General features: G+C 35.7%; 8 protein-coding genes and 1 long non-coding RNA gene across 16 annotated transcripts; 5 read left to right on the top strand and 4 right to left on the bottom strand.

The window, feature by feature from the left end:
* The first annotated feature begins 5,311 nt into the window (after positions 1–5,311).
* On the top strand, positions 5,312–108,541 carry LOC134536221 (zinc finger protein ubi-d4-like). Of its 3 annotated transcripts, none has more exons than XM_063375894.1 (10): positions 5,364–5,518; positions 10,271–10,380; positions 13,226–13,491; positions 21,255–21,470; positions 24,632–24,704; positions 31,964–32,197; positions 66,801–66,958; positions 75,806–75,938; positions 101,800–101,912; positions 102,686–108,541. In XM_063375894.1, exons 1-10 carry the CDS (start codon positions 5,466–5,468, stop codon positions 102,812–102,814), a joined length of 1,485 nt encoding a protein of 494 aa, XP_063231964.1. In that variant the 5' UTR covers positions 5,364–5,465; the 3' UTR covers positions 102,815–108,541. The 3 variants fall into 3 exon arrangements, with proteins under 3 accessions (XP_063231982.1, XP_063231964.1, XP_063231973.1); XM_063375903.1 differs by having other exon boundaries at positions 5,365–5,518; positions 31,964–32,149; XM_063375912.1 differs by lacking the exon at positions 31,964–32,197 and having other exon boundaries at positions 5,312–5,518.
* On the bottom strand, positions 108,284–120,128 carry LOC134536232 (uncharacterized). Its single transcript, XR_010075777.1, has 3 exons — positions 119,595–120,128; positions 117,044–117,174; positions 108,284–116,157 (listed from the first exon to the last, which is right to left on the bottom strand). It is a non-coding gene; the product is annotated as an uncharacterized LOC134536232 (long non-coding RNA).
* A 12,292-nt stretch (positions 120,129–132,420) lies between these two features.
* On the bottom strand, positions 132,421–160,643 carry LOC134529040 (uncharacterized). Of its 3 annotated transcripts, XM_063362740.1 has the most exons (6): positions 160,417–160,643; positions 158,185–158,302; positions 145,997–146,165; positions 141,904–142,073; positions 136,881–136,995; positions 132,421–132,907 (listed from the first exon to the last, which is right to left on the bottom strand). In XM_063362740.1, exons 1-6 carry the CDS (start codon positions 160,439–160,441, stop codon positions 132,764–132,766), a joined length of 741 nt encoding a protein of 246 aa, XP_063218810.1. In that variant the 5' UTR covers positions 160,442–160,643; the 3' UTR covers positions 132,421–132,763. The 3 variants fall into 3 exon arrangements, with proteins under 3 accessions (XP_063218810.1, XP_063218826.1, XP_063218816.1); XM_063362746.1 differs by lacking the exon at positions 136,881–136,995 and having other exon boundaries at positions 132,423–132,907; positions 160,417–160,598; XM_063362756.1 differs by lacking the exons at positions 136,881–136,995; positions 141,904–142,073 and having other exon boundaries at positions 160,417–160,606.
* Positions 160,644–164,276: 3,633 nt separating this feature from the next.
* LOC134536238 (protein obstructor-E-like) lies at positions 164,277–185,938 on the top strand. The gene is made up of 5 exons (XM_063375934.1): positions 164,277–164,365; positions 177,954–178,238; positions 180,681–180,881; positions 183,213–183,408; positions 185,612–185,938. The coding sequence occupies exons 1-5, from the start codon at positions 164,308–164,310 to the stop codon at positions 185,754–185,756; spliced, it is 885 nt and encodes a 294-aa protein (XP_063232004.1). The 5' UTR covers positions 164,277–164,307; the 3' UTR covers positions 185,757–185,938.
* A 13,746-nt stretch (positions 185,939–199,684) lies between these two features.
* LOC134536257 (uncharacterized) lies at positions 199,685–201,583 on the top strand. Its single transcript, XM_063375968.1, has 2 exons — positions 199,685–199,748; positions 200,244–201,583. Exon 2 carries the CDS (start codon positions 200,286–200,288, stop codon positions 200,865–200,867), a length of 582 nt encoding a protein of 193 aa, XP_063232038.1. The 5' UTR covers positions 199,685–199,748; positions 200,244–200,285; the 3' UTR covers positions 200,868–201,583.
* Positions 201,584–201,808: 225 nt separating this feature from the next.
* On the bottom strand, positions 201,809–207,575 carry LOC134536246 (putative nuclease HARBI1). 2 transcript variants are annotated; one of them, XM_063375955.1, is made up of 4 exons: positions 207,126–207,575; positions 206,884–206,940; positions 206,197–206,412; positions 201,809–204,906 (listed from the first exon to the last, which is right to left on the bottom strand). In XM_063375955.1, the coding sequence occupies exons 1-4, from the start codon at positions 207,414–207,416 to the stop codon at positions 204,877–204,879; spliced, it is 594 nt and encodes a 197-aa protein (XP_063232025.1). In that variant the 5' UTR covers positions 207,417–207,575; the 3' UTR covers positions 201,809–204,876. The 2 variants fall into 2 exon arrangements, with proteins under 2 accessions (XP_063232025.1, XP_063232015.1); XM_063375945.1 differs by having other exon boundaries at positions 201,809–204,916.
* Positions 207,576–207,896: 321 nt separating this feature from the next.
* LOC134536264 (putative nuclease HARBI1) lies at positions 207,897–211,857 on the top strand. 2 transcript variants are annotated; one of them, XM_063375977.1, is made up of 4 exons: positions 207,897–208,362; positions 208,548–208,604; positions 209,076–209,291; positions 210,573–211,857. In XM_063375977.1, the coding sequence occupies exons 1-4, from the start codon at positions 208,072–208,074 to the stop codon at positions 211,071–211,073; spliced, it is 1,065 nt and encodes a 354-aa protein (XP_063232047.1). In that variant the 5' UTR covers positions 207,897–208,071; the 3' UTR covers positions 211,074–211,857. The 2 variants fall into 2 exon arrangements, with proteins under 2 accessions (XP_063232047.1, XP_063232056.1); XM_063375986.1 differs by having other exon boundaries at positions 210,583–211,857.
* A 2,317-nt stretch (positions 211,858–214,174) lies between these two features.
* On the bottom strand, positions 214,175–215,804 carry LOC134536273 (uncharacterized). The gene is made up of 2 exons (XM_063375999.1): positions 215,741–215,804; positions 214,175–215,245 (listed from the first exon to the last, which is right to left on the bottom strand). The coding sequence occupies exon 2, from the start codon at positions 215,201–215,203 to the stop codon at positions 214,622–214,624; it is 582 nt and encodes a 193-aa protein (XP_063232069.1). The 5' UTR covers positions 215,204–215,245; positions 215,741–215,804; the 3' UTR covers positions 214,175–214,621.
* Positions 215,805–219,532: 3,728 nt separating this feature from the next.
* Positions 219,533–266,666, top strand: LOC134536279 (protein obstructor-E-like). 2 transcript variants are annotated; one of them, XM_063376024.1, is made up of 5 exons: positions 219,533–219,706; positions 243,981–244,175; positions 247,183–247,386; positions 251,035–251,248; positions 257,444–258,050. In XM_063376024.1, exons 1-5 carry the CDS (start codon positions 219,631–219,633, stop codon positions 257,499–257,501), a joined length of 747 nt encoding a protein of 248 aa, XP_063232094.1. In that variant the 5' UTR covers positions 219,533–219,630; the 3' UTR covers positions 257,502–258,050. The 2 variants fall into 2 exon arrangements, with proteins under 2 accessions (XP_063232094.1, XP_063232083.1); XM_063376013.1 differs by lacking the exon at positions 257,444–258,050 and adding an exon at positions 266,178–266,666 and having other exon boundaries at positions 219,594–219,706.
* The last annotated feature ends 21,410 nt before the right edge of the window (positions 266,667–288,076 follow it).

Raw genomic sequence — 288,076 nt, forward strand, 5'->3', positions numbered from 1 at the left:
CACCGAGTCTAGGGAAGCATGCTGGGGCCGATTAACCCACCCCATTGGTTAGACATACGAGTTAACCTGGCGCCCTCCTGGAAAAAACACACCATAAATACCACCAGCCCCATCAGACTCACCGCGGGACTCGAACCCGAGACCCCGGTCGACGGCAGAGATAAAAGTTAAATTGTGCCACAAATTGTGTCGTGTTGGTGTCAAAGCACATCTCTGTGTATTTATGAAATGCAATCGTTATGGTTACAAATTAAGCCAAGATGTGGTGATGATAACAAGTCTTTATCTGTTATGTGGTGTGCAGGGTTCAGTCTTAATGACATGTCATGTCCACGATGTACGGTGCGGCAAACACTATACATGGAACATTGAACATTGAACACTACACGATTACGTAAATGTTACACAGCAGCAGATAAAGAGTTTATGAATGGCGCTGCTAGGCGAGGATGTTGGCAATTGACACGTCTCGCGAGGAGTTAAATTCAGTTCAATCATGTTACATGCCGAATCGGTGACGATGTATCGAAAGAGAATAATGGTCTGAAGTAGGCCTTTTTTGTCTGCACTTAGCCCGCCGCCCGTTTGCCATGACATCAGTTCGGAATGAAAGCTTGGCTTTGAGAGGTCGAAGCAAGTGATCGGGATTATCAGGATAAGGGTCGACGAGAAGGGAGAGGCGTGCAGTGAGCAACAGGAATTAGATGTTGAACATTTTTAACTTTAAATAGTGGAAGTAAACCAGGGTCATAGCCAGGGGGGTGGGTTAGGGGTTAAAACTCCCCCCCCCTTAGCCCCAAATCATTAATTAATTTCTTATTCATCACTCAAACAAATTTCATATTAAAATTAATAACATTTTTACCATTACAATATTTAAATTTAAGTACCGAAAACTGCTAAAATAGCAATATTTTACACCTTAAAATCCAAATTTTCCCGGGGGAGGACCCCGGACCCACGGCTGTAATACGTTTTGGTGGGGGGGGGGGGGGGCATGCTTCTTTACACCCCCCTATACACAAATCCTGGCTACGCCACTGAAGTAAACAATAAATAATAATTATATAAAACTGTAGTTGTGTAGTTAAGGGTGTGTATGGACCTAAATACAACTCCATGTTTGTCATAAAGATAGGACAGAAGCGGCAAGGTTCACAATTGTCAAAGTGTGGAAGATGGCTCGGCCGTACTAAAACAGAACCCTGTGATCAGTCCTCTTCATATTGCTTTGTGAGTACAGGAGTGGGCACGGACATGTTAAGTCTTTGGATTTAAGCATGTGTTGCAGGCTCTCGAAAGCATGTTTCTCATATGGGCGAGTGTGTCTTATCATAGATTCCTAAAGTTATTGAATTAATTAAACAGTTATGTAGAAAGCTGATATATTTAGTCTGTATATGGCCAAGTGCGGGCGATGTTGGAAAGTTTACAAGTAACACATCCTACCTTAGGATAGGTGCGTGCGCACAGCCTGTCAACTACAAAGGAAGGAAACTTAAACTAGAAAACATGTTGCACTAAAGGAAATGATTATATTATGTGGCGGAGGTGGTCACAGGGTCTATGTAAAAGGATTAAGAAACTTACACTACGGCGGTTGCAGATGTTTGTAACGTGCCGCTGCGCTCAATATGATATTTCGTCTAAAGAACAAATATAGATTGGGCGTGGAAGCGCCAGGCAGAAACAGTACTAAACACATTACCCATAGGGGCACAGCGCACGCACAACAAAATTTATGATTAACCTCCTTAAAACTTGGTAAGGTTAATGTGGATCGTGATCAAGGATAAGAAATTAATAAGATCTGGTTTGGTTTACATTGGCATTTACTTAATGATTTTGTTGCTGTTATTTCTACTTTACAAACCTTATTCTACTGAAGATAACCCATGGCATTACAGCCGAAACAAAATACCAAGAAAATTGTTGACCTTATTTGCTATACTTAATACATTAAATATTGTTAAACAATAAACCAAATGGGAGGCCCCGGGGCGAGATATTATAATAAGTAACTGACACCGTTCCGGCTGCCTCCCCGTAAAAGCTATCAAGTTTTGCGGGATGGGTCTCGGGGTTCGGGTTCGGCCAAGTGGCGGGAGGCAGGGACGTGTCCGTAGAGGTGTTTTTTGGGCTGTTTAGGCCACCCAAGATGCCTTATACTACAAATGATGCACTCCGCTACGTGAAGTGTGGTTTTTATTACACATCAACCTCTACATGGTGCTATCCATCCCCTGGCCGCGACTGTTCGGGGTTAGAGAGCTCTGCGCGTGTACGGCTGTTCGGCGATGACCCCGCTTACAATGGAGAGGGGGGAGTTTTGAGCGAACAGTACGTGGCGGACGATGCTGCTAAGACCTGCGCGGTGATGCGCGGTGATGCACGGCCAGTGGTGTTGTAACTCACGATCTAGATGCGGTTGCGGAATTGGCGCGAAGGTGGCCTCTCAACGTTGCGCGAAGACGACCAGCCTCTTCGAGCTCCCGGTGGGTACTGACTCACTCGTGTAGCACAGCGCTACAGCAGGCCTGCCAATTGCACGCCAAAAGCGCAGCGTGCGGGAAACAGACGCGGCCAAGTTTAGGACCTATTCGCACATTGAACAATTGGATTAACAAATAAAAACATTTTATGAAATATACATTACATAGTTTATGTCTGTGAGAGAAAACATGTGCCCTTGATGCTATAGTCCGGCGGAAGCACATTGCCACACCCGGCGGAGTGCTTCCGCCGAGGTGGCCGGTAGTGGTGCTAGCTGCGGGTCGTTCGGTGCACTCACACTCGTTGCACCATGTTGCACGCGCGGGCGTGTTCGTGGCACACGGTTTTGAGAGGCGTCGGAGAGGCATCGCGGCCTGTGCGACTAAGAGGCGCACTATCGGCTGGCGTCATAACAATGGTTATATTTAACTGAATTTAAGGTCATTTGGTTTCTTAACTTTACAGGCCATTGAATATTGAGCGCGCAGGCTCTTCATAAGACAAATTATAAAAAAAATTACATTTACTCGTTAAATGAATAAAAGTGTCCTGAAACTGGTTGTTCAGAATTATAAATTATTTTATGGTTTTTTCCACTCAGGGAAAAATATGTTGAAAGCTGGAACTCTTGAGAAATTCTCCGATTGCAGGAGGCGATGAATATCGGTGAACTAACTCATGAACTGCATGGGAGTTGAATTTGGAGCGGAATCTCTCGTCCTAGTTCTTGATCCCCGCCTGCAACCAGTATTCCCATCAAATTAGGTTGGTTAACAGGCGGCTGATGTTGGGCGAAGTTAAGCCCACGAGAACCGTAAAAGAAAAGAGGTGTGTGGGGCGACGAAATAACTTACCTAAGCTGCGGGGTGGAGTAGATCAGGTCGGTCCCTGGAGATTGCCAGGTGATGCGCGATGCGGAAGATTGCTGTTGCCATGAAGAATAATAAGTAAAGACAAAAAAACTATTTCAAAAAATAAACTATTTCGGGCAGCAAGAAAAATTAAAAATTGAGTGCTAAGGCACATGGTTTTGTCGATAACCAACTACATGCTTTAGAGAAAGCCGTTCACGACTTTTCAGAAGCGCGTTGTCTGGGGCTGCGAAGAGAGATCCGCCCTTACCGTATGCTGCCTGCCGAATCGTCAAAAATGGCGCCGGCTCGCCTAATTAAAGCTGTCTTTGGTCGCCTGTCCAGGGGAGGGGCTTCGGAAAACGCGAATGGAACCCGAATGGTTCCGAAAGAAAAAAAAGGGCTCCGGCGACCTATCGACTTTGTGTGAGGTCGACTGTTTCTCCTGGTGGGGATAGGGTGGAGTAGTGCGCTCTCGCTCTCAGCTAGTTCGTCCTTTCGCCGCTAGATGGCGTGGGCATGCAGATCGGAGTCTCGCAGAGACCATCGCGGCACTTGGTGGACGCCATTTTGCAAGTGGGGGGGATTTTGGCCTTGAGGTTGGTCATTGCCGCGGCTGGCTGATGACCGCTGTGGACCAGGACGGGGTGGGGGGTATGTCCGGTGAATGACCTGCCCTGGGAGACTTCGCCGGCCAGGCGTCGGGACGTGCGGCGGAGCTTGAAAAAAGGACACCAAAACGTGTTAGAGACCGCAAACTTCAGCACACCTCCGAGAAGGGGTGGAGGTGACCATGGGAAGCTTAGGGCGGCTACTTTCGTCACGCGTAGTGCTAAACTCGTGACGAGATGCGACGGCCAGTGGATACCATTGCTGATGATAGCCCTGTAGTCGGCTAGACCCAGCAAATTTGGTGGGAAACGGCGGTGAGAGCACTATACTGCTCAACAAGCTAACCTGCCGGTACACTCGACCGAACAAGTTTGGATGGGGGCGAAAGCAGCGGGCGAAGGAGGAAAATTGAAGTTATAAAAAAATTTAAAATTTTGTAAAACTAAGAAAATAAAAAAAAATCGTCCCTAAAGTAGCACTGATTCGGCACATGTTGATGGCAAGATGTTGTAGAACCTGTGGTGTGCGGATGCGTCCGACCCTTTTGTTGGGCGAGCAGTAACTAGCGTGGCCATGGGCCACATTTCTCGCGCAAAGTATGCGGAGTGCAGGAACTTGGGCTGAGATTTGCAGTGCAGCCACACAGTGAATAATATTATTTTAAATGGAAAAGACAAATTATGATGTTACTTTCATGAACAATTAAAATAAATAATTACATAACATAGTCTGGGAACTTCATCTGGCAAACGAATATACACTTGGCAACAGTAGATGAACAGATCAGACGCCCGAGTGGCTATCGACCCACATCGACTTTGGGGTTGCTCCCTTTGCTGCATTCCCTTACACTACCAATGCGTTTGTGGTAAGCACTCACAAAGGGAGGGTGTAGGTGTGTAATAAAAGCATGTGTGACAGAGGAGCAACGATGGTCGGCGTCAACTTCTTTATTATCATTTCATTTCATTTTATTTTGTCCAGTAAATACAGTATATATGTTTTGCACATCACCGTATTGGTCATGTCTATTCAAATATTTTATAATTTATTTACAACAAATAATTAATTTTCACATTATAAAAACAAATTACAAATTGACATTATAAATAACAAAATTATAACAACAGCCTGAGACTCACAGGAAGCCAGCGATTAGACTCACGTAGGCCCCTCTTTAATCCGGACCCATACGATAAATAAACTTAGCTTTACTTAGATTAGGAGGAAAAATTATAAACTTGGATGGGCAGCACATTCAGAGCTACTCACGCAAAGCAACAAAAAAAAAAAACATTTCTGCTATCTTGCAGTAAAACATTTTATGTGCCTAAGCCAAACCAAATACTGCAGTGTTTTTTTAGTATTTGGCCAAACCTATAATTGACCTTCCCCTATTCAAAAATTGTAGTAGCGCTTTCCAAACGGTTTTCTATCAAGGAGAAAAATGTCAGGTTGAATCGAACACATTTGGGATGATCACGATCGTAACAGCAAACTAATATCAAAATGGCGTGTGGTATTGAAATTGGGAATTTGTCGGTTTTAAGGAAAATTGAAAGGTAATTGTAATGATATTAATTTTTTACGTTCTAAAAAACAATGTCTTGTCTCTCACATTTCTTCCAATAATAAAATGGTTCCCAAATGTTCTTATTTGCCGAATACGATACTTAAGACCATTTTATATACCTTAATTGGTTTTTATATTAGATGTTCTTTCGCAGTTGGTCTTTCACCCGGTGGCAAGAAAGGAATCCTCTCTTTTCACTCACTCCCCCCCCTCCTTTCCGGTCCTGATTTCTCCGCATATCTCTTAGCATCTCTGACCCTTAACATTCCTTCATCTAGCCCATTCCACTCCCTCCTCGCCGTTCCAAGGAAAGTGTTCTACCTCTTTCCGTTCGCCTCCATTCTCTCTGGAGCTTCCACCCGTGATCTCTCCGCCCCTTATATCCACCTGTATGTACCCTATTTCCCAGCTGCACCCAGCCTCCCTTCCCTCTAGCACCTTATACTGTCTGACTAGCTTTACCAACCTTCTCCTCTGTAATGCTTCCCACTCTAATTCCTTGATCATCTCATTCGGACTATGCATTCCCCCCTCATGCCCTTTCCTTCTCCTCCACATACCCATCACCCACCTCGCTACTCTATGCTGCACCTTCTCCAGCTCCCTAACCTCAGTCACTAAGTAGGGATACCATATCACATACTCCATCACTGGCCTGACCAATGCGGAGTATGTTTTCTCCCTTACCCTCCTTGCACCTGTAGGGTCCTTCCAAGCAGCCCAGTGCCATCCTACCTTTAGTTACCACTCGCTGAACCTGTTATGCCCATCCCAGGTTATTTTGAAGAGTCACCCCCAGGTATTTATACTCTTCGGCCTCCTTTATCTTCTGTCCCTTCCACATTTACACTTCTCTTGTTACCTTCCTCTTGCTTGTAAACCTAACTACATTTGTCTTTCCAACATGCAACGACATCCCATTTCTCCTCTGTCAATCGTTCCAGTCTATCCAAGTTACCCTGCAGATGAACCCCTTCCCCTCCACCTCGTACACTATGCAATCATCTGCAAATACTCTCATCCTGGCCTCCATTCCTTCTCCAATATCGTTCATCATTATCATGAATAACAGGGGCCCCAACACACTCCCCTGTGGAACTCATGACCCCTCTTCAGACCTTTTCTCGCCTACCGTCACCCTCTGCTATGTCTAAAACTGTACCTAAATAGTGCATGTACAGCATTAATAATTATTTTATGTTTGTATTCCTAGATTTGTAGTGTGTACATGAAAGAATATGAGGTTAATAATGGTGTTATAATTATACATACTTAAACGGACCATAGTAATTTATAGTGATTACAGGAGTTCGCGTTTTGAGCTGTAATTGTGAATTCGACTCTAATTAGATACAATTAGATTGAAGACCAATTAGAGTAAAAAAAACAGTCTTGGCTCCAGCCAAAACGTTCTGATATTAAACATTCCTGTCTTTTTGAAAACAGCCTTGGCTATGCTGTATTTTTAAGGTTCACTGGAAAGCCACAGGATGAATTTGCAGTTAGTATCAAGTAAACAGTAGAGCAGAGACAACAATCAGACCAATCTCTCATGGAAAACAGTCTTGGCTACTTTCAGCACAATGGCGGCAGCAGCGTCACTGCACAGGCTACATAATGTAACCTGTAAACTGTAATTTTATCAGAAACGATAGGAATTTATATATAGAATAAATAAAGGAACTTCTTAGTGGTAAAAAAAAACTTCAAAATTTTATTATTTTACTTACGGAAAAGCAGAGACGTAAGAATTTTACTCCCTCCTGTTCACCATCATGATGATTGATATTGGAAAGGAAATGGGAAAGGCTTCAGGGTGACCTGAATGTCCTAGAGGAATGGTCAGTGAGGAATGGCATGGTGCTAAATGTGTACAATTTGAAGGTAGTCAGCTTCATGAGGAGGAGGACTATAGTAGTAAGGTAAGTGTATTGTTGGAAGGTGCAGGAGATTTGGGAGCCTGACGAATACAAGTACCTGGGGGTATTCCTACAAAACAACTAAGAATGGGGAAGCAGGTTTAAAAAGTGGTCAAGAAGGAGAGGAGGGCACTGTTTTTGCTCAGCAGCACACTTTTGGGTACGGGAAGAAAGGTAAAGGAAGAGTTGTTCTCCACATTGATCAGGCCAATGATGGAGTACGCGGCGGCGGAGTGGGAACCATACCTGGTGACGGAAGTGCAAGAGCTAGAGAAGGTGCAGCGAAGGGCAACGAGATGGATCATGGGTGTGTGGAGGAGAAGGGATGCGATGGGCCGCAGGAGAAGATGCATAGGCCATCAAGGAACTGGGGTGGGAAATGTTGCAGGGGAGGAAGGTTTTTTTAAAGTGATCAAGTAGAAAGGGGGTTGGGGAAAGGTGGAAAATAGGTTGTGTAGAGGAGGGAACAGAGGGAGGAGAGACCATGCATGGAAGCTCCAAATGGAGTGAAGACTTAACAGAAAGAGGGAGGCACTCGTTACTGGTGAGGACAGGGTGGGATTGGAATGGGCGGGAGGAAAAGGTGTAAGAGTTGAGAGGTGTAAAGGAACTACGGAGAAAGCTTAAAGGGTAGTGACAGTGAAGTGGAGAGTATGCCTTGCCATCATGTTGAAGCTAAATTGCAAGCAGATGCAAAAAAAATTAAGAGTATTTTATTGAAACTTTGTTCTAAACTCTTATAAGTAATTAAATATAATAACTTATAACTTTATTAACTCAAAAAGACATGTATTTAGTTCTTTAAAAATATTCATGGGTACCGGAGTTAAAATCGAAGTGTGTTGATACAGCAATGTACAAATTATGCCAAGTTTGAAATAAACCATTTCCATAAACTATATCATTTTGAAATTCTATAATACTTTCTAAATTACGTTTAAAAGCTGGTAACATAGAAAGTGACATTTAACACTAACTTGGACCAGTTCAAAACAATGATTCTTAATTTTACCAACAATATCAATACCAGCATCCTAATTTATTTTGAACCTGTATTTACTGTATCATGCTGAGAACCAAAATAACCTAATATAAAAATCTGGTTTAAACAAAAAAAAACCAGGTTGTTTGGTTTTTTTTTTAAAAAAACTCTGGTTTTTTCCCCCAACCCTGTTAGGCATTTTAAAAATTATGTAAAATTGGTTAGCCACATTAAAAATTGTATAAAGTACTGTGGATTCCACATTATATTACAGTATTTTAAATGTTTCTTTTATAAGGTATTAGTTAACCACTTGTGGCTTCATTCGTACGAGTAAGAGACATGACAAATATCAGTAATTCTTAAGTAAAGCAGTAGACACAATAAAATATCAATAAGGGAGGAAGGAAAGAAGAGATGAGTCAGCCCAAGTATGAGCAGTTGAGAGAGAGGAAAAGTTACGATAATTAGAGACTGTGTAATGCAAAACCTAGTGATGAGAGGATTGGGGTGGAAGGTATGAAGGATGAGGGACTAACTGAACTGATCAAAAGTTTGAGGAAGGAGGCAAACATCAAATGGTTATACAAGGAGTTACGAGTGACCTGGTGGAAAGAGAAATGGGAAAAGGGGTGGGGGGGTGGAATTACACTTTTTAGCAAGGGAAGCAGAAGTGAAGTGGGGGAAAAATGCACATGGCTCTGAGTAGAGATGAGTGTGGAAAAATTTTCTTATGAAATATAAATGCATATTTTTACAGAATATTTTCCTTTTTTCCATTACCGAGATTTACATAATTCAAGGTAGTTTAATACACTAGGATAATAGTAGAATATTTCTGTGCTGTAGTTCATATGTGTGTAGTACTTTAATATATTTATTTTATCTAGATTACAAACATTTTATACTACTTGAAAAATTTTACGTTACCGTTAATTTTATTACAGTACCAGTAAAAAATTTAGTAGTTAAAAAGTTGATACAGAACTTTGGAGTATGCTAACGGCTTACGTCATTTGTTTTTTGGTTATGTTTGAATGAAACGGTTGTTAAATTTATTATTTTTTTTAAAGTATAAGACTGAAAACTTTCCAGTTTTGTAGAAAATTTTCCGGTTTTTCAGAGGAGATTTAGGTAAATTACTTAAAAAATTTCCGAAAAAAACCTTTCTGGAAAAGTAACACCTCTAGTTCTGAGTGGATTGTTACAGAGGATAGGAGCAGCAACGATTGAGTGGAAGATACGAGCAGGGTAGTGCTCAGGGAAGGGGATGTGAGCAAAGACAGGGTACATCTAAGCAGCGTAGGGCAACAAATGATGTTGAAGTTGCTGAGGGATCATGATTGAAAGCCCTGGAGGAGGCAGACTGGTTCGGGAAACAGGAAGTTACATGTTCGGTGGGTTGCGGGGGAAACGGAGAGGGGAAAAAGTGGTATGTAGTTGGTAAGAAGGGTTAGGTTTATTAGGTGATTGTTTCCTATGATTGAAATGTAGAAGCAGCTAACAAGGGCCATCCATTGTGTGATAGGTTCAAGTCGTATGTTAAAAAAGTGTGGATGATGTGAAGCATTGTTGTTGAAACTGTACTATTTAGTTAATTTTTTTTAGAAGATGAAATTTGTATTTTTAAACAATAGGTATTGCATGTTATCCTTAAAATGCATAACTATTCACTTTTTTCTGGTGTACCTATACAAAAATTTTTTCATCATATCATTGCTTTTATTGTAAAATTACAGCTCAACAAAATTAGAATGCTGGTGCATTGGTGATCTATTTCTGTGACTCCTCTTAGCAATCCTTTATTATGTATGTTGTTGAACTCTTTTTTTTTTTACAGCTTCCTAAATGACTCTGCGTACAAGGAAGCTATTGAAAACTCTGCCAACTACAACACAAGGTTATGCATCGAAAGGAGACTTCGAATGCCATTTTTGGACTCTCAAACTGGTGAGATATGTTTTTACTCATAAATCATATCAGTAGGCACACATATTTCGTTCTAGGATTGTAATTACTTTGACTGTCTATCCGTTTGGTACCAGCTTCTAACTTGTAAACAGCCTAAGATAGAAAGTTGCATTTTTTACAGATTTTGTGGGCACTACTTTAATTGAAAATTAAAATTAAGTTTTAAAATTTTGTATAAAATCATAAATTTTTCTATAATTTTTATGTAATTTTGTGTTTTTGCTCATAGTTTAAATAGAATAAATATAACTATGGTTGATAGTTTATAAATTGTTTCATAATTGAATAAGTATTAAAAGCGTTTTAAAAATCTGAAAGACCAATTTATATTATAACTATCATTACTGCATGTAGTAATTTCTATACAGTTATGAATTAACTGTTAGTATGTAGCATTTGTTTTAAAACTCTTGTCTTAGGTTATAATTCATTACTTAATGTGCCAAAAAAAATGGGTGCGTGTACGTATGCACATTAGAAGTTATACTTACTTGGCATTATTAAAAAATCCTTTAATTTTTGCATGCAAGTAATTAATAGAAATAAAACAATAAAAGGTTTGGAGTGATATTATAAATATGGTTGGTAAAGTATAAATTCAATCAAATTAAAAGTTCCGAAAGCAGGCGTACCATAGTCAATATAATTGGTAAGTTGTGGCTAATGCTGGTAGATGACAGTTAATTTTAAATGCAATCTAGACAATAGTATTGCAATTTTTTGTGCTTGTCACCAGCTAAACCCAGAGTGTAACTGTATGTTAGGTTTCTGTAGGAACTTAGTAGAGTAGGTGTGTTTACCAGGTGATTTACTGCTCCCCCATTATTATTTACAGTTCCCCTTATGTACCCAGCAAATGTAAAGTACTTTGGTATGTATTATCATGGCGATATGCTAATTTCATTTTAAATTATAAAAATAAACAAACTCATTAGTGCGTGGCTGCCATGTGCATCAGAAGTGCAGCTTCACCCATACGAGGGAGAAGAAATGTTTGGGGTATTCAAATATTTGAAACACTCATAATCATTGTGTTGAAAGTAGACTTTTACTAGTGTCTGTCCATGTCGTCAATGGAATCTAAGAATGAATCAATAGGTTTTTATGATAGCTAAAAATATGATATATGCAGAAATATGCAAAAGTATGAGAAAGTATGTAAATGTTTACAAAAAGTATTTGAAAGTATATGAAATCATACGCTGTTGCTGCCATCACTAACCGGCATCAGTAACCCTGTGCCATCTAGCAATATTTGTGTATCCAGCCATCGAGAAATGAATCGCCGGCTATCTCTTTCTCTTTATTTTCCTCGTTAGAAAGTAACGCAAATGTTAAACACGAGAACCTCGTGTAAGAAATATAACTTCAAAATAAATCTGTCCCTATTAAATAAGTTTAGGCAAAAATTGCATGAAGCTACAGGATCTTAGCTCCAATGATCTGCAATTGATTGTCGCTCTCAGATTCTCATGTGAAGAATTACTGCAAAGAATTTTCGTACTGACAAGGGAAAGCTACGATGTTCAGATCACGAATTTTATTCAAACTATGCACACTTTTAGTAGTCCATTAGGACAACATAATGTGCAAGTAGTTAGACGTAATACTTGGGCGTTTTCGAGGAAATTCAAGAAAAGTTTTACGCGTTGAATATTTACCGGTGCAGTGTGACCATAAGCGCAAGATGGCGGTAGTCCAGTGGTTAAAATTCAAGCTCCATAATTGCTGGATCTCTGGATTAAGACCTACTCATGGTTTTTTTTAATTTATATATTTTTTGAACACTGGTCATGTTCTTTCACATATATTACAATTAATACAACTAAATACAAACTTTTTATCCTAAGGGAATAATTCATCCTCAATGTTGGCAACAAAACAAACTTAAAAACAAAACTTCATAATCATTGTTACTATTCTGGGTTTCTTAGTCCGTGGCCTACCTGGATGTAACAACTATTGAAATTTTCGCATTACTACCCAACTTATATGGCTCCACTTGCATCTCTCTTGTTGAAGTGTCTGTCCAGTCAGACGTTTAAATGTCATGGTCATGTCTTTTTCGATAGGAAGTAAAAATACGGAATGTAGAGTCTTGTCAAATATATGTTCGGCAGCAACTCCAGTTAAGGATGTAACTTCCACAAATTTCTGTTTTAGTAATACATGTGGCTAATTAATTCATGTGGTACAGTAGCAACTCCTAACGTATTCCAATAAGCTTAAGGCAGAACTTAACATTTTTAATAGCATTTGACCATCGAGAACTCGTCACTTTGACTGAAACTAATTCTGGATGCAAATTAAAATTCTTTTGATGATTAACTAATTTTTTGCATACAGCACATGGAACATCTGCAAAAATATTAATTGCTGTTCGAAATTGTTCAACTCCAAATATATTTCTTGTGGTGTTCTGCTTGTCTTAAATTATTTAATCGACTGTCCCTTTCATCTGAAGGTTCATTAAGCATCCTCTGTAGGAATTGATTACGTAATGCTCTTAATTGTCGTGATTTCTGTTCATCAGACTTATTGGCTAGCCACTCATGAATCAAATTTAAATAATGAGCATGTTCTTCCTCTGATTCATGAGAAAATTGCTCGTGAATTTGACTAATTTGATGAGCACATTTTGTCATGATCATTAAAAATCTCTTGATGTGTGATATGTATTTTCTGTCGTAAAAAATCTAATGTTTTCAATATTTAAAAATTAAATTGTTATTGTTTAAAAAGCTTGAAAACATTGATGTTTTTGGTTGTTTCTCTCTCCCTCTTATTGTAAGACTTAGCCTGCAGTTGCGTGGTTGTTGCACAGGTGTCGCGCAGAACCACTCAAACCTGTTCATGACCCCGCGGGAGAGGATCCCGGGCGTGAACGAGGGCCAGATATACACGTACCCCTCCAAGTGCTGGCGGAAGAAGCGGCGCCAGTACCTCTCGAACTTCCTGCAGCCCCATCACCACATCAAGGAGCTGGAGGTGGAGGCTGAAGCCGTCGTCGCGAGCGTCGTGGAGACGCCCGCCGCCGCCGCCAGCGAGGACAGCAAGGAGAGCATCACTGTCAAGGAAGAGGTGGTGAAGGTATTAAGGGGCCTGCCCAGTCAGGGGTGTATCTGCGTTGGTGAGGCGGGGTGATGAGTGCCACATTCGCTGGTGCTTCTAGCGCGGTAACACCTCTAAGCACGAGGTTCTGAACTTCTCATCGTGCATTGGGCAACTAAGATTTGAGCTAAGGTGCAATGCAAGGCTCTTGAGCGCTTTCAAGAATCTGTACCAGGAGTTTCATGCCTAAAAATTATTCTGTAAACACATGTTTTTTTTTTTTGCATTTTTCACTCTTCTAAAAATACAGTTTGAAAATTAAAAATGGGAACTGAACTACACATTCACCCTCAGCTTATTCTTAAATGCTTGTCGTAAACAGAGACCACTTGGATATCTTGTGCAGTTTTCAAATCTTGTGGTTTCTTTTGAATCTCTGCACATCGTATGCATGCCCAGGTAGGCGGGGTCCTTAACCAATTGGTGCTTCTCTGCGGTCTTCCCTTCCACTCTGTGTCCAAAACCGTAGAGCAGCTGGCCTAAGTGCTTTTTCAATAAGCTATTGAAACTGATACCTTGTCACCATGCTCAAAAACAATTTAAAGGTTCCAGATAATAGATGTACAGTGTACAAAAAATCCATTATGTACTCTGCCAAAACCTGTAGAATATAACCTTCTGATAAACTGAATTTTAAACAAAAAATTATTAGAGTGTATTACTTAAGAATTGCAATGTAAATGAAATATAGGTTAACCGTTGTTATTTATTAATGTATTTTATTTTGTCACATACCCACCAACAGCCGAGGGTTTTTGCGGTGGGCACAACACATACAGACAAGGACAATGGAGTCATTGCAAATATGTGGACGCTCTCCCTCGTCAGCACCAAGAGCAGGTAAGCTCAACCTGAGGGGAATCTGTAGCAGGTGGGCACTATCGCAATTGGCCAACATGTAGGGCGAGCGCACCACATACTTGCGGTGACTAGAACAGATACAAACACAAAAAATAACAAAAACTAAGGTATAATAAAAAACATAAAAAAAAACTAAAACATTAAAATAAAAAGGCAAATTTACATTGAAAAAAAAATATATGAAAACAGGACTTGATTTTAGCACCTGTCCACAGGCAAAATCTCGTCCGGGCAGGCAAAATAAAAAAGGCTACTGTCCGGTGGACAGGTGCAACTTGTGACGCCGAGGTTATTCGCACGCACTAATGCAGCAGAGGTGATTAATAACATTTATGCAACCGCGACCGCAAATAAAACGTCTTTGACAATATCTATAAATAAACAATAATGGCTGTTCTTTTGTGACGGACGACTCTGGCTGTTGTATACCGCGGGAAAAAAAAGTAGGTTATGTACAAACCGTGCTGAAATCTTCTGAATCATAATTCTTAAAATCTTACGTTCACGTCATGATTCACGTAACATAGTCGTATTCATATGCTAGAGATGCAAAAAGTCTCACATCGATGATGTTTGTTTTAGTTGCCATGTTTTAATATTAATTTCGTTGCAGTGCAGCCAACAATTACATAATTTACCGTTGTATACTTTCAAAATATAATTTTTTTAATTTATTGTCTTTATAAATCACGACTTTACTAATTCCTTGCTCTTCTTTAACATAGTTTGTTATCAGAAAAGCGTTTTCGCATGGTTAACATTTCACGGCGTACTCCAGATGCAGCTGACAGTGGCCGCAGTGACTGCGACTGCTTGAAAATTGGCCTGTCAACTGTTGCATCAAAAAATAAACTTTACTTGTTTACAGAGGACACGGTAATCTTTTACAGTTTATCTTGTCACGGCGATTGTTTAAGTATTTAATTAACTGCGATACACAATGTGGAAATTCATTACTGGTACTTCAAAACCACCAGAAAAAAAAAACGGACGAGGACAAGTCAGAATATAATGTGAAATATGACAAAATCACCCGGTCCCGTACCTTTTTAACGTCTTGGTGTTCTGAGTTTCTTTGGCTTCGTTACGACACAGAAAGAAAACAAATGTTTTGCAAAGTCTGCAAAACGCATTCAAAATCATCTGGATCAGTTTTTGTTACGGGCTGCAGGGCCGGCGCGTCCATATAGTAGCTGGGGGCGGTGCAGCACGACACATAACAGCTGATATAATATGTTTCACGATTATTGAAACTAGATGAAAATGGATTTTTGTAACAGTTTGGAATGTTTATATTGATATAAGTAATTATTTAAAGTCCACGGTGACCTGTTTATGATTTGTAATAAGTAAAAAAGTAAAGTTGAGAGTTTTTTGGGTGGCTATGAATAGCAATATGCTTGAAAGACGATGAGGGTAGTAATTCGAGCAGGAAGCGGCGCCGGAAAGCAAGGACGGGGGAAACTATGAACTCTTGTTGCTTATTTTACTCATTTATCGTGGTAGGTATCAATTGACTAGGGCATGTTGTAACTTAGAGGATGGGCACCAAGGAGGGCAATACCTCCACCCTCCACCTCCTCATCGGTTGTGACTTTAAATGTGCTGTCCTTTGTCGCAGCAGCAGTTGTACCGGCGAGGCACCCCACTACCTTTCTTTTTCTTGTGTTTCTCGTGATAGAGTATCACACATTTTTATCAGAATCTTGAATAACACCCTTCAAACAGTAACTGTAAACGTGTTATCATCACTGCCAGGCTGCCAGCTGTGGCTCCTACACAAGACTCAGTCTGTATTTTGAAGTGAATGCGTATCCAGTTTTCTCAGTTGTCGATGAGCTTTATTCTACCTAAAAGGTACATTTAGGTGCCACTGGTTGACCTAAGGCAATTTTTTGGGGTGTTCCGGGGGGGGAGGGGCATTAAGGTTTTTCGCCTAGGGCGCCAATTTTCCTTGCACCGGCCCTGACGGGCTGCTCAAGTTTTCGCAAGGAAAACCTAACGTCGCATGCTACAAGCAGTGCCCACAACAAGTCTCAAGATATGGAAGATGCAATACTGACAAAACCTGGACAATCCAAAGCAGAGATGACCTTACAAAGTATTCAAAAGGATGTTTTCACTCAACTGGAAATACTGTTTCGTACGTCTCATGCCCTGGCTAAACATGGGCGACCTTTAACAGACTTTGTTTGGCAGTGTATACTTGACATAAGTCACGAATAAGGGTTTCCCCCCCTTTTCTTTGATAACCCAGCGCTCTTAGCCTATCAGCCCTGCCACCCTGGGGCCCCCACGGGCGTGGATGCGGATACGCCGCATACGCAACCGGGAAGAGCGTTAGAGCTTTTGGCTATGCAAAGGGGCTGAGGCTACCCATCTCAGCTTATGCACCACCTCCGGCCCCCTACTCCACTCAGCTCACCAGCAAGTTGGATGCTCCCAAAGCCCTCTGGAGTCATCACTTCTGGCGTCTACTCCAGTCTCCCGCTCTCACACTGGGACCCCTCAATCACCCAGCGAACCCGCGGTCCGGTGGAGGCCTACCCAACCTCTTCCAGCTGTCCAGGCTGGTAACCGGAGCTGTCCTCGTCGCTCACAACGTCAGCACTTCAAGGGGCTAGGGAGCCCTGATACCTGCCCCTAAGCACTTGGGGCACCACAAAGAAAGGCCTGGATGTTTGTAATACTTACCGCACTGACAAGAAGTGCAAAGAATTTCTGGGTTCCATTGCAGAAATAGAACGCCAGGAATTGGAAAATAACTTAAGAAGTGCACCATATATTTCAGTAATGTGTGATGAGTATACAGACAGTGCTGTACAAGTGGTCATTGTTTATGTAAGGTTTGCTGTTAAAGGGGTAATACATTGTAAGTTTGTAGGTGTTAAACATGTAGAAAGGCCTAATGCAGCCCTGATTTATGACTGCATATTGTGTGTTTTAAATGAGTATTGTGGGTTCACCATTTCAGATTTAAAGCTGCATTTGGTAGGCTTTGCAAGTGATGGTGCAGCAGTGATGCGAGGATTGCATAATGGAGTTAGTACCAAATAGAAGCAATCAATTCAGCCCAATTTGGTTGCTATACATTGTCTAGCACACCGTCTTGAACTCGCATTGAAGGCTGCACTTTCTGAAACACCATTGAATCTCAAAGTGGAAAATTTCTTGAAGAAATTATATGCATTCTTCCACCACAGTCCAGTGCACCGAGCGATCTTGAAAAAATATTGTGAAACTCTGAGAATCAAGTTCTGCGTACCTACCAGAGTTGGAGGCACTCGTTGGGTTTCTCACACCAAACGAGCCTTGACAAATGTGCTCAAGATTGTTCCTGAACTTATCCTCACTGCAGAAAATTTATGCCAGGAATCAACGTGTAATGCATCAACTGCTGGTTCATGCAAATTTATTGAAGATGCACTGAACAATTTGGAATTTTTTTCAGTAGGCCTATATTCACTTCTTTTGCGATGTAACCTCCATTTTGAGTTACTTTTCACAACTTTTGCAACCTCCTTATTTGACTGTAGCAGAAACACAAAAGTCACTGTGTGATACTATCACCATGTTGCAGAAGCTCTGTGACAAAGATGGCTTTCATCTCCGTGCATGCAACAAATTAATTGAAGATGAAGCTAAGCATTTGAAAGGAGCTCCTTTGCAGACACCCAAGAAAACAGCTGTTATAAATGCAATTGTTGAAAATTTAGTATCTCGCCTTGGAGATAAGAAAACTGGACTCTGTGAATTACTGACTGCTACAAATTTGTGTAGTTTTAAAACGTGGCCTACAAGCATTCAGCCAGAGTTTGGTGACACTTGCATCGTTGGGTTGATACACTTTTTTTCTCCCTCCCTTGTGAATAATGGAATAAAGTGTGAAATGATTGAGTTGGAATGGACAAGTCTAAAGACCACAGTTTACCAGCTGTATAATCCAGTAACCAAAGCAAATTGGAGTGATATCAATCTCAAATACCACACTGAGTATGAAAATGTACTCTCTCTCATTGATCTTGTGCTATCCCTGCCAGCTCACACTGCAGATTGTGAGCGAGGGTTCTCGCTCATGAAGTCTATAAAGACAGACTGGCGAAACTGTCTAAATGATGATACACTGTCTGCCCTCATGCGTGTTCAAATACAGTCACCTTCTGAAAGTGAGTTTGATCCAGCACCAGCAATAAATCTCTGGTATCATAATGTTCAGAGAAAACGTCGACCCTTTCAGCCTCCTCATCGAAGATGTTCAAGACAGAATCAGCCAAGTAATTCGTGCAGTGACTCAGACAGTGACTCGTCTGAAAATGATGATTAAATGAGGATGTTAAGTGTGTGATAAAAATAGGTGCAAAATATAGCAAAAATCCTTTTTTCTCACTTTTTCAGCGACTTTGAAATATTTTTTATTTGGGTAAAACAGCGGACAGGCAAATTGGATGGCGGACAGGCAAATTTTCGATTACACCTGTCCGTTGGGCAGGTTAAAATATTCCTTAAAATCTAGCCCTGTATGAAAATATAGGGACAAAATACCTAATATAACCGACAAACAAAGGACAATTAAAAATTCTAGTAAATACATAATTATAAAAACATAACTTGTAAGTAATAATCTGCTGGATCAAATCTTTAATTAAAAAGTACTTGGATTTCTTAACTAATATTTTTCATATTTGTTTTACTGCAATGCAACTGAATAAACATACCGTGTTTTCTCGCATAATCGTCGCAGATTTTATTATAAAATCAATTTTGAAAAGTAGGGGTGCGACCATTGTGCGGAAAAATTTTTTTTGTTAGGTAAAGTTATTCATAAAAACAAAACCCATTCATGGAAAGTACGTTTATTTAAAAAAGCATGCCAAACAATCTATATTAATAATTCCTTAAACAAAAACCTTTCTTCAACATTAAAAACTCTAACGCAAACGCAAGCCACTAGAATCTGACGTGAACTAACGTGTCGTACTCGTAGTACACACTTGCCACGAAAGAATGCGGGCTATCAAATGTAGTTAACTCGGCACCTGACAGAGAGCGCGCGTTGCATCCAATTGGCGAGATATCAATATTCGACTACGTGCGCGCGCTCTATACGGGAAGCAACATAACCAAACATGAATGATGCGTTGGCTACATTTTTATAAGCTGTACGCCGCGGTAACGCAGACATTCAGATAAAAGAAATACCGTTTAAAAACGTTTTTAAAAGAAAATTTACACGTCAGACAAATTTGTATTTCCGTTTATTAAATAAATAAGTGGTAATGACCGAAATTAAATTTTAAATTACACCTACACCGCGGCGACGCAGATGATCAGATAAAGGAAATAACTTTTAAAAAGTCTTTATAAGAAAATTTACACGCCAAACAACGTCATATTTTTCCATTAATTTATTAAGTAAATGGTAATGACCGAATAAATATTAGATTTATACTTTAAAATACATCATTTTATACGGAAAAGATACCTACACAAAGCATTCGGCATCTACTAGTGGGACCAAAAACATCATGCGACGTTTACGCGAGAAGTTTTTTTATCCCAATTTTGACAGTCTAAAATATGGTTGCGATGATTACGCGCGTGCGACGATTCTGCGATAAAACACGGTACTTTTGTCCTTATGCTTCGTAATATAATTTGAAAGAGTTTATTATATTTTTTTAATTAATAGGTACTGGTTGCTTGCAAATGTTTTGTAAATATAAACACTGTACAGTAGGTAAAGACTGTAGGCTATTATGAAGTTAGCACTATGGTAGTGAGTAAAAAATCATTATGAGATACTTTGTACAGTGTGTACTTTTGTGTCACCATTTTCTGTTAGTTGAGCTTAAAAGGAAAACTTGCAAAAAAAATAATAATTTGCTAACTACGAGACTAGAAAATATTTGAGTTTTTGCATTACTCGACTCGACTCTTCATTAAAATATGCCACTTGTGCACCTGTAGTAATTGTTATTATTGAGTGTACACAATGTTGAAAGTAATCAACTTCTAAATTGAGGAATTCTTCGACCAGTATAAGCAAATTAATCTTAAAAAAATTATGTAATTTGTTTACTTAAATAATAAATTGCCTACCTGGGATCAGCACTGGCATGCCTGTAGGAACTATAATGTCTTTTGTACCTGTTTGTATGTTGTGCCCACCTAAAAAGTTCCCAAACTGTTGGTGGGCATGTTACAAATTTAAATTAAAAAAAATTACATTAATTTTGAACTGTAGCAATTGTAAACAAAGAGTGAATCAAGTTAAAGTAGGTTAAGGTGAATTTTGTGGAATAATTAATTGGATTATTTTATTTTGTATACTTTATATTTTATTGCTGTCAACCAACTTGATGTCATTCCAGGTAATGGAACAGAATTCTAATTTAGATCTGATTAATGCCAAATAGAGAGAAATAATAGAATCTGAAATAGTTGCATAAAAAATTATGTATTTAATTAGGGCAAGGGTTCTTGGAGATGTAAAGTATAAATAATCAACATGCTTATGAAAATATAATGTGGAATCTAAAATAACACCAAGATCTTTTATAAAGTCTAGGTTATTAAATATTGTAGCAAAATGTATGTTCAATTTTGACAAAGTATTGAATACTTTTTATTAGTACATTAAAAGACAATACATCTAGAAAATACATCTAACAAAAGCGTGTGTTTCTTGGAGTAACATTTGCAAACAAACTCGCATTGCAATGTTTTTATTATGTACCTGATTTTGACAGTTGTATTGGCAAATGTGATCTAATGGTGGCTTCTTGCACAGAAGACTAGAGTCTAGAATCGGTCTGTATCATATTGGCCCATGACTGGAGCCACATTGACAGACGTTTACTTGTTTTGTTTTTGTTTTACAGAAATCCTCTGACACTGTGCACAAAGTGTCCTTACAGTCGACGTTGCAGGATGCTTGGTACTATGATGAACTGGACATGCATGAGATGGAAGCTTTCGATGAGCCGGATCCAGACTCTGACCTTGATTACGAGGAGACGTACTCAAAGCGAAAAGGAAAGAAGCGATCAACAAAGTCAGCAAAGTCTTCGGACTCTCCTGCTAGCAAGAAATCAAAAGTGAGCATTCTTGATTTCTGTTACTTTTGAGTAATTTCTGTGTAAGTAATAGTCTTTTATTTGGCCTTTGACAATGATAGGATGATGCATTTTACATTAAACTCACCCATTCTTTACTCAGGATTAGATTGATAAGTTTCTGAGTCCATGTCCGTCTCTGTGTTCATTTTTATGCTTTTAAATATCACCATGCTTAGAGGAAGTTATGTACTTCATAAATGAACACTGAAACAATGTAATTTTGTGTATCGAATTGTAGTATTTCAGGCCCTTACCCTCTTGACATATAAAACATTGTCATAAATATTTTATTATGTTTTTTGATCATTTTCAGTAATTGTATAGGTTTTCTGTTTCAATGTAAATAACGACTGAGTGAATGTTTCAGAGGTAGTTAGCAATATTAGCAATGTGTTGTTTTGCTTTTATTTGTCATTAGTAATATTATTGAGTATTTATGTTAATTTAATTAATTTAAACTTTTAAAACCACTAAAAGTTCTTATTACCTATTGGGCTAGTATAAGTTTTCAGGTGTATATTTTTCTTTTCTTGTTTTAATATTATCTTTTCGAAGCATGATGATGATGATGATGATGATGATGATGATGATGATGATGATGATGATGATGATGCAATGTGACTAAAAATTACATTAGACTATTAGAGAGAGATAGAGAGATAGATAGATATAAAGAAAGAGAGATAGATAGATAGATAGATAGATAGATATAGATAGATATAGATAGATAGATAGATAGATAGATAGATAGATAGATAGATAGATAGATAGATAGATAGATAGATAGAAATAAAGAGAGATGGATAGAGATATAGAAATAAAGAGAGATAGATAGAGATGGATAGAAATAAAGTAACATTGTTTTTTTTACTTAAATCTTTTTCAGCACCCAACTGATTAATAAAGTATTCTTGAATGTACACTGTAGACCAAATTTTGAGCTATCTGGGAGGTCTAGTGTGTTACAAAATCAAATCCTGCAAATATTTCCCACAAAAAAGAATTGTAAACTTAAATATAAAGTTTCCTATAGGTAGTACAATTTCAATATAAACAGTCATACTTATTGTCGCTTAAGAAACAACACCACCTATATGACAAAAACCAAATATTTCAGGAGAGCTTTAAAAAAATCTGGCTAGTTGCAAATATCACAAAACAAAACATTGTTTCTGTATTGCATTTAATCAGTAGGATGTGCTCAATAACACTAATTGAAATTTTTCTTTGTTTTAACATTTTTTGAGGAAATGTTTATATTGGACTTAGGCGATGTCGCCTTTTACTTCTAGTGAACATAGACGGTTTTATGATCATACTAGGGATGGGCATGTTGATTTTTCGGTGTTTTGATTCCACCGATTCTACCTGGAATCAAAACTGTTGATTCACAAGCTGTAATAAATCGTACCATATAAGGAATCGTATGATATTTAGAATGGACAGAATGGTAGGTCGTAAAATCTGTCAATAATTTGGGTGTAAAATAGATTCACATAAATTAAGTGATTCTTGCCACAGTTGCCATATTTTCTGGCCAGTAAGATGACAATGTTTGCACTACTCCCCTAGCACCAATGTACAAATGACATGGTAAATTTTTGAAGGTTAGATCACAACCACAATCACCTATATTCCATAACATTGTATTAACCAGGTAAAGTTAGATTTCTGTACTTGCAGGGAAAACATTGTAACCTTATTTCAATATAATAACTATTTCATAAATACAACTTTATTGTAACTTATCTCATCACTTATAAATAATAATATCTTTCACTTCCAACGTTGGCTAGCAATCATGATGCCATGTTGAAGTAAATAATTTAAAACGCTGGCCAAACATGTTGTTCATATTTACATTTTAGTTTTATTTTTCTAGTTTTCGTATACTAAAGCTATTTTCTCATTTTATTTTCTATACTTTTGTTTGAAAATTTATTGTTTGAAAAAGTTAGAGTAAAATGGAATTTATACATGTATAAATGAAATACGCAAAATTTATTATTTGTTCGTAACATGTTGCCACCAGTGTATAAAAAAATGTTTGTACAAAATGCACTGTTTTTACATTTCCTGTTGATGTTCCATTTCTCTGTGAGCCAGATACCTTGCATTATTAAATCTATTGTGAATGCGAATCACGATAAACAGAAAATATCTCGTAATCAGTTAGTCAATGTAAATGTTCACGGTCACAAATCAAGTGAAACACAACAAAAAGGACTTCTAGAGAGCATGGCAGGAGGATTTCAGAAGGACAGACAATCTTGGATTTGTAAAATCTAACCTGGAATCGAGGAAAATTGTGGATTCAGAATCAAAGAAATGTGGAATCGACCCATCCATAGTTTTTAGTTTTGTAGATTACCTATCTAGAATTTTTTACAACCTTCACATAACAACAGCAAAAAAAAAAAAAAAAACTGTTAAATCAGCAACAACCTTCTAGAATGTCAGAAAAAAATAGAACTAGTACTTACAAGATTTGTTACTAATGCAATAACTGACACTAGCTCTGATTTATTATAAAGTATAAAAACTCACAGTTACTACAAAAACTCTCTTTAATTAATTACAATCACAAATTATCAACTGAGCCAGAAGAAGCTGTTTTCACTCCATAAGCGTCATGCTGGAATTGAGGGATATAGACGGTGTTGTTTTCATTGAAAGTGTTAGCCGGTGTTAGAAAAAAGACCATAGCTGCAGATTCTGTTGGATTTTCAGCGAAAAACTTGTGAGCAAGATGCTAAATGCATACGTTTCCATGGAGGAACAAAAAAAAACAGATTTAAAAATAAAAGTCATTTAGGCGGTGTTGTATCTTAAGCTATGATATGAAACTACATATTGATTCAGCAAAACGCTAATTCTAAAGGTGCGGGCTTGGGATATAAATCTAGCAACAGTGTGGGTATTTTGATGTATACTGCAATTTAAGATGTACTATAGCTAGCTATGCTATAACAAATATTTTAAAGTTAATATCATGTATGTTTTTTTTTCGTAAAATATTTACCTATTTTGTCAGGAATATTTTGGTCTGCATTTAATTGTATTTATTGTATTATATTTTTTCCAAGCACCAACTCATTGTTTGTACCTAGTCATAAAACATTTATGTAACTGATTTCCAGGGAACAGGAAGAGGGCGCAAGAAGGCGAATTATGATCCTGTGGCAGATGCAGAAAAACCATTTGCCTGTGAACGTAAGTTTGTTATCAGTAACTTTTCTATTAGGCCACTTTCCAGTATTTTCTATCAACTTAATCCTATTTATTTTTCGAACAGTATTAAAATACCTATGTATACTTCTCTGCATTTTGCATTGTGGTGTTCATGGTCCTGTAAAAATTGGGTTCACTATAGTGAGGTAATGCATGCTGTAATCTTGCAGTACTTTTTTTTTAAATTTCTATGAAAACAGATTATATTTTGTACTGATTATTCATTCAACAGCTACTATTTTGTTCATTAAAAGTTTTGGTATCAAAAATTTTGAGTAACAGTTTTTTCTTACAAAGTGTAGTTACAAATGACAAATAAAATAAAAAATTTCACTATGCTGCATAAAAACAACTCTTTGATCTACGAGGTGTTATCAAAAAAATACGGTGAAAATTTTATTTTGTACAAAGTAATAAGCTTACTAAAATTTGAACTAATCCCATTCAAAATACTCTCCTTGGTTAGCGATGCACTTATCCCAACGTTGATTCCATGATTGTAATGGAAGGCTTCTGTTTGAAGGGTCTTCAGCTGCTTTCAGTGGCCCTCTCACTGTCTGGAATGGTGTCTTGAATTAGCTCAGTTTTTATTTTTGGGAAGAGTCAGAAGTTGAATGGTGCTTAATCCGAAGAGTAAGGCGGTTGTGGACAGATGTGTTCTGCCAAAAACTTGCATATTTGAAGAGAGGTGTGGCATGGCACGTTGTCGTGATGGAGAAAGCCATTAGCACATTTTTCTGGTCCTTTAATCCGTACATCGTTTCGCAATGTTGCAGTATGCCTTTGCAATATTTGAGTGAGTTTATAGAGTTGTTCCCCTTGGAACAAACTCTTAACTGCACAATGCCCTCACTATCGAAAAAAGTTAGGATGAACTTGATGTTCGACTGACTGACGTGTTTTCTTAGGGTAAGGAGAGCTGCTCGTTTTTCATTAGACACTCAGAATTTTTGTCTCTGAATCATAGCCATACACCCAACTTTCATCTCCAGTTATAATTTTGGCCTTGAAATCCGGATCTGCATCAAGATGATCCTACAAACTGACATGCAAACTGACGCAATTTTCCTTCTGTTTGTCGGTCAAAAAGTCTGGGAACAGAATTTCGCATTCGTCTCATTTGCAAATTAACAATTAAAATTATTTGCATGGACCCGAATGAGATTTTCTATTCTTGGGTAAGCTCTTGAATAGTTAATCACCTGTTTGAACTAACTATTTTTACAGCTTTATGCACGTTGTCATTTGTTTTTGAGGTTGAAGGATGTCCCGACCATTGCTGTCTTCATTCGACTCATATCCACTTTTAAATCTCTCTTACAACTTGTGAACAGACTTCAGTGTCACCACATTATCACCATACGTAACCAACACTCCACACTATTTTTAAGTATTTTCACTATAGCTAACCAAACTCAACCAACCATTTGCAGAATATTCCATGATATATATGTATACGTGTATACCTATCCTAACCACTTGTTAAAGTGGTAAACAAAACTACTCGAAGTATCACAGCAGCCTTTTAGAAAATGATAGAAAACATGTTAGGAAACTAAAAAAAAAGTTAAAAACCATTTAACCATTTACATAGTTTTATTTTTCCTTCAGAAAAATCCTTTCCTCAGAACTACAGATTAAATATACATGTGAGCATATCTATAAGTTTCATGAAATCCATTAAAAAAAATTAAAATAACTTAATAACTTACTGCAAGACAACATGCTAGGTACTAAATAACAAACCAACTATCATTTAGCATATGCAGGGCAGAACCTACTCAAAATGTATATTTCTGGATGTAATAACAACTTAATTTAATATAAGCAAAGGTATGGGGTAAAACTTACGTTAAAACACTTGTAACATGTTTTCTCATACCATTAACAATTACAGTAGAACCTCATTTTTATATATTTCAAGGTACCAGGAAAAAAATATGTAAAAACCGGGAAAACGCAAAATGAGGGAAAAGTTCAAATTTTTTTTATCATCTCACTATATGGGAAACAATAAGAAAATATATACCACACTAAATAATATGTCAGAGACGGTTACATTTTTATATATTAACTAGAACTTCACTATCTCACATAATTAAAATTATAAATATATCCAATATCGCCGTTCTTCATTATTGCCGAAAGTTAAACATGAAATTTGCTGTTCTTGTGTAAGAAATGAGAATGTTGAAGCATCTTGATATAGCCACTTGGTGCTGAAATTTTGTAACACAATTGATTTTTGAACTTTGTATTTAATTACGTGTTAAAGTTTTATTAATTTCAGATTTTTTGAGGAATAATACTATAAAATGATAGCTACCACCATCAATATAATTGTTTACGTTGAGGAATAGAAGTTAAATTGCCATTGCATTGTTTGGATATTCATTGCAGCCATTTGACTTTTCAGAATGTGTTAAAAGAACATCGCCGAATATGCACGAAGACGCCATATTTATAGGAAACTCGTATGTTGTTTAAAACGTATTTTAATAATGGAACAGTAATCCGCTCTTTTGTGTATAAAAAATGTGAGTTTTCACCTTTATTTTCATGCATAATACATTTAAAATTAAAGGGGAACGCTAAGAAAAGTACTTATTAATTTTCATGTTTATGTCACCTTACGTTTGGTTCATGACCGTATGGTGTACAATAGCACGTGGCACAAAAAAAAAAGTAAGTTGTTTACAATGGTGAACGAAGCTGTGGTGACCATACACTCATGCAGTAATGCTTAATAATTAAACTTCACGCTATTCATTTTGAGAATTTATTGTTTTCTCTAAATTTTCCGATGGTTTGCCACGAAATACAGCACTAATTCTATGTAAACAGTGGGAAATGCTTTTGCACAAGGCGGGAAAAGAATGCATTATTAGTATAGGGAAATTGACAGTGCATGTAAAAAAATACGTTAAATCGCGGGAATTCGTATATCGCGGGTACGTAAAAATGAGGTTCTACTGTATTCTTTGCTTAAACTATAGAAACACGAAAATGTAAAGTGTAAATAAACAAGAAGATAAATTATTTTGGTATTATTTTTCATATTTGTTTGTAAGTTTACCATATAATAAAGCTTTTCTCCACTTGAAAAAGACCACATTGTTTGTGCCACGTCAAGTAAATAAAGAAAATTTACGTAAAACCAGATATAAATATAAAATGCATAGTAGCTTCTCTTGCAAATCAAAGCCATCCTGCTTTTACACTAAATACCAAAGATATGAAGATACAAGATGTTTAACTTTGTGAGAAAGCAAAGTATTGTGTTCATAAATAGGTATATTTATTGGTGCTGTAGTAGAAAAAAAACTACTATGTTCGAGATATTGAAGTATGTACTTTGTTATTAAAATTTGTTTCCTATGTTACAAATTTATGACATATTGTATGATGTTTTCAGAAATGGCTTTGATCAGCTCGTGGAAACGACTGTATTTCGCGCCAAACTTTGTGTTTCCACAAAAATGTTTTTTTTTTTTTTTTGGGGGTCCCTAACCATAAATTACCAAAATGCAACTTTTTATCTTGAAAGAATGCAGCATTTTTAATCAAAACTTAACTCATTACAAAATAAGTTATATTTTATTAATTTAATTGAGTGAGTGTTATTTATTTATTTATCATGAAGAGAATACCAAAATGTATGTGCTAACTAGATTAGAAAAAATATTACTTTTAATAATGTTCGCAGGCTTTCACGGCCAAGCTCCTTCAAATTTTACTTTTGTTGATCTTGCAACTGTTTTATTAGTAACTTATTTTTGCATTAAGATGTTGATACATTTTTCAAACACATAAATACTTAGCAGTTTATTTTTATTGTTCCAAGTCATTAGTCATGCTCATTACTAATTATTATATTGCAAAAGTGCATCATGTATTACAGAATCAGGCATAATGACATTGTTTTGAAGAGTTAAGCTAATAAGGATCATGAAACATTTAAGTCTCATATTTGTTGAATAATTTTCTATCTTTATGAATAAACAGAATTAATAAAAAATAAAGAATAACACAGAAATACCCCCTTTTAAAAATGAAATTGGCATAAAAGTAAAACCATAAAATCTTTTCTGTACTCATTTAGACAGTGCTGCAGTAAGCGATCATGATACTGGACTCACATTCAGATGAACCGAAGTCGATAGCCTGATCTTGACATCATGATTATGGTTTTCTTTTGTTACCTAATTCAACTCCAGGATAATGTTAAGATGGGTTATGGCAAATTTTTTTTTAGTTGTTTTTTGCAGTAAATTCTTTTCGACAAGCCAGTAAGGCATAAAATTGATACAGACTTGTGATATGGGGATGGTATCTGCAATGTGGCCTATAGTAGGGAAATATCCAGCATTTTCCTGAAATAATTTTAACTAACCATGGAAAAATGAAAATATGCTGGTATAAAAAAGTTATACACGAATATAGAATATTTTTTGGATTGAATTTTAACATATAGTGTAAACTTTTTTTTTTCACACTTCATATGAGTCCAAGAACATATGCAGTGTAAAAAACGAAACCTTAATAGAGTACGTAGTGTAAAATACAAGAAAATAAAAAACCTGGCAATGCATTTTCTTAAATCAGTACAATTTTAAGTGTGAATAATGTTTTGTTGATCCAAATTCATAAAAATAGTGTAATTATAACAATTTTTTTTAACCATAATCACAGATTTTTACATACAAAAACGTATGTATTATTTTGCTGAAAACAAATCCAAGTTTCTTACAGAATTTTCTTGGCGTCATACATATTACCTTTTATGATTTAAATTTTTTGTGATTGAGTTCCAATTAGTGTATTTATAAGCAACAAATAATTTAAAAAAAACATATTTGAAAACGTTGAATTGATCATCAAATCATTCACGAATATTAAATATTTTTTTGAATATTCGCAGACCCCCAATGGTTGTACTGGGATTCGAACCTTGATCTTGTGGATTGCGAGTCTAGGGTTCCGCCTCTGGGCCACCTCCCTCCTTGTTTCTTAGCGTAGGCGACTGGCTATGGTGTCCCTTGGGACCCATACTGAGATGAACTGAAGACTGTTTGCAAGTCAGGATCCGGCCAGGATATTGTGGTGGAGTGTCGGCGATTACCGGTGTACCTCTGTGGGTCAGCCACCGATACAGAAGGGATAGTCACTAGCTTGTGGTCGGAGAGTCAACCCGCCCAATTGGGGCACAACATGACTTTAGACCAATCCTTCTTCACAATTTGGCGAGCTGTGCATCTCATGTTCTGGCACTGTACTAACAGTTAGGAAAAGAAGGCACTTTTTTTTTGTGGATATTGTGAGGATATTTGAGTCTGTTCTTAGGCTGAGTGGGTTGAACCGTATAACCGTATACGTTAGTTGCCTACTTTGTGTGTTATGTTTTATTCACACTAAAATTCATTAAATGTAAACACAAGGTTTTTTATTTGCTAATTTTTGTTACTTTTTTTTAATATTGAACTACCATGTAAATACAGTTTTACTGTTTTGGGTTTACGTAGTGAATTTTTGAAAATGTCATGAATGATTGTGATTATTATTAATTCTGCAAACAGTAAAAAAAAAATTTCAATTGTTTGTTTTGCGCTAGTGTTACTTAGTAGTGTCTTAAAAACTCAAGTTCTGTAGAAACAGTGAAAAAGATCTGAAAAACAACTGCTAGTGTATATTATGATGGCCTATTTATTGAAATTTTGGTATAATAAATTAATTTGAAGCATATTGAAACACACCGTTCAAAGATAATACTTACCCAAGAACTTATCATGAGATCATTCATAGTTCAAAATATTTGTGTACATTGAAATTAGCTTTAAATGGTGAATCTCCAGTTGCATAGTTTCTGGATTTTAGTAATTTGATTGTTTCAACAAGTAAGTTATATTTCTCTAATTTATTCTGTGGCTGGCAGCTTGCTTGCCTTTACCTCTATTGAAACATGTGTACCTAGTTACAATGAATAGTTTTTTCCCATGTAAATAACATGCCGTCATAGGTTTATATTGTCAATTGCGTTTGGTTGGTGCATCTCAATGCTTCACCTGTATTACCCTTCTGTGAGGGATGCTCTTTCAGTTGATGTGATCTCAAAATTATTTAACAAGTTTTGTTTGTCAACAAAAAAAAAATACACAATATGTTAATTTTTTTATCATTTGTGTACTTTGAGAATAAACATATCTTATGTTTTAATTTGGTTAAAACAAATATAATGGTAACTTTCAATTTGTAGTTGCAAGGGCATTGTTAACATTATTTTTAGCAGTTGGGTTTTCGTATTGGAATGGCATGTTTCCGAAATGTATTTTTGTCTTTCTTAATTTCTGTACGTGCTTGATCTTTTGTGTTGGTTCTCGTCTTCCACTCTATCTTCTGTTGCTTTCATGTTAGGTAGTTTGCTTCGTGTTAGTTAGTGCGAGCAAACGGCTTCGGCTTGACCTAGCAGTTTTGTGCTTTGTGCTTGTACCCTTTGTGAGGCTGAGTAACTGTTGCTCATTACACTTCGAGGAGGGAAGGAAACATTTATCCTTTAAAGTTTGTGCAGAAGTAAGTTTGTATTGTTTTACAGTAAAAGTTTTTTTTGTAAGTTCATGTCGTCCATTTGCTGTTTCGTTTCAATTTGAAACTGAGAAGAATTTATGTTTGTTCAGAAACATTTACGCTTAGTATACTTATTGGTTTGTGTTTTTTTACAAGCACTGGCAATCTGGTGTGTGTACATGCATTTGATACAGCATTCAAAAAATATTAATAAGCAATTTTCAGTTGACTTTGTTGTAGTAATATACATTACATAATTTTATGGCATGTGCATAATTGAAATGGTTGCACGAAATTGTCTTGTTTCCTGTATTAAAAAAAAAAATGAATTGTAGAGTAGGTTTGTGTGTATTATACTGTTGAAAGCATTATTTATGGTGATCATGAATGTAGATGGTTTTAGAAAGTATGTAATTTGGTTTATCATTTGCAATGCTAATACTAGAACTCAAGAGTGGTTTTTGTACTGTTGGTTGTGGCTCCGTATTTAGAGTATTCCAGTGTTGTGTATTTGAAATTCACAGTATCTATTGTAATATTATTTAGTCTTTAATGAAGGTGTGTGTGTATATTTTGGTTTGTGAGATGGGCACGCTAGCAAGAAGATCGTGTAGTGCGTGGGACCCGCCTCGCAGGGTCCGGGCGACGCGCGGGGGGACTGTATGCGTAGTTTGTTTCAGTGTGCGGTGCTAGATACAAGACGAGGCCCGGCCTCACGTATCACTACACCCACTCGCACAAGGAGCGCGACGACGACGAGAGCCTCAGCTCGGAAGGGGTGGTGGGGGCGACGGAGCGGGGCTCCGCCTCCCCCGGCGCCGGCCAGCAGCCTCCGGGGTCGGTAGCCGAGGCCGCGTCACCGGCAGGTTGGAGCAAGTTCCAGGACAGTTACCTCACCTTCCTAAAAACCCCCGGTATGCTCACGTGCTGCCCAACTGCCACCCTCGCTGGCTAGACATTTCGCTCGCTCTGCTCGCTAAGCTCTCGCCTGCCTTCCTCCCCACCCCCCACCCTTCCCCGTGTGCTGGGTTTTGGACCAACCTGTTCTCACCCTCCCTCCTCGGCCCTCCTCGAAAAAAAAAAACCCTTCAAGTGGTTTAACTTATTAAGGTTGCTTGACATTGAGGGATGACAGAGCACATATGTAGTTAGTTTAACTTGCACCTCACATTCGTTACTGATTTGAATTCTAGCGGAGGAGTTATGGTGCCAAAAAAAGTACAGTCAAATCCTTAACTTACGAATCTCGTTTGTCCTCAGGAATTGATCCATGAATCTGCAGCACTTGTTAAATCCATTTGGTTTTTTTTTTTTTTTAACCTTTTTTTACCCCCGAAACCCAAACAAAGTGATTGAAGATGGCATCTTTAGTTAGAAACCTAGGTGTGTAGTTTCTGATGCAAAAATCATACTTTCTTAATAGAATGATTGCAAAGAAGGGAAAATGCATAAACAGAGAGTGGGACATATTTCTTTTTTATGACCATATGAAGTCAACTTATAGCAGAATATTGCAGGAAAATTAGAGAATATATTATTGAAATTTTTTTTAGCCTTATTCTGAATCATTGGCAACAAAGAAGTGTATACACAAAATTGTGCATCACTTAAGTTAACAGAAAAACAACTTAAAGTCAATGTTGAGAGTTATCATGAAAACGTAATTTTGCTAGCTATATGCATTTTTGTTATTATTTTATGGCACAAAGCGGTGTTGTATTTAGCTTAAAGTGGTGTTATTTTTTTTTGCATATTTATATTAGTTATTTATTCAACTTTTCACTAGACCAGTAGTACGCAGTAATGCACCACACAGCCAAATTATATCAATATATACAGTAGAACCCGTTTATAGTGAACCCGCCTATAATGAATTCCCGTTTATTGTGAATTTCCGTCTCAGTCCCGGCAAAATGATGTGAGGTTATGTATTAATTTATTGGATATAGCGTACAACTTTTGTCAATGTTGATACGTTTTCCCGCGTACCACGAACAAATTTTGCAGACATAATGCACATTTATCTCTATATTTTCATATAATTACAAGTTTTTTTCTCAAAACGTCTATTTAGGATCACATTGAAGATTTTCTCCGCAATAAGCTACTCGATTGTCCACCGTTTATATTATAAACAAGTCGTATTCGAGTGGCCTCGGTATGGTACGTGTAGCCAGAAATGGTGATCAGTCTGGTGAAAATAAAAATAGTTTTCCCTGCATTGTTAAAGAATGGGCGAACGCGTGTACATTTAATATGTTATCAAAATTAAAAATAAATTACCGCCACACAAATACGTATGTACATTATAGCAGCAAATTCAATATTTTTACGTCTCATTTTTATCGTTTACGTTTCGGACATTTTGATCGAGTAAGGTTCGTAAGACTACCACTAGATAGACCTCTGTGGACTAAATTTTTCCATAGAAAGTGAGAAAATTTCGTTCCAACTATAGCAACTGCGATACTAAATGATACGTAGAGATCTTTGATGCGCCAGACTCGTTATTTTTCGTTTATTTACTTTTGACGGTAAAAAGAATTTTGATTTAATAAGCTGCAAATGTGCTTCAATAAGAAATACGTACATAAAAAAGGGTGAAAAACGCGTTAAAAAACGTAAGGCATTATCTGTGCGACATAAACTGGACATTATTGAAAAGGTAGACTTTAACCTCACTGTCCCGCACGTGTTAATAGCAAAGGAACTGGGAATTACAACATCCACATTAAGTACAATATTAAACAAGCTGAACAATCTTCTTTCTCAAGCTGCGAATACGTCACAGAGTACCTATTAAACGCCTGAAAAAAGGAAAATATGCATATGTTGAAAAACCATTAATAGAAAGTTTGTACATGTATAGTGTATTAAAAATAATATCTCCATTTGCTTATAAAACTGTTGCTTTGAGTATTTTCAACCTTTATTTTCTTGTCTTAGGCCTATGTGTAGTTAAGATTTTGCTTTTGAGTATGTATTGCCAATATAAAAGTTTTCCCAGATATAAAGTTTCCCCTCTATAGTGAACATATAATCTACTCCCTTCAGATTCATTATAACAGGGTTCTACTGTACTTTGATCTAATAAAAAGGGCAATTATACTAAAGAATGCTAAATTATGATATTTTGGATATTTCATTGATGGATGGCAATTATAACTGTGTTAAAAAGACCAAATACTGAAGTTAATTTTAAAGCTTGTAGAATTTTATTCAGTTAAAAATTATTTATCATCTTTACTGGACACTTGGTGTAGAAGTACTGTATTTACTCACATATGGGTCACATATTTTATGGCAATTTTTAGTTTAAAAAATGTACTGTGAACCATATGCAAATTTTTTATTTTGGGTTAAAAAAATTATATTGTACTGTGTGGTTGAATATGTGCGTAAATAACTAACCTATGTTGGTTTTAAATAAGTATAACTCCACAAGTAATTACAAATTGTTCAATCAAAATATCTCAGCAGTCGCGTGAAGTTCCATGAACAGGGCAGTAATTGTACCTGTACCGTGTGTGCCGCCTGACCTGTTGCGGCACTGGCAAGTGACGCGTCTGCTGTGCTGCGTGAACGAGGGGAGGAGGGAAAAATATAAAAATAAACAAGCCAGAGAGAGAAAAAAAGAGAGTGTGTGTGTATGTGTGTTTCTGTGTGTGCGTATGTGTGTGTCTGCCTGTGTGTGTCAATGCCAGTGTCGCAACCATTAAGGTGTAAATGTTAAGATTTTTTTGCTCAAAATTTAAGGGTGCGACCCATACGCAAATAAGGTATAGCATCTAATCCATCATATTTCAGGGAACTATCACACAATATGTGTGCGGGAAACATGTGTCTTCGCTTTATGGTCGTACCAACCTCAAAAGGTGTTGGTGAAAAATTAGAACTACCTAATGTATTAAGTTGGCAGAGTAATAAACACCTAAGAAAATTGTAAAAATTAAAAAAAAACCACTGCTTAATGAATAATTCATTTTTCCTCAGGATTTTTCCCCATTTGTTTGTAATTTCTTAACAGTTCATCCTGAGTTTTCCCTTCTTTTAAAGGCTGAGTCATGATCATAGATGTAATGAATACCAGAAAGTAGTTCATCACAGTAATAATGCAGGTTGCTTTCTTTTATACATACTGGTAACAATATATACTTAAATTGCAATTATCTATAAATACAACAAAAATCTTAAACATGTAAACAAACAACATGTACACAAAACAAGACCAAAGAGTCCCTAGAACTTAAGTATACGGAAGAAGCATTTCTCTGTCAAGCAGTTGCTGGTCATAAACTAAAACTCTGCTTAGAGAACCCAAAACAATGACCAAACTATCGATAGTGTAGCTTTTCAGCATCTAGCTGCTTGCATTTATGTATTTTACTATTTTAGTATTGAAGAATGTTGTTTTTGGTGATGGCACCGTGTTTTTAAACAACTGTTGATAATGGGTGGATAAAACCCACATGTTGCAGTATTTAAATTTTGTGGATGTGGATTCTCACAATTTTTTAAAAAGTGAATAGTTAATGTTTTTGACCAAAAAAATGCAGAAATTTGCATAAAATTTGTGTTATTGCAAATATTTTAAATGCAAGACTAACTATTTTCCTTCACTGCAAATAAAAATTAAAAGTGACACCAACTCAGTGTGAATACATAATTCCAACAGGTGTATGCAATGTGAAAGAACTATAGCTTTGTTGCAAAAAACTCGTAAAGTTCAAAGTACATCATTGCTTGTTTATATTTGTGGTCATAAAAAAATCTTGAGGAATGGACAACAAAAATGAATACATAAACACCCAGATAAACTCAGAGTCGCACCTGTGTTTTCGTACCATGTGCGTCTCTGCCTGAGGATGGAAGCAGATAGCAGTTCCCGAAATGTCGCTTGTTTCTGTTTTGGAAAACTATTGTGTTTGTTTCGTCTTTTTAGTTTTGTCGTGTTTTTGTCTTGTTTCAACTGTTGTACTGAATTTTTTTGGGTTCAATATTTTTGTGCTATCATCATTTGTGGTTTTTTTTTCGTTCTCTTAGTCCATTTTTCTTTGTTTTTCTTTGTTTGTTGACCATATTCCTGTTATGGAATATTATGTGGTGTTTATATCCTGTTGACAACAGCAATTTTTTGCTTAATTTATGTTTTTGTCTTTTGGGTTTTTTGTAGTTTTCTTCTACAGACATACATGTGCTTAGCAATGGTGATGTCCAAAAGCTTACATCAAGTCTTATTTTGCAAAGGGGTGGATATGAAATCAGATGCAGAAATTTTCTGTTCATATTTGAGGTTATTATTAGCATTTCTTTAATGAAAAGACATAGAAATGCCAAGAAAAAATTATTAATATCCAATTTTCTGGAATTGGAATTTAGGCCTCAATATTAAAAATAATTTACAAGAAAAAATTAACTATTTTGATGAAACATTCAACCCATTAAATGTTGGTATCACAGATTAAAAATCCTATCAATTCAGATTGTAATTTTATTAAAGTAATCACACATTCTAGGTACAATATTGGGTACAATAGTATATAGTAGGATAGGTACAAAAATAAAACACAGATAGACCTTATAAAGTTTAAGAGTTGTCAGTGCTTAATTTTGAATTTAATACATTTTGTCTACTCTTTTTCTTCCTTGAATCTCAAATCTTTCAGATACTACAGACAAATTAGTGTTTTAAGGACTCAAGGATTCAGCCGGTCCAGTCATATTTAACATGTGTTTGTTTTCCAACAGACATCCTGTGGATTTGCTCCTCTCGTTAAGTCCTGTAATCGTATGTTGGGGATTTGACTGTAGCAATGGACAGTAATGTGCTATTTGAAACTGTACAATTTTCTTGTAATGTCTGGTAAATATAACTACTGTGTTCTGTCATGTGAGTCTCCCTTTTTTTTATTTTTGGGTGTTTGAGCGGTAGCTGGTGGCACAGGAAGGAGGGAGTAGACATGCAAGTGCAGTGAATGAACTGAGAGATTTAGGTAGGTAATGAATGATGCATGAGCAATGTTTAATTTAATTCAGACCTGGGTGTCTGGCACCCGTTTATAAAAAAATATCAGTTTATTACCACAGATATTAGTAATTAAAGTAATATATTTAGTAGAATATTTCTTTATAAATTTTGTGGTACACAAACAAACATATACACAGTTGAGTACATCTCACCACAGAGGTTAGCACCTTTTCTTTGATGCCCACTGAAGGAGACTTCACATTTTTGTTGTAAAGGAAATCTGTAAGAAGAGGTAGAATAAAACAAGGATAGTTGTTCTGTGATGTTGAATTTTCAATGAGGAACGTGCGCAATATGTTTTATATTTTATTCCATTCTACTAACATTGTTTGTTAATGACTTCAACTTTTTTTAAATTTTTACGCTTCCAATTGTTTACGAAAAAATCAAAAGTCCCAAAATAAAAAATAATGGTTCAAGAAGTCACGAACTTTAATTTCCAGCAACCATTTGCTAACTTGAATTTTTTTTTTTACTTCTCACTCCCATTTATGTCACACATTAAAAACAAATAGTTGGAGACTGTCCTCTTTAATCATGTGGAAATTATTTCTGAAAATGATATAGCATTCTAACATAAAAATCGGCACTTTTGTGCAAATAGATTTATTTAGTATTAAATCAAAATTGTTTATATTATGTACAAAAAGAGACCCTTGATATAAATATTTGTAAGAAAGTTTTATTGACATGTCCTGAAAAAATTTCAAATCAATTCTTTGGTATTTGTAGGCATCCTTTGTACACTTATATTAATTAAGCATAATTATAAACCATTAAAGTATTTTCATTGAAATGCTTGACACATGCTTATTCCCCATTATTCTTGGATACAATATGTAGAATTTTGTGTGTGATGGTGTCTGAAAGAAAAATTTTACATCTGTTGTAATGTTCTATTTATGTTAAGGATGTATCAAATTTCTAAGGGCTATGAATTAAATTAATCAGCACCTAATGTAGACTGGAAAAAAAAATTCTTAAGTAAGTGAGATAAACGTAGATTTAAGAATGTAACAAATATTCATATTAAATTGCTTGAGCCCACAAAGAATGAGATGAATAATAATTTGTCTCGACCCTCTTGCTATTAATTTTCCAGAAATCTTTAGTACTATTTGTGAAAATTTGTGAAAATTTGTTCTACTTAATATTTTAAACAGTTGTTTGTTCAGTTTTGAAATTATAATAGATTAAAATTAAGAAATTAGGGCTGTTTAAAAGAAAACTAATATAAATTTAAACTGTACTTTTCATTCAAAAGAGAAAATATATATTTGCTGTGAGAATGCCTAGTTTTAGATACAGTTTCAACTGGGACTTGTACACAATTCATTATAAAGAGTTTATTGTTTTATAAAAGTTCACTATGTAGGGGTTTCGCTACGTTTTTCTGTATTCACAATAAAAATTAAACACTCAATAAGTATATTATGAGAATAACCCATTAAAGCAAGTTTTATATGGATTTTAACCTTGCATTGAGTTATGTTTTTCCAACTTTGACATTTTTTTTTGTTGCCTAAAATGTTTTTCAGACATTAGCTTTATTAGGTATTATTGGCATTTATTTGAGTAGAGAAATTTGTTCATAATAAATTTGCAACATGTTTTATCCCATGCATATTTCCTCTACGATGCATCATTTTCGAGATACTGTTATTAAGAAAATCATGAAAATTTAACAATAATAAAAAAGAGCCTATATGTGTATGAATTTGTGTATAATATGAAAAAAAATTTCAAAATTATATTTCAGCTTCAAAACATTACAATTCACATTGTTTTCTAGTTTATTGCAATCGTGAATTTTCGGATCTAGAAATCAGAATAAAATAGAGAGTGCAGCGTGTCCAAGAGCAAGCTTTATCACAATGGTAGACTGCTGGACGCTGGGCCTTAGCAGCTTAGCTTAAGAAGGATGGTGAAGAGGGCCAGCCTGGGAGGAGGGAGGGGGTTATCTACTGCTCCACAGGTAATACAGTGCTTGCCTAGAAAAACGAAGAGTAACATGTTTCAATCTAATTTTCGGTCTATTTACTTTACGTTTTTGACTTTTAACACTTTTTTTTTAGTGTTAAAACAGGGATCGGAATATATAATATAGAGGTGGTCGTTCTAATGGTGTCTAACAATGGGGTTTTACTGTACTTAGTTTACAGCACCAGTAAGCAGTTGTATGTGGTTGGTTGAAGTCCCACTGGTGTAGTGGTAGTTCATGAAAATCCCAATGTTGTAGTGGCAGACTTCTTCCCCATTATGAAGTAAAATATTATCTTTAATCTATTTGGGGCAGTAATAGACTCTTTTCGAATCACCTGATGTTTTTAAGGTGATTAGGTGGAAAACAACATGTCTTGATTTATTTAAGTAAAATGCACCCTTTATAAAAAACTTTTTAATGCTTAACAAATTTTGTTACAGTTCCACTTGCATTAGTAGCCAGTCCAGGTCTACTTATTATTTTTCATAGTCTATTAATATGTCAATAATGGCCCACTGTCAGTAGGATACATTTGAAATTAAGATGGAAAGAAGAATTTCCTGGGGTGACAAGAAGGTAAGCATTCAAGAAATGTGTTTGTAATTTGCGCAAAACGTGGCGTTCAAGTCCATGGGCCGGACTGCTCTTGTTAATCCACGTCTCTGGTAAAAAGAATGCAAAGAGAGGGCATCAATTTGGCACAAGTCTGTCCATTTAGAAACTCTTTTTGAAGTGACGTCTAATAAATCGATGAACGCAGGCTGCACGCACGAAAAAGGATGACTAATTGTCCCATTACGCACATTGTCCCGTTATGCATTGTCCCGTTACACTCATTGTATGCTTGCGCCACATCTATCTCTCTTCCACTTGATTGGAACAACCATCGATTTGACTTTTTCGAGGCACATTAAACTTGAAACACTCCCATTCGTTTCCTACTTTTCATATCATCGTCCTATCCTTAACAGAATAACACAGATTGGAAGAAGTTAAATAGCAAACATGTATAAAAGTTATAGTTAAAATAATCTGTTCGTTAAAGTAATAAACATATTTGAATTAATGAGTGCAAATAAAAGTAAATTTATCAATTAGATTGTAGACTTAATTTCACTCCTTCTTTGTATCCATACAAAATAGTGATAATTCAATAAAAATGATTTAATTTTATTCATAAAAGTATGCAATCATTTCACCAATGTTTTGTTATGACGTCACGTTAAACTATCGTCCGTAAACCGACTTTACAGTCAACCAATTTTTTTTACATCAAAGTTCTATACAATATTGTAAGCAGTTGCATCTTTGTCATTGCTTTCCTGTACAATTCTGACTCCGGCGCGCCTATACCATGTTCAGAATTGGCCCCTCTAACTCTAGTTGTCTTCTGGTTTCATCGTTCCCACAAGTCCCGTGCTTCCACGAGTGGTCAGAGCATTCACCTTCCACTTAACAATCCAGGTTTGATTGTCACTGGTTACTTCCTTTAACCCCACTAAATATATTGCACTACTGCTCCATACTGGTATCTTCATCACTCATCCGTCTAATGACCCTTATGTTGACATTGTCTGCGATGAAAGCGGTGTAGTTCCTCAAAGGGTAAAAATACTATTCAATTTAAAATATATTTCTTTAAATTCATCAAAACTTTGATTACAGTAAAACCTCTATTAATTGCGACCAAAAAGGGGATGAGTGTCTTGGGTATTAGAAGTTCACAGCTAGAGGAGTCATGCATACTTGATGGTAGTCAGCTGGTGACAGCTATTAAAAGCCGGAATTGTTCACGTTACAGCAGTCCAGGCCATTCTTAGAAGAGATGACAAGATGCCATGTCAACCTTAAATGCTGTATTTTTCTCATGTAGTTCTTGGAGAAGGGGCATGAAATGAAGTACATTCAGGTAAATAAGGCTGTCGCACAGTTTTGCTGATTTTTTTTACAAGTATCGTATATCGCTGCAGCCAGTTTAGCAAAGCAATGGGCAAGTACAGATCCTTAGATGCATATATAGTGTAAACTGCGAGACACTTGCTTTGTACAAGAGATGGAAACATAGGTGAGATTTAATAATGAAAAATGAAGAAACAGGTGTTACAAGGCATGCATGATGGTTGATGGAGTACTGTACCTGCTAAACAAAATATATAATAAATACGCTACTACTGTACATGTCAAAATGTTAGCAATATCTGAGCTGTACATCATTACTAGTGACCTTATTTCAGGCATAAACAAAACAAACTTGTGGTCATGTGCAGTTCAGAGTCAGTGCAGTGTGCAGAAGTGAGACTTCTACGGCAGCATGCATGATGTGTGGCGTGCAGAGGTGTACAGTCTGTTCATGCGGATGGTGTTCATTTAAAAAACAAACACTTTTCAGATAAAAATTGCAGCTAAACCACAAATATAATGATTTGAGTCGCAGATAAGCGGGGTTCTGTATTTGTTTTCGTTTGGTGACAGAATAAGCGCTCAACTTTGCATATGCCACTAGGGGGTCTATGAGGGTTGTCTGAAAAGTTTCCAACATCAACATGAAGATGACAGCACTTGTTAAAAATAAAATTTGGGAATGTGATTGCGCTTATTTGGAATATACTCTCGTAAATTTCAGCCATTTTGGATGAGCAGTTGTTTTTCAACAATAATTTTAGTGAAAATGAAAAAAAAAAATTATTATGTAGCTGTCATTAAATATTTGTTTTTGAAAGGCAATATGCCAATGAAAATTAAATTGAGTTGGACACTTTGTACTGGGACTGCACTATCATTTTCCAATGTGAAATTTTGGCCAGCTGAATTTAAACGTGGCTGTACCAGCTAGGGTGACGATGAACATTTGGGACGGCCGAAAACTGCAACCACTGATGATATCATTGATCAAGTTCACCAAATGATGATAGAGAACCTTTGAATTAAGGTTAGAGAGATAGAAGTTATGAACATGTCCAAAGAACATGTTCGTCACATATTGAATCAGGATTTAAGCATGAGAAAGCGGTTCGCGTATTGGGTACCACATTGACGTACTCCGTGGTGGAACGGAATGTTTCCAACTCTCTGTTGGTGCAGTTTAGGTGCAATACATCAGAGTGTTGGCATCGTTTAATTACTGTAGATGAAATGTGGATTCACCATTACTCTGGAAACAATAAAACAGTACAAACGTGGACTTTGATGGGGGAATCAGCTCCAAAAAAGTTAAAGACTGTTCCTTCAGCTGGGAAATTGATGGTGACTGTTTTCTGTATTAGTCATGGAGGTGTCTTAATTGATTATCTTGAAAAAGGAAAAATCATGACAGGAATTTACTACGAATCATTATTTGTCAAGCTGAAGGTAGAAATTACAGAAAATTGTCCACATTTGCAGGGAAAAATAATGTAGTTTTGCTAAGACAATGCACCATTTCACATCTCAGTGGTTGCCATGGTGAAAATCTACGAATTGCGATTTGAACTGTTTGACCACCCTCCTTACCAGTTCCACCCCCAAGTGACTTTCTTTTGTTCCGTAGGCTAAATGTTGCGCTTGTAGATTTTCATTAAATGAGACTGCCATCACCTTCGTAATCAATGGTTTTGTAGAGAAAGACGCCAAATACTATTTGGACAGGTTGAAGAGATGGTAGCTTCGCTGGGAGAAGGGTATATATAGACTTACAAGGAGACTATGATGAAAAATAAAAATAAATTTTATGTCTGTAATTTTTCAGACAACCCTTGTAACTGCTTTACAAATAATCAGGAAAAATTTTAAAAGTTGGCCGGACAAACCGGGGGAAAAAAAAGGAAGTTTGAAACTTTAGTTTGGTGTACACCCTGTTAATTATATATAAAAAATCTGGATTTAAGGTATATTTGTGTGTTTTAGTGGTCAATAGTTATTTATTTTTTAAAGTAATCGGTAATAATTTTCGTTATTTTATGTTGGAGTTTTATAGAGTATGGCTGTATTGCTCCAAATTTTTAAAATTTATTGGTCATAAACACACAGGACGTCGCTTCCGTCTGCTGCACCACTTTTAAATAGCCAACTTTTATCTTGGGGCCAGCAAGGAGAATATGATTTGTCATTTTTTGTGACGTGTCAGTTGGATTTGTACAAGTTGTATGCCGGCGAAATAAAAGATATATCCGAGGTAATTATTTTAAATACTGCAGGTAAAAACATACCCAAATAAAAATGTGTTTTGTAAATGCAATAAATATTTACTACAGATCATATAAGTAGTCTGTTTATAACATGGAATAATGTTTGGTATTATTTTGTCTTAAACTCATGATTTATTAGTGCAAAAATGCAACAAGCTGAATTTGAACACAACAATTGTGTAAGCGTAGATCCCGGAAAGGTTTAAGGGTAGGGAAGGGGGCAGAGAGGACCGGGTCCCTTTGGGATTGAAAAGCCTTTCACCGTGAATGCAATTTAACTATAAAATGGGAATGAAAAAGGTAATAATAACCCCAAAAAACAATGTTTTAAGGAAAACTTTTTGAAAATTTTAAAGTTTTCCTCTTATTGCATGCATTTAGGCTTAGACCTCTGGTGAGATGATTTTTGTCCATTTTTCCACGCACAAAACCCTTGGGTGGCAGGTTCTGAGGGCTCTCCCTGACGTGGTGGTTGGTTACATTTCAACAAAATCCCTCTCATTTACAGCTGCCAAAATTTTCAGTTCCAAAAATAAAATTATTAAAATTACCTATAACTATATGAAACAACTGAATAAGCTTTTCTGTAATATAAATTAGAAAATAAATTTACACCCATGAGTAAGATGTGAGGCTATGTTCTTTGGTATTGAAGTAGCAAAAACCTTGTCTAACTACATGAAATATTGCCATTGAACTTATAAATTTAAAAAAAATATTGATTGCGGTTTTTGAACAAATGGGCCTGTTTTATGTAATGAATGTAATGTTAAAGGAATTGCCAGTTAAGTAATTACAATTTTATGTATTCTATGAATTTATAGATGTTAATATAAGTTATTTAACCAGATAATTATAAATTTTAGTTTTTTGTAAAATATCTATGTCTATATTTTTTTTTAAATAACTTACATATGTAGTGCTTTATAATGAAACTTTTTTTTTTTAGAATGTGTATATAGAGCAAACAGAACATAGTGGAATGTGCAGTTAGATGGACGGTGTATTTATTTACGTACATTTTACTTAGACTATAATTAGCATTCCTTTTTACCAGAAATGATTCTTATGTAAAAATTAAAAAAATAAAAAATAAAAAAATAAATTATATATATATATAAAATTTCTTAATCCAGCTCATTTGAGAGAAACAATGTGAGTTGTAATGATGGGAGTCTAAATTTTTCTGTAGTTATGTGCTCAAAGTTAAGGTTCTTCCTCTTTTGAGATGTATAATATTAGGAATTTAGCATTTTGATATATTGCAAAAGAGAAATTCCAATTACATATTGATTTACATTAGGCAAATTTCTAAGAATTTCAAACTACACTGTGTATACTTTATTCTAATTCTAAATGCTTGCGAGTTGTTTTTAGAATTAAACCTTTAAAGGGATTAACGTTTAGAACTAACATATAAGTTAACGTGCTGATAGACTAATCGGTAAGAGATCTCTCAGAATTCATTGCATTGGCATATTATTTTTAATTATTTTGGTTGTTGGTGTTCTAAATCAGAAGTATGTACTGTGGTTTTGATTGCAATTTATTAATTTTGCATGGTGTTTATTTTTTTTTCAGCAGGGATATTTGCCTCACCATTTGCCTGGGCCACAGTTTTGTTTGTAGTGGTGGTGTGTGGTTGAGTGATGTAGCATTTATTTACACTGTTTTAAAATTCAGAAAATGCTTGTTTTATTACTGTTGCAAGGTTTTTGTCTTGACCATGCAAATTGTAGTAATAAAATTATTTTATGAATATCTTATGCACAAGAAATCCTAGTATAGTGTTATTGTTCTGTTTTGATCCTAACATGAAATTTAATTGAATTTGCAGGTTTTCTATGAATTTGCAAGTTTTCAATATACTGGTTTAAATTTTTTTAGCATTAACAAGTTATATAATTTTATTTGCTTTATGTTTGTATGGATTTATTTTTCAAGGAATTGGTTAAGACCTTCACATTTCATAACATTGAAGATCTAATCCTTTTGTACTTTGCTAAGCTGAAGTTAAAACATTTTTGTATTTTAAAAGTGAACCTTAACAATAACTTATGTGGATTCTTGAATCACATGCAAACCTTAAGTTCTGTTGTAGGGACTAGCTCACCGTTTCGCTAAGTGTGCAATACATTATGTTTTATGGTTTTATGCATTGAGAATGCAACAAATACAAACTGTACTACCTGTTAAATATTAGATGGATTTGAGACAGGCATTTAGTTCTTTTAGTTATTTTTTTCTTCTCTGTGCTTATATCAGGACAATTTTTTAATATTTACAATAAGTCAGTACATGAAAACCCATTTAACTAATACTGCAAAAGTTTCTTGTAATAATGTAAATAATGGAGAATATTTTCTTTTAAGTAAAAAAAAATGTTGAATCCTCATTCAAGCTAAGTAAGAACACACAGTTCACAAATGTCACGACTACTATCAAATTTTCTGGCTGCCTTCACACCTACCAGTGGGCGTGAAATTACAGAAAAGCGCCTTCAATCATGTCAAGCAAACACAACCGTGATCAGTACCTCGTACAAGCTACACTCATGAATTCGCTCCCTATTGCAATTTGCATAGTAATTAAAGGGTTATACTAACACGTATAAAAGCTAAACAAATGCTTGATTCTAGGCAAAACATTATTACTGTATAAACTTTTATGAATAGTTCTGGATTGAGAGTGTTTACTCACACGAAAGAACAAAAGCCTTTGAGAAATGAGCACAATAACAAAATTGCAACAGATATAGAATATATAGTATATAACCCACCTACAGACTAATGAATAATTATGTTGCAAATAGCATAGTAATTCACAAGAGGTTCCCATTCGTGGGAGAAAAATCCCTATGTATAAAGGAATCAAACCATGCTACTTAATACAAATTTTAGCAAGACACAGGTATACTCTCGTAAACTCTCAGACACACAATAATTTAAGGCACGGACAGATGCAAACACTGGGCGCTTGATTTGACTTGCTGTGGTGCTGACAACCATGAAGCCTTCTGTAATTGCATTGTGCGCAATTCATGGCATCAAAAATTACACCGAACATATTAAACATTTAAATACACTGTGAGACACTCGAGTACGTAAAAGCAGGGCATTGCATCATGTGCAAAAACTAAGAGGCAGAAAGGCAAACAGCTCAAAGAACATAACAATAAATGAACCAATAGAGAACACAAAAAAGCTATACCAAAACTGCAATTTCGACAGACTGAAGCCAGGCAATATTTAAGAAAGGAGTGACTAGAAATAACTTACACGAAATTAACACATTATGCACACCGTCCATGTACATCATGAACTCACTCCTAGGGGTGAACTGAAATTACCAGTCGACTGTTATGATGATACTAACTCAGCTCTGCCAAATGAAGGAGCTGGCTCTTTATAGTTGTAATGAAACGCATTATCATAAACTCTATGCATGCGCGAAGGGAAATTTACTGTGCGACGACAAGTAGATGGGGGTCAACATAAAGTTGTAGAAGTAGGAGGGGGATAGACATTACAATCTCATGACCGAGTGGAAGTTCAATGAGGTCCGGCAAGTAGTTTATACTTCAGGCACCTTCTTTCTCATCACCAGCTCAAGTGAGATCCCTAAAAAAGATTTATTTCTCTCTCAAGAGTGCTAACAATTTCTGTATCAGTTAAGTGATGTACGTACAGACTTTTGTTTTGTGCGTTTGTAGTAAATATGAAGATAATTGTAGTGGTAAATAAAATAAGCATATGGGCATGGATGTTTCTCTATGGTAAACCTTGTGAAAAAGTACTTCATCTTTGTAATCATTAACCTTATCTCTAAACTATAAATTTCTTAATTTTTTTTACATTAACTTGAGATATCTTTATCCTAATTCAGAAATATATTTTCAGACAAGCATCATATTTATGCAATTTATTTCAAAATTTCAAGAATAATTTTTTTTAAACAAAACTGGAAAAATATTTGGAAATGACTAAAAATTCATTCAGTTTGCCTGTGGCACAGGGCAATCAACGTCAGTACAGGCATAAGTAGCAACTGCACAGACAAAGAGAACTTTGCAAATTAACTTGGGAATGGAGATTATCATGTAAAACAAGTCTCACTTTGGTGTCTGGCATTCAAATTTTGGTAGTAATTTCCAAGGAATCAAACAAAGTACTTTTGGTTTTTTCTCTGAAGCCAAGGTGAAAAAAAATCACAGTGAACCAATTTTGCCACCTTAAAAATACACGTAACTGAATATAAGTCATTCTGTAGTAATGACCACTGACAACAACTGCGTGTGAGAAAAGAGCATTTGATGACATAGCTCCAAAAATGAACAACAGATAGGAAGGAGCATTCATATGGCACAACTGCGTCAGAAAACGGCTGATCAATTTATGAAAAAACCAAGTATTTCAAATGTTCCTTTTATGCTTGAAAAAAATAAAATAAAATATAAACACATTTAAAAAAAAGATTCATATGTTTAAAAGTAGTTTCCTGAACATAATACAAGTACATATTTTGTTGTTTAGTTTATATATTTTCTTTAGCACATGCCCCACAGTTCATATGAAAGAGTAGGAGACTATGGAGTGATTTGGCCGAGAATTGACAAAGAGGAAAGAAAATACGATAAAGAGAAGAAGATGATGAAATAAAAATGTTAAAAGTAATGTATAAAATTGAGTGAGAGTAAAAATAATTTAATTTGGTACATACGGTTACCAAAGTGAACACTTCAACTTACATGGTTGCCAAATCCACAAGAACACTGATACGTATACTGAAAATTATTAAACTAGTAATTAATAAGCTAAAATTTATGAAAAGTGACTGAAATACATATTTATTATGTTTGTTTATTTCAAATTCTCAGTAATGAAACTAAATTAAGGTTAATCAGTGGTAAAGCCTGATATCGTGATCCAAGGGTTTGGTTGCACTCCTGTAGACATACATAGTAATGTAAACATGAAAATTCGCTAAAGCAGCCAAAAAATGAATGGATTTTCATGAGGCTAGTCTTGTATAATAGATGATGTCGAGAGAAGTTGGACTGACGTTACCAAATGCATCTGGAACCAGTAGGAAAGACGTACAACTGTTAGTGTCACTTTGCGATGCTGGCGTCCTTACGAAAGCAACCGCGGTAGTGGGAAACTTGTCAATGAACACACTGATTCTTTTCTAGGCACAGCAGGATTCCAAGCTCAAACAGAACTGTGATGTGAAGTATCTCTGCCTCTTTGAACTGCGCGCCGACGACAGAACACATGCAGCGATCTGGCCATTGCGTAAACTTCCATGCGAGTCCTCACTCTCTATTCTCCAAAGAGCAAACAAACTAAAAAACTTTCTAAAGAAAAAATGCTACGCTTAAGAGAACAAAATTCTGCAAAACTAACAATAGGAATAACAAATGAAACACTGAAACACACTTTAAGACGTAAATTAAAATGTTGCTGAAAAATACTGAAACTATTTGCTGGGAATAAAATACTAGCTATAATAAATATAAGTGAAAAATAAAACACTTAAGGAATGAAAATGTATAACAACAGAAATAATAGCAAATTAGCAGAGAAATATGATTAAATACAGTGATAAAAATAAAACAAATGTTTGTGGATCCAATAATTAAAAGTGATTTTTAATTAAGATATTACAGTTGTACAACTGTTGGTGGGAATTTAACCAATAAATATATAAATAATTAAATAATTAAATAAAAAAATATTTAGTTTTAGAAAAGTGATGAAATTATATGTCTTTATTTATTATGTAGCATAATTATGCACACTAGTTTGATTAAATGTTACTTTTATTTACATATTTTAATGCTTGGTGTTTAAGGTAGAATTCCACACTTCTGTTGCACTGTTCCACCCTTTATTTTGCATGACATAGTCTCAACCATGCTCTGAATGTGGTTCTTTGAAAGTGCGTTGGGGAGAATGTTGCCTTACTGGGGGAACCTGCCGGTCTTATGTCCCATTCCCCATTCACAACTTAAAATGCTAGCATTTTAATTTTTTTTATTTTCTATAATGAACCTTCATGGTATCATCATGAAATGAAAGTGCTAGCATTTTATTTGCATTTTTTGTGCAAATTAAAATTAAATTTGAATTAATCAGTTTTTGGTTCTCCGATGCAAGTGTAACAGTAAATTAAAAAAAAAGTACATATATGCTTTATTAAAGTCACTTGCTAATTTTTTTTTTCAGTTTTGTAGTAGTGAAATTTCATTCATAATGTTGGGGTGTCAGAAAATCAAAAAGCATTATTTTATTGTATAAAAGATATAACAATGGAAGAATAGTGCTGATGGGCGGTATTATATTTTAACATCTGAAACTTTGTGTGCGTACTAAGATTACATGTGGAGCTGTTCGAGAATCAACGGATGTGTGGGTTTAAGCCGATGCAGAAGATTGTTATGAAGGTTTGCGCCACCAAAGTTGAGTGTTCCAGATGCAGTGCAGTTCACCGTTGCTTCAAGGCTGGTGCTTGTCTTTCTTTACTGTTTATGTAGTGACTAGCCCTGTGCCAATATTACTTTCTTATTTTTATTTTTTTTAGCGCGAATTGAAAACGAATACCAAATTATTCTCTAATATGAATATTGAATTCAAATATTAAAATAGTAAGAACAAGAATTGGAATCCCATTTAAAAAATTTTCTCAATACATAACAAAAATGTAGGGGAAAGTAAAAGGTAAATATGTAGTGTAGTGGCTTCTGGGAAATATGACCAAAATTGGTGAGGTTAAGTGGGCTGCAATTATTTTATGTAAAATGATTGTTCTGCTAAATTCCTCAGAAATCCAGAACTATTATTTATGTTTGTTAATTTAGTTTTTCTATTGTAATGTCTGTTTTGTCATAGATATTTACAGCATTTAAGCTGCTGTGGTAGATCCATTGTGAGTGTGATTGTTTTGCAACTATCACGTATGCTTCTTCTATTAGCCATCGCAAAGGTGTGTCCCGTGTTTTTGTGTTGTGGTCCATGTTTGTTGAAGTTCATGTATTTTTCTCCACTGCTGGTACGTATGATGCAATAAATACAAATAATTTTTTGTTTTCAAGTTTTGCATGTCACAAATAGCCAGTTGCTTGAATCGTCCATGCAGTGTTTTCTGCTACTGTGTTGTGTGAAAGCTGTAAAATAACTTTGAATTCTTGTTCCATGTTTAAAACGCCAAGTATTGACTATGCAATCCCGTTAAAACAATTAAACCGGGTATTTTTATCAAAGAAATTACTTAACCTCAACAGTGAATGTTCTTATACGACAAAGCCTGAGTCACATTATACTATGTATATACGCAGGATTTGTAGTTTTCATTCATGTGAAGGGACTAGACTTAAGACAAGATTTTATGGTGACTTGTGATGAAGACAAAATTAAATTTAAAAAAATTTAATTTAATATAACATTTAAATACAAATTAGTACATAATTATAGCACGGAAAAAGTAACCAAAGTTCGGAACTAATCAGCGTTGTAATAAAATCAATCTCGGAACACAAATAAAATCTTTTATAATATTTAATTAAATTAATGTCATTTATTTATTATTAAGTTTACGTACCAAAATGTGTAGACCAAATGGATAGAAAAATAAATTCAAATTTGTTTCGTGAACTTGCATATTTTACTAACTAATATTTGCGTAACAGACGGAAATTTTTCAAACACAAAAATGCTTGCCATTGTATTTTTATTGTTGCAAGTGATTCTGTCTTTGACATGCTTCTGACAAAAAATTTTATTACAAAAATTAATCATGAATCACAGTCAAAATCTCATTAATTTCGTGAGATGAGTGTTTAAAAACATTTTGTTGTGATGATTGTTGAATAATACTTTATCTTTACTAATAAATATAATTTATAAAATTAAAAAGTAACACAGAAATCTGTGGGTTGAAAAATTTAATTGGCCCAAAAATAAAATCATAAAATCTTGTCTCTAAGATGTGGTAGTTGGTTAAAGGTGCAGTTTTTTTGCTTCTCGGTTGGAAGTCACTGCCACTAAATTAGCAATGTTTATATTTTGCTACTAAAAACACTTTCTTTCGAGTCAGATCTTTTTTGTACTATTTCTTCTCACATATTCTTACTAGTTTTATTTTAGGTAGATTTCAAAGAACTACGTCATGTAGCTGTTACCATGGTGTGACGTAGGAAAATTTTTATATAGGTAGTCTTTTGTTTCATGGTCCATAGACCCCAAAACCATCTTCAACTCAAAAGTGTGTGTGTGTGTGTGTGTGTGTGTGTGTATGTGTATATATATATATATATATCAATTTTGTGGACACGATAACTGTTACAATTTTTCACAGATCACTTCCAAACTTATGCATAAAATTTAGTACACCTATCCCTCACTTAGCATAACTAATTCATTCGTAATAATGCTTAAATTGTGTAGGAAGATATACTTTACGTAATATAAATGCGTTGAATAACACTCAACGATAAATATGTCACACCATTTATCTTTATATGCCTCCCATCGCACTTTGTATGACAAATACGACACTGCGTAGCTGGAGATACGTGGTTATGTACTTTATCGTCAGTCGGCTGGCTGACTGGCCCGCCTGGCCGTGACCTTCAACTCACGTCGCGTACCTTTCCAAACCATCCTTTACTGACAGTGAAACCGATATTACTGTCCGGATAGTTACATTTCAATTTTTCAAAAATTAAAGTGCTTATTTGCGTATTACCACGTGGTTCACACCAATCCTGTCAGGCCAATGATTATTTTTTTCATTGCAACATTCATTTAACAACCTTTTCCATGTGAATCATCTGTTCATTTCTGTTCCGGTATCTAATGTCAAATATATTCCTGCTAGTACAACCAACAGCATCAGACTCATATAAACTTTTGGTAAGAGTCCTTATTTCGTACGATTGTGTGCACATTTGACTTGCTTAAAACTAAAGTGTGATCAACATAAGCGTGGCCTTCATGACAATCTGCGCGCCGTAATACTTATAGTTTTGTCTCAAATACTTGAACATGATGCATTATGAGTGATCAAGCACGTACAGTTATCGGCAGCTGAATGGGCAGTCGTTGCTTTTGTTTGAGTGAATTCCTTGCCACTGGCTAGACTGAGTTCACGGCCCGGTTTGTGGCCAGGCGACAACGGTACGGCACGGCGGCATACGCGCGGACATAAAAACATTTGGTCCTTTACACTCCATAGGCGCAATTTAACTTGCCATAGCTGATGTTTGTACAACAGCCGATAGCGTAGACAGATCTGTGCGCGCATTTCTTTGCCCCTTGTTTGGCTAACTGTATTCCACGGCACATCTGTTGTTTACAGAAGTTGAAATAGACTTCGTGGCGTCATGCTCACCTTTTTTTTGCCTGCCCTGATTTTGTGCTAACTGAAATTTACAGACATGTTATTCAAGACTGGGGCAGTAAAATTCACATAGTGCTAAATGAATCCGCGCAATCTGAAGATGTGCTAAGTGAGGGATAGTTGTAGTGAAAAATCTCAGTCAAAAATCTTTAATGGACAATATCCAACCAAAGGGTTAGAAAAAGGGAAGGTTTTTTGAAAAAAACAGAAAAAGCGCAGTAACTTACATAATATGGAAAACAAAACATCTGTTTGAACGTATTACAACTCGTAATACCAAAATCTTTTATGTGAATAAGTTTTGGATACGACCAACCATGACTACAAGGAGTTGAAAAAACAAGAGTTAAAGAACAAAAAAAAAAAAAATTGTAACTCCTTTCTTAGGCACAACATCGAATTTGTACAAATTGTGTATTAATCTTATAATTTTTATCTGAAACAATTTTTGATGATATGAATCATTGTTGAAATGGGTTGAAAAATGAGGGGCAGAATTAAAAAAAAAAAAAAATTTGTAACTCTCTTAGTAGGCATGCTATCAAAGCCATTAAAATTGTTTGTAAATCTTATAATTTTTATCCAAAACTTTTGTCTAAAATATTTTTGATAATATCAGCCATTAAAAAAAAAATTGGTGGAATTTTAAAAAATTCAAATTTCCATAACATGTATACTATCAAATTTGTTCAAATTTTTTTGCAAAACCTAAAACTATCTTCAACTTTTGTCTGAAATTATTTTTTGTAAGACCTACCTTGACTGCAAGGGGTAGAATAAACAGGGGTTGAATAACAAAAACATCATAACTCCCTTAGTAGGCACACTAACATATCCAATCAAATTGTAAATGTTAAAATTTTGATCTAATACTTTTGTCTGAAACAATTTTTAATTATATAAACTATTATTGCAAGTGGTTGAAAAAAACTGGGGTTGGAATAAGAAAAGAAAAAAAAACTTCCCTACCCGGTTCACTATTGAATCCTTTGTTATTTCGGTTTAACAGTCTAAATATTGACTAAAACTGTTTTTAAAATAAATTTTTGTTTACGCAACCATTACTGCAAGGGTTGGAAATAACAAGGTGATGAAAATAAATAATTATCATTAATTTTTTTAATAGATGTACTATCATATCTGTTATAATTTATAGTATGAATCCTAAACTTCATCTAAAACTTTGGCTGAAACAATTTTTTATGAAACAAATTATTACTGTAAAAACATGGGTTAAAATTTTAAAACATTCTAAACTTTAATAGTGTAAAATTTGTTTGAATTTATTATAAACTATCTTAATATTATCTTAAACCTTGGTGCAAAGCAAATTTTTATACGACCACGTTATTAGTGCAAGGAATGAAAAAGTGTGTGAAAGTCAAGAAAAATTAAATAGTTACTTTAGTTGGCATATAATATGAAATTCATTCTAAGTTAGAAATATTCGTAATATTTTCACTGCATGGAAAATGAGCAAATATTTAATCGATCATTTTGTAATATTGGAGAACATAAATATGTTATGTACATTAAGTTTAAAAATGTTCCAGAAGATTATAGAAAATTCCAAAATATTGCCAGAATAAATAAGTACTTTGAAATCTACCTACACCTACACCTTCTTGTTAACTTATTGTAAAAAGCAGCATGATGTTTGCAAGTTATTTGTTGCTTCATAAGTGTTAAAAAAAAGTCTTTAAAAGAAAAATATTGGCGATTGTGGCCGAAGTTAGGAGTGACAACATTGACACAGTTTATTTTCTGCCATTGTATGTCACTGCTGTTTTAAATTATAAAATTATGTGTTTTATTTTTGACGAGTACATAGTAGGTAGACCAGTATATCTCAATTAGTTTTTCTTTCAGATTTACAGTGGCAGCTGAATTGGTGTTTGGCATTTTTATTCATAGTGAATTGGAGTGTTTAAAATTTTTGAATGTTCCCCTTAGTATTGTGATGGGTAGATTTTCCTTCTGATACCGTAGTAGTGGTGTTGAAGAATGGAGAGATGGCCGGTCATGGTATGGATAAGTTAATCAGTTTGTCTTAAATAGGAGGGGGGGGGGGGGGAGGGTTGGCACATTCTGTCTGTTAAAATTAATGAAATATTAACGAGTGTACGAAACATTACACACATTTTACTTATGCTACACATTTTTGGCATAACTAAAAAAAATTGTTTGTTAAAGAAATCAAACTTTTTGAGCTTATAATTTTGTATCCTTTAAAAGAATTTCACTGACATTGACCAGTATAATTTTCCCATTTAAATTCCATGTTAATTCTTATGTTAACTGTGTTGTTAGTAAATTTACCATCATAATTTTAGAATGTTAATGTTTGTGAGCACAAAAGTGTCCCACAACATGTCCCTTATTTTCACATCTGGTGAGGTGGTGTGAAGGTTAATGGATTTTTCAGTCAGGAGCACAATCAGTAATAGTCGTCCAGTTTAAATGTGCTGTATGGTTTTATCTCAAGTTAGGAAAATGCTATGGTATTTTTTCATAAAATTACTTGAATGCTATTGTAGATGTTTACGTTTTGGCTTATTATTTGTGAAAATTATGAATTTGGCCCGGCATTTTGACATGCCTTGTCACAGCTGTGTTGTAAATGGTTCCTGTGTGTGGCAGTGATTGGAGGAGGATCTGGCCAATCACTAGTCTGCTTAGAAGGGGCAGCAGTCTGGTCTATGGCTTACTCGTGAATGGTAGTCACTATAGTCTTTGTTAGCTTTAAACTTCTTATTTTGTATACTAGCGATGATTACAATAAGTTTATGTCAAATTTTAATTTTACCATCTGTCTGGTTTTCTAAGTGCAAAAAATAGTGTCTTTTTGATAGTATTTATTTCAGTTGTATACATCTGATAAAAAAAATATCAATTCCAAACACCTATTATTATTTCATAGGAGAAACTATTTTCAGCAGTTGTCACTATTAATAACGAAGCATTCCTTTAATTATGTCCTATGGTAAAACAGGTCAAATTTTTAGTATTATAAAACAAAATATAAATTTTATGATAAAAATGTTGAAACCAAGATCGTGTTTTTCAGTTACGGTTCTTTAAAAATAAGAATTGAATATTATCAGATGACGCTCTTGATGAAATACAAGAAAATTAATTTCCAAAATTCTCATTACATTATGGTTTACAAGATAAATTTTTTTAAAGTACATTTCAAATAATTTTCATTGTAAAACTTCTGTGTGTTTTGGAGATATCTGGCAACAGAGAACACTGAAACAAGGACAGCGCTAATATCAGATATTGTGCATTGTACATGCACATTGATAACTGAAGATGAGGCAATGCGGAATCTAAGAATTAAGCCACAGTCAAGGCCGCTGCACCTACTAAGCAGACTCATCTTGGTTGGCCACACTCTCTTCCAATCGTGGCCACCCACAGGAACCAATCACAGCTCAGCCGAACCCAGTAGCAGTTACTGACCCTGGTCATGAAAGCCAGGATAGAAATTTATTGTACAATTGGTAACAAAAATTTGCTCAGAAGTTAGCGATTAATTTTTTTCATTTCAAGGATTGTTAATATAAAAAAAAAATATGAAAATGCTCCACTTTATGCATGATTTTCAGTTAAATGTAAAATAATTATGGAAACCAAGTTGACTTGTGCCCTTTTTACCAGGAATTAAAGAATTATTATTTGAAAATGAAACCAAAGCAGATTAGGCCATATTTTTTCAAGAAAAACTGTTTAAAAAGTGGGCATGATTGTAGTGTTAAATTTTAAGTTTTTTTTAAAAGAAAATTGTGGGTAAGTTTTGCTTGAAACACTACACAGACAAGACTTAGTACATTTCACACTCAAACCAGTGATGTTGAACCCTTTAAAAACACAATTTTAAGGATCTTTGCTAGCTATTGACATCTATTTTAATTTCTTGGAAATAGGCTAATGGTTTTTCAGGCTAAATGAAATCAAGTGTGCAGTATTTTGTTTGAATGCCTTGGAAATCACTACCAGATGCTCGAATGCCTGACCAAAGTGAGACATATTTTATGTGATAACTGCTTCCATGTTAAGTTGCAGAGTTCTCTCCTGAGGAATTCACTACCCTCTGTGATCTAGCTACTTGTGCCTGCACAGACATTGGTTGCCCTGTGCCACAGGGAAAAAAAAAACAGGGAAAATGAATGAGACTCATGTTATTTTCAGATTTATCTCTAGTTTTACTTGTTCTTGCATGTATAAATATGAAATTAAAATGTATATTTTATACTACTTAATAAGTTTTTCGGTGCAGCTATGTTTAATAAATGTATAATGCATTATGCACAATAAGTAAGAATTAATATATACATGAGTGCATAAATCGGGGATAATATACTAACATGTGAAAATAGTTACCTATTTTTCATATCTTGGGTATGAAAAAATTTCCTTTTAAAAATTAACGTGTCTTTTTTTGTAGTTCATTTTAAAATCTCATTTTTGAATGATTATTTAACCTTAAATGGTGATTTTCTAATCATACTGTATTTTTTTCATTTGTTTTAATTTTTATATTTCTAGCTCTGATTTGTCTTATATCGGATGTTCCCATGCAAACTGTAATATTTATGGTAAGTTTTACAGGGTGTTTATCCAGCTATGTGAATATGAATAACTTGTCAGTTTAGGTGATTTTTTTTTTTTGCATTTTTTCTTGTAGTGTCACATTCTAGTGTGGAGATATTAAATCTCTTTTCTCACTCTGTGTTAATTTTTTTTTTTAAATATTTGTATTCTAGTTCTATTTTTGTTCAATTGTCATATTGGTTTTGGATAAGTTTGTTTAAAGATAATCCTGTGATGAACAGCAGGGTTTGCGTTCTTCACCGAATTGATAGTGGTTTCTTTAGTGACAGTAATCATTCAGGAGCCTTTGTTTTTGCAAGAACTTGTTTTTTAAAAATAGTTTAAATTCTGCTACTGCTAAAAGAGAATGTTAAAGGTGTATTATTAGAGAATGTATTGTGTCAAAGTGAATAGTATGAATATTCTCTTGAGTGAGCGTAGAGTCCTCTTCCCTCTAGTATTAAGGGACAGATATGGACAGAAAGATAACATCTTGGTTTCAAAATTTTTAGGCTATGACATTTATTTATCATTTTATATTGAAAACTCCTGTGTTAAGCAGAGATCACACATTAAGAGATTAACAAGAACCATAGTATAATGTCTATTGATATAATAACTGTCGTAGTGTTACACTTCAACTCTCTCTGGATGACTTGTGTAACTGGTGGATCTTTTAGTTTCAAAGGGCTAAACAAACCAAAAAAAGGCATGATTTTGTGTAGCTATAAATACCTCTATGTTTATTTAACTCTTAATTACTTTCACATTAAAATTTTAAAATTTGATAAATTGATTGGCAAATATTTTAAAATTATTCAATTACATTAAAGTGATGCTCAGGGAAGACAAATAGATTTAGGTTATATTGATCCAAGGTCTGAGAATTGGTTTGACTTAAAAACATGCACAGTAATGAAGTACTAATATGTATGGGAAACCGAAAACACTAAATAGCATTTGGTCAGGGTAATAAAAAAAAAGTAAACAAATGCCAGAAATTTGAAAAATAAATTTTATGGTAAATATGTAGTTTAGCGGTATTTGCGAAAAAAAATGTTAAAAATCAGAAAATACTTTTATTATATGCTCTTTAACTTCCTCTTTTCATTAAACCCGGTGGAGATAAGAAATTCCAAATACTTAAGGAGATATCGCTGTTCTTATTTTGCAATACAAGACCTGTGCTATCATTTGACCGTTACCATTTTTTTTATTTTGCCGTGTGTTCGTGAATGCCTAATTAATTTATATGGTCGATTAGGTCAGGTCAGTTACATTATAAATACTTTCAAACTAAGCGGTCATTAAAAATAATGTGAATTAATTTTAATGGTTGTTTAGTTTTAAAGTATTTATAATGTAACTGACCTGACCAAACCAACCGGGACAAAGGATGAACAGTAGGAACTCACGTAATTTTTTTTTTACTTACTTGCGCAACAATATCAAAATAACAAATAAAACATTAAAATTTGAAACGTTAAAAAATCACCTAAGTTAGAGACGGGTACAATTCCTTTGCCATTAGTAGAAAATGATGTAGTCGTTAACCTACGTCGCGAAAAAAAAAAAAATTCACACTCGTAAACAAGAAACAATATGTTTGCCGCATGAATGCACATGTATTGTGATGACAATTAAGAAATTAGATATCCCCTAAAGTGTTTGGAATTTTTTATCTCCGCCGGGTTTAATGAAAAGAGGAAGTTAAAGAGCATAAAATAAAAGTATTTTCAGAATTTAAAAATTTTTTTTAACAAATATTGCCCAACTATGAAAATTAAGAAATTCGATATCTCCTAAAGTATTTGGATTTTCTTATCTCCGCCGGGTTTAATGAAAAGAGAAAGTTAAAGAGCATATAATAAAAGTATTTTCTGATTTTTAACATTTTTTCGCAAATACCGCTAATCTACTTATTTACCAAATTTATGTCTGTAAGGGCTGATGTGACAGATTATTAGTAGGTTAATTTAACAAACATTACTCTTGTACACATACACTGAGTTACAAATCTTACAGTAAAATAAATGTTACTAAATAAAATTAATTCAGCTGGGTAAGTCTGTATAGGCTTAAACTTGATAATCAATCGGAAAGTTACGTCGTGCACATAGAAACAATCAAAAGTTCGGTCTATACTGACTGACTTAGGATTTTATATCGTTTTTATAAAATAAATGTCTATTTTGAGCTATCTCACTGTTTTATCAATGTCAGGATTTTTACAAGTATTTAACTTTACTTTGTATTGGCCGGGCTAGAAGACTCAGGATAGGCTCAAAACCTCGGTATCCCAGGACTACTGGGGAGTATAAACAAAATTAACTTTGTAGTTGCATCTTATAGGCAGCATAAAATATGTTCTCAAAACCAAAGTCTGGCTGATGCAGAATGAATAGTAATAGGCATTTTAGTGTTGAATCAATGTATAATAACATGAAATATGTTTATAATTTCACCCCAGGATAGTAAATAACCTTTTGAAACACAGTATCATGCAAACTATGTTGCCGAAAAGTTAATCAAACTCACTGCGTTTCTTGTGTGTAGATCACTTCTATTTCATAACCCTTTCTAGAGTTATCCTAGCACTAGATATATAAAATGTCAAAATTAGTGAATTCTAGTACTTTTTGCTAATAAATAAGCTAGATTACACATGATTTCACACCCAGTCACTTTTTGTGTGTTTGTACAATAGTGTAACTTTTTAATTTTTTGTTCCATTTCCAAATTATTCAAAAATGTGCCAGAATCAAATACAGCATCCTTATTGGTTGCCTGTGGACCCAAGTCAAGAGATGCCAAATACGGAATACTTCTATTTGGACATTAATTAACACAAAAATACAAATAACTCCAAATTTAAAAATAAAAATAGAAATAATGCAACAATCGAAACATGTTTATGTTATTAAAACAGTAAAATAAGTTCTGCCTAGAGAATTCAGGCTATTGTTGTTGCATGGCTGTCTAGTGCCATAGAGTAAAGCAGTTCACAGAGCGTTGCTATTTTAAAATTCATAAAATAAACAAATGAAAATATCAGTAAACAGAAAATAATTAATATCTTAGAATAAACAGTTTTGAATTGACCGCTATGACTTGTTACATCACAATACCCACATTGTAAACTATTTGTGGCAAGCGGTCATTATTAACTCCAGACATTTCATTAAGTTATATATGTACTATTCTATAACAAAGCAATATTTTGAAAATCAAATTATAGAAATTTGTAAATGGTAGAAAAAATTTGGAACCGTGATGTCTTTTGGTTCCTAACTCGTGCCCTTAAGTCTTAATTTCCAAGCTTCTAACCTTTCTTTGTGTGCTTATAGAGTCTAATCACACACAGTTTTTGTTTCTTTTCATTTCAAATGGACACATTTAAAATTTGGGATGGTTCCTAATGAGCATTATAAAAAGTCATGGTTACATATTGGGAAGTGGAATCTAGCCTGGAGTGAAATGAATCCACAAAATATATCATGTCTGTACTGTTGTTCCAATGTATTAAATTTTTAAAACAAAAATTCCCTTTCAATTGGGTGTGCAAGGGGACAGTTTGGTGATTAGTACATGAAACACACAAATTTTAAATTAGTAACGGCAATAAAATAAATTGATGGAAAAGCCGTGCATTAGGTTTCCAATATTATTATAATCACGTTGGTTTTGGCATTCCAACATACAATAAAATACATGTAGGTCTGTAACAATTAATGAGCTTATCTTAGTCCTTTGTGTTTGGTAAAATGCATGATTTTGAAGAAACAAGTTCATTTAATACATATCTATCTTAGTTTCAATAGTTAAAAAAAATTTCATGTTGCACTCTACAGCGAACCAAAAAAAAAATAATTTTTTTTAAGGAAAAGATCTCCAGAATAGGCCAGGAGACTAGCAACCTTAGGTAGTTCATTACTTGTTAGTAGCTCATGGGCCATTTTTATCTATATAGTAGAACAAACGTTGCTTGATTTATGAATTGTTTTTAAATTTAAGCTTCTGTTGTGGACATACTACACGTTCCTTATAATTTTTAAATGAGCCAACTTTGCGTAGATCAAAAATTTTAACAAAAATAATAAAGGGAGCTATTTAAAGTGCAAATATCATCTTAATTGCTAATATTTCGCATGAGACCTACAATGTTCACAAACAAATTACTGTTAAATTCTTCATGGTGCACATACTGTAATAAAATTCAAAATTTGTACATACGTGTGTCCATTTTAAAAGTACAGGATCATCCATTGACCTACCTTCTGTTTCGGCACTTCAGAACTATGTAAGATTTGTTATTTGCAATATGGCGCATATGCAGTATGACATGTATTTGAAAGAACATTGCCAAAGTATGATTTTGATTTAATATTCACAGGCAGTTAATATTTATGGCATATTACAACTACCTTTATGCTATCTTTTTGCCCACACAATCCCATGGCACAAACTAAAACAACAGCCTGTCAGTCAACTAGTGTTAATACGTCACACACTTAGCATGGTTGTATTAGACAAGGCAATTATTTGTCATTACATTGGACTAGATTAATTTCCTTATGAATCATTCCTATTTTGTCAAGTTTAACCATAAGTTTTTGCTTGACGTGTTTGTAAGCAAACATTTTTCGGAGCTAGGTGTGTTGCATATGGAGACCAGGAACAGTTAACCAAATTGTGTCAGAACCAAATTCTTGTGTTTTCAGTGCTGAATGTCACAGTGCATTTCTGTGGCTCACCATCCAATAGCCATTAAGCCAAATAGGTGCAGGAAGGCATTTGGCCACTGAAATAAATGATAGTTAGTCAAGGTTTTGTGTTTTTTCTTTTTTTTTTTTAAATTTTAATAATGTATTTGTAGTATTGTATAGAACTACCTTGAAGACAGTAACTTGGCTCGCACTAACACTATTGCTGAAAAGGTTTGTTCATTGCAGCAGACTATGTCAGAATTTCTTGTATTGACACTGATCACTTGATAAGGACCCACGTTTAAAAATGGCTAGGGCCTCGGATTAAAAGAGGCCTCTGCTCCCAGCATTTTTTATGTTTGATTTACAATTTAAACTGCATACATTAATTTGACATTATCTGTACCCAAGTGAGTTTAAAATTAAATATGTAAAAAAAAATCTACGTAAAAAAACAAGGGACTGGACTACGCTAGTTAATAATTTTTTCAGACTTGTTAACGTTTAGAATTTAGTGCATACAGACTAGCCGTTCTCAACTTAGAACCAGCAGCATCTGAAAAGTTGTTAGCAGGCTCACTGACCCCCGCACGGCCGGGTGTTTCGGGTGTTTGTATTTTCTTGTCTGATGTGGGTCTTGGAGATTAAATGAGCAAGGCCAATGACATCTTGGTTTTATGGCCTAAAATAAGCATTTTAAACATGAGGAGCTGTCATACGTATTTGTTGGAAGAATGGTAAAATGGTATCGGGGGAAACTGTAGCTCAAAATGTAATGATTCATTAATAAAAAATTTTTTTCACAGTTTAAAATTTCCAGGAAAAATGTATTTTCTGTCTGACTGCTTTGTTTGTCGTAAGGCTGAGTATGCTGATGATGTGCTAGGACTAGTCATCTTTGTAACTAGCCATACACACACAATTATACCTTAAGAGGGCCTGGACGTATCACTGTCAGAGGAACAATTTTCAGCTGATGTCCTCACTCAACATCAGCTTTAAACCAGTGATCAGCATTTAAACCCTCTTCTATCATCACTGAAACCCTTTACAGAATGTGTGACGTGTATAGTTACTACTGTAGCCTATAGAATTATTTTTTTTATTTTTATTTTTTTGTTCTGTGGCTGGAAATTCTCAACAAACAGTTCTGAAGCCTGTTATGTTTTTGGAAGTGTCTTGTTTTCTGATTTACTTTTTATGTGCCTTTAAGTATCTTTGTGACCACTTGTACCAATGGTACGCTCACAAATAGAAATAAAAAGTTTTTCAGTACTTTTCTTCCATTGTTTTTGACGAAACTTAATTCAGTAGTTTTTCCTTGTGTAGTTTATGAGTTAGTTACCAAATCAGCAGAGGTGCTAAATCAGATATCGTACTTCACTCTTAGTTTCCCCTCAAAATGCCACAAACCAAAGAATATTGTGTATAAATTTATTTTCTAAGTATTCCGGCTTAACTAATTTTTTTTTTATATCAAGAATATCATTACTGTATACTAAACTTGTATGAATTATCCTTATCCTTGTATTACATAATTATCACTAGATGGTTAATTTATACAAAAGTTTATTTATTCTTTATTTCATAAATAAATTCTTATTGTAGTAGGTTTATTAACTGGCAACAAAAAAAAATGCATGAAGATATAATAAAATCATTCAAGTCAAGTTGGTGTGTCAAGACATATGTTCCAAGTTTTTAACAACCTACAAAAATGTTCTTATCATTAAGAATCTTGTAAAAAAATCTGTATTATAGGAATATAACATAATAGCTCTTTACAATAATATTTCATATGCCTGGATAAAAATATTTCTTATGTCTCTCTTAGAACATAAACTTGTCATATGTTATTATTAAGCCCCACGTTAGAGGGTGTCGAGGATATTACTGATGACGTCGTCGGTCGATCCTCCATGGCGTCTTCACTTGGAATAGCACTGGACCTGGTGGAGACTCCCGTTTGGGAGCAAGACTACCTAATTCCCCCAATGCGTCTGACCACAGGACCTAACCTGTTCTCAGCTGTGGGCCCACTACTTATGATTCACAAAAGAGGTTTAATATTTAATATGTAGGTTCTTTAGGCATCCCAGATTTATGCATCATCGAACATGTGTTTGCCTAAAAGATACACTAAGTGAAATGACAAGATTTTATTTTATTATGCATAGCTCTCCTACATTAATCAGTTCAGTGCTATTGAAAACTGTTTGAAAAGGTGCTATGTACAGAATCAAAATATGTTGGGTCCAGTACACCAAATGACTTGGACTAAGTTCTGTGATGTCGATTAAATCTACAAATGTCCATAAACTGGATAAAAAATTTTTAAGTAAAGCCTAAAGTAGGCTCAGAGGAGAGAGAAAATGATTTAGAAAATGCTTAGATGAACGGCAAATTAAAACGAATCAGTAACGAAAGAGTAAAATGTCCTTGGGTTGCGATGAGCGTCTTACCTTGGATGGCGATCTCAAGAGACTGGGTGGATCGCAGCATGTAATGGCTGCAGGAAGGCATCTGGCCACTGAAATAAATTACCATTAGGTTGATTTCAGAATAATACGGAGGGCTAAACAAATTAAACCCTTTAATAATATCCTTAAAATAAAACACAAGAGACCATTTTACAATAACATTTAGTTATTTAGTTACTTCAATTTAAAATTTATACAAGATATTTTGGAACGGGGTGCGTTCTGTTGTGCTTAGCATGGCTCAAGTCTTATTGTTTTACATGCTGAAAAGGAAACATGTATACTCGAGGCGTTAAATGAAAAAAAATTACAATATTAATTTATGTTCATAATCAAGGGAACATGGCACTGCCTTTACATGATGGATAGGCAACACAAATCACAACTGACACAGGTTGGTAGGAGATTTAATCACTGCAAGGGGTGGGGCAGAAGGGTGACTATTGGAGGAGCATAGACCCTGGTCGTAGTCTATATATAGTGCACTTAAAAAATGTAATAAAATATAAACAGTGTTGAGTCAAAGCAATGCTTTTTGTGTAAGTTACAACATTATATCTTATCTCGTTTTGGAGCCAAAAACCTTAAATTGCATCAAGACATATATATATATATATTTTATTATGTTGTGGTTCTGTACCAACTCTATATATATATATATATATATATATATATATATATATATATATATATATATATATATATATATATATATATATGAACCACAACATAATAAAATTTATTTAAGAGAAGACCATATATATTCACACATACATACACACAAAAATATATTTCATAACAACAGTGTAAATGGTTGTATATTTTGTACATAACAATAAATCAAGTAAGAAAAAATATACATATTGTGAAATGTTTTCACGTTAAGATAAATGAAGTTATTTTAAAATTAAATCGTACATTTATTGTTAAATTTTGGACATGTAGACGTAGCTTTTAATATATATTTATATGAAATTAATACTGTAACAGTTTTAGAATCAACTTGTAATAAGATTTTGGTAAACTGAGAGTTCAGTTTAAGTTAATATGTTCTTATTTAATTGTAAGTATTTTAGTTGAATTTAATAATAAAATTATTATCTTTATGGTAAAGTATTTTCTTATAATTTTTTTTTAAAATTAACTTAAATTGAATTTTTGTTAGAATTTTGGCATTTGCTGCTATACTTTTAAGGTTGTGCTCTTTTTGTTGTCTGTTACAGACCTACAAGGAAACCTACTATATTTTTATATTAAGATAGTGCTCGATTTATAGGTCTTCCTGACTTACCTTAGGCATCAGTTTTCTTCCTGACAGTCTGACCTTAATATCTTGCATGTTTCTTGTGACACTGTGGTGGCCCATCTAGATAATAGTAGTTTATAGTATTTTTTAGGTCCAGCATGTGGAAATGATAACTGTTTGGTCTTCGTACATATATGTTGAGGCTCAAGTAATCTGTTTCCTTGTGCTTTGTGTGTGATGTCTCTGGTATGTCACTAACTTGAAGCATGTAGCATACTACTATCACAGCCAGCAAGCTTCTGCCTAATTTTTGCTTGGTTTTTTTTTTTTTTTTTTTTGGTTTACTCTTACTTGATGACTGCATTTTTCCTCCTGTGTGCAATTAGCATGCACTTGCATAATTTGGTTTTATAGAAGCATTGTGTAATTAGTTTTTTGTTTTAGTTTAATGTGCATTTTGTGTTTTTCTATTATGAAAATTGTGTTCAAGGACTAATACAGAAGTTAAAACAACTTAAATGTACATAATACACAGACAATTTTTTTCTTTCCAATATCTGTAGGGATAGGTTGTTTTAATTTTCAGTTTTGTGCTTAAAAAATTATTATATATGTATTTCCATAGTAAATATTAATTACAGTGGAACTCTTGAGAAGTTTTTTTTTAGATGTATAGATCTGCTTCATTAGCATAAATGATTTTGCATTATATCTGTACAGTTGCACATGGTTGAGTCTTTTAAAAAAGCTTTTACTGGTTGGCATATACTTTTATTTGATTATGGTAATTATTTTACCTGCAGAATTTTCTTGGAAGGATTTTAACTTTAATGCACTTCTTGGAATGTTTTGTGTGTCTTCCCCACGTATGTCCACGTGAACTGCTCTGACATGTTCGGGGTGTCGGTGGTGCAGGTAGCAGCACCCGTCGCGGCCGCCAGGGTTCGGCGGCGTCCCAGCCGACGCCCGCCTCCGTCTCAAGTGCCTCCAGCTCTCCGGCCGTGAGCTCCCACCCCGCCGACGAGGTCGGCCCCGGGGAGAAGGCAGTTGCCGTCGACAGGAAGCAGCCCGAGGTAGAGCATCAGAGATGGACACCGGCGGGGCGTTTATTACGAAGCTTGATCGAAAAGTGATGCCACCGTGGCTATAACTGTTTTTTTTTTTTTTAATTTTTTTTTACCTGATTTTAAAAATCTTTGTCGTACCTGGAAACCACTTGTGTTCTCAGTACACGACTGCTAGGGACAAGATTATGTGTTGAATTGCAAAAAAACAAAAAACAGCTCCGATAAGCATGTCAAAACACCACACAAAACCAAAATGAAGTTAATATACCATGTGGCACTGAAATACATGTTATCGCATGAAATTAAGTACGTTTAACCAGAGATAAATTTAAAAAAAAAACAGGAATCTCCTAAAGTTTTACATTCAAAGAATGACGTTATTTCTGGATAAAAAATTGTACCAAAGTGCATGGATCAGAAAAGTGAATTTAATTAATTTTATTGTGCATCTCTTATTGAATCAATTTAAACCAAAAATGGTTGCTAATTTATTTTTATTGTTCTGAATGTATCTGTTTCAGATCAAATTTACCTCTAATTTGGTGGAGTATTACAAAATATCTTTCATAAAAATAAAAACAATAACACAGATATCCTCTGTTTTAAAAACAAAATTGGACAAAAAATAACACCATAAAATCTCGTCTCTAACGATTGCGCACGGTTTCACTGCATCCAAAGGAGTTGGACCGTATTCTGCAGCACGACAACCCCCGCCTGCACACGAGTCGAGAAACACAAGAGGGTTTTCAACGACTGCACCCGCCGTACAGTCCAGACCTTGCACCTTGCAACTTTCACCTCTTCCCAAACATGTAAGAGCATCTTAAGGAACATAACTTTTATACTTTCATTCTGACGACGAGGTGAAAGATTCCATTCAAGCCTGGTGCTGGCAAGAACCACGGGAATTCTTCGACGGGTTTGCCCAACTAGTTATGCATTGGTGCGAGTGCTTGGAAAGGGATGGGTACTGTGTTGAAAATAAGTTTTGCATTACTTAGTCGGACACATGTAGCTTTCAGGTAAAACAACAATTGTGAAAAGCGGATAACAAATAACAAGTTTTGGCAATGGAGGCATTTCTTTTCCGTCAAGCCTCTTATTTGGGGAGTTCTTGAGAATGTGATACACTAACTGATTTTAAAGTGTGAGTCTAATGTTGGTATTTATATTCATAGTCTTTCCCAAGAACAGGTGCGTTTTTCTGACAGGTAAGTTATCAATATCTATTTTTATTGACATCTGAATATTCTTCCATTTCGAGAAAATTGCTGGTAAATTTGTGGTTAGCTTAGTTCTTTGGAAAACAAAAGTTCAGTAATAGCTCTAATGTGCAGAACCATGGAATGCAGGGATGTAGACCTTTCACTGTACAGTATGTCCATAAAAAAATGTCCCAGTTATAAATGTTAATAGTATCAACTGTAAGCTTTGGTAGAGTTTTGGTTCATGGTCACAATTAAAAAGTAACTCAAACAGTTTTAGATAAGCATCTGTACGCAAGTACTGCTTTGTTGTTATCTCGCTTGCAGTGCCACGTACGCAAAATGGAGACTCCTGACTAATTGGCAAAGAGTGAATATGTAATTTCAGTGCAATGTGCATTTTGTTCAAAGTTTATGATCCCCAGGGTGGCAAAAACATCTGCCGATGGTCGCGATGACAAGAGCTCTTTTTCGCTGGCCTCCACGTTCACGTGAAATAACGCCATGCAATTTCTTCTTTTGGGGCTTTATAAAAGATTGTGTCTATGTTCTGCCGCTACCTGATGATTTCCCAGAGTTGAGAGACAGAATTGAAGAGGCTATTCCATTACTCTGGACTTGTTAAGCAAAGTGTGAAAAGAATTGGACTTTAGGTTGGATGTACTGTATAACTAAAGGTGCCCATATTGAACATTTTTAAGAAAAACTAGGGTAGTTTACCTTCAATGATATGTATGATTTTCTGTAAGTATCCTAAATTAAACTGTTATAATATACCATTGAAACTGGGACATTCTTTTATTGTAGTGATGTGTCGGTTCAACTTTTTTCCCGGTTCTTGGTTCGGTTCCAGTTCTTAAAAATCAGTACTCAGTTCTTAGTTTTAGGTTAACCTCCACACAATTTCAAGTCACACCAAAGATACAGTATGAGTTAATAAAAGGTGTGTTTGTTTAAAGACTCATCAGCACCCCACTTAACCATAATTAGACCACAACCAGCCACCTAGTCCTAAGTAGCATAATTTTTTCTTTTGTCACTAGATGCAATTATATAAAAATAAATTAATTCCACTTATACCCTACTTACAACAAAAACTTTTTCAGAGAAGCTAATTTTTATACTTATTTAATAAATGTTCAATAAAAGTGACAACCCCTCAGAATACTGGTATTATTATTGTCGTTGGGTCATTTGGCTTTAAAATCTGTGACTGGGGAAAAGTTGGTTAACTGGGGTGGAAGTACTGAGGCTGTCAGGCGTGTCAGAAGGGCATATGAAGGAAAAAACATCTTATTGGAGAAGGGGGTCGGAGTGACAAAAAAATTGACCAGTCTGCAAAAAAATTGACTAGTCTGCGCTGGAGGAATGAGACATACAGTGATGTAAAGTACCGGTCTTGTGGCCTTAAAGGATTTTGGATCAAGGGCAAGTGGAAAGAACAAAGGGAAGTTTTTGTTTTGAATGTTGAATCAGCACGGGGTCTCCAAGATACTTGGTTATCTTTTTTCTTCCTGCTTGAACGCATCTTCTGCAATGACTAAGAGAGTTCATTTTGATAAACTTAAAAATGTCTAGTTGATAATCTTACAGGTGTAATAACAATAAAACAGATTGAACAAGTAATATATATAATTTTTCAAATGTTAGATGTCTGAAACTGAGATTAATATTATCATCTTTGCATCCCAATCTGGTTCAGCGCTATGGTAATAATCAGCCATCATGTACCATAATACATCATTTTGGGTATAGCATACAATAATTAGTAACACTGTAACATTGTTTGGTGACTTTTGCAAATTTATGAGTTGCAATTTTTCAGGGTCTCAAGTTATAAATGATGTACATACAGCTGCAAACTTCGTAGGTAATAACTATGGTTAATTAGTATTAGATAACTTTAAATCATGGTAGCTTATTTTTTTACAATTTTTAAAATTATATTGAGCATATGTTATTTTTCAATCGGTATACTTTTAACTAAAGTCATCATCACTGTCTGCTAGTGAAAAGAGGGACAAAAATGTTCAGGGTTTCGGCACAAAGAACTCTGTTTACGTTCCAAAACTTCCTGTCGGGGTTATCTTTCCATCGGGGTGGGCTAGTGGCGAGTGCAAGGCGGTGAAGGAAGGGAAGAGAAGACTGCCTTTTGTCAGTGTCACCTGCAATTTTTAAAGATTTACCAACCATTCCCTTGTCACATGAGGGGTGAAGTGAAGTTAAAAAGATGTGTGCGTGTTGGTCGCTGGCGATATACTGTGGCATTTTATCGGGAGTCTGTTGTATTTTCACTGTGAAATGTTTAGCTGTGATGCTTTCTGTGGTACCGGTACCGACATTATATTTGCAGTTCTCAGTGCCGGTTAATTTGCTGAGAACCGGCGTAACGGAGAACTGGGACACATCACTATTTTATGGACACCCAGAAGTTTATTATTGTAGTTTATTGCTTGTGGAGTTCCGCAGAAAGGGATACAGTAAATGGTTACCTATTACCTATTTCAGAGTGACTCTGTTATTAATTTTTATAGTATATCACACAAAACTTTAGTGCATTTACCGAACAGCTTAACTTTATCAACATTTTTTGTTTGACAGCTGAATATTCCTCCATTTTGAGGAAAATACGGGTTAACTAGTATAATTTTTTGTAAACAAAATAAGTAATTATATTGTTTGTATTTATTTGTGTGGAATGATAGCTTCATGCCTTATATGAATTCTCATAAGAGTGCACTTAATGGAATAAGCTAAGCTATTTACTTCATGTGAATAAATATATATGCAATTTGTACATTTTCCTGAACAACGTATAGATTTTTTCTACTGTTCTATTACAGTAGTTCAGAGTGCTAAAATTGGTTTGTTTATATTTTAAATTACCATATCCAAGGCTACCAGCAGTGAACAGAGTGGTCTGTTTACATGTATGTATATCATATTTTCGGACTATATTGTGCTGCAGACTATATTTACTCTGTATTTAAAGACATTGGTTATGAACAGTTTAATTACATTAAAGACATTGGTTATGAACAGTTTAATTACATAACCAGCTTTTATGTAATAAATGACAGTTTTGAGCATCTGTAGTATTTCTGAATGGTGTCATGTGATTGGCCACCACTTTGTGGGGTGTGACATTTCAAACACTATTTGTTGAGAGCTTTGAGGTGCCCGGCAGGTTGCATGACATGATTTAGAATACTACAGAAGTCGATTGGTCCAGACAAACTGAGACCCAGCTTCCATGACAAGTGGGTCTGACGGGATCTGCATTTCACAGTTAAAAGTGTGTGTCGGCACTTAAGCAGGGTTAGCCACTAGAATCACTAAATAGTTGGCGTCTTCGCAATCTGCGGACATTCTACGAGAGATCAAAGATTGGTCCACTGTCGCAGCATTCCAGGTAGGCCATTTTGTTTGGCTGTTACTGCACATTTTAGTGACGCTGCCCTTGTTAAAGGCTATTATCTTAGACTAGATTACGTGAAAAGTACTTCAAACTCTGAACAAAGCCCCAATGCACTATTTTATTTTTATTTGGTATGAAAATAAAACCTTGTTTGTTTACAAATTGAATATTAACGGAACTACAACCTCAGGTCCAGAAGTCCTTTGACGCAGGTTTAAGTGTTCTACGGATTTGAATTGTCGAAATTTAAGAAACAAAATCCCTGAGAAACATTTTACAATATATATTTTATTATTTTAAGTGATAATTTCTGATTATAAAGACACTTGGTAAAGATGTGCCCATCAATACAGCAACACTATATAGACATGTTAAATTCTGTTTTATCAAGAAATTGTTACATTGCAGGGTGGCCCGGCAATACAACCCAGAAAAATAACAAAGACTTTTCAAACACTTAAAAAGTTTGTTTATATATGATGATTTTTAAGTTTGTAGAGTTGCTAACATCAAACATAAATTGTTTCCTTAGGATCTTTGCATTAAAATGAAAGAGTTAAAGGCTCTCTTTTAATATTATTCCTCAAACCAATCACAAAAAAAAAAGTAGATGATAACTTACAGTCCCAGACAATTTATTACATACATATTCAATGTAGCACATTGCTTGACTAACAAAAAAAAAATTTTTTTTAAATTATTATTTTAAGTTGAGCCTGGTCCCGACCAGCAGGTGTGAAGTGACAAAGCCAAAAAAAATGTAAGCAACCCCATGTACCAACCAACCAAAAACAATACACCTGTCCATATAGGAAAAATACTGAAAAAATGTTTCTCTCTTAAAGTCGGGGAAGACACATCACACCACCTCAAGGCTCGTTCTGACTGGCTAGCGAGGCGATGCCCATCGAAAGTTCCAGTCTATTGCTGCGCAGTCCTGTGTCCATGTACTGGGTTTTTCCAACAATGCACGAACTTGAGGCATGAAAAATACAGTGTGTCGCATCCGTGTCTTCTCTTCTTTTGAACCCTTCTAGAATGTTCTCAGATGTTACACTCTTACCATCCAGAATATGCCATAAAATTCTGACAAAACGTATTTAATACCCATGTTAATTTTAAGCGATTAAGTAAGTTAAATTGAAACAAATAATAAAATATACTACATTCAGCTTTACATAAAACCTAACCCAAATTAATAATAATCACTATTAAAACACAAAATACTTGAAATGCTATGCATACTAAAAGAAACATGATTACAAAATAATTATGAAACATTCAAAAAACATCAACATGAAAACATTCTTAGTCAAAGAGTTATTGGTAGTTGAGGGCAGGAAATCTACAATGTTACAGAATCGTGACTCGAGTAGTATATGATTATGTGTGTTAGCTAATTTTGAGTGTACCATATTTTTAAAATTTTAATACATTTCAATTTTTTTTTCTTTTCGTTTTAATGTTTGTTGTTATTTATTCAGTCACCAAGAGCAACACAGGGTATGTTTGAATCCAATGTTTTTGAGCTCACCCTTAACTTATGATAAATAAAATATATTTTTATTAAAAAAAATGTCACAAGAACAATAATACAGATTGTTTATTGCATTTGCCCAATATGGTGCAGATTATAGCAGCACACAAAACACATTATAACTTAGTAAACTTCACAGATTGTAACCTTTACAGTTTGGTGCAACAAGTGGGACATATATTTATAAGTGCTTTACACTACTATTTTGTGTTAGTTATTTTGTTATATGGCCCAATTAAGGGACTATACAAGGGTCTCAAGTGAGAATGAAGGTGAACAACAGTGCTGTAATTCACATTAGTTTTACTGAACAATTTATGACACTCAAGGCAGTAACATAATATCTTGATAATATGGCTTGAAAGATTTAAAGAAGCGTATAGCATGCTCGCTACCAGATTATCCTGTAAATACAAGAAAAGATAATTATTACTCATGTTCTAGCACTGTTTTCTACAAAGCAAGTGAGCAAATTGACAAGCATTTATTATCATTACCATTTAAATTTAAGTTAAAAGCGATTACATTAATGTCATTAAAAAAAGGGATTAAAATAAAACATTAATTAAAAACTTTAATACCCTGGAATATTATTTTAGAAGCAATTTGAAAATATTAAAAACTTTAAAAAAAAAATAAAAAATTGTTATAAGTAGAGACATTAATTTGTCGGTGTTTTTAAACATTAAAAAGCGGTACTTTCATTCATAAAAGTCGGTGGCATGTTTTTGGTGTTTTCAAATTTACGACAAAACGTTTTTATAATAATACAAAACCACAATGTTTTTTACTGCATTATTTATGCTAATAGGCTGAAAGATCAAAACTTAAAGATCTATAAATATAACAATATTACACTATAACATATAACAAATTTTATCATTAGAAGCCCTACTCACATTCAACAAAGTTAAAAGCACTTAAATGTCTTAAAATCATTGCATTAAAGACCTTTTTCATGTTACCATAACTGCAGGTAATATAAAAAATCACTGGTGGTGTTTCACTGTAAAATTGAATATATAAGTAACTTAGTACAAAAGAGTCAAGTTACAAACTTCCACTTGGTACGGCTACAAACAGCGTTACGCCGAAAATAAACAATTTTATGACGCGGCGTATAATGATGTTCGTGGCAGAAGTAATAAAGAATCGCGGAAAACAAATTTTCGTATCTGTTTTCGCGAAAAGGGATTGATTTCGTGCAGTTGTCGGTGAAAGTAATAAATTCGTGTTTTAGTACCAATTTCGCAAGTTGACGCAAAAAAATCGTGTCCCTAGTCATAAAGATGGCAATGTTTAAATAATAACGTTCCAACAAAGCCTCATTTAAAATTACAAATAACAAGAGCTGAAGCTGGAACTTAACTTAATAATTATTATTAAATAAAAAATACTGAACAAGTCCACCACACAAATGTAGTACCATAATAATTGAAACACTGAAGAAAACTAATGCCAGAAATGTGGTTCCAGTGATAAAGCTTACTCACCTCTGATAAAGTCAATGAAAGTCGTCGATGAATTGATGAACTTGGCTGACGAGTAGATGCCGCTCGCTCTTGGGGGACCACCAGTGTATAGAACGTCACTCCACTGACCAGCTGACATCCATCCTCTCAGCTACAATTGTCGTTATGCATCCTTGTAGTTCAGCAGCAACAGCAGAATCACGGCCTTTCGTTACTCGTATGCCACGACTGAGGTAACTAATGCTCAACAAACTCGCAGGCATCAATCACCGGACTCTGTCAGTAATGCACCAACTCCATACGCCCGTACACTAATTTATCGTTACAAGTCGTAGGCTCTCTTCATCATATGCCAGTCCCAGTCAATTGTTGGCCTCACCGTCACCCCAGCCATGCCATCACACACCTCCAAGACTCGACGTGTCTTCAAAAACCAACACCAAACTCATCCTAAATCTACTCGCTTACTCGCTCAAGGAGTATAACTTACTACGCGACGTTAATTCCACCGAACCGCCACTCACTACTGACGATTCATCTAAGTTCCAATTTCAACTTTAAGCTTCGCAGGGTTTACCAATTTTCAAGTCCAAATCCCTCGAACAGCATGGTGGCAGCGTGATGGCGTAAGGCAGTGACGTAATGAGGCGGTGGCAGGTCGGCGCAAAGCGACGGTGTCTGCTGTTGATGGCTGACTGGAGGGTTATATATACCCCTCGGCTGATTCTCCAGACTATTCGCGAACGGCCTCGGCAACCACGTAGCTCCCACTTCCACCAACATGGCCGTCAAACAGCTGAGAACATTCGAAGCCACCCTAGGTAGAATGGAGCAAGGCAGGCATACCTCCCAGGCATGGAAAGGAGTTTCCTCTTGCGCGCAAGTCAAGCGTTGCGGATTGTATCAACGGGAGATCAGGCGTAAAGTTGTGTAAGTTACCAAGTACTTGTTACCCGGTAACAATTTGTTTGCTGTTGTTTTTTTTTTTTTTTAATGCAAGTATAGTGCAGCATCTCTTTTACACAATATGGGATACTTCCAAAAATTTTTTTTGTGTATTTGCAATTAGAAAATTAATAATTCAAATTGCTAACAAGTTATTTGTTTTGAAATGTAGAATCAAGTATATAGAATTTTTTTCAAATACACCCTACTTCTACTGCCAAGTTCTGATGGGAGAGAACAAGTTCTGTTTTTGAGCATTCTGTTTATCTGCAGATGCTGTTGTCCGATGATAAGGAGCGTGCAACTCCATCTCCGTACTGCGACTTCTGCCTGGGCGACGCCACAGAGAACAAGAAAACCGGGCACTCGGAGCAGTTGGTCTCCTGCTCCGACTGTGGGCGATCAGGTAGGCACGTGCCTCCAACCGCCGCCAAGCGAGGCAGGGGGCGAGGCCGTGGACGCAGGAAGTCCAGTCCCTTGATATAGTGGACTCCCTAGGGTGCAATTAGTAATGTTTGTTTATTTGATCACAGGGAAATTGGTAGTAAATGTGGGCTTTATTAAAAACTTGGGGTTATGTATGGGGATTAGTGTAGATTGCATTATCTTCCCCTCGTTTATAAAATTACTACGTCAGTAGGATAGTTGTATACGTAAAGCTTGACTATGTTCCTTTTTTCATGTTGAAACCAAAGTTAGGAGCTTTTGAGATGAAATACATTTTTTAGATATTGCCAAGTATTTGTAGTGCCAAAGTACATATTTATCACTTTATATATTTTAGGTATTTAACACTTGTAGTACAAAGACATGCGTCTTCCACGCAGAGATCTGGTGATGTTGGTGTGCAAAAGGACATACATAAGAATAGTATGTATTATGATATAGTTATAATAATTTCTCTTTGTTATATATCATGATTTTATAAAGAACATGTTGTTTTATATCTTTTTTTTTTTTTAGTGAGTATCTTTAGTCAACTCATTACTTCCTCAGATGAGAGTAATTTTTTTTTTCTGTTAAGTTCAGAATTATACGTACTGTTACAAAGTTGAAAAATAAGCTTCAGTGCAGTTCAGGATGCATGCTAGACAGTTATTTTGTTAGTGTCTTTTTTCTAGATTTTTCTTTTACATCATTTTTCCCCTGTGTATGCTAAAAACAGATTGATGTTAAGTTTCATCACAGTGTTTTTTACTTAATTATTTTTAATAGTGTTGTTTTATCCATTTTCCATCATGTAACTAGTGCATACATACTTCACATTTATAAACATGACTGAATCACATTATATTTTGCTGCGATGGTAGCCAGGACAGTGGCTAATGTGGAATATGGCAGTGCCTAGCGTTCACTCCTCTCCCTGCATGAGCAGGATTCACACCGAGCCCCACGAGTGAGCTGTTGTGATGCACTCCATCTGTGCAGTGCTCGTCACTGCTGGTACATAAATGCACCCTTGCCTGGCTGGCAGTGCTTTTGCAAACCAGAGACTCCTTACGATAGATATAAATAACATTTGTAAGAGTTGGATTTAGCTCTCTCTTTTTTTTAAAATTTAATTTTTTAATTAAGAACCATCAGGTCACAATAATTGTAATTATTACCTGGTATATCATTTGTTGCTCGGGAATGTATATTATATTGAATTTCGTACCCAATTGCCTTAACTGGCCCTAATCGCCCAGTTGTTTTCATGCCTTTCTTCTTATGGGAATCTCGGGAAGAATCAATGACCGGAAATGGTTCTAACATACCTTTACTGACAATTGTAGCAATTGTCTACAGTTGTTACACTATCACTAGTCATCACCTTGTTAACACCTTATCAATTTATTTTATGTGAAGAACCTAACCACATCTCTTATCATGCCTATTATTAAGTCTCTCACCTTTGGTGTCCTATCTTGCGGTCGCGGCAGCCCTCTCGTTAAGGCGGTTAAGGTATCGCAGCGCAGCTTGGCTCTGTCACGTTACCCACCGTGAAAAACCCCCTTTTTGAGCTTGGCTGTCGTATATGAAACCTCGGATCAGCGACCGTGTTTACGAGATCCTCATTCCCTCTCCTCTATAGGGGTACTATTGTTTTGAGAGAATAGTAGACATCCAGGTTAGACTTGTCAGTCTTACTCACACTCGATAAATAGTAAACTGCTCATTGGTTGCCACTTGTGTTACAAATATCAGTCTCTCACTACTCCACTTGGCGTTCATGATACCCGTGCTAAATAATTTTCATTGGCTCGGGGTCTTCTAAAGCCTGTCACGTTAATGATGAATGTGACAGCAGCCGGCCATGCGAGCTTGAGGCGCTGTCTCACTAATTTGCGCTGACGATTCAGCATGGCCTGTGCGATTTTTTGTGTCATAACACAATGAATATGTAAGTTAGTACCATCAGCTCTGGATGCTAACGGAGGTAACTACCTTGCAGTCTGAAGCAATTTGTTACCATCTGTCTGAGGTATCGCTCTTCAAGAGTGCATGAGACACAAAGAAATGCATACCAAACACATTTATTGCACCATGAAAGTCCAAAATTACTTGTTTTAAAAATCTTTAATGACCACGTAGTTTTTTTTTTCTCTACTGTAGGTATTCCATGATGCAGCTTCAGTTTGGCAGAAACTAATGTTCTAAATTAATTAATCAAAGTTACTGACTGGTCGAGTGACTATTATGTTTTGAATTGGGGTCATAGAAGTCATTTGAAGTCCCCAAATAGAAATGAATTATAGAAAAATATCACGAAAGTCTCTTAAAAGCCAACAGTTTACTTATTTATTACTATTAATTCACGCAAATATTTACACATGGTCAAAACTTTGCAAACCATTTTAGATATTGCATGATTTGAAATTTTAGGTGTGATGTTTAAATAAATGGTATCATTTACTATGCACTGTTTAAAAAAATGTTTTCAAGAAAAAGCATTTAGTTTGCTAAGTAGTAAGTATAATTAAAATAAATTAACTACACTTTCTATTGCAGAGAAGCATTAAAAGTAAAAAAAAATCACTATTTTCATTCCAGTAGAAATCAATAAATTTTATTCAGAGAATAAAAATTTTAATATATTTGTGATTCCTTAAATGTTTTAAATACCATATATTTCCGAATGTAAGATGACATGAGAATATTAAATTGCAGTAGTGGCTGGTGATTGCAAAATTTGGGTATATTTACATTATGATTATGCAGTAATATGTTTTTTCCTGGTAGAACAAGTAAAAGTTTTAATTGAAACAAAATATTTTGCAGCAACTTATCAATTTGAGTATGAAACATCTAAAATCATTAAACATTATATCAAACAAAAAATAAAAAACATTTTTGCGCGTATGAATTTCAACCCCACACTACAACAAGGTATAGGATATTATCTGGGCTGTTATGTGAGGTTGCTACATACAGAAAAAGAAGGGAACCTCTGGGATTAAAAATTTATAGGGAATTAAATAATTAAACAAAAATTTTTAAACAAAAAGTTATTTACAACTGGTTGGGTAAGTCGAGATGATAACTCATCAGAGTGAAACGAAAAAGAAAAGTGCAATGCTCAGGAATGAGATGCTAGATGGTGGGGAGTGGGCAGGGAGGGAGAAAAGTAAATTAGAGGGCGTGAAAACTGTGAGAGAGACTGCAAGTTTTTAGTCACCAAGTTTGTTAAATTTTGAACCTCTTCGGTGAACCTCCATCGTGTTCTTTATTAGCTGTCAAATCACTTCGGATAACACAGTAGCGCTCAGTGGCATGTTTGCTTTTTATCACACTTGGATACTTTCACACTCTCCTACTTCTACTCTTGAATACTCTTGGGTACATGTATTAGGTTTATTTTGATACTATTTTCAAATACATTACTAAATAAAATCAGAGGGTTTGATTTTTTTTTCAAATTATTTTTATTTTAAAATCCAAAAAATTATAATTAAATTCATAATTAAAAAAAAAAAATTAAATAGTTGCGGGGCGTTTCCCCCCCATAACGCCTCTTTGTGCCTGTGTAACCGCTGGCCGAACTCAGGGCAATGTTTGTTATATGCTACTTATTTTTAAACCAGCCGCTACTGCTAAGATAACTTGTAATGAAACAACATCAAATATAAGTGTTCAAGAAAGAAAGAATCCCATATAACCAGTTTAATTTTAAAATAAAAATGAACCATATATATGTGTTTAGGATATAAAAGATTAATATTTTTGTGACAAATGTTTCCTGAAATGCTAAATAAACACTCCCAGAGCATTGTAGCTGGTGTAAAATGCAATCACTTCATTGATCAAGGGCGCCCATACCCGGGGGCAGGGGGGGGCCGTGGCCCCCCCCTAGCTTTCAGGGAAGGAAAAAAATATAGTGTAGTCAGGTGTTTTACTTTAAAGAAAATTATTTAAATTCGGTATTATGTAGAAGTGATTCAACACGAAGATATTATTGTATATCGTTTTTTACATGTCTATTTCATTTGTTATGTTAGTTCAAGCATTAGTTTCTGCTGCTGCGATATAAGGTGTTGTGTACAGGGAGAAAAGCTGTTCAAGCGCAACGCCCGTGGCGAGTCATTCCCCTTCGTATTCCTACCCAAGCTCGCGCGATAACACAACACAACAGATTTAGACCAGTCAGAGTTAGACGACGCGACAGTTGACATGTGCTTGTAGACGGCGAAATGTTTTGCTACTTTTTCGTCATAATAATGTGTATGTTCACAAATAACATCTCAAAACAGAGATTTTTCAATAGTCTTTAGGTCTACCTACAGTTTTATGCATCTGGTCTAGATTTAGTTTAGTGTATTCAGTCAGTATAAATAACTTAAGTGCAAATAAATAAGTGAAAAGTGTAAAGATAAAAACCATTGTTATTATGTAGTGTTTCTTAGTTTTCCTCATTCGTCACATCCGCTCAGAATATTCACAATTTTTAAGGTAAGCTAACACCTTTAAAGTTACTCAAATAAGAATTATTGTTCAGAAAAGTCTACAACGTAAAATTTATGTTGGAATTTTTAATTTAGAGGAAAACCACTTTTTCCCTTCAAAAGTGTTTAAAGGGATAAGGATTCCGCTACCTTCAGTAGACTCGAAAGCAATTTACACTGGAATCTCGATTTTACGTATGCTCACAGTCGCTTGGATTGCATTCGTAAAATCGTTATCTTCATAAAATTTCAAACACCCCACCCTGTGAAGATACATGTTATAATTTATTGAACGGAATATATATAATATTAAATAGTAAAAACAATGACTGCTGTCTGCCCTCTGCCCTCCCCTTATTTTTTTTTTTAACATTCCACAACTTGCTTCATTGCACGAGTGATATAAAAGCGACATCACAGCGACTAAACACAGTTGCACCACGCATTGCATCATGTTAACTTTTGTGTGGTGACAGTAGGTTGTCCGACATGCCTTTCTTGGATATCTTTCCTTTTCGTAAGACGCGTGTTACTAAAATAAATTTATATTTGAGTTTGCAAACTTGTCCACTCCTTGCCAGAGACGACTGAACACAGACGAGACTATCCAGGGTCGGGTTGATGAGCTGGAAGAATTCCCTGCCTTGCATTTTTATGGACTTCACCTTATCATATTTATCAGTTAATCTTTAACAAATCAGCTTGAAAAATATTAATGAACGCACTTTTAGTAACATAATCGAGGAGAACAAGCACACAGTTCAGTGTACACCTGTACTGTTTCATAAAAGTGATCATAGGTAGGGACTGGAAAAATTCGCGGTTTCAATGACCACTAGGATAGACTAAACGATTCTCCTATGTACTCTGGCAACTATCACATGGTCATTGGCTACCGACTCGGGGAAACTGTTTACTGCGATTCTTATGATTCGATACTTCTTTTGTTGAGTGTTTGCCATTGGCTCAGAGTCCTTCAGGTAAATTGCGGTCCAATCACTGACGCAGCATTAAGCTAAACGAGTTTGGATTCCAGCCTGTCTCGAAAGGAATCCGCGAATTTTTACGGTCTTTAATCATAGGCTTATTTGGTGAAAAAAAACGCTGCTCTTTAACGACAGACATTCATTAAAAACACAGTACATTTTAGTGCGAGAAGCCCTTGAATTTGTGATAGCCATAGGGAATTATTTGTTTGTATAGTAAGTTAAAAAAAAGCTTAGTTGAAAATCCGCTCGTCACGTCTACTTGCTGCGTCACTTATACCATTTTTGAGCGTTTTTTACTGGGAAACCGATGCAGCGAAGGTAATTAATGCGAAAATTGTCAAGATAATGCCTAATGGCTTGGGTTGCTGGATATTAGCGGAAAGGAGAGGAAGTAGCTACTCAATATCGTTTCTTTCTCTCACGCTTCTCAAGGTTTCAAGCTCAGTTGCTATGTTCACGAGCTGGAAATGTTGGAATGGGTAAGGAATGTTGAGTATAGTTCATTTGCGGTAAAATAAATATTTTTACAGCCTTGGCATAATTTTTCAATCTAAGAAATTTCGAACTTTGCGACAAATAAAGTGTACCTAGTCCATTTTTTCTTTTCGATTTTGAGTTTGATGCCGCAATAACTTATACAATATTCACTAACGGTAAATGGCTGTTGTATTAGCTTTAAAATATGAATACGCTGTGCATTAAAAATTAATATCTTTATATGTTTTCATAGTGTTTTTTTAATTTTTTTAAAAATATATTTTGGTGTCAAATTTTCCGAATTTTAGATGGTTCCTGAAAAAAATGTATTCGTAAAATCGCGGCTTCGTTCAGTCCGGGCTCCGTAAAATCGAGGTTCTAATGTACTCTTAATTCTGAAGTTAAGTTCTGAACATGTTATTTAAGGGTTTATCAATGCCGTATTTACGCGCAGGCTATCTAGGCTGTAGCCTATGGGCCCGCACCACAAATGGGGGCCCGCACCACACGACACGAAAAAAAAAAATTATACTGCGATGTGGATCTTCTTATATTCTTAAAATACGCGTCGACATAGTATGTCCAGTTGTTTTGTGTGGATTAATTGCGCCGAACTAAACTCTTCTGTGGAAAGCTGATATATGAGTTATGTCAGCATTTAGAAATTTTCGATTATTTTCATTGGTTTTGGTGTCACTTAATTCCTTAACATCTAAATACTGTTTGGTTAAATAGTCTAGTTTAATAATAAACTAATTTTTTCTGTGCTTTACTACTGAATCCATCTGTGCTAATTTTAAATGATAAGCAATTATGATTCATATCGAAACATAGTAATATTCATTTAATTGTGAAACAATTTTTGACTGTAATTATAAGCGTAGTTCAGGTGTTACATTTAAAAACAACTGTTTTCTGACTGTGATAACATACTCAAATCGTTTCTCTCCCAAAGTTGAATCTTTTGATCAACACGTTTTAAACTTTATAATTATTTTAATTTAATTTGTACGCGACATTTATTTAGGGGTAAAGAGAGCAATTAGTTGAAGGACTGTATTCTTGATATCCGTGTACCCGAGACGCTTCAAAAGTATAAGGACTCTATTCCTGCATTTGTGTTTCTAAAAATTCATTTGTTTCAATAAAATAGTTAATATTTAATTAATAAAGTAGCCAATAAAGATTTTTTTATGGCGAATGAGTACTGTGGTCTATTATTTTAGTAACAGGACAAAAAATTTTAACAGGGTCAGAACTGGAACTATTTTATGGCTAGTAACAAGCCGCAGTTAAGTCTTCCAAAATATTAAAAATACTTCATACCCCTAAGTCTGGCCCCCCCCTACAAATTATCATATGGGCGCCCTTGTCATTGATAGCTTCTTTAGAGTAAAATAATGTCATCATCAACTGCACATGTGCTGGTGTTAACATTTCTGAATCTACCTTTCTCAAATATATAATTTTCTTTCTTTTCCCTTGAATATAAAATTTTGTGAATATTAAATGTTTGATGGTATTTGACATTTTGATTGGCCCTTTACTAAAAAGTTATTTACATATAAATTTTTGACTTATTCTTCATGCCTGTAGAGAATATGCGGTATATTTACTGGATTTTATGTATTTATTATTTTTATGGTTTTTTAATATCATTTATCAGAATCTGAATTTCTATATACATTTTAATTGTTTTGTAGACAAAGTATGTTTTTTTTTAAATTATGTCAGCCACTCTGAATATGATACAAGTACTTTGATAAAACTGGAGAATTAGCATAATACTGGAACTACCAAACACAATTTATAATATAATTATTTAAATCTATTGACTGGAAGCAAGAGTTGACTGAAGTAATGTACATATTTAGTATATTTTGAAGTTAGAAATTTATTTATGTTTACAATGGGCAATATGCACTTTTATATGGCATTTTTTTCTAACAATTATTGTACCAATAAAGCACTTAACAAAAATTTTATGACTATAAAAATAATTTCAAAAAAGGTATAATTAAATGAAATATCCACATTTGAAATCCCCATTGATATGGGCCCCCTGATGTAAACCCCAGGATGATGATATAACTCTGATAAAAACTTGCCCTTGGACTTTGCTTACTTGGCCATGAAGAGCTTGTAATTATAAAAGGAGAGCTCTTGAAGTTACGAATGCTGAAAGTAAGTTTGTTTCACACCAAAACACTGGCTGAAACATGACTTGTTGTCCCAAAAGATACAGTAAAAACCTCATAAGAAAATCCCAATTTAAAAAAATCTTGCATAATTAAAAAATTTTTTTTTTTTGCAGTGGACCTATATTTTTAACCTTTTAGTAAAATTTCCTTGTTAATAAGTCTAAATTTCTAAGTATATTGAGAAGCTTCGTAACAGGAATTTACTACTTGCAAATAGAAGAAAACGTTTTAAACATTGCCCTGCTGTTAAAGAAATTGCTACAATTTTTGCAAATCTTTTTTTTACATCCAGATTTTGCTTCATTTAAATTAGGATTTACAAATTACAGTGCCCATGTACTGAATAACTTGTGTATGGTGTAGGCCTAAGTTATTTCTTATAGCTTTAAGAAAATTTTTGTAAAGTGCATTTGAGTTCTTAGAGAACTGGTCTAAACTGTTTAAAATTAATATATTAGGATATTGTGATATCGTGATTGTTTATTAACTGGTCTCTTATTTAATCCAGCATATCCTAATATCTCGAATTCTTGATTCTAACCTATTGTTTGCCTTATCAGAGTTATAACATTGAACCAACGAAGGCATGTTTCACCCTCATGTAATACAGCCGTGTAAAAATCTTGTTTTCAATTATTGGAGAGAACTCAGTACTGAATTTCATGCAATAAACAACATATTTTTACTTTAAAGTATGTATAAAATATATATATATCAGTTTTGACTAAATTTGTCACATTTGCATGTTGCCCTTTTTATATTTATATACTGTATGTAAAGTATTATTCACATTTTGTTTATCTATATAGTATTTATTAATACCAGTTATTTACAGTTGATGTAAACATTCCTTATGCTAGGTTTGAATATTGTTTCAAAGGTGTATTTGTGAACTAGTAGAGGAGCCTGGTTGGTTCATGTGGAAATTTTGTGAAACAAGAGAAAAATTTATTGTTAATATAATTCTGAAAACATTTAAATAAATACTAAATACAATAAAAACCTAAGTAGTTAAATTGAGATTTGGTTAGATAATTTGGTTCTGTTGGGTTATTCAGTTTCAACAATTTTTACTTTTGCTAGTCACTTTGGATGTTTATGTTTGGTGTCCTTTCAGTTTTATTCTTAATCATGTTATTGTTATTATACAATTAATGTGTATATCATATAATAGTATAACTTATACAAGTTATTTTTATCCAGTTGACTTATACATGTTATTTTTATCCAATTGACTTATACAAGTTTTTTTTATCCTATTGATTTACAAAAAATTTGATGATTCTTTCTAAGGCATTATAAAGAGTAGTATAATGTTTATAAATAAATTTAATGGATTGGTTTTATTGAAATTTAATCATTTAAATGCTAGGTTTTAATATGCTGGAAGTTTATTTAATGTGTATTAAATTATTTTAAAATAAATATGAAAATACAGTACTCGCACTTTGACATAAGGATTAGAAGCACTTGTTTACATTTTATTCATGTTGTTAAAAGAGTAATCTGTCTTGCAAATAGTTTTTTAATATACATGGTAAACCTGTTTGCTTTAATCATCTTTGTGTTTTGTTTCTACATGTTCAAAATACAGTTTTGTTATGTTTATGATTTGTTATAGAGTACAGAATTAAATTTAACTTGGACGTTTCAATAGCAGTGCGAAAATCAAAATTGTAAATTTGTAGTGATTACTTAGAATCTGCTTAGAATCTGACTTTTAAAATTATTGTAGATAGATCTGAAAGTTTACAAAGTACGCATTGCTTGGTATATAAAATATATAACAAGGAAATGATTTTAAAGTACCTACAGTAAATTAATTTCAATTCAGTTTGAAGTGATTAATTTTATTTCTTCCTTAGCTTAAGTGTTCTGAAACTATCTTCTATATGCACTTGGTTGTGCTTTTGGTGTAGCTTGTGCAAAAAGAAAACCATTTACAAATACAGTTTGCAGTCAGTGGGAGTGCTCATAAATTTTAAAGGCATACAATAGAGAGAAAAGTGGAAATCTGTAAATGTAAAGGTTTCAAACTTAAATCCCCGTTTTCTTCTTCCTGTCAGTGCAGGTTAAGTTTACTGTATTTAATCTAGTCTTGGATGCCAATAGTGTTGTCATACTTAATTTTCTGAGCTTGAAAAACAACAGTGTTCGAGAAATCAGCTACAGTGATAAAGTTTTATGATGTGTTTGTATAGCCTAGGATCTTGGTACCTCTACATAAAATTACAAATTACAGTTTTAAGTGTAACATTTATGAGAGTTTTTTTAAGTGCACCTTATACAAAAATTCAAGTGTTGAACAGCTTTTGTTATTCCTCTCACTTGTGATTTTGGTCATTTTGATAGTATATCAGAAATCTTTCTTTTGCTTTCATAAATAATTTTTTCACTGTTTAAAAAATTTTTCTTGCTTTTTCTTAAGCCCTGCAATATTTTTAGTTAGTAAATGTAGTAGATGACTGTAAAATGTGCTAAATCAGAGAGGATCCCAAAGTATAGCCCTTGAGTCTGATCCAACTCACTATAAGACTTTATCTTATCTGCTGCCTTATTCATAGTTTTTTTATATTTGATTTGTAACTACGAATAGTTTTCTAAGGTTTATTAGCCAGTGTTTCACATAAGATCTCAGTAGATTAGGGTATATCTTCTTTGTATTCAATGGTTTTCAATCGCTTCGCTCTAAGTTCTGAGTGAATTTTGTGCAAGCAAAACCAATTAGAAACATTTTGAGAGAATAAGTTTAACACTTTTCTATATTTTGGTTATCAATTGTGATTCTTTTCATGTGATAATTTTAGTAATTTCAAATTACTATACATTGAGACACATAAACCAAGTCATACCAAGAAAATTAATTTACGCTGTATGTATGTGTTTCTCTTAAACTATAGTATCTATTGTGTATCTGTGTGTGTGTTGCAGCACTTTAGCTTGTGATATTTTAAATTGTTAATTGATATGTTATAGTTGATTGTTACTAAATTAATATGTGTGTATAAATGAAACAATGAGTCATATTACTAAGGTATATGCTTCATGTTTGTGGGGGATTTTAAAAATTCATATATATATATATATATATATATATATATATATACACACACACATACATATATATATATATACACACACACACACACACACATTTGCCTTTTCCCACGTTTGGTAGTATTAACATATTTTTATGAATTTATTGACTTTATATAAAAAAAAACACTAGTAATCAAAACCAAATGTACTGCCAGTGAAATTCTAAATTTTTGTGTGTGTGTAAGCAAAATATATTTTTGTTGTTAAAAGTAAGAATTTCCATTGAAGTAAATGATGTAATTTAGTTTAGTGACTGTGTTCTCTACTACAGACTATGAGGTTACACAATCAGCTGTGTTACACAGTATTTATTGCTATAACACCAATTTAGAGGTTCAGAATTTGCATGTTACTTGTGTGATTTAAAATGTTATCTTTTCTATTGGGTACAGTGAAAAGTTTTTAATTAGACATTCTATGGTTCATAACATTCTATAGCCCGGCACCAGTCAAAATGCTCACTTTCCCTTTTTTTCTGGTCGATTTAGGCTGTTGACCCTGGCTGCCAGGTGGCATACTGCGCTGTTGGCATTTTTAGTTTGCTCAGAGTTTACAGTTTCTGTTGGTTTTCATTTCAGTGCAGTTTTTCCTTTTTATCTAGCTGGTTACATTTGACATTTGGTATTGCAGTTAAAATTATAGTGACTTTATATAATCCGGCAAAATCACTAATTCAGCATGTGGGACAGATGTGTCTGATTAACTACGTTTCATTTTACTAAGACCTTGCAAATTGTGAGTGCATGTGTAAGTATATGCCAAAGACTTCATGTAATTCATTTTCTTCCAATTACTTTTGCACATGTGAATTAAAATTATTTTGCCAAACTCTTTCTCCATTATAAATTTTTAAAACTTTTGCTAATATGTTAAAAACATTTTCAGATATTTTATTATTTTTTTTCATGTAGGGCTCACCTGTATTAGTTACCGAAAAATGTGTTAGTATTAATTTTTACTGTAATGGATCTGCAGTCAATATATCATGTAACAGACACTTCTGAATAAAGGACAGTTTTAGTTAACTGACATTTTTCAAATAATTGGCAGCATAACAAAAGCGTTTAAAGGGGAAAGAACTTCTCGTTAGCATACACCTGTTAAGCTAGTCCATTGATTACAACTCTGGTAAAACTGCTCATGCTATCATCTGCCTGGAAGGCAGGTCTGTGCGTGATATCGGCACATTTTATATTCAGCCCTCAATGCAAATTCGATTAAAGTTTCTATTAGAATCCTCTGAAAGTGATTTTGCACGCACGTTTTGTTAAAACCCAACTACTACTTGCATTACAGACACTTCCAATTGGTTGGGAGTAAACAATCTCCTCTATTCTGATTCGCAATACCTGTCCTTCCATGTTAAGAAAAAAATCCATATTTATTCATGATATGCATTGCTAGACTTACCTCATCACTTATGTCGCCAACAAGAAAAGTCCATCAAAATTCTCATGTTCTGATCCTTACCTCCAGATGTAGCTGTACATGCGTGGATGATGTATCCCCAGGTGCTGTCCTCAGTCTGTATGATAGTAGTGTTCTTAGCTGTTCACTACTTATCAGGTCTGTGCGAACTATGGATACCAGGCCCCAGTGTCAACAGTAATAAGACACATCCATTCAGTAGTAGATTGTCATTGTCTCTACTAAGTAAGGATACAGGTAATACCCTAGGGGCTATTGTTCCCGAAGAACTGGCAAGCGTCCCTTCACACAAGCTCTGTTTGTGTCCCTGTTGCTCTTCGTGCTGTGTGGTTTTCTCTAATGTCAGGCAGTCCCACTGAATGTACCCTTGCCTAGTTCTTGGCAGGGAAAGCACCGTGGGCGACCTCCTGTCCTCGGGAACTGGGAACTTTGAATACCATTCAGCAATTTCTTCGCATTGATGATATCCCCTTTAGTAGCATTAGTATTTATTTCCCGCGTGGTATGGTTCTAAACCTGTTCTGCTTGTTTTAATATTGATGGTCCTGAATACATTGCGCACCGATTCTATCTCTAGAGCATGAATCCGTGCATCGCAACTCTAATATTTTTGTGCGGGCCAAACTAAGTGTTAGCTGGACCTCTGCATCCCTGAGTCCATCTATAAATGCACTATTAGCTAGCTGCTGTTGGAACTCTGCAGGGGCCTCTAGGTGAGCAAGGTGCACAGTCCTCTCGATGTCCACCTCTAATTTCTGAAGTGTTTCTGGGGATCACTGTTGGTGTGTTTTCAAAGCAGTTATTTGCACCTTGCCCATGTGTTGCCATACCAGCTCAGAAGCTCTACTAATACAGCATAGTCCTTCTGGTCTGGAGCTACTATTATCTGAATCAGCTTGAGCAGAGGTCCTCAAAGGGCCAAAACAAGTGCAGTGGCTCTTTCTTCTTCACTCCACCTATTCACTTCTGCCTCGAACTGTTGCTTGTATACTGCCCACGAAAATTGGTCATCGAAGGTGGGCGGCTTGAATTTTGGGTGCCTGTTGGTAGTGCATTCCACCTTGGCTCCCCCAGATGCATTCTTCTGGCTTGTAGCAGCTATAATTTTTTTTAATCATCCGATGGCACTCTCGCATACAGTTTCTACATGATGTTCAGTTTCCTGTTCAGGTTGCATTACCTGTTGAGCCACTATTTCTTCATGTTCAGCTAGCTGTTGCTCCTGTTGAGAAAGTTGCTGTTCTTGTTGTACAAGTTGCTGCTCCGAACAATTTAATTTACCTTCTAACTGAATGCTGGTTTAATCAATCTTCTTTATTTCTTCTTGAGCAGCCACTAGTTCACTCCATATGTCTTCTTGCACCACCACCAGATCATTTAGCATATCTTCTTGTGTGTTTTTTTCATTTCATCAGTTTCTCTCTTCATGGCATTTTTCAACCCTTCTTAGCTGCTCCTTATTTCGTTCAACATCTCCAGGCTACTCTCCATTTTCTCTTGGTTACTCTCCATTTTATTCTTGTATGTCTTCATAACAATTCTTAATCTACTTCTGACACCAAATGTTACGAGTGGGAGAACTGTTTTATTCATTACCTAAAATTTACACTGTTCGTTAAGTTATTGCAATTAAATTCTCTGTCCACCAATTAATCACTCTTTCATTAAGTCCACAATTTACTCTCCCCACTAGAGCTCGGCTCGACAGTGACTCTCTACTACTGCTCATCTCTTACCGCGCACCTCTCTCTCAACACACTGCCTTGTCCTACGCACTTGTCCGCCGCTCATAAAACACCAGATGCTTCAGTCCCCGATTCACCAATCTTCGCACACGAAGTCCATCGCTCGCCGTCCACTATGGCTCACCAAAGGGTCACTTGCCCTCTTCAATTCACTTACCTTGCAGGTCCTGTCCTGAAAAGGTCTTCGAAGTGTTGTGTCATCAGAATCCCCGACTTAAGACTCGAAACCCCAAGAATGATGGGATTCTAGTTACGCCACTTCATGCAGACGGAGCTCTGGGAATATGTTAAACCCTCGAGCTGCAGAGAATTATCCAAGCTCATTGGGAAAGCCCAGGTGTAAAGAGAATTGGGGGGGGGGGGGGGTGAGGTAGAGAGGTGCCGCTGCTAATTGGATTAGGCATATTATGGTAATGAAGGAATGGGCTCTACCTGCATCGTGCAGGCAGGCAGACAAGGCTGTCTAACCAACATCATAGCTAGAGTCCTCGCAACAGTATCATTTTTCATTTGTGTCTTCATTACCCACTATGTATATTTTTTTAAGGAGTTGAAGATATTTAAATTGGTACACAACCGCTAAGCTGATTCATATGAATATATATCTCTTAAGAAATGTTTGTTAACAAGCAAGTAGACACACACTACACATGCATCAGATATTGACAAAATGATAGGTACAGTATTACATACAGTTTCATGAGGAAAAAGTGTAATTTTGATCCACACCATACATAACTGACCAAGAATTGAAAATTATTGAGTTAGGGTTGTGCAAACACTGGTTTTCCTTAATGATATGAAAGTGATACAGTAGTCAGAGAACTTTAGTGAAAATGAAACAAAAATTAAATTTATTTTTGTTTAGTTTTACTATTTAATAAAAATGGTTTCCAGAATACCTAATGAAAAGTCTCTTGTTCTTTTTGAATATAAAAAAAATTAACATGTAATTTAACTAAATACTTAATACTGAGTGTTCACTAATGGGTAAACTCATCAAACATGTGTAAAAATATACGTAAAATTGCAATTTCTTTATATATTTATTTACAATGCAAATTTTTTCAGACATAAATTTTAAAATTTTGAAATATCACAAGATTGAAATTAAAAGTATAAATTTTTTCAAGCTAAGGTTTGGCTACAGTGAAATTTTAATTAATTTTTAAGTTATTTAAATTGTGAGTTGTAATATTTAAGATATCCTTTTGTTTAAAGTAATTTTACAGTCGAGGTTGCCTTTTATTCCAATGTGTCTTACATTTGAATTAGCCTTACAATAGAATGCGACCTTAAATTCAATATCCTGATTAGTCTGGCTCCCCCCTCCACTTAAATTTGATGTCTTTAACAATAAGTTATCTTATCATTTACTAAGGTTGTATTAAGATTAAAGTCGTTTTATATTTTAGATCTACCTATGTTCCAAGGTTCCTTGTATTAAAAGGCATCTAATAATTGAAGTCATCCTACACAGCTATATGCTTAAAATTAAAAAAATTATGCTTAAAATTTAAGAATTGAAATTGATGGTTTAATTATTCAGTTTTTTACATTTTTTTTTTTTTGGTTTCGTTAAAATAATTTTCTATCAAAATTGAGCCTAAATGTTGTAAAATTTTTGACATAGATACTATAATCAAATATTTGCACAACCCTAAATTTTATTTTAAATAATTGAAAGGCAAAAGAAACATAACTATGTATTATTTCTAGTTATAACATGAATTGACATAGAAAAATAAATAACTTTTAGAAGAATCACCATATGGATAAACAGGGTTTAACATATAAATTATTGCTTCTCAGATGTATGACTAATGATTTATTATTAGAATTACAAGCCTCTTTAAAATTTCCATGTCATTGGTTATATGTATACATTTTTAGTAGGTAGTTTAGATTCATCACTATGCATAGTGTGCAGTTTGAATTCATGAATTGTATAGATGGGACCAAAGCTATCTCTTGTTATATCATATCATGAAATGTGATGTGCCTCCAACAGAAAAATATTGCTCAATGCTGTTGTGAATATGCTTTTAAAAATGTGGGTGGTGTTGTTATTAAAAAAAAAAATAGACAAAATGAAACTTATCAAACATTTAAATTATATAGTTGAGGGTTTTTACAGTTTTTAATGTTAATTTGTTTTTCATTTATGTATGCATTATGTTTCAGAGGTTTGTGTATTAATGACACTCATTCTGTTAAGTTTTTGGTGTAATTTTTGATTTTTAAATTTTATAATGAAATAAAATTGTTGTTAAATTTTGTAAAGCCAGTTTTATGAAACATTGGGTTTTGTTTCTTATGTGGTTTTAATTTTTCTTTTTACATTTATATTAAGTTTATGCAGTTTGTATGTTAAATATAGAATTAAAATTTTGCAGTTAATGTAAAGTTTATAAAAATATTAATGTATTTCCTGGGCATTTTTGTAAGTTTCTGAAAAAATATGGACATGTAATAGACACATAGAGCATCAATTTTTGTTACTTTATTGCACTAGTAACATTTTAGAAACTTGACTCATGTACATAATAAAGTTATATACCAGACCATACTTTCAGGGACAGAAGGTTATGGTATGAAGTATGTATACTTTTATTTGATTTACTTAGATTCTACAGTTTTACTTCGAAAAAAGGTTTTATGATAATAACCCCCAACCCCCACCCCTATAATTTCTTATAATGTTAGTGATACAGAGGATACATATGATGTTACTGAATTTATGACAGTGCTGTGGTTCTTATAAAGCTGTCCATATGTAGAAACAATATTTGTACTTTTTGCAGAATTTTAATACTATTTATTGTTTAAATTATGGCATTTTTTTTTAGTTAATTTATAGATACCATCTTATGTGTAGCAAATTCTTGTCAGCCAAAATGAGAGGGCATACATTTTGTGTTCAGAAATACTTTTGCAATTTGACCTTCCAGTTTTTTTTAAAAAATTCAGACTTCTCGTAATCAGTTTATGAATAATACACAACAGTTAAATTATAACAACCTATTGAACAAGTAATTATGCAAATAAGTATGCATGACTAATATGTTATTTGAATTTGTTATTTTCTTCCTTAAACTCTTCAGGGTTTTAGTTTTAGGGCTTTTTGCCTTAATAGTTTCTGATAAACAAGATACATTAGTTTAAATCCATCCTGATTGGGTGATAGTAAATGGGCTTTATTTATAAGTAGGTACTAGATCATATGGTGAATTGTGATAAAACCGAAATAACACCACAAAGCAACTATTGTCATGAAATTAATCACCATTTTTAGTCAAAACTTAACTCAAATCACAAAATGTAACATTAAATATTATTAAATTCAATTATTGTAATGTATTGTATTCAGCAAGAAGTTTTTATAAAAATTATTTACTAAGTAGATTGGTAAAAAATTATTTTTTTAATCTTTATTTTTTTTTATCTCACAACTGTTATTAGTAACTCATTTTTACATTAAGACATTGGTACATTTTTCAAAAAAGTATTTGATATAAACTAGAAGTTACATACTGGGTTCATAAAAGTGGGCTTTATTAAAATGTGGAGTTTCTACTGCAACCACACCAGATACAGGGTAGACAGGGTGTCGGCAGGTCATGAAAGTCTTAAAAATATCCTAGAATAAACAGGTACTGTTCTGGAAACAAAAAAAAAAATTTTTTTTTGGCAGGTTTTTTGTAGCTTTTATTTTGGTTTCAATGCCTCAAATCAGTTCATAGTCACACATTAAATATAGGTAAATAGTTGGAGACTGTCCACTTAATCATTTGGATATTATCTCGGAAATGGATTTTTCTGTTTCATATTATCATCTTATTTAAAGGTTCTGAAATTGGTTCACTTCATCACCTTGGACATTCTGTATAATTATAGCCAGTATTTTTTTTTAAATTCTGCCATTTGTAAAGCATGGAGCTATCTTATTTTGGAAGATGAGTTTATTTGGGTCAATATGGTAGTCCAGCGAGACCACGCTGCCAAGGCATGGTTACATTGACTAGCAATGGGAGTTATAAAATGGTAACCAAGGCTTGTTAAATTGCGACCGAGTAGCTCGATACTTTTGCTAGGTTTTCCCAGGGCGAGTGGCAGATGCACATGTCTTTGGGGTAAGTTGTTTTGGACTCGGAGGTTTAAGGATGTGCTCAGCCATAGAAAGATTTCAATGGAAGGTCTTGTTACTGTGTCTGGGTTGCATCACCATTTGGTTGAAAATCCTGCGAGTGGCAGGCGTCCCCTTAGCATCCCGTCGCTGACAGTCTCTACTGCCTGCATACCCATTCTCCCCACTGCAGCCCATAAAGGAACAAACTAATAAATAACTACATGTTAGGTACAGCAGTGCACCAGGAAAAACAGAGTGAATCTGAAATAGTAGTCAGGAAATTTTTAATGTATCCAAAATTGAGGCAATAGTCAAAGAAATAAATTTTAGGTCAGGGTCATTGCTAGGGACAAATTTTTATGGTCAATTGCGATAAAATTGAAATTACTCCGTAAAGCATGTCAAATAGCCCCTAAATAAATAAATCAATAAATAAATAAATAAAAAACTTTTGTTTTGAAATTCAAGGTACGTATGTTATTTCTGGAAAAATAATTGTACTAAAGTGCATGGATGAGAAAAATTAATTTAATTGTTTTTGTGCAATTCTTATTGGATCACTTGTAAAGCACAAACATTCTTTTGTTTATTCTGATTGTTCTGTTTTAGACAAATTTATTGCAAATTATTTCATCATAAAAATGCAGCAAATAAATTTTACTACTATGTTGGTGGAGTAAGTATTACAAAGTAGCTTTTATAAAAATAAGAACAATAACACTGTAATCTTCTGTTTAACAACAAAATTGGACTAAAAGTAAAACCATAAAATTTTGTGTCTCTGTATTGCTAACACATTAACTGTGTCATGCATGTTTGTATGGTTTCAGACTTTGTTGCACTGCTGGTGTACCAAGTATTTTTTGAGCAGAGTTGTATATTTTAGCTGTGAGGCTGTATTCCATCTGTGACTGTGTCTTGCAGTGCACTTAGTGCATAGTTTCCAGCCTTTTTTTAATTGTATAAACAGTTTTTATCAAAAATTGGAGAATTCATAAGTACGTTGTAACTATGGCATTTTAGGAAAACGTACAAAAATTTCAGTAAGTTGTTTTATATAAAAATATAAAATATTACATGGTTTGGTCGGTGACAAATTATAAAAAGGTCTAGGAAAGTCATGAAAAAGTCAGGATCCAACGTAGAACCCAAGTAGTTAAGCATAAAGTGGTTGGCTATGGTTAGTAGACTAAGTGGTTATATTATTTAACAGTGGATGAGAAGCAGTGTATTCAAAAAGACGAGCTTGAGTTGTCTGACAATGAGACGAGTTTGCGGGCAGTGTGGTCTCCACCAGTGAGGCCACAAGTGGGTGGTTACAATTGCAGTTTTGGACATTTGAGGTCATCTGAGGCTAATCATCGTTGCCAGACTTGATTCTTTTTCCTAATACGTAATAACCCTTCACTGTAATTATGGTCTGTATAGTTTTCATTATCATGTGATTTCTGATTGAAAACTATTCTGTTGTTGTGGTCGAGTATTGTAATACACATATTCCACATACACAGTAACTATCTGTATCCAAGAGGAGTGCTATCTTAAACAATTAATTTTGCCCATCATCATATAGAATTAGTTTCTTGCGTAAAAGTGATAGTTATAATTTGAATAATTCTGTGTAATTTTTTTAAAAATACATAGAAAATAATATTAATGTTTTGAGAGACTTAAGTCTTCAAGTAGAAATGTTTGCATCTTGGATACAGAGAGGTGTTCACATGTGTGCGTAGGTATGTCACATGTCACACTTAGAATGTTGGTTTCCAAATACTTTTTATGGTGTGTTTCTGTTATTTTACTATCACATATTATGTTTCTGTTGTAGGTTTGCAATTTTTTTTTTTGAAATAAGATTGTGTTATTGCATGAATATGATTTTAATTGTGCACGAAGATGATTCTCTGGCTGTACCTACCTTAATTGTTATTTTAAAATTGTAAATGATCTTTGTATATATGTATTGTAAAGAACACATTGACTTTGTTAGCATGAAGTGAACAGTACATCTGTCCTTCGCAGTCTTGAGCAATGAATAAAATTATTAAAAAATTAAGAAAATACGTTTTTGAAATTATTTGGAAAAAAAAATCTTTCTGCTTTGTGCCGAGGACCACTGAAGTGGCATTTGTGCTGTTCTTCAACTTTTTTTTGTGATTTGTTGTTATTTGTTAGAACTTTGGTAGTTTGACAGTCAGAGAAAAATATATTTTTGTACAAAAACTTTTTTTTAATTCACTGTTCTTCGGCACGGCAGTTCCTACATTTTGGATTCCTGTTTTCCAGTGCAAAAAAGAAATTGCTGAATATGTTTTTGATTTCCTATCCACAAAATTATTGGGATATATTTTTTTTCCATCATAAAATAAAACAAAAGTGATTTTTACAGAATACTTCTAAAATATTTTGATCATCATTTCAATATTAGCTCATATTTTCATGTTACTTTGTGACAAAGTACTACTATCAGTATCAACAAAGATGCTGCAGTAATTGCACTGATGTGCCTTTAAAAAAAAATTGTTAAAAAGTGTAAGATTTTCTGTAACAGCTTTGATACTTCTTATATATAAGGATGATTGTTTCCCAAGAGTTATACATCTTGTAGGCCTAGATTTGTTAATTTTGGATTACAGTACTATGAGCTGAAATGACAGATGTCATATTGCAATACAATGCTTTTTTTTGTGATCTTGAAAACAATAGAATCATAATGCAAGAGAAAATTCACAATTAACTTGCTGAGCATCTCACTGAAGGGCACAACCATGCATAATGTTTGCTCTAGCCCATGCTTGGTTCTTCTGTTTAATCCAGAAATAATTTTTTATTAATGCAGAATAAAGCACACCACACACTAAATATTTCATGTCGCTGTTTCCTTTTATTTTGCTATTACTTTATTAGTAAGGATAAGCAAAGTAATTTTGTTCGTTAGTGTTTTGTTGGTTAAAGTAATGTTAGTAGCACACACCTCCCACATGCCCTTCAGAGTTGACTGTCTCATTATAGATTGGTTACTTGAAATCAACATACGACAATTCACACAATAGTAAGTTTTTTAATAATGCTTATTAATAGGTTACTTGTTATCCCAACTCAACAAGCTTCTTGAATAATCACTGAACTGTGAAGGCTAATGTTACTGTAGTGCCCACTATTGCAACATCGTTTGTGACAAGCTCTTACTATGCTGTGTCCTGTCATTTCAGATAATTTTTTTACATTGTTATGAAATTACAAAAGAGAAATCAGTAAAAGTATGTAGAGTCAAAAGTGTGTAATAAAATCATACAAACATACTATACATTGATTAGGTCAGATACATGCATAAAAAATCTCAGTGTGGATTTGGTTTGAAAGTAACATTAATATTTACCGCAGTTTGTTGCTGTAAGTCTCAAGGCTCAAAAATAAAATAATGAGCATGTAATAGAAAATGGTCATTGTGTTAAAACATTAATAAGGATCACTGGCTTTTGCGGCCATTGTCTGAACATGCTTGGTTTCTGGGTTCTGCAACCCTGAAGATGGCGACTGCAAGGTGGACAGAAACTTTGGTTGAATATTTGCCTTCGATGCGGCTATAACCCAAAAGCCAAGCAACTTCGTTAAAACATTAAATTCTCTAGATGTTATTTTCACAAATTAAGTTTTCCAGAATCAATATATATCAATTTCATTTACATAATTCCATATTGAAAAAAATGGCATCTTGGGTAGATTTTAGGTATGATAGGGATCTATGATAGGTATGAAGACAAATGAACTGAGTTCAATGTTGCATTTTTCAATGTACTGTATTTACTCCCTTATTTTCCTTCTCATCTTTTTCCTGGAATTTCTATTGTTTTAAATACTAAGAGTTTCATTAGTATTTGAGGGTTCCGGTATTTAACTGACCCATCCGTTCGCCGGGATTCTTTTTTTTTTGTGGTTGGGAGGGGGGGGGGGGGGGGGGGGGGGGGCTGAACAAAGATGGGTTGATAAACAATAGAACTTGTGTAAGTCTTTAATTACTTAGTTTGCAATAACTATAGGCAAGATTATATGTATATTGCAATTTAAACAGAAATAACAGCGAAATTAAGTCAATACACCGCCAAACACCGAAATAAAAGTCAGTACATCACTAAACACTGAAATGAAAGTCAATAACACCGCATAACACTAAAATGCAGCAAAATTCACCTCAATTACCTCATTTCTATTAAAATATACAATTCATTTCATAAATCTTAAAGTTTTTATTTAAAAACCTAAAATGTTAAGTACGAAGTAAAAACCATTATTTAGTTTCTATCTACTTTTTTTTCAAAGTAAATAAAAGCAGTCTATAGCTGATACCATAGTTATGAATAAAGGCCTAAAGAGAAACATCACACAAATCTTGGCTCTTAGCAATATATTAAAAATATTGAATCACATCAAAAAATTATATAACTAAATTGCTTTTAATTCTTGTGCTTTGTATTGATAGCCATTATTATTATTATTATTATTATTATTATTATTATTATTATTATTATTAAATGATTTGAACTAACATTTTTATATAAAAATTTTTTTATTGAAGCAAACTTAATTTGCAAATGTTTTGTATTATGTTACCATTTATTTTAATTGTCATTGAAATTGAATTTAGTAGTTTAGTTTGTTTTAAAAACCTAAGACACAACTTAACAACCTGGAAAAAACATTCATATGATCAAAAGCCAATTGAGTAAAAAAAATAGAATTTCCAACTACTTGCATCCAAGCAATTTTTTATTTTTTTTTTTGTAAGCATTTTACAACATACTACACATAATTTTATAATATATTTACTGAAGTCTTGAATAAAATTTACAATAATCAACTGATATAATTTTTGATTGGTGTCTAATTTAACTAACATGGACTCTTAGTATATTCAATGGTCTCAAGATGATAAACTTTTTTCTCACTAAAAAAAAAAATTGGTTTTATGCTGATTGTATGAAGGATTAGTAGATTGATCCCAAAAATTGGTACAACTTGGTTGTTTGTGAAGAGTGTTATTAATCAAGATTTATCAAGATCTTTGTGGGTCCTCTTGACTTAAGTCTATCACTCTTTAAATTTACAGCATTAAGTCCTAGCTGTACATAAACTCCTTATGTAAGCTAATGAAAACTTTGATTTTAAGGTAGAGCCCAGCACATTTGTAAGCACATTTGTAAACATACCATACCTAACTTAGTAATATACTACACAACAAAATAAAAATTGAGGATCTCTTCCAGTTATTTTGAGTATGTATACTTGATATACAGGATGTCCGAAAAGAATTTCCCTGATTGCAAAAATTAATAACATCGGATAGAAGTTAGATAAAAATATGGAACTGGTGTCAAAATGTTGAGAAACTATCCAAGTTTTTTTCAAATATCAGTAAACTTCCACATGAGCAACTTTGGTAGCACTTAGGACATCTAGTCGATATTCAATTTCCATCCACACATTAGCCAACATCATTGGAGGGATCGATGCAATGACTGGTTATCCGTTGTCGAAGGGTTGCAATATCTGGTACATGTGTTCGGTAGACCTCGTTCTTGACATAACCCCATAAAAATAAGTCTAATGGGGTTATGTCAGGAGAGCGTGGAGGCCAAACCGTTGGTCCATCACGGCCGATCCATCGTCCAGGAAAGGTCATATCAAGATAGGCACGGACCTCCAAACCCCAATGAGGTGGTGCACCGTCTTGTTGAAACATGACAGCGGGGTGATACTCAAGCAGCTGAGGAACAGCATAAATTTGTAACATGTCCAAATACACTGGAGATGTGATGGTTGCCTCAGCGAAGAAGAATGGCCCGATAATTATGTCATGCAATAGCGCGCACCAAACATTCACTTTTGGACTTCCTCTGGTACACTCCATCACCTCGCCAGGGGGCTGTGAACCCCAAATGCGCACGTTATGGCGATTCACTACTCCACTGACAAAAAAGGTCGCCTCGTCAGGACAGGCAATTCGTTGGAGATAGCCATTATCGTCCTCCATACGTCATAACATTTAGACCACAAATTCATATCGACGTGTACTGTCATTGGGCAACAGAGCCTGAACAATTTGCACTTTGTATGCACGAAACATTAAACGTTTGTGTAAGATATCGTGGAGAGAGCTTTTTGGCACAGATTTCTTCAGACTTCGCAGAAATAACTGTCTCACAGCTTCCACCCTTTCAGCTGAGATTAATGGTCGACCAGACTTCGGAAGGTCAGCAACCGATCCTGTGGTCTGGAACTTCTCATACCAAGTCTTAATCCGTTTGACATCAGGGGGAATGTTTCCATATGTGGTCTGGAAGTTTCTCTGCACTGTTATTGGTGATCGTGTCTCGTGGTACCACAGGACACACTGTGCTTTCTCCTGATTGGTAATCATGTCCGGCTTCTTGGGCACTAAACCTCAGACACTGCACACCTACTGCGAACCGATAACAACAAAAAAACGTGAGTTATGACCTAACATTTTTACACCACTTTCATATTTTTATCGTACATCTAGCCGAAGTTATAAATTTGTGTAATAAGGGAAAGACTTTTCGGACATCCTGTATTTTTTTTCATTCGAAACTGAATGCCTAATGTTCAAAGAAGATATTCAGCACAACTATTATCAGAGCTTGCATACCCTAATTCATTACAGCAAACTACTGTTAACTTAACAATATATTCTTTAATATGCCACAAATATTATTTTTCCAAGAACAAAAAACTAGTTTCCATAGAAATTTAGAGCTCTGTGTTCCTTGGATTGATCATGATTATTAATATATCACAAACCTGCAATTTATCTTACATGCTAGATTCCTGTCTATAAATATTTTCATTTGAGAAATAATATTTTTCAGTAGGCTACGGCATTAAAAATAAAAAGCATGTATATGTTAGCACCCCTTGCATTCTTAAGGCATAACATTAACAAAAGAAGTCCAAATTTTTATATCTTTTGATGAGAGTGCATGGGTGGATGGATATACACAGGGATGGATTTTAGAGGCCAGGAATTTGGACTAGATGATATTTTTGTTTCTCAGTTAAATTTTATTATTCAGAAATCAAGAGGAGACATAATGGACAGCTATCCATCTGGAATATGTTATTTTAGTTAGTAACATTCCCAGTGAGTTCTGGGAATGTTATTAACTAAAATAACATATTCCAGATGGATAGCTGGGAATGTTTCTGATAAAAGTTAGTATTTTTAAAAAAATTTTTACAGTTTTTGTTTTGTTCTTTAGGTCATCCAACTTGTCTGCAGTTTACCCAGAATATGATCATATCAGTTCACAAGTACCGGTGGCAATGCATAGAATGCAAGTGCTGCTCCATTTGCGGAACATCTGACAATGATGTAAGTACTTTACAATTATTTATAATTAAGTCATGATTTAACTTATATATAGCTTTGAATATATATATAGAAGTCGCCAGCCCAGGTTAAAAATTCTAATACGGTTTGAGGTAGTTGGTTAATTCACCGCCGCAATCGCCACCATCTCTAGGGCATCGACTTGTGGTGGTCCCTAGCGGACAAGTGTCGAACTCTTCAAACACCCCTTCCCCACCCTCCCTCAAACATGCGTTGTCCTCCACCCACCCTCTACCGCACCTCTCATCCCTACAGTTTTGTGACGCACAAACTCCCGTTGGACGACCTTGAGCTGCAGTGAATGTTGGATGGGGGGTGCGGGGAATGACAGCGAGCGACAGTGCTGCGCTCTAACGTGTAAATAACAACCTAAGACGATACAGGGCGTTACAGCAGCGCCTTGCAGCATTGAAATTCCCAAGCTGCTCATCATACTCTCCTGAAAAACGTAGAGTAAATCCTATCCACTCGCGACTTCTATACAGTATATATATTCAAAGTATATAGTCAGTGTAAGGGATTGTTGTATGAGGGATTGTGGATTAGTGACTCAGGCAATTGTCATGCTGGATCAGCAGCTGTGAGGGATTGTGGATGAGTGATTGTGGAGATTGCTGTGCTGGATCAACAGCTGTGAAAGATTGTGGATGAGGGATTGAAGAGTTTGTCTTGCTGGATCTGCAGCTGGGAGGGATTGTGAAGCCTGTGTAGTACTGATGGCAGTGCGGATTCAAGGGATTGTGGACTGACCACAGGACCAGCTGCTGTTCTGCGATGACTGCGATCGCGGCTACCACATGTACTGCCTGGCTCCCCCACTCTCTACTCCTCCCGAGGGTTCATGGAGTTGCTGCCTCTGCCTCATCGAGTTCCACAAGAAGTGAAACCGTGACGGCACCTTGCGCTTTGCTTGTCATTGCCTCATATTTCTACTTAAATCAAGTACAGATGTTTTGTTGTTTGTTTTAGTTTGGTTAGATATCTGTTGCTAGATTCAAGTGTTTCCTTAAAAGCCGCTCTTAAAATTGTTTTAACTCACAATTCAGTTTTAGCTGCAGGCCTATTAGGTAATATGATTGTGAAAAATAATTTGTTTTGTGAATGTCCTGCATAAAATATGTTTTTAGTTCTTATTTTTAGATTTTTAGTTTTTTGGTTACTGTTGGCATGATCTCACTTCATGTACTTGGTGTAGAGTTTTTAATCTATCCTCTCCACGCCATTTTGTATTCTTAAATAATTTCTAAAAACAATCACCAAGGAGGGTGTTGCTGTGTTAAGTTTTAGTTGTTACGTGGAATTGTAAACATTGATTTACCTAACAGGTTATAGTTGACTTTAAGAACAATTGGGGGTGTGTTTGCTTGTTTGAAATATGACTTTTAATTTTATCTTTTTTTACTTTTTAAGTGTAACAGGTATTTTAAATTATATATATTTTTTAATTGAACAAGTAAATGTGGTTTTGTTTTTGCATATTTTTGTTTCAGTTTTCTATTTGTATCCAAAAGTTCTTAATACTGATAATGTAAATTATTTGCAAATTTGTTGCAAAGCTATGAAAGCATTAAGTAGGGATGTTAATAAATAAGTAAATATTTGAAATACATATTTCACATGGAACATGTTAAAATGTTGCAACAGCTAAACTATATTTTTACAGTAAGTTTCATATTGAAGTTAACCAGTTTTCCTGTAAGTTGAATGAATTGTCATGCTGTGATAATATTGCTTACACAAATGGGGATACTTAAATTGTTAAAGGTAAATTATTATTAGGGATTGTTGTGAAGTTGCTCTGTATAAAAGACAATCTTTTATACCTAAGTTAGGTTGTCCGTATTTTTCTCATACATTCATGCCTACTGTTGAATAGTTCTGTGTTACAAGTAGAACATGGTATGTTGTTAAGTGTATGTATAAGACTATGCACAAAATTTCTATCATAATGTATTGCAGTACCAGCTATATTTTTATACATGTAATATGCCCAATTTTGATTTGAGTTGTGGTTTATTTGTACACCAAAGTGTATAGAGTAAATTAAAATCATCAGTACAAAAAATAATTAGAAGAATTTTCAAAGAATACACTAATAATTTAACTAAGAACAAATAAGTTCCTCAAAACTGTTTTTTTGCATGGGAAAATGTTTGTTTTTGTAATCTGTTGTACAATATTTGTAGTATGTCTTTTCTAAAATGAGTATTTTGATGCTCATGGAAACACTGTTCTTTAAAATAAAAAATTACAAAAGTAATTTAGATATAGTTGAAAATAAGTGGCTCTCAGAATGTAAAGAATGTTTAGTGTTTTTATAATGTGAGCTCTTAAATTTATTTCAGTAGAATTTTTCTTGAATAGGTTATGTAAAACTGCAGAAACTTACAAAACTAATAGGTATATAATGTGCTGTTGTACCTGATGTTGTGAATGCTGACATTTTTATTTTATGCCCATGTAACATCCATACTGCAGATGTTTTTACTGCCTTTTTTAATAGATAACTGTCGAAAAGGAAATCCACTGTGGACTAGAAAGCCAGAGTTAAATCAATTCTTTTTTTTTACTCTTCCTCAAAACTTTACAAAACACATAACATTGTCAAATACTGTTAGCTGTGTGCCACCTCGTTTTCAGAGAAAAGGATCAAATTCTTACCATGTTTAATCATTTAGTTTAGTTTTATGAAACACACAAACATTTAAGGTAGCATGTATGGTCATAATAGCATGAAAATTGATCCATTGTTTTGTTCTAAAAGTACAAGTTTTACATGCTGTGAACTCTTTTGATGCAGAATTTTGAGGCAAGGGTAGTCCATTAAATTTGACTTCATTTGTTGCACATATGCTTGCGAACACACAAGCATGTTCATAAAAGCATGCATAAACAGTGCATACAGTATCTGCATGCAGATTCATACACATTTTTGCACAGAAGATATTTTCAATTTGCACACATATGGATGCACCAAATTGATACATTGCTCATAAAAATTTGTTCAAAGATGCATATTGATGCATGCACACACACGCACACACACGAGAGACACAAAAGAGTGGGTATATGTGCAAATGTATGCCAACACAAACATGTATACAGATATATGTACATACAACCAACACTTATAGGTGGGGGATGCATGACCCTCTATGTTTTCATCCTCACTTGAAATACACTCTTGTTAACATGAATTTGAATTCATTCAAATTTGGTAGTTTGCATCTCTGTGGCTTTGAAAATTTTGGAATAGGACTTGACACTTTCACAGCCATGATAGAGAGCCATAATTCTTAGAACCTAAAATTAAAATTTTAATGGAATTTGTTTCTGATTTTCTCATGCATTCTGACAGCTTCATTTGAAATTGTTATGGTCATTAATTAAGTACAGCTAATATGTTTTCAGAAGTTTACACTTGACAAGTCAGAAGTGCAGCAATTTTTTTCTGTTGTAAGCAATGTTTGTTTGTTCCAGTTCCGTTAAAACAATACATATCTTGTTGAAGCTGTTAATGCTCTTTAGTAAAGAATGCATTTTGCTTGTCTCATAAATATGGTTTCCCAGAAGTGTTCTTGTATAATCTTGAACTTGTGCATTTAAACACACACATCTTACCTGGTCTCAGACTTATTTTCTTTGAGCGATGTTGGTAGTATAGCTTGAAGCTAAGACAGATGTTTTTATTTTAGAATTGCAGGAAATAAATATGTAGTTTCTTGTGTCTGTTATATTGGTTGTACATATAAAACGAATAGCATTTTTTTTCCTTTTAGTAAAGTTTAGCATTTGGATAGTGATTACAGCCTTCCTTGCCTTGTTGTTTATCATTTTAATGAAATGTTGAAAACTTAACTGTGTGTACTTTGATTACATAAACTTTTTAATGCAGTAGGCCTACTATAAGACAACCAAACTAACAAACTCAGAAGACTGTTAGCTTATGATTTCTAGAAATGTTTATTTTACTTAATGTATGTAAATGGAAAATTTTAGTAAACCAAAAAAAATCTAGTATGTACATACAGTAACAGTGACTAAATTTCAGTTGAAAGCATGCACATTAAGCAAGAATTTCAGAACAAACAATTAGTTATTTTTGTTTTGTTTAGAAATGAAATTATTTGTACTTAAATGTGTGATTGGATAAGAAAAAACTGGAATTACATTTTCTTTCTTGGGCAGACAGAAACTCAATTTATAATTTTATCTTTTTAATTTTGTTGAGTAAAAAATCTGTTTAACATTAAACTTTGTAACGGCAAGCAACTAGACCAAGTTGCTAAGAGTATCATCCATATGATTTTCAAAAAAAAAAAAAGAATTTGGTAACTAAATGATGGCTTTAATCGTTTAATGAAATAATTCTACAGGAAATTGGTTAGGGACACAGGTTTTCATTTCATTCGTGAATTTTTAATGTTTGGAATCTTTTTTTAATAATGCCGGTTAGCTCTGTATTAAATTTCAATGTAAAACTTGAGCTGCACACATTTAATTCAGCCAATAGTGCCTAAGGTAGGTGTATTATCAAAACATTTCTCAGCCTAATTTTTTTGATTTCCACGCCATGTTAAAGTATTTGCAATGTATGTTTCTACACAGAGTTTTCCAAAGCTTTTGCATGAATATTCTGTTGCTTATTTGTAGTAAGAGAAAGATTTACTAGACTCGGGAAGCGAAAAATATGTTAATATAGAGACTAAGTGGTTTGGAGTTTCTGAAAGAGTGAAAAAATTTTCCCGAAATTACATTTTGTTGAGATGCATGTAGTATGTGTTGAAAATTAATATGTTCGGAAGTTTTTTAATGAAATTAATTAATTTTTCATGGTATAAAATAGACATTTTAACGTACTGGCAATTAACAGGCCAATGCAAATATCAGTTTTCTAGTTTTAGTCACATTGGAGTAACAAAATAAAAATGTTCTTGAATGTGAATATTTAATTTAGGTTAGTGAGAAAAATTTTAATGGCTAGATATTTTAAATTATGATAAAGTAGTTTGAATGTTACCTTTTAATGACTACTTTCTAGGCCTATACGAATATCAAATTCAGTCAGTGAAAATGAGCATTGGAATCTAGGCCTGCGTGAAGCATCAACCAAGCAAATCAATCGAAGCTCTTTTTAATATTTGATTTGACTCTGCTAGGAAATTTTTAATTTGTTTTATTTTAAAATTTGGTTCTGATGCAAAGCTTTGTGTCTGATGTGAAGCTTCGTGTTCGTTGCAAAGCTTTAAAACATTAAAAGTCTAAGATTCACTCATGAAAATATTTTTTTACTTTTTTTTTTGTGTTATGTGTTACTAGAACAAAGTTGGTTACTTAAAAAAATCAAAATAAGGTACTCCATTTGCTTTATGAATGCACCGTATTAGTATCATGCATGGTTATTTTATAATTTTTATTGAATGAAGTATATATAGGGCCATATCGGTTAATCACTTAATATTTCAAACATTAAACATTAAAAATTAATTTTTTCTAACTAAATCTTGCATTTTATAAAATAATTGCTTCGCCAAGAAAAATGTTCACAATTTGATTTTATTTCATGAATATTTTAAACATTGAATTAGATATTTGCTTATCATAAAAAAAAAAACTAGTATTCACCCAGGCATATTGGAATCTCTAATAAAAAAATTATAATTTTCCCCATCATGTTAAAAAAACATAGGTAAATAAATGTAGTGGTTTCAGGACTTAGACAAATAATACTGAAGTAAAAGGTCTACATTAAGTTAGCTACAATAATTATAGCAATGTAAAATATTTTTGGGGAAAAAAAAGTTTTTATCCAGTTAAACATAACCTAACCACCTTCCACTTCATTTTTTATTCACCTTATTTCCCAGATCGAGCTACTCAACATTTTTATCCAGAAAATATTTGTAACTGTAAAAATACCATAAAATACAATCCATTAAATTTCTTTTTAAATACTGTATTTGCAAAATACAGATTACATGAGCTCATTTACACATTTAAACCCTAGTTATTCACACATTACATTTACCAGAAGCTAGGTAAAGTTGTATTTTAGTTCAGAAATTTTACAAACATATTTTCTGCCAATTTCCTTTGGAATCCAGAACCATTATTTAAGTTTGTTTATTTTGTATTTGAGTGACGTCTGTTTCATCGTAGATACATACAGCAAGTAAGCTGCTATTGTTTCTTATGGTGTTGGATCAATTGTGATTATCAATTTATGTGGCATTGCTTTCACTTCTTTTGATGAGGAGTGTCCAGGTTTTGTGTTGTAATCCTTAGTTGTTGACTTTTTTTCTCCGCTACTAGTACACGAAACAAAACATAAGTATTCATGCTTGAAAAGATGCCCACACAATTTTTACCGCTACTGTTATGCGAGAAAGTAGTGAAATAACTTTGAATTCTTGTTGCATGTTTAAAACACAGAGTATTGTTCTTTTTTTTTAATGTGATCCCATCAATATCTAATATGGATATTTATATAATACAAATGACTTAACCTCAACAGCAAATGTTGGTATACGACAAACCAATGAGGCTAAGTAAAATATTTGTAACCAATAGAATATTCATTATTAAAAAAAAAATCAAATACGAATAATAAATTTGTATTTTTTACATTCAACCAAATGTATTCAAAAAATTTCACAAGCCTATTATGTACTTTCAAATGCCTTCATGCAATGGACGCATTTAATGTAAATCGTTACTAGATAATAATAATAATAATGATAATAATAATGATAATAATAGGTATTATGAAATACGTAATATTCTAGATTTTTTTTGCAGTTTTTTCAAACTTTATTTTTTTGCAGCTTGTCAAAAAATTCCAAATTTCAGAGTTTCTGCCAATCTAAACTTTAGCCATTCTTTTGCTTACCGTACATAGTTAAACTATGTAAAGTTACCATATATACTGGACTATAAAGTGGTGGTGATGTTTACCAAAACTGTTGAAACTGAAAGTGGGGGTCGCATTATACCGTGTTTTATCGCATAATCGTAGCACATTTTATACTAAAATCAAGTTTGAAAAGTAGGAGTGCGATGATTATGTGAAAAAAATATTTTTTGTTAGGTAAAGTTATTCATAAAAACAAAACCTATTCAAGGAGTGCAAGTTCATTTCAAAAGTAGAGTATACAAAAGCACGCCAAAAATTTAAATTAATAACTCATGCAACAAAAACATTTTGTTCAACTTTAAATAGAAAAATCAAAACTGTGACACAAACGTGAGTCGGAGCACATAACTATCGTAGTACACACCACGAGAAAGCGTGGGCTATCAAATGTAGTTAATTCGGCACCAGACAGAGCGCAGTGTTGCATGCAATTGATGAGCTATCTTTATCGATATTTAACTACGTGCGCGCGCGCTCTATACGGGAATCAAAATAACCAAACATGAATGATGCCAACTAGCATTTTTATAAGCGGTACACAGCGGCAATGAAGACGAAAAGATAAAAAGTTATAATGTTTGAAAACGTCTTTAAAAGAAAATATACACATCAGACAATTTCGTATTTCTGTTAATTAAATAAGTAAGTTGTAACATCCGAATGAATATTAGATTTCAACTTTAAAATACATTGTTTTATATGGGAAAACTACCTACACAAAGCGCTCGGAATCTAAAAACATTATGTGATGTTTATGCGAGAAATTGTTTTCTCTCCAAATTTGGATGTCCTAAAATAACGGTGCAACAATTATGTGATAAAACACAGTAGTTGCAGACTTATATCTTGCCATTGGGCAAACATAGTTAAAAAAACTACTATATGCTCTGCCTGTAAAATGTTGCTTATGCCTCTTGAGTCTGGAGCTTCCTCTACCTCTGCACAGGTGTGACTGATGTTTGAGGTTTAACACCTGGAATAAAGGTTGAAGTGAAGGGTGCAAATGGAGTTTGTCACAGGGTTCCTTCATCTTCTCTTCACTGTGGTTGCTGGGGAAGGCACCCCCTCCCTCTCACCTTTCTCCTTCCCAGGTGACAAGAAATTCTTTTTGTTTTCTGCACTGTTTGAACTACAGTCATAAATTACAGTTTTCTTCTTTTAACTGCCGCTTGATGTTTCAAAAAGGGACAGCGTAAATCACTCTACTGACGAATGTGGCACCAGAAAAGGTTTCGATAATATGGAATAAATTTACTAGTTTAATTTTCAAGTACACAATATAATCGAATTGCACTTTCTATTTCATGAAGTCATTTTCATAACTCATAATAAAAAAGAGTCTGGTGTCATGTTATTTTTGGGTAAATGCTGTATATTTTGTCAATAAATACATTGAAACTGGGTTTGTATACAACGTATAGGATGAGTCTGAATTGGACCGACAAACTTTGTCTGCAGTTTCATCACCAAAAAATAAGTAGATGACATGTATGCAACTTATGGTCTACTGAAGCCGTAGTTGAAAACTGGTTTATTGCAAATATCAGAGAAAGTATTTAAGATGGAACACGAAGAATCTGGCTAATGTTTGATTGGACAAAGTTGAATAATAACTTCAAAGCTTGTCACTGATGTTTACTATTTTTCATTTTAATAATAAGGGGGTAAAACCCTTATTTCACATACATTTTTGTAATGTGAAGGTATAATATGACTTTTGAAGGAAGATTATTAATTTGGATGAAAAACTGCAATGCCTGGTTTCTATGCAACATGCAAAACACAAAGTACGCAAGGAGCTTGTTATTAGCGACATGATTGTTAAGTGAGGTATGTACCAATGTGAAGGTACTTATAATAAAACTGAAATCACTGCAGATGAAAAATAGGGCACTAAATACACAACAAATTTAACATAAATCTGTGCTACTTTATTACTGTAGGAGGGAGTGAGGTAGCATTATATTCGTGCGGAGGGGCATTGGGAGGCTGGAGGAATGTAAAAATCTGTGCTTTGAAGTGTAACTTTCCCAGCACCAATGATGGCAGCAGTTTTGTCATGGAATGTTGCGTTTAAAAGCTGAGAAATCACAAGTAAAATACAATAATGTTGGGTCACATTAGCGTCTTAAAAACCTGTCGAAATAGACGCGTGAAGATTGTGTACAGTGACAGTTCACCAATGTTTACAACAATGAAGGAGGGAGAGGTCACTCCTCGGCGCCAGCTGGGCGACCGACGTAGCACAATGGCGCCATTCATTGTGATTTTCACACACTGCCGAGATATTTTAACAATTTTTAATTATTCATGACATATATAAAAAACCAACACAGTTATTTACACACATTACTAAACATCAATATGCAATTATAATTTTTTTTTACATAAAGTGAAAAAATTGCATTAAGTTGCAATACATTTTTTTAAACTAAAAAACTGCATAAAATGTGTGACCCATACGTGGGTAAATACAATAGGTGCCTTCAAATTTACCAACAAGAATTACAAACAAGTTTTAACAACTCAGCGTTCTCATATTATTTATCTTTAAAAACATAATCAACAGTCTTTTCCAAAACCATTCATCCCCATCACACAATGGATTGTTAACTAAGTTATTAATAAAAATTATTAGCTTGATTGTGATCATACAGAACATGAATTTCAAGTTCACATAAATATTCAGCAATGTTACAAATTAAACACCTATAGATGCTAAATGATGTCACATTCAGTGATATCCTGGTTACCATCTCCTATTAAGCACTAAGCCATTTAATATATGTATATTTTTAATGCTTTCACAAGTGAAAGTTTACTTGACACTTTAAAAAATTTGCTTGACATCAGATATTAGGATGACAGTTGTTATAGATAGTAGTACATTTTCCAGTGCTGCCAAGTACTATAGATTTTCCATATGTTTGACTGATGCATAAGAACAGTCACAGAATTACAGAGTGGTACTGATTTATTATGAAAACACAAATGACAGTGTCAGATCGAATGATAAATCTTATGTTGCTGTTGCTGCAATTTTAGCATGATAGTTTTGGTAAAAATTATATTTGATTAAATTCATTTAATTTTATTAGGTGTACACCAATCCCTCACTTGCACGTCTTCAAATTGCGCAAATTTATTTAGCACAATGTTAATTTTACTGCTTCAGTCTTGAATAGCACATTTGTAAATTTCAGTTAGCATGAAATCACCATAGGCAATAAAAGTCAGGCATGATGCCACAAAGTGATTCAACTCTGTAAACTACAGATGTACAATGGCATGCAGTTAGCCATATGAGGGAGGAAGAGATGCGCGCACAGGTCTGACTACGCTATCCGCTGTTGTACAAACATCAGCTAGGGCAAGTTAAGTACGTATAGGCTATGGAATGTAAAGGACCAAATGTCTGCTCGTATGCCGCCACGCCATACTGTTGTCGCCTGGCCAGAACGAGCCGTGATGAACTCAGTCTAGCCAGTACGAGAGAACTTGCACAAACAAAAGCAACATCTGCCCATTCATCTGCCGGTAACTGTACGTGTGTAATAACCTGCAGTTGGAATCATAGTGGAATCATGGCTTCCAAGTGAGAGCATAATGCATTTTGTTCAAGTATTTGAGTATTTGAGACAAAACTAGAAGTAAAACGGCGTGCAGAATGTCATGAAGGCCACACTTACGTTGGTCGCACTTTACTTTTAAGCAAGTCAAATGTAAGTACGGACTCTATCAAACGTTTATATAAGTCTGATGCTGTTGGTTGTACTAGTGGGAATATATTTGACAGTAGATACCAGAACAGAAATGAACATTTGATTCACATGGAAAAGGTTGTTAAATGAATGGTGCAATGAAAAACAACATGAGCCTGACAGGATTGATGTGAACCAAGCAGTGATACATGAATAACTTTATTTTTTGAAAAATTAAAATGTAAATTTCCGGACAGTTATATAATTTTCATTGCCAGTAAAAGATAGTGCGGAAAGGTACGCGACATAAGTTGAAGGTCATGCCCGGGCGGGCAAGCGAACCAGCCGACTGACAACTAACTCACTTTACGCAGTGTTGTATATGTCATATAAAGTATTCAATGGTAGGGTTATAAAGATAAATGGTGTGACATATTTATCATTGAGTGTTATTCTATGTTTTTAAATTACGTAAAGAATGTTTCCCTACTCATTTTGGAACACATTACGTAAATCAGTTTGGCTATTTATGCAGACCAATGCTTCAGAATACGCGATTTCGGATAACACAAACATTTTTAAGAATGCATTAGTTGTGCTAAGTGAGGGATCGGTGTACTTTAAAATAATCGAGACAAATTTTTATTAGTAATTAAAATCAATAAATATGCTGAATGTTTATTCTAATTTGTTAACTTTAATCATTATTTATTGCATAATTTATAATGCAAATAAATTATACATACGGGAACATATCCTCACAAACCCATGAAAACTGCCAAGAAACCTTCCATATAGACACTCCCTGCTAGCAACAATGAAAGCTTACAAGCAACTTGACATCGTTATGCAGACAGGAACATAACCTCACTTATATAAATACACTTGAAAAAGTTTATAAACACAATTTCTAACACTAATATTCACAAAATAAATGTTTTTAATGACATGGACCAGTACTCAATATCAATCACTGAAGTATGTGATTTAAAAGCACATATATGTTTATTTGTATGTTGCCTTTTTTCATCCTGTCAGTTTTTGTTGTGTGCTGCGCATGCATCGTAAAAATTCATTCCCATCATTTTTTCATAATGCCTAAAGAAGTATAATTAAAAAAAAAGCACCCTATGAGTGGGCTAACTGGAAAAATTAAACAAAGTCGACCATAACACATGCATGTCTTTACATTTTATAATTCAATATTTGTGTACTTTTGTAAAAATAAATATGCATGATTTTTCATACCATGTTTTTTTAAATTCCTAAAGACAAACATACTATTCTATGACCACATGCATACATAGACTACTGTTCACTCATGGTACCTACACGATGAAGTGATTACCTTGTCGTGAGGGGGGTTTTCAGAATTTCAAACACTATCACAAGGACTACAATAGTTATCCCTCCCTACAGAAGCTGTCAAATAAATGTTTGTACCTGCCACCAGCTAAAATGCTCTGGGAATGTTTAAACTTTCAGGGAAAAAAAAAAAAAAATTATATCCTAAAATTGTAAATATGGTGTTATTTTAAAAATTACTCAACAGGATAAATGTTTCTTTAGAACTTAAACTTCTGTTTTTTGCTTATATAATTTTTTTTTGTTCCGGACTTTTGAGATCTAAATTTGGATTGGAGATACTCTTTGAAGAATTAAATTTGAGATTCTGATTTAAAAAATAATAGATTCGAATCATCACTTACATAAATCTAAAACAGTGGTGCAAAATAGTACATTAATTATAGAGATGCCTGCTGCTTCACAAAGAATGACCTTATGAAACCCTTTGAACGAAGAAACCACTTTAGTTTAGGTGATTGTCTCATTTTATTACAAAACTGTTTTGCAGTTAGTAGAACTTCATTAAGTCAAATCAATTAGAACTAGTCAGTCTCATGAAAAAAAAAAAATCCTGGTTAGGTGAAAAATTTGAGAATAACATAAATAAGACAATGCACTAACAGAAAAGTAGGTTCAAATGTATCATTCACCGAATGTTACAGAAAAAATATATGTTTCATAACTCAGAAATTAAGATGCCTGTTTGGAAATAAAAATAAATAATCAAATAAAAATGGCCACAAATTTTTAAAATGTTGCCACATTTTCCACTTTGTGATTTTACCAATAGACACAAACCTATGAATTTTAACAATTGCCTTTTCTAAATGAATTATGGCTTTGATAGTTAGCTCATCAAACTTTTTCAAGCAAATACAGCGTGACTGCACACAGTCTTCAATGGCTGGAACATGAAAACAAGCCCACAAGTTGCCTTTGTCATTCACATCTTTGACCACTGGGCCCATCAACACCATATTCTGAAAAACCAATGTAGTTGAAGTTTTTTGAACACACAAACTTCCAGAGATAAATTTCATTCCGAAACAGAATTTCATAGCTGTGTATTTCCATTTTTCCTTGAAAATGTTTCCAAAGCAGTTCAAAAAATTTCAAGTCAAAACCACATCTAGTATCAACCAATGTTAAATAGCGCTGAATTGTTTTCACAAATGGAAAGAGAAAGATATTATCTTCTCTAATAAACCTGTAGCTCATTGGTGACCTCACATACATAAACACAGCTAACTCCAGTTTTCCAAATACGTTCTGCCATTTCCAGTCTTCTGTTTTGACACATTTAAAATTTCAAGCAGGTCTGTGATTTTGTTTTATGTAAAATTTGGCATGGATTTAATTTATTTCCACAAAATCCTACTCGTTAGTTCAACTTTTTCACCTTAGCATGCATTCTTTCAAGTTCTGTTTTATATTTATTGACTTTATCTTTGAATCTCAACATCATGTGGCACTATATTTTTCTTTGCTTCTTCCTAATCAAATTTAGTTTTTATTCTTTTTTTAACTATGCAAATTATTTCGAAACAAGTTCTCTGCTCCAGCCGTAACAACTTCTGACCAAGGATTTTCTGAAGCTTCTTACATTCTTCACAAACACCATCTTCAGCAACAACTAATGAACAGTTTGTGTGTCTGAAACAACCTAACGAATCTTTACACAAATTGTGACACTCCAATTCGCTACACTTTTCGTTTAGTTTAGTTCCACAGCAAATACTTAACTCATTGAAAAATATCAAAATGTCTTTTAGTTCCTGGCATGATTTCAAAGGTTCTTTTGAAGTTCTTAGAGCTTTTTGGCTAAGGTTCATCCCCATTACGGAACACGTAACACAATCATTTTCATCTACACAGACTTGCTTAATGCATACAGGAACTATTTGCTCATCTACCTTTCTTGAGACTACCTGAGCATAAAAGATACACTTAGGTCCACCAGTAGGAATAATTATAGACCAACTTTGTGGCACCCCTATACTGTATGCATCAATACATAATTGTTCAAAAACAGATGAATTAGAGTTCTTTGGCGGAGTAATCACATTAAATTTCTGTGATAAAGTTACAGGCAATTCCTGCACATCACCGTGCGGTAAAGGAGTCAGTTTCTCTTTCTTTGCTTTTGGCATTTCCTTTCGTATTACTTTTCTATGTAGCTTAGGAGATTTTTGACTGAGGACTTCAGGAAATTCAGGAAACTAAGTTTGAACAGCATTTTCTGCACATCTTGGAGGTTTTAAGACATCTGCAACACATAATAATTACCATTGGAAATGCCATGGGCGTCGCAACCGTGGGGGGGGGGGGGGGGGGGGGGGGGCGTTCCCCCCCCCCCCAATAATAAAAGTCTTCAATTTCGTCCCCTCCAATAATATATTTAGTTTCGTAGTTATATTATTAATATGATTTCTGTGATATAACCCATATGTTGCGCATGGTGCATTTAGTCCAATCGTGGTAATATGAGCACTGTGTTTTTACAAATTTGTTCTCTGAAAATATTTTTTATAAAAAATAAATTATATATTGCAACCAACTATAATTAGAATATTTAGGAAAGAAAAATGCCTAAAAACCACCTTTTTGCACCTTCAAACCCCAAATTTTCCCGGGGGAAGACCCCCGGACCCTCCACTTTTTTCCCAGGGGATGGATATTCCTCAACAACTAAATCAATTGCAGTCCCCCCCAAAAAAATATCCTTGCAACACCCATGGAAATGCAATACATTCACAGTTTCAAAAGTTAACTTAGTGAGAATTGTTTTACATGAAAATTTAGACTGAATATAAACTTAACTGCACTCTTTTTTTTTGCAATGTTTTCAGCAAATTAAGGTGAAGAAAGCTTTACACAGGTTGTCCACACAAATCTGTAATAAATTTTCCCAGACTTTCTATGACCAAAATTATAAATTTCCTGACTTTAAAATAATTATTTTGTAATTTTTTTGAAAGAAATAAAAAAAAATCCAGCCTCCACATCACCATAGCTGGCCTAGTTCAAATAGAACCTTGCACACACCATTTTATAGTGTGCATGACCATGCACTAAAACACAATAAAGAATGCTTAGTGAGGTCAGCCTCGAACATGACATTTAAACCCCAAATTCCATCACAGGGAACTTACCATACTTCAGGATTTCATGTTTGTTTCCTTACTTTTCATGAATTTTCTCCAAGTTTCCAGAATGTGGACACCCTATTTATATGTTAAATAACATTGAAGCAATCTGCTCACCACTGTCATATCACGCCAGTCTACAACAGGAAACAAAAATTTCAAAAAAAAAAAAGTAAACTTTCAGCAGGTAAGTAATTCAATTTCCTGCCATGCCTGGTCACCGCTGCAGAGTTCTCCTACCATTCTACAATAAAGCAACGGGTTATCACTAGCGGCGAGCAACACATTTAAGCTACTCACTCAGGCTTTGGCCTTTACGTTTTGTAGAATGATTAAGGAAAAATGCTAGGAAATAAAAATAAAATGCATTTTCAAAATTCAAATTACGGTAAATATGTAGAGTAGCGGTATATGCGAAAAAAAATGCTAAAAATCCGAAAATACTTTTATTCTATGATCTTTCACTTCCTCTTTTCAAATCAACCGGCGGAGATAAGAAATTCCAAATACTTTAGGAGATATAGAATTTTTTAATTTTTAACATGTAGAGTAGCGGTATTTGCAAAAAAAAAAATTCTAAAAATCTAAAATTACTTTTATTATATGCTCTTTTACTTCCTCTTTTCATTAAAACCGGCGGAGATAAGAAATTCCAAATACTTTAGGAGATATCGAATTTTTTAATTTAGCAATACAACACCTGTACAACCATTCGAACGACGCAATTTTTGTTATTTTGCCGTGTGTTCGTGAATGCGTAATAAATAAAATGGTCGATTAGGTCAGGTCAGTTACATTATTAATACCTTCAAACTAAGCGGACATAAAAAATAATGTGAATTAATTTTAATGGCTGTTTAGTTTTAAAATATTTATAATGTAACTGACCTGACCAAACAAACCGGGACAAAGGATGAACAGTACGAACTAAAATGGTCGATTAGGTCAGGTCAGTTACATTATGAATACTTTCAAACTAAGCGTACATTAAAAATAATATGATTTAATTTCAATGGTTCTTTAGTTTTAAAGTATTTATAATGTAACTGACCTGACCTAACAAACCCGGACAAATGATGAACATTAACAACTCACGGAAAATTTTTTTGTTACTTATTACTTGCGCAACAATATCCAAATAAAAAATAAGACTTTAAAATTAGAAACGTTAAAAGCCCACCTAAGTTGGAGGCGGGTACATTTCCTTTGCCATTAGAAGTAAATGATGTCGTTCACCTACGTCGCGATACCTCCGACGGAACATTAATAAATAAATAAATAATCACGTATTGGTTCATTTGAATACTGGCCAATCACGGAACTGTCACGTGACAAAATTGTCCAATAAGAAACAAAATAGATACTCGTAAACAAACAATGGTAATCGCAGCATGAATACGCAGGTATTGTGATGAAAATTAAAAAATTTGATATCTCCTAAAATATTTGGAATTTCTTATCTCCGCCGGTTGATTTGAAAAGAGGAAGTGAAAGAGCATAGAATAAAAGTATTTTCGGATTTTTAGCATTTTTTTTCGCATATACCACGACTCTACATATTTACCCAAATTACTTGTAAACATCTTGTTCCAAGAATTAAATATGGTTAAAATAATATCCTTGTATGAACATGCTACTGAAAATAATTCTGCCACAGCTAATGAAATAATAGAAATATCACAATACTGTTTTATACAGTGATTAAAAAAAAAGGGAAGGTTAAAATGCATTTTCAAGTTTTTGTTTGCCTTTGTTATGATGCACCCTCTGAAATAATAACCAGGTATTTATGAAGGAAAGCCACTTTTACCAGTAAAAATTATAATAAAAATTCCAAATTTGCTACTTAAAATGTTTTCCAATCATCTATGAAGTCATTGGAATACTTCAAGTAGTTTGCTAGTAATTTACCAGTTTAATGAGTGATTATTTTTGGTACATAAAAAATTGTGTAACATTTTGAGAATGGCTGGTTAGGTTAACTACATTAAAAATATTTTAAGATTTTGTGAACAGTTGGTTCAGTTAGGTTATCTACATTCCATATTTTTAAATTGTGTGAATGATTGGTTAGCTATATTAAAAATACTAAAGAGCAACTTTTCTGTAAAATTTATTACAAAAATTTAAAATTTGTATATTTTACTTCCTGGCATGTTTTCTAATCATATCAAAGAGTAGTTATTGAAGGTAAGTTACATTAAAATTGTGTAAATTCATGAGAATGGTTTGATAAGTTAACTTAACTGCACTACAAATACTTTAAAATTGTGTTGGTTATGTTATGATACGTAAATAAACAGTTTTAAACTGTGTGAATGGTTAGTTATAAAAACATTTAAATACTGAAAATAGTCATAATGGTTGGTTAGGGTAAGTTAGCTACATTAAACTGGTTAATACTTATCAAGCGTTCAAACGATAGTTCGCTAAACTAACCTAACCACACTATTTTTAAAAGTTATTTTTAATGTAGCTAACTTAACCTAACCATTATCACAATATCAAAGTATTAGTAAAACCACCTATCACCACCACTCGTTAAAATTATGAATACCTGTTTAATTAATCTAAGTATCACAATACAATCTTCGATAATGATTTTAATAATTATGTGATAATAATATAAAATATTATTTAAACAAGCAGAGTTGTTTCATTTGCAATAAGTAAAAATATTTGGCCTTTTAAAAGCACGACTCTAATCGTAAAATTATAAGTCTGTGAGCAAAATGCTCATGCGCGACCACTGGTGTAACATTTTACAATGCTCTTAAAAAAATATAAAATACATTGGTCTACAATTCTTCGATAATGCAATGTTTGTTATGAACGTACAGATAAAAAAAAAAAAAAACCGAACATGTACGAACCAGCCCGAAGGGCATGTCGATCTAAGGGGGTGAATCTTCGGCTGTCCCAAAATGCTCATGCCCGACCACTGGTGTAACATTTTACAATGCGACCAATGACAAGTAACAGAACCTAATTTTGGGAATTTGTAATAATTTTTATAGGAAAATGGCTTTCCTCCCAAATTACCTCGTACAATACAACCTAATGAATATATTTAGTAGTACCCACGTTTCTAGGTCTAATGGAAATCTAAAAAAAAAATAAATAAATAAATAAATAAAGTAGGAACATTAACTTCTGTTTTCCCACAGCACTACCTCTTCCAACGTTCCAACTCATAATTGTTTGAATCTATGTGCGATCTGCATTGGCGGTATCAGGGTGTCCACAAGGAAAAAAAATATTTCGTACCAACTTAGGCGAGAAAAGAGTACTAGATTTGAAAAAAAAAAAAGTACTAAATTATAATTTGTTATGGTTTTAACAATTTAGGAAGTTATTATGACATTGCAATGCTCTAACTTAAGAGTGGGATAAATAGCTACTAGAAATTCCAGCTGCTTGAAGCGTAACATGTGCGCCTCAAATTGTACGTTAGACCGATATTGCTCTGAGTCCCTCGCGATAGGCGACACTTCTGTCCCACGATAAGGACCGAAAGGGGTGGGGTGGCACTGCGAGGCAGTAGTGATGGGCAGAACGGTTCTTTTGGATCAGTTCCGTGAAATGATTCGTTCAGAACGATTCGTTCATCTCGTTCATTTCGTTCTTTTCTGTGTATGGGATCTGGCTCTTTTATCAGGTGTCGTAACTCGTTCATCCTTTAGAGTATTAGCTACGTGTTTGCTTCCAGCCTCCACTCGTTATCGCGTGACCCAATAACGAGAGGAGGCTGGATCTGCATGGATAAATGAAATTTCAAGCGTCTAGTTGTATACTGACTGTTAAAAAATATTGACTGTTGATCGCTGCAAATGCTTCCTGCAGTGATTCTCTATAATACGGGAGCATTAAATCTAAGAATGTTACGAAAGTGATTTTTCTTAACTTTAATTTGTAATCGCACTATAGCTAGTATTTGAACATTGCTTTTCGTAGCCAGTGAATCACAGTTGCGTATATGAAACAAGATTATTTATATTTTATTACTTTTTAATGTTACAAATATTAATATACAGGCTATTTACACTCTAGTGACAGTAAAGTGTTTACATGTAAGACCAACAAATTTAGAGAAAAAAAGACAAAAATTTAATACTACTTTTACTGCGATTCAGTATGAAGAGAGACAAATGAAGTACATTAATTAACCCAAAATGGTAAGTGTGAACATTTGTAGTTACTTTCCCTGTTATTTTTAATTCATACGTTTTTTTTTTTTTTAGTTTTTTTATTTCCAAATTTGTGTATGTGAATGTGAAAAAGCAATTTTAAACCATTACTTAACAGATGACATTTTCAGGTATAGATACTTTTCATGTTACCCTATTTTATTTGATCAGTTATCGTTTGCTCTTGTGAACATGCGCACGCTGTGATTACTACTTCTTCAGACTCCTGACGTAATGAATCATTTCACGAACGAATCAGACCGGGCGCGTGGCCGGTTCTCTCATCTCGTTCTCTCCGCGTTTTCGTTCTTCCGAATCTTTCAAGGTACCGGCTCTCAAAGAGCCGGTTCTTTACATCGCGAACGAATCGCAAGATTTCGTTCTCTCAAAGATTCGTTCTTTTTGAACGAATCGTTCACGAACGACCCATCACTGCGAGGCAGTCGGATTTAGTTTTCATTGCTGTCGCTGTGTTAGCTCGGGATATATGAATGGATGTTCATTTATAAATGGCGAAAACAAACGCACGTTTTGTAAAAGGTTGTCTTAGTCCCGGATATCACCCCCGTGATGCGGGTTGCGTCGTATTCTCAGGGAGGGTTCAGGCCTCGTGGCGGGGGAATTTAACACTATCCGAGCTACAATGATGTTTCGACAGTTTGACCACAAGTATTTATTGAGCCCTTCACGTAATCTAGGTTCATGGGCAATCCGCGGCACAACATCCGTCCCTCCGCGTAGTGAGGCTCGGCTGCACGTGTTTGGGGTGGGGCAGGCGCCAAGTGCGGACTACACCCCCTGGTTCCGTATGCGATTAAAGAACTGTCTCTGCCCCTTCCCTATGATAGCGAGAAACCAATTAAGTTGGAACGCCGTCGCCCGCGACGTAAAGTCCGTCCCATTGCGGCACGCACGTGTCCGCCGATGCACGCAATGTCCCGTCTCAAAGAACCAAGAAAATACTTATTTACAATTAAATTAGTTACAATGGCGACCGATAGCGTAACGCTCGTGATCGTGAAAGTCCCGATCGCCCGGATCCAATCTCACCAGTCGTGGCTCACGTCTCACTGTCGCACTCGTCTCGCCGTGCGACCGCCTCGCTCAGCCGCCAGATGACTACTGCCCCCATGATGTAAAGAAGAGGAGGTGAAAACCGTCTGGCCGCCCAAACGCGTCCTCCACTGCGCACTACGTCACCATGGTCGCACCGCCCGGTTTACACGCAGCGCGCTTACGGGAATACGACGCAGAAAGTTCATTTACAATCGTTTGAATAGTAAGAGTGACCACGAAGCGTAAAAATATTTTGCTATGTGCATTGTATAGCATGCATTTAGAATATACAGTTTAAATAAATGTATTAGCATCCAAACACAGGGTTTATATTAATAATAAAATCAACGAAGCAATATTTTTCTGCTGTTTCATCACTTCAAAATGTTGATTGGGTCTTGTAAACACAGAATGTTAATGGGAATTGGAATGAATATACTTCGAAAATATTTATTATGAATATTAATAAATATATATAATAAACATTCAGGATGCATGCAACAAATAATAATACAAACATATTACAAAAAAAAGCATCTGACACAAAGCAAAGTTTCTATAAATACGTATTTGTAATTTACATAAACATAAGCGCTTTTAATTTATTTACTAATTTTAATTTTATTTAGTTACAAACAATAAACAATATGGTAAAATATGATATAAGTATATTTAAAAAAATATATTTAAAACATATTATTAAATCCAATAGCTCTAAAATATTCAGCAAAAAACAGCTTGCAGGCATTACAAAAAAATTTTCACGGCAAAGAAAACGAAAAGGTTGGATTTGCTTATTATCTTGGAGGGTAAAAACCTAATAGTTTTCAAATCCCCCAAGCACATTGTGCGTTAAAACAGGGCACATAATTGTTGGTTGATTACTAAAAATAACTCAATGACAAAATAACTCGCCAGTAAATATTTCACAAAACCCGTATGCCTTCTACACTACATTTTATTAAAGCCAAAATCGATTCATAATGGCTTGAAGAACTCCCGTCCCTCATAGGTATCTGAATGTAATTTTAACGCGTGCATCTTGGCTGTAGGTGTTTCTTTCTCCATTTTTATAACGTTAACTTCTGAAAACTCAAAAATGTTGCTTGCTATAATTTTCATTACTGAGAATTCCATATGTTATAACAAAATAAGTATTGTTTTACCGCCTGTACATTGTGCATTTGCAGGCACTCGCATTATTTGATAAGACAATTGAAGAGAGTCACGGCCTTTCCATGGAAAAAAATTACAAAATAAATATCTAAGTTCATCTAATTCCCCTTAAAATTGGCGTTTCAAAATTCCTCCTGGATTCTGTAATACTAAAATGATTTGAAGGCAATAAATTCAAGGGAAATGGCGTGATAAAAGCATTAAAAATACAAAAAATATTGAAATATAATAAAATCATTGTAATCGTCGAAACATTAAAATCGGAAATACCATTTTTCCCACTTATATCTAGTTTTACGGAAAAGCCGCTTCCCTCCATAATTACTATTCCAAGGCCTCGCTTCAAATGTCCACATGTACAATTTTCAATACATAGCTGTTTTTATATATCTCATGCGCTTTATAGTTATAGATTCTAGAAAAATGAATACCTACAAACATGCAAACTTAAATGCTACACTGTTTTTAGTTATAGACGAGTTGTTTTAGTGTTAGGATTGTAGACACAGTAGGGGCGGATCCAGGAATTACTGGGGGGGGGGGGGGGGGGCGCCGTGAGTCTGGGCCTAGTATGATACCTGTTTATTACTGCAAAAGTCGTTATTAATCAATTTATATTTTACCCTTAGATGGGTGGGGGGGGCACGTGCCCCTGTGCCCCCCCCCCCCCTTTTTCAGGATTCACCTATGGAGCACACACGCACGTGCGCTGAGAATGTACTCAGCTATGGTCCCTGCAAACCTTATTTTTAAGTATTAAAAACGTCAGTTTTTTTAACGCGTTAAATGCTATTTAAGGCGTAAACACAAACTCTTACATGGAGAGACGAAACAAATTTGTACCATTATCTAAACGCTTGAATGGAAAAATTGGCAAAGACAAAATTAGATAACAATGAATTCATTTACGTTAATTTTCATTATTGTGTGTAAACCAACAACATAACACAACACAAGCAGATTGTAATGCTGAAATCTTAAAATACATTTAGGTAGACTAACTAACATATTATTAAAATCAGTATCATCACATGTAACTAGAAAAGTAATTCACTTTCACGCACCGCATTTTGAGCGGTATTTTGCATTAGCATTACTAAGTTAAATACATATCGTAATGAAATAAAAATTAACTTCTTCCAAAGGCTAAACGAATTCATTTAAAACAAACATATTAGACCTCGAATTTCAAAAGTGGTTGTATGTAAGCCTGTTTATTTTTTGTATCTTTTATAATTCTTATCTCACGGTTTTGCGTGTATACCTACTTTTTTGTGACTTAGCTAAAGCTTTTGATTGTGTTGACCACAAAATTTTGCTAAATAAACTTCAATTTTATGGTATGAGAAATACTGCGCTCCACTGGTTTACATCTTATTTGTCAAATAGGTATCAACTAGTAAAAATTTCTGATAATAAACATAGTACAGTTCACTCAAATAAAGGGTTAATTAATCTTGGTGTGCCTCAGGGGTCGATCCTGGGACCATTATTATTTTTGATTTATATAAATGATCTTCCTTCTTTTATAACTGATCAGTCTGAAGTAATTTTATTTGCAGATGACACTAGCATATTGTGTCATAACATTAAAAATCAAGAATTAATTCAAACATTAAATAGTGTATGTGATAAATTAAATCAATGGTTTAATGCTAATAATCTTATTCTAAATATTGATAAAACAAGTATCTTAAAATTTCACTTACATAAACAGTCTAACCCTGTAGTTCAATTGAATTATAGTGATACTAAAATTAAAGAAGCAAATAGTGTTAAATTTTTAGGCTTGCATGTAAACAATACCTTGTGTGGCAAGGAACATATAGTTAAAATGATACCTAAACTATGTTCAGCTTGTATCGCACTTCTATCGTTATCAGCAAATGTATCTGTTTTTTATTTAAAACAAATATATTTTTCGTTTTTTCATTCTGTAATGTCATATGGGATCATTTTTTGGGCATCATCACCCTATGCTAATGATGTTTTTTTACTACAAAAAAAATTATTAGAATAATGTCTAATGTTAATCACTATGATTCTTGTAGACCATTGTTTAAGAATCTAAAGGATACTTACTATGATGTGTCAGTATATATACTCATTAATTAATTTTGTAGTTAAAAATAATGATAGTTTTAATAATAACAGTGCAATACACACTTATGACACCAGAAATAAATCCGACTTGCATGTGCCAAGTAATAATACATCAAGGTATCAAAAAGGTGCACTGTACTCTGGCATAAAACTTTTCAATGCACTCCCTCATAAACTAAAAGCAATCTCCCATTGCAACCCAAGACTATTTAAAGTTCTACTCAAAAACTATTTATTAGAAAATTCATTTTATACATTAAATGAATATTATAATAATGTTTAGAATAACTTATGATGATTTGTTTGTATATTGATATATTTATATTTTTGTTTTAATTAGTACTAATTTGATGTGATATTATGATTTAATTAATTTGATTGTTTGTATTGTTCATTTTTGTTGACTTTATTGACATGTTCTATATTCTTTTAAGAATCTGTTGAACGAATTTTGAAAAAAAAATAAAAAAAAAATAAAAAAAAAATATATTTAAACGTAATGTAATATGTCCTCCCCACTCCATTAAAGAGAACATTTTGAACAATAGAACAAATGCGCATGTTTCTTTTTTATGTATAGAGGGTTCACAGTCCTACTTTCATTCGATTTGTTTACATGCATTGATGAAATATTTCCCCCCCTTTATTTATACTACACAACCTAGTGTTTAGGTTAGTTCTATAACAAACAAGAAAAAAAAGTTAAATTGAAATAAATTCTGTAGTTCTCGCTGATGCCCGAACACACAAACATTTTAAAAACAATTGATTTGAGTTTTTATTAATGGGTATATATATGTTGAGATATCATTTTTAATAAATTAATTCAATAAATAACCTTTTTACCGCGAAAGAATTCATTATTATACATAATAACTCAGTATTTTGCACGAAATATATTCCTTGACCTAATATTAACCTACAGTTAATCATATAAAAACATTAAAAATAAATACTCGTATTATAAAACAAGTGACATTTCTACTTAAAATCACATTTGTTTAAACTTACCTCTTCTAACACAGAATTTGTCCTTCCTTTTGCGTACGTTCACCCACTTATTGCAAAGATCTTCATTTTTTGGAAAAGAAAAATATTTTATGCCAGAATATCGAGTCTTTTTGAAATGATTGTGACATCCGAACACTGCACAATTTGGCATTTCAACTACATAAAACTACGTTTGCACGAGACGCAGATGAAATGGATGGGAAGCGCTTGAAAGAAGAGCGCTGGCTACAACCAAGGTGACGTAGCAAGGGAGCGCGTGGAGGGGGAAACCCCTGCGCACGGTTTCACCTCCTCTTCTTTACATCATGACTGCCCCCTCCTGCCGCGTCTCTGCCTCTCCGCCCGTCATCCCCCCCCCCTCCGCGACACGTGCAGTGCTCGGAGTGATTCCGGGTGTTGGCCTCGGCTTCGTCGCCCGGTTACAGCAATTAACATTATACTTTAGAAAAACATATAATTATAATGACAAACGCTTACGAAAAATTATAATATATACAAATAATAAAAATGACACGTTATTAAATATAAAGTATGTTCCACATAAAACACATTCACTGCACGGGGCAGGGGAGGATCAGGGGTTGGCGCAGCATAAAGGACTTTATGAGCAGGGGAGACACTTGGGTCGACGTCAAGGTAATGCTCGTGGTAAATTGCATTTGTCTGTGCGAAGAAAACGGAATAGAGGTAAAAATCTAGCAAATTGGAGAGAGAAAAATAAGTAAGTACACGAATTATTTATAGTATTCATGGGTCGTTTTCAGTGTATAGCTTCAGGCAGTGTTATTAATAAAAACATGTGTTTTTTTTACTTTGATTTAAGGTTAAAGGAAAGCACAAAGACTGAAGAAAGTACGCCAATTGCAGAAACTACATCTGAAAATGCTAAAAGCAAGAAGAAATTACGTTATGAATAGTTTATATTGTGTATTTTATTTTGTAATAAAGATAAAATCTTTTTACTCTAGTAACTACTATTTATGAAATATACATGTGTTATTATGTGATATATTATATATAAAATACATTTTAGTGTTAAATGGGATACAAACAAGAGATACATTTATATGCTACGTAATGAAACAACATGATAGCTTTGAAAACTTGTAATATTTTTATGTATATTATCAATTTGTATGTAACAGCGAGGTAAACTATTGTAACTTATGTATTTTGTTTACAAATCAGCTTTACAGTTTTGTGTAACTATTCGTATTTTGTGCTGTGCTTATAGTGTTGGAACTACAAAATCTGTAAAACTTATCCCCCAATAAATGCCTTGCAAAGTAATATCCCAAGGTATATTTAGTTCATTTAATTTTTATACAACTATTATTATTTGGAAAGCAAATAAAAATTAATTGTATATCCACAATCCAGTTAAATATTTGTAAATAAACGGTACTATAAAATATATATGTGCAAAGAATACTCTAAGAATAATGTAAATGAGGTGGACGCGAATGTAATGACAAGAGAAATGCAGAGTAACCCGACAAGACATGTGTTATCGAAAACCAGACCTTCCTCTGCACCCCTTCCACACATTCGTCAACCAGGCGCAGATAACAGCCCGAACCCGACCACTCTAATGGCGAGGATTATCTACAGCGCTCGGGTCTTGCTGAAGGGATGGAATAAAAGTGTCCTATCTCCAAACAGTGAAGTGGCATATTTTCGGCTCAAACATGAATGTGCAGTGACTTACGCGTGTGCAAGTAATTTGCAATTGTATGAAGATAATTATTTCCAAAAATCATATACTATAAAAGAATGTTACATGTAAATCGTTCAGTTTTTACTTTTTTTTTATTCCAATTACTTTATTTTCTGCAAGTTGTCAAATTTGCGCTAATATAAACCTTTTTACTAATTAATTTTGCTTATTAATAACAACATTAACCACATTATGACAACTGGGATCAGTCATTATACCTTTCCTCAATGATGTGTAAAAATCTCATTCATCTGCATTAACTGGTTTGACCTCTACTTGCCATCGCATTGACCACTAAAACAGCTCTAAATGAAGCCCTTTATCGCCCTCTTAAATATACCACACCAAACACACACAAACATTCCATAGTTTTTAAAAATAATTATGCATAATAATAAAACATATTGAAGTTACTGTAATAATATTATATTAAAGAAAAAAAGTACTAGATCTGTACTTGACCACTAAAAAACTTATAAAAGTACTAGATCTAGTACGAAAGTACTAACTGTGGACACCCTAGGCGGCAACGAGTATACAAGCATTGGCGGTCTGTGTCTGTATCCTTAAGATTGTTTTACTCGATGTCTCGTGTTGACATTTTAACTCTCGAGGTCCTCTTGCGTGTTTTACTTACCAGAAACAGTTTGGCGGATGGCCGTTTTACTCGTGGGAGCAAGATGCTCTCAGGTCACTCAGGTGCAGGTCATATCCTCGATGCTCCTCCTCTCAAGGAAGGTTGCGAGGGCAAGTTGTCTGCTGCTTGTTTGGAGCTATCATATACTGCTTGTCGTTCGTAATGTTCAGTGTATTGTAATTTTTTTAGAACAATGAATAATTTATGTATCATGTTTAAAATGACCATGATGATCGCATATTTGTATCTCTATATATTTTGAATGGAGTATTTTTGTGTTTGTGTAGTATATTTGTGTTTTTAGATGGTGGATAGCAACTTAAATATGTGCGCGGTATGCGGGAAAAAAGTAAAAAATTCTGAAAAAGGAATATGCTGTGATCATAAATATAACAGATGGTTTCATAAAACGTGTATGATGATGTCAAAAGCATTATATGAAGAACTTGCGATGAATAGAACAAGAAATAGTGCTGTGAAAGGGATGACTGTGTGGCAGGGGTTAATATTTATTTATATAATTACATCTCTCTGCTGACCCCTATACATGTGTGTCATACAATTATTGGGGTAAGTATATAGAACGTCAATAATTGCACATATAAATTATAACAGAGATAATAAATAGATAAAAACAAATACGACATATTAACAAATCATAATCACGATACAAACATGATACAAAAAAGACAACATATTGAATAACAACTACCTACCTATATAAATTATAAATGATTTTTAAAAGAACTACATGAGATAAAATATTCATTGATGTTATAAAAACAATTATTATGTAATAATTTCTTCACATTAACCTTAAATTTCTTTTTATATTGGCAGCTTAATACTTTATATTGGTATGGTATCATTTTTATCATGACATATTTTTATATACGGTACGTATGGTTTTATGTTATTGTTACAAAATAAATAATTTGATATCCTAATTAATATTTAAATGTATTAGTATTCTTTTGGGATATATTTCTTGTACAACCATTTGACACTAGTGTTGATTTCGCTACCTTTATAACTTTTCTATTTATTTAAAAAATTCCATTTTAATGATGAACATATTCCTAAATATATGTTACTTTAATACTGCGAACAAAATTTTACACTTGGACTTACCTTGTCCGAAATCAGATCCAAAGTCTTAGTTTAGTAGTTTTTCAAGTCTTTTTCGCTCTTATGGAGCAGTTTCATTATATAGTTTAAAATTTCGCTCTGCAAATTGAATGATTCAATAGTATACTTGGGTGATCCGGCAACGAATTCTACCAGCGGGTGTGGAACTACTTGTGATTCGCGTCAATAAATGTAGTTAAAACACAATTTATGTATATTTATCACACTCAGTATTATTTTAAGGGATTCTACAAGAAAGTACATTTCTGAGTATTGTATTATAAGAGTATTTTCAGGATGAGAACACATGCATTTGCTCGTTTCCAAGATTAGATTTTATACATCTCTAGCAAGGACTGAAATACATGCTCAGATTTTTTTTTGTCAATTTGGCGTGTGTCTGACCCTCACACCAGAGCCTACAAGTAATCAGTCGAACAACGGCTGCAGTTCGATGTGGGTACACTGTACCACGGAAGTCCAGCAACATTGTTTCACCTATCTTTCTTACTGGGAAATATTTTCATTATTGCCAAGACCTTTTTCCTTTAAGTATGATCTCCATGTGTGCCTGGACCATTTTTTAGTTAAGGGCTTACCCGACTGTCACTAATTTCACTTCACCACACAACTGCAATGTGAACTTGAACATTTTATGGGACTGGTTGACTTCAGCAAGATAGTGTCTTAATAACTGCCCATTCGTCTGCTGGAAACAATTATCTTAAAGCCACGACACTGATGATTCGAGTATGACATTTTGTTAAATTCAAATTACTTTAATGGATGAATACAGCAAACAACGAACCACATGCGAGACTATCGCCAATACATTAGCGAATTAAGAGTTATTCGAAGACAATTGTAACTTTTCACCTTACTTCCTTTACTGCTAGTGTATGAATTAGAAGGGAACAAGAGCTGGTGGCCCATAACCACAGTAATCACAAATGATTATGCTTTATTCCGTGTACTTATATATCAAAGTTGACTTCTTACCTCCCGCAGCAGCTAAAAGCCCGGTCCCCACACCATCAGTAGCCATCTCTGCTGGAGAAATACACTCGCTCACCAGAAGAAACCAAGTCAATAATTATAATTAGTGATTGCTAATATCGAGTCATTGCTCCAGATACACGAGTACGATTCCCTAGTTTAATTTCACTTATGGTAATAGCAAACTCCAGTAAACTAACCAACCAAGACTGCCGATAGAACATAATATTTGAGGGTCATGTTATGTTAGCCACTAAACTCACATTACAACCATTACATTTGTTGTGAAAGGATGATTGCTGTGTGTAAGAAATACCAGTCTTGCAACTATTACTGTTTTATTTGCAACATTCATTATCATAATAATGCGCGATTAGCATACTATGCTGCATAGGGAAGTGCAGTAGTGTACCAACAACTTCTTGTCACGAAGATTCTAGCTAACAGACCTCGTGGACCATGCTGCGACTGAAGACCCACAACTTCACATTTTGGTTGGGTGCACAGAGCTAGCGTGGAACACTCCCCCCCCCCCAGACCATTTCACATATTCATATCACCCAGTAACCACTAGGCCCACCCCAGGTCTCCAACCCGAAAATGCATTAACTGGTTAGTCAACAGTCTAGTTGGAGACCACACTGGGGCTGTCGACCTACGACTCTCTTCATCAGCTAGCCTAAACTGCCTGGCAGCCTCTGGACAACTTGCAACAATCTAACCAGTACTGCACTAGGACCACCTCGAGCCTCAAACACACAGCCCCAGATAATTGCAGGGAAAGTAATAAATCAAACTACACTAATTGAGTTACTATACCAAGTGCATTATCTAAAGTTACTTATTTCGTTAGAGATTGGCCAAAAATATAAGGAAAATACATCTAAAATATTTAATTGATAAGAACATAAATAATCACAAATAGTATAATGAATGCTTAAGAAATTTGACATAGTACTGCTCTGGGCAGTATTAAAACCTAGGTCCTAGTCCTGTCCACTGTACATCGGGCTATTGGACATCAGGCTGGAGACATCACCTAAGTCAGGAGTTAATGAGTAAATAAGTTATAACTTACAAGTGAAGATGGATGGTGCAGAATGTGCAAAGTGTTACATGTTCTCCTCAGGTCACCTCAAGACATACTGGTAATGTTATTCATTCCATATCTTCCCCACCCCCTTTTTATCCCTCCCCCCCATTTTCCAAGGCCATCACGGTAAGGCTCTGTAAAAAAAAAATTAGTATCCCGCATAAATAAACAGCTTAGGGCCCCAGAAAGTTTAGGTCAGCATAAAATGCATTACCATAACATACTGTTTGTAATGAGTAATAACTGATCTTCATAGGGGGGAAAAACTATAAAGCCAGATATAGCAGCATTGTTTATTTTACTGAAATAAAATGGTGTACTATATAAAATAATATCATACACGAGAACAACATGTACTATGACACGGTGACAGGAAAATGTTTGCATTTCTCGGATATTTACGTAAATGCACTTTTACAAAATATGCTCGATGTAAGTGTAGTCAAAGGAACTAGTGGAAAAAAGTATGAAAAAATCAAGCATGCTTTCGAAAATTACTGAATAGCGATATTTTTTTTGCTACTGCTGATTCTGTGTTAGTGAAACAAGCCGAATATCGCCAGACACAGTCTGTTTTGTATCATATTGCTCGTTCTTTTGCTGGTCGCCTTAGCTGTGTTTTCTAAGCTTGAGGAGTATTTTTCTTCATGAAATTTTCGTGAAGCTTCTTAATTGTCGCAATGGTGGAATGGGCTTCAGACATCTTCTTCTCTATGCTTTGTAGGATATGATTGCCTATATCAAGTATCGCGACCACTTGGCGCACCTGAAAGCAAGTGTATACTGTACAAATCTAAGCCATCACTATAAGTAACAGCCAATGAATCAGTGGACAGCATTATAAGCGCTTACAACAGATAAAATCTACTATGAGTTCAGAAAACAGTATGCGCAAGTAATATTACGAATAATTTTTTTTTTAACTTGAGAAAATATTTATCTTGGGCAGTTCTCTGATAAGTAGGTTCATAGTATATGACTGCATTTTCAGAATAGATGTTACAAATATCCAACTTAAATTAATTAATATTTTCAAATTAGACTCTTAAATATTCCATGTGATGCTTAATAAATATTGTACGAATGGCTGTTTGGGAAAGCTAAAAATATATATATATACAAACTGATTAAATTTAATGTCAGAAAAAAATTATATATGTGAAGTAATGAGCCAAAATCTTCCAATGCATGTGTGTATACTAGGATAATTATTATTGCGATAGTGTTATTTCCTTAGTGCTTGCACAGTACAGCGTAGGAATAAAGCTGCTGAAAATGTAGGAAAGTCGAAGGCTGGTTTTGGATAGAAGGTCTAAATCTAATATACCTATAGTTGTTGCATACTGGTAGTCATGTTCCCTCAAAAGGAGAATTCTGAAATGACAAAGCTTCTGCTAAAAGAAAACTATGAGTACACACGCCTAATAACTAGGGACACCTGTATTTCACGAATACATTTCGTGTCAAGGTGTTTCACAAAATACTGTAGCTTTTCTCCTGTGGTTATTGGCTGAGGTCGGTGAGAGGTGTCGTCCCGCTCTTGACGGGGCCAATGAGAATGTGGTCACCGTACTGCTGCACGCTCACAATTTGGCATGACTCTTAGAAAAAGCTACAGTGTTTTGTGAAATACCTTGACATGAAATGAAATCGCGAAATATAGGTGTCCCTACTAATAACTAAAAACTAATAAAAACACTTACTGCATTGATAGAGTTTCGACTAGGCCAAATGGGTCCATAATCAGTGCTGTATCATGAGATTCTGTCTATGATGCTATAGACCATTTCTACTTCTATGGAGCTTCTCGTCGTCTAGTAGAGTTTGTAAATACTATTGTGGTATATTAAAAATGAGAAGCTCCTTGCTACATTACATCGACCATGGTAAATACTGTAACTAGCCAAACTGAGTCAAACATTCTACTCGAAAGACGTTTATGAAGTACGAGATGTGGATTGGCTGCTAGTTGAAAGAGCAGACTGCACTTTCCAAGGAGGACACTGAGTTCAGCCATAAAGCTCTACAAAGGCCATAATTACTATGGATTGGGTTTAGTGGGGGCCAAAATGTCTTGCGAGCTGTCAGTGCAGGGGTGTGAAGAAATGTTGGTAAGCTGGTGTCGACTGCCTCCCCTTCTGTGATTGGGGGAGACGTGTCTGGTTTAAAAGTTTTATAAACTCGTTGACTGTTGTAACACATAGGGTGTTAATTTTGTCTGGAAAACACACGTAATTTTTAATCTAATTTGTAGCAATGCGCTACTTGTAAGAGATATTAAAACTGATGTGAGAAATATAGATATTTTTTTTATTTTTAAAAGAAACGTTACATAAACTAGATTATCGCAAAGAAGAAAATATTATTACAAGTTACTTTTGCCTGGTAATAATCAAATGGCAGGTACAGGTAACTCTGTTAATAACACACACACATACACACACACAGACACAGCTTCCTGCCACTTAACTGGAGTACAAAAAAATTGTTTCACATAATATTTTATTTTTAAATTGAAATATTTTTTTTAAAATTAAATGAAATAATTCATATACATGTAATATTTAAATTGGGGGGGGGGGGGGGGGAGGGGGAATATATATTTTAACTTGGGAGAAATTACATTTGCGTACAGGTACATGTAATATTTTAAGTGTGGAAAAATAGTATTTTAACTTGAGGTAAATCTAAATAATATTAATTGAAAGACTATACAGCTCTCTGCTATCCGCGGCGCCGAGTGCTGCTGGCTGGCGGTCCCTGCGCGGGAGGCCGTCTGAGTTATTATTAAATCAGGAGGGGGAGCACAGTCGCCACGTGTCTGCGAGGATCGCGCGACACAGCATTGGCAATATAAAAATTTAATATAATGACTATAAGAGAGCGAATACTCTATATATGCACAAGACATTCCTTTAAAAAAATTCTTTTAGTTATGAATAATGACAACTGTGTGTGACGTAATAAGAATACTTTTAATAAAATGGGTGATATATTATAAATAAGATTACTTTCTTTGGTAATTGCCACTGCATATTTAATTACTGGAAAACAATATCATTATATCACTACAAGAGAACATATGTCTTTTACACTTAATATAAAAAAACGGTGTTAGTACTAATTTTACCTAAAGTATTTTTATTAACACACAAATATTGCTATAAGCCTATAGCTTTTTCATTATTGTAGTTTCCCAGATGGCAGACATACTACGTAACAAATTAAGCATAATATTACTATACTGGTCTAGTACTATACAAAAACATGGCTGCCCTCTAGTGTGTGTTTAGAATTTGGCACCTAGTACTATAAATAATAAAAATGGCTGCCCTCTAGTGTGTGTTTGGAATTTGTCGCCTACTTCTATAGTCATAGAGTAGTGGCTGTGGAAATAATTTTATTTTATATTCAAACTTGAAAAAATAATGACTATAATGGGAAAAAAATATGGTGGCCTGGTATGCTGTGCTACAAGATGGTGCCTTACAGGAATCGATTGTCATATATAAAATTATTTTGTTTTCAAACTTGGCTGTTCAGGATACTTCCTAGCAGCCGAAATTATTTTTTTCCAATGTTGACGAATAAAAAAAAAAAAAGATGCTGGCCGAATAGCAGCCGCAATATATTTTAAATATACTATAATACTATAGTCATAGAGTAGTGGCTGTGGAAATAATTTTATTTTGTATTCAAACTTGAAAAAACCAATGACTATAATGGGGAAAAAAGATGGCGGCGTGGTATGCTGTGCTACAAGATAGTGCATTACAGCAATCGATTGTCATATATAAAATTATTTTATTTTCAAAGTTGGCTGTTCAGAATACTTCCTAGCAGCCGAAATTATTTTTTTTTCCAATGTTCACGAAAAAAAAAAGATGCTGGCCGCATAGCAGCCGACAATATATTTTGAATTTCCCGCCTAGTACAATAAAAAAATTAACATGGCGGTAGCCTAGCAGCCAACAATATATTTTAAATTTCCCGCCTAGTACTGTAAAAAAATTAACATGGCTGCTGACTAGGAGCCGACACTATATTTTAAATTTCCTGCCTAGTTCTATAAAAAATAAACATGGCAGACTGCATACATTTTTTAAACTTTCACAACAAAAAACAAATTTTTATAAGCATATATAAACATCTTCAATTATTATTTCCAACTGGCCTTGGGCAGTGTGGTTAGCAATGCTGACTACCAATCCAAAGATTGACGGATCGATTTCCCGCCACCGCGATACCTCTCATTTTTGTACTTGTAAAAATAAATGCGGCACGCGACACTAGCACTCCCTAGCTTCCTAAATTAGAACTGTCGCCCGAGCAGACGACGCTCCACATGACGTCAACAACCACCTGAGGATTCCCTCCACGTGGCTCCCGGCCACGCCCCACCAGGCCACGTGGTGCCACGCCCACCTCCTGCCACGCCCACCCGGACACGTTTGTTTACTGTGCCCCAGAACCTGTGTGCTCCCTCTACTGTTTCTATTGATTTCTTTTACTCAAGGAATTTTATCAGGAACACGAGAGAATTACATAGGCAAGGTTTGGTTTCTTCAATGTCCAAGACGAAGTGGGCTCATGTCTTATAAATGAAGGTGAAAATTTTCTTATTTTCATTTCTGTAAATCTGCCCTTGTCTTACAGACAGTATCGTCTTACATGCCGGAATATGAGGTAGTTACTATTTTATGATACCTTTATAATGTTATACATTTGTAGAAACTTACCGGGTCGTTATATGAAAAATTATTAGATGGCGTCGGTCGCATGAGCTGTACGAGCTCACTGATGCCATCTCTCATGTGGACCACATGCGAAAATGCTTCCTCAGCCATAGTATACCTATAGTAAGAGTTTGGTCTTGAATTAATAAACTCTTTGGAACTAATGTTTAATGTAGTTTACCGAGACCCCAGTTTTATACTTACAAACAAATGCAGAAATTCATTACAGAATGCAACAATAGTTTTCGCTAATACTTTCAGATTTTAATTTTGGTCTCCTCCTGAACGTAAATCAGTTCGATGCCTCTGCTTGTTCTTGTTTATGTAAAGTACAGAAACATTAGTGTCGGGATAAGAAGTATATAAAAGTATTTCTTGAAACAGGGTCCAGCGTCAGGTGCTGGTGCCAGTGTCCGCCATATTGGATTGTGACATCATGGTGGCCATCTTGTATGATCTTGATTTTTTACTTTGACCTTGACATTTGACTTTGACTTTGAAATTTGAACTCACATTGACCTTGAATTATAACTTTTCTTTGAACTTTGACCTTAACCTTGACCTTTGACTTCAGTCGTCATCCAAATGTGCTCAATTTGTTGTCGAATTTGCTTCCTTTTCTTGAATGTGCTTCCTTTTCTTAAATATGCTTCCTTTTTTTTTTAACGAATGTGCTTCCAAATTTACGTCCTTGTCGTATTTACATTGTCAAGTATGTATTCAGTTCTTTATTAGTCTCGTGGTTTGGAGACATTTGGTCTGTACGCCTGACAACTTACACGGTCTGTTAAAAAGGTTCGCTGAGTATCGAAAAGTTAGACCTCTTTGCTACTGATAGTAGGTGCCTGAACACCAAATGAACACGTCTGACCAATCTACCAGTTGTGACTGACCAACCTGTTAGATGTGTCTGTCAAACCTACCTGACATGCCTGGCCACCAGCTGGGCGTACCTAGTCACTGACTGGGGGTGCCTGGTTAACATTGGATGTGTCTGACCACCAACTGGTCGTTTTAACCACCTACTGGACACGAGTTCCTGGCCACTGAATAAACATGCCTGGCTACCGACTGGACGTTCCTTGCCACCAATTGGATGTGTTAGCCTGACCACAAACTGGATGTGCCTAACCAACAAATGTGTGGTTAATCGACTGTCATGTGGAAATGCCTTGAAAACACATGTCAACTCAAGTAAAGGAATCGTTCGCCTTCTAAGAAGACTAGAAATTTAGAAATGCTTGTTATTACCTTGTTTTTGTTCTTGAATTAGAGAAAAGGTAATATAATATTTTTTATTTGTAATTTATTGTTTTTTTTCTCAAACGTGTCGTTTTTGGTAATTTTGATAAAATTATCTGTTTTCATCAGTCAAGCTTCTAACCAAATATGAATATCGTTGGAATCAATAATTATTATTTTAACAAGATTTTTTTATTAAGAATTTTTTTTAGAATTTCTAGCTAAATAATTGTAACAGATTTTCAAAATGTCGGCCTTGATGGCTGACAAGATGGTGGATACCATTGTATACTACTGTGCTCTAGCGAGTAAAAATTAAAATTATATGGCAACAGTGCCTTTTATCAGATGTATTGTGTGACACTAGCATTCCTTATAGGATCGATTACTGAAAACAAAATGGTGGCTGCGCCCTCTAGCAGGTGATGTGTGTTAACTAGCGCTCCTGGTAGCTAGTATTGGAAATAAAAATGGTAGCATCACCCTCTAGCTGGTGATGCTATTATTCCTTCAAATTAAAAAAAAATTAAATGTTCTAATATGTGTGTAATTTTTTATTTATTTTCATTAATTCTCTGTCTGGAAAATGACTCGAAGGCTGTGCGGTAAAAGTCGTATGTTTCCCAACCCACACGTTTGTGCTGTCATGTTTCTAATCACAGTGGTTCCAATGTATTTTGTATAAAAGATTACATTTAATATGTCGATAAGGACCACAATAACATTGACAGGTAATGGATCATCAATCCTACCTGCATGAGAAAGAGCAATACTGGCACTCTTAAGTAACAAACAGCAGAAACAAAGATGTTGGTCTCCAAAATAGCAGCCTCCAGCATAACAGAAAAAAATATGGTGGGCGTGACGTCATCCAAGATGGCGGCATCCATCAAACAACAATATGGCGGACTTGCTGTCAGAATCGAAAAAAGTGACTGTGACAGGATTCAAGATGGCGGCCTTAAAAAATTGTAACACTTATAATCCAAGATGGCGACCATAAATAAGTGCAACTATGACATCATACACGTTAAATATGGCGGGAGTAACGAAAATTGCAACATTTGGGAAGTGAAAAGTTCCATATCAAGATATGGAATTCATGATGGTGACTGAGGTCAAAGGTAATGATCAAAAATCAAAGACAAGGTCAAAGATCAATGTCAAAATAAAAGGTCAAGGCCATCCAAGATGGCCACTGTGATGTTAGAATCCAAGATGGCGGACACCGGCACCAGCACCAGACTCTGGACCCTGTTTCAGGAAATACTTTTTTATACTACTTGGATACTATTCATTTCAGTTAATAGAAAAAAAACTACTTTTTAAAAATGTTTTGTTGCAATCATTTTTATTATGAACGAAGATGTTACCTGAACCATCAGCGGGGGCAGGAAATGGTTTTGGTACCTAATGATTGTGGTTTATTACTGAAGGATCACGAAAGATGACTTCTGTGTTGCAGGCAAGATTGCCGGGTAAAAGCATCGGAGGAGAACCTCTATAAGCAGCGGCAAGTACACAGACGCCTAACACGTTACATTCATATACGGCGACTACGTCTCAGCAATTCATCTTTCAAAATGCACAATTGCAGTTGGTGGATAAGTTAATTAATCAAATTCTCAATGTTCGCAGCGTTGATAGCACGGTGCTGTTTTGTATGCAAGTCTCAGTCATATGGATTGCGGAAAAAGTTAGTGAGGAAACACTAAGTGTTCCCTTATGACCAAAGAGGTAAACGACGAAAACTCTGAAGGACTACAATTTGGAAGAATCGATTTGTTTGCACAACTGGGAATTAATATACTAGGATTTGAATGCTCACTTTTTATATACAGATTGTTTCAAAATTCGCGGTACATACTTAAGGGGATGATAGAACGCAAACTAGACAATCACAAGTTCATCATATTATATGCTCCGAACTCAACTGTGAAGCACTAGAGGGCGCTTATCAGCAAAAATATAAACGCGCCGTTTGCAAATGCCGCCATAATTTGTGTTGTGGATCTCCAACGGGATGGACGCGAACAGAAGCCAAGAGAAGGTTGACAAGGGAAGCGCAACGATTCTTCCGTGGACTTTTGTTGGCGACCGCGTGCATTTGTTCTCTGCCCTCTCGCAAAACACGAGACCGAGAGTACTGGCTAGAGCGTGTGCCAAATTTGGGCAACGGGGAGGGGGAATAAAACCTCTTTGCCTTCAAATTCTTTCCTTTGGTTGGTGGGAAAAATTTATTTCTTAAGGATTTATTAGGGTTCGGAAAAGGAGGGAGGATAGGTATATCACCACATCTTCCCCCTCTTTCTGTACACCCCTGTGCGTTGGAGTAGCTTTAATTACCATTATAAGTTCGCCTGGTGAATTATAATTTATATATGCAATTAATAAATTATATCATATTTAATTTCGGATCATATCTTATACTCTGCCAACGTTCTGCGTACTATTTACCTATATCTCAGTTTTTATATGAAAATAGTATACGTAATATTAAACTAAACATAAAAAATAAAACTTCTTCTTGCGAGGTAAGGGGCGAACTACAGTTGTGCCTAGCTCCAGTGAGGAGTGTGAACTGCGGCCTCGACAGATACTTAGTGATTTGTGAATAGACATTAAGTGCGGTGATTTAATTAGTAATGTAAATATTAGTAGTAATTAAAACTGTATAAAATTAATTGGGCTATCCTTATAAATACGTTTCCCTCCACTCGTAACAATATAATAGATATACTACAAAAATATGTATACATATAAGAAATGTAAATAAAGTAATAATAATTACATCTTGAAAGTTTAATAGCAGCATTTTTAATGAATCGTTTCTCTTACTGATTCATGGACAAACATCTTATAAATAAAAATAAATTGATCGTGGAATAAGAGCTTCTCTAAACGATCGCAAGCAGGCAAAGCAGAAGATAGAATAATTAAGATTACTATATTGTAGATATTATAGTGTTTATTTTAATGCCGAGGTAACTCAACCATACCTCGTGGGAAATGATTTTGGAACTGAGAATGTTCTACCGCCTTGACACTACTAATCTTGTTATTTACTTTATATAGTAACTGATTTATACAATTTTAAAATTTAATTGTTTTACGTTAGTATTGTAATATAAGTATTATTAATAGTCATCACGCTTGTTTCTAATTAATTTAGCGTCGAATTTTTTTTTAGTAAGGAAGCTTTGAATTTCTAAAAAAAAAAAAAAAAAAAAAAAAAACCCCTTGATGTTAGCAGAATTGTTATATTGGCAGCACTTCCACAAAGGCGACTTCTAAACATAATGCATTATATGGAAGTACTGATATGGCATGTTAATTTGACCCCTGCCCTTCCCAACAATTCAACGTAAGTTCATTTTAGTAAGTAATAAAACTTTAATTTAATTTCAAGCCTCGATAATGGTCATAGGAAAATATCTCAATTTTTAAAATGCTTGCATGCCTAGTTTGTTTGAAAAATCGTCAGATTCGTGCAATATATCACTTTCAGTTCTAGTCGCTAATTTAGTGGAGTTAAATACAGCAAGTGGTTCTGGCATTCAAATCAACTGTTTACTTGAAGGAGTTTGTTACCAGAAGTAATCATTTCACATGTCTCAAATGCTAACTATTACAATCAGCGATCTTAAGACATAAAACTTTTTAATTGCATATTGCATCACTCGATTTTTGATCAGAAAATAACATAGGTTTGAACTATTTTAACCCATAGCTGTCCTAGTATCAATTGAAATACTTAACGATGATATAATCGTCAAAGACTTACGTGTTATCCATACAGAGTTTGTTGAGCCCAGGAAATGTAGGAAGGGGTTCGGGCAAATTGTCGATGAAATGTTCAATGTTCAGGAGTTGGCAATGCTGATCGGCTACAGCTTTCTCTAACGTTTTTAAGTTCAAGGCCGAGGTTTCAACCATTCCATGAAATCTCTCAATCTGCAAAACATCAAAATGATTTGCGTCGAGCAATAACCTCCCGCTAACTTAATTTCTCTTCGCATCTTTGAAATGCATTTTTGAAACCCAAACTTGTTTTAAAAACATTGTAGCATAATGTAAGTAAACGAATTTTTTTTGTGTGTTAAGGAAAAAAAACCTTTAATCAAACACTAATCGCGAGTTCATTCGGCACAATATTTTATTAACTCGTAATTTTTCTACTTTCTCAGCATATTTTAAGTTGATAATACAAAGTAACACTATTTCATACAAATACTTGTAGGTAGATGATATTAAAAGTTACAAAAGTTTCGTTTTTAACTGAGCTTAAATGCTAACCTCTATGCTCTATGAGCACTGTGAGAATATTTGTTGACTGCCTTGTAACGCTTTCTCTTGGAAAGGTTCTGATGAATTTTCAGACGAAATCTAAGGTTGAGAAGAGTTTGAGTGATTGTTGTGCTGATACGTGGCCCACATGAAGTTAAATTTAATAAATATAAACTTTAAAAACATAAGTATTATGAACAGTTGCCTCCCATGTTCTGTCTGTCATAAACTATGCTCCATTGTTTCATTGTTTACGTTTTGAGAGCATCCTACATAGTACTCCACGGACCATTTTTCAAATAACCGGAAGTGGGGTTAAGCACCTTGAAGCCACTTGTGGCGGCCTCAGTCGTCTTGGATATTATTATTTTTATTTTTATTTTGCGTAAAGTTTATTCTAAGATGATTTAATTTTTATAACACTATTAATGCCTTATATTATTTAATGATGTATTTTATGATTTATTTAATGTAACCTTTTAATTGTATACTTGGTTTATTTTACGTTAAGTACTCTTACTCTGTAGTGGGACGTACGAGAAGTAACGAGAACGATCTAGCGGAGTGAGGGGTGGTACCAGAGGAGGGGGGTGACGTCAGCTGACGTGACGAGGGGGAGGCGGCTGCCAGCTGTTTGCGAAGGGAGTGTGTGTTTGACCGCCGGCCGCGGAACTGCTCGTGAATAGGAGGAATCGCGTCCCAGCCATGGGCAAGTTGTGTTACGTTACGTGAGCAAGAATTAACGGCAATATGACGGTAATGCGATGGCACGTTTGGCGAAGCGAAAAACGTGGTGGTTCACGAGCGCGCGATAGTGTGGGGCTAGTGCACGGGTCACACAAGCATTGCGCTGCTAGAAGCGCAAATAGTGAGTGGGGTTTACGCCCGACCCCTGGGAGTCACCGGCTTCAGAGGTATGCTTCAGTACCAAGTAAGTGTGAGAACTGGATTTTAGTACTTAATTTTCCCGGCTGATATGATTTACAGAAGATGTGTATTGAAAGCAGAGTGCGGCGACGGGATTTAGTGGTTGGATTATGTAGACTAAAGAACGTCATAATTTCGGTTCCTCACCCCTCCTCCGTAATAGACTTTTTTTGGGACTTTGGATTAGAATTAATTATACTGCAAGAGGGTCTGTAAACCGATGTTGTTATACTGTGAACGTAATTATACCAATTTAAATGATACCTAGAATTTACCTTTTAAGTCCCTTGGCCTTTTTACTGGATTTAAGTTTGAGCATCTTTGGTTTGGTAATTCATTATTATACCTATCACGATAGAGTTTCCAGGACTGTCGGTAAATTTAGTATGCTAATATATTTTATTGCGCACTTGCCAAATGTTAGACCAGTCGATGCGCGTCTGTTAAGCTTAATTTCTTTACACTCTCATTATCAGTATGTCAGTGGTGACGCGTACGCGGGACTGGCGTGGGGAGTGCGGACGTGTGCGACTACCCCGGTATAAGGGGGGTTGGCCACAACCTGGAATCAGGAAGCCACGGGAATTATTTTCATATTAATTATTAAGTACATTTTTATTAAACTTTTTATAGCAAGTCAGTAATTACTACGTGTGTTATGGTGTATGCACCACTAAGTAACTTTTATTTTGGATTGTTGTTTATTGCGATTGTGACGTTAGGCACTTATGCGCCAAACCTGGACCAATTCCAGCAAGACGTCGGTACGCCGGCGCCGGTGTATAAGCGCCAGATCCAGTTTCTTCGGGAATAGTCCAAGTGCCCAACCCCCGCATGGTAGACTCTTTACTACTCTGTCCAACTCTTCTTCCTGAACCATCCCACTGTTTCCCGTAGCCAACCTGCTTGAAGTTAATGCATGAAATTTTGCATCCCGCATGTAGTTCCCAGGGTGTTCCCTGTGTCTATTCAGGTTTTATTTGGGTCCAACTTAACTAGTTTTTAGTCTAGAGTTAAGAAGTGGGGGTAGTTAGTCATGGCGCCAATCGCAGCCATGGCTGGCCAATCCCCTCCTAGCACATGATGCATGCTACCTCTCTTGCATGGCTTAAACCCAGCAAGAGTAAGAGTCTCCTCCTTAACCCGGACCCCTCCCAAATATACTTAGTTTTTAGTTAGGTTAGAAAAAAAAGAGAATCTTCGGTGAGTTCCTCGTGCCTCCACGTAATGAACCCGCGACACTCAGCGGTATATTTAGGCACCAATTTTGTTTCTGTGGACTTAGAAATTCTGAAATAGCAACTTCCTTGGTTGTAGGCCTAGGGACGTGCAGCATCTTATAGCCAAACCTTCAATACAGGTTAGGCTGGGCTGCGTTTTATGACTGTGCGTGTGTGTGAGTGCGACGCAACAATAGCCGTAAGTAAGTCGCTACATCGGCCGCCCTGCTGGTGTTCCCTATGCTGGCAGATGTTTCCACTACGGCGCACCGCAGGTAACAATTCCTTGTTACGCCATTGGAGGTCATAAACTATTGAATCGCAACCATATAATTTTCCCTAAGGATGATCTATGTCCAAATGGCATTTTGTGATCAAGCTATTGTTCGTCAAAACTGCGAATATCAATCTAGTTTGGCCCAGTGGTCCTTTGAATAGATTTTGTGCCTACCACTGGGTTACTGCTAGCCGGCAAGATTTATAATATAAAAAATTATAACCCTGATAAACTATTTTACGGTGAAGACTATAGTTTTGTGATGATACTGACTGTTTTTGTGAGTGTGTCCGACTTAACTTACAGTTTTTAATTTCATTCGTTTGACACAGACTACTTACCTTTGTTTTATTAAAGGGCTGAACTATAGTGTTTTGCTTACAGCCTGAACAAGCCTTTCTTACACTGTTAGCTGTCAAATATCCATTGTTATTGTATCGTCAGCCATAGGTTTTGCAAGCTATCCTGATAGTTTTGGTATTGGTTTATGTTGGAAAACGTATAATTCTGGAGCCATATATAAATCTATTTAAAAACATCAGTATTTTGGAAATTGCAGATAAGCATCTCTGTCTACCTCTTAAGGTTTCGTCACAAGCTATAGGCAAGTGTGTGTTGTTTTTGTTGATTATTATTGCTATTAGAGTACTTGTGTTTTACGTGGCTGAAGTGGGTTTACCGCTGGATCAGAATCCAGTACACTACCAATACCACATCACAAATAGTAGTATACACAGTACTACTACGACTGTATTGTGTAACACAGCACCCACACTACAGCGAAATATATCACCGAGTGGCGAGTGGCAGGCTGCAACCATATATAACTTAATAACTACTTCAACACTAGCACTACACACGCATTACCATAATTATTAGAGTTAATTATATATTTTCAACTCCTTAGTTATACATTAAAGACGTATATATATACATATATACAACACGCACATGTAATTGGTTATTTAGTAATAGCATATATCATAAATTAACAATATTAAGTTAAAAAATTAAATATGAGGGACATGAGAAAAATAACCGTAGCCATGTGTTGTACAAATTTACAATATATACCTTGTAGTTGTACAACCTATATTTCTTGGAAACTTCCAAAGGAATATTTTTTTTTGTTATAGTACATTTTTTTTTTTACTGTGCGTACTCACTTCGTATTGGTTGCTCACGATAGTGTTTTGCAGGCGGTTGACTTCGTTCACTTTGTCCCAGAAGCTTCTCTCGATGTCGTCGAGATGGTGTCGCGCGCCGCAGCGCTCCGCCAGCCCCCCCAGCTCGGCGAACGTCAGCACCCTCTGCTGGCCCGGCGAGGGCGCAGTCCTGCCAACCCAGCAGAGATGCAGCTGGACCGTGAGCTCCGATTCTAGTAGAGGGGAGGGGGATTTCAGTGTACTGCACGTACAAATATGGCGGCCGTTTGTTTACAAATGTATCAGCTGTACACGTATTAGAGGTTAAATTTGAAAAAAAAAAAAAAAAAAAAAAACATGTCAACTCACATCATTATATTTGTATTATGAAGATTCGTTTTGGACTTTTAATAGATACAAACATATAAGCCAGTAATATTGTTTATCTAGTTTTCTTCAGAACAGCTTAATTACAGTCGTTAATAAAATCAGGCTAGAGCAGCTGATACAGATATAAACAAACATCCGCCATACTGGTATTTTGAAATCAGAAAAAAAAATGGCGGGAAAAAAAAGGCTTCACGTTTGACGGCAAATGCTCCGTCTGTGTTCTTTCTTAATCTTTGATCGTGAACGGCAGTTTCGCTAGCGAACATTGTAACGCCCCTCGTGCCCAAAAACTTATATTACTTTTAATTAATTAAAAACACCTTGGAAACAGCTGGGCAAAATATTAAGAAAATTACAGTTAATTACCAGAGGGGACACGAGGCGGTAAACAAGACAACATTTACACTCCCTGCACACTAGTAACTTGGGAGTTCGTGGATCGTTATGTAGAAGAAGGTATATGATAAATAAATACACTATATAAATAACTTGGTCTATAGGTTTTCCTGGTTTATTTTTAAGAGGTTTTGTTTTAGCATTATTTCGACATGATAATAAAAATCTTAGTAATTAACAAAGTTAAGGGGGTGCCCCTACATTATTTAAAACAATACACATTACACCTTAACAAACAAATGATTACATTAACAAAATTTCAAGTATAGCACCAAAATTTGATTCTCCCAACGATTACATATATATGAGTTTGCTTGATTTTACATGTTCCTGAGGATTACGTTCTTAAAGCACTGCTCGCTGGTATCTTGTTAATGAATTTAGTTCCTTCTATGCAAGTGGAATATATATAGCTTATATCACCCGGGTCTTCCCAGGATGACGTTGGACCGAGAGGAAAACTCTTCTAAAGGGGGATACCAGCTGGAGGTCCCGAAGATCATGCGGGGAGCAATTTCTCTCCCCGGAAACTTTGACCCTGTCTGAAACACAAGGCAAATTCAAAACGAATTAGACCTGCTTCCAGACAGTCATACACAGTCGGCGCGAAAGGCCAACAAACGCGAATATGGGGGGGGGGGGGGAGGGGGGGAAACCGGATTACTCACCAAACAGGGTGTGGAAACAGGGCCTCCGAGGTGTCTCGCGCCGACATCAGGATGACGCGCACCGAGAAAACGCGGATGCACGTTAGGAAACCAAAATTTAAAGAATTAAAAAAAACATAGAAAAAAATTTAAATACACACGACTTTTTCTAAAAACTACATCTGCCTGGCTACTGTACGAATGGGATCACATCCCTTAAGCAACTGACTACATCTTTTATGCAACCGAAAATCGCCGTTCCCGCGAAAAGCCTCTTAGCGCAGAGGACGCCGAGAAGACGTGGTCAGTAGCCGAGGTCAGAGTACTGAGTGCCCGCTATGGCGGACAAGGCTTCTAATTAAAACGGGTGCTAAAGCCCTAGGGAGGAGGGGGAAGGTTCGGTTCTAAGCCGAAAATTTCCGAAGGAGTCCGAGGCGGGCGTGACAAGAACACGACATGCGCGCTCTCTACCGGCCAGAACAGAAGGCCACAAACAATCGACTTCTACAGGCCGCGAGAAGAAAGCATAGTGCCTAATGGCGCCGCGGCGCTGCTCTCTAGCGGCGTAAATGGGAACTAACTGAGGCGGTGAGCTGACTTGCCACCAGGTGTCACGAGGGTGAGCTCTGCACGCTGGCGACCAGGCCCGCGGTTACTTTTTTTTCGCTAGATGTCGTGGACGTCTCTGTCGGACCAGGGAGAAGGTCCTTGAATTAGGCCATCGTCTTGGCTAAGTTCACGTCAGGTCACTGCTCCCGACTTGATTTCTCAGAACTAAGGTGTGATGAAGAGAGAGGGGAGGGTGGGTAGAAAATGCCACTAAGGTGGGAACGCAGGTCCACTGGAGACCCATTCGTGACGAGACTTGCTATTCTCAGCAGGCCTCTCAGAAGTAGCAGCTTGCAGCCCAGAAGCTGCTCTATGCAATTTTGGTCATGAAGAGAAATAATATTACAATCTCGGGATGTGACCGCAGGCGAGAGAAAATCAACTGGGCTGCCCACGTCCACATTAGACCGCAAAATATCAGATTGGCCCCCTGAGAAAGTGGCTTCGGTCCACTGGCACAAAGTTTAAACACGTTGCGTACACCGACCTAACAAAAAGTAAATCACCCCCTTAACAACCAGATAAATTAAAAAATAAGAATTCCTAAAAATTTTTAAAATTATAGAAAAATTAAAAAAGGTGACGAAATGCCTAATTTCCGGCACAACATCACTTAGGGCGCTGTTACACGGACCGCCAAACTACTTCAGGTGCACAGGTTTGATTAACAAAGTTTACAAACGCCAAAGTTTACGGTCACACTGCAGTTGGTGTAAGGTGTGTTCAATTCCAAAACCTATTGTCTCGGTCATTGACTGAATGTATTGTGGATTTTATTTATTTAATTGAGTGTACCTCTGTTACAGAATTGTCTTCGGTCATTCAATGAATGTGTTGTTGTATTTATTTGAGTGAGTGTACCTCTGTTACAGAAATACCGTCAGCATAAATTTTCAAACAATAAAATATTTACATGTTTGTATTTTTGTTTAAGTCTGTAAAATATTACACGGTAGTAGTATATGATAGCCGGTCCGGAAACAGGATGCAGGATGTGGATTGATGATTGTCGGTCCGCCATCTTGGATTGTGATGTCACGGCGGCCATCTTGGATGACCTTTACCTTTGAACTTGACCTTGACCTTTGACCTTGACCTTGACCCCGGCGGCCATTTTGGATCCACCATCTTGGATCCGCCATCTTGGATGATGTCATTTTGTTTTCTCGAACTTTCCTCCATTTTGGATTATGACGTCACCGATGCAATTTCCGTTACGCCCGCCATATTTATCCGGCGCCAGGTTGCAGGATGTGGAGCCTGTGGAGCCGACCGCCATCTTGGATTGTAACATCACAGCGGCCATCTTGGATGCAGCGTAACGGGACAAAACGTAATGGGACACAATGTAATGGGACACCGCGTAACGGGACACAGCGTAACGGGACACAATGTAATGGGACAAGTAGATCACGGCAGCCATCTTGGATCCGCCATTTTGGATGATGTCATTTTGTTTTCTCGAACATTCCGACATTTTGTTTTCCGCCATATTGGATGATGACGTCACCGTTGCAATTTCCGTTACGGCCGCCATCTTTAACTTTTTTATTTACTATCCGATTTTAATGAATTTTTTTTTAAAATTATAAAAAAATTTAAATAATATAAATTTAATAAAATATTTATAAAAATCAAACATTAACGACACGGAGCTCGGAGTCCTCGGTTCGAACCCGACGGGTGCAAATAAATTAAAAATGGCGACCGATCCTTCCCCCCACGGTGGGTGCTGGCATACTGACCCCCACCACTTATGTCAAAGTATACATATCTTCACCTAGTATGACGTCATGTCCGCCATCTTGAAATTTGGACACCATCTTGAAAATCTTTATTTATTAAAAAAAATTCAAACATTCTGCTAGCTTGTGAACTTCTCATTGTTGAGCAAAGATAGAGTTCTAGTACAAGCCAGAATGTTAGAATTTTTTTTTAGTTTTTATTTTTATTTTTTTATTATTTTTTTTGTATTTTTATGATATGAAAGAAAACTTGTGGCGGTTTTCTCCGTGTGCTCCTGATTATTCTTATCAATATTTCGATGGTTAATCCGTGTGCTTGCGATCATTCCTGCGGTTTCGGTCAAAGGTCAAGGTCACACCCATCCAAGATGGTCGCCGTGACGTCACAATCCAATATGGCGGACCGTGAGAAATCTGAGAAGCACTAGCAGGAAGGACGAACTTTTTTTCTCATTGGATACTATCGAAGCCAACCTCCCTTTGCGATCGATAGTGAGCGTTCTGCATCCCACATTAATGAAATAGATATTATTTACCTGCAAGCAACAGGTGGCGACATCTGTTGACGACAGCCAGAACTACTTGCATCAATTTGCTTTGCATTAGATAACTTAACTCTCGCTGGTGAAATATTTCAAAAACTCTATTTTAAAAATGGTTCCAATTGGAGAAAACTGACAGTTTGTATCTAACATTAGTCACAGAAGCTACCATGGATCGTGGTTTGTTATCTGCAGCTGAATCGGAAGGAAGCCGCTGTAGATACTGTGGCAAGGATTTTGCTATGAGAAGGAATGCTAGACGTCATGAGAAGAATGATTGTGCTAGAAACCCACTACGCAACATGTTAAGCTGTAATCGTTGTAGCAGGTTGTTAACACGAATTGACAGCTTAAAAAGACATGGTAGAACATGTAAAGTCAAGACTACTTACGGCATAGAGGACACCGATGGATCCACTAGACTAAAGAAGAGTGATCTGCATTACGACAATAATTTTCCTTGTCCTGAGCGTGATGGTATTAGCTCACCCGATCGTGAGGAAGAACATAAATTGAAGGATGCTAATGGCTTCGGGAAGACTGAAAATAATGGAAGTATCAACACCGTGAAAAGTGAGAATACATTCAAGCCTGTATTCAGTAGATCCTCCATTCTTTGTAAAAATGATGGACTCCTAAAAAGGAAGCATGAAGACGATGAAGACACTTCGACATCATCGATAGCGAATTCATACGGTAATCTGGGTGAAGAGGATGTCTTCTACTGTGATTGTTACAGTGACTCTGAGGCTGTTGACAAAGGCGTAGACTGTGATGAAGCACCTAGAGCTGACAAGATCGAAGAATGTGGCGATGTCCTGAGACCGAAACGATGGAAACGTCGTGTTATAATAAATAAATCTGATAATGCTTATTATGATCACTGGGACGATTGTGATATTAACAGTATTTATAATAAACAAGCAAGTAAGATGGTGGTAGAAGAGATTGATTACACATCATGGAAAGATCCAAACATATTGGTTGACCGGCTAAGACTTCTACATGACTCGCTTTGTGCAGGAAACTATTCGTGCATCAAAGAAATATCCTTCATACTCAAAGAACTGAGGAAAGCTGGCTACATACAATAATGGCTTCTTTTACTTGTATTTGTGTAATGTTGAGAAGTAATTAAATATTGAAAGTAAAAATTTAATGTTTTTATTTCTTGTATTCTGATTTCCAACTAAGCCTGTGTGTTTCCGCTAATGTATGTGTGATCATTCCGTTTCCTGTGTGTAATGTGTGTATACGTTTCCTTTCCTGTGTGTACTGTGTGTACGTTTCGTTTCCTGTGTGTACGTTCTGTTTCCTGTGTGTACTGTGTGTACGTTCCGTTTTCTGTGTGTACTGTGTGTATACGTTTCGTTTCCTGTGTGTACTGTGTGTACGTTTCGTTTCCTGTGTGTACTGTGTGTACGTTCCGTTTCCTGTGTGTACGTTTCGTTTCCTGTGTGTACGTTCTGTTTCCTGCGTGTACTGTGTGTACGTTACGTTTCCTGTGTGTACTGTGTGTATACGTTCCGTTTCCTGTGTGTACTGTGTGTACGTTCCGTTTCCTGTGTGTACTGTGGGTGTACGTTCCTTTTCCTGTGTGTACTGTGTGTACGTTTCGTTTCCTGTGTGTACTGTGTGTACGTTTCGTTTCCTGTGTGTACTGTGTGTACGTTCCGTTTCCTGTGTGTACTGTGTGTACGTTCCGTTTCCTGTGTGTACGTTCCGTTTCCTGTGTGTACTGAGTGATCAATACATTTATTGCGTGTAAATTGCATGTATTGTGCGTACATTGCGTACATTACGTGTTGGAGCTGATGGAGCTGTTGGAGCACTTTCAGCTAATGGTCAATTGAAGCATAGGAGCAAAATGTAGATGGATCTGATGACGTGAATTGTAGCTCTTGGAGCCTGGCGTATATTGGAGAGATCGAATTTTTTTTTCGATCAAATGATACTCTTTTTTAATTTGTAGATTTGACTCTAGTATTATTGTAAATGGTTCTTGATTTGACTAGCGTATTATTCCATACGGTGCATGTATATAAGCGAGTCCTAGACAGCAGGACGCTCAGTTTGTTACTGACGTCGGCGGTGTAAGGATCACCTAGTTTGTTTCTTCTGGTGCATAAGTCGTGTTAATTAGCTGTTCTTGAGACCTCGATGTCATCTTTACCGTCTTGAGACCTCGATGGCATCTTTACCGTCTTTAACGTCGAACTCGTAGGTTGTACCATCGTCTACGGGAACCTTGACGACAGCTACGATGGAGAACGTGCAGATCCCGTTGGCAACGACGACGTCAACATTGGAGGAGATTTCAACAGATGTGATACCACCATCATCCGAAGTTTCATCAGCATTGAATACTTCAATTAATGAAGAGCGTACTTCGCATCAGTGCAAATACTGTGGTGCATCATTTACTATCACCTCAAATGCTCGCAGACATGAAAGAAGTGGTTGTTCTAATAATGTTCAAAGAATACCATTTCAGTGTAATAAGTGCAATAAACTAATTTCACGTCTCGATAGCTTACATCGACATTATAAAAAATGCTCCGAGACGTATAATGAACATGGTTATTGATTTGACCCATGTGTTGTACCGGCTAATGAGACTATATAAGTGCTATGAACTTCAGTCCGTCTCTGGCTGTGGTGATGAACGGATCGGATAGACATTTAAAGTCATGTAAAAGGCTTAGTCCGTACAATAAGAAGACTGTTTGAATCGTGGAATCCAAAAGGCTTTAATTATTTGTCAGTGTTTTTTTTGTACTTGTAGTAGTGTATTGAATTTATGTAATAATTTTTTTTTTTAAATAACTTGTGGTGTTTTTACTATCTCAAACCTAACACTTTTTTAGTATTTTTTAATTAAAGTTGTTTTGTATCGGTCAGGGATCGAACCAAGGACCTTAGTCGATCCAATCAATCATTATATGGATTACAAATTTATTTAATGAATTTTGGATTTTTTCCCGCTTTTCTAGCTACATTATTACATGATTTCAAGATGGCGGCCGAATTTCAAGATGGCGGGGGCACCTCGGTAATAAATGATTACTGCACTGTAGCGGGTTAGAATAAAATAATCCAGATGGAAATGTACTCTATAATACAAGTACACGCACAATATGATGTACTCCAGCAGGTGGTCGCTCCTGGTAGCATGTACTGAACATAAAATGTCGGATCCATGATGGTCGACAAGGACAAAGTCAAATTTCAAGGTCAAAGTCAAATTTCAAGATCAAAGTCAAATTTCAAGGTCAAGGTCAAATTTCAAGGTCAAGGTCAAAATACAGGGTCAAGGTCAAATTTCAAGGTCAAGGTCAAAGTTCAAGGTCAAGGTCAATGATCAATGTCAACAGTTGAGGACAAAAGTATGGTGACCAGATAATTATACTACATGGTATCGGCACACTCTAGCAGACGAAAACAAAATGGTGGTCTCCAGTGGATGAAGACAAGATGGTGGACATGATGTCATACCAGTTGATGATATATACCTTGGTACTGGTGGTGGTAGATCAGTCTAGGTAGCTTTCATGGAGGAAGGATCGAGCATTTACTCTCGTCGGGAATCGAACCAAGGACGTACATCGATATAATCAAACAGAATTCAAATACATTAATTTTTTGATGAATTTTGGAATTTTTTTTCATTAAAATCGGATAATAAATAAAGATTTTCAAGATGGTGTCCAAATTTCAAGATGGCGGACATGACGTCATACTAGGTGAAGATATGTATACTTTGACATAAGTGGTGGGGGTCAGTATGCCAGCACCCACCGTGGGGGGAAGGATCGGTCGCCATTTTTAATTTATTTGCACCCGTCGGTTTCGAACCGAGGACTCCGAGCTCCGTGTCGTTAATGTTTGATTTTTATAAATATTTTATTAAATTTATATTATTTAAATTTTTTTATAATTTTTAAAAAAAATTCATTAAAATCGGATAATAAATAAAAAAGTTAAAGATGGCGGCCGTAATGGAAATTGCAACGGTGACGTCATCATCCAATATGGCGGAAAACAAAATGTCGGAATGTTCGAGAAAACAAAATGACATCATCCAAAATGGCGGATCCAAGATGGCTGCCGTGATCTACTTGTCCCATTACGTTATGTCCCATTACGCTGTGTCCTGTTACAGTGTGTCCCATTACATTGTGTCCCGTTGCATTGTGTCCCGTTACGCTGCATCCAAGATGGCCACCGTGATGTTACAATCCAAGATGGCGGTCGGCTCCACAGACTCCACATCCTGCAACCTGGCGCCGGATAAAGATGGCGGGCGTAACTGAAATTGCATCGGTGACGTTGTGCTGTTAATTAGTAATTTCGACACGACATATTTTAAATTTTTATTATGATTTTAAATTTTTTTGTGTGGAAATTTTATTTGCTCTACTATAGTGTGATTTTACTTTGTTAGTCTGGTGTACTCCTCTGAGTTAAACTTTGTCTCAGTGCTCTGAAGCCCCTTTCCCATAGGCGTATCGGATATTTTGCTGGCCTAATCCCTGACTGGCAGACTGCTTACCATTTACCCCGCCTTCAGTCACGCCTCAAGCCTGTAATATCATTTCTCTTCGTGACCCTAACTGCATAGACAAGCCTGTAGCTTGCAGGCGACCAGTTCTCAGAGACGAGCTGAGATTGGCCTTTTTCATCACGTATTAGTGTTAAGTTCGCTCCTCTGCAGCCACGACGGGACGTAGTTTCCCAGCAGCGTTGCATTTTACCCCCCCCCCCCCCTTCTCAGTTCCAAGTAAGACCAATGACCGGTCGTAACCCCCTGGACAACAGTGACCGTCCCCAAGGTCTACTCGCAAAAACGAGTGCGCCAGAACTGATAGTAAGCGCTACCTAGCGACCAAGTCGCGAACTTCTCCGCTAGCCTACCCTCTAGGGCGCCAGAGAGCAGCACCTGCTTTCCCTTGAGTTATATGGACGCCGTGGGCGAGTCGATTGTTTTCAACTCAGACCCCTCCGACAGAGTTCTCTACTGTCGCCCAGTGATGCCAACTTCAAAACTCCTGCCAAAGTTTTTTTCCGCCCGCATTCGGGCAAGTTCGGAATCTTTCGGCGGCTCAGACCTCCCTCCACCTGTAAGAGCCGGCGGCCACTTTTAATTACGAGACGCGGTTTGCCGCGACACAGATCAACTCGCGTCGCGTCTGCAGACAGATCTCCAGCGAGTATCGGCGAATCGGCAGACTCTGCAAGACTTCATCCGACCGCTAACGACTATGTAGTCGCTTTGTATTAGGGATGCTATCCCTCAAGTCAATCCTAGTAGATTAGTCTGTCTGCATAGTTTAATTATTTGCCTTCGAAATTTTTTTTCTTTTAAATGTTATCATGAAGAAATCATCCGCATCCTGCCGCGCAATTCGCGAGCTCCAGACCCTGGCTGACTCCACGACTGCAGCGTGCTGGGCAACTCCCCTGTTTTGGTGAGTGATAATTCGCGACCCCCCCTTTTTGATTTCCTTAAATTTTTTTTGGGCATTTTCTGCCCCATAGACTGCATGTATACAAGTTCTAATCAGTTTTGATTTGGACTTTTGCAGACAGGGTCGATGACGGGGAGAGACTGATTGCTCCCATCTCGTGGCCACCCCCCCCCCTCCTGTTCTGTGGGTCACATTAGAAGAAACGTTTCTACTACACGACGTGATCGTTTGAAGACCCTGGGTGGTAATGTAAATTCAACATTTCCCCCTTACCTAGCTACGAACTATCTTAAGCGGATGACCAACCCACCAGCGACCAGTGTTTTCCTCAAGAACATGTAGAACGAATAGAACTAATTATCAATGTAATCATCGGATCCATCCAATTTTGGGTGTGAAACTCATAATGCTAATGTTTATATTTCAAACTAAGAATGTACTTTGTTTTAAATAATCGCAGGCCGGCCCCTTTTCGTTTTTCTTTTTTTAAATCTTTGAAACTTGTTAAAACCTTTTGTATGTAATGTAATGGAAACAAGATAATTCATCAGGGCAAATAAAACAGGGAAACTATAGATCAAGTTAATCGTGTAGTTTTTATTTATTGATTTTAACGATCCACCAACTTCCTCCTTGTCTGTTACAGGAAGTTCCTAAATTTTTTTTTGTTCCCCACCTCGCGCCGCCTCTGGCAAATCAATTTATTTATTTAACTTATTTTTCTTACCCAGCAGTTTCCAAGGCTCCTTTTAAAATAATTCAATTTTGAGGCACGAGGGGTGTTACGTCATAATCCAAAATGGCGGAAAACAAAATGGAGGAAAGTTCGAGAAAACAAAATGACATCATCCAAGATGGCGGATCCAAGATGGTGGATCCAAAATGGCCGCCGGGGTAAAGGTCAAGGTCAAAGGTCAAGGTCAAGGTCATCCAAGATGGCCGCCGTGACGTCACAATCCAAGATGGCGGACCGACAATCATCAATCCACATCCTGCATCCTGTTTCCGGACCGGCTATCATATACTACTCACTGTTTTTTTTCCAGGGACTTTCTCCTCTTGTATTATTTGCAAAGGAATGATTATACGCTCAACACTCAACAGCCAATCAGAGGCCTATGTAGAAGAGATGTCCTCCTGAACTTCTTTGCCAGCCTGTTTAGATAGAACGAGAAATGGACTCGAACGAAACATGTTCAGACTTCGTGTGTAACCGCTCACGAAAGTTGAACATGTTTACCTGAAGTAATTCAGATTCCCGTATAACTACGCCCTCGTATTTTAAGTTTTTTTTTTACCATTGTAAAATAAATTTCTATTGAGTTCTTAAGAATTTACAGTAAGTAATGGCCTATCTTTAAAAACCTGACTGTGTATTCGTAATTTCTATAATGTTTCGAGTTAAGGTGGACTTTCAAAGATTCGCACATACTTCAAACGCTTTTACATTTTGATGCTGCCAACAGATGAGAAGGCTGAAAAAAGTGGTGAAACTTGATCGTTTATAGGCATATTACAGTTCCCCCACGGAACATTCTAATTTTAGTTTTAATTTCATTGTTTTTAATTCTTTTCTTCTTAACACATTGTTTGACGTTTTATTTAAAAGTCATTCATACATATATTCATGTTAATAATTACGGGGAACGCAAATGTAAAGTTTGTATGCAAGACATGCTTACAGATACACGTGTGCGAAACCAGCATTAGGTGTAGACTTCTAGCTAAAGATTTCTGCTGCTTCTGTGAGTTAGGCATGTTGGGCGAGATGTGTAAGGAAATGCATTTATTGTAGGACACTATATAAGGATTACAATTATACTTCCAAAGTAAATCTCTCTGTTAACTTTATGTAGCTAAGTTACTGTAATTTTCTCATTTTATCTTCGATAGATTTTTTTTTAAATTAAAAATCCTCGAAGGAAGTAGTTCGGAGCCCCCCTGGATACGTGCCTGAATAAGTGCATCGGAGGCCTTGTCTAGTGACAGCCCCCCGCACGAGACCACCGAGTTAAGTGACAGCCCCCTGCACGAGACTACCGTGTCAAGTTATAGCCCCTTGCACGAGACCACTGTGTCTAGTGACAGCCCCATGCACGAGACCACTGTATCTAGTGACAGTCCCCTGCACGAGACTACCGTGTCAAGTGACAGCCCGCTGCACTAGACCACTGTGTCTAGTGCCATCCCCTGCACGAGACCACCGGGTCTAGTGACAGCCCCCCGCACGAGACCACCATGTCAAGTGACAGCCCCCTGCACGAGACGGCGGTGTCTAGTGACAGCCCCCTGCACGAGACCACCGTGACAAGTTACAGCCCCCTGCACGAGACCACCGTGTCAAGTTACAGCCCCCTGCACGAGACCACCGTGTCAAGTTACAGCCCCCTGCACGAGTCCACTGCGCCTCACCTGCACGGGGACGGCATCTCCTCCGGCCGGCGAGCTGGCACTGGCACCCGCGCGGCTGGCGTGTCCTCCGGCTCCCGGAAGAGTATCTGCTCCGGGCGCGAGCACTCACCGCCTCCCGCTGGAACCAGCAGCGCAGCTGTAGCCGTTGTTTCAGAATGGTTCGCGCCAGCAGAACGTCACTGCGGAGGCTTCCCAAGGAACACCACGCTGTTCCAAATGTTCACCTCAAATCAACGTAGAATCCCGTTTATAAATGATCCCGCGAAGTTCGTAAACTTTTCGTTATCTTAATAAATATACTTGCACATACTAAATTCACGCAATAATTAACCGGAATCAACAAGAATAATCTTGTCATATAGGGAAAACATTAAAAAACGAAAGAATCAAAAAACACAATTATTTATTCCACACGTGTGTTTACCGTGTTTTTCTTTTTTTTTACTGTCGGAAAACAGAACCAGGAAGTTAAAACAAGACGTTGTTTCTACGAAGACAGTGTTACATGCAGCAAAAATGAATTCTTCTTTCATTTGAGGCGAATTCATCGCTGGAAATGTCATTAATTTACTGTAATTTCTAACAGTGTACTTTTACAATCGTTACTTACTATCATGGTCCCTTGATCCCATACTCATCAACTCAAACACGCGCGCGCGCGCGCGCGCACACACACACACACACACACATATATAACTTTTTACGAGATCGATAACTGCCGTTATTTTCCATAAATAAATTTTACACTGCCACACAAAATATCTAGTTGGTAAATAGGAAGTTTCCGACCAAGGAGGTAAAAAAAAATTACTTTCATAATAGAAAAATCCCATCCGTTTAAAGTTATTGAAAACCTATATATTTATTTATAAATAGCTTCTTTGTGGTTTTGAGCTCGAAGACTGGTTCGATCGTGAAAGTGGATAGTATTGCTCAATTGTTATCAACCGGCGAAGATTTGGCTTCGATTCTTTGCCTAACTGTAGAAGTGAGCCTCAGTTCGTGTTGACTGACCAACCAAAATAATAGGTATCGAGATTTGACATAGAAATGAAAAGCCATGCAAAGCAAATAATTAACGGTGGTAGTATGTCCATTTTCTCTTATCCCGCGTTAGCATTTTTTGGAGCCGTTTTCAAAAGTTTAAAATTTCCATCTGTTTCGTGCTGCTATCTATGGGTGATGGTGGAAAGCAGCGTTTACATTTTAGGCAGTGAATTCTAGCTGAAGGCGCAGAAAGTAAGAGTGTGATTCGCGTATAAAATTTTTGTATGTACTTGAAAAGCGAATATTTTATTGATAGTATGTCACGATGAGCAATTTTTTAAAGAATTATATTTTAAATTACGTGTCCGAGTTTCGTATTATTTTATTTGAAACATGAACAACGTGAGAAAACTTGAATTTGCATGGTACCGAGGTTAGCTGTTTATGTCACCGCCAAGTACTGAAAGTCTCGCTCACGTTTTTTTGGTTATCGCCCGATCGGTGTTCAACACTGACATTTAATCGGATTTGTGACAATATAACCGGCCCGGTAGAATATTAGCAGGCTTGAGTTATAAAATGCGACATAGTAGAGTTTAATGGAGGTAGAGTAATTTAGAGCTTCTCCATATTTTACCAAGCTGTACATCGGTGTGTGTGTAGGAAATTTAGTTTTTTTTTTTTTAAATTCTTTATAGGTATTCTTGCAAATAGTAAAATCTGAGTAGTCCTTTGAAATAAATTTAGTTTCTTTTTATTTTATTTTAATTTTATGTTTGCATGGATTATGTTATTTATATGGAAAACACGAGTACTGACTATATTTTTATATGCAAGTGTTGAAATTACTAATATAATTTGCGTGAAAAATACATTTTGTTTTGTTACTGAGTTTGTTAAACGAAACGTTAAAGATATCGAATGTACATTTAAGAAATAATTTTACAAAGGTTATTTCCATTTTTAAGTTTTAATTACACTCGAATAGTTTATATCGTTGAGTGCTGGCATCGGTACGTTAAGAAAAGTTGATGTGAACAAATGAAAAAGGTATGGAGGCTTATTATTTTTGGCCAGGAACATTGTTAATTTTGAGCGTTCGGTAAAATATTTTGGGTACGAGTTTTGGAATTAGAAATAAGCCACAAGGCTTTTTTTGTAAGATTTATTTTTAATTGTACAGATTCATCTAAAATATGCATTTAATGTAAATAATAAAATGTATTATAACCTAAAAATATTTACCTTTTTCCTTTTCGTTGCCAGACATCACAGTAAATACAAAACACTATTTTTAAAGCAACAAATATAAAATCATAATTAGTTTATATAAATGAAAAAGAAAATATTTGACGTTTTAAACCTTTACAACAGAAATTTCGTAAAAAAAGGTCACATGAATTTTTATATTGGACGTAAATAATAATAATAATAATAATAATAACAGGCAAGCTTAACTCCGAAATAAAATAACATAGAATTAATTTTATTATATAGCCACTTTACCGACTCTGAGTTTAAACCATAGAGCACATATAAAATCCAGGAAAGAGGAATTAATACTGCGTATGCCAATAGCGCTGCTCGCAAGTGTAAGAAAATACGTAACTTGGGTTGACAATCTGTAAGGTAACTCTATGGTCCTACTTAAGGGGAAGAAACTGTATTATTATTACAGTTACCTTTTTTTCCAATAAAAATATTTATTATTTATAGTAGATAAAGGTGAGCTCAAACAAACATTGGATAAGGATATGGTTAGTGACTAAATAAATAACAACGAACAATCAAATACAAAAAAGTACTGAAATGTATTAAAATGTGTAAAATAAGTACATTTATATATAATAAGCAAATTATATAATACAAATAACTGTAAACTAATCCGTCTGGTGACTCGATACAACATAAATTAGTAGTTATAGATAGCCTTGCCGTTATGATGGTCACAGACATACCTATTTATACCAAGTTTCTTTATATTCAGAAATTATAACTTGTAAAAATAAAATATATATGGTAAATTTTATTCAAAATATTTCTCAGGGATTTTGTTAATTTAATTTACAACAATTCAAATCGGTTGAACACTTAAAATTGTATCATAGGACTTATGGACGTGGGGTTGTCGGTAAATTCATATTTAAGTTCAATTCATACACAAATGAAACGTTATTTGTATATAAAATAAAAATAAAATAGTGTTTTTTTTTTCATGGTTTGAAGAACTGTTAAAGTCAGCTAGTGTGTAATAATAGCCTTTAACAAGGGTGGCGTCACTAAAATGTGCGGTAAAAGCCAACCAAATTGGCCTACCTGGCATGCTGCGACACTGGACCAGTCTTTGATCTCTCGTAGAATGTCCGCAGGCAGCGATCACGCGCAACCTTTTTAGCGGTTCTTGTGGTTAACCGTTTATTGCACCGACACTAACCATGCTTAAATGCCGACACACACACTTTTAACTGTGAAATGCAGCTCCCGTCAGATCCACTTGACACGGAAACTGGGTCTCAGCTTGTCTGGACCAACCGACTTCTGTAGTATTCTAAATCCCGTCATGCAACCCGCCCGGGTGCCTCAAAGCTCTCAACAGAGAGAGATTGAAATGTCGCGCCGCACGAGGCAGCGGCCAATCACATGACGTCATTTAGAAATACTAACACGGTCATTGATTACATAAAATCAGGTTATGTAATAAAACTGTTCATTGCCAATGTCTTTAAATAAAAAAGTAATTATTGTCTGAAACGCATTATAGTCTGAAAATATTCTTTACATAATGTGAACTAACCAATCTGTTCACTGCCAGTAGCCTCTGAAACGGTAATTTAAAACACAAACAAACCAGTTTTAGCCCTCCGAACTACTGTAAAATTACACAAAAAATGTTCCAAAAACTGTTGGGAACTAAAAATTTAACATAGCTTCTTATGACACATTTGATTTTTTGCAAGTGTTTTCAAAACACATCTCAGGCATGCACAGATATGAAATAAACTTTTATGATTCAAATTCAGGTTCCTTTCACATATCTTTAACTAGCCAATAACCCGCGGCTTCGCTCGTGCCACTGTCAGGCTATTGCTGATTTTATATTATTTTAAGAATGGCATGTAAATAATTAAAATCGTATTTACATTAGAAATAGACAAAATAAAATTTCAGGTTTATGTAAGGTTATCCGGCAAAACAATTTCACATTTAAAATTTTTAAATGAAAATGCAAAAACATAACTAATTTTTAACATAAATTAAGTAAGCTGATTTTATTATCCCGTTTTAGTGTGTTATACTTAAAATGTAATGTTACGGGTGGGAAAACAGGTCCAGATATTTAATGCAGTAATTTTTTTTGGACATACACCATTGAAGTTTTGCATTGTTTGTCTTGGAAAAATTCCGAAAATCTTGTGCTGTCTGATATTTAGAGGTTGAAAATATTTTTGTCCGCGCTGTCGTTGTTGCGTTGTCCATAATACTTGTTTAGTTTCATCGTTTGTTCCGTTTTTCCGACATCAGCTGTTTCAGTCTTATTTTTTGTGTTTTTTTATCTTAAAATTTTTTATTTATTTTTTTGGATTTTCGAAGTATTGTGTCGTCAGAATACCAGACTTAACACTCGAAGCTTCAAGAACAGCGGCGTCCTAGTTACATTTCACGCAACGCGGAGTTCTGCGAACATTACGAACTCTCAAAAGACGCAATATTCGGATTCAGTGACAAATTGCTGATGAAAGAGGGAGGGTTAGCGAGGAGCCGTCGTATTAGTAGGGACCGGAAAAATTCGCGGGTTATTGACCTGTAGGATGAACTCCATAGTTCTACGTACACTCGGTCAAATGTCACCCACTCATTGTTTGCTGTCTTGTGAGACGTCCCAACAGCCAGCAGCCTGTGATTCGACACAGCTTTGGTTGGGTGTTTCTCATTGGCTCAGAGTCATCCAGGTGAGTTGTGAGCCAATAGCAGAGGCAGCACTGAGGTATAACTATTTGTATTTTAGCCTATCACGAAATGAAATCGCGAATTTTTCCGGTCTCTACGTATTAGGCACATAGTGGTAAAAGAGGGATGGGTGCTACCTGAATCGCACCCCACCGCAGGCCGGCGCACAGGCTGGCTGGCCAGCCTCGTAGCTAGAGTCCTCGTACTTCTGCCCCCTCCTTGAAACTGCTGTTGTCCATGCAGCGATGCCATCCCATGCACACGGAAATTGTACTTGATATAGCTCACTTCTTGACAGATGCAAAATCGCAGCCATCCTACGTCCTGTGATCCTCTTCAGGACCACGCGTCTGCTTTAAGATTATTCTCGACATCATTATTCTGTGTTTGTTGTGGCATCTCCTTTCTCATCAGGAGGTCCCGCTGTGTACGTTGCTACAACCCAGAAGCCAAGCAACTACAATACACAAATTGTTACTTAAAAATATAACTGACTGTCTACCTATATATTTACACTGTGAACTATGTAGGTCAGTGTTAAATGAAGAAATAGTTTTATGTAAACATTTAATATGCTAATTTAAGATGCAATGATCGTAGAGATGTTATGAATTAACTTATAATATGTTTATATAATAAATCAAAGAAATGAAGAAAAAATTACATAAAATATAGTTTAAAGAATCGCCCACCTGCTCTAGTGGCTAGCGTGTCTGGCTGGTGGGACAAGGGGACTGGGTTCGATTCCCTCCTGGGGAGGGGATTTTTAATCCTTCTCCCTAGGTTCGTATTGGGTGTTTGTGACGTCCCTTTCACCTTCACACCGCGGAAGACAATGTCGAATAGGGTCGTTAGCGGTTGTCAACGCTGTGGCGTTGCCTGTGCTCACGACTAATCATCGTTTACAATACCGGAACGTAAAGTTTAACTCGTGAAGCTTCGGGATGAAAGGTTGAAGCAAGCCGCGCTGTCGGACTGCGGAGGTCGCGGGCAGTTGCCGAGCGCCGCTGTGCTGTGCTGTCCCCGAGGTCACCCGCCGTCGGGCGAGGTGGGAGCGCCGGGGCTGGAGGAGGGGGGAAGGGAGACACCGCCGCTGCTGGAGGCCAGGCTCCAGCAAGGAACAGTTTCTCCGGCTATAAGCGCGGCAGCCAAGGTCGCGCCAGCTCCAGTGTGTGAGAGCGCCCGGACATGGCCGGACCGACAACCGCGCTGCTTCTCGTGATCGCCGCCGCGGCGCTGCTGCTGGGTGAGTTGCCGCCATCTTGGTTCCTCGCTTCCCCTTTCCAGATGGTCAGCACAACGTCCGTTATACTCGAGCAATGTTCCCACTGACTGCATGTTGCAAGTAGTTCAATACTTTAACAGTTCATTATACAGATAAACTGGGATGTTCTCTGGATAAATCACACGTTGAAGGCTACGGATACGGATTTCACTAACAGTTTTAACAAATGCCTTGAACTTCCATTTCTAAGCACATAAAATGAGAGAAATTTAGGGAACACAATTTCCTTGATAACAGAGTCGTTTTGAAAATAATATAAACTTATTTGAATCTGTAAGGTATCAACGTATATCAAGTCCCCAAGTATGATTTAATGCTTCAGGGTGGAAAACAATTTTTTTTTACCTTACAGTCTGAATGAACTAAATGTGCATTTTAAATATATATTAATAATTAACATACGTAACACATCGTCTGTAAAAGAACTTAACTTAATTTCACTACATAGGGTGCATGCAAGAGTTAGTTATTATCAAAATGATTTTTTTTTTGTATTTAAATTAACGTTATTTGTTAGCAATGTTTCTCTGAATTAGATCATTAAGATAATAATTTTTTATAAATATTCCCCGCTTTATGCATTTGGATTCAGAGAAGTTTCCAGTAAAAAACCAAAGATTAATTTATGTAAATCTGGCAAAATCACCACGAGATATTGAAAAAGCAGAAAACAGTAGGTACTTTTAGCTCGAAGATAAACTCGAAACCAGTTGCTTCCATGAAAGTTTATCTTTGAAAAACTATAACACTCGGTTACGTTTCTGGACGTTTAGAAGTGTTTTGAAAATCCTATTCAATTTTCGATAGCGATGGGTCGAAAACCAATTTTCCGGAATCCAAACACCCAGAGTACTCCAAACCTACCATTCGAATGTAGGTCTTGAAGAACTATTAGGTGTAGACCAATTTTAATTTTACTTACGTAGAATTAAAAATTGAGAGTGCAATAAATTGGGAAACAGCTATTGGCTAAGTCGAATAAAAACACAAGTCGGCCTAACTAAACTTCGGAGCTTTCAGTGTTTAATTTTTTTTTAATTACTCCATTTCCTCAATTGATTTCCCTTCCGAATCTCTAATTTTTTTTTCTCCTCTTTCGAATTTCAAGCATTTCGAACGCTTCAGCATATTAGACGGTTCCCGATGTTTCGAGGATTCGATCGCGTTTTCCGAAATGTGAGAGATGATCAAAGCTACAAACAAGCATGACTTAACAACTCGTGTAAAAGAGCAGTTTGATCCTCGAGTCCACGCGGGGATCCAAGTCAACGCAACGGAGCGAGAGGCGACGGGAACTCGGCGGGAAAGCCTCGCGCGGGTCGTAGTGCCAAGAGCGCGCTTGCGGCCGAGTCAGAACCGTTTACCTAACCGAACGCCAGTTTCGTTCGCCGCCTGAACTTTCTAACGGAAGAGCCCGCCCGGAGGAGAAACTCTTCCACTCTTTTGACGCAACGCCGCGCCGGCGCGTACGGACTCGTGAGCACTTTCGGTTTTCTCCCAGACTCCGGTCGTGAACACCAAGCGACCGCGCACGATTTCAAGGCGGTGGCATAGTTTTTAACGTGTAAAACATCTCAGAACTCCCGGTATACGGCATTTGGCAGGAATAATTTCGTGAACGGAACGGAAGGCGCACCGAACGGAAATGTGTAACCACGGTGTTTGTTGCCATCTGTGATGGATGGCACGAAACAAAGTTCATAAAACCATAGGGAAACAAGATGAGAACAAATTAATTTGCTCGTTACCGAGGTTAGATTTTTACACATCACTGGCGAGAACTGAAAGACTTGCTCACATTTTTTTTTTAAAATCAATCTTCTCCACTGTAAGAATCGTTCAAAGAACTGTTTATTAAATCCTGAAAATAAAAGGTTATATCAACTAATAAGTGCTAATTTAATAGTAACTAGAACCTTAAATGACATTTATATTTCAGTAGGTACTAGCATAAATTGAGAGAATCAAATGACTTGGTTTACAGTTTTGTATTAATATTTTTTTTTTAAAATATGGAATTGTCATAAAACTACTTTTAGCAAAACTGAACAATAATTTATTTCCTAAATATGTGGACGAGATATAACAGCAATAAAAAGTCTCGATACGAACGGTCAATTCAAAATAAAATACTACATAATTAGGTAAAAGCTTGTAATAAAAATGGCCCCTTAGATTATAAAACGTTGAATAAACACTTATTGATCAAAATCTTTTATAACAACTAATGTTACTTTCATTTTATATTTATTAAAAATTATTCAGAAAATTAAATTATAGACATAAAATAACCTATGATACTATTTTCTTAATTTAAAATAAAAATGTGTGTACTGAATAAAGTATACTGCAAACCAAAACAAAATGTAAAATAGGCTTACAGTAATGAAAAATGCTATCATGCTGCATATTCATCGTTGGATTCTAAGAGAATTTGTTTGGAACTAATGTGTTAGCCTACCAAAGTGACTTCACTAGATTAATAACAATTAGTTATACAGTAACCTATGTGACTACAGTCGGTTCCCGGTTAATGAACAATCTGAATATCCGTAATTTATTTATTTTCAGGAAACGTGCACATAGCCGCAATGGTCTCGTGTCTGGTATCTATGATTCGATCAGGGGGACATCTATGTTTGGTTAAAACGCCATTTTGTGATCTTAAATACGCAAAAAAAAAAATTTATTTCAGTGTCCACTAACTCTTTAATTTAAGACCTTAAAGTCAGTCCCACACGATACCCATTTACCTAGCAGTTTGCATGCCTATTTTCTGTTAGCGCACCAGCTCCCGTGTAGGGTAATATTTCAGCACCCTTCCAAGTTGTCTGGCTCTGGGTATAAAAATTTTCATAACAGAAGTTTAAGCCAAAATATTAATAGAACGTGTTTTTTTTTCCTGCTATACCGATGAGGATGTCGTCATGGTGGCGGACTCACGTGTAGCAACATGAACCCGTATATATTCACCTTTGTAAACATTAAGGGACGCACAAAATGTATTGTGTGCCAAATTGAACTTTATGAGAGTGAAAGTACCGTGGAATATATTTGATTAGCTGAAAAGCCACCGAAAGACTTAATCACAAGTTTTAAAATACGTAAGAAAAATGGCATTACAAATTTTGATAATACACGAATACATTTCCAGAGATCTTCCTTTTCTTTTCCATTTAGGTTACCTTATAGAAGGAAGACACCGTCATTTTTCTTGCAGTGCTGTGCAGAGTCGCTGAAAGGTTGGCTCGCTCCTTTACTGCAATAAGTCAAGGCCAGCATCGTCCTAGATAGCGAGTAAAGCCGAACACCACACGAACGTACACGAACCTCAGTGACGTCACGGGAACGTCATGGTTATAAGCCAGTAGGAAATATTCTGTTATTTTAAGCTAATGTATGAATTTTAATGGGAATGAAGGCCTTACCAAGAAACTTAATGGTCTGTAGCGAATATGTTGCCTATGGATATCTGATAGTTTACAAATATAAATATACACTAATAGCTGAAGTAGCGTTGCCCGGGCTAAACACATCATAATACATCACTTCCGAGTTTCAAGTCTGTAGGACATAAGCTTGATAAACAGGACATTTTGATTTTAAAGTCGCATTGATAGCACAATCTCGGTGCATCAAGGCTACGTATCAGCAAAACAAGGACGCCAATCTTCAGCCATTTTGTGGGAAGACAGGTAACTCCTAGGCAAAACGTGACGGACGCACCAAACGATAGCGCGTTACAAATTCAAAGGAATGCCATCTATTGACGAAGTTCTAAACTAAACTGTTATAAGCGGCTTTAGTTCACTAGCAGCCGCGAGCTTCACTGAGTGGATGGGTTTTGCCAAGCAGGATTTGCCAAGGATAGGAATTTGCCAAACCTAACTATTTATGACAGTGTGGTGTAGTACATAGAGAAATGACACAAACTCACTGTTTGTGTTTCTATGACCTACCTCCTATGATTTTCTACTACAAAACTGAATTTACCCCTTTTTCACTCCATTACGGAAGAAATTTCATAATTATACGTGGTATATGTCTCTCTCCAGCCCATAAACTATCTATATGCAGAAAAAAAAAATCATGTCGATTCGTGGCTCCGTTGTTGATCGAAAGAGGGACAAACAGACAAACACAATTTCGCATTTATAATATTAGTAGGAATATTCGTACTTTTTAGACATTGGGCTATTCTTATGCAACATGTTGAATAGTAGAGTCTAACAAAAAAAAAGCAATCGTTGTGTTATCTCAGCAGTACGTATTTTCATCTACAATTATTAAGTATGTATGTACGACACATATTCTAGACACATATTCTAGCGATTTCAATGAAAGGAAGCAGTGAATCACGGACTTGCAATGGCTTGGAGTCCAAGGTGTGTACGGCCCTGATGGGCGGGTAGTTTTGTGCGGCTCCACGACGCGACACCGACCACACTTTCTCCCGCGACGCGGCGCCAGGGGTGGCCAAGCCCGCAAAGGTCGCGGCGAGGGCCGCGACACTTGGGAGTCGGGAACAGTCAGCAGGCGACACGGCGCAGAACCTACCTGAAGCCTATTTCCACCCTGCAGGAAATCACATTAAACTTACGGACTTTTCAAACAAAGAATCCGCCTCAAACAATCCAAGAGTTATTAGTAATTTATGATTTCGTAGAAACTAAACCGTATTTAGTCTTCCGAGCGGAAGAAATGAGTTATGTTTTTTTTTCAGGAGTATTAATAAGTTTTTCAATGTTTTGAAAACAAAATACAAATAAGTGAACTTATGACATGTAAAATTTCGAAGATAATGGAAAATTTACGAATCTCTCATGAATACTTTGCAACCAGCATTATTAGTAAATTTAAGGTGAACATTTTCTACTTTATACCGTCATAGTCGTCACATTGCATTACGTAAAACCTTGCGGAAATGATAATGATGATGGTCGATAAGTGTGAGTTAGAATTTCCGTCGTGAAAACCGGCCCCTGCAGTTAAAGTGAGTGATTAAATCACGCGTGTTCACACCAGTACAGAACCAGCCCTGACAAGCGGACGGGAACGTGATGTCGGTTAGGTCTACCTGCCTGCAAAGGCCCTAATCTTCTAACGCCATCCCGGCCATGGTGCCTGCGTGTGAGACGGAATATAGTATCATGGAGTCAACTAACTCCTTGATAATAAATAAAACCACAGAAAAAAAACCATTACCACGAAAAAAACAAAAACAATTTCCAACGACTTAAAAACTGAGCTCCGATAATGGCAAGAGCTGAATTCTGCAAAACAGCAAATGCATATTTATATATCTACGGGCTGAAGTACCCAGCGTTTCTCGGCCTTTACACGTGCCAAGTTTCAAGTCTGTAGGTCTTATAGTTCCGGAGAATTAGTGATGAGGGGGTGGGATTAAAAATATCCCTTCATTAGTGCACCCCTAGGGCACTCAAGGAATATTACTCCAAAGTTGAAATCTTTAGGTACACCACTTTAAGCTGTGGGTTGTCTTTCAGACAGTCAGTATTAGAGTTTTATTTAGTAGTTAAATAGCTTTAAAAAGCTATAAATATTTTTAAAATATGAAGTCCAATAGTATTACAACTAAAATGCCAACACACGTACTGCATTTGTTCGAATTGTAACTTCTGTGAGATATGTTTTGGGATCAAATTATGGAAATTAATGATACTACATTAATTTAATTTAATTTTGTAAGCTACCCTCCCTAAGGGCCTAAATTTGGGCGTGAGGGATAGTAAAACCCAATAAAATTCTCTATAATCGTGTGTTTTATAAATATGCATAGTGCAGACATAATTGATCAATCAGTGCGAAGCCAGGCATCACAGCCAGATATCTGGCAGGTCTCACGCCACACAGAATGCAGAGGCGAGGAATGTTGTTCTCGGCGGACGGCGCGGCACGCAGCGACCGGGAAAGCCGGGTGCTGTGGTCCAGTGTAGGTCAGTCGAGCGAGGCGAGGAAAACAGGCTGCAGCCCGTTGGCCGTCAACACGCCTCAAGGGCACGCACCACGACCTTCAAAACGCGCACCGTTAAATGGTTTTCACCTTAAATTTACGAAGAATGCTGGTTACCAATCATCCAGGGATGTTCGTAATTTTACGATTATCTTCGTATTTTTACGGAGGATGAGTTCACTTGCTTTTAAACATTTATAATCAAACTAGCTGCAGTACCCGGCTTTGCCCTGGCTGAACACCGGGTGATATATTGTCCGCGAGTTACAGAAAAATGGATAGCGAAATGTCCAGTGTGGTGGACATTAAGAAATGACACATAATTACTGTTTGTGTATCTGTGACCTATGGTTTTCTGTTTACCCATGGCGATCGGTTGAAAGGTTTAGAAGTTGATGCGCTACAGAGCCATCTAGTGGCGAGTTACAAAAAAAATGTTAGCATAAAAACCTTCTCCATGATAAAAACACTTCGATGTGCCAACTTTCATGGCGATCAGTCAAACGGTGTAAGAGTTTATCGACGACATACATTCCAACATCCAATTTATATATATTCTTATATTTCGAAATTTTGGGGCTTTCACTTTTGCGGAAAGTGGATGTTCAGGACCTCGAATGGTTTGGAACACTCCATCTCGAAAGAATAGATGTTTGAAATTCCTGAAATTGTCGAAATTTTGGGGCTTTGTTCACAGAGGACACTGAATGGCTCGAAAACACTTAAAATCGAAAGAGATAGATTTTTCAAATTTTTTAAACTTTCGAAATTTTGGGGCTTTAACCACCTGGGGGGGGGGGGGGGGGGGGGGTTGACGTTGAGGACCCCGAATGGCTCGGAAACACTCCAAATCGAAAGAGATATAAAGGAATATAAGAATGTAGGCATTTACTGTACTTCTATCTACCATAATAACAATATTGACAAATAGAAAGCTTATTACCTACCTATTAATAATTATATAAATAAATTAATAAATAACTTTATGTTTAAGAATTTACGTACATACATAATATTAAACTTCAAACTATACACACCAAAAAAAAACTAAGGATGTTTGTGAAACTATATTTATTTGTCATAATGTTTAAAACATTTGTAGGATTTCTTTATATGTAAAACTTATGGTGGCAATATTCCGCTTATCCAAAGGAGTATAGAAATTAATAGACATCACTCACTGTACACACCACAAATCTTTGAATTAAGTATAAAAAAAACATAGTCCAAAATGAAACAAAAAGTATAAATAACAACTAATTTGACAAAAAAATTTATACAACTGGAATGACAATGTTAACATCCGCCTGAAATTTAATAGAAATAGGTAGGTAATAATATATATAAGGAATTAAATGAAATTAAAACATACATAAATAAAATTATCTCACACTCAACCAAACATAATGTTTAATATGAAATAAAGGAAGATGGCAATTACACGTAACTATTCTAATTAATAAAGAAAATCAACTTTCCTGAAATAGTAAAATTCAAATTTTTCAACAATATATTACATAATTGATAAATATTTCTGGTCTTCGGTCTCGGCAGCCCTAAGACTCTTGACGCTCAGCAGATAAATTATAAACACTAATCCAAACTCTTTGCAAATAAGTAGGTACTGTAAAAAAATAACAATATTGACAAATAGAAAATATTAGTAGGCCCTACCAACCTATGAATAAATATCGAAGAAATTTATAAGTTTAAGAATTTATGTACCTACATAATATTAAACTTGAAACTATCCACACAATAAAAACCTAAGAATGTTAGTGAAACTAATTTTTTTTATTTGTCATAATACCTAAAATACGTATGTTTCCAAAATGAAACAAAGTATAAATAATGACCAATTTGACAAAAAAAAAATTGTACAACTCGAATGACATTGAAAACATACACGTGAAATTTAAAAGAATTATGAATGCCCTAGGTAGGGAGGAAAAATATATATAGAAGAAATTAAATTTTAAAAAATGGGTGCGTGTACTTAGGTACGCGCATGTGAAGTTATACTTCTTTGGCATCATTAAAAAATAGTTTTTAATTGCATGCAAAAAATATTGCGTGGAGTCCCTCCGCGTGGAAGAAGTAAAACTTCGTAATGTGGAAATGAAAATAGGAAGGGGTAGAAATTGATTTTTAGTGAAATCATATTGTATCAAATCAAACTAAAAAAATAAAGGAAACAAATTTGTAACGATTCATAGATTGATCTTCAGAGAGAGAGAGAGAGAGAGATACATATTGAATGTCTATAAAACTAACTTTTTTATGATAGCAGATTTTAATGAAATATATCATGAAATCATTCAACGATAAAACCTGTTTATTTAATTAAGCGGACGGGTTCGCCCCAAGGAGAAAATAACGCGGCGAGACCTCGTGGACATAGAGAAATGACACACACTCACTATTTATGTGTCTATGAAACATGATTTTTTTCTGCAATTTAAATTGTAATATACAAAAACGGTATTGAAAATTGAAACAAATATGGCGACACTACAAACTGTCAAGAGCTTTTTTTTTTCTTACTCTCTACTTAGTTCCTTACAATAGCAAAACGTAACGTAATGGCTTGAAAGCTATTGCTCGGTAGACATAGAGGAATGACACTAACAGTTTGTATATCTATGACACACATTACATTTTTTAGTTTTTTCTTAACTCAGAATCGAGATAAAATATCAAATTGTGAATCTAAACCATCCTCGAATCCCCGTGAACTCACACAAAAAATTTCATCAAAATCGGTCCAGCCGTCTAGGCGGAGTTCAGTGACATACACACGCACACAAGAAATATATATATAAAGATATAATCTTATTACATTAACAAAGCATTCAAACACTTGTTAAGTGTAAATAAAAAAAACGCGTAATTCGGAAGTCAGAAGCCGGCGTAGTTCCTACGAAGCTCAAATTAGGCATTTGAGATTACGAAGAACTCTTAGTTTATTTTTGGTTAATCCTTCTTTAAAAAGTCCGCAAGTTTACTGTTATTTCTAACAGAGTACACCACGTGGTAAGTCGCTAAATGAAAACGTTTGTGAGATTACAAAAAAAAAAAATCGTTATTAAAGTCATTTTTTTGGACATACACCATTGCTAGGTTGAAATGTAAGTCACGGAGAAATTCTAATAATGGACAAATAAAGATGAAAACATAAATATACAAGAAACAAGGCAAAATCAGCCGATGTCACATTTTAAATTCCGTGGAAGGAATTAGTCGCAACAATATCACAGCACCGACAAACACAGTGGACTGAACCTACGACACAGTTTCAGCAAAAATAAAAACAAAAAATATAGATAAACAACAACTTTGGGCAACAAAACGACAGTCAGAGGAACATAACGACGATAATAAACATATAATCTGGACAAAAAACCACAATACAGCGACGCACATGGGAAACCTGCGATGAAATTAAATAGGTATTCTGACAACACAACGTCGTTGTGTTGTCCGGATACCCGTTTAATTTTATCACTCGGTTCGCATGTGCGTCGCTGTATTGTCGGTGTTTCTAGATTATCTGTTCAGTATCATCGTTGCGTTCCTCTGTCTGTCGCTGTATTGTCCAAGGAAGTTGTTTGTTCGTACTGACTGATTTTATTACACATGTAGTTCATGTTTCAATATATTTAAAGGAGCCATAATATATGCCTCTTAATAAAGAGCGTACGCAAAAAAAAAGGGGGGGCGGGAATGGTGATATATCTCCCCCTCAATAAAATCCAAAAATTTTTTTTCCCCACCAATAAAATGAAAGACAGTGAAACCAAACTGTCTTATCGTTGTTAGTCCAATTTTTTTCTTTGGTGCTGAGATATTGTCCTAATACCTTCCACGGAATTTTGTGTGCTGTCTTAACGTTTAACATTTGATTTTGGCTTGTTTTCTGTGTGTTTGTGTATTCATCCTCCTTTGTCCATTATTCGGGGTTTTTCTATGACATACAGTTCAAACTAGCAATGGTGTATATCCAAAACAATAATTTTAATAAATCTTCCTCGTGTAAGAATCATTCAAAGAACGAAAAAAAAAAAACTCTTATTTCTTTACATACTTTCATCAATATGAAAGACCACTCACGAACACTTCAAATGCCTAAATTTTGAAGTGATTCTTTACATAAAATATATGTTTTCTTCATTTAAATAAAATATTACATTAAAATTATATTTAACCAAACAAATCTGAAAAAAAATATTAAAAAGTTCAAAAATGTTTGGTGTTTTTCAATCCTAATGCGAGCACATATTTTTAGACACCGTTAATTCAACTTAGGCAGCGCTGCAAACTTAGGCAGCGTTGGATTGATTCTCCCCCTTTAACACGTGAGAAAAAAATATTTTAAGTGTCCAAGAGTTATATAGTGTCTGTAATTTAATATATTATTTACTTAAAAGGAGTTGGGGTCTTAAGAATCATATTAAGGAAATAATACCTAATAACAACAATAATGTAGAGTGTTGAACTGTGGCTGTGCATTGAGAAAAATTGAGGGTTTGAGTATTACAAGGTCAAAAATTTATGTTACATTATTCGAATATCACATTACTTAATATAATCGTTTTAATTGGTTCTCCAAAAAAAAAAACTTTGAAGTTAATTTAAGACATAACGAAAATTGGAAAATTTTCATCCATATATTGTGACCAGTATCTCAAAGTAGTGTCACTTTTAGAATAAAAAGCTATGGCAGATTATTTTATGCTTTGGTAAAGTGAAGTAAAATTTGATTACTTATTTTGATAATACCAGCTTGAAAATTCGTTAGTTGTGAAAAAAAAAAAAAAAAACGAAAATCCTAACCTACAATTGCTACAGGGCATCTACGTATTTCTTTAAGATTATTGACGCGTTAAAATTACGTTTAAAAATTATTAATTTTTAAGGAAATAAATAGTCATTATTAAGATAAAACTTAGAAAGATTTGTTGAGCACAGAAAGGGGGGAAAATATTTTCACTCACATTTAGTACACAAATATTATTTCTTAATCGTAGGGTTATTTGACCAGAGATTTAACTACTTCTGGGCCTTTATGAGGTTAATATCACATTCGAGGAAATAATTAAGTACCGGAAGTATCAACGTGCCATGGTACAGCCATTTTCAAGGGCGGTGAACAACTGAAGGCCAAGTCTTTTGGCAAGGTTGACTTGTGATTGGTTCCTGCGAGCGGCCATATTTGGACGATTGTCTGGTCAAGCAGAATCCTGCTGAGTAAATGATCAGTTAATCCAAACCACCCAACCAACCTTTAACAGTTAGCCATTGCATTAAATACTCAAAATCCAGCTTAAACACAACTTGACTTATAAATAAATTAATTTTTTTTTGTGAAAGAAATTAAAACATATCACATAGATGAAGATGACTTTAAACCTAAAATGTTACAGTTGTATATTCATTTTCATTCATTTTATCCGTACAGCAAGAAAACGTTAAAAATGCAACCTTGCCAATAATTGTGCAAAAAATAGGCAAAAAATGTTTTTTTTTTTTTCATTTTGTGAAAGCTCAGATACTCAAAAAGTCAGCAATTTTAACCGTCTGGAACGTAAATATAAAATAATGACCTAGAATTGGCTACACCTCCTTAAGCTAGGTCTTATACCATGTCAAGCCAAATAAATGGAGCATGGAAGTAGTGCTGCAAGGCAACGCCAAATAATACTAATAAAAATGATATTTACCTAATCTACCTCAAGGCTCAACCACCCATGATTTAAGTAATTGGATATTCTCCTTAATACCTATGTTGCTTTTTGGTCACGGACGTTTCACAACATAACTATTGCATATACAATGTTTTTGTATGCTTCATATTAGCTGCTACTTGCAAACATTTAGCATGTACGAGTAATCACAAAGAAAAATTTCTGGTGAAATAGTTGCAACGAAGAAACTCATTAGAAGTTCATTTTCCGTTTCGGTACATCTGTGTAATGTGATAAAATTTTACTCTCCCATTTTCAGAAATATTTCTTCATTGAAATCATAAAATGCTTCACATTTCGAGACTAAAGAAAATAATTATTTTTTATAGTCTTTCTTTAAAAAATGCAAATATTTATCTCAGTTCGTTTATTATAGTAATTTTTACGAAACTAAATATTATGTTTTCTGGCTAACTTATGAAAACAAATAATCACTGTTAGACTTATACATTGAAAAAACTAAGAATTTTCGTAACGGCGCAGAGCAGTTAAGTTCAGCATTACTTTTTTTGAGGACCAGATATTTTTGAAACTAATCCGGTCATAAAGACATGAATGATAATTATTTGAGTTTTTTGTTTTTATCATATTAACTTCTGAACAATAACCAATAAATACAATATGCGCCATGTGATGTAGTAATGAGTAATGAATCTGTAAAGTATTTACAAAAAATTTAAAACCAAAAATACTAAGATTTCCACGACAAAGTCTATATATAACATATATATCCCACTAATACTTATTATAAATGCGAAAGTTAGTGTGTGCATGTGTATGTTTACCACTCAGCTCCTTAACGCCCGAAAGGTTTTTTAAGATATTTGGTATATAATTACTTTGTCTTTGAATAGGGCATAGGCTACGTTTCATCCCGGAAATAAGTATAGTGTAAAAAGTAGATTTTCATTTTTTTATTGACGTGATAACGTCTAATAAATCGATGAACGCCGGCTGCACGCACGAAAAAGTAACCCGTTACGCACATTGTCCCGTTACGCTGTGTCCCGTTACGCTCATTGTACGCTTGCGCCGCATCTATCTCTCTTCCACTCGATTGGAACAACCATCGATTTGACTTTTTCGAGGCACATTAAACTTGAAACACTCCCATTCGTTTCCTACTTTTCCTATCATCGTCCTATCCTTAACAGAATAACACAGATTGGAAGAAGTTAAATAGCAAACATGTATAAAAGTTATAGTTAAAATAATCTCTTCGTTTAAGTAATAAACATATTTGAATTAATGAGTGCAAATAAAAGTAAATTTATCAATTAAATTGTAGATTTCATTTCACTCCATCTTTGTATCCATACAAAATTGTGATAATTCAATAAAAATTGATTCAATTTCATTCATAAAAATATGCAATCATTTCATCTATGTTTTGTTATGACTATGTCACGTTAAACTATCGTCCGCAAACCGATTTTATAGACAACCAATTTTTTTTCTCACTTATTTCTTGTTTCTTCATTATGTATATTTCTCACTTCTATAATTTAAAATGATACACAAAAATTAACCATATTTCAAAGGTCAGGTGCGGACTGGAGTAGATTAGTTTTGTTGTCAGCCCTCCCCAGTGGCGTAGCAAGCGATGGGCAGGAATGGCAGGGATGGAAAAAAAAAGGGGGGGGGGGGGAGAGCCACGACGGTTTCGCGGTTACTGAACCCTCCCCCCCTCTTTTTTTTAATCCAAGAGGGGCCGTCATTTTCAAGTCCGGCCGGGGGCGCCAGTCACCTTAGCTACGCCACCGGCCCCTCCCCATCTCTGTGGTCCCCCGAGGAGGCGACTGGTCTGACCGCGTGGTGCTCGTGTCTGCAGGGACCGCCAGCGGGCAGTCGCCCGGCCGCAGGACCCCCGGGGGAGGCGGGCGCCCCAAGGCCACCTCGACCACGCCGCCAGCCGACGACGACACGACCGACGAGTGCCCCGAGCCCAACGGCTACTTCGCCGACGCCTACCAGTGCGACAAGTACTACGCGTGCACGGACGGCGTCATCGACGAGCGCCTCTGCCCCGACGGCATGGTGTTCAACGACTTCAGCCCGCAGCACGAGAAGTGCGACCTGCCCTTCAACATCGACTGCTCGCAGCGGCCCGAGCTGCGTGAGTGCTCCCGGCACAGTCGTGACCGATCAATCAGGGGCGCAACAACTACATTTACCTTTTCATAAAGAATCATCGATCCCTCCTATTGAAGCGGGGGGTCCGGGGGTCCTCCCCCGGGAAAATTTGTATTTCAAGGTGGAAAATGGTGCTATTTAAACAGTTTTATTATCTAAAAATTGATTACATAACACTTTCTATGCCCCCGTTTGCCTCCACTTCAAGGTTTCAGAGGGGGGGCAAAATACCCTTGCCCCCCCCCCCCCTGTTGTTGCGCGCCTGCCGATGATCGATATATACCGATTATTGACTTCCATAGAGTTAGTACTTCTGTAGAGCGAGTGCTTCCTTGGAGTCGTGATGATGTGTCCCCCAGATTATAAGTGGTTTTTAATAACATACACTATTGCCTTCTATACCGTGGGTGCATTGATAGTAATTTATATCATAATGTGAATCCTTCCAAGGTGTAAATGCTTCCTGGAATTCGTGATGATGTGTCCCATATACTAATAAATGATATAATGACACACGCAATTTCATTCGATACAGTGGGTGTATCCATAGAACATGTTCTTCCATAGACTCTGCGTTTCCTTAGAGTTGTGATGATTTATCTTGTAGAATAATGATAAATGAGGACTCATTATTGACTTCAGAGTGTACGTACTTCCCGGTAGTCTTGATGATTTTCCAAATACTATTTATGGATGTGGACTGATTATCACCTTCCATAGAGTTAGTTATTGCTTTCATAGAGCGAGTTTTTTAAGAGTGAGTGCTCCCGTACAGCCATGATGATGTCTCCCATAGTCTAATGATGGATATGATATCACATTTTATTGCTTTCTCTAAGGGGTGCACCTATAGAGTGAGTTCTTCCATAGAGTTAGTGCTTCCTTATAGCCGTTATATGTTCAATGGAAAAAATGATGGTAATAATTGCATACAATTTGAACTTCAGTAAAGTGGGTGCCTGCAAAAGGTGACTTCTTTCATAAATTTAGTGATTCCTTAGAGTTAATGATGAGTAGATGTTATATTGCCTCCCATAGAGTGATGGTGTGACTCATATAATAAAGATATATATATATATTTTAAACCTATTATTGTCTTCCATACAGTGAGTATATCCGTAAAATTATTTCATCCACAAGGAGTTATTCCATAGAGTCTTGAAGATGTGACCAAAATATTAGTTATGGATAAAGACACATTATTGCCTTTCATAGAGATTCTTCCGTTGTCTTCATGATATGTCCCACAGAATAAGGTAGAATACAAAACGATTATTGTCTTTCATAGAGTCAGAGAAGCTATAGCGTGAATGCTTTTATAGAGTAATAATTTTTTTTTCTCACGTTGCAGGCAGGTTCATTGAAAACGGTAACATGGAATGGTAGCGGCAGGGACACCGGGGAAAGGAATAGGCCATAGCATGTGGTGAGGAACCAACCTTTAATTTGCCTGGAGCGATTTCGGAAAACCATTTAAAACTGGAATCAGGAATGCCGGGCTGGAATTTGGACCTAGATTCTCTGGAATGCGAATCCAGTGTTGCCACCTCAATTCGTAACTTATTGATAATTTGTATTGTAGACTAATTATGAATATATAAAGTTTCTTGTTTTCTAACGTGAAGCCCTCAGTTGCCAAAATAATTGATTATATTTAGCTGATATTTACATTGTCATGTGCGCGCGATTGTAATTGCCTCCAGTTCCCGCAAAAAAAAATTATTAAATAGCTTAAATTGGCGAAAGTGACCGCTGGATTACTATCTATAAACAAAAGCTAATACATTGCTTATATCAGTTGACTTGGAAAGATCTATTGGCAATTCTTGAACCTAAGATGGACCTAAATACCCCGACTTCCCAATTCTGAGAGTGTTGACCCCGATTGACGCCGCGGCTGAAGTATGCCACGACGCACTTGAGATTCTCGTTACTGGGGTGATCACGTGAAGGTTTAGACCTCTTTCAGACGAGCCGGTTTGGTTGCACTCATCTAAGTGTATCAACTAGTTGACTGCCGTGTGAAGACTCCTTTTTTTGGGCCGGTTTCACACCAGCCATCTTGAGGAATCAACTCCCCTTCCCAACGGGAGGTCAGTGCGATGTAGGAAGCAGGAACACTTCTTGCGATTACTCTCCTGCGAGAAGAGAAGCAATTGCCGATTGCGCCTTGTTTGGCAAAGCATTTTCGTTGCCACTTTTTTCCAAGCTTCTGCTATACCTCGTTGAAGTCAACTAGGCGTCTGGTGTGATGGACGAATGCCGAGAAGTGTCTGTCTCTTGTGTCGAGACTACTGGTGGGGATGAGAACATGAGTGGCACAGGCGCCTAATGGCCGCCCGCCAGAGCGGACGAGTCGACTGCTTGCGAAGGGGTTCGGGCGGGTCTGAGAGGGGTCTCAGCGTTGCCTGTGCCCGTGTTGCAGAGGAGCCCCAGCCGACGCTGCACTGCCGCCGCAAGAACGGCTACTTCCAGCACGAGGAGCAGAACGTGTGCGACAAATTCTACTACTGCGTGGACGGCAAGTTCAACATGATCACGTGCCCCGACGGCCTGGTCTACAACGAGAAGACCGGCATCTGCACGTGGCCCGACGAGGCCAAGAAGAAGGGCTGCACCTCCGAAGGTCGGTGGCCGCCGAAACTGTCCGACACGCTAGATACTAACACATAACAGCTCCAACCTGGCGTTGTTTTCACGTCATTCCAATATATGGAAGCATGAACAATTCATCTGTTTAATATATACGGTACCATTTCATAGAAAAAATAATTTTCCCCTTTCTTAAAATTGTTTTAAATCATTAAACAGCAATTTGACCCGAGGGGAGGGGTAGGGAGGCCATACAGTGTTTCATTGTTTTTAAAAATAAGGTAGCAATATTTGAAGCCAGGTAATATTATAATATAAACTTGAACAATGTTTTTTCTAAAAAATATTTGGGTAAATTTCTTACCACTCTTCCCTGTCAGGTATGAGTCTTTAGTGTATTTGGTTTTGCTTTAGGACTGTCTAGATGACATATTTAGGAAGAAAGGCTGTAGTTATTCAACGAAGCTGTTCCCATCAGCAAGATACAAGTTTGCAATTATAAGGCAACCATCACTTTTAGTTTCCATATTTGAGTAAAAATCATAGCTTTATACTCAGGTAAATACAGTATTGCCAAGTTACATTTAACTGGCTAAAAAAAAAAAATGAGATTTAGAAACTCATGCCATAGAAACAAACAAGAAATAATTGTCTAAGTTTCGACAGCTATACGTTACGTGGTTATAACAGCTTCCGATTGTTTTGTTGGATAGTTATCCATAAATGAACATTTGCTTTTGGAAGACATAAATTATAATTACATAATTTAGAAATACACGAATCAATAACAAAAAAAATCTATGTCAGTACCAAGTTATGTGGTTGAACCACTTCGATTGTTTTGTAGTTTGGTTGCTCATAAACTACATTTTGCTGAATATAAAAGAACCCTACTACTTTCTGGTGAGGCATACTATCGTTTTGCATTGCATTTAAACAAGAATAAATAATCAGGGCCGAGAAGGAACTGAGGGTCAGGAAGTGGTACGGGTATTTTATAGCCAATAAGGTATTGTTTCTGGGTAGCCAACAATCCAAGGAGTTAGAACCAAAAACTTAAAACTGTAAATACTAAGAATTTTATTTGTTGTGTGTTTTAAAACAGCGTGTTTATAAACTGTGTTTTTCAAAGTACTATGTTTATAAGTCACGTGTTTGTACGTTACGTTTATAAGTCATGTATTTATAAGTTGAGTGTTTCCAAGCCACATGTTACTAATGTGCTACGGGAATATAAATTCCCAGTCAATAACGTTCAACACATCTGTGACAACATTGCGACAACATGCGAATGATGTTCTATTTACATCGCGTCGCAGATGCGACGTTACTGAAATGCTGGTAATTTTTTTTTAGACCGTTGGTTAAAATGGTTGAAACGTAATATTATTTTTTACGGTTTTTAAATATTTCGTAACTAAATTTATTTGTGGAATCTTAAAAATTTCTTCACCAAGTTTATGTTTTTCAAATGAAAGTTTAATTTGGATTTATTTCTCTCAAACATTGCGACTAAAAGAAAACACTAAACGTCAATGGCTGTAGTATGCGTATGAAAGCCAAACATTTTTTAAAATAAATAATCCTGTTTTTTTTTGTGCGCCATTTAGGTAAAAATTTCGAAGCTGTGTGTTTATACGTCGAGTTCATATAGTCACATACTTCTAAGTCATGTGTTTCAAAATCAAGTTTCTAAAATGTAATATTTCTAAGACATGTTTCTAAGTCAGGTGTGTTTAAAAACAAGATGATTATAAGTATCTCACTTCAAAGTCACGTGTGATTTACTATCATGTTTCTTAGTCATGTGTGTCTAAGTATCATGTTTCTAAATCACGTGTATCTAAGTATCTTATTCCTAAGCCACGTGATTAAGCATAATTTTTCTAAGTTGTTTGTATCTAAGTATCATGTTGCTAAGTCACGTGTGATTAAGTATCATGTTTTTATATCACGTGTTTCTAATTATTTTATTTATAAGTCACGTGTGATTAAGTATCATGTTTCTTAGTCACGTGTGTCTATGTATAATGTTTCCAAATCATGTGTTTCATGTGTTTTTTAATAATAATAATAATAATAATTTATTTCCTTTTTTTTACACTTTGTTAACAATATTCACTTAATTAACCAGGAAATTTAGCACTCACGAAAGCAAGCATATATGTGAGTGCATCTAGTCACTTCAAATTACATTCGGTATTTTGACGATTGTAAACATTTGTAAATGTATAATAGCTGAGAAATAAATATATAAAATATAACCTAAGAAACTTTACATTAGTTTGTAAGCTGTGTGTTTGCAAGTGTAAGCTGTGTTTGTCTGGGAGCGTGCCCGCGAGTGACGACGGGGTGTGCCCCGCAGACGTGTTCAAGTTCACGTGCCCGAAGGTGAGCATGGCGGAGGGCCAGCAGCACCCGCGGTACGCCGACCCGGACGACTGCCAGTTCTTCTACGTGTGCATCAACGGCGAGGTGCCGCGGCGCAACGGCTGCAAGATGGGCCAGGTGTTCAACGACGTGACGCACAACTGCGACTGGCCCAGGAACGTGCCTGAGTGGTGAGTCGCCGGCACGATTGCTGGGGATGTGGGGGCATGCATTTCTTCCTCCCACCCCCCCTCCGCTTCTTGTCGGGACACACGACCGCTGGTTTAATGTGAAACGTCTATGTCAGCTGCACGCCTGTGGTGCTGCATCACTTCACTTGGACTGATGTTCATATCCCTCAGTTCGGAGACGTGTTCGACAGACGAGTGGGTGCTCTCTGCACTCGCCATGTCCACGGTGCAGGCGTGCTCGTGGAGTAGCGCCGTGGCGGCTCTGCGACTCCACAGACAGTCTCGCTCGCTCGGCGCCGGACACTGGGTGCCTGTGCGTGGCCCACAGCCTCCTCTTTACAACCAGAGGCGTGGTTTCTATTTTCGGCAAGCTCTTGCACGGACTGAGGCTGCCTATTTTTGGCTTAAATCAATCGTTTTAAATACACTCCAGACATAAACTCACGAATCACCGCGCCATCACGTCTGAGTCGTGAGCTGCACTGAGTAGAAAGGAACGAGAGCGCCGGTGGGGACCAATCCGCGCGGTTCCCCTTCCCCGACAACCCGTCCACCCGCGACGCAAACTCAAGGTCGTATCAGTGAGCTGACTATAGACGCTAAATAATGACACCGCACTAATGTCTGTAAGAATAATAGTTAGGGAATCATTAAGGCAAGACAATACAGAAATTTTCGTTACGGTACAAATTTCTGTTCCGGTACCCGTATGTTTCAGTGCGATATTAAAGGCTTTCACGTTAAAAAAGAACTATAGCTCATTATACTGCAATAGAGCATGCCTCCGCTTGCGATTAATCCCTTGTAATTGGCGGCCGTCTGCAAGAGAAGTCATTATCCTATTTGGTCATTCTGGAGCGTTTGCTCCCGCACCGGATGGCTGAGATTGGTGTGCTGACGGTAGACATGTAACTGAAATAAACCCAACGAACATCTGGTGTGGAAATATTCCCGTGAAAAGTGCAAAGGAATATAACCACTTTGCACGCTGTTCGTTTACAATTTCATTACTTTTTTTGCAGGTGGAAATGTTAGAAATATTAGTATATTGGAGGGAGGGATATATCCCCCCATCTACCTCTCCTATTTCTAGCGTCAAACACTAGTCGCCATGTCCTAACAATGCATTTCTGCCGCTGAGGATAAAACTCCCTCAAAGTTTTTTTTCGCTGGAGTATTCTTTCGACCACTTTTCTTAGGCTCCTTTTAACCACGCGTTAGCATTCGCGAAAGCTATCAGCAGCTGTGGTGTTATTACTTCCAATGTCGCCATACCACCCACTAATGCTTCTTAAATTCCTCGTTTGTATAGTTTTCAGAGGCGGTATTCCAGATACAAGGGCTCAATTATACCTCCTGAATAAAACATTCAGCTTTAAAATTACCGATTTGACCCTTCCTTACTTCTCTGTACGAGTCCACACACCAAACAACAAGCACAATCAAACTTCGCAGCGCCGCGGACAAAAGGTGTCATACAACCCAGTAGTGTTGGCAAACGCTCAAACACTGCGCTTTGTGACTACCGGCGTCCCGGTTATCTATTATATGCGCCCCACGTTTTTTAGTCTTATATCTTACAAGAATTGTCATAGGTATTAAAAATTCACAATCACAAAATCTCAGGAAAATATGTATGGGGTTAGGGATCTGTACTCTTGTATACTTTTTGTTTGTATGTAGCCTTTTTTTCATCCTGCCAAGTTTTGTTGCATTAGCGCGCGCATCGAAAAAATTAATCCTCATTTTTTTTTCATTACGCGCCTAAATATGTAGGTATAAACTAACCTCACTTATATAATTACACTTGACAATACACATTAAAAAGATTATAAACACAATTTATATCACTAATATTCACAATAAATAAAGGTTTTCAATTATATGGACCAGAATTCAATATCAGTCACTACAGTACCTGTATAAGATATTTATTTGTTTGTAGCTTCTTTTTTTGTTGTTGCATGTAGCCTTCCTTTCATCCTGTGAAAATTTCGTTGCATGGTTCGCGCGCATCGTAAAAATTCACTTTCATAAATTTATTTTTTTCATAACGCGCCTTAAGAAGGATAACTTCAAAAACGATATTTAAATAATTTTTTGTTTAACAGGACTGACAAAAAATATTTATATAATTTTTGGGGACGATGTTTGTTTTTGTCGCAAGCTGCTCACGATGGTTCATTCACGTTGTGTTCCCCAGCAAGGACTGGTACAAGGGCATCCTGACGGACGAGCAGTTGGCAGCCCTGGAGAACCCCAAGCCGAGGCCCAAGGCGTCCGACGGCGTGTACAAGACGAGGAACGGCGGCCGGAAGCGGCCCGCGGAGACCTCCGAAGAAGCGTGATGCGTCCTGCCCCCCTCTACTACCCTCTGCAACCCCGCCCGAGCAACTCCAGGTCCACAGGGTGCGTCGCGCAAGGAAAAGGCTACCGTTCACTGACCCACCCGATCGGTTCCCCGAACTTAACCGCTCGTGCAACTTTGCCCTGCAGTCGGAATAAATTATCAAAAAAAAAAAAAAAAAAATAGAGTAACGATCACTAAGACGCAGGCCCCGATTCCAGGCAGCTAGCACTCTGGGCGCCCTTCCTTTTATGATGTCAAGTCCGCCATCTTGTATCTGCCATCTGGTTTTGGTCTGCTAGAGTGCGCTACCGACATATTAGTGTAAATTTTACCCGCTAGAGTACAGAAATCATTTATTACCAGGGCGCCCACCATGGTTTAAGGCCTAATATTTTTAAGCTCCCTGCAAAAGTTATAACAGTTAGTGTAAACAAACATTTCCCCTTGACATGTATTTTTGTTTATCAAATCATTACCGTACGTTAAAAAACCTATGTTTCCCTTCCCTCAATTTTTTTATTTTATTTTTTCTTGCACCTCAAATTCTACCACGCCTCAAAAATTGGTGCTCTGGGCAAATGCACGGTCGGTCCATTAGGGCCTGCTTTGAAGCGAGGAAACCTATCCCTCCGGGAAAAAAAATAAACTGAAAGAATTACGGAAATAATTTTACTCACGAAAAAACCTTTCATAACCTGCCTTTTACTTTGAAAATAACAGAAAGCATAATTCGAAATGCACGAACGCCGATTATTCGGGCACCAGACTCGAGGTCAGTGAATAGTACGCTTCTTGTCGCGCAAGAACGCGTGCCATAGCTACTTCCCTCCCTCCCCCCTTTTACAAAATCCACGGACACCCATCACACCACGGCAGCTGACAGCTCATGCGGAATGTCCTCTGTATTTTTTCTTCCAAATACTGGCTATTTTTTTTACCATAAGACGAGTTGGAATACGTTTTGTCATGTAACTTATCTCAAATTTGACAGTTATTAAAAATAATAAAAGTGGCACCCAGTTCCCAAATGTCACTCGACATGATGACATCATTTGTAATCACACCCATTGTCGACAGAAAGAAAAGCATTGGCAGAAGGATACACAGACTGTTGGTATTACGTACTTTAGGTATCTGTCAAATTCGAGACAAGTTACACGAGAAAGACTTTATTGCCACGATGGCACCATCTTCGTCAACTCCTGGATTCTTTCATTTATAAGTTGCTAGAGCATATTCGTATTTTATTGCTGCTGTGCCGCACATAAAAAAATTGTGAGTCTTTCAGTACTTGCCAGAGAAGTGTAACATCCAACCTCGGTAACGAGCATATTTCACGTGTGCTAATTTTGCAATTAAACTTATAGTACGAAACTCGGACACTAACTTAGACATTCTTTAAAATAACAGAGAGCAAGTTGTGTTTGTAACTAAAATTCTGGAAGCGAACCACGCTTAGTTTCCGCACCCGCTGCTAGAATTATCTGCCGGGGCAGCTACGTCGATTATCGAATCATTCGATTTGCAGAGAGAAATTTGAAACTTTATAATGCAACGGATCCGATAAAAGCGGGAAAAACATTAAAAAAAACTTAACCCTGACTTCGGACCTGATTTGCGATATGAAGTTATATAAAAGTACTGATTATCTTCTTAAAATTAATTAAAATGTCAATACTTTGGCTTTGTGAACTTTGGTTCGTGCCATCCGCCACACATGGTACAACATGGTACCACATTAATGTTCTATGCGTCTTCCGCTTCATTCACGAAATCACTCTTACTAAGTACCGTATACCGGGAGCTAAGATGTTCCACATCAAAAACGGCCTCTTATTATTTGAATTATTCACTCAAAACAGCTATGTCAATGATGCAACTAAAACATTTTGGACGTTTAGGCGTTTGTTACTATCTCGCAGATCTCAATAAAAGAGAAATACTCCCAACCACTGTTTGTCTGTGGAGAGAAAATTCAACAACTGAAACCACGATCTTCGCGGGAGAAAAAAAAAAATATATTTAAGAAGGGACGCTAAGGAAAAGTAAAACTAAATTAAATATTTTTATACCAAATGTTTATTTTAATGCTTTCCAGATTTCAGAAATTTTCTTACTGACAAATTTGAAGTTTACTTGTCCACTTACTGACTGTCACTGAACAAATGAAATTGATGTCATTGATTATTCCAGAATAATACTTTTCAATAATTAAAATAATAATATTTTTTCATGATAAAATTAAGAATATTTATATATATATTTTTTAACATTTTGAAAGAGTTTTAGTACAACTAATAGTTCGAATTATCAAGCCAATAACGTAAAAATGCTACCTTAATGAGGGAAAAAATGTTATAATCACGTTTCCTCAAACATTCATTTTGGAAACTTGAATATTTTTACATTTTGAATAACTTTCATTTTGATTCGAAGAAGTCATGTTATTAGTGCAGCACTTAGTTGGTAGTACATTATTATAGCCAGTAATCAAACACTGCTACCATAGTTATAACAAATATAATTATATCATTAATTTATTTCAGAATATCTAATAGACAGCACACGGTAAAGTTAGCGAGTAAACTTCGGTTGAGTATAATTTTATTCTACAGAGAACCATGAAATTCATAAGTATTTTGACTATTTTTATGAGCTAAGAAGACATATATTTTATTTACAGTACACGTTTAAAAATAAAGAATTCTGACTACCGATTTTCATGTTACATAGTGTATGTTCTGTGATCAGAAAAGAGGCTGTAGTTTTTACTTAAACAAACAATGATATCATTTTTTTAACAATTTTTATTCTGATTCATAATATTTCAATAGAAATACTGTAAAAGTGTACAATATATCTAGTTACACAAAACATGATCTTAAATATAGCAAACATATGTATTGTCAAGTAAATATTGCTTATGTGCTGTGAATTGTTGAGAATATTTATTGTATTTTATTTTTTAAACAAGACGCTGTAGTTTAATCTGAAAATTTAAAAAGCAACAATAAAGAATTGTTTTCCATAGTACTTTACTTAAAATATTTAAATTTTTTTCTCTTGAAATGTGTCCTGCCCTTGATCAGAACTTTGGTAACCCTTTATTTATGCTTCATTATGGATCGCGGAGGTGACAGCAAAGAGAGAAATGAGTCTACCGAAGAGTCTTTTCAGCAAATGTTTTCTTTAAAACTTTTGTTATTCATATATTATATTAGCAAGAACTGTGTGAAATGTTTTTAGGGCAGAATAAAAAGAAATCAGTTTAATCCCATCAATATTGATGTCAAAGTTCTTCAATGGTGACACAATTATAATCAGGTTCTCATAAACGATTGTACGTAGTTATGCAAAAAGGAACCAACCCACATGAAACCTATTCTGAGTATTTTGAAGTTAAAGTTAATTATAAATTGTAATTCTCGTATTGATAACATAATATGGGTATAATTTTAATGGTCTAGTATAAATACTGATATAATAATAGCAACGACGGTACGATCAACCTTGTAATATTTTAATTTATTTTCAAATAAAATATAACAAAATTGTGGGTTGGTTCCTATTTGCATAACTACGTCCAATTTTAAATTGGAAAACATAACCCATATACTATGATCCGACAAAAAATTAAACTGATTTCATAAAAATAATTCAATTTTTTACACCAAATGTATTTTCACTCACTACGGAGGCACTGCAATTTTGATTAGCTTGAATAAAATATTCCTGGATTAAAATTTATAAAAATAATAGTATTTTTTGTTGCATCAACCTAACTGGTGATGCACAAAAATGTCTACATATGTTACCTGGATTTTTTATTTTGCGATCTTGAAATACCCATTAGAAACCGACAATAATAAGCCAAAAAAAATTAAATTACATTTAATGAGCCTTCAAGGGTAATAAGACGCCAACTGAGCCCATAAAATATGAAACACTTGGATTTCTCCATCCTGTTTTGTATACAACAAACAACTCTTCTTCCGACGACTTTTAAATTTTACATGTGTATGATGACTACAATTTTCTCTATCATAACTCTGAACACAGTGAACTATGAATTTACTTGCAGCAGAAAAAGTAAAAACAAAAGGTTAGTAAACATACAGACTTAAAGTAATAACGTATTTCTATTACACATGTTAAAAGCTTTTACTAGTATTAGCATTCACTCGAGACGTTATCTACTTTTCTTTAATGTATTGATACGTTTACAATAAAGTGAATGTTGAAATCTAGCAGATGGTTATTGATCGGGCAACCTGGTTCAAATTCCATTACATCTTCATCGATCTAGAGCTGTGATGAATAAAGAGCCATAATAATTTTACCTGTGCCTCAACCAGTGTAAACTTTTCCTAATTTAAAGTGAGGGACAGGATACTCATAAAAGCGCTAAGAAATCGCTGGTATTTATAACAAGAACAATTAAAAGCCCTTACTGTATGTAATAACATCATAGACATAGGTGAAGACCATAATATAAGAGAAAAAGTCTCAGCTATCTCATCACTAGAAAATGAATGTTCTTTAATTGGTTTCACTTGGGTATAAGTTCAGTATATCTACTTCTGAGACGCAGGATGTAACACATATCCTAGTATTGAAAATAAGTGTTTGTAGCTCAAACCAAAGGGGTTACGCGCGCAATAGAAGTGTTATGATGCGAATGTCACGAATAGAGTGACTTGAATATCGTGTAGAGGAAACTGAATGTAACGCTCTAGCAGTGGTAGATACAGAACTTCGTAAAAAGTGAGTGGGTGGGGTGAGAGAGGTTTTGTTCAGAAGCAAATGTTTTCCCCAGATTTCCTAAAAATAATCTCTTCTTAATCCATTGTTAGTGGCAATCAGAATGAGAGGAGAGGAGATGAGGAATAAACCATCGTCTCTTAAAGCCCCGTTTTCTCCCTTGCTTCCGTATCTGTCACGTGGCACGTGTCATGCGGTGAGTGTTGTGAAGTGAATGTCGTGATGTCAGCGTCATGTAGTGGATGTTGTGGAGTGAATGGCATCCCAGTGTGTGATGTGGGTTGCACTGTGATGCCTGTATCATCGGCGTAGGCGCTGCTTGGGGAAATGTGTAGCATCTGTAGGTTTGAACCATGTAAATCTGAGTAGTATAAGTATGTAAATATCAAGGAAATATGGATGGCACAAATAAATGGATCCCATAGACATTTGCGTACAGTTGAGCTAGTGCAATAATGTGGCCAAGCCTATTATTATTTTCGTTGGTTTCATTTCAAACAAACTATGTATGAGGACATACAATATAATTATTTAGGTAGTAGTAGTTTCCAAAATTAATTTAAGTTAATTTAGTTTCAAGCGAAACATTTTTTAAATATAATAAAAAATTATACTGCACCATACAGGCAAATGGAGACATCCAATCCGACATAAAACAATTAACATCAGTGAAAAAATAGGCTGATATTTATGAGAAAGTCCTGCTTCGAGCCTGATCACAGCTTCTTGCATCCTCTTGCACCCGCACAGTGACTACGAGGCAGAGGTGACTTCGGTCCTTCGATGTGGCCACGCGGAAGTAAGTCGAGTGGCAAAGAGGCGGAAGCTCCGAGAGGACGACAGGAAGCGGATGTTGTCCACATCGAGAAATATCTGCTCACGAATGAACGACCTTTAAAATGTGAAGTTTAGCGTCTAAACGAGGCGTCTTCCTAAAATGTTTTCGAAGGAAAAAATTTGCTCTTATGCTAATAAATCTTTTTTGCATGGTCAAATGTGCACAATTAAACTTGGTTGCCCTAAGACTTGTGCCGTTTTGATGATGCATTAAGAAAATATTCCTTTGATTTAGTGGCGCCGGTCAGAAAATAAAGGAATCAATCACATTTTTCGTTATTATATTACTCTCAAGGTCACAGTTTTTGTAAGATACGTTTGGGTCTGCCATTGGCGTGAAAAAACATGGGAATCACAGCCACCAATCACTGCAGATCAACCTGTGGTATCCTGATCACTGAGGCAACACGACTATGTGGCTAGGGTCATGATTCGAATCCAAACCTCGGCAGAATCAACTTTATGACCATCGAGTCGGCACTTACGTATCATAGAAGTAAGATGTCGCATGAGCGTACAATTTGATTTTCAAGTTCCTTTTTTATGTGTGGAGCAATTTAAAACTTTGTTACCTTACACAAGAGGTGTTTACAAACTTTTTGTACTCATAAATTACAAGTTATATCAGAAGTTTGGGGCCAGACCTTATTGGTCTAGATTAGTACTGAGGTAAACCTAGTGTAAAGGTAAACGCCCATACTGCGGAAGGCAATATCGAACTACTGCAGGTTCATTTCGCCTGTCCTTGGGTAATCTCCCAGATATGATGGTTGGGGTACAACATAGACTCCGGACTGATGACATTGTACTCATCAGCAGCTTAGCTAAGTGTGAGCGAAGCTCTAGAACACAAGGCTAATTACTCTTAGGCCAGGTTTGTAAACTATGCAAGGAACGCAAAACGCCACCAACGCAAGAAAATGACGATGGTTTATGAAGAAAGCAAATCGCAAGGTTTCACGAACCCGAAAACATGAAATTCCCGGAGAATCATTTGATAACTTATGTTTTTCATGAGAATATACGAAATAGTCAATGATTTGATTTAGAAGTGTTAGTTTCTTTCACAGTGCAAAAGTTTTTACAAGTGAAAAAAAAAAGTGTATTAGATATAAACAAATAATTGCCTTCTATGTATATGAAACGTTTTCTAAACACTTCGCTTCAAATTTGGAGGGCAGAATCGCAAAACCGAAACGCACAAGAAGTCGAAAGTTGGTCGATGATTGCGTTGCGTTATTGAGACTTGCGTTTATTGCGTTCTTGCGTTTCTTGAGTAGTCTATATTCTCGGCCATAGGGAAAACTGTATAATTCTACCATGGATTGGATAATACCTGCCACATCAACCACACGGTAAGCGTATTCGGAAAATTTTTTCGAAATCCACCAGCGCATGGATTTAGCAATGGGTATGCATGCTAAATAAATAACTATGGCTTGTGTAGAGAGCGCATGTTGTACAGATATGAAATAAAAGTACCTCTAAAATATAAGAAAACATTGAGTAAGTACAATTTTTATAATTAAGGGTTCAGTTTTTCACTTGAGAAAAATAAATATGGATTTGACTTTAAGCTCTTAACCAGAACTCATACGTCAGACATAATTCAGAATAGGCTATATGAAGCAAAATTTTTATTAAATCTTTACCCTTCTATCTACACAGATCTGCGAAATACAACCTTGATTTAAATAAACAAAACACTAAAATACCGGACGTTACTCTGCACAGATTCGTGTTACTTGCTTCTTGCGAAAAAAAAAATCTAGTTTGAGCATCTGAAGATCTTGAATGTAAACTGTGAGCTATAAATGGTTGAAATATCCTTCGTTGAGTTCTCCGGTTTTCTCCCACTCTCTCCGTCAGGTTACGGTAAAGAAGTGTGACAGCATTCCACTTTGTCTGTGGCAGACCAACATGTTTTTCTACTTTGACATTTCAAACCACTCTCGTTAATGGTATTCTAAGTAGCGTGACGTAAGCGGCTACAAGCAGCGGATTCGCAGTAACAGTAATCATATCGACTGCACCCATTTTCCGCTTAAAGAATTTAATAGCTCCCAAGAAATAACTTTGTGTTTGATTTAGATCTGTCCCAAAAAGGTTATCTATTTACAATACGGTAAATTTAAACACCAGTTTTCATTTTCAACTATGGAAAATAAAGTATTTTTAAAGTACATTTCGAACGGGTATCGGTACGATTAAATTTTTTTATTTATAAGTTGAGCTACCGAAACGAGAGAACAATGTTGTGTTTTTAAACTCAAGTTTCTTCAGTTATTAATTATTAAAAATTTGAGCTTTTATTTTTATTCAAAATAATCGTGTTATTGGCAAAGCAAATAAGTTATTACCGCAATGTTACACTTTATTTATTTTTTGTAAATGAAACAGAAATATTCATGTAAAATTACATACTATATTCGTAAATTTTTTCCATTTTCAGGAACTCAAATGTATCACTACAAAATAGTGTTCGCAGTTATACAGGCTATTTATGCTTTTTGCTGACGCAGTACTTCCAATAGTTAAATTATTTGATTAGCTTTATGGTTTAAAAATATTATGATTGAATGAAACGTAAATTAAAATTAAAAATTATGCGCCAATTTTCGTAAGTACACTCCGTATTATATAGGAAACATATTTTTATACCTGCAAAAAAACCATAGCTATGTGTTGCACAAAGTAACAATATTTTTCTTGTAATATTAACAAACTATTTTTTGGTACCTGGTTTCTATAGGAATATTTTGTAAAACCACAGAAAATATTTTTCTGTGTATAGCTAGTGAATATACAGAAGTAATTCTTACATGACTATCACAGATATAAATATTACATTTAATACTTATTTTATTTTAATATATCTTACACAGGAAAACGTTATAAAATGCACTTTTATCAAATTTAGCATGATCTTATAACTCCATAATTATTTTGTAAAATCCATATGATAAAAAAAGGTAAGACTTTTAATAACATGGCAAAAAGAAAGGGCCTAATTCCCTTTCCTACGGGCAGTGCAGAGACAATTATAATATATTAGAAAGCCACTTGGGAACATCACAAACCAGCAAAACGCCCTTTAGCAGTGTCAAAGGTGGGGATAATGACGTCTGCTCTGGCTAATGAACCGATTTTGTCTACAATTTTATTCATTAAAACACCAGATAATTTTTCAAAATATTTAAATTGAATATATTGCTAAACCACTTACCAAATTACAAATTACAAATAACAAATAACAAATTACCAAAAAAATAAAAATTGTCGTTGAAATACACAGAATGTTAGCAATGCCTCATACGCCCACCAATTTTACTCAATCGTCTGCAACTTCCAATCATTTTCACAGAATAGCTTCAGCAAGAACTGTAGGCTACAACCAAGATGCTTAAAAATATCCCTCAGCAACCATAGGGAGCCTGGGAATATAAAAGAGGGTTCGTCAGTGAACTCAGACCGCATAACTTTTTCTACTGTCGGCGGTTAAGTCCAATAAAATATCTTTTATTTTCCCACTTTTTTGTTTATTAAAACAATACTAACGCATAACTCAAAAGATACATTTTCAAAATCAATTTAATTATTATTATTTTTTACTAAATTGAGGTTTTAAATCAAAGCTAACCCTAACATTTGTGAGAGAAAATACTGTGCAAAAACAATTTTTTTTTGGTTAAACAAAATAGTTCAATATTAAACACATCTAGAATTCTTTACTCATTCAATTTCCTGCTGAAATAATGAAATTTTTCTCCCTCTTAATACTTACCTTTATAGTCCGATTTTTCTTTACTAGCTCGAAATTCACGAAATGTTTCTTTCATTCGGGGAATTAAGTATGGAGTAGTATATAATAGGGCTTACTGCCGCTGGAGCCGGAGCGAGGTGCGTGGTGCCAACCGCCATCTTGGATTGTGACGTCACGGCGGACACTAAGGAGTCGAAAATTCCTAGAAATTTCCTTATTTTAAGGTAAAAATTTCCGTTTTTAATGTGTTACCAAATATGCTTCCTTTTGTCGAATGTGCTTCCTTTTTTAAATGTGCTTGCTTCCAAATATGCTTATGTTTCTTGAATGTGCTTGCTTATTTGAAGAATGTGCTTCCTTATCTTGAATGTGATCCCAAATTTACGTCCTTTTCGTTGATTTTCCATCAAGTCGGTAGTCATATAATGATTGGTCTCGAGGTTCGGAGACGCCTGGTCTATACGTCTGACATCTTACATGACCTTTTTAAAATTTTCGGCGTGTATCGAAAAATGATACCTTTTCACAACTGTCCACCAAATGGACATGTCTGACCAATCTACTAGATGTGCCTGGTCAACCTGTTAGATGTATCTGTTCAACCTATCTGTCGTGCCTGGCTACCAGCTGGGCGTACCTTGCCACCAATTTGATGTGTTAGCCAGACCAACTGACTGGACGTGCGTGCCTGGCCAACAAACTGATGTACATAGTCACCAACTTGATATGACTACCTTACATCAAGACTTGGCTGGCTACAGACTGGAAGTGCCTAACCAACAACTGGACGTTTCTGGTTAATCGACTGTCACGTGAAAATGCTCTGAAAACATATGTCAAGTCATGTAAAGGACCCGCTTCGCTTTCTAAGAAGACTGTAGAAATATTTGTTTTTGTTCTTGTGGTAGAGTGGAATAAATTTTATATGTGTAATTTTGTTTTTTTCTCGAACCTGTCTTTTTTTTTTGGACAAGTTAATTAAATGATCTTGTTTAAGGATCGAACCAAGCACTCTTTTCATCCGGTCAATTATTATTTTAACATATGAGTTTTTATAATTTTTGGGATTTTTTTTCGAATTTATAATTTAATTATTACGAATTTCCAAGATGGCGTTCTAGAAAGCAGACAAGGTGGAAGATCCCACGGTATTAAATAATACTGCACTCTATCGGTTCAAATTAAACTAATAGGTATGTCAGTAGCACACTCTAGCAGACGAAAATGAGTTGGCGACCTCCACCAGACAACAGGATGGAAAATCCAAAATGGCTTATATTACGTCATACTGGCTGATGTAATATATTCCTTGTAATTAGTGGTGGGAGGTCAGTCTTTTTTGGAGAAAGGATCTGTTGCCATTTTTAATCGAATGATCTCAGCGGGGATGAACCAAGGCTTCATGACAAACTTTTTTATTTAAAATTTATTGAGTAATATGTTTATGTAAATACTTTTTTTCCCGTTTGTATAGCTTCAAAATTACTGAGTTCCAAGATGACAGCCGTAATGAAAAGTGCAACGTTCTAGCATACAAGATGGCGGGACTTTTTTCATTAAATTTTTATTAGATAAATTGTTATTTTAATTTTAATTTTTTTTCCAAATATCTCTGATGATAATTACGCATTTTCAAGATTGCAGCTGAGGTCAAAGTCAAAGTTTCCCTCCAAAGGCTTATTGGAGGCTTGCTCATGGGGAATTTAAGCCTCAATGGGGCAACTGAAGGCTGTGGAATTTTTGAGGACAATTTTAAAATGGAAAATTTACTCTCAAAACGGGAATTTTTCTCTCAAAATAGGAAAATTTCTTGGAATATTGTAGAATTTTGAGGAATTTTTGTCACCAAGATGGCCGCAGTGACGTCACAATCCAAGATGGCGGTCGGGACCTCGCACCTTGCTCTAGATCCAGCGCTTTTATTCCCTATTATATTTTACTTTGAGGTATTTTTAATTATAGTTACGTAACTTGTCATGTTGTCGCATTTAATTATTTTAGGTCTTGTACTTGAAAACCCTATTAGACCAACATATTATGTTTACGCGTAACAATGTAGAAAGATTTTGCTTCCCTTTTACTCGAAGTGACTCGTTAGATGTTAATTCTATAGGAATGTTAGTTCTGTTAGTTTATCCCTGAATTTTATAGCAAATTATCAAATAATTCATTATTATTAAAAAATATGAACATTTTAAAATTATGATTTAAACATTTTTAGAATACAGTTAAGCATTATTTTCTATTACAGTTGAGTTGTTTAAAAAAAAAATAGTTACTAGGGAAATTAAAATTTAAGAGTTTATTTTACTAAACATAATAAATGACGAATTCAATAGAAAATTAGAGAAGTATATAAAAATTATGCTCACCTCACAACGGTTGAAAATACAAAAATGCAAAATGGTGCGTGATATATTACATCTTACATATGACTTAAAAGAATGAACACGAATTATTTTTTGGAGTAAATAAATTATGAATCTAACACAGATCAGTTATAACGGTAACGATGTTAAGAAAACCTGGTCTCTTATCCCCTACCCTTCCCCCAACCCGCAGCAAGGCACTTCGAGGATTTAAGATTCTGATGTAGAAACACTTTTGTGAAAAAGAAATAAAAATTATTTTTATCACTTCACGTGTCAGCAAGGTTTCCTAATTTGTAACTCTGTGTACTGATGATAGACCGATAAAATCAATTGTAAATATCTTTCTGTAGTTCACACATTAATCGTATGAAATAAAATACATTACGTGATAAGAAAATCGTATCAAATTACAGTTGGTAAGTTTTTTTTGTGATTTTCTTGAAAACCATTTCAGATGAAATAAAATGGTACCTAGCAATGTGCTTTCATAATAATGACTTTAACGATAACAAGACGGCAGGAGAGAAAGGCGTTGATGTAACCATGTGTTGGGCATCATCCACTAAACAGACTTTTGAACTGTGGTAATTAAAAATGATAAAACTTTCATTTTGGTGTAGACAAAGGAGAATCGTGTACGCCTGGACGTAATTAGTGGTCTAAGGAGTTGGTGACGTCGTTAATGAAGATTTCCCTTCCATAAGCGCTAGAAGATGGTGAAACTCAAATCTCTTCACGAAGTGGAAACGCCACCACACCACTTCCTTGTCTCTTCGCCTTTCCGGGAGTGAAGTTCTGTTTGCACTTCCTCTCAGAGGTCATTACATCATAAACTGTCGCCCATGGAGATATCTTCCGTCTTTATGAACTCAGAATTATTTCAAAAAGAGTTTTTTTATATATAATGAAGTAAATAAACAACCAGTTTTTGTTTCTAATGTAATTATTTAGATTAACTATCTCTTGTGTATACTACTTTCTACTGAGCCGACAGAACTTCAGCTTAGCTTCTTCCCGTGGCAGCGTTCATACGGTGGCTTAGTTTAATGGTATCCTACAGTTAAGAGTACGTTTGGGAGTTGACGCACAATTTTTCTTCGCCTTTCCTTTTTTCATGGCTGTGAAAGCATGAAATTAGTGATCTATTTATTTATGTATGAACAAGAAACTTTCGTTGATCTAGTATTTAACAATTTTTTTTAAATATCCAGAATGATTAATTGGGAGTTAGTCGCTGTTTCTTGTACTTATCACTATTTTGATGTAGTTGATATTTGCTACAATTTAATAAAATTTCGTCACATGGTAGCAAACTATATTTTGCCGAATGGATCAACATTTAATCGTTCATTATAATTTTGCTTTAATTTTCGTGCTTAAAATCACTAGGAAAATAGTTTTGTCAATACGCCAACAAAATACGATAGAAATGACACTTATAACAATTGGTTGATATAGTAACCGGGTCAGTAGATATTCTAAGTGTCCTATTAAGCCAAAAGTCTGTAGTTTAAAATGTTAACTGTAAGTTTTGACAGTATTAATTCCTTTTTCCTTTCTGACAGCTAGTTTGTGCTTCGAATCCGTATGATATTGGACTCCAAAAAATTCCTCTCGATACAAACACGTGTATTTCAATTATTAACAAACCCCATCAAGAATATTTACAGAATAAACATTATTGTACCTAATAGCAAAATTGGGTAGTAATGGTGGTGATGATGGTGATACAGGTATGGTGACGATAATTATGAAGATAATGGGCCGTATGCACAGATTCTACTAGAAGCCAAGTGTCTACTCGTACTTCCTTTAGTGAAGGATTTGAAGTTCACTAAATTTCGTATGTTAGAAATATTTTAGTATAAGCCCGGCTAGGTTTTACAAAGTAAAGTGAAGAATGCTACTTAATTACGAAGGTGGCCGAGTTTACTCGAATAAGGCCCGAAATCAATGACGTCGTTCATGACGACATAACCTCGGCCAATAGGAAACCTATATTGTATATTTATTTTTTTGTGTGTGAAAATAATAAACATTTGTGTATCCACCGATCCACGTGGTCGTTATGGATTGTGCTCCGAGGCAATTTGCCGAAAGGTTTTCTATGAATGAGAAGTCAATTTTATTTTCATTAGTGGAAAATAGGGCAAAAATAGTGGAAGCCAAAAAAACGGATTTAAAAAACGTCGCCGAAAAGCGGAAAGCTTGGCAGGAGATTGAAAAAGATTTCAATTCTTATTCAGAAGTCTCCAAGGTTAGTAGCAAATTATTAAAATAAAGGAACGTACTTTAGTGTTTTTATATCATATGATCTGTTGGACTGCATATAGTACCCAATGTTTCATTATAAATTTTTTTATTAACTGCCTCTCGTTAATCCAAAGTTGATCATGTATTTCTGCATAATTCTAATACACATTATTGAAAGCAGCGACATTAAGCAGTTAATAATTTAATTATTTTACATTGAAGGGTGTATAAAAATTTTCTAAAATATCTCATCTGCAAAGATTATTTTTGGCCGATTTTTTCTTTCACATTTAACTATCACTTAAATTAACTATTTAAATAGGCTAATAAAATCAGATTGTGGTATTTTAGATGGATTATATTCTGCATAAAATATACATTTTATGCTTTCAGAAGTTTGTGTTTTTCCATCATTATTGAAATAATAAAACTGTGCATGTTGGAAAAGTTATCAGAACTTATGGCATTACTACAATTGTTTTTACTTTTTTTGTTGCAGCGTACTGCATCCCAGCTAAAGAAATGTTGGGAAAATGAGAAAATGAAGAGGAAGAAGATCCTTGCTGCCAACACAAGGCAGCGAATGGCCACTGGTGGTGGTCCATTTGTCCAGGAGCCCTCCACGAACCCCGAATTGGAAGTGGCATTAGCTGGGACACAGCACTTTATTGTAGATGGTGGCGATCATGACATGGTCGTTTCCGCAGACAGTGCTGAAAATGCTGCTAAGTACCAGGCAGTAATTGCATTGGACCATGACTATGAGCTGCCCATTTCAGAATCTATGTCTGAAGAAGAAATTACTTATGAGGTGGAGGTTGACAGCCCACAGGTGAGAAAGAAGGATGCTCTCCTTTCTGGACGCTCCAATAAGTCAAATACACGTCGTGAAGTAGCAATTGAAGATGAACTGCAGCATCGCCTGCATAAACTTAACAGTACAGAAAAGCGGGAAATTGAGCATCATAAGCTTTTGATGCTTGAGCAGAAACTGCGAGTGAGGGCAGCAAGAACTGCTGCAATATATACAAAAGAGCTTCACGAGCAGGCAAAGAATCATCGTGAAGAAGAACACAAGTTGCGAATGGAATTAATGAAATCAGGAAACGGGAAAACACTGTAAATTGCTTGCATATTACAGTCGATAACCATTTTTATATTATGCCCTTATTTGTATTTATTCTTTCCTGTGGTTTCTAAATTGCACTTAGTAAAATTCTGCAAAATGGCACGGTAAAATTGAAAGAAAGCCTCTTAGCTGAAAAAAAATCCAAAAACCAGTTTTTATTAATGTCCTAACATATTTTCCAAACATTATCTAAGAGGGCATTGCGATATTGTTTACAATTTTCCAGATTGAATCTTTTTAAGGAGTGGTTAGATTAAGTTATATAATAGATAGTGTAAAATTGTGAGAGTTGTTGGTTATTATGTTAGCTAACTGTGAAATTGTTTAAACAGTTAAGTTTGTTAAGCCATATAAAAATATACTGTTTGAAGTTGTGTCAGCGACTGGTTAGGTTAGTAGCATTACAAATATTAGAGAGTTAGGATGGTGTGTTGGGTTAAATGAAGAGACATTTCAAATTGGTAAAACTAAGAAATTATTTAAATGATCTGAAATGTTTCTAGCATAGCTTAATTAAATACTAATGATCCATAATACTTAATCAAGGATTTTAAATTGAACTTACCACACCTAATATATCCCATGCCCACTATTTGATGTAGCAAACCCATCCCTTTTCATAGTATCACACAGTATTTGAAATAAATATACCTGACTTATCTACTTGTTAAAAGTGTAAACTACTGCAAAATATTTGAAGTATCTTACAGAGAAAAATTGCATAACATGTAAGTAAAAACATCAGAATTTTGATTAGATTTTTTTTTGTTCAGGAAAGAGGCTTTCCTTTAAAATTACCAAATGCAGCTGAAAATTCAATGTTCCTAAGAGAAGGTGTATACAACATAAATGAGCAATGTGTTATTTATTTTTCATATGTATGATTAGGAATCCAAATTATAATTATTGGGACCATTTACAAATGACAACATTCATAAGCAGACAGTAACTGAATTTATTAAAATTTTGGGGGTTCGTTAAAATATTGACAAGTGTGGTCATCTGTGGTGTTGTGGTGTACTCCAACTAATGATTAGAAAATGTGATTGAAAACAACTAGTGTTGGTAGGTATTGAACAGTGTATTTTATTTCTAATTGTATGTTTTGCTTGACCATAGACAATACTGATTCAATTTCCAACTGAAAATATTGAAATAAAAGTCTGAAAATTATTTTATTGAGCTTCTCTTATTTAGTTTGATAATGTTATCTAACAACTTTGTGATATGTCAAGGAAATAAGTGGTTTAAAATACTTTTATACATTTTTGCAGATAAGTAATCAAAATAACCATTTTTGAATTTTGTTTCTCCCGTAAGTGCACCTACTCTTGGAAATTACTGTATGTAGTCTTAAATATTTTTGCAAATATGTTTATAAATTTTCATGTAACTACATTAGCACCCTCTGAGACATATATGTATTAAAAATTAAGAGAAAAGACTGTTTAGGGTAGGTAAGCAACATTAATGACTAATAAATTCCCTAAAATTCCAAGATTTATACAAATAATTAATACAACTGACATAACCAACCATTTACGCATGTTCCAATTCATCTACTTCTAAGAAGCTGCTCAGAAAATTTTTTTTATTAATATATTGAACAGTTTAGCATAGATTTAATTTATTATTAATATAGCTTATATAAGAAAAACATTCAATTTAGTTATTATTCACTTTATTTCCAAAGATCTTCTCTTTTTAAAATTAATGGCTTCTTAAAAAAATAAAATATTGTGAAATTTTAGAATGACAATTAGTTGTTTATTATTGTACACATTGTTAAAGATCAAACATTTATGCTAAGCTTCAAAAATGTTGTTTCTTCCTTTATTTATCTCTGTATATTTATACAGCGATGTTTATGCATTTTGAACCTTGCCTGGTTTTGCACTGGTCCAATGTGATATTCTCTTGAAACCTAATCTAGCAATAGGTTTGTTTTATATTGCTATGTTATTTAAATTAGTGTTAGAACTTACTGTGTTAACTGCTGCTATAGTTTAGTCCCGTTTATAAACTGCAGTGAAACTTTAATGTTAAACAGCAAAATAGACAATTAAAGGCATAACAGTATGCATACAACATTTATAATAAGAGGAAGGTTTGGCTAATTTTTAAGCACATTAAACAGTGTACATAGTTACAACTCTAACATCAGACTAATAATAAATGTAAATATTTGACATTATTTCGACTTTCCATCATTTTGTAATACCTGCAAAAATGTTAAAATTGCAACAGACCATTCCAAGAGGACTCATTAGCAATTTATTGTTTTTTGCATAACCAATGCTTTTATGACCACTAATCTCTAAAAACAGATCTCTTGTCTCTCACTCGACTTTACCATACACAGCAATAAATGGTGCTGAAAGCAGGGTGATAAGCTATTTATATATCTCTAGATAGTTGGTTAAAACTTTTTAGAACTTATTTTACTGCTATATACATACACTAATTCTAAGAGTATCTGGTATCTACTATTGTCAATTTTTCTTTCATTATTTAGAAAACCAGGTTTCAAGGATACTAAAAATTTTTAACTTGCTGCAAAAGGGCTGAACACTGGCCAATTATATTGTCAGACACACTCCTCCATTGTGATCACTCTCATCACTGTGGACCTTTTAGCAGTAATCTTTCCGTTACCTGCAGTGTCAGTGTGTCTAGTCTGTCTCCAAGCAAATCTCACCCTACACCACACAATACACTTACATTGGCACAAGGAAAAGGGGAAAAAAGACACACATGCTTTTGTATTAAAATCATTGAGACTTTATTCAGTGCAATATAAATCTTGTTGAAGTATTTATTCTGCATCTATATAGCTTGGTAATTATTATGAACACACAAATCACTTTATTTTAAAATCAGTAATTACGAGGCTTGAGAAATGCAGCTGGTTAAATTAGGGTATGTTCTATCACGACATTAATATGCATGAATAATTAATAAAAAAACTCATTGAAATTCATTGATAATATGCACTTTTCATTTATATACATAAGGCTTAACTATTTCTCCGATTCCCATAGGCCTCACATAACCCACATCATGAAATGCTAAAGTTTTATTAGATACTTAAGATTTGCAAAGTGGTTAAATAAATGTTAGGATAAAGACTGCTAACTGACACCTTAAAAAGGTATATTTTTTATGTAATCGCTTAACAACACAGAAACCTGTTAAAAGAAAACAAAAGCTTCACTAAATTTCAATTGTATAAAAAAACTGAACAAATAAACATCATTACATACACATTGCAGGAAACTTACCCATTTACTCACATTTTTGACCCATTGCACCAGTTTCCACATCACCTTAGAGGAAGCTCTCTGGAGGTATAGTGCTCAATGCGTTATCTCCTATATTTATATACATGGCGAGATTCCCCAAGAGGCCTATTACATTCCATGTTCTAGACTGTGCCTGGAAAAATAAAAAAAAATTAATTCACTACTGAAACTATTAAAAAAAATTAAAAAATACATTTGAAGCAGTTATGTACAGAAAACCACGGAAACTACGTAATGCATTCACACAAAATGACGTTCAATAAACATTGCTCTCATTGCAGCTCCTCGGTGGTTGCGTGGACGCAAGTTTGCAACTGGCACTATGGGTAAAACACGAAGTTCTTCTACTGGAGGTGGCAAAGGCTCTTCATGCTGAACCGCAATGTTGTGCAGCACAGCACATGCAAGAATAACCTTGTTTGAAGTAGCCAGTTTCGTTCGTAGTTTTTGCCCAAGGCATGCAAACCGCCTCTTCCACACTCCAAATAACCGTTCCACAATGTTTCTTGTTCTTCTGTGAGCTAAATTGTATCTGATCTCAGCTGCTGTCGTTGGAACCAGTACTGGTGTGTACAGGAATGGTAACTGTGGATACCCATTATCTCCTAGAAGTATTCCTGGGAGTCCTTGATTTTCAAACCTAACCATCACCCTGCTGTTACTAAATATCCTGGCATCATGGGTACTGCCAGGCCATCGTGTTACAATGTCCATGATCTCGAGGTTAGGACCTGCAACAACCTAATGTATATACATACATTTGTTAAATTACCCAAACACTTAAAATTCATATAATGTTTGGCTGTACAAAAAAAAAGTAAATATTAAAGAATCTCTAAAAATGGTTAACATTTAAAAATCTATATGATTAACGGTTTAATTTAATTTTAAACTTGTTTAAGGTTTTTACCGAATGCAGAAGCAGGTTACTAAAAATAAATTCTCAATTATCATCTCAAGTACAGTAATGAATTCAATTTTTTGTTAAATTCTCACACCGCTGCATTTTCCATTCATTAATAATAAAATTCCTAAATAATTTTTTTGAACACCTGAAACATTCCTGTAATTTTCCTGAAAATATAATTTCTAAATTCCTACCAGATTCCGAATATTCAGTTTATAGTGCACATTACAATGTGTGTGCACTGACACACCTGTAGCCATTTTTTCTTTCCCACATGGGTCTGTGTATATGATTTCGAGAACTCAAGTCAAATCATGAGACTGGTCTATTAAGTTAAATAACCTACACAAAAAATACTGTAAAATAATGTTATCAGTTGCTAAGGAATTGCTAATATAAGATACAGCTATCCTCACCTAACCAACCACACACAATTTATCACTATTTTAAATGTAGCTAACGTAACCTAATTACCAGCCCACACTATTTTTAATATTTTAAACAAAGCTCAAAAATTAATTTCTCTGTCATTTAAGTATATGAAAGACAATATAGACATCTTTTATTCACGTTTTTATTTATAGTATGTACAATTATTGAAGTTGCTTGTGCGAACTGCAAACTTCCGTGACCTCCAATGAATTTAGGAACTGTTTAGGCCACAGAATGCACTGATATTAATTGGTTGTTATGCTACATGGCAATTCCAAAGCTACCATTAAAAACATCTAACAGTATTTTTATTGTAGCTATACTAATTATATCAACCCATTGAAATATTTTAAAATAACTTAAATGTTACTAACTTAACCCATCTCCCATTCTCACACTATCACAAACTTGTAATATTTATGCTGAACATGCACAAATGTGGCCTCGGAATGGATGTTGTGAACGTGAGGTTTGCCCACCTAGGAAAGCAAAAAATGAGAGTGGCCACATCAATGCAAAGGTAATGTAATGTAATCAATAAACTGTGATTTTTCAGAAATCAGTAGCAATTAATAAACACTATTTTCAGGTTAAAATATAAGAACAGCTTTAGTGCTCCAAAAAAGTGTTTTCGAAATTACCTCTCTTTTACGACACAAACATAATAATTATCTACACAAACCTGAACATTCAAGGACATGTACTGTTTTCTGTTACGGTACAACTCAGGAAACTGGCCACCAGGATTACTAATACAGATGTGCGTGCAGTCAATACAACCAGTGACTCCAGGAAATTCACCCAAATCGTAGAACTTCCTCTGGTTACTACGAATACCTCCTGGTCCTGGGAAGTGTGCATACTGCAGCAAATGTCCTGCCAGCTCATTTGAAGTTACCTGTAAAATATGTTTCACATACTTATAATTTAAATATAAACTACTCACTCCAAACTCATAAAAGTGTAGGTAAATGCCTCGTAATTTTAACAATTTAAACAACTGCTCTATAATATTTATTGCCATGATTACCAACATTAATAGGGCAGCACAATGTATTACCATGACAAATTAACTTGTTTTGTTAGTCACTACTTTATCGGTTCATTTAGCATGTAAACAGTAATCCACCTACAAATTTTTCCAGAAAACTCTTAATACCAAACTGTTATTAGATAGACAATTTGGGGTAATAGCCTAGTTTGGGGTCTCTTGCTAAAAAAAAAAAAATTATTTCGAAATATTTATTTTCAACTTTTTTCCCAAATGCCCTGCTCCTACTTTTTAATGGAAATTAACATGTCAAATGAAGGGCACAAAACTGTCTTCCAAAATGATGATGTACATAACCTAAACTTAAGCAACTCTAACCTTGATAATTCTGCTTACTGTTGCTTGATTCAAGTGGATAAGGTCACCACAAACAATCTGAAAAATAACGAACACAGGTTAGTAATTTCTCTCTTAAAAGAAATATCGGGTAAATAGGCATGTTTATGACAGCATTACGAAAAAAGACAATAAATAGGTAAATGTATTTCTATCAGTTACACCTCATTTACAACCAACATACCTGTCGTCAGACACTTTAAATAAATTTTACTCTCACGTACCTGAAAACTGTTACTACCATAAAAGCGTAGTGCAGTGGTAACTTTAACAATTGCTGGCACCGGCAAACCACACTTATCTCCATTGTCAGCCGCAACAAGGGGCACGATGGTACCAATTACAGTTTCTTTTGTGAAACGAAAACGTTTCACAAACTCTTCATCACTAAAACATTCCAATGGATTATCCCCATCTCGAAGATACTTTCTAGGCGGCGGATTGTAGGGAACATCCCTAGCATATCGCACAAATTCCACAAACTCGTCATCCACAATGCGTCCTACAGCTTCCATGTTGTGAAAAGTAGCACTAAATAGCAATTTAGTACGGCCAATCGGCGACTAAATATTCTCTGCACGAATGCACTTAAAAAATAAGCCCCACTAATACTTCACAACCTGTGCATACCGAAATTCCGATTTAGTTAAACTTAATACTAAATTTTAGTAATAGTATGGTTTATGCATTCGGCCCTTTGAGTTCTTAGACTGTTTAATTAGTTTGTAAACATGAGCGTACGCAGAATTTCATTTCTTAGGTTGGGAGGGGGTAGTAGAATAGAACAAGATTGCCCACTTTCAAATTATTTCCTATTGTTGGTGGGAATGATAGATTGTTTATGATTCCGGAGGAGAGTGATCCCTCATAAAAAAAAACCCTCCCCCCTTGCATACACCTCTATTTGTATTATTAATATAAAAAAAATTTCAGAACTTTGAATTAAGAAGGTAGTGCTCAACCATACAGTGGAAAACCCCTCACACATTGGGCCGAATGCATAGACCATACTATTACTAAAATTTAGTATTAAGTTTAACTAAATCGGAATTTCGGTATGCACAGGTTGTGAAGTATTAGTGGGGCTTATTTTTTAAGTGCATTCGTGCAGAGAATATTTAGTCGCCGATTGGCCGTACTAAATTGCTATTTAGTGCTACTTTTCACAACATGGAAGCTGTAGGACGCATTGTGGATGACGAGTTTGTGGAATTTGTGCGATATGCTAGGGATGTTCCCTACAATCCGCCGCCTAGAAAGTATCTTCGAGATGGGGATAATCCATTGGAATGTTTTAGTGATGAAGAGTTTGTGAAACGTTTTCGTTTCACAAAAGAAACTGTAATTGGTACCATCGTGCCCCTTGTTGCGGCTGACAATGGAGATAAGCGTGGTTTGCCGGTGCCAGCAATTGTTAAAGTTACCACTGCACTACGCTTTTATGGTAGTAACAGTTTTCAGGTACGTGAGAGTAAAATTTATTTAAAGTGTCTGACGACAGGTATGTTGGTTGTAAATGAGGTGTAACTGATAGAAATACATTTACCTATTTATTGTCTTTTTTCGTAATGCTGTCATAAACATGCCTATTTACCCGATATTTCTTTTAAGAGAGAAATTACTAACCTGTGTTCGTTATTTTTCAGATTGTTTGTGGTGACCTTATCCACTTGAATCAAGCAACAGTAAGCAGAATTATCAAGGTTAGAGTTGCTTAAGTTTAGGTTATGTACATCATCATTTTGGAAGACAGTTTTGTGCCCTTCATTTGACATGTTAATTTCCATTAAAAAGTAGGAGCAGGGCATTTGGGAAAAAAGTTGAAAATAAATATTTCGAAATAATTTTTTTTTTTTTAGCAAGAGACCCCAAACTAGGCTATTACCCCAAATTGTCTATCTAATAACAGTTTGGTATTAAGAGTTTTCTGGAAAAATTTGTAGGTGGATTACTGTTTACATGCTAAATGAACCGATAAAGTAGTGACTAACAAAACAAGTTAATTTGTCATGGTAATACATTGTGCTGCCCTATTAATGTTGGTAATCATGGCAATAAATATTATAGAGCAGTTGTTTAAATTGTTAAAATTACGAGGCATTTACCTACACTTTTATGAGTTTGGAGTGAGTAGTTTATATTTAAATTATAAGTATGTGAAACATATTTTACAGGTAACTTCAAATGAGCTGGCAGGACATTTGCTGCAGTATGCACACTTCCCAGGACCAGGAGGTATTCGTAGTAACCAGAGGAAGTTCTACGATTTGGGTGAATTTCCTGGAGTCACTGGTTGTATTGACTGCACGCACATCTGTATTAGTAATCCTGGTGGCCAGTTTCCTGAGTTGTACCGTAACAGAAAACAGTACATGTCCTTGAATGTTCAGGTTTGTGTAGATAATTATTATGTTTGTGTCGTAAAAGAGAGGTAATTTCGAAAACACTTTTTTGGAGCACTAAAGCTGTTCTTATATTTTAACCTGAAAATAGTGTTTATTAATTGCTACTGATTTCTGAAAAATCACAGTTTATTGATTACATTACATTACCTTTGCATTGATGTGGCCACTCTCATTTTTTGCTTTCCTAGGTGGGCAAACCTCACGTTCACAACATCCATTCCGAGGCCACATTTGTGCATGTTCAGCATAAATATTACAAGTTTGTGATAGTGTGAGAATGGGAGATGGGTTAAGTTAGTAACATTTAAGTTATTTTAAAATATTTCAATGGGTTGATATAATTAGTATAGCTACAATAAAAATACTGTTAGATGTTTTTAATGGTAGCTTTGGAATTGCCATGTAGCATAACAACCAATTAATATCAGTGCATTCTGTGGCCTAAACAGTTCCTAAATTCATTGGAGGTCACGGAAGTTTGCAGTTCGCACAAGCAACTTCAATAATTGTACATACTATAAATAAAAACGTGAATAAAAGATGTCTATATTGTCTTTCATATACTTAAATGACAGAGAAATTAATTTTTGAGCTTTGTTTAAAATATTAAAAATAGTGTGGGCTGGTAATTAGGTTACGTTAGCTACATTTAAAATAGTGATAAATTGTGTGTGGTTGGTTAGGTGAGGATAGCTGTATCTTATATTAGCAATTCCTTAGCAACTGATAACATTATTTTACAGTATTTTTTGTGTAGGTTATTTAACTTAATAGACCAGTCTCATGATTTGACTTGAGTTCTCGAAATCATATACACAGACCCATGTGGGAAAGAAAAAATGGCTACAGGTGTGTCAGTGCACACACATTGTAATGTGCACTATAAACTGAATATTCGGAATCTGGTAGGAATTTAGAAATTATATTTTCAGGAAAATTACAGGAATGTTTCAGGTGTTCAAAAAAATTATTTAGGAATTTTATTATTAATGAATGGAAAATGCAGCGGTGTGAGAATTTAACAAAAAATTGAATTCATTACTGTACTTGAGATGATAATTGAGAATTTATTTTTAGTAACCTGCTTCTGCATTCGGTAAAAACCTTAAACAAGTTTAAAATTAAATTAAACCGTTAATCATATAGATTTTTAAATGTTAACCATTTTTAGAGATTCTTTAATATTTACTTTTTTTTTTGTACAGCCAAACATTATATGAATTTTAAGTGTTTGGGTAATTTAACAAATGTATGTATATACATTAGGTTGTTGCAGGTCCTAACCTCGAGATCATGGACATTGTAACACGATGGCCTGGCAGTACCCATGATGCCAGGATATTTAGTAACAGCAGGGTGATGGTTAGGTTTGAAAATCAAGGACTCCCAGGAATACTTCTAGGAGATAATGGGTATCCACAGTTACCATTCCTGTACACACCAGTACTGGTTCCAACGACAGCAGCTGAGATCAGATACAATTTAGCTCACAGAAGAACAAGAAACATTGTGGAACGGTTATTTGGAGTGTGGAAGAGGCGGTTTGCATGCCTTGGGCAAAAACTACGAACGAAACTGGCTACTTCAAACAAGGTTATTCTTGCATGTGCTGTGCTGCACAACATTGCGGTTCAGCATGAAGAGCCTTTGCCACCTCCAGTAGAAGAACTTCGTGTTTTACCCATAGTGCCAGTTGCAAACTTGCGTCCACGCAACCACCGAGGAGCTGCAATGAGAGCAATGTTTATTGAACGTCATTTTGTGTGAATGCATTACGTAGTTTCCGTGGTTTTCTGTACATAACTGCTTCAAATGTATTTTTTAATTTTTTTTAATAGTTTCAGTAGTGAATTAATTTTTTTTTATTTTTCCAGGCACAGTCTAGAACATGGAATGTAATAGGCCTCTTGGGGAATCTCGCCATGTATATAAATATAGGAGATAACGCATTGAGCACTATACCTCCAGAGAGCTTCCTCTAAGGTGATGTGGAAACTGGTGCAATGGGTCAAAAATGTGAGTAAATGGGTAAGTTTCCTGCAATGTGTATGTAATGATGTTTATTTGTTCAGTTTTTTTATACAATTGAAATTTAGTGAAGCTTTTGTTTTCTTTTAACAGGTTTCTGTGTTGTTAAGCGATTACATAAAAAATATACCTTTTTAAGGTGTCAGTTAGCAGTCTTTATCCTAACATTTATTTAACCACTTTGCAAATCTTAAGTATCTAATAAAACTTTAGCATTTCATGATGTGGGTTATGTGAGGCCTATGGGAATCGGAGAAATAGTTAAGCCTTATGTATATAAATGAAAAGTGCATATTATCAATGAATTTCAATGAGTTTTTTTATTAATTATTCATGCATATTAATGTCGTGATAGAACATACCCTAATTTAACCAGCTGCATTTCTCAAGCCTCGTAATTACTGATTTTAAAATAAAGTGATTTGTGTGTTCATAATAATTACCAAGCTATATAGATGCAGAATAAATACTTCAACAAGATTTATATTGCACTGAATAAAGTCTCAATGATTTTAATACAAAAGCATGTGTGTCTTTTTTCCCCTTTTCCTTGTGCCAATGTAAGTGTATTGTGTGGTGTAGGGTGAGATTTGCTTGGAGACAGACTAGACACACTGACACTGCAGGTAACGGAAAGATTACTGCTAAAAGGTCCACAGTGATGAGAGTGATCACAATGGAGGAGTGTGTCTGACAATATAATTGGCCAGTGTTCAGCCCTTTTGCAGCAAGTTAAAAATTTTTAGTATCCTTGAAACCTGGTTTTCTAAATAATGAAAGAAAAATTGACAATAGTAGATACCAGATACTCTTAGAATTAGTGTATGTATATAGCAGTAAAATAAGTTCTAAAAAGTTTTAACCAACTATCTAGAGATATATAAATAGCTTATCACCCTGCTTTCAGCACCATTTATTGCTGTGTATGGTAAAGTCGAGTGAGAGACAAGAGATCTGTTTTTAGAGATTAGTGGTCATAAAAGCATTGGTTATGCAAAAAACAATAAATTGCTAATGAGTCCTCTTGGAATGGTCTGTTGCAATTTTAACATTTTTGCAGGTATTACAAAATGATGGAAAGTCGAAATAATGTCAAATATTTACATTTATTATTAGTCTGATGTTAGAGTTGTAACTATGTACACTGTTTAATGTGCTTAAAAATTAGCCAAACCTTCCTCTTATTATAAATGTTGTATGCATACTGTTATGCCTTTAATTGTCTATTTTGCTGTTTAACATTAAAGTTTCACTGCAGTTTATAAACGGGACTAAACTATAGCAGCAGTTAACACAGTAAGTTCTAACACTAATTTAAATAACATAGCAATATAAAACAAACCTATTGCTAGATTAGGTTTCAAGAGAATATCACATTGGACCAGTGCAAAACCAGGCAAGGTTCAAAATGCATAAACATCGCTGTATAAATATACAGAGATAAATAAAGGAAGAAACAACATTTTTGAAGCTTAGCATAAATGTTTGATCTTTAACAATGTGTACAATAATAAACAACTAATTGTCATTCTAAAATTTCACAATATTTTATTTTTTTAAGAAGCCATTAATTTTAAAAAGAGAAGATCTTTGGAAATAAAGTGAATAATAACTAAATTGAATGTTTTTCTTATATAAGCTATATTAATAATAAATTAAATCTATGCTAAACTGTTCAATATATTAATAAAAAAAATTTTCTGAGCAGCTTCTTAGAAGTAGATGAATTGGAACATGCGTAAATGGTTGGTTATGTCAGTTGTATTAATTATTTGTATAAATCTTGGAATTTTAGGGAATTTATTAGTCATTAATGTTGCTTACCTACCCTAAACAGTCTTTTCTCTTAATTTTTAATACATATATGTCTCAGAGGGTGCTAATGTAGTTACATGAAAATTTATAAACATATTTGCAAAAATATTTAAGACTACATACAGTAATTTCCAAGAGTAGGTGCACTTACGGGAGAAACAAAATTCAAAAATGGTTATTTTGATTACTTATCTGCAAAAATGTATAAAAGTATTTTAAACCACTTATTTCCTTGACATATCACAAAGTTGTTAGATAACATTATCAAACTAAATAAGAGAAGCTCAATAAAATAATTTTCAGACTTTTATTTCAATATTTTCAGTTGGAAATTGAATCAGTATTGTCTATGGTCAAGCAAAACATACAATTAGAAATAAAATACACTGTTCAATACCTACCAACACTAGTTGTTTTCAATCACATTTTCTAATCATTAGTTGGAGTACACCACAACACCACAGATGACCACACTTGTCAATATTTTAACGAACCCCCAAAATTTTAATAAATTCAGTTACTGTCTGCTTATGAATGTTGTCATTTGTAAATGGTCCCAATAATTATAATTTGGATTCCTAATCATACATATGAAAAATAAATAACACATTGCTCATTTATGTTGTATACACCTTCTCTTAGGAACATTGAATTTTCAGCTGCATTTGGTAATTTTAAAGGAAAGCCTCTTTCCTGAACAAAAAAAAATCTAATCAAAATTCTGATGTTTTTACTTACATGTTATGCAATTTTTCTCTGTAAGATACTTCAAATATTTTGCAGTAGTTTACACTTTTAACAAGTAGATAAGTCAGGTATATTTATTTCAAATACTGTGTGATACTATGAAAAGGGATGGGTTTGCTACATCAAATAGTGGGCATGGGATATATTAGGTGTGGTAAGTTCAATTTAAAATCCTTGATTAAGTATTATGGATCATTAGTATTTAATTAAGCTATGCTAGAAACATTTCAGATCATTTAAATAATTTCTTAGTTTTACCAATTTGAAATATCTCTTCATTTAACCCAACACACCATCCTAACTCTCTAATATTTGTAATGCTACTAACCTAACCAGTCGCTGACACAACTTCAAACAGTATATTTTTATATGGCTTAACAAACTTAACTGTTTAAACAATTTCACAGTTAGCTAACATAATAACCAACAACTCTCACAATTTTACACTATCTATTATATAACTTAATCTAACCACTCCTTAAAAAGATTCAATCTGGAAAATTGTAAACAATATCGCAATGCCCTCTTAGATAATGTTTGGAAAATATGTTAGGACATTAATAAAAACTGGTTTTTGGATTTTTTTTCAGCTAAGAGGCTTTCTTTCAATTTTACCGTGCCATTTTGCAGAATTTTACTAAGTGCAATTTAGAAACCACAGGAAAGAATAAATACAAATAAGGGCATAATATAAAAATGGTTATCGACTGTAATATGCAAGCAATTTACAGTGTTTTCCCGTTTCCTGATTTCATTAATTCCATTCGCAACTTGTGTTCTTCTTCACGATGATTCTTTGCCTGCTCGTGAAGCTCTTTTGTATATATTGCAGCAGTTCTTGCTGCCCTCACTCGCAGTTTCTGCTCAAGCATCAAAAGCTTATGATGCTCAATTTCCCGCTTTTCTGTACTGTTAAGTTTATGCAGGCGATGCTGCAGTTCATCTTCAATTGCTACTTCACGACGTGTATTTGACTTATTGGAGCGTCCAGAAAGGAGAGCATCCTTCTTTCTCACCTGTGGGCTGTCAACCTCCACCTCATAAGTAATTTCTTCTTCAGACATAGATTCTGAAATGGGCAGCTCATAGTCATGGTCCAATGCAATTACTGCCTGGTACTTAGCAGCATTTTCAGCACTGTCTGCGGAAACGACCATGTCATGATCGCCACCATCTACAATAAAGTGCTGTGTCCCAGCTAATGCCACTTCCAATTCGGGGTTCGTGGAGGGCTCCTGGACAAATGGACCACCACCAGTGGCCATTCGCTGCCTTGTGTTGGCAGCAAGGATCTTCTTCCTCTTCATTTTCTCATTTTCCCAACATTTCTTTAGCTGGGATGCAGTACGCTGCAACAAAAAAAGTAAAAACAATTGTAGTAATGCCATAAGTTCTGATAACTTTTCCAACATGCACAGTTTTATTATTTCAATAATGATGGAAAAACACAAACTTCTGAAAGCATAAAATGTATATTTTATGCAGAATATAATCCATCTAAAATACCACAATCTGATTTTATTAGCCTATTTAAATAGTTAATTTAAGTGATAGTTAAATGTGAAAGAAAAAATCGGCCAAAAATAATCTTTGCAGATGAGATATTTTAGAAAATTTTTATACACCCTTCAATGTAAAATAATTAAATTATTAACTGCTTAATGTCGCTGCTTTCAATAATGTGTATTAGAATTATGCAGAAATACATGATCAACTTTGGATTAACGAGAGGCAGTTAATAAAAAAATTTATAATGAAACATTGGGTACTATATGCAGTCCAACAGATCATATGATATAAAAACACTAAAGTACGTTCCTTTATTTTAATAATTTGCTACTAACCTTGGAGACTTCTGAATAAGAATTGAAATCTTTTTCAATCTCCTGCCAAGCTTTCCGCTTTTCGGCGACGTTTTTTAAATCCGTTTTTTTGGCTTCCACTATTTTTGCCCTATTTTCCACTAATGAAAATAAAATTGACTTCTCATTCATAGAAAACCTTTCGGCAAATTGCCTCGGAGCACAATCCATAACGACCACGTGGATCGGTGGATACACAAATGTTTATTATTTTCACACACAAAAAAATAAATATACAATATAGGTTTCCTATTGGCCGAGGTTATGTCGTCATGAACGACGTCATTGATTTCGGGCCTTATTCGAGTAAACTCGGCCACCTTCGTAATTAAGTAGCATTCTTCACTTTACTTTGTAAAACCTAGCCGGGCTTATACTAAAATATTTCTAACATACGAAATTTAGTGAACTTCAAATCCTTCACTAAAGGAAGTACGAGTAGACACTTGGCTTCTAGTAGAATCTGTGCATACGGCCCAAACTCTTATAAGCCTCAGATTAAGCTAATGGTATACATTTTTTCCCTCTCTTTATGGAGCTTTACCTCTTGTCACGACTTAGGCGATTGGCGCATGGAAAATATTTCGACAAAACTAATTTAACAGTACATATTTATTTTTATTCTTCTTTATAAGTAAAAAATATACATTAGTTATTTTTTAAATATTTTCACTAAGATATTTCATTGTACAAATGTATTTATTTTCTTGTCAGACCTATAGTAAAATGAGACAACTTAAAGAATGTTAATCTTAATTTTAGTTCACGTAATGATTGTACAAACAAATAGTCGAACCAAGAAACAGATAAAACAAAAAAAAAATTTAGTGTTAAATTAGCGGTTGAGTTTTTAAAATTTCCATGGCTCATTCATTGCTCGTATATTTTAGAAGATAATTAACGAATTAATTTCAAATGACATTGAAAATATACTCAAAGACACAAGAATGAGTTATGTTCGTATTCTCATATCCTTTTGGTTTTGACACGATCTTACTCAAAACACGTACAAAGGAGTGATAGTTTTAGCACTGTGTGTAAAACTTTAATTGCCGGAAAGACACTTCATGGAACTACGTAGTCAGGCGGAGCTCAGGACTGCCGCTGCCGGGATAGGAAGGGGGATAAATGCGGTCGGTGGGGGAAGGGGGAAGAATGGTGTGTAGAGGGATAGAATGTCCGCGGGAAGAGGCAAGCAGACGAAGACACGTCGCGCCAGCCAAGGTCACACTTTGTAGTTCACGAAGTCCTCGCTCTCGCAAAGAAATTATGTCATCATGGAAAGAAAAATTCGTGCAGCTAAATTATTTCTAACAGACTTCCAAAAAGGAGGAGGTTATATGTTCGAATGTATGTAATTTTTTTTGTGTATGTTCACCGATTTCCCCGTCAAGTGTGGATCGATTTTCGAAATTCTTTTTTTGTTTGAAAGAGTCATCACTTCATGCTGCTGTGATGATGGCAGCCACAGCACTCCTTAACTGTTAGGAGTAAGGAGAAAATACTGCAATATGTCAAAAGAAATTACTTAGCAGTTCTTGGATAGACGTGGAAGTGCAACAAAACAAATAAAACACAGAGTTACTACACTAAAAAGTAAAAAATAACGAAATACAAATTTAATCCAAAATACAACAAAGCACGTAATACTTTTTATGTATTTTTGTCTTATTTTGTTTAGTAAACAGTATTACAATTACTTATTAATTGTCTTAATCTTTCAATTTCTCGTAATGCTTTTTCATCATGTGGTCGGTTAAGTAATTTATTTGGTTCTGAATCACAAAGTGCAATACCGTCTAATGTCTTCACTCGACTTAAGGCAACATATATTTGACCTTTGGCAAAGTTTTTTTTCCTAAGTAAATGACGGCTTTATTTTAAGTGGTACCCTGAAGCTTATGCACTGTTACAGCCCAACGTAGGATTAATGGCATCATTCTTCTTTCGACATCCCCATAGCACTCTTTGCTTGAAATGTTGCTGATACAGGTGCTATTTAAATTAAGCCGCCCCTGCCTTTCCCTTTAGTGCTGATAGTCTCATCATAAAATTTGATACAAACTGCATCAGGCAGTTCACCTGCTTCTAATTGATCACGACGAAGAGCAGGCCACCTAAACTTGCGTATGACTCCCATAGAACCGTTCAAGAGACCTTCAGTAACTGATATGTTACGCCTTAACATTACTCTCGAACCTATGTCCACTTTTGGCACGTGCAACAAACCACCACATTTATTTTCATCAGCAGGAATTACATTTTTAGATGGTAGTCTTTTTCCGTAGGTTGTGGCCTCTCTCGACTCATCGGTAGCGTGCAAGGTATAAACGCGACTTGACTGATGTTGTTGATCCGTCATTTAAGAGTTATAGTCATTCACCAACCTGATCGTTGGAAAAATTCTAACTGCAGCGCCATCTGCGAAATCATCAACCTGTTCAACTCGCCGTCTTTCACACAAAAGTTACAATTGTGAGATTGTAAGCTCTCCAAACAGCCAATTATTTAATAAATCGACAAATTCCACACCGCTACATTAACGCATATTGATTGCGAGTTCGCAGAAGGAGAACTGTTGCCATAAAAGAATTTCTGAATTTAACCAGGAAGGTTGTTCGAAACATCAATGACCTTTAACTGGCGGAAAATGCATATCATCGCCAAATAAAAATAAATGGAAACGTCCAAAAAATAAATTATTGTTTTTGAACTCCTGCAGACGTAAAAAGATTATTCACAAATCTTCGTAGGATACCATAAATATTTCATTCACTACTAAACATTTGATGTAACGCCACTTATGTATTTCCCGTTCCAAAGGCTGTCCACTCATTTTACGATAAGTCATGATAGTGCCATTTTCTATTGAAAAAAAAAAAAAAAACTGAGTGTAGGGTTTTACCAAATATTTGCCGTACCGCAACACCCATTAAAGACGCCACTTTAGTAGGCCTGTCCATGAAGCTAAGTTAGCGACAATTTAATTGCTATAGGTACTTAACTGACCTATATATTACTTACCTACCTATATTCACACTAAACATGGAAAAATAAATAATTTGAGACTACCGTCAATGACGTCTGCCTGCTCGTGTCTGTCGGCTTGGGTTAGTTTAGTTTAGGTTAGGTTCGGTTAGGTTATAACGCATCTAAAATTCAATCATTCGAGACGACCGGCAATGAAGTCTGCCCGCTCGTGTCTGGCCGCTTGGGTTGTTTTGCTTACAAGACCGCCATACACAATTACTCTCACACGCGCGGAGATACTTGCAATGTGGCGGAAGCGAACTTAGTATATCTACCTACTACCTATTTGGCTTGGCACAGACTTCAAACCGACCATTTGGTAGCACATACCAATAATAATATTTTATTAAAATTATAGGTATTAGTTGCACAAGAATTGTCATATTGAAATTGTATAAATAAATCATAAATGTATATATATATATATTTATTTACAAGTAATTATAATACTGTGTACTAAACGAAATAAGACAAAAATGAATTAAAAGTATTACGTGCATTGTTGTATTTTGGATTAAATCTGTATTTTTTATTTTTCGCTTTTTAATGTATGGTTTTTTTTTAAGTCGGGTAGATATATATATTTTTAAAATAGTAGGTTTATTACTGGTTACATTTGGCTTTGAAGTAGAAAACTAAACAACTAGGTCTAAATGTGATTTGGAGAGGGGAAAAGGGGAGGGAAGTGTGAGATGCGCGCTCTTCGCAAGACGCAGGAGGGTTGGCAGGAGGGGGCGCAGTGGGGGCGGAGGAGGGGAGGGAGCGGCAGTGCTCTCCCCAGGCGAGGCGTCGCGGCGCCCAGTCTCCTCCAGGTCCCCACGGCGCTCGGCTGCTCCACCAGGATGACGAACACGATGACGACAACGGCGGCGTGGCAGGTGGCTCTCCTGGTGCTGGCGGCGGCAACTGGCGGCTCGCGTGAGTTACCGCCCCTCCCCACCCCGACGTTCATCCAAGCCATTCCGCGTACAACTCGTGGCATCTGTGTGACTGTTAAGCTGGGTTTACGATTGATTTCCTTAAGAATTATAACTTAACATCGAGCACACGATTAAGTCAAAACAACATTTTCCAGTTTATGATTGACATAGAAGTCGTTAATTCTAACCAATCACAGCACAAAACACATGGCCGGCCATTGTTCGAAACGGAGAAGCAGGTTTGAAATAGGTTATTGACAAATGGGATATCTATTTTTCGAAATGGATGATGATTACAAATGACAAATATACGAATTCTAACCCAAAATACTGCCTCACTCGGTCCAATAATAAGACATAAACTTCCGGTTGAAAGGTTCCGGTTTGTTGTGATTGGTCGCTTCCCTTAAGTCTTAACGAAAAATATAAAATATAACCATTTCTGTTAAGTCTTAAGTCATCATATGGTTCGCACACGACCCGTCAAAATTCACACACGACAATCATAAACCATTCCACTAGTTTACATAGAGTCATATGGTAAGTACACGACTAAGTCTTAAGTCTTAATTCTTAATTTTCAATCGTAAACCCACCTTTAATAAGTACATCATGCTGTACTTCATCTCGACGCTCTCGGTATGCGGCATTTCGTGAATGCGACGGAAGCCAAGGAACAGACATGTGTCACAGCCACGGTGCTGCCATCTGTGGCGGATGGCGCGAACCAAAGCTCACATACACAAAGAGAAACCTTACAGTCCTAACCGTTTGATGAGTTTTAACAAGACGGGCAGTATTTTAATAAAATCCCTTGTGGAAAAAATCAGGTGCAAAGCCCAGGTAGAGTATTTTTTTAAAAGACTTTTTTGCTTTTATCGTAGCCGTTTCATAATGTAGTTTAAAATTTAGGTCTGCCAATCGATTGATTCGATAGTCGACGTAGCTGCTCCGGCAGCGAATAATACGGCGGTGCGGAAACTACCTGTGATTCGCGTCCAGATATGTAGTTGAAAAAAATATTTGGCGCGTATTTATCACGGTCGGGATTATTTTAAAGAATTCTACGTTAAAATTTCGTGTCCGAAAACATATAGTATAGTTACTGTGATATCAAACCGATAAGAAGACAAACAAACACATCTCTTTTCATCAAGTCATAACTTACCTCAAATATTTGCTTACCTTCATATGCAGATTGTTCGCGGCGAAACAAAAACGCAGTGAAGTTTTTATTTACGTATCCAAAAGCCATAAAGTTGTGAAATTCACACATTCTTTACGGAAGACTTGTTCAATATAATTCTTGCAAACAAAAAGCACATAACCAAATACCATACCGACTATTTTATCAGAAAACAATATTTTTTTTTTCACACATTACTGACAAAAACTGAAAGACTGGCTCACATTTTTTTCTCTCTTTTGAACATACGTTGAGGCCCGGAAATTTCACGGATTCATTCTGTCTCGACCTAGAATGCAGTAACTTGGACACGCCAACCTTTTGTTTTAGTTACGTTCGCTAAGACGTGAAAAAACCTACCCTCACGCATAAGGGGATAGTAAAAAGATTTTTTTTGTGAATGTTTTATTTATCTGAAACACCTAACCTAACTTATATATTAAATCAGAAAAAAGAACACTACCGCAGATTATTCGGGGTCTGACTCCATGTCAATGGGTCTTAGGTTTCTCTTCATCTTGCACGTCGACTACCACTGGCTTTCTTAGGACTAAGAATGTGTACTTTTCTCAACTCCCATAGTTCGCGCTTGATAGGGAGTCAAACTCGTTAGAGGAGACGGAACACGTTTAAGTTCGAAACCAAGCCAGTTTACGTTATTTTTTCACGACAGACAACAATGGCGCATGGTTTTATTTTATTAACTTGGAAGTGACAGCAGTGCGTTAAGAGCTGCCGTGTATCTAACACGATTTAGGCTTCCAGACTATAGGTTCTCCTAGTAAGATGTAACGCTATAAAGATATTTAACAAAAAAAATGAGGAAAGTATTCTGCAATGGAGAGCTGAGTTTAAATATAAAATCATACTTTGAGACGTTAAATGTTCTGTACTATTTACTATGGAATGGAAACATGGACCTTGAAAAATAGTGAAATATACAAGCTAGAAGCGCTTGAAATGTGTGACCATACAAGATAATTCTGCGTTTGAGCTGATGGCAAGAGAAACCAAAGATGATATGAATAGAGGAATTGGGGAGAAAATATGAAGTACTGAATACAATTAAAATTCGAAAGCTGCAATATCTGGGACACATAATACGAGGAGATAAGTATCTCCTGTTACAGCTCCTCGTTCAAGGGAAGGTAAAAGGAAGAAGATAACCAGGTAAAGAAGTATTTCCTGGCTGGAAATACTAAGGAGTTGGTTTAAATACATCACCACTGAATTAAATATTAAAGGCCCGGACATCCATGATGGTTGCTGACCTTCTAAGAGGAGAGGTCACATGCAGAAGAAGTAAGACCACAGGTTTGAAAATAAACTGAAATAGTTTAAATAGACGAAGGACTACTGCAGTATTAATGTAGCGGGTAGGTACGCTTGAAAAGTAATAATTTCAACATAGTCCCAAAAACAGTGACAGTCTGTGTCATAATCTGGATAGTTCTCAAAATAGTACAATGTTACAAGTATCCTTCTGCCACTGTTGTTCTTGTAACAGTGTTTGCAAACGACTTCATTTGGTTGTAAGAGCTCCTAAAAAAAATCTAGTAAAGTGATATTTGAAAAAAAAAAGTGCGCGAGTCTTTCAGTACTCGTCAATGATGCGTAACATATATCCTTGGTAAAGAGCAAAATCGCATGTTCTCATGTTGCCAATGCACTTATAATACAAAACATGGCCACGAAATTTGACGTAGAATCCTTTAAAATAATGTCGAGTGTGATAGATGTATGAAAATAATGTTTTCAACTTCATTTCAGGACGCGAATCACACGTATTTTCCGCACCCGCCGCTAGAATTCGCTGCCGGAGCTGCTACGTCAACTATTGCATCATTTGATTAGCAGACAGAAATTTTAAACTAGATAATGAAACGGCTACGTTATAATCAAAAATGTCTTAAAAAAAAATACTACTTCTCGGCTTTTGAAATGATATTCGACAAGGTATTTTATTAAAACACTGCATATCTTGTTAAAATCCATTAAACATTTAATACTATAAAGTTTCTATTTGTCTTTGTGAACTTTGATTCACTCCATTCGCCACAGATGGCAGCACCGTGGTTACACATTTCCAATCCATGCGATTTACGTTCCCTTCACGAAATTACTCCAACCAAATGCCGCATACTGAGAGCTAACATGTTTACAACATCAAAATGTGTACCAATGGTACTACTTTGGGGAGTTGTCAAAGTTGGGTGTTTTTAAGTAATTCCGCAGAGCATTGCGCTTCTAAACGCGTGATCGGCGAGAATGAATCAAAAACTTCTTTGCAAGGTTCACGTCGCGTTGCAACGTCTAACTGTACTCGCTGTGAAATGTCAAGGCAGACCGCTCACTCCGTCTGCAGTGGGTTTTTCGCTTCGGCCGGCGTTCGTAGCCTTGCCTGTGCGGAAGTGGCCGCGAACATCGGCGACCACTATCCTTGGACGCTCGGCGCTCGTCTGCAGCCTCCGTGTTCTCTGGTTCGAGCCCGGCGCATGCCGAGGGCGGTCCTTGCTTCATGAAGGGCGAACTGACAGTCATAGGTGATTTACGAACAAACCTTAAAGCCCCTGCCCACCCGTGCATACATTCGGCGTGCAGAGCTTGAGAGAAAAAAAAATCACAAACACGATTTTAAAAACTGTTCAAGATATCCTAGTGGTATCTGTTCGCGAACAGCATTTAAGAATACGCTCAGAGTGGATTAGCAGCTCTGTTTCTGTATTTTATTTTCAAACGGTATTTTCGGAAGATTGAAAACGGCTTCAACGCGTGTTTTCAGAATAAATTTTATGCATGGAAAACCCAGTATTGATTATTGAAAGCACTCAAGTGACTTGCATTACTCCTTTATATAAATCTATCCGTAATTTAATGTTATGGTTACCGTTCAAATCTCATAGTTCTCCAATGGAAGACGAGAAGACTGCGCGCCAGCTCACAGCCTAACGCTTAGAGGCGATACCGCGCTAGAAAAACCATCGAGCGTCACTCTTATCTTCCCGTCTCACTAACAAAAAATAAAACCCTGATTAAGAGGCCCTTCTAAATGACCCATTAGATTGAAGAAAGCTCGGAAAGTGCATCTGAAAGGACTCCAGACTTTTTTTTTGACCTTCTGAATAGTTGAAAGTATTCTTACACAATCGCCGATGCAGCCTACCGTGAAAGCAGTCGCTCGAGTCCTTACATGCATTCTTGTGGTCTGTGAGTGTTTATGTTGCACTGTCTTTCAGTAAAACTTAAACGATAGTCTGTATGCTTAGTCAGTCAACTGCTATTCATGCCATTTTATGGTTATCTTTAACAGTGAAATGATTAACTTTAAAGCTTCAAAATTTAAATTTTCCCTAAAAGAGAACGAGAAAAATTTGATCATATTTAACTTCCTGTTTGTATTCGCCACGTAGTACATGCCCAAATAATTATGCATACATAGCATTAATGTATGTCCCGAGTGAATTTAGTTAATTTAAATTCCGTTCTCGGTTAAACATTTTTCCGTTTGGACGGCTGGAGTGGCAAGGCTGACTACCATGTTAGAAATCAATGTAAATGCACGGACTTTTCAACGAATAATTTTACTCAAATAAACGAAGAGTTCTTCGTAATTTTAAATAACTGAATTTTTATAGAAACTAAGGTCGTAGTAGCTACTTGGATTATTTGTAACCAACGTTCTTTGTAGATTAAAGGTGAAAAATATTAATAGTAGGCTTCACCTAGCTGAAACGCGCTAAATATAGATTGTTTTGCCAAGTAATTAATAAAAAATGAAATTTATTAATAGTTATGTATTTATCAATAATAAATAAGCTGTATATGGCGTGTTTTTGACCGGGACTACTGGTTGACCTTAAATGATGCTCTAACCGCGCGCCCTCTACCCTCTATCTCGAAAACTATTCAACGTAAAAGAAAAAATTGAAACAAATGTTTTAGGGAATTTAATCCTGTACAATATTGATAATACAAATAGCGAAAAACCCATAGGAAACGAGATATTTGCAAAAATTGTGCAAAGAAAAATCGATTTTTGTGACCTTTGACCTTAGATTTTAATAGTCGCGTACACCTTACCATATGTAGGTTTTGAGACCACTTTTAGGATGTAAAAATACAAGTTTATACGAGTTTTATAGCTGGGTATCTCAAATTCCGAGATACTTACCTAATTTTGACTATGTTAGTGAGGACGGATAACAAGGTCGTCGCTCGCTGGTGCTTCTAGAGCGGACTATTATGAAATAAGAGCTGTAATCGTAACATTATATGGCGGAGGAACGAAGATAATGGTGTAATGAAAGTCCCTTAAGTGCTTTCAAAAATATTTACTGGTTGTTTTATGCCTGAGAAATTACTCTGAAAACACGCCTTTTTAAAATCCATTTTAACTATTTTAATAATACAGTTTAAAAACTTAATCCGGTAGTCAAACTACTTATCCGCCCTCAGCAAATTCTTAAATGTATTTCGTAAGCAGACTTCACTCGGATATCTTGAGTAGTTTTGAAATCGCGTTGTTTTCCCTGAAGCTCTGCGCACCGCATGTGTGTCCGGGTAGGCGGGGCCCTCAAGTGCTTCTCTTAGTTGTACTTACTGGTCTCGGGCCTCTGTAGCCACGTACGTAGCAATTTTGAACCTTGTAACTGCTCACCAGTGTGAAATAGTCAATGATTCTGAAGGTAAAAAGTGGAGGTTAACGCAGTTATATTTTAAAAAAAAGTCCAAACGAAAATGAAAGTCATTTGAACCAGGGAACATTGTTCGAAGTTGGTCATCGCATACCGCGTCTGAACAGAAGCGTGTTTCCATCTTTTTATGTTCCACTCTACAACATCGACTTCTTGTTAGTCTTAACTTTCTACGAGCCAAGCCTCACTTGCTTTGTTCCAGAAACTCTCTCCCTGTCGCAAATGATCTCTGGCCCGAGTACAGTAGAAATTCGTGAAATTCTCTCTCTCTCTCTCTTTTTTTTTTTTTTAATTAATCCAATGTAAATATAAAAAATAACACTTTAAGGTTTCTTAGCTAAGGCCACGTCCATGGCGTTTCGGCAATATTTGTTGAAGCCATCCAAGGCGTTTAATCGCACTTGATTGGTAAAATGTTATAAATGAACGCAGCTCCAGGGGCTCAACAATCACTCGTCTCTTGCAGGCCGCCAAAGTAAAAGCTTTGTGCTTTGTAATGATCTGAAGCGAGCATCACACTCTTGGGTGTTACCTTTTTCGTTACACTTCGATAAGTCATCACCTCGACTTATACTACAGGCTGTAAATAACTTGAACTTAAAAAACAAACAATAGATGCGTAACATTTAACCACAGTAAACGAGAAAATTCATGTGTCCTGTCCTTGTGTCGCAAATACACTTATAATACGAAGCTCGGACGCGAAATTTAACGTAGAATTCTTTAAAATAATGCTGAGCGTGATAAATATACACAAATTGTTTTTTCAACTAAATTTACAGACGCGAAACACACGTAGTTTCCGCTCCCGCCGCTAGAATTCGCTGCCGGAGCAGCTACGTCGACTATCTAATCATTCGATTTACACACAGAAATTTTAAATAATAAAAGAAAAATGCTCCTAAAAAAAGTAACGAACAAAGACTTTAATAAATCGGCTTTGAACCTGCTTTCCGACAGTGAATTTTACTAAAATACTGACTATCTTGTTAAAATTAGTTAAACAGTTAATACTATAAAGTTTCCTTTTGGCTTTGTGAACTTTGGTTTCGCGCCATCCGCCACAGATGGCAGCACCGTGGTTACACACGCGACTTCTGTTCCATTCACGAAATTACGCCTACCAAATGTGGTATACCGAGGGCTAACATGTTACACATCATGATAAACGCCGTCCGGAAGCCCGCAGCAGCCGGGCGGGCTGGCTAGACGTGTCGCCTCGCTCGACCTGGTGTGGAAGGGGGGGGGAGGGGGTTATACGTACCCGCGACGCCCTGGGGAGGTGGGGCTACCGCGCCCAGCCGCAGTCGGCCCCGCTTTCTACACGGCCGCGCGCCGCGCCAACACTTCCGCCTGCCACGACCTCCCCCACCCCCTCCCCAACTCCCAGCCAGCTACCAGCCGCGTGTTTCCTGATTGTTGGCCGAGCTGAACGCGAACGAGCTTCTTTCGCCGATAACCACCGATAAAAAAAAATACATGTCTCAAAAAATGGGGCAAAGTGTGCCGAAGCCTACCAAACAGTACAAATTTTCCCCGCGATGGCTCACCATCTCTAACAATGATTTGTGAATCGGACAGTAAAAGTTAGTGGAGTTAGTGCATCGAATTAAATGGTCTTTACACATCATCAGAATTGAGGTCACACCGGCTCTAGGCAACGACCCAAATGTTTCCAATTTGAGAAAAGTTACGGGTTTTAACCCTCATCGCTTTGGGGAGAGGCGCCTGATCTGACCACTCATGCACCGTGACTCACAGTTCTAGAAAAAAAAAACATTTAATACTTCAGTGCAGTTTTGTGGTGAAAAATTACCCAACATGAAATCTTTCTTACTTGGTATTCACATATTTGCAGTTTCATTGCAACTGATATTTAAATGTTTTTATTTCATTCGTGTCACTAAAGTTTTTTATAGTTTAAAATGCCCATATTAATAACTTTAGTATGATTTTTAATAGCCAAATTTGTTATAAAATTCAGCCTTCTTTTAAGATATCCTGAATTCAACTAGCATCGCAGTGACGTATACAGAAATATTAAGGAATGTATTGAATTTATATGAAGAGAAAAATATCAAACTGAAATTCAGTAAGCGATGGTAGATAATGCCATTTACTCACAACCAACTCGTGTGTTTTGCGTGTTCCATTTACTCTCGCACTCTAAATATGAAACTGTTAAAAAAAAAAAAAAAAAAAAAAAAAAAAACTACTACTAATCAGTTGCACTTCGCTGGAAAAATGTGAAACTGGTCCATTCCGAATTCTTCTGGAGCTGTACAGTGAGTTTCCAGTGAAATCCCACTGATTTTCAGAAGCTTTAACAGTTTCATATTTAAAGGACGCACTTACGTAGTGGAAATAAATTTTTTAACTGCTTCCTCAGAAACTACTTTTAGTTGTTAAGATGTTAATGTTTTAATGAAAGGCTCTGAAACTTGCCCAATTATGTGTTTATTTTCCGATATACAGGTAGTCCTATAACTAAAAGTCAAACCACTTTCCCTTCCGTTATTTACTCTTACATATTGAGCATAATCATCATCGCAACACTGTTACAAAGGTTTCGTAAGCTTTTGGCATCTAATTAAATAAAATTGTTTGTATTCTTATCTAATTGTAAAACAACCACGTGGAGATATGAACCCGCAGTATTTGACAAATAACAGAATTGTATACAGTTTTTAAAATTATAACATTGTAAATGTGGCATCTGCTCTCGATAGTTTATTTAAGCTTTTGATGAAGGAAAGGGGGCTAGAATGTGAACCATCGCGTAAGGTGGAAAGCAATTTCTGAAAGTAAATGACAGGCCTCTGAGGCGAGGCGAGTGTCCTTTAGCACATCGTTATTTTCAGGGTTCAGCTGACAAGGGGAGGTCGGCCGCTCGTCATCACCGATTTCGTCCGGCTTCACTCGAACCCGCGACCTTCGCTCTACGAATCAGAATTCTTGCCGCTGCGCCAACCACTGATTGTAAATTACTCTAACATAAAAGACGTATTTACTGACCGATCCGCGCCAATTTTTTTTTTTTTTCATTTCCTATACGCTTGGCCATCTGTAGGTCCCTCTTGCGTCAGTTTCATTTCTGGTCTAGTCCTACGTGTACCGTCAACCCGGGCGAAGTCTGTGATGTCGAGTAGCCGACCTCCAGTTGCGAGTCCATCTGTTAGTGTGCACCGAAGTTTAAGTATTTCCCCACCCAACTACAAGCAACTTTAAAGCTGAGAAGTGCCAAGTATATATTTTTTTCGGTGGTCCATCTGGCACATTGGGTTCCTTTCGAGTGGGGGGCGGGGGAGGAGGAGTTCCGTGAAATGCCAGAGGCATTATAATGCACCAAGCTTATGATGGTTGCTCGGCGTGTGCACAGTCAGGAGGTACACTTTGCTGCTTGGTTCTGAACACAAGAAGATCTTTTCAAGTCGACGGTGACAACTTTCCCTTCACTTAAATGTTTAAGTAAATATCATTGCAATACGACTGACACACTCTCCCGTTCTTAGAATCTGTGCCATGCAGAGACAGGTTTTTTCGTAGCCACGTCACACTGTTTGAAATCGCAGAAAAATTTCAATGAAGAGTTCCCAGAGATAAACGAAGAGTTCTTAGTAATGCTAGATAACTGGATCTTCGTTTAAACTACGACGTATTTAAAAATTTTTGAGCTCTGATTTTTTTTTGTTATAAACAGTGTAACCACACACACACGTGGAAGACATAAAAGGTGTTCTCGCAAGTAGTCTTCACAGGTTTTTTTGAAGTTTTGTTGATTATACCTACCAAAAATGTTCTTGTTGATTCGTGCTCGAAGTAAGTGAACTTAGTACAGTTCACGTTATTTGCAAACCGATCCCTGAATAGCTTTCCAGCATAAAAAAAAATAAAATAAAGTCAAATTATTTAATATTGAACACCTTTTCCATGGTTTTAAAAAAAATTATATTTGAATGAAACATCACTTAAAATATACGATCATGCACCGATTTTTCGTAAGAAACACTCATTATTATCTCGAAAAACGTTTTTCGTATATGCAAAAAAAAAAAAAATTATAGCCATGTGTTGTCCAAAGTTACAATATCTTAATCGAAGCATTACAAACTATTTCTCGGCAACTGGTTGTATACAGCAAGGAGCTATATGCAGCCAGAAGTTGCGTGGTGTTGTCGAAGCGCTAGTCCCGGCTGTTGTCGCAGGGAAAGGTCAGAGAGCCCGGTGAAAGCTGTGGCTCGGCCGCTGGTGCTGTGAGACGTAGCAGCCGCTTGCAGCACGCAGCTCAGGGAGCTGGCCCGGAGCCGTCCAGGGTTCTCCCGCCAAGCAACATGGCGAACGTGATTCTCCGCACAGATTTACGGACCCTACACTTCCCGAAAGAATGGGCGTAGTAGATCCCGATTTTGGGGGGGGGGGGGGGGGGGGGGGGGGGAGAGGTGCCTGGGCCCCCGTGGAATTAAGAAGCCCCTCACTGAGGGGGCCAGGTTATTCCGACCTTACGGCCGACATTCTCACGTTCCCCTCCCACAATTGCGCCTTAATAGAGTAGAGTTGGAGTAGCGTTCCAGTTCGCTTTTTATAAACATTCCAGAGCTTTTTAAGAAAAAAAAACAGAACTGTTAAGGATCGCTTATTGCAAAATCGTGACTGTGAAAACGGGGTTGATAAACGTAAACATGGGAGAAAAATCTGTAGGATTCCCAGGGAAGCCCGCGGGATAACTTTTATAATTTTCCATTTACGATTTTGCAAGCACAACTGGGCTTTGTGATTCCAGGGGTAAGCCCGGGCATACTCCCTTTCGCAACCGTGATCTACGCCCATGAACGTTAACGTCAAAACTATGTTTTATGGAAAACTTTATACATATTTTAATATGTTATGCTATTTGTTTGCATGTAGGCCTAAATGTGGGCAGTGCACAACATACAAGCACCCTACCCAGAGGTGACTTGTGTCGGTTGAAAGCCACGCATTCGCGCGGGACCCCCCCTCCCCCTCCCCCTGGGAATCCTAAAGATTTAACGCCCCTGCCCGAAAGTATCGTGAAGTGAAACCAGTCCATTGATGTTGCCACCTAGCAAGGAGTGTATTTGTGTAGGCTTGGCGGAATTTTTTAGGTCGACCGTGGTGTTGTTTATGTTGTGGTGTCACCTCTCAGCTCAGCATTTACGGCGTGCACAGGACAGCTATAAGATTTGAGCGGTAACCGTAACCTTAAATGGCGGAGAAAAGATGATAAATGTGTAATGAAAGTCCCTTTATCTTTATCTTTATATATATATTTCTTGTGTGCGTGTGTATGTCACTGAACTCCTCCTAGACGGCTGGACCGATTTTGATGAAATTTTGTTTGTGAGTTCACGGGGATTCGAGGATGGTTTAGATTCACAATTGGATATTTTATCTCGATTCTGAGATTAGAAAAACAAAAAAAAAACACGCTTTAAAAGCAAAAATTGCAACGCATTATTAGAAGCCATTAAGTTTTGCTATTGTAAGGAACTAAGTAGAGAGTAAGAAAAAAATAAAGATCCTGACAGTTTATAGCGTCGCCATATTTGTTTCAACTTTCAATACCCTTTTTGTATATTACAATTTAAATTGCAGAAAAAAATCATGTTTCATAGCCACAAAAATAGTGAGGATGGTTTAGATTCACAATTGGATATTTTATCTCGATTCTGAGTTAGTAAAAACTAAAAAAACACGCTTTAAAAGCAAAAATTGCAACGCATTATTAGAAGCCATTAAGTTTTGCTATTGTAAGGAACTAAGTAGAGAGTAAGAAAAAAATAAAGATCCTGACAGTTTATAGCGTCGCCATATTTGTTTCAATTTTCAATACCCTTTTTGTATATTACAATTTAAATTGCAGAAAAAAATCATGTTTCATAGCCACACAAATAGTGAGTGTGTGTCATTTCTCTATGTTCATGAGGTCTCGCCGCGTCAATTTTCTCCTTGGAGCGAACCCGTTCGCTTAATTAAATAAACAGCTTTTACCGTTGAATGATTTCATGATTTATTTAATGAAAATATGCTCTCATAAAAAAATTAGATGGATAGACATTCAATAGGTGTCTTTCTCTCACTCTCTCTCTCTCTCTGAAATGTATGTAGCTTGCTCGCGGGTCAGTAATGCAGACAATCTTTACATTCTAGCTCGAGACGGAAAAAACAGTAAATGTGGTTTACAAAGACATTTTATGAAGTGTCTTCCCGTCATTACATTTGAAAGTAGAAACATATTTACTCAAAATTTAGGTAGTAACATATTTTTATTTCAAAGACTGAAATAGAGGTGAGAAAAATTATCATTTGTGAACATAAGACAACTACTATAACTGTATCAACTGCTATATTATAATGTTTAAATTTCTAAATGGTGCAAGATAATACAAAATTCCATGCGGAAAAAGTCGTGGGCAGCAGATACGTATAGTTATAGGTGTGGGGCTATGCATGCTGATTTTTCATATACTGCATGGATGCGAACATGTAAGAATAATCTATCTATCTTACTATAATAAAACAGTACTTTTTCTGTCTGTCTGTTTGTACGCGATTTTGATGAAATTTTGTGTGTGAGTTCACGGGGATTCGAGGATGGTTTAGATTCACAACTGGATATTTTATCTCGATTCTGAGTTAAGAAAAACTAAAAATACACGCTTTAAAAGCAAAAAAACTAAGAATTGTTGATAATTAGCCTCCATGGCAACGGGCTTTTGCATTGTTGTTGCCTTCTGCGTTACCATGGAAAAGGTTTTTGGTAACGGCAGTGGCGTGCCCAAGAGGAGGGGTATGTATAATGAGAAGATACAAAATGTCCAGCGTAGAAATACTTACCGCCATATCCATATCTCACAAAAAGTACATTTGGGCAGGACAATGTCTGTCCGGTCCGCTAGAAAGATATATAGAGAGATAGAGATATAAATAGAAAGATAGAGAGAGTTATAGAGATATACATAGAGAGATAGAGAATTAGAGAGATAAAGAGAGATGCTTAGTATAAGTTAAAAAAATTACAAAAAAAAATTGATTGAGGCATTGCAACGCATGCCGGGCATTATCTAGTATATAATATATTTCTTGTGTGCGTGTGTATGTCACTGAACTCCTCCTAGACGGCTGGACCGATTTTGATGAAATTTTGTGTGTGAGTTCACGGGGATTCGAGGATGGTTTAGATTCACAATTGGATATTTTATCTCGATTTTGAGTTAAGAAAAACTAAAAAAAAAAAACACGCTTTAAAAGCAAAAATTGCAACGCATTATTAGAAGCCATTAAGTTTTGCTATTGTAAGGAACTAAGTAGAGAGTAAGAAAAAAATAAAGATCCTGACAGTTTATAGTGTCGCCATATTTGTTTCAATTTTCAATACCCTTTTTGTATATTACAATTTAAATTGCAGAAAAAAATCATGTTTCATAGCCACACAAATAGTGAGTGTGTGTCATTTCTCTATGTCCACGAGGTCTCGCCGCGTCAATTTTCTCCTTGGAGCGAAACCGTCCGCTTGATTAAATAAACAGCTTTTATCGTTGAATGATTTCATGATTTATTTAATGAAAATATGCTCTCATAAAAAAATTAGTTAGATAGACATTCAATAGGTGTCTTTCTCTCACTCTCTCTCTCTCTGAAATGTATGTAGCTTGCTCGCGGGTCAGTAATGCAGACAATCTTTACATTCTAGCTCGAGACGGAAAAAACAGTAAATGTGGTTTACAAAGACATTTTATGAAGTGTCTTCCCGTCATTACATTTGAAAGTAGAAACATATTTACTCAAAATTTAGGTAGTAACATATTTTTATTGCAAAGACTGAAATAGAGGTGAGAAAAATTATCATTTGTGAACATAAGAAAACTACTACAACTGTATCAACTGTTATGTTATAATGTTTAAATTTCTAAATGGTGCAAGATAATACAAAATTCCATGCGGAAAAAGTCGTGGGCAGCAGATACGTATAGTTATAGGTGTGGGGCTATGCATGCTGATTTTTCAAATACTGCATGGATGCGAACATGTAAGAATAATCTATCTATCTTACTATAATAAAACAGTACTTTTTCTTTCTGTCTGTTTGTACGCGATTTTGATGAAATTTTGTGTGTGAGTTCACGGGGATTCGAGGATGGTTTAGATTCACAATTGGATATTTTATCTCGATTCTGAGTTAAGAAAAACTAAAAATACACGCTTTAAAAGCAAAAAAACTAAGCATGGTTGATAATTAGCCTCCATGGCAACGGGCTTTTGCATTGTTGTTGCCTTCTGCGTAACCATGGGAAAGGTTTTTGGTAACGGCAGTGGCGTGCCCAAGAGGAGGGGTATGTATAATGAGAAGATACAAAATGTCCAGCGTAGAAATACTTACCGCCATATCCATATCTCACAAAAAGTACATTTGGGCAGGACAATGTCTGTCGGGTCCGCTAGAAAGATATATAGAGAGATAGAGATATAAATAGAAAGATAGAGAGAGTTATAGAGATATACATAGAGAGATAGAGAATTAGAGAGATAAAGAGAGATGCTTAGTATAAGTTAAAAAAATTACAAAAAAAAATTGATTGAGGCATTGCAACGCATGCCGGGCATTATCTAGTATATAATATATTTCTTGTGTGCGTGTGTATGTCACTGAACTCCTCCTAGACGGCTGGACCGATTTTGATGAAATTTTGTGTGTGAGTTCACGGGGATTCGAGGATGGTTTAGATTCACAATTGGATATTTTATCTCGATTTTGAGTTAAGAAAAACTAAAAAAAAAAACACGCTTTAAAAGCAAAAATTGCAACGCATTATTAGAAGCCATTAAGTTTTGCTATTGTAAGGAACTAAGTAGAGAGTAAGAAAAAAATAAAGATCCTGACAGTTTATAGTGTCGCCATATTTGTTTCAATTTTCAATACCCTTTTTGTATATTACAATTTAAATTGCAGAAAAAAATCATGTTTCATAGCCACACAAATAGTGAGTGTGTGTAATTTCTCTATGTCCACGAGGTCTCGCCGCGTCAATTTTCTCCTTGGAGCGAAACCGTCCGCTTAATTAAATAAACAGCTTTTATCGTTGAATGATTTCATGATTTATTTAATGAAAATATGCTCTCATAAAAAAATTAGTTAGATAGACATTCAATAGATGTCTTTCTCTCACTCTCTCTCTCTCTGAAATGTATGTAGCTTGCTCGCGGGTCAGTAATGCAGACAATCTTTACATTCTAGCTCGAGACGGAAAAAACAGTAAATGTGGTTTACAAAGACATTTTATGAAGTGTCTTCCCGTCATTACATTTGAAAGTAGAAACATATTTACTCAAAATTTAGGTAGTAACATATTTTTATTGCAAAGACTGAAATAGAGGTGAGAAAAATTATCATTTGTGAACATAAGAAAACTACTACAACTGTATCAACTGTTATGTTATAATGTTTAAATTTCTAAATGGTGCAAGATAATACAAAATTCCATGCGGAAAAAGTCGTGGGCAGCAGATACGTATAGTTATAGGTGTGGGGCTATGCATGCTGATTTTTCAAATACTGCATGGATGCGAACATGTAAGAATAATCTATCTATCTTACTATAATAAAACAGTACTTTTTCTTTCTGTCTGTTTGTACGCGATTTTGATGAAATTTTGTGTGTGAGTTCACGGGGATTCGAGGATGGTTTAGATTCACAATTGGATATTTTATCTCGATTCTGAGTTAAGAAAAACTAAAAATACACGCTTTAAAAGCAAAAAAACTAAGCATGGTTGATAATTAGCCTCCATGGCAACGGGCTTTTGCATTGTTGTTGCCTTCTGCGTAACCATGGGAAAGGTTTTTGGTAACGGCAGTGGCGTGCCCAAGAGGAGGGGTATGTATAATGAGAAGATACAAAATGTCCAGCGTAGAAATACTTACCGCCATATCCATATCTCACAAAAAGTACATTTGGGCAGGACAATGTCTGTCGGGTCCGCTAGAAAGATATATAGAGAGATAGAGATATAAATAGAAAGATAGAGAGAGTTATAGAGATATACATAGAGAGATAGAGAATTAGAGAGATAAAGAGAGATGCTTAGTATACGTTTACAAAAATTACAAAAAAAAAAAAATTGATTGAGGCATTGCAACGCATGCCGGGCATTATCTAGTTTATTTATATATTTATGTTTATATATTCATCTTATTTTGAATGTGGTGAAGTTAAAGCGTGGACAACGTATTGTCTTATACTTAATTACAGACTTGAAATAAACTTTTCAAACCAAAATAAAAATAAAATAGATAAACAAAGAAGCGCCTACTTAAAAAAATTACTACACTCTTAAATTACGAAAAAAAAATATATTGTAACTTTGTTTAAAAAACTCAATAAGTTTACCGGGATTTCAATGCCTAAATATTATTCTGAAAACAGGCCTTTTAACCATTTATACTCTTCTAAAAATACATTTTAGAAACTAAATACGGAAAAGGAAATATTAATTAATCCTCAGCGAATTCTTAAACGCTTTACGTAAACTGACATCACTCGGATATCTTGAGCAGTTTTCAAATAGCGTGTTCGCCCCCCCCCCCCCCCCCCCCCCCATCATCTGAAGCTGTTCACACCGTATGTGAGCCCAGGTAGGCGGGGCCCTTAAAGCTCACACGCCATGTGGGTATATTTCATTACCTGGTCATCGCTATTCATCAAATGATACTCTTATCAATTTCCTACTACGGCGAAAGATCTTTCATCCGGTGTGTTCGGGACCACAGCCATGTCGGTTTATAGATTATTCCGGATAATAGAATGTCAGTATATTCTTTATAGTTATGTACCTGAAACAGAATTTTTTTTGAACTAGTTAGAAATAAATAAACATAGATAGTGATTCTCAAGAAACTAGCAAGTTGATGTGAATTATCGTGTATGGTGATTTGTTTTAAAAAAAAATAACATATTTTCAAGATGGTCTTTAAGCATAATGATGAAGCTCGCCTAAAATGCTGTGGCCCCATGTTCGAATGTCGCACATTGAGAGTTAATTGATGTTAGAGTTTCTGAAATGTTAAAGCGAAGTAGACATGTTTGACCGATTATATGGATCAAAATTAATATTTTAAAAGTTTGCAACATGTATTGTTTTAGCAACTGTGTCCTGTACAATTTAAAACCTTCATTACACAATAAAAATAGTAATTAAGGACATATTTTAAACAAAGGTTCGCCATACTTCAACTTCTGATTATTCTTTTAGGGCTGATTTAACCACCTCTGGTATAAAATCGTAAAAATTAACCTTCGAGTGGATATAAATTTTGATTTCCCTACCTGGGTGCTACCTAGCTTCGAGGTTTAGCTGGAGGTGGTAAAATCGGTCCTCGGAATATTTTCGTTCATGACGTTAAATATTTTCCTCACTGCATTCTCTGATACGAACAAGACTTTCAAACTTTACATGACTGTTATTTGTTTGCACAGGGGCGGAAACTATCGTGGAGACTGATAGGATAAGTTTTTTTAATTTTTTTAAATTCGCTCTTAATATTTTTCTGACATAGTCTAAAACTAACGTTTTCCAATTGCGTTTTCGCTTTGTGAATGTCTGCTGCGCAGTAATGTAGCTCTCATGAAACACTTCGCAGTTTTTGCTTTCATTACTGGAATGGCGATTTTAACTAAAAGTTAGAATAAGGATTACACGCAACGGTACATACGTGCACATACAGAAACACACACCACATGCGTGTGCTATCTAGTATTTTGATTGTACGAGCAGGATCATATATTAATCATTTCCTTGTCATCGTCGGCTCGCAACAAGAAGGAGTTATCTGTGACGATTTTTTTTACTAGCTTCTGCGCTACTTCCTGTCTGGAAGTTGTTCAGGAGGATTAATAGAGCGAATCAGAAACGCTGAATTTTCTCTACAGAGCTGCGCGGAAGCTCAGATCGAGCGCGAGGATTGCCAAGAAAGTTCTTAGAGACTTTCTGTTTTAAGGCCCTACTAAACACGCCAAGATGGATAGGCCTACTTACATTTTATTGCTACAGTTTCAGTCATAGAGCGATTCGTACAAGGGATCAAATATTCATATTATTTAACTTTAAAAATTTGGATATTACACGATGTTTTTGTTCCTTATGGCAGAACTCTGGAAATCACTTGAGCAGTTCAAAATAAACCAAAAAATACTGCGTATTAACCTCTCGAAAAATCCTTCTTTCAAGAGATACTTCACATTTGGTGTTTTTCCAACTTTTCGTTAACTTACAGCATAAACCCGCTGATGATGTTCAGCAATACTTAACATACAACAAATCCAAAAACATCACTTGGAAAGTTGTTATATTTCCCACAATAAAAAACTTATTTTAATTTTTTAAAGTCATTTAAAAAGTTGGCCTACATAAAATTTCAAAAAATTGAGATTTGTGGAATATTTATGATCATAGTAAAAGTCATACAAATGATTACAATAATGAACACCCGTATTTTAAACAAAAAAAAATTTGACCGCTTGGAACTGTTCGGTATTGGTCTCTAGAGTATTTTCTAGAAGCATTAAAAATTCTCACGGGACATGCCACAGTAGGTCTGAGGCAAGCAACTAGTGACCTTTCACTTATCCTCACGCTATCCTTGCCAGTTCACAAGACCTTGGCGGTAACAGGTTTCAGCCAGTCATGGGCATATTTGTATTTTGTAATTACGAACACGAATGTATTCGCAAAAATTATTTTCTACGAATACAGTTGTATTTGTATTTTCGTGTGAATATCTGTCTTCGAATATTAGAGAATACGTAATAGCGTGTTAAGAAAATGAATTGCTTGTAAAATAGAAGGGATTATGCAAAAAAGGTTTCTTATACAATTATTATTTGTGAATTCAAGTTTCCACACAATTTAATAATGGGTCCAATTTTTTTATACAGACTTGTAACACAGAGTTTCTTGCAGTTCAACTGTAGTTGGTAATTTTGTAGTGAAATAAATCGTAGAAGTGTAGAATAGTCGAGTTGATGATTTGGTTTAATTTCAATACTGTTAAGTGTTTTTTTAGCAGGCAATTTAATTTAAAAAAATATTATTTCATATTAAACATGCGCGACAGAAGAGAAACTTCTTGTTTATTAGTTATAGATAAAGATAAAATTATTAGACTTTTTAATTGAACAAGAAATATATATTGAGAATATCAAGGATGCGGGTATGCTCTCAAATGAAAAAAAAAAGATACTAATAAAGTTAAGTTCACAAATCAATAACTCTTTTCCACACGAATTGTAGATACTTTGAATAACATAAAATAAATATGGCAACGTCAATCGTTAGCCGTTACGTAAACAGAGGAGCGGACAAACACACGCAGCGTTAAGAGAATTCCGTAGCATCACTGCTGCGTCATTTCTACCACTCCCCTGTCATCTCCCCTTCTGGCCGTCACAACTGGCATATGGCATGCTACGCGACGTACCTACCCGTCTTCCCATTCGACCGCTAGTGCATGCGTTGGAGTGACGTCGCCGCTGACGCACTCTCCTCCTCTACCGGTTTCCCCCAACCACGTACCTAACTATTCCCCTCATGCGATCGGAATTTTCGTAACGCTCGGAAAATGTAGGTTTCCCCCCCCCCCCCCCCCCCCTCAGCATTAAGTTTCGCTTTAAAAAAACGCGCGTTTATTTGGTGTGCATAGGGGACAACAGCATGTCAAAATAAATTCGACTTAGTGATGAAAAATTCGAAAAAAAGCGTTATATTCAAAATGAATTTTTTATTCTACTCATAAGTGAATGAAGTGTACATAGGAAAGTGTAAAAACTGGCGATTATTTATGTTTGTTTAGGAAACCTGTTATTTGTATTGTCGTGTATGTTTGAAACACTTTATAACATTTCTTTCCAACTATAATTTTTTTTGGTAATCTATTAGTGTGATACGAGACACAGAATATTGCCAAATATAATTGTTTTTGTTTTGTATTCCTTTTAAAAGTTCAATATTTTACTTAACTATCATTTGATTATATATTTTTGAAGACACTGATTCATTTCAAATTTGATACTCAATTATGTATTTGAGTATTATTTAATTTTGCCTAAGAGATAACAGTATACTATGTTTATAGTTGATTGAAAGAGTTAGTAAGTTTTCAATTAATTGTTAAAAGGTATAATTTAGGGATAGAGTGGACCGGTGAAGTGTTGACCATAAGTTTTCTTCTAGGATGTAAGTAACTACTATAAATTAATTAGAGCTTGAGAAAACAGTGTAAATATTAATGAAGGTGGTAAATTCGAGTATTCACTGATAGATGAATAAGAATACCCAAATTTGAATATTTGAACATAACTACAAATAAGAATTTGCGAATATAAATATTTTATTCATGTTTTCTTATCCTATAATTTGCTAATAAGAATATTCACACGGAAATACGCATACAGTTGTATTCGTATTCACACCTGCAAAAACGAATATATTCTTATTCACACCCGTAAATATGAATTTATTCATATTAGTATTCACTAGTATTCACTTAGTATTCACTAGTTTCAGACTGTGAGAAATGTCTGAGGAAATATTTTACAGCGCACCTCATTGATTTGGTAGGTATAAGACTTTCAGGAACTTAGGAGTTGTCAATGAGTTAGCTACAATTCCCATTTGCGAAAGTATAAAGGGAATGCATCTAAATACACGTGATTTAACTTTTGCTAAAAAATTTAAGACTAATATTCTTACAGCGTACGGCAAGAAATATTTAGGAAATGAGTATTGAGAAAATTTGAGACGAAGATCTGCAAGAGCGCTATCGTGATGGATCAACAAGAAAAGCGTCCTCAAATAACAGTGGCAATGAGAAAATGAAGCGACCAAAATAGCGTAAGACAGGCGCCGTCTGCACGAGCACACATACGGTGCGCAGAGCTTCAGGAAGAAAAGAAATCGCGATTTAAAAACTTCTCCAAATATCTGAGTAGGGTCTGTTTACGATTAAGAATTCGGCGAGGGCCGAAAAGTAATTTAAATTTCGGATTAATTTTATAAACAGTGTTTTTAGTAATTCACATTTTTTTAAAAAATTAGTATAATTAAACGATATTTTGTATGCGGTATTATAAACTAATACTTGGCAACTGGTTTTCAAAGAAAAAAGACAACACAAAAAAAGTGAGCGAGTCTACCAGTAACCGTCAGTGATGTGTAATATCTAACCTCGGTAACGAGTAAATTCTTGTATTTTCATTTTGTAAGAACACTTATTTTACGAAACTCCACACGAAATTAAACGTAGAATTATTTGAAATAATGCCGAACGTGATAAATGTATGCAAATTGTGTTCAACTAAATTTCTGGACGCGAATCACTCGTAGTTTCCGTACCCGCCGCTATAATTCGTTGTCGGAGCAGCTACGTCGACCATCGAATAATTCGATTCACAGAGCGAAATTTAAAACCATATAAAGAAACTGCTACGATAAAAGCGAAAAAGAATTAAAAAAAAAAAAAAAAACTAAACCCCGGTTTTGGACGTGCTTTTCGACGAGGAATGTTATTAAATTACTGCCTATCCTTTTAAAATTCATTAAACACTTAATAAAGTTTCCCTTTGTATTTTTAAACTTTGGTTGGTGCCATCCGCCACAGATGGCAGTACCGCGGTTGTCACACGTTCCCTTTCCCGTGACTCCGTTCCATTCACGAAATGACTCCCACCAAATACCGTACACGGGAAGATAAGATAAGATGTTACACGTCGAAATCCAAGGTGTGAACCACGGATGCAGAAGAGACCGCGCCGTCGCCCGGATGCGGCGCGCCAGAGAGGCCGGGGGCTTGTGGCCGGGGGCAGGGGGCGGACCCCGCTGGTTGCTCAACCGGGCGACTGGTCGCGAGGAGTGAAAGGCGTCTCCGTGGCTACTGACCCAGTCACCCGCTGCAGCGTGCTGGCGAGTGGGCAGGAGGGGGGGGGGGACCGTCACGAGAACCTGCACCAACCTCCGCCAGAGCCTGTTTCACACCACACCTCCAGTCCGGCGCACTCTTCGGCCCAACTACAAAAATACATTACATCTCACTGAATCGTGAGCCGACTTGGAGACACGGCGAGATAACAACAACTGCTAATTTTACAGGTTTTCTGTTCAGTAGCCCACTCGTATGAACTTGCGAAAATTCTCTCGCCAAAGAGTGTTTGCTGTTTTATGAAACACTTGTAACATGATATTTCCACAAACTTGCGAAATTTTACTTTTGTTGGTTACAAACTTGTACTTTTTTTTTATGTGTTCCTGGCAGTTTGAAAAATATAGTCTGAGCTGTCTTTGCCATCTACCACTACACGCCACGGCAAGACATGATCTTAACTGTGGTGCTAATTGTGTCATAGTTTGATAGTACAGCCTGCGGGCTATCAAAGGACTGTTTAGCTAAATTCTAAAAGGTTTTTAACGCGATATGAGAGATAATGTTAGGAAAAAGCGAAATTTAATGCGAACAAACAATGTGTCCCTTTTTTTTTTTTTTGGGGTTCCGTACACTTCAGTGGAAATATGGTCTACCTGTTTTCTCCGTTTGGAACCATTACTGTTTTTGTGGGTGATGTGCGCCATCTTGGAAAGAATTTCATTACCTGGGAAATGTTGTGATGTGTTTTTGTTTATAAAAACTTTTAAACAAATTTTTATATTAATTTGTAAATATGAAAATGTCATCAAATATTAATTTTTGAATTATTATCGCCTACTTATGTTAATTTTGAATTCCTTTTTGCATGGTGCTACACAAGTTTATGTTTTCAGCTAACAATTTTTTAAATTTAATTTAACAACATTTTTACACCACATTGCAGTTTTTTACCGACTTTAATTACCGCTTGAACACATTTTCAATGAAGAAATTGTTTGGTTTTACTGACCACTTACAGTTGTCCCTGGTTATAGGCCACTCTGAAGTTAGATACGTTTTGTATGTTCTTTAACTGATTCATGCCATGGGTAATTTTGGACATACACCATTGCAGTTTGTCATGAAAAAAATAATTCAAGAATGCAAAATAAGAAATTAAAATGAAAACATAAATTCACAGAGATGTTTCCTAAATCAACTGATGTCGAACGATGAAACTAAACATGTATGGTTGACACCACAATGTCGATAGCACAGATGAACACATTCAAACTTGAAATATCAGACAGCACAAGAATTACGTGAAAATAATTTAGCCATTAAAATCTGACAGCACAGACGCACACAGCGGGCCAACAACGATAGATAATTTTTGCCGCGGAACTATTTCTTGAGTTAAATGGGCCACTGTTGTTCATGACCCACGACACGGGTTGTTAAAAATAATTATTTTAACATGTATTTTGTGTTATTCATGGGGCCTTAATGTTTACTGTGAAATATTTAGTCAAAGAGTTTCATTAAGTAGTTTTTTATTTAAATAGATTGTTTTACGAGTACAATCACATCTAACCTTTTACATTAGTGAGTTACGAGTCTAAACTGCGAGGGGAGCACCTGCATCCTAACTGAACCGCACTTAAGCTCTGCAGCAGCTGGGATACGATGTATCGACCGACGAACCGCACGTCTCACTCCTGGGTTCGACCCCGGGCGGCGGCTCTAGGCTGCCGTCCTGGCTGGTCCTCGCCGGCCGCTCGCTGTCTCGTGACCACGGCGAAGACGAAGGTGAAGGTGGCTGTGTTGACAATCCTCGTTCCTACCCCTTACCCCCTGCTGCTCCCTGGGGGGTTTCACGACGACGGCCGGCCTCGCGACGAAGCGCTGCCCCACTGCTGCGCGCTCGCAGGGCTGCCAGATGGTATAGTTGGAAACAAAACGTGTATATTATGGGTATCCCTTGTATCCTGTTTGTACAGCCCATGTATCTGTATAATTGCATACGATGAGAATGGTCATATAATGTCTATAATTATTGTAACAATTCTTAATTTTAATTTTGATTCCTAACTCGTGATACGCATAATATATATTGTCTGTGTGTGTAATAATGTGGGTGTATGACATGACTTTTCGCAAATATAAATTTTTTATTTCTTCTCTGGATTCAAATTTTACCGCCAAAGTAATAAATTTTTTTCCCGTCAGGCAAGACTGAGGACTTAAAATTGATAGAAATAAACAGATATTGAATATTTAAACTTCTTCCTATTCATCGTGTCACAGCAATGGAAAATTAATAAGTAACTATACTTGTTGCAAACTATTTTTCAACGGTTTCGGTGGTTTGCATAATGATATCCGATTTTGTATAGTTTCAGAGCCCAAGCGGTATAGTATAGGTTGGCTCTACTGCCGCCGCTGCGAGGCTGAGCTCGTGACGTGTGTTGTGTGTTCGCAGGCGCGGCCTTCCAGTGCCCGGAGAAGTACGGCCAGTTCGAGGACCCGAAGCAGTGCGACAAGTACTACGAGTGCGACGACGGCGTGGCCACGGAGAAGCTGTGCCCCGACGGCCTCATGTTCGACCCGTTCCAGCGCAAGACCAACAAGTGCGACCAGCCCTTCAACGTGGACTGCGGGGACCGCGTCGAGCTGCGTGAGTGTCTGGTCTGGTCTCGCGCATGACAGTCGCTCCAATCTCGGGAAGCCTACAACTCACGTAGTTTCGGTTCCCTGCAAGAATTCCCGAAGATTTCCGAAGTTTTGCGTTTTGGTACTAACGCCACTTCAGCCGATAAATCAGAAGTTTCCAATGAAAACAAGCATGCCGTGACTGACCTAACATAACCTAACCTAACCCTTCCATTTTTTTTAATTTCAATTTTCGAGAGAAATCCGAAGTTGCACGAACGTGGTAGGGAACCGAAACTACGTGAGTTGTAGGCTTCCCCTCCATTCTCGCTTGGCTGTGACGTAACCAGCGGGTATTTCAGCTTTCAGCGTATCATTTACATCAAGTCAACACTCGAAATCTAATGTAATGTTACCTCACGAAATAGTGAAAAATGATTAAAAATATCTTTTTACTCAAATATAGTAATTTACTTAGTTTATTTCTGTAAACAAAGTTCACTGGTTTATTGGTAATATTCCTTTGATTCTGCAAATAATTTATCTAGCTTAAAACACATTTACACTGAGATAACTGGGTAATATATAGTAGACAGGATATTTAAATCATATTGTATCGCTATTTAAACGAAATTTTACTTCTCACAAAATTATAGTTTCTAAAATAACTGACAAATCATGGTTTGTGAAACATCAAGTTAAGTTTTAAATATGTAAACTTTAGCCCAAATTCGCTAAACAAAACCATTTTTAATTCTATATCGTTAAGACGTTGGAAACATTGGGAAATAGTTCTTATGAATATTTATTTACTTAAATATTTTCTATATATTTTGCAATTATGAGTTTAAACATTTGTATTGCTACAACAAACCATGTTTCGGCCACCACTTTCCAAAATACTGGCCTGTGCTACCCTCTAAGGTTAAGAAGTTAGGTAGTAAGTGTGAGAATTATTTTCCGCATTAGTAATTGAAGTAAAATTGAGAACAACCCCTCACCCATCTGGATAGCAAAACCATTGTTTTTGTTTTAATAAACTTTAATGATTATTACTAGCTGATGTGTTGTTAATATCATTGTTCAACAATACTCACTTCATTATGACTTTTCCGAAACTTCCTAGCGAGGTGCTTTCAAGGTATTAAACGAACTTATTTCGTTTGCCTTTATACATCTACGGTTTGATTTGCTAACTAATTGCTACACAGGATGCTTTCAAGCTAGAAAACCACTCCACAGACTAAGATAGTACTAACAACTTCCTGGCTTCTGGGTTGGAATTGTTTCTGTAGGTGATGGTGTGTCCAAAGTTTCGGCATGGACTTTTTCAGTAATTTTTAAGGGCGTTTGAAAACTGTAAGCCTGGTGTGTATCACCATTGAAGATGGCGACAACAAAGGATGCCGAAACATCAATTATGCAGACTGGCTTGAACACAGAAGCCAAGAAGCAGTTTGCAACATCCAACATACTACATGGCTATTTACAAACAGAACCATAGTTAGCTCTCAGCACCATCTCCTTTGTAGACTCTGTGCCTCTCGCAGCATACTCCACTCGCAGTCTCTTTTCTCGCTACTTCTAAACTGGAGGTATATAGACCCTAAACAAACCTTCTCTTCCCTCATATTTCTTCAAGTATACCCCAAAAAAAAAACACTATCCGAGATGTAACTAATAACATCTATAATGATCTTGGCTATCTGGCTACACGCCGGCGACTAATTGATAAACAATGAAAACTTAATAGATATTCCTTTTTCCATAACGTATTCCCATTTGACGGCTTTTATACAAAATGAACCAAACAGCCTATGCATGAATCTGAGAAAAATATTGTAAAGTTACAGTTTTTGTATTCTATCTTTCTAGATTGTAGTTGGTTCAGTGCTCTTTAGATGGCAGCACAGGGAACAAAGAACATGGTTCTATCTAAATAAACAAACTTTATAGGTTTCTTATACACTTGGTGAAACCAATCCCAAAAATCAAATATGTTTCCGGGTTTCTTTTATATAAAAGCCATCCAATTATTCTTCTCAAGCAAGGTTGGTACCCATACGTCTGTTCCTAGTTCATACCGCATTCAGCCCACAATGTTATGGTGTTTGTATAAGAAAACCATTTTTTGTATGACTCGTTTAGGTAAGCTTCAAAGATTTCCTTCTACATATAAATTTAAATCAAAACAAGTATTCGTAATATTATCATGACCTCACAAACGTTCACAAGCTTGTAGCCCACCACTCAGACGTAGGCCCGCTATACAATGACACGGAAACGGAGACGGATAACGTAAACATAGATTGGATCTCCCGGAACATTTCACTATCGTGTCTACTGCTTCTACAATGCATGGAAACGTAACACACAGCCCCTAATGAGATTACATTTAAAAATTAAGAAATATTTATCATAGCACTGAAAAAATATATATAGTAAAAATTAACCACAAAGTTATAGAACACAAGACATTCATGTACTTGAAACAATTTTAACGTATTTAGAACACAAACCACCGCCCCAAATACTCAGCTTCTATTGTTCTCACGGAGCAACGTAAACGGAAGAGCCTAACATTGCCGAGTTAAAGGCGTAATTACAATAGCCCGTCGCCTCCGTCCATCATCCGTCAGTCAGTCCGTCACTTTTTCGTCCAACGCCACGCATCCAGCCAAGCGATTCACATCCTGACTATCCGTCCGTCAAAATATTTTCCCAAACAAGTGTTGCCAACAATCCATACTTACAGACGTTGTTTGCTATTTTTGTCGTGCTTTTTTACGTGTTGTATTGGCATTTACTTGTAAAATTTCAGAATCGTGAACGACATATACAAGCACCCCAGGCATGTGTTGTGGCAACAATTGACTTTTACGGCCGAAACCATAGGTATAATACGTCCGTCCGTCAAAAGTAAGAGTTGCGTGCTTTTTTTTGGAGGAACTCTGTTCCATGTGAAGGTAGAACGGGCCTCAGGCCCACCCGAGAGGGAGTGTGTTGACCGTCGTGTGTTTGAAACTGCGCAGAGCCGCCCAAGGGCAACGCCAACTGCCCCAGGAAGAACGGCTTCTTCGCGCACCCTGACCCCTCCGTCTGCCACCTGTTCTTCAACTGCATCGACGGCGCGCACATCGAGATAGCCTGCACGCCAGGGCTGCACTTCGACGAGTACCAGGGCATCTGCGTGTGGCCCGAGACGGCGGGTCGCACCGGCTGCGGCAAGATGGAGGGTGAGTGGCGACGTCCAACCTGGTGTTTCCTCCTCCTCCTCCCCCCCAACCAGGAGATGCCGCGTGCCTGCGTATTTCAACGCTTGCGTAAAAGTAAAAGTTTGGGCAGACTAGATCTCTTTCTACTTAATAAAACTATTAACACTGAATGACTGACCGACTTAAACCGGTGAGTCTAGAAGCATGACATTTTGCATGGGAGTTTTTTATATGACGTAGGTGAGCACATAAGAAAGGGTTTTTGAAAGTTCATCCCCTAAGGTGATTAAATAGGGGATGAAATTTTGTCATTTTTGAAATTAGAAATATGAAAATTGGTGTTCAAGCTTCTGTTTGTAAATAAAAGTTATCAGCGTTTTTGGTAATTCTTCAAAAATGAGGATCGAACACTTTTGAAATTTACTATGCCTTTGACCAGAGGAAATTCATATTTCATTGTATTTATTCTATTTTAAGAAAACACATTTTTGAAAAACATGCTTGTCAATGTTTGAAACCCGGTAGACAAGTGGCTTTGCAAAAATTTATGTAGGGTACCTATATCTTTTTAATTACAATTCCCATCGGACACACGGCTGGTAAATAAATAAAATTGTAATGTTCTCTAGAAGTTCAGCTAAAGTTTTGATTGATGCTGCAATATTATTATTATATTTTAGAGCGGTTGTTTAAGTATAAAATATAAAATATTTGTATACTTATATATGTGTTATTATAAAACACGAAAATATATTAATAACAAGTATAGGCGTGAGTATAATTGTACATTAAAACGCACCAAAGTGGTTTAAAAGAAAGATAGAAGAGCTGAGGAAACTTTTTAAGAAATAAAATAGAAGAACTATATTATCATATGAACACTACGTATAAGAAAGTTAACTCCAAGCACACCGTTAATAGGATTACATCTAGGAAATAGATGATAATATGGCGTAAGGCATAATGGGTCTATATAGACTCCAAAACCATGGGTAACTCAAAAATTTATATCAAGAGAACATATAAGTCTTTATGGACACAATTACTGTTGTAACTCAAGAAAATTATTTCCAGACTAATACATAAAAAGGCAAAACTCTGACCAAGGCGGTAGAAATGGGAAAGGTATTGAATTACATAACTGCTTCTTTCAGCTTCAAGAATAACAAAAATAAACGCCAGTTAATCATGAATTTATGTAACAAACATTATGTAATACTAGTTTCCTTACGTAACTGTGTCAATATACATTTCACAAACGTGCTAGTATGTTAACATCGTAAATATTTTTTTTGCCAATACGAAACGTTGCAAGGAGCTGAAAAGATAAAAATTAAGTTAATTCTTGCATAGTACAAAATCAACATAATCATAATTTTCAAAATAAATTATTATTTTATTGTTTCGAGAAGTAGGATTTCGAACGTCTAAGTGATCGTAAGTACAATAAAAGCTCAGTTATGTTGGTTCATTTACATAAGTAATACATTAAATAGTTATTAAATTCCATAATTTTTTTCTTGTGACTTAAATGATAGTTTGGTTACGTTACTATTAGCAAACATGTATTAATTCTTGCAAAATGGCTTTTTTTATTTCGACAGAGAAGTCTCATTATGCGAGCGGCTATGAGTTTTGCGACAGACCAGAGATAAATTAAAAGTAGGCTTCCCTAAATTAATTACATTACAGAACGATTCCTGAGTAGAGTGTGGAAGATACTACGCAGTACTGAAGTTTTGTGGCCATCTACCGCGTCTACACACACATGACTCGGTCGCTTCACCAATCAGCAACTGAATGAGTATCGTTAAAGAACTATACATATAAGTACAGTAATACAATGGATTGTGGTTCTTTAAATCTACAGGTTTGTCCTGAAAGTAATACGACAAGCGCTGTAATTTCGCGCATGTGCCATGGGTGGAGAAATCTGTGGCTGGGTGGAGTGGGGGGTTGTTGTTAGCTACACATTGCAACAAGTCCCAGTTGTTGACAAGCAGTTGGAGACAGGAAAATAAATGAGAACTATAGGGGGATTATTTTGATGTGTCACTGTGCAAAGGTGTATGAACAGTTTTTGGATAGTAAGATAAGGAAGGGCTTGGGAGGAAAATGGCGCGAGGAACGCATAGGTTTAGAGAAAAAGACCTGATTTTGGCCATACGACAACTAATGGAGAGAAGATACAAATTTAGGAAAGATCTAGTAATAATATTCCTGTACGTGGAGTAGGCAAACGACAGTGTGAAAAGACTATGTGTTTGGCAGGCTATGGAAGAAGCTGAGACTAAGAGAATGGTAAATATGTAATTTTGGAAGTATGTATAAGGGAAACCGAAGAGTAGTGTGATAACTGGAAGAGGGATGACAATGTGGTTCAAACAAGCCGACGGAGTGAAGCAGGGTAGTGCAATGTCCCCATTGTTATTTATAACAGTTTTGGAGAGAGTTATGAAAAGAGTGTAAGAAAATATTGGAGAAGAAAAGATGAAGCCATGCTATTTGCTGATGATTTGGGGAGAAAAAAATGGTGAGGTGCAAGAGCAGCTAATGGCATTAAGTGAGGAATTTAGGAAATAAGGTATGCGATTTAGCACTAAAGGAATTGAAGGATGATCACAACGAGGAACGAAAATGGATTTAGTAGATGTAGTGGTTTAGATGGTGTTGAAATAAAACAGGTAGAAATCTTCAAATAGCAATGGACGATCACAGATTTTACAAAGATGGCGAAGAAAATCTTCAAAGAGTCTCACAGTGTTCCATGGACGTAGTCTGGGAGGGGCAGGGAGGGGCTATGCACCACTTTTCTAAAGGCACTCATTAACCAGCTTAATATAACGAATATATGGCTCAGTTCTTGGTCACTAAATGAGGAAAATTATAGAGTATGTAGCCTTATCTTTGAAGCAGTAGTACATACATAGTGTAAATGTCTTTCGTTCATAACGATCACGTTTTATTTAAAAATTTCACGTCTTGGAAGAAAACCTTGAAGGTAATCGGATAGACGAAATGCGTTTTAAAGTAGATAAATTTTCTGGGGGAGGAACACAGCACCAGCCACTTTTCTTTGAACCAAATGAGAGGGGTAGGGGAGCATTCAATACTATTCCCCTCAAACACCCAAAAATTAGCCCATCAAAATTTTATTCTTGTCACAGCTTCATTTGGTACACAAATTATAGGTTCACCCATGCACTTATCTGACTCTCTAGTTTATTTGATTTTAGCGTTAGAATTTTCTTAGTTGAAAAAATTCTTGAATTTGTATTTGTGTATCTTAGGGAGTGGCCACGTCCGCATGATTTCATGATAAGTGTGTGCAGCCCTTTGGTTTTTCTTCAGCTTAATGTTGCGCCATATTGGTTTTTACGCCCAAAAACGTTGGCTGAAGTGTGGCGTTTGCATTATGGAAACAATTTTGAAAGTTTTTAAAGACGAGAGATTCTAATTCATCACCAGACGTTATCAAGCACCATTTACGCAATATTTTTGGGCGGAAGAGTTTTGGCTTCAATTGCGTCACAGCATGCCGTCTCCTGACAATTCCTAACTCCGTACTCCCCTGAACCCGCGGACTGGAGTGGCTCCAGCCACAGGTAGTTGTTTCTCAAGTCTTCCCTAAGACGGTATGTTTGAACGCGTGCGTGTGTGTGCCCGCAGCCAAGCTGAAGGACGGCTTCGAGTGCCCCAAGGAGCAGCAGGCTGACGGTCGCAGCCAGGCGGTGGCGCACCCCAAGTTCGCGCACCCGGACGACTGCCAGAAGTTCTACGTGTGCCTGAACGGCGTGATGCCCCGCGAGCTGGGCTGCTCGCTGGGAGAAGTCTACAACGAGGAGGAGCAGAAGTGCGACGCGCCCGAGAACGTGCCCGGATGGTGAGCCGACAACCACCCCCCCCTCCTTAGCCATCCATCTTCCTTCCTCACGCGTCGAGCTGGTTATCTATTTCACTTTCTCCTCATTTTTCATTTTTCGCAGCTCTATTGGGCTTGATTTTTGGATCACCATTTTCTCACCAGATACCTACTAAGAGTATTTTATTTTTTTTACACTTTGACTACAATCCACTAAATTAAACAGGAAAATTTAGCACTCACGAAAGCAAGCTTGTGTGAGTGAATCTAGTCACTTTAATCAATGTGCGATATTTTGAGTAATGTAAACATTTAAAAAATTTACAAATAATAAAAAATAACTTAAGATCTCTTACATAATTTTTACAAATTTTAGAGTTAAAAAGAACGATTATATTAAACACAACATAATTATAACATTGTTTCAGAAAAAAATTCTGTGTATAAAAAGTCAAAATTTAATATTGAAAGGAAAATTACAAGTACCTTAATTATTAAAGTATACAAAAAACCTCACTTGAATATTACAGAAATATCTTAATCGCTAAGTGATCATAACATGAGCATCTGCGTGAATTTTAACATCTTTTAGCAGGGTCGAAAATCCACGGGATTCCCAGGGTGGGGGAAGAGGTAGGTTTATAGTTCTCGTTTCACAGTTCCGATTTTGTGTTTCCAGGGGTCTCCCCGGGGTTTACGCCTATGGCCATTATATACAACTCGGAAATCTAAATACGGCGTAGTTTTTACGAAGATTCAGTTATTTGAAATAACGAAGAACTATTCGTTTATTTGAGTTGAAGATTCCTTCGATAAACTGTGTAAGACCGAGCCTTGGGGGCTGACAGGAGTTCCTCCACCCTGCAGCGCTCATAGGCCTAGGCGGCGGACGAGGACGGTAATAGAAGGGTTCTGCAGAGCACATTGTCGGGATGGAAGGTGATGAGCTCGTACCGCCGCACTGTTGTATCGCTGCAAAACCTCATTCCAGTATGTGCTTCTTCTTACACCGCTGCATGTGCCATACTGCCGTTACTTACCGCTATGAAAATCATCGCCAATGTGTGTGTGTGTGTGTGTGTGTGTGTGTGTGGACCATTACCCAAGTACACAAGGGTCACTTTACACTGGCTAACCCAAAGAAATGTAAAAGAGGGGGCTAGATGGCAACAATTTTGTTGCCCCCAAAACTGTGTGTAAGGTACCTTGACCCACATCTGACAGTTATCAAAAGCAGAACGAATTATAACTATTTCTCATCAGGTTTTTAATGTTAGTTCCGCTAACATTAGTCTCGAACAGCGCAATGTATTGCCATGTGGCTTTTCTAATACGTTATAAATACGTTGGGAAATAACTCTGTATAATATTTAATATAAATTCATTAAAATACGTGTTGTGTTAATATTTAGTTCGTGAAACGATAGGTTACATGATACATATCACAGGCTAGTACTGAAAGACTCCCTCTATTTTTTTTTTAAATTCTCTCTTTTATATAATTAGCTAAGGGATATTTCTATAAATTTAACTCTATACCTTTCTTACATGTGCTGTTATGTAACACATTTTCAACAGAGATTACTAAATGTTATATATGTGCGTAAAAGGTTGAGCAAGTGATAGCAAATCCTAATTCTTGCGCAATTTTTTAACCCAATATATCTCACTCAGTAAATATCTCTTGAAAATATTAATGACAGAATAACAAATACAAGAGAGATTTTAGTGTTAAATGTAAAGAAATAGAACTTTACTAAAATTGCGAGAAAAGGAAAAAAGTGAGACCCATAATGAAGTCTCATGTGAACACTTTTGAAATTAAACATAAAATAAATCACTGTTCATAAACTGGGAACGAAAGACCGTTTCAAACGCTGGTGTACGCCCAGTTTGGTAGGAAATGTAAGAATCAAGAAATTTATTTCTTCGATGCAACGTCTTAATTGTGAAGATTTTTTTTTTTAATGGTGGCTGGTAAAATGGTTTTATTTCTGTTCATGGATACTTGAAAATACTTTGTTCTGTAGCTTCATTTGTATATTTCCAGCGTTGTTGTAGATACACTTAGGTCAACGCATATCTATAGGTCATCCGACTCATGAAAATGCTCTTAAAAAGTCGTGAGGTGGAAGGATAATAAAAGTACATATATCTGCGGGATTCTTCTACACGGGGGTTGTAAAAGACGGAAAACACTATATCAATGCAAGTAATTGGGGCGTATTGTAAGGAAGCGAGCCAGCATTTGTACTCAGTAAAATGAATGGGTATTAGGGAGAGGATTTCAGTTCCCCAAACACACAGAGGCTGTCAGTATATAAACGGTTTATTTTTGGGTAGTTGGTACCATATACGTGTTGATGAAACACACAAAACGGTTATAAACTATAGTATGGACCATGTGATGGCCCGGCACGCACTTCTAAGTGGCTACTGCGATAAGCCACTTTTTGTTCAGCTGATTGCCTGCGCCTTGTTTTGCGGTACACCAGAACATGATAACATTGGGTGCATGTAGCACTTGCATTGCGGAAAAAGTTAATGGACTCTATTTAATGGCAGTGAGTGTGTTTAAAGATGTAAATTATAATTTGTGCTTGATTGACTATTATCGCATGTGGTCAAGCACCATTTTAGCAATTTTTTTGGGGTGGGGCATAAAATGACTTCAACGACGTCAGACCATGGCCATCTCTTGAAAATTCTTAACTCCACGGTTCAGACGATTGTGTACACATGCAATTCTGTTGCTGGTACTGCAGTTTGATTATTGCTAGGTGTCTTGTAAACTTGTTAAATAAAATGGTATTTTGTTTTTTCTTTGCTCAGTTTCCTCAGTGTGTCCAGAGTGATCTCGGGAACCTGAGGAATAAACTAAACCTCGATGTTTGGAGCCGGAATTCTTGCCAGGGCAATCCCGGATGAGAGTATCAAAGCTTTATCGCTGCACCATTATGTCGTGTACCGCGGATTGCGCTACCAGGGCTCTACTCGTTCTCGTATTCCGTGCGTCGATCAATCAGTCATTGTCTCAAGATCCCACAGTAGAGATGTCGAAATCACCAGGCGTAACTCGGGCATCACCGCCTTCTGGTGTCCAGGATGGTGGCAGTGGGTACATTTAAACCACAATACCTTTGGAACTGTCGTCATTGTTGATTTTCAAGTTGTTTTAAAGTATGTTTTAAGAGGATTTTTAAAATCAAATCTCTGTTGTCAACTTGAAAGTCAGTAGTGAATGATTGGGCGTGCTCCTAATCTATCAGAAACGAGGAACACACGAAAGCTTTAATGTAACTTGAACTTTAATGTACATACTGGTAAACAATAACCACACAACTTTTCTATTAATTTCAGTTAACCTGTGTGAATTCTTTCGTATAATGCGTACGAAGCTGCAAGTACAGCTAGTTCGTTGATAATAGTGTTGGGCTATTTCAAGATTCAATTTAGACTAAAGGTCGGTCCACATGCAACCATATACTTGCGCGGTCAAAACTATGCAGATCGTCCATATACAAAGATTTACTCAGAAAATTGTACCAGATAGCTAGTGAAGAAAAATTATTAATTCGGTCAAATTTTGTAATCTATTTTATTTAAACTCCAAGCAGGGCAGCAACTAGAGTCTCTGGCAACCGGGGCATGAATGGATTCATGCGCCCCCCATCCTCCCCTCTTTTTTGCACATACCACACCAATAAAGCGGATGTCCAGGGGCCCTCCCACGGAAAAATGGTGCTATTTTTAAGCATTTTCCATACCTATATGTAACAGTTTCTGTGCTACTGTATCTTCCATGCAAAAACTTTTTACCAGTTACCAGTTGTAGTAGGAATAGAATTACAATGCAAGCGATTCCGGCGCCCCCCACAGCTTTGCGCCCGGGGCGTATGCCCCGCTTGCCCCCCCTTAGTTGCGGCCCTGACTCCAAGGTCGAAATATATCAGGAAACAATGTTAAATGTGGTACAGGCACTGTATGTTCAAAAGAAACCAATTTTCCCACGTAAGGTTACTTCGTAAATTGGAAGATGAGTCTGAAGATTGACCCAAAGACTTACGTATGGACGTCGGAACATAAACTCATTTACTACAATTAGTGACTCCACACGTCGAATGGCAAAATTTCTGTATGAGAGGCAGACTACAGCGCTAAGGTTTCTAGCAACTGGCAGGAACTACGACGTACTGGAATTTACGGAGGTTATGTCTAAACAACCCATAATTACAATATACCTTAAAAAATGTTCAGCGTCTACAGGGTTTTGTGCAAGGATTACATGAAGGTGTTTTCCGCGTGACCTACCACCTTGTCTTTCTCTCCCAGTACTTTGTACGTCTGCCACTTTCTTATCCTTGTAACTTTACTCTTTACTTTTAACTCATCAAAAACAAGGGTAACATTCGTAAAGTTTGATACACTCTATCAAAACTCTTTAGAGAACTGACGAATGTCAGCTATCTTCGTCATTAACAACAAAACAATAAGAATGTTGTTTATGTGGGCCACCCTTGAACGAAACCTGTTGTGAAAACGGAACGGAAGATGGAGCTAGTGTGCACACGCACCAACTTACCTGCGCAACCTATCGTATTGCTTGTGCAGTTATCTGAGGTTTGAGCGGTTTTGCCCGGTCTTCCGTCTCTGTGTTCCTTCTTCTCACAGGACTGGGTAGTTTTCCTGTCCATACGCTACGTCTTGCTTGCAACAATTTGATCCGCACATGTGGATCTTCGCTCCAAACTTTGCGTGTGGACCAGCCTTAATATTAAATTGTGACATTTGATGACGAACATTTATTTTACACTAGGGTTCATTTTACTAGCAGATATGAAGTTAAAGTTCATTTTTGAAATAAGTATTATTTGTTGTATCTTAAAAAGGTAAAAGTGTTTTGGAAAGAGTTGGTGTGGCCAAGGGGGGGGGGGGGGTTGGAGGGGGACAGGGAAGGCACCGGGGAGTGAAAATACCTCTAATTCTTTTATGTTATCCATGGTAAAAACAGTGACCATGTGCGTTTTTGTTTTAAATTTATTAACCCAGAAGAACTGTTTATTATTATTTTTTTTAATTTTAACCATACATTTGAGATTTTAATCATTGTTGATGAAAACGTTGAGCTTAACTTTAAATCACATTTTAAATTATATCTCTACTAGACATCGTGATATTATAGAACAGATTTTTTTGACATACACTATAATAATTTAGCTAATATTCCACGACGCCAAACCTTCTAAAGCATTTATTTTTTCCTCTTTTCTATGTTTAACTAGCAAGTGACTTTAATTAGAAAAGTTTCTCTAAAATGAGGTTCTGGAACTTAAATCATTATTAGGTTACTTCCGAGTAAGTTTTATTTGAATGACGACTTTGTTCTGAAAGTAAAATATATTTGATCATTGACTAATTAAAATAACAAATTTAATAATTTTTGAACATCAGTTACACGATTAATTAAATATTTTACTTATTCAAAGAATATTTGCAAGATATTTTTGGAAGACTATATGCGGTATTGTATATAATAAAAATATTTGAGCAAGTACAGAACAAAAACATTTATAAATAAGTGATTTAAAAAAATTTGTGAATATATAAACAAATTTAATTTTTGAAGGGTTCTAGACTTCTCAATTTGAGAGTAGATTGAAATATATAATTTCAAACAAAATAGACTGTAAACGAATTAATAAATAACATATTTAACAACTTCCATCTATTTAATCATGACTCAGTTCATTAGGTAAAAGTATTGAAATAAATAAAAAAAATTAAACTAATGATTCAAACACTCGATGAATGCTTCGCGCTATCTTTATGAACTAACAAAAATAAAAAACCAATTTGCTTGTATACATTTTATAAGATTTTTTAAAATGTATTTTGCACGTTTCGATGTGTTTGAAAGCTACATTACCAATTATGTTTTAAATTAAGTTTTGAGAGATGCTAAAATAAAATAATTTTCCGCAAATAGTTTAACGGGAAGATTTTAAACGATTTAACAACTATTGTTGATATATTTAAGTAATGCTCAAATTATATAAAAATGTCTAGAAAGGAGTAGTTTTTATATTTAAGTAGTATTAAATTTTTTTTTCTAAATTATTTCAGCAAGAAATAGTGATTTACATACAAGGTTAATAATTTGTATGATTCAAAGATACATTTCCGCAGTTAAATAGTGCGTGGTTTTGTTAATTTCAGCGAGGAATGGTACAAAGACAACCCGGCAGTGGAGAAACCCAAGGCCAAGAAGGCGTAAGGCGAGGACTCGCTAGGAGTTCTGGGAGCGGCGCATCGTCGACGAAGAAGTGTGTTAACTTGCGGTGCCTCGCTCGTAATCTGTATTGAGAGCAGTCGGCAAAACATCCGACTCGAATGAGGAACGAGTCATTGTTTCACGAACATGAGTGCATGAAGTTAATAGGCTGTAAACAGACTACTCAGTCTTCATTCATTACAGTTTGTGATTATTTTTATACTAAGTCATGCGTTTGGTGTCAGCGGAAATGCGCGAAAAAAAATTTAGCTTATGCTATTTCATGGTTGTTACCATTTTACCAAACTCATGTAATTTTTTTCTCCAACATAAATTTGAATACGTTTCTATTGTTTTGCTTACAAGGAAACTGGTTTTGTTGTTTCAATTAGGAAAAATATAATTTAATAAGTATAAATCTAATTTTTGCATTGTTAAAGCCAGCTATAATTTAACTAGGTAGTTCAGTTACGCAAGATTGGTCACAAGAATGTTTAAAAATTGATTTGTTGGTATTACAAGTTCAGTAAATTTACAAACGCAAAAAAAAAACACACTTTAAATGCAAAGCATCAATGACAATTTAATAATGAAAGATAAATGATTACCCAATCTTCTATTAGACGCACTACTGTAAAAATATTTTTGATTTCGTAAAGGTTTCAGTAATTTGACAAACTCCAAGCTCACATTTGAGAGCCACATTTACAATTTTTTTTATTTTTTCTTGCTAATTTAATTGTTCCAGGGAAAGGAGTGGAATAAAATTGTCTGCACGTAATTTAATAATCTCGTTTTTTAAACGAGATATGGTGTTACTTAAAGTTAAACCAATGCAGAACTTTTTTTGTATTATAAAAAACATTTGTTCAACAGAGATGTAATGTGTGGTTTTGTTTTATGCTATAAAGAATATTTTGAAAAAAAAATATCGTCAGAGTTTTTTTGTTTAAGAAAAATTCAACTTATCCTAAATCCTCTACAATTCCTTTACAGGGGGGGGGGGGGAATTCATTGCAGTTCCAAGACAGTTAGACAATACAACTTTATAATTTTAGCCACAGATAATTTACTGTATACAAGTATACTACTTAGAGATTATAATTATACGTTTTATTTTAATGCAGTGAACATATTTATCGATTAGCAAAATTTCAACGATAAAAAAAAAATTGGTTGTCTGTAAAGTCGGTTTACGGACGATAGTTTAACGTGAAAACGTCATAACAAAACATTGATGACATGATTGCATACTTTTATGAATAAAATTGAATCATTTTTATTGAATTATCATTATTTTGTGTGGACACAAAGAAGGAGTGAAATGAAATATAAAATTTAATTGATAAATTTACTTTTATTTTCACTCATTAATTCAAATATGTTTGTTACTTTAACGAAGAGATTATTTTAACTATAACTTTTATACATGTTTGCTATTTAACTTCTTCCGATCTGTGTTATTCTGTTAAGTATATGACGATGATAGGAAAAGTAGGAAACGAATGGGAGTGTTTCAAGGATGATGTGAAGGAAAATAGCTTACCCAACAAAATAATATATTTGCGCCACGGACTCTGCAGCAATGCTAGGAGGAACGGGTTAGCAAAGAGCAATGAAAATGTTACATTGAAATGCATGAAAACAGAATTACGCCACGGACTCGGTCGCAATGCTAGGAGGTTCAGGTTAGCAAAGAGCAATATAAAATGAGCGTAACGGGACACAGCTAAACGGGACAATGTGCGTAACGGGACACTTTTTCGTACGTGCAGCCGGCGTTCATCGATTTATTAGACGTTGTCACGTCAAAAAATTCTAAACCTAACACTATTTTAGAATTAATATATATTGTTGGGCCATTAAATTAAAATTTTATATTTTTCAGATTCATAAATATTTTTTTAGAAATTTCGTAGAAGTATAGTGCACATATGCAATTAATTATCTACTGAACTAAACACATCCCACTTAATAGCTTGGGTGATGTAGCCATATTATCATTGCCACCTGGTTAAAAGGCATCATAAAACAACTTTAAAATAATGTAGTAATTTTTTTCTTTATTTTATCGCAATAAACTAGAACCGTTGCATTTGAGATACTTTAAAAATTGTGAAATATTTTTAAAACGGTTTCATTCAAAATAGTTTGTATTCAAATTCAGCAACGCACAATGTAAACTGCACCAGAAGATTGTAAAATATTGTAATATTCTCATCGGAGTGATGTTTTGACGGAATTGTTAAAATATGAAGTCGACAATAAAAAAAATACTCTATACATGTCGAAACGTAATAGTAGGCTAATTTTTCACTGTCTCCTATGTTCAGTAAAAGAGAGATAAATTAAATTTAGTTCCATGTGTATCATATGCAAACACAAAAAAAAAATACTATACATATTTTCCAATTTTACCGTATTTCCCTAAGTTGTCTAGTTTACTGACTTTATTGTGCGAAAAGCATTTTTTTACGTAAATACTAAAAAACAGGTATATAATATTAGGAACATGTTCGTATGGAAATGTGAATTTGTCCGGTGTAGTTTATCAAGATGTCAGACCCAAATAGAGATATAATTTACACTGCATACTTGCAACTTTTCTTTTACCGTACTGAGATTTAAATAGCGTAAAGGTAATGTCTGCCCTATATTTGAATATATATCAAAGGCCCTATTAAACTGTTGGTTGAGGTAGATCAGCAAAGATTTTTTTATATATTTCTTCACTTTTTATATTAAAGTTTAGAGTTAGAAGACTGGACCCATCATGATAAAAATAAGTTTATAGCTTATATATACAGATATTCATCACATCTTAAAACGTAATTAGAAGTGTTTTGTTATTTTTTCATTTTTTATCTCTTACGAAAACAGCAGAAATCACTCAATCTACAGTTCATTTAATCTGTAAAGTAATTAAAGAAGGGCTAAATCACTATCCAAGATGAAATGAATCTCTCTACCTTAAGAAAACTTTGTTAGTACATCTGTTATCAAAGATGTCTTTAGCTGGCAGCGTGGCATTGTATCTTTCATAGTGCCTCCAGTGACATAACTTAATTCTCCAGATCAGACTAGGATATGAACAGCATTCGGACCAGATACGATTCATGCGTGCACATGGCATATATTGGATTTCAGAGTCTAAACATTTTTTACTAGAGTTCTCAAGTGAATTAAGACAATTTCATGGTTTCATTCTTAACCAAAATACGTTTAAGGATTCAAAATTGAACTCCAATTAAATTTTATTCAAAGCTCCTTGTAAATGTTTGTACTGATTAACATGACTTAACCTTTTACAAGAAGGTTACGAGAACGCCTTGCTCTTGCAAGAAACTCAAGGAGAAACTTGTGTCACGCCTTCTCTCTGCAGTCACACCTGTTCGCTGTTGTAAAACTGTGCCACGAATATGATTTGAATAGCATGAATGTGCACTATGTGTTAATTAACAGGGTCAATAACAATAGAGCAAGGGCGAACACTTTCATTTTCATAATCAGATACGGTAAAAAAAACCGGTGGATCGAGAGTCTAAATTATAATACATACAGGTTGAAAGAAATACATGTACACACTGTAACCGTACAAAGCTTTAAGTATGTGTGACCAAGAACGAACTGTTGTAGGTGTAGCGGAAGGCCCTGTCACACTGTGGACAGAAATGGCTTCCAATCTTCTCCGTCAAATAAATTTGGACAGATAACCTCAGATTTGTTTTAAGTCATGTCACACTATAAAAGTTTATTTTTGGTCGGATCTATCTAAAACTGTTCAATTTTAATCTCATTTCGAAGTTAAATAACGCATAACAGAGCTGAATAGATTTTTTGAACTTGTTATGCTATTTGTACATTAATTTTTTTTTAAACATTTATAAATTTAACTCAGAATAATATTCGTTAAATAATAAAATCAAATGTTAAGTGATATTATTTAAGTTAAAGAAACAATTTTCTTTTTAAAATATAAAAACGTTTTGCATAAGATGTTCATGTTAAAATAATTTTAATTATTTAACATTTATAAAATTTTTAATCGCCCATGTGTTCTACGCCATTTGAAAGATATCGTTGTGACGGAAACGGACGTAATTTACGTTTACGATAGGCACGATTTTGATTGGCTAATTGCATTCAGCATCCAACATATAACATATTTGAGAACCAGTCCTATATGCAAAATATTTAATGGAAACTCAAGTCACCAAACTTGTCAAACAAACATGGCTGCGCTAGTGATATTTTCGATGACGTCATAACCCTCCAACATTGACATACACATTGTAAGGTGATGGAAGCGAAAGTTTGACAGTGAGACAGGGCCTTAAGCGCGCCGAGGTCACAGTGGAATTGCGGTGGGCGAGCCAGCAAACAGGCCACTACACTAATCACGATCAGTCCGAACTGTCAGTTCGGACTCATCAGTTGGACCTACACAGTTGGAACTTATGGACTGATGAACTGATGCCTTCTCAATGAAATCGGACTGTGAGCTTGAGAACCCCCAGTCCGAACTGCCGTGTGTGGGAACAGTGTCTCCCAGTACCAAAAATCTATCCATCAGTCCATCAGCTGAGTGACGTGGCAGATATATTTGTTTATACTCTTTTGTTGCTGTTTCCCCCTTCTTTTTCTAGCTAAAAGTGCAACTGCAGTTGAAACATCCAAAGTTTATTTCATATTCAACGATGAAACGATAGACCCAACAGCTACACAAACCAGAAGACTGATCGTGTGTGGGGAACGATTCAATTCAGTCCAACTGTTATTTACGTACTGAGCACCTGGACTGATAGTGTGTGCAGAGGGTCTCAGTTGAGTCCAAACTGTCAGTTCGGATTGAGCAGTCCGAAATGGGAACTGAACTGATCGTGTGAGGGAGTCTTTAGCGGAGGAGCGGGCAAAGTAAACGGGATAAGTACGAAATTTCGAGCTACTTACCTCATGCGGTAAGCACGACGGGAAGCACTGGGAAGAGTCCCAGGCTGGTAGAAGTTGAGAGAATCGAGTGAGATAGCACATGTGGATAGTGTCTCTCCCACTCTCCTTCTCCCACCCCTGCATTTTCCACCACACGGCTCACCAGGCCGTGTACTTTCACCTGTGTGAACCGGTGCAGTCAAGTTCAAAGACACGTTTAGCTTAGTTTACTCGAGAAGATGAGGCGATATGAAGCAAAAACTACAAAGTTTGTAGAACTGTCCCGCGTAAATTAAAACCCGTAGAACATAAAGTGTGCATTACAGAAACAGGGACATGGAACAGCATCGTATGATGATATTATTTTCTCCCTTCTGTGCTTTTCTAAATATTCCCGTACCTCTTGCAACAATGACCCCCCCCCCCCCCCCCCATAATTTTTCAAACATTTTATTTGATTGCGACGTCGAACACGATGGCGCATTTTAAGCTGGAAGTCACTTCTGAAATGAACCATCCCATTTTTAGAATGACGTGTGTGCACAGCTACTCCGCCATATATAGAATGGTAGAGAAGTCAGGAGAGTTCACTTTCTCTAGTTGCTATCCCGTTTAATATACCCGTGTAACCGTCCCTTAACGCATAATTCCAACTATTTCCACTCACGCAACGAAACACATACACACACAGAGTTAACTCGGCGTAAGATATGTTGCCTACCCTCAGGCGCAACTGCCACGCTAGATATTTGCAAGACTGGGCGTCACGAGATAAAGGCGCGCTGCTGAAGAGTTTTGGACCACGCGTTGTTGAATTGGCGAAGAGTAGGTGTAATCAAGTTGATCAAATGATATTGCGCCACGCAAACAACTGCGTGAAACACTAACAACGGCCATAATGCATGCAGTACATATTTAAACCTACGTTGTAATTATGTTCGGACAAACGATACCATTTCGACATTTTTTCTTGCTTTTATGAAGAGAAATACAAATATAACAATTGTACTCACATTTGCTATATACACATATATATGTGTATATACGTTTTATTGTCAGATGATTCACAAATACGGACAAGGCCACACGATTACATGAGAAAATTAATATACAAAATCTTTAAAATTGAATATTGTCTATGATACATCACAATTACCCGGAAAATCTGAAAACCAGTCTTTAACAGTCATTCACGTTAACAAATGCATACATATAAGCTGTATACCTATTAAGACTAACAATTTCAAATATTAACTCTCCCTTGAGTAAAAGATTGTTACACTAAGTGTAAGGGTCGATAACTACGTATGCTATAGTGCATGAGCTACAACATACGAAGTTCCAATAATATATGTACTATTTATTCCACAAACTTCACAAGGAGACAGAAAGATACAAATAATTCAAAACACGAGTGTCTATTTATGCGCCTTGTATATTATAAATGTTAACTTCACTTAAATGAGGATCTTTAAGTGGTTTTCTGTGAACATAGACACAATATGGTGTTAAAATAAAGTTTATAGTCTCTTTACAAGGGGCTGCTGGCTACTTAATCCAGTCCATATAATTAATTTACTTATTATAAAAGGGCTTCGATAGAACTCATATTACTACTAATCAGTGAAAAAAACACTGTGTAAAAATAAGAAAGTGTATATGTACCAGCGTAAATTATTAATGGAGCTTAGCATCATTATCAAAAATAAACAGTTATAGAATATACAACCAGCGTTCGTTAACTTCTCGTTTAAGCATTTCAATAACCATCCCGATTACGCGGTCACTGTCGACACAACTACACGCCTCATTATTGTCGAGGAGTCTGCTGTTCCCGGCTCTGACGTCTTCACCAGCGAGCGCCGAACTCGCAGTCTTTACTCGCCACACTCCAGGCAGGTCACCCGTCATCCGTCTAGTAGCGCGCCCTCGGGGACTCGCACAGACACGCCAAGCCAGTGCATTCGGAGGTCAGGCACTCGCTGCTCCTCAAGCCACAAGAGCGTGTAAGTTAGCTCGTGATGCGTAGCGACAGCTCGCCCAGAGTTCTTCCTTGTCGTTGTCTGAACCGGGTTGGAGTCGTCTCCTCCTCGTCATAGTCGGGTTACCTGTCCCCCCAGTCGCGATGCATCAGGGACCGTCCAGTTTGTCGGCACTTGTATCCGCACTCGCCCAACGAATGTGACCATATCTTCACGAACTCAACCCAGTCAGCTGATAGCCTCCTCGCTTCTCTGCCGTCGGTCCCCTCGCGCGTCCACGGAGTTACTGGTTTTGAAATGATACCAGGTCCGTACTCGCCGAGCGAGTAACCTCTTGCTGCCGCTGGACTTGCACCTGGAACCCACGATACGAGTGACGTCACAACCATACCCCACTAGTGGACCGTAGCAACAGTGCTTACTCGTACGGCAACGATGTCTGAAGCTGTCTCACTCGGTTCTTCCGTGTCGCTACACAACCGGAGTCTTATATATACATCAGTAAAACGGTCTTTACAGTAGAGAATGTTCTTTGTCCTGCTCGTCCAAGATGTGTGGGTAGCCTATACACCGGGCGGGAGATCCGGTGCCACATTGCGGTCAAGTGAACGAGAAAGTTCTTATAGAACCTCGAACGAGCTTCGCGGGTCCCCTAAGTCGCAGGCGAATTGAGGAGGCTCGCTTAGTTAGAGCTGCGGGTTGCGACCGATCAGGGATATGTCAAAATGTAAACGGTAAACGTCTTAAAAAGGAAGCGTGACGAGTCTGTGTAAACCACACGTAGCAAGATACCAGTTAGTAACATGGAAATAAAATGAATTATGCGATGATGTATGAACTGCATTTGTTTATAATGCGACTGAGGTCATATTTTCTATTACGTCAGCTAAATTACTAGCACTGTTGCGTTTACCACGACATAATTTGACCCACACTGCTAGAGTTTGTGGTATCATTGGGACAGCCAAGTTGCTCACAGTAAGGCATAATTGCAAAAAAAAAAATCCCTTTCGGCACAGTCTACAGGCATAGGTAGATTTCGAAGTACCTTATTATTCAGGAAATATTTTGGAAATCCTATTAACTCCTGGAACATTTTAAGAACTTAATGTTGCCTACATATCATCCTGTATTTTCTCCAGTATTAAAAAAAAGATCGATTTAACATTTTCTCATATTCCATCCAGCGGAAATATTTTGAACGTTTTTAACATATTGCATACAGCATTGCATCTCTTAAATATTTTCATATTATGCCTACTAAGGTAGTTATGCAATTATTTATGACCATCAAAACACCATTTTTCATCATTTGCACTAACTAATACGTGGTCGTATAAAATGTTTTTGGACATAGGTTTAAGGTTATATTAATGTGGTTATTAATATATTCCGACAAACATGATACTAAGAAAGTTTTATTTTCTTTCAGTGTGATATTTTACAAAAGTAATCAAAACCTTTGTAATGATACATGTAATTATATTGGCTGGATTTTGATGTTATCTAGGTACTGATGCGTGAAGTTTTTCCTGAACCACAAATAATTCTCGGAGAGTCAACGCATTTGAAAATATTGTTTTTTTTTCCTTGAGTAATACTTGGGCCTGGCGGTTAACATGTTTACGTCTGTAAACGAATGCAGCTAAAAGGCTCACAGAAGTAGGATGAAAGACTTGCTTTTGTGCCTGAGAGAGTGTATACATTAATAAACGTTGGTGTAAGACAAAGGAAAGGAATCTTGATTGTTTGGTAACCTTTGTTTCAGCGAGAACTGGTACAAGGACCACCCGGCCTTCAAGGTCCTGTACGACGACGAAGACGGAGACGGAAAGAAGGACTTCGGCAAACGTCGGGTGTTCAACAGGAACTGAGACATATGGCAAAAGCCTCAGAGATAAAGTGGGATAAGGACAGGTTAAGATTATTTGTAACGATTGATATCTATTGCGTAGACAACGACGTGGAAAAATTGGAGAATTTTGGAGTAAACGACTTTTCAATGAACATTTTCTCAAAATTAAAGAACATTGAGAGGGGTAAAAACTAAAAATAAGTGTCAAAAATTATTGAATGATAACCAAACCTAATAGTACCTAAAGCATTTTGAAGACGTTTGTACTCGCTGGGACCCTGTGACTTAAAATTCATATAGTGTATTTATTTTATGTCTGTTACTGGAGTATAGAGTTGCTCAATTTATGTAACCTTTTGGTGTTTTGTGTTATTTTACTAATAAAATGTGAAACTTCCCTAATTTTTGCCAAGTCTGATAATACATTATTTTAAAGTGTATTATTAAGTTTTGTATAGTTTACCGTTGTGCTACATTCTATTGCATAATATAGTCAGTTTTTATATTTCCGACCTTTAATGTATATGTATATAAATAAATATACATAGCATACGTTTAGTGTAATTTGATGAGGAGTTACATTTTAAAGTTTTTATTTGCATTATTGATTGGGAGAGTTAAATGTAAAACAGAACTAAAACTTTCTTGTTTTAAAAGCATTAGGTACTACTGGTGACGTCATTATATTGTTTGAATTTTAATTTCTTCCAGAATAAATCGTTATGAAATTAATAGAAACTTATGAACAACTGAAATGTTATTTCCTATTTTACTTTACTTAAGGATTTCGGAATTTTTCTCACACTATGTTTCCATAGCGTTTGTGCGAGCGAAGCCGTGGGGCTTAAGCCAATTTGTAATCACATTACAGTATTTTTGCAGGTATATCTGTCTGACATGAATAACTCAAACTTGACACTAGCACTACTTACGTTGCTTAAAAACTTTTTAATTGAAAAATAATAATAAGAGTGACGCAGGAATATGTATATTAAAATAAAAAAAGAATGCGTCGATCAGGTTTAACTTCATAACCGAAGAACGTGAACAGTTATGTGCGACACGCAACACTCGCCCCAGCACAAACCTGTTCACAAGACTCCAACTGCCCGCGCTTATGCACCGTCTTACGCAACCAAGCGAAACCTGATGTGTGCTGAGGTTTTTCCTTGTCGGCTTACGCTGCGTGTGTCAGCTGTCAGATGATTTATCCCAAACTTGCTGCCCACTTTCATCGAGCTAAATAAATTGTTACAAAATGTTTTTATACTTGGAATACAATTTAATTGGAAAAATATTACTTGAATTTTATTATTGATAAAAATAACACCCTGATTATGAAGGCCACCCATATGGTAGTTTGTAGGGGTGGGCTCCAGATCTGGGGGTATTTTCAAAGACGAATGGCAACATGCAAGCATATCTGTAACAAAAATGGTCTATGAAAAATATTTTAGTGTTGAATCACTTCTACGTAATATAGGCTTTTAAATAATTTTCTTCAAAGAAATCAACTGACAAAACTATATATTTTTCCTTTCCCTGAGAGCTAAGATGGTGGTTGGGGAGCCCCCTCCCCATTTGTCCCTGGTCAAGGGCGCCCTTGATAGTTACGTCTAGAAATCAAACTAAATATTAGAAACATATGTCAATTTATCATAATCTTGTGTACAAAAAAAAAACTAACATAATATTTGTTTGTATTTGGACGTATGACTTTTAAGAATTGATTTAAACATTATAGGTATATTTAGAAGAAGAATAAAATTGTTATTCTATTAAAATAATTTTGTTTTAATCCTTCTGTATATTTTTAGGCGTACAAAATAATTTTTCAATCGACAAAATTTTGTTAGCCCAACAAAATATTTTGTTGTTACCAGATTCTAATTTGTTTCGCCGTATACAAACAAATATTTGAGTTGAACAAACCTGTCTCTGAATCTATGTAATCTACACTCTGGATATGAAATATTGCAACTCAGTGTAATTTCACTGAAAGATTGTTAGTAATTCTCCAAACAGGTAGGCCTACATGATGTTTAATAGTTACCACACTTTCATAGTATGAGTGTGTAGTAGCATAAAACTAAATATTTAATGACTCATAACACAAATTAGTTTTTAATAAAATCAATGTTGACAAGATGTTAGAATCCAATTCACTCGTACATTCATTCACTCATTCATTGTGCTTCGACGCCAAAAAATTAGAATTCTTGGAAAAGTAGTTAGTTTAACACGTGATTCAGACAGAAGTCTTTGGCCGTATACCGGCGGAATCACTTCCAAATAAATACTGAAAAAAATTATTTCCAGAAAATTAAATAATTTTAACTATATCTTCCAAAATGAAAAATTAGTTTTGAGAGCGTAAAAAAATTGATAGATTTATGATCATGTTACTTATACTGTAAAGTTAATCTTGTTTTACTAGATAGCTTAGATATGTTAACTAATATATAACGAGTTAGTTGTATTCCTACAGTAAATTGAAGTATTGATCAACATTAAGGCATCTTTTAAAAACACAGTGGATATTCATGGTATTTAATGTACTTGGTTTCATATGAATATAGGAAAAATATATAACATTATACGATATAGTATTGAGACTATAATTTTGTTGAAGTGGCCAATGATAACTTTTGTAGTGCTGGTAGTTTGTTCAAAATTATGAAAAACATTAATTATAAGCCAAAGTATCTTTAATTCGGATGTCAGAAAAGAAATAGAATCACATGCAAGCGTTACAATATAGGTGAAGTTAAACAGCGTCCTCAGACTGCTTCCCTGATGATGGCGACTGTAACACGGACCAGAACGTCGGTGAACTCTTCACTTTTCGACGCGGGTGAGATCAGCAAGCATAGGAAAACTCCGTGAAGTCACCGCATGTTTTAAAAATGTTCGAATTGTGTAACTGCCCGAAGCGTGTCGTGGGTGAAAGCGCTCCCTGGTCACAAGGGTGAGGGGGCGGGGGAAGACGGACGACCCGTCATCGCAGTCTTCCGTCGTCATCCGAGCCGCGGAGACAACACAACACCGGCGCAGAGTGGACGCTCCATGCCATTGAATCTTCGCGTCTCCCCTGCATTTCGGCCAAATTGATTGCGATTTTTTCACGCATATGATTTAAAATAAACGATTAAATACAATTCTTTGGACATACACCATTGAAGTTTTGCACTGTGCGCCATGAAAAAAAAAATTCCAGACTGCAAAATAAAAAATAAAATTAAATATATCTACAGAGAGCAAGTCTAAAACAGCTGATGTCCAATTTAAAATATTATGCAGCACAAAATATTCCGTGGAAGGAAATTAGTTATGAAGATAAAAAACAGCACAGACAAACACAGCGGAAATACAATGACAAGGCAATGACGAGATGTTTGTAAAAGCTAGAAAAGTTTTTATTTTTATTTTTTTTCGGAGGTTCGACTTACCTAGCGTTGAGCTAGTAGAAAAACTGAATGTCCACCACAGAGCTATGAGCTGCTGGGAGACGAAATGCGGTGTGACTTAGTTGAAGTAGCCTTTTTTTTTTACCTCGCCGTCTTCATATTGTTCCGTCAGAAACGTTGACCACGTCTGATGGCCTTTAGTAATTAGTTATGAATTAGGTTCTCCGTCGTTAAACACGGTCTCAATGTAAACACTACACTTCAGCCAATAATGTGGGCGTCCAACCAACAAGGCGCGGGTCAACATCCGAGATTTGAGTGGTGAGGGGAGAGGGGAGGGAAACGGCTTCACCCGGTTGCAATGTAATCAAGCATACGTGGCCATCCTCTGGTGTCCAACACCTTGTGCTAAAAGGAGGAGAAGGGGGGGGGGGAGCGGGAATAGAGTGGTGGTGGGGGGCTTGAAAATGAGGGTGGTTTGGTGGTGTGGGGGAGAGGAACGGTCACTTTCCGTTTCACGCCGCAAGCGAGACCGGTCCGCCGGCACGCGTCCAGCGCGCGCTCGCTCGCTGCCAGGTTCTCGTCACAGAACAAGGAGGGAGACACAGAGGTGCGACCACTGAAACCACGTGTCGCGCGACATGTGACGCTATCTGTTGAGTGGGCCCGTAACTACTAGCAAAAAAAAAAAAAATTAAAATCTCGGTATAGAGGTTCAAATCCCAAGTTTTAGGTTTACAATGTTAATTTATCTACTTTACGAATAATTGCTCAGTAAAGGTGATTTAAACTGAGCGAATAAAAAACATTTAATGATGTTTTGTAATAAAAAAAGGGTCATGTTCTATATAAATGAGTAGAATATATGCAAAAATTTCAGGTATGCCATACCACAAAATATGTGGCTACCAAAATATATTTTCACTGTTTTTTTTAACCCGATAATAGCTTATGCATTACTTCTCCCAATAAATGTAGCCATGTTAGCAATCTATTGTAAAAGCTACTATCTAGCGGGTGGGCCTAAAACTTCTTCAGAAAAACTAGGTCTCAGTCCCGGCAATTAGAGTTTCTCCCCCATCGTTCTCACCGCACACTTGACACGGATTAGCTCGTGCGCGCAGGCAGTGTGTAAGGGTTGGGGTGAGTTGGGGGGGGGGGGGAGGCGAAGGGGGAGGGGTAATCGATGCGAGGCCGTTACGTGTGTTAACGCTGGAATCACGACAGAGCGACGACGCGATGCGAACGTGACGATGCGACATCAAAATCTCGCGTTGTTGTGAACATACATCTTTTTACCTTCGCGACGACCAATAATAAATCGATTGTATACTAAATCGATGTGTTTGAGAGAAATTGGTTTATTTATAATTTAACATTCAATTGTAAAAAACACCGTACGTGACCACATTTCAAATATACCACAGATTATTTTAGAAAACAAAACCTTTCAAATAAAAATATTATGATATAATTATCAGAGCCCAAATTAACCGGCTTTCGAAAACAAAAAAATTGACACGCATCACAGTAACGCCTGACGGTATACCTGTGCCACGCTATTGTGATTCCAGCGTTAGAAATGCAACTTCATACCACATTAATACACTTGAACAATAAAAATATGTATGTTCAGTAATACACGTGGACTTTAAAATTAAGCAGGAAGGTACACAATGGAGGCTCACATTGGAGATACTCAATTGCAACAAACATGGAGACGAATAAACCTGTAAGAAGTCGTTATTTCCCCTCGGGTGTGGGAGACAAGAATCGATCTATGTTTTCTGAACTGGTTCATAACACGTGATTCCCGCCTCTGATAACTCCAGAAAAGTGGAACCTCATGTAAACACAAAGATGACGATGGCACATTGCTAGGGACCTTCAAGGGGTTTTCCCCCCTTTTCTTTGATAACCCAGCGCTCTTAGCCGTAAGGCCTACCGCCCTGGGGCCCCCACGGGCGTGGATGCGGATACGCCGCATACGCAACCGGGAAGAGCGTTAGAGCTTTTGGCTATGCAAAGGGACTGAGGCTACCCATCTCAGTTTATGCACCACCTCCGGCCCCCTACTCCACTCAGCTCACCAGCAAGTTGGATGCTCCTAAAGCCCTCTGGAGTCATCACTACATTGCTAGGGACCGGAATAACTCCCTTTTTCAATGACCTCTATGATAAACCCCACAGTCCTCTGAATATTTAGGAAAATGTCATCTTTTCACTGGCTGCTGACTTGGGGGACGTCACAAGTGGGTAGTCTGTGATTCGGTACTTCTTTAGTTGAGGGTTTCTCACTGGCTAAGATTATTCCCTACAAACTGTGTACGAACAGCGGAAGCGGCTTATAGGTAGACATAGTTGAATTGTATCCTATCGCGAAAAGAATCAGCGAATTTTTCATGTTCCTACACATTGATAATGATACCTTACATGCTTTGTCAGTAGATCCTTCTTGCCCTTAACTAATACTCGAGACTCAGACACGAGTTTCCTGGATTGCCTTGGCGAGGGGCGTAAACATTCAGGCGTCGACTTTAATATGAACCCAACCCCTGGAGCTAATTGCAAAGGTTTTGTGAGAACCCAGCCATGCTAAACCTTTTAACCCTTACTTAATCTTCTGTCGTTTGTCGTGATCTAAAAATTCATCCCATCACTACATAGTTACTGATTATTTTTTATAACCAGCATTATTTTTTTCTCAGATGGGAATCACGCTAGACGTTGCCGTGAACGGAAGGGATTTCTTTCGGAGCACTCCTGTTTCTCCCCCACTCTTCATTTCCTTGCATTCTCAATTCTCATCTCGTTACAGTCTCATCGCATCTAGTGACTTCAATGTGGACAAGACGTCAAGATTTTGTTCATTAACACTTGCGCCACGCAGCAAAGGAGAACTCTGAAAACTTATATGAAATGATCTTATTTGTGAAGTTATATTACATCACATCCTCCCAGATATTCTCCCCATCTAAATTTTTCATGAACTGAATCACCGTGGATGACGATGTCTGAGGCAGTTTTTTTTCCTCTTCAACTTATTGTAAAGCCATATTGATTGGACGCGCAACACATTGGCTGAAGGTTAGTGTTTTTATAGTGGAAACATTTTTAAATGACTTTTTTTTAAGGAAGTGACTGTGTTAAACGACGGAGACTCTGATTCATACTTATTAACCATCATCAGATGTTATCAAGAAGTATTCCTTAAATGTTTTGGGCGGAACAATATGGCGACGGCGAGGTAAAAATGTGCTACGTCACAACATGCCGTCTCCTGTCAATTCCTAACATAGCGCATCCGCCATTGAAGGTTTATACTGGTTCTCACGGAAAGACCTTAATAATGGACAACAAACACAAACCTCTTTTTTTGTCCATTATTGAGGTTTTTCTACAACTAGTGTGAACCAGCAATGGCGTATTCGCATGAAAACGTTAAATTTCAGTATTCCCCATCACAGGAATCATTGAAATGTACTCTCCACCCGTGATTATGTGCCTGTTTTTTTCGCAACCTCCAGCACAGGGCACGTGAGTGCCCGTCACTTCCGCAGTGACCAGCCGAAGACAGACGCCCCGCCACGACGGACTCCATCCGTCCTCCCAGGAACGTGACATGGCTCTAGTGAAGGCAGTTGTTGCTTCTAGTGAGTTCCATTGGCTCCGGTGTGCCCGTTATCCGCTGCTGACGTATTCAGGTTGCCAGTGGATGGGACGAGACGTAAGACATCAGTGTGAGATATTTGTTGACCTGCCGTCAAAATATAAGTTTATTATGAACTATTCGCACATTATTAGATGCATAAACTCCGAGGATATTTATCTAATCACGTCTATGCCTATTTTAGCAAGAGTGAAAACAAAAACAATATAAAATATAGAACGCCCCTCTAGGCTATACTATATCTCAGGTTGACAACCTGGTGAAATAACAATAAAGAACATTCAAATAAAGAAGCCTATTATTAGCATGCCCATAACCTATGTATTCTTTTACCTAGCAAATGCTAGATAAATATTTTTCCAACATATCCCAATGTACACACTAGCATTGCGACAACACATTTACGCTTTCGGAGTTCACAACCGAACTCTCCAACGCGCATAAAAAAAAAATTTCTTCTTCTACTCAGATGCGATAAGAAAACATGTTTTTTTGTAAATGGGCATCAAGAGACGCTTCGGATTGTGATGCAAGGTAAAATAATCTTGATCGAACACTTATGTGGCAAGAGCCACTATCTACACTTCTTGACTTCTGGGTTGATGCCAAAATTGTGTCAAGTAGTGACAAGATGTTAATACCAGAAGCCTTTTTGTAATTCTAAAGATGGATTACTCAAGGATACAAATTTATAATAAACACTTGTCTAGATGTAATTGAAATGAATAATCGTGTAAACCATGCTAACATCCATTCATTGTTTACCGGAGGATACGAGAACATTTTTTTTTGTTTTTCGTACGTTTGGAAACAAATTCTGATGAAACGTCGAAATAACGGTCAATTATCGGAACTACTTTCTATCAGCTGCCATCAACGGACAAGGCTTGCGAAACTGCCTGTGGCCGACGGGGAGATGCGAGCCAACAGCGCCGTGCCCCACGCTGCTGTCCGCAGTTTCGCAAGTCACGCGGTGAAAAAAAAAAAAAAAAAAAAAAAGGTGAAAAGGGGAGGGGGTTGTTTCTTGCGACACGTGCGTCGGGTGCAAGCTCGCTGCAACTCTGGCGGGTGAGGTCGGCTCCGACTCCTTTCTCTGCGGAGCGCGAACAGTAGCTAGCGTCTGTCCGCGCGGCGCTTCCGCCTTCGCCGCGAGTCACGACTTGGGACCGCAGCGCGTCGTCTCTGGCGCATCCGCGCGCGCGAGCAATCACGGGGGGGAGACGTCTGTCACAGTCGGAAGTAACATCACAAGAAACTCCAGCGGTGAGATGATAACCGAACACGCGGAAGTTTGGCTCAGTCATTTCTCTACTGCTAGCAAACTTTCCAATTCAACGTTTGGATTTTACTTAAAAAAAAAAAATCTGGGGTCAAATAAGTAAAATATTAATTTTTGTTTATACGATGTTACTTCTGATTAAATAAGGGATTTTTTTTATATCTCCGAGCGCAGATTTAAGGTCGTCGAGCCGTGGTTCACTATATAGTATTATGATGTAACCGCCACCACCTTTGGATGACCTTGATATTTGAGATTGAACTTGACCCCGACCGCCATCTTGGATCCTAGAACATTTAGCCATTTTGAATTCCGCTATCTTGGATTAGTCTCCTGGAATCTGCCATTTAAGGTTTACCTGCTAGAGCCCGCCATCTAGTCTTCATCTGCTGGATACAACCCTCTTTGTTTCTGGTTTTATGGTTTTTAGAGTGCACCAGTGTCGCTCTTTCTAATGCATATAAAGTAAATGTTCTATTACCTACTAGTGTTCTTATGAACCTTAAAGACATACTGTATACAAAATACATCAGAAGCGATTTCTTCAGAAATCCTCAAAACCTAGCTCTGCATCAAATAATAGACAGATTTCCTCTGGTTGGTCAAATAGCCCAGCCAACCAGAAGAGAAGAGGCCACTGATTGGCCAGCACACCCAACCAATCACAGAAGCCAAGCTCCGATTGGCCAAACCAACAGGCCATCAAGGAATAATGAAGACTCTGATTGGCTCACAGCTGCAGGAAATCACTTCCCTCTCAGGCGAGAGTATAACAGGCATTGTGATAACCTCATAGGTAATTGCTCTCTGATGATGGCGAATGCAACGTTGACGAAACGTCGGTGATATATTTGCCTTCGACGCGGTTTAAAATTAGTAGTTACAAAAAATAATCAAAATTTGGTTACATAAATTCTGTAAGAGAAAAATAGTTTACAGCACAATGGATATATATTTAATCCTATATACAACGCATTTAAGGGAAAGGGGATTTTTTCCTTCAAATTCAGATGCAGACTTAAGTTTCCTTTAATTTTTAACGTCAAGTCAACAAAAAAATATGATTTAATAGAGTGAAATAGAGGGGAGGTGATAGTTTGAGATATCGAAGTAAACATTAATTTTTCCTTTATTTTTAACATCAAGTATACAAAATTTTATTAATCAGTACCAAAATACTGGTTTAAAATCTGGGATTTTTTTTAATGATTTTTTTTGACATCTTATGTTGACAGGGCAATGGGATATATTTTTGTTTTCAAAATAACATATTGATAGCATTATTCCTCTTATATCAAACATCAAGTATGCTCAATTTTACTAAGTTTTTTCACAATTTGGTTTAAAGAAGTAGAAAAGGGTGATGGGAATAGTATTTTTTTACAATTCAGTTATATCTAGTAATTTTACTCTTATTTTTAATGCAAAGTTGTAAACATTTCATTAAGAATTACCATAATTCTGCTTTAGGAGATTGGAAAAGCTGGAATATTTTTAAAATTTATTCTAGACAGTAACTTGCTTCATTTTAAGAAACTAATCGTAGAAAGTAATTTGTACCATAGTATGAAAGAAAAGTCAGCAAAATATTATCAAGTGTTGTAAAATATTTTTTCCCTAAGGGGTAGGAAAAGAGTCGAGGGAGGTCTGTTGAAGTCTCAAGTAGACAGTGACTTTTCTCTTGTTTCAAAGGTCAAGTGTGCATATTTCATCAAGATTAGAGTAAAACTGTAGATTTATATAAAAAAACAAACAAACGTGCAAACCTACAAACGGAAACTCTTGTTTATAAATGTTTTATACTTAATATACCAATCAATAACGTCGAATGTGTTTGTAATATTTATTATAATTAGTAAAAATAAGTTTATAAGCCTACCTACTGTAAAATAACTTAACGACTGGACTGAGATGTGTATTTAAATTTATTATCACAATTAGTTGATGGCAAAACAAGTAATAATATAATTTCCATATATTATAATGTAAAAAATATAACATGAAGAAACATTTAGAAATATTTATCAGCCAATGACGGGGGATCGAATCTGTCGACCTGAAAATTTCAGCCTTGAACTTTATCCCTGAGCTACAAAGTAACTGTGGTACGTTGCGAAGAATATTATATAATTAGTTATGTAATCCTATATTTACAACGTATTTTTAAAAAAAAATATGACAAATGCTTTTTGTGACTACATATTAACGTTTATTAAATGTATTCCAGGATAGTTTTGCTATTACAAATATTTATTTGGCACACCGATACTATTGTTTCGTCCCTCGATGTTCATGAAAGCGATTAATACAGACAGGTTAATTCTGCCGCACTTGGTAGGCTGTCCGGACGCATGCGCAATACAGACTACATCATGTTAAACGTCCGTTCCTGATGCGCGCGCAGATATTTCCATTTCCGTTGCATACCAAAATTTCACCCCAACGCACCTAAAGAAGTTTAACTCCTAATTTTTCAAAAACAATTTAATTTTTTTAAAATGTAATTTAGACTTGCACTGACCAAATATTTTTCATCATTTTGAAAATCCATAGTTATCAACAAAAAGAAATAGGAAACAATTGTAACCAACAAGAAGTATAAATAACTATTAATTCATATTACGTCTAGCAAGTGGCCAGCATAGTGGTCATTTTCAATGGCATATTGCAAGAAAACGATAGTGTATGTATTTCGTTAATACGTTCGATTTCCTGCTCTTCAAACATAAAAAAAATAAAAATGACATTTTAGTCTATTATGAAGACTTCTAATGGTTTTCTATTCGAAGTTTAGTACAGTAACTGGCCTATATTATATTCTAAAACTTGAATGAAATATGTTAAAAATAATACGTAAAATTGAAATGAAATATATAATATAATTAAAATTTATATTTAATGTCTTCCACTACTGATTACTTTGGTTGTCATACCATGAAAAAGAAACCAGGGTAATGTGTGGACTCTATACACCTAAACAACTTTAAGTCAAATGGTAGCAAGTAATCAAGATTGCTTGCTAATGCAAGCTTGTGTGGCGAAGCTGAGAGGATCAATCTAAACCTCCATTAATGACTCCAATCTACTAGCAACAATTAATCAACCGAGTGGTTTGCAGCCCAATATATTCTTAGAGGTTTCATTATCAATAGTCACTGTACATAAACGTGTGGCGTAAAACTATAATTTCATTACTCATAAGGAAAAGAACGCCACTGATATTACAAATAAAATAAAAACAACAGGTAATAAAATGATGTCCCTTCTGAACCCTAGATTAAACACAAACGTAAATGTGACGCAGTTTCATATGTATATAGATATTTGTTTCATTAAGAAATATCTTCAATATTAACTTAAAAATGTTAATTATTTGGAAAATAAGGTTCTTTGTTCACAAATACCTACTTGCTTAAGTTAATAGTTAAATGATTTATTTTTAATTAGTTGAATATTGCATAGACATAAAACAAATTAAACCAAAATATCTTAGCTCGTGAACAAACTGGCTCGCATATTTGAGTAGTTGTATGTTTTCTTCGCGATTGTTATTGTTTATCAGTATACTACAAATGCTACAGTATGCCTATATGATACTAATGATAGTAGTATATAATAGTTCTTCCGGCAGTAGGATTCAGACTCAGAATGGGAATGGGATAGGCCATTTTGAATCATGACATCACGGTGGCAATATTGGATGACATTGACCTTCAAAATAGGCAAAAGTTGCCAAAAAAACTCCGCCAAAATCCGCCAAAATTTTCAGTTATTTGAAGAAAAAAATTTGCCAAAAAATCGTGTAACTAAATTTTTTTATTTCTAGGGAAAAGAACCCGTTTTAGTACTCAAAAATGTCAACAGCTTGAAAGTTCCTAAAAGCAACTTAAAAATCCTAAAAACATGCCGCCATAAGATCATAACCTTGACCATTAGGATGCCATTCGCACAATTTTGAAAGTAAAGACGTTAGTTGAAATTTTTGTTACAGTCGCCATCTTGAAAATTTGTAATAATTATTAACAAAAAATAAGAATATGTTAAAATTAATAAAAATTAATTAATAAAATTATACTTAAAAAGTACCTACATTTTAGAATTATTATGTCACGTCCACCATCTTGGCTATTCGTAATTATTTAGATAGAAAAAAATTAAAATTAATAAAAAATAATTAATTAAATTTTAATAAAATATGAATTAATAAACTCACATCATGGAGCTTGGAATCCTAGGTTCAAAACATGTGAGGGCAAAAAAATAGTTAAGTATCCTTCCTCCACGGAAGCCACCAGCAGATTGTCTTCCCACCAGCAATGACAAGGTATATTAATCGTCAGATAGTATGATGTGACGTCCGCCATCTTGTTTTAGTCCTTTGGAGGCCGCCACCTTAATTCCGACATATTGTTTTCGTCTGCTAGAGAGCACTACCGCCATGTTAGTTTAATTTTTACCCACTAGAGTGCAGTAATCATTTAATGCCAGGGCGCCCGCCATCTTTTTGGCCATCTTAACCGCCATCATAGAAGTATGTATTTATTAAGCTAGAAATTCGGGGAAAATTCCAAAATTCATAAACAAATCACTTGTTAAAATAATGATTGATTCGATGTATTCATGTCATAGGTTAGATTTTTTGACAAAACAAAATAATTTATTTAGAAAAAAAAATTAAATCGTGTTCAAAATCCTAAAATCGGTTTACGTTTCTCATCTATCAGCCTCCAGTAATCCGCTATGGCCACAATCTTGGAAATTTGTACTTAATGACCTAAAAATCCGGAAAAAAAGGTTCCATGATTTATTAAAAAACTACTAATTAAAATAATAATTTATTCATTCGAAATCCGTCCTTGTTTCAATTATCGATCAGTGGTAAGACAAACTAAAGTTAAAAATGAAATAAAATTATGTTTCTTATTACATTTCTTGGAGTTTATTAATCATCGCCTCTAAGAAAAATGACTCTATACAAAATAATTGTCCAGTGAATTAAAAATGGCGTCGCACTGCCTACCATGAAAGTCTAATTTTTCGATGAGTGGAATACCTTCAAACCAGTTCATATACAATGTTATGTAGCTATGGGCGGATAGTGTCTTCAGTCGTGTTAAATTTGAGGCGTGTAGACCAGACGTCTCAGGACCACAACGCCTTCCTCGTCGATAGCAAATATAACATATTTCAAGCAGTCAAGACAAAGTCTCCGAACTGTCAAAACTAAAGTAATGATAAAATCAATTACATGCAATTAGACCAATGGAACATGTTTCAAGCTTACTAAGGACCTGCAAAGTTTTATCAAGACCAAGAGATTTTTAACCATTAAATATTCAGCGCACTAGATCCGACTACGCACATCTAACGAAACTACAGACATTCAACAATAGATAGAACACACTGGTCACACAATGGACACACAGTACACAGGATGGTCACACAATGGACACACTGTGCACACACACTGGACACACAATAGACAGACAGTACATGCAGTGGACTTACAATACACACAGCACCACATTGGACACACAGTACACACACTGGATACGCAATGAACACACATGCACACACAGTACATGCATTGTACTCACATACACACAGGACACACTATGAACTCAAAATACACACAAAGGACACGAAATGGACACGTAATGCACACATTTAACATGCTGTCACAAGAACTTAGGTTTAGTTAGAAATCCGATTTCGTGAAATAAAAAACAATCACTTTTAAAATCCAAAATACATATAATTTTAATTTATACAAATGCAGGTAAAACAAATCATTATTGCATGTATCCAGCTCAAGACATGTTTGTGTGAAAGCCACTGAAAGTAATTGAACCTCATTCTACTTGGCTTAAATAATTTTCTTACATTGCAAATAATCACTGATAAATTTGCACAAATGTTAGGGTGACTATATATATGAAATTGAGGCAATAACAATTCTTACGTATTTGTTTAATACAATAATATTAACAAAAATTGACGGGGTTAAATTTTGTCATTTTTCCAATGAATTTAGCTTTAATATATATAGGTAATCCACTTAACGAGTTCTTACACACTAGCGCTTATTTCTGCCTTTGACATGAAAAATAAAAATATTTTGGTTCATCGTGTATTCAAGCATAGATGAATAGTGTCATACTAAAACAAGAGCACAAACTTGTATTATTCATGGTTATGTTCAATAAGACTACATATTTATTATCAGTTCCACCAGATATTTTATAAATAAATTACTGCATAAATCTAAATATTAGGTTACAAACATTTTATATTCGTGTTAATTCTGAATACACACTCGCGTATAAGTGTAAACTGTAAAAAATGGTGCTTTGCCTTTCTTTGTGCAACACCTGCGTGATATGTCACAAAAGGAACAAACCTTTGAAAACCCTCATTATTATTTCAAACACGAAAGAAGACAAAAAATGTCACTAAACCAAGAAAAAATTGAAGGTTGTACGTCTCTTCTGTCGTGTAAGGTTAAAATCGTGCACTTTTGGTGATCCTGCAGTTTATCGCGGGTGGAGATTCAAACGTGGATAAAGAAAGGAAAATGTCGAAAGTTTTACAACCTTCACCGCTGGTCAAAAATATGAAAAATAAAAATAAAACAGCGTATTACAAATGCTTGAAAAATAGGAGGATATTTTTATTTTTAGTTTGTCTAAACTCACATCTACGACGTGGCTTCCTGATAAGCTAGTGAAATTAGCGTACTGTATATATAAATTTATTTTTAAGTTGTTTCAATTATTAATTTAATTAAGTAAAATACACCGTTTACTCGTAGAGTAAAGAACATAAATAATTTCTGGATAATGATAATCCAACTTGATTTATTATTTAAGTTTCGAATTTGTTAAGTCCTAGATGTCTTTAATTAAAAAATCTTAATGTTTATTTTGTTAGACTTATCGACAAGCCATTGAAGAATAATGACGCTACATAATTTATTTTTTAATATTTAATAGATACAGTCCCAAGCGGGAGCAACTTATTTTTTTCAATAAAAATTTTGAATCATAAAAAGTTTTCTTCTCGCAAAATTTTAAAATTTGAGGTAATTTTTCTAACTTAATGCAGTTTTTATCTTATTAGTTTTTTTACAAAATAATAATCTGATGTAAAATAAGGGTATTTAATTTAAATTATTTCATTTAATTGGAGCAGCTATTAGTGAAGTACCTAACAGGAAAAATACAAATCTGGTATCATAGCTCATACATTTATTTGATTAGTACACTTACGAGTTATAACAATACATCTAGAAAAACCAAGAGTCCGAAACGAAGTATGACAAATAATAATCAACGCACAAGGCAGTTCTAAAAGATACACATTAATTTGCTGAGGGGACAAGTCTTGTCATAATTATTTGGTTGGTATCAATGTAATTCATCTGTGTTCAAACTAAAAAATAAATAAATTCCTGAAATAACTAACTATTTAGTATTCAAACATTTCTTTAAAATACCTTTTTATATCACTTAATTGGGATTCCAAGAATATTAAGCCATCACCTATTCAGAATAAGCTCAATGCTTTTGGCAAGAACCTGTAAAAATTTGCTTTTAATTTTTGCGAATGGAGAGACGTAGACTTCATCTTTCTATGTAGGTACACATAGTTGAAATCGAGCCAGCTGAGGAAAGTTGTCATATCTTAACGTCTAATTAAAAGTACCATCTTTAAAATAAATTGACAGTAATGATAAAATGCTGTATTTTGTTGTATAAAATGAAACTAATATACAAATAACGCGTTTATGTTTAAAACTAATTATGTACTTTTTCAAATGGTTGGCACATTGAAACGTCATTTAACCTAGGTATATGGCCTTAACCCACTCTTAATTTTACGTGTTTTGTAAGGATGGGGGAGCTGAATTGTTACCCCTTGGAAAGGCAGCCCTTCAGGATTTTTCCTCCAATGGTTTGTACAGTGACTGGAAGGGCAGCACATCCAATTTCTGAAAACATGTTTCTTTAAGTGTTTAAATAATCCTGAAAACCTGCCCCTTGGAAGGGCAGCCCATCAGGATTTTTCTGACAGTAGTGTTTTTGAAAGGTTGTCTGAATTGTTGCCCCTTGGAAGGGCAGCCCTTCAAGATTTTTCTGACAGTAGTGTTTTTGAAAGGTTGTCTGAATTGTTGGCCCTTGGATGGGCAGCCCTTCAGGATTTTTCTGACAGTGGTTAGTTTAGGTTAGTTTAGGTTAGGTTAGGTTCGGTTAGGTTAGGTTAGGTTAGGTCACTTTACAAACCAACCACTGTAAGAAAAATTCTGAAGGGCTGCCCATCCAAGGGGCAACAATTCAGACAACCTTTCAAAAACACTACTGTCTGAAAAATCCTGAAGGGCTGCCCTTCCAAGCGGCAACAATTCAGACAACCTATCAAAAACACCACTGTCAGAAAAATTCTAATGGGCTGCCCTTTCAAGGGACAACAATTCAGACGACATTTCAAAAACACCACTGTTAAAGATATCCTGATGGGCTGCCCTTCCAAGGGGCAACAATTCAGAATTATAAAATTCCGAAAATAGACACATTTTAAGATACTGGAAGGGCTGCCCTTCCAGTCGCTTTACAAACTAACCACTGTCAGAAAAATCCTGAAGGGCTGCCCTTCCAAGGGGCAGCATTTCAGTCACCCCGTAAGGATGCGTATGGAGTTGAAGATGGTCACACGACGTTTAAATACACGGGCGTGGCTTCGGTGGCTAATTGTTCGTGTCACTCCTCTCAGACTGGCTCGTATCCAACTGAGTTGAATCCAGGTTCGATTCGGCCTGATTTTTGCAAATGGGTACCTGGTGGTCATTTCGTTATGGTTCTCCCCTAAATTATTATGTATTTATGAAAAGGTGTTTATATTCATCATTTTTAATGGAATGATATTGTAACTTTACGAAATTGTTTATAAATATTTATGTTAAATTTGTATCTGTAAAATGATTTAAATAAACTAATTAGGCAATTTTCATTTCAATCCTAGCATGAAAAAAAAGCATGGAAATATGTAGTACACAGTTTTTTATTAAACATTTGTTTTGCGGACTTCGTCATACAAATCATTTGTAAAAGAATTAAAAATTCGGGTTTCCAAAAATCCTAGACACCTGAAATGTACTACATGATTTTGAAAAAATAGATTTTTTTTTCTCTATTCATGAATGATATCACTAAAAATAAAGCGTTATACAACAAAGGCTACAAACGTTTATTTTTTTAAAAAAAAAGAAAAACATACGATTTCATGCTCTCAATTCATGCCATGATGAAAATACAAATTGGCTTTCAAAGTTTGAAAAAAATAACACTTACTGAAGGCATGAAAACATTTATGAACTACCAATATGGTTACAATATTGATTCAATTTAAAACACTTGCAAATAATACATTGCAAATAACACAAGAAAAATCATTTTTAGGGCTACGCCTAAAGCGTTTCATCCCTTCATCCGTATCTCGTTGTATTGGTGTCTACGAGAGGTTCTCCTTGTTCATATACAGTCATGGAAGTAGTTCCGCCAAGGGGGGGGGGGGGGAGTAAAGAGGCCCCTCACCTAGAGGGCCCGCTTGCACTTCAAAATCATGACTGTGAAACGGGGTTGATAAACGGAAACATCAAAGCTATGTTTTATGGAAAATATGTCTGTATATTTTAAAGGTTTCTTCTTATTGTATGCATGTAGGCCAAAATATGGGCAGTATGCAACATAAAAGCACCCTATCCAGAGATGACTTCTGTAGGTTAAAACCCACGCCGCGGAACTTTCGGGCCACGCTGTTCCATGTTCCACAACGCCCTCGCCACCCCCCCCCCCCCCCTTCCCAATCCGAGCAACCAACTGAAAGGCGCCCTTGTCTAAAGTTATGTTTTAAAGAGAGCCTGGGAGTTTTTCGATTGTAAAAAATGAATTTAAAAAATACTGGACCTATAATAAAAGAATCTTTAAATGTTACAGATCAAAATTATTCCAGATAAACCTAGGCTGTGTATCACTACGGAATTTCACTCCTACAGTTGATATATAATGATTACCGGTAAAAAAAAAAATTTCTCCGAAGATATTCAATCGGAACGTAATATACAGAGAAAGAATATTAAACTAAAAGCACCACCACTTATTTTACGTTTTTCTATAATTAAACTTGTTAGGTACGTGAATGTAAGTTAATTTTTATGAAGAAAAATGTATACCTCCAAATAAACTGGAGTGTGAGGTAAAAAAACTGGTCAAGATTAACTTGCATGAAAACTTACGTAACACGAAAACTCCTTTTTTTCACACTTGGAACAATATTTGGTGAAAAAGGGGTAGATCTCCCAAATAATTATAATAAACTTGAATTTATAATGAATTTATTTTAGCCAATTACTAATTTAGTGGTTCCTATACATTATTATTATCTTTAAATAATATTAACTCCTGTTACATTTTAACAGGTGATATTTCGGAGAACGTTGAATAAGAGAAAATAGCTTAAGGTATTTTTTTTAATAATCATTGCCAATATCTTAAAAAAGTTTATTTGATCATAAGATAATTTTTTTATTGATACGACCTTATGAGCAGAATTTCACCACTTAAAAAGTATAACTTCATCAAGTAGCCTAGTGAAAAATAGTTGGTGGCTTTTTCATAACTTACATCACGTTTGATTAGATTCAAAGACACAATTTTTAAAATTAAATAAAAATTGACCACCTTTTCACTTCTTTTGCGATCGAATAAATGAAAATGGCAATGAAACACGCTATGAAATCATATAATGCTTTTATACTTGATCAGTTTATTACCTCCATCTCGATTTGTTAGGATATATGATTTATTACTATGAAAACTAACGTACTCCCGTTTCACTGCATTTGAGATTAAATTTCGAAAAAGGTTAAATGTACACTTTTTTTTATTAATTATTTGTGTTATTTGTGCTCAGTTTCTTATATTCAGCTTTATTTTTTTAATGGAGGAATGAATGTTTTATAAAAAATAAAATTATATAGGGATGTTGTTCATTCTTATTTTCTTAACCTTAGATCTAATATAGTCGGAATCATGCATTTATTTTTAAAACCAAACTTTATCATTTTACACACCTCAGAAGCAGAATATTAGAAAGTGGTAAATTAATATTGCAGTTCATTATTTTAATTGTTCTTACCAAATATGTTTTACTTAATTAGTTTAGGATTACGATGTTTTAAAATAAATGAAAACTATCCCCTTCTCACCCACTTAAATGACGAAATTCATAAAATAAATAGTAATATATAATATATAATAAAAAGTTGTTTTGACTTAGTTTCTAACTTCTAGTTATAATTGAATTTAGAAGTGTTCATTTTTTTTAAAAACTATCTACTCCTGTTACCCCCATTAGGATTGTAATTTCGCAAAATGTTACAATTATATTTTAATTATTGAACTCCAATATATTTTATCACTCTGAATTAAATTAGGAAATATAATCATTACTCTTAGAACCATATTCACTCCTTTTTCAACCTTTAGGGGTTTAATTCCGCAAAATGGTAAATTGTGGTTGGTAGATTTGTATGTTTATTATTGATATCAATTATCTTTCATTATGTTTGATTAGTATTTTAAATAAAAGTAAATATCTTAAAACGAAATTAACCCCTTTTTACCCCTAAGAAAAAAATTGTGTAATCATATATAGCATAGTTTTTATGTTAGCCAAAGACCTTTCTAATAAAAAAAGTTTCATCAAAACCGTCCAGTAGTTTTTGGTTGATGCTGGAACAAAAACCAAATAAACAGACGAACCGACAAACAATCAAGCAGACAAAAATATTAAAAATTATATTTTTGAGTTCTATGTAATATAAATAGCCAATTCGAAATTTTTATTCCTTCAACATTTCATCCAATGTTCAGAAATTTAACCTAAAACAGTTTTATTATTAATATATATAAGGTAAAAAGGCAAGTTAAAAAATTATTAAATATCTTATTATAACCAAGTTTTTAAAATGTGTTTTCAGATATTTTACAATTGTAAATGCAAGCTAGGCACAAAAAAGTTATTGTAACTTGAATTAAATTTAGGTATGAATTTTTTAAATTTTAATTTCAATTAATTTATTAATTTGAGCCATCCTAAAAAAACTATATTATTAACATTTTTACCCAACCGCACGAAGCGAGGAATAGCTATTCCAATATCAACATTGTAATTTGAATGCAAACCAACTGTTATTTTTTCTGCAGATTTTTCCTACTCCACGCTAGACTACTTTTTTTCTATATCAGGGAGGTACTTCAGAAGTTCATAGGTTGCACAAGTTTTGGTACAAAACTTCACCTTTTTCATTTATGGCTCAACTCCGTAGAATAAATTGTAGTCCAATCACTTAAGTAAAGCTTATGTATAAGTTAAAGTCTTTTTTTCTACAGAATGGTTCCACGAAATACTCTTGCGGTAACACCGAAGTCTGTGACAGTCGAAGGCTTTCTAATACCCGAAAAACCACCAGCACTCAGGAAGGTTAAGTTTTTAAAGCTATTCTTAGACGGAACAGTTAAATAATTATTATTTTAAAGTGTTTAAAATGAGCGAGGGCACGTAAAGTTTTATTTCCGGAAACGGTGTGACTCTTATGAAACGTATTCCCTGAAGTAAATGTTCTTCGTGAAACGGCATTCAATCTGCGCGTTGATGGAAAATGTAATTGCAGGCACATTCCTTCCTGGAAGGGAAATAATTTTCGAGAGTACACTGACTTCCTGAAACATTTCTGGAAATATGCAAAACTGAACTAAGAAGATAATATTTCGTAAATGAACTATTTGCTTGGTCCGGGAACTTCTTTGCCCGAACAGGATAAAATATGTTTTGTATAAATAAAATTAAGTTACTTTGAATTTAATTGTGTTTAAATAATGATTATGTTACAATAAAAAAAAGTGAAAAAAATCTGACCCTATAAGATTATCCATATACCTACAAGTGAATATTGAATACGTTTTATTTTTCAATCCTCGAAGTTACATCGTTTTAAAATTATCTTAAAACTGTCAGAATTTCGAATGTTTTGAACTTTATGTGATTAAATAATTCTTTCTTTATACATATTTGCATGAAAATAGCAAAAAAAAGTTTGAATAAAGAACTGTTAGATAAAAAGAATGACTCTTCTTGATGGTCCTACTTTATTGACTTTTCACCCAAATTTTTTCTACTTTAGGCCACAAAAACTTATAGCACGTGGGGGCTTAGTAAGTCAAGGGAGTAGTTTCCTAAATTATATTGCTTGAATTATTCCGTGTTTTAATGTTGTGATTTGGAACATATTCATATGATATGAATGCATTATTTTTACAATTATTTGTTTACTCAATAGTTTTACACTTCAATCCAAGCATAAGATATGAACATCTAATTGTGGTTTACTCATTAACCT

Source organism: Bacillus rossius, chromosome 1 (assembly GCF_032445375.1).
Source record: "Bacillus rossius redtenbacheri isolate Brsri chromosome 1, Brsri_v3, whole genome shotgun sequence".
In the NCBI taxonomy this organism is placed as follows: domain Eukaryota; kingdom Metazoa; phylum Arthropoda; class Insecta; order Phasmatodea; family Bacillidae; genus Bacillus; species Bacillus rossius.

Coding starts and splice junctions, on each gene's coding strand:
- LOC134536221 (XM_063375894.1), top strand. CDS start 5,466: ATGGCGTGTGGTATTGAAATTGGGAATTTGTCGGTTTTAAGGAAAATT. Junction 5,519..10,270: donor GTTTTAAGGAAAATTGAAAG/GTAATTGTAATG, acceptor TTTTTTTTACAG/CTTCCTAAATGACTCTGCGT. Junction 13,492..21,254: donor TCAAGGAAGAGGTGGTGAAG/GTATTAAGGGGC, acceptor TTTGTTTTACAG/AAATCCTCTGACACTGTGCA.
- LOC134529040 (XM_063362740.1), bottom strand. CDS start 160,441: ATGTCTGGCAACGAAAAGGAAAAAG. Junction 158,303..160,416: donor TGGCAACGAAAAGGAAAAAG/GTAAATATTTTT, acceptor TGCTGGTTCCAG/CGGGAGGCGGTGAGTGCTCG. Junction 136,996..141,903: donor AAACTCTGTATGGATAACAC/GTAAGTCTTTGA, acceptor CTCTTACTATAG/GTATACTATGGCTGAGGAAG.
- LOC134536238 (XM_063375934.1), top strand. CDS start 164,308: ATGGCCGGACCGACAACCGCGCTGCTTCTCGTGATCGCCGCCGCGGCG. Junction 178,239..180,680: donor CTCGCAGCGGCCCGAGCTGC/GTGAGTGCTCCC, acceptor CCCGTGTTGCAG/AGGAGCCCCAGCCGACGCTG. Junction 180,882..183,212: donor GAAGGGCTGCACCTCCGAAG/GTCGGTGGCCGC, acceptor TGTGCCCCGCAG/ACGTGTTCAAGTTCACGTGC.
- LOC134536257 (XM_063375968.1), top strand. CDS start 200,286: ATGAAGAGGAAGAAGATCCTTGCTGCCAACACAAGGCAGCGAATGGCC.
- LOC134536246 (XM_063375945.1), bottom strand. CDS start 207,416: ATGGAAGCTGTAGGACGCATTGTGGATGACGAGTTTGTGGAATTTGTG. Junction 206,413..206,883: donor CAGTAAGCAGAATTATCAAG/GTTAGAGTTGCT, acceptor CATATTTTACAG/GTAACTTCAAATGAGCTGGC. Junction 204,917..206,196: donor ACATGTCCTTGAATGTTCAG/GTTTGTGTAGAT, acceptor TATATACATTAG/GTTGTTGCAGGTCCTAACCT.
- LOC134536264 (XM_063375977.1), top strand. CDS start 208,072: ATGGAAGCTGTAGGACGCATTGTGGATGACGAGTTTGTGGAATTTGTG. Junction 208,363..208,547: donor ATGGTAGTAACAGTTTTCAG/GTACGTGAGAGT, acceptor GTTATTTTTCAG/ATTGTTTGTGGTGACCTTAT. Junction 208,605..209,075: donor CAGTAAGCAGAATTATCAAG/GTTAGAGTTGCT, acceptor CATATTTTACAG/GTAACTTCAAATGAGCTGGC.
- LOC134536273 (XM_063375999.1), bottom strand. CDS start 215,203: ATGAAGAGGAAGAAGATCCTTGCTGCCAACACAAGGCAGCGAATGGCC.
- LOC134536279 (XM_063376013.1), top strand. CDS start 219,631: ATGACGAACACGATGACGACAACGGCGGCGTGGCAGGTGGCTCTCCTG. Junction 219,707..243,980: donor GGCGGCAACTGGCGGCTCGC/GTGAGTTACCGC, acceptor GTGTGTTCGCAG/GCGCGGCCTTCCAGTGCCCG. Junction 247,387..251,034: donor CGGCTGCGGCAAGATGGAGG/GTGAGTGGCGAC, acceptor GTGTGCCCGCAG/CCAAGCTGAAGGACGGCTTC.